This window comes from Esox lucius, chromosome 1, assembly GCF_011004845.1.
Source record: "Esox lucius isolate fEsoLuc1 chromosome 1, fEsoLuc1.pri, whole genome shotgun sequence".
Taxonomy (NCBI): Eukaryota; Metazoa; Chordata; class Actinopteri; order Esociformes; family Esocidae; genus Esox; species Esox lucius.
The window spans coordinates 42,135,431-42,394,807 of NC_047569.1; the positions used below are offsets into that span (position 1 = coordinate 42,135,431).

A 259,377-nucleotide genomic window follows, 5' to 3' on the forward strand; every position below is an offset into this window, starting at 1 on the left:
ATCTGAACTAATCATCCAACACCCATTATGGCCTGTATTCCAGGATCTAAACATGTCTCGGTCCACATTGATTCTGTTATGCCATTAATCTTGTATTGATAGCGCAGGGATAAGATTGGGTTGTACCTCACCTCTTCCTTCAGGGAGCCAGGGTTATAGAAATAATATTCCATTCAATGTGACACACACACACACACACACACAGGGGTAAAACTGAGTCCAGTAAGGCTGAATCAGATGGGCTGAGTCAGATGGACTGAATCAGATGGGCTGAGTCAGATGGACTGAATCAGATGGACTGAGTCAGATTGGGCTGAGTCGTAGTCTCAGTTTTCCCTGTCGTAGCCTCAGACTTCCCAGTCGTAGCCTCAATTTTCCCTGTCGTAGCCTCAGTCTTCCCAGTCGTAGCCTCAGTCTTCCCAGTTGTAGCCTCAGTCTTCCCTGTCGTAGCCTCAGTCTTCCCAGTCGTAGCCTCAGTCTTCCCTGTCGTAGCCTCAGTCTTTCCAGTTGTAGCCTCAGTCTTCCCAGTTGTAGCCTCTGGCTTCCCAGTTGTAGCCTCAGTTTTCCCTGTCGTAGCCTCAGTCTTCCCTGTCGTAGCCTCAGTCTATCCAGTTGTAGCCTCAGTCTTTCCAGTTGTAGCCTCTGGCTTCCCAGTTGTAGCCTCAGTCTTCCCTGTCGTAGCCTCAGTCTTCCCAGTTGTAGCTTCAGTCTTCCCTGTCGTAGCCTCAGTCTTCCCTGTCGTAGCCTCAGTCTTCCCAGTTGTAGCCTCAGTCTTCCCAGTTGTAGCCTCAGTCTTCCCAGTCGTAGCCTCAGTCTTCCCAGTTGTAGCTTCAGTCTTCCCTGTCGTAGCCTCAGTCTTCCCAGTCGTAGCCTCAGTCTTCCCTGTCGTAGCCTCAGTCTTCCCAGTTGTAGCCTCAGTCTTCCCTGTCGTAGCCTCAGTCTTCCCTGTCGTAGCCTCAGTCTTCCCAGTTGTAGCCTCAGTCTTCCCTGTCGTAGCCTCAGTCTTCCCAGTCGTAGCCTCAGTCTTCCCTGTCGTAGCCTCAGTCTTCCCAGTTGTAGCCTCAGTCTTCCCAGTCGTAGCCTCAGTCTTCCCAGTTGTAGCTTCAGTCTTCCCTGTCGTAGCCTCAGTCTTCCCAGTTGTAGCCTCAGTCTTCCCTGTCGTAGCCTCAGTCTTCCCAGTTGTAGATTCAGTCTTCCCTGTCGTAGCCTCAGTCTTCCCTGTCGTAGCCTCAGTCTTCCCAGTCGTAGCCTCAGTCTTCCCAGTCGTAGCCTCAGTCTTCCCAGTTGTAGCCTCTGGCTTCCCAGTTGTAGCCTCAGTTTTCCCTGTCGTAGCCTCAGTCTTCCCTGTCGTAGCCTCAGTCTATCCAGTTGTAGCCTCAGTCTTTCCAGTTGTAGCCTCTGGCTTCCCAGTTGTAGCCTCAGTCTTCCCTGTCGTAGCCTCAGTCTTCCCAGTTGTAGCCTCAGTCTTCCCAGTTGTAGCCTCAGTCTTCCCAGTCGTAGCCTCAGTCTTCCCAGTTGTAGCTTCAGTCTTCCCTGTCGTAGCCTCAGTCTTCCCAGTCGTAGCCTCAGTCTTCCCTGTCGTAGCCTCAGTCTTCCCAGTTGTAGCCTCAGTCTTCCCTGTCGTAGCCTCAGTCTTCCCTGTCGTAGCCTCAGTCTTCCCAGTTGTAGCCTCAGTCTTCCCTGTCGTAGCCTCAGTCTTCCCAGTCGTAGCCTCAGTCTTCCCTGTCGTAGCCTCAGTCTTCCCAGTTGTAGCTTCAGTCTTCCCTGTCGTAGCCTCAGTCTGCCCTGTCGTAGCCTCAGTCTTCCCAGTCGTAGCCTCAGTCTTCCCAGTCGTAGCCTCAGTCTTCCCAGTTGTAGCTTCAGTCTTCCCTGTTGTAGCCTCAGTCTTCCCAGTCGTAGCCTCAGTCTTCCCTGTCGTAGCCTCAGTCTTCCCAGTTGTAGCCTCAGTCTTCCCTGTCGTAGCCTCAGTCTTCCCTGTCGTAGCCTCAGTCTTCCCAGTTGTAGCCTCAGTCTTCCCTGTCGTAGCCTCAGTCTTCCCAGTCGTAGCCTCAGTCTTCCCAGTCGTAGCCTCAGTCTTCCCAGTTGTAGCTTCAGTCTTCCCTGTCGTAGCCTCAGTCTTCCCGGTCGTAGCCTCAGTCTTCCCTGTCGTAGCCTCAGTCTTCCCAGTTGTAGCCTCAGTCTTCCCTGTTGTAGCCTCAGTCTTCCCAGTTGTAGCCTCAGTCTTCCCTGTTGTAGCCTCAGTCTTCCCGGTCGTAGCCTCAGTCTTCCCTGTCGTAGCCTCAGTCTTCCCAGTTGTAGCCTCAGTCTTCCCAGTTGTAGCCTCAGTCTTCCCTGTCGTAGCCTCAGTCTTCCCAGTTGTAGCTTCAGTCTTCCCTGTCGTAGCCTCAGTCTTCCCAGTTGTAGCCTCAGTCTTCCCTGTTGTAGCCTCAGTCTTCCCAGTTGTAGCCTCAGTCTTCCCTGTTGTAGCCTCAGTCTTCCCGGTCGTAGCCTCAGTCTTCCCTGTCGTAGCCTCAGTCTTCCCAGTTGTAGCCTCAGTCTTCCCTGTTGTAGCCTCAGTCTTCCCAGTTGTAGCCTCAGTCTTCCCAGTTGTAGCCTCAGTCTTCCAAGTCGTAGCCTCAGCCCCCATTAATATTGCTGATGGGCCGACTTTGTCTGGATCTGATGCATATTGACTCACACTCAGCCTGATCAAATTATCTTTTTGAGGCCATGGCCCCTCCCAAATCCCAATTCAACCATACAGCAGAACAGAAAATCAATGCAGCACAGGCTAAACGCTGATTATATTAACTGAATGGCCCTTATTGGTCTGTTATGCTTTAAGAACCCTGTGTTGTACTGAAAGTAACCAGCAAGCTGGACGCAAAGTGGGTTCTGACTTTCAAAGTAGTCTAAACAGATGCAGAAATATCAGAAACCATGCAAACTGCTAGCAACTATCTAATAAATGTAACATAGTCATTAACCCAGCATTGTTTAGGGCTTAGTGGTTTTCCTTCAAGTTGTCTGATGAGTTAATTTGATCATAACATGGTTTATTAATGATATCATTGATTTTGTAAAAATATTTTTAAGATGAAAGACAAAAGAAAATACAACTGAGAAAATATAATTTGGGTTTAACAGAATATTTTCAACATATTTTATACTGCCCCAATTTACAGTTAATTTAATTTACCAGGTAAATTGACTATTGACAAAACTGTAGAGAAATATTTATCTTATCTAGGGAAAACTTGAATGTTTATCCACAGTATTCTGATAAAGAGGAGAGACAGGGTTTTCAGTGGTAAGGGAGTGTACATTATTTATAATGAGTGAGAAAGTAGGATCTCTCTCCAATGAAAATGGAGGGCCAATCATTCAGTAAAATATATATTCACGTGACCCTCCCCTATCATAAAATAAGGATTAAAACTGAGAGCAGAGAACCAGTTTACGTAAACAGTCCTGTGGCATAAGCAATTCCAAAGGTAACCTGGCCTACAGCATTAGACATCTACACTAAATCTAGTTTCAACGGACACCCAGACATACATCTCAAATTCCTTCTAAAGTAAATATAGTTTTCCGTGGCTAGCTAGCTGTAGTGTTTAGATACCTTCTAAAGTAAATATCATTTTCCGTGGCTAGCTAGCTGTAGTGTTTAGATACCTTCTAAAGTAAATATCATTTTCCATGGCTAGCTAGCTGTAGTGTTTAGATATATTCTAAAGTAACCAGAATGTGAGTAGTTTGCTATCTGAAAGACAATGTCAGCTGTCTCCAGTATTTCGACATCTCTGCCACAGTGGTCCTGCAGTGAATACACGTTTCTTATTCCTCAGAGGACCAGGGAGGTAATGGGGCATTAGACTGCTGGTTCCCCCTGGGTGGTGGAGCTCTACTGCCACTGCTGCCAAGTCCTCTCTGCTTCACTAGACAGGGACAGGATGAGGAAAGGGAACGGGACAGGGATTGAGGCCTGGACATACAGACAGGGACAGAGTGGCAGAGACAGGGACAGAGTGGCAGAGACAGGGACAGAGTGGCAGAGACAAGGACAAGGACATAGTGGCAGACAGAAGGCAGGGACAGAGTGGCAGAGACAGGGACAGAGTGGCAGAGACAGGGACAAGGACATAGTGGCAGACAGAAGGCAGGGACAGAGTGGCAGAGACAGGGACAGAGTGGCAGAGACAGGGACAAGGACATAGTGGCAGACAGAAGGCAGGGACAGAGTGGCAGAGACAGGGACAGAGTGGCAGAGACAGGGACAGAGTGGCAGAGACAGGGACAAGCACATAGTGGCAGACAGAAGGCAGGGACAAAGACAATGACAGAAGACAAAGACAAATTATAGAGATTGAGACAGAGGACAAAGGACAGAGGATAGAATGAGAGAGGACCAAGGCCAAATAGACAGAGAGACAGAGAAAGCTGTGCAGAGAAAGCTGTGCATTTCTACAAGTTGTTTATTGGACAGTCAACAAAGCTGTATCCAAGGTGCATCTGTTTGTACTTAAGCATGCCAGCACACATATTGAATATTTACAGGTAGCTAGGATCAATACCACCGCTTCCTCATTAGCTGCGTTACAGTTAGTGTAAGAGCTAGCATGATAGCATGGGACACATACAAAAACACATACATTTTCCTGTTCATTGTGATGCCGCAGATACTCTGAAAGCCCTGGGGGCAAAAAGATAGCACATACTGTACAGAGAATGGTGGAAATATTGCATGCATATTGCACGCACAAAAATGCACGAACAGACATTACTGAAAGCAATAAAGAATAAACCTGTTGTAAAAGATTACAGTAGATTTAGCCCCAGGGGATCTGTTCCAGAGGGTTGTTCAGATATCTGTGTCTGGTTCTTATCACCTAGAGCACAACATGCATGTTGGATTGTGTGACAGTATGTCTCTGTGTGTGTGTGTGTGTGTGTGTGTGTGTGTGTGTGTGTGTGTGTGTGTGTGTGTGTGTGTGTGTGAATGTGTGTAACAGTGTGTGTTTGTGTGTCAGTCACCTCCTCCACCAGATCCACAAGAACAGAACAATCACGCCACACATTACCATCACCAGCAGCAGATACATGATCTAATCACTGTCTGGGTGTCTGACAATCTGCTGCCTTTCTGTCAGTCCCTGATAACAGAACAACGCCTCACAGCAGAGAAGCAGCATTGACTTTAAAGGATTGAGCTAAATGAACTTGAAAGAAATAGTTTTAGATTCATAAATTAGTATACTGTGTCACAGGACACTTGAAAATTAACTTTTCTTCTGGGAGGATTAATTCAGTACCTACCAACACAAATAATTCATCTGAGAATGGCGTCTTAGCCAGTATGAAATGTAACTTGGAAAATCATCGGCATGCAATAATAAAGATAGGTGTTTACCTGAGTTATCTAAGGACACACTGTGAATTAGAAATATGTCTGGAAAGAAAGGAAGCAAGTACTGGTTAGGCATTATGAAGTGGAAGCAATTTTCACTAAAGACAGATATTGTATTTTCTGCCACGGTGCTTTCAATTACTTTGTTTGACGCTGGAATGAGCTTACAACACTTGTATGCTAACGGAATACAAGGAGAAAACACATGACCTGTTAATGCACACAATTTAGCATTGAAACGTTCATTGTCTCGATATGACACGTAACATAATGCTGACACTTTATGTGCCTGTTTGTGGTGGACATCCCTTTTAGCTATGTGTTATTAGTCCTTCCTTATTGTAAGAACAAGTTCAGTCAAATGCTTCATTTACAATTTTCCTGTCCTGTTCCTGTCCCGCTTCAGTGCATTTACCCATTAAAGTGTGGTAGAATAAAATCCTCTGCCCCGGAGAAAACCTATAAAACCCCAATCCTAATTAAGTTGTAATAGCAGTAAAGACATAATTACAAGGTGCTTTTAATTACTTTTTGAAATTAAAACGCAGAAGGAAGGTAGATTGGGTCCAGAAAGGTTGCCAGCTAAATTTATACAGCAATAAACATCTGCATGAAGTGAACAGCAGGTTTTCTGCCCTCAATCAGTTCCATAATAAGCCATTACAGGACTGTTCAGTAGAGGTGAGCAGGATATGGACCCTAAAGGGAAGGTGTGTTGTGGGTGATAATGCTTCCCACCGACTGACTAGACTGAACAGGAGGTCAGTGATTATCTCAGGCCGGACCTCACTGTTTTCTATGCTGCTTGACTTCCTGCACATTTTATATAATATTAAAGTGGATCTCCTGCACCAAAACACACAGTACGGACACCCAAAATGACAGTGCAAGTCAAGCACTGGCATAGGCTTATTGACACACCAACATTCTCACAATGAAATCAAAACTGGCAAAAGTGGAAGCATATACACAATGAAACCAGAATTAAAATATAACACTGCCTAGTGTTAAACCTTATATTGATACATTATATGATTCATATTTTCCTATAGAGTCTTTTGTCGTTCAGGTAAATTCTAGAGTTTTCCAGGGACTCTGTTAGTGACATGGTTGTCGCATCCTCAGCAAATATGTTGTCATCATAATAATATGTGGCTCAACTTCGTAGCATGCATCTTTCAGAAGGCACACTTGGTAATTAATTAACATAATTTACACATTATTTAGTCAATGATTAGTCAAGAATGTGTTCTTTATCATATAGGTTTTAAGATTAATATATTTGAAAAGAAATAGAAACCAGGCAAGCCAAGTTCAGCCGGCCCGCAACAGAAAGTGTAGCGATCGTGTCGCTCACGTGAAAGGCTGGGTCGTTAACCACAACACCACAGAGCCTAACCTTTGCTAGGGGAATTTCATTCACGCTAGAGACAAGTATAGCCTCTTGTCTCTATCGTGAACAAATCCTCTTTTTTCACTGGCCGTTTTAATAGTTAATTGTGAATAGTTAATCGTGAATGAAATTGATACAGTTAAACTGACTAATGTTTCTTACAAAGTTACTTTACAAAGGATACTTTAAATGCTGTGTAGAAGATTAACTATAGAACCATACAGAATCAGCTTTAGATGTGGAGCAATGCAACAGTCTGGACACTATGACTTAGTAAGATAAATACAGCGTACGTCTCAACTGACAGATTGTAAATGAGCTCTAACAGTGCTCTGAACTCAAATGAGCATTCAATCACTGAGGGTGTCATTTTCTATGCAAAAATCCCATCTGGTCATATTGAGAAACGTTATCTAGTGGCAATGGACAATGATACCGTCCCTCCAAACCCTGGTCATTACAAAGGATACCGTGGGAGTTGGTGAGAGACGTGTGCCAGTCCTTGGTCCAGATACTATGGATGTTTGGCAGGGCTTGATTGAGCTAAAACTGGAGTCATGGAACCAGCACTCATCTGGTGATCCAGGCAAGCTACAGCAAACCCCCATTACAATAAAATATATTGTAGAAGGATGTGAAGTAACAATCTTCCCTGGCACACTACAGCACAATGACATCTCTGAATAAATAGACGGATCTAGTAATTATTACAAGACATTTGATTCTTTAGGACTCACCAAAATACTTTGATTTCATGATGTTAGCTGTTCAACTGTTTCCAAATGGAAAATGAGATATTTGGAGACATTTGGATAGATATGCTTCTATTCCAAATCACCCTCATTATCATGGCATCAGAATACTGATTGTAAACTGGGATTATGAGGAAACACTAAACCAGCTGCTTCTGACGTCTAGAACAACTTACATGAGTACATACATGTTTTGTTAGATAAATGTTTCTGTAGACCTTTTTTGGGAGTTAATTCAGTGTATAACAGCAGTAGATTTTACAGTTGCTCAGCTAAACTGCAGGTTTTGGTTTGGGTCCAACCTAGTTTGGCTCTATGACGTTTACAAAGCTGGTTAATGGACCACTGCATCTGTCCTTTATTAGTAAAGCAAATCTCACAACACTGTTCAGTTACTGAGACAGGGACACCCATACTGAAATGTATAAAAGAATGACTTCATGTTTTTATACATTAAAACGCATGTTACAACTGTATATCTCAAAACATTCACATCACTTAGCACAGTGGTTCCCAACCAGGGGTACTAGGACCCCTGATGGTACTTGGCCTCTCCACAGGGGGTACTTGAAAACACTCATGACACCATACGCTTATTAGTGAAATTAACATGAGGGTACTTCAGGAGTACGCCAAGCAGTGCAAAAATTTCTGGGGGTACAGTAACTGAAAAGGTTGGGAGCCACTGACTTAGCAGATAACCTAAAAACCTGACAAACCCTTCTAGACAACAGCTGAACCTTTCACATGCAGGACCACACCACAGACCAATAATGCATATTGAAAGTTTTTAATTCACAGTGCTAAAACTAAAAAGTAAAACTAGCTTTTTAACCATAGCATACCCTCTCTGGGTGTTATTATAGGTTCACACTAAGAGAACACATTGGAGTGCTTTGGGTTTTCTGAATCTGAGGACACCTGGAGGTGAGGTACCATAACGTTTTTCAAACAAAACCAAAGACCACTACTGACATCTGCTGGATTATGTAAATAATACTCTCTTCCACACTGGTCATGTCTATCCTTCTCAGTGGCTTTTAAACACACACACACACACACACACACACACACACATAGAGATAGACAAGATAGAAAGACAAGACAGACAGACGAAGACGGACAGAGACACACATAGACACAGAGAACAGGAGGTGTTTGGATATTTCTATGAGACCCAGGACAGGAGAAACAGAAGGTGAGTGTTGGTGGTCATGTTCTGTTGATGTGTTTCACATGGAAATACTGGCGGGCTGTTTTAAGATTTGGGTATTTAGTTTTACTTTGTTACTACTTTGATATGACATATGTTTGTGTCTCTAATAAAGTGTTGGAAAAAAGTATGTGGATATTTTTTTTTTCAAAAGATACAGTAAAATATACACTCACCTAAAGGATTATTAGGAATACCTGTTCAATTTCTCATTAATGCAATTATCTAATCAACCAATTACATAGCAGTAGCTTCAATGCATTTAGGGGTGTGGTCCTGGTCAAGACAATCTCCTGAACTCCAAACTGAATGTCAGAATGGGAAAGAAAGGTGATTTAAGCAATTTTGAGCGTGGCATGGTTGTTGGTGCCAGACGGGCCGGTCTGAGTATTTCACAATCTGCTCAGTTACTGGGATTTTCACGCACAACCGTTTCTAGGGTTTACAAAGAATGGTGTGAAAAGGGAAAAACATCCAGTATGCGGCAGTCCTGTGGGCGTTGATGCTAGAGGTCAGAGGAGAATGGGCCGACTGATTCAAGCTGATAGAAGAGCAACTTTGACTGAAATAACCACTCATTACAACTGAGGTATGCAGCAAAGCATTTGTGAAGCCACAACACGCACAACCTTGAGGCTACAACAGCAGAAGACCCCACCGGGTACCACTCATCTCCACTACAAATAGGAAAAAGAGGCTACAATTTGCACGAGCTCACCAAAATTGGACAGTTGAAGACTGGAAGAATGTTGCCTGGTCTGATGAGTCTTGATTTCTGTTGAGACATTCAGATGGTAGAGTCAGAATTTGGCGTAAACAGAATGAGAACATGGATCCATCATGCCTTGTTACCACTGTGCAGGCTGGTGGTGGTGGTGTAATGGTGTGGGGGATGTTTTCTTGGCACACTTTAGGCCCCTTAGTGCCAATTGGTCATCGTTTAAATGCCACGGCCTACCTGAGCATTGTTTCTGACCATGTCCATCCCTTTATGACCACCATGTACCCATCCTCTGATGGCTACTTCCAGTAGGATAATGCACCATGTCACAAAGCTCGAATCATTTCAAATTGGTTTCTTGAACATGACAATGAGTTCACTGAACTGAAATGGCACCCAAAGTCACCAGATCTCAACCCAATAGAGCATCTTTGGGATGTGGTGGAACGGGAGCTTTGTGCCCTGGATGTGCATCTCACAAATCTCCATCAACTGCAAGATGCTATCCTATCAATATGGGCCCACATTTCTAAAGAATGCTTTCAGCACCTTGTTGAATCAATGCCACGTAGAATTAAAGCAGTTCTGAAGGCGAAAGGGGGTCAAAAACAGTATTAGTATGGTGTTCCTAATAATCCTTTAGGTGAGTGTACAGTAAAGGTTGTGTCTTTTACTGTCATCAAGCATTTGAAGATATTATGGCATACTGTCTCTTCTCAGTCTTTTTTTTTTTTTATTGTAAAATTGTGGGGCTGATTACTGAGTGACTGCTTTAAAGAACAGCAGTATTTTCAGCCGCAAGTATAAATAATCAGTTAATACAATTTTAACTAAATAGCTTACAATATACCATTATCAACCACTTGAAAATAAACCATAAACCATAGAAGAATTCTGGCATTCTCAAGGAATTTATCTGGTAATTCTCTTTTCACTCTTCAGGTACTGAAAATATCTAATGTTGAAGGTGAGTGTGTTTTGCAGTCTAGTGAGCACATAATAGTTTAACAGTCTAGTAAATGAACTAGCTACCTTGAGGAAGGGAATGGGAATACATCCATTCCGGAAAACCACAACCTTAGTAGGCCCACTCAATGCTGCCTTTCCTGGAATGACACAAGAGATTTGGAAAGGCCATTTTATTGGCTGACAAAATTAGACCGCTCATTTACAGTATGGAGAACAAGTATGTGATACACTGCCGATTTTGCAGGTTTTCCTACTTACAAAGCATGTAGAGGTCTGTAATTTTTATCATAGGTACACTTCAACTGTGAGAGACAGAATCTAAAACAGAAATCCAGAAAATAACTTTGTATGATTTTTAAGTAATTGATTTGCATTTTATTGCATGACATAAGTATTTGATCACCTACCAACCAGTAAGAATTCCGGCTCTCACAGACCTGTTAGTTTTTCTTTAAGAAGCCCTCCTGTTCTCCACTCATTACCTTTATTAACTGCACCTGTTTGAACTCGTTACCTGTATAAAAGACACCTGTCCACACACTCAATCAAACAGACTCCAACCTCTCCACAATGGCCAAGACCAGAGAGCTGTGTAAGGACATCAGGGATAAAATTGTAGACCTGCACAAGGCTGGGATGGGCTACAAGACAACAGTCAAGCAGCTTGGTGGGAAGGCAACAAATGTTGGCGCAATTATTAGAAAATGGAAGAAGTTCAAGATGACGGTCAATCTCCCTCGGTCTGGGGCTCCATGCAAGATCTCACCTCGTGGGGTATCAGTGATCATGAGGAAGGTGAGGGATCAGCCCAGAACTAGACGGCAGGACCTGGTAAGTGACCTGAAGAGAGCTGGGACCACAGTCTCAAAGAAAACCATTAGTAACACATTACGCCGTCATGGATTAAAATCCTGCAGTGCACGCAAGGTCCCCCTGCTCAAGCCAGCGCATGTCCAGGCCCGTCTGATGTTTGCCAATTACCATCTGGATGATCCAGAGGAGGAATGGGAGAAGGTCATGTGATCTGATGAGACAAAAATAGAGCTTTTTGGTCTAAACTTCACTCGCCATGTTTGGAGGAAGAAGAAGCATGAGTACAACCCCAAGAACACCATCCCAACCGTGAAGCATGGAGGTGGAAACATCATTCTTTGGGGATGCTTTTCTGCAAAGGGGACAAGACGACTGCACCGTATTGAGGGGAGGATGGATGGGGCCATGTATAACGAGATCTTGGCCAACAATCTCCTTCCCTCAGTTAGAGCATTGAAGATGGGTCATGGCTGGGTCTTCCAGCATGACAACGACCCGAAACACACAGCCAGGGCAACTAAGGAGTGACTCCATAAGAAGCATCTCAAGGTCCTGGAGTGGCCTAGCCAGACTCCAGACCTGAACCCAATAGAACATCTTTTGAGGGAGCTGAAAGTCCGTATTGCCCAGCGATAGCCCCGAAACCTCAAGGATCTGGAGAAGGTCTGTATGGAGGAGTGGGCCATACAGTGCTGCAGTGTGTGCAAACCTGGTCAAGAACTACAGGAAACGTATGATCTCTGTAATTGCAAACAAAGGTTTCTGTTCTAAATATTAAGTTCTGCTTTTCGGATGTATCAAATACTTATGTCATGCAATAAAATGCAAATTAATTACTTAAAAATCATACAATGTGATTTTCTGGATTTTCTTTTTAGATTCCGTCACTCACAGTTGAAGAGTACCACTGATAAAGATTTTACTTCTACATGCTTTGTAAGTGGGAAAACCTGCTAAATCGGCAGTGTATCAACTATTTGTTCTCCCCACTGTATCTATGATAATATCAGCCGACCCATATAAAATGTGTTTTAGTTATCTACTAAAACATATCTACTAACAACAAAACAAGTTTTAATGTTTATTTTTCAAATGTACTGAACAATGACAGGAAGATGGTTGCATTTGATGTAGCCAACTCAACGTAGGTATCTTGTAACTGTAATGGATTACATTTAAAAAGTAACGTACCCAAACCTGTTAAAGAAACTAGAAAACTGTCCTTCTTTAGATTAGAATGTTATTCCTTTTACCTCACCAAAAAGCTGAAACAACTATTGAATCCAAAAATAGACTTTAATGAAGATCGTAAAGCCAAGTTGGTCTGCAGAAAAACTGTCCCTCCAGCCTCAGACACACGTTCTTGTACAGTAACATATTGCATAAAGTTATCTGGCTGTCCCTTAATGCTAATCCCTGGGAGTATCTTTCTCCAGATCTGCCACCATTGTTTCACAACCTCCTTAAATCCATTCTCTATTAAATATTGATGAAATTTCAATTAAAATAATAGAGCCATCAAAGATCTTGATTTTAATGCACTTGATTGTACCTTGCTCATACATTCACTGTGACTTCATTATACATTCAAATATAAGGCTTACATTTTTTAAATTATTGCTTATAATACTGATTGTTTATATGCGCTTGACTGACATATTGATTGTATTGGTTAAATATGTGTATAAGTGTGGGAGTTCAGAAACATTCCTATAAAAAAACCTATATAGCATCTTTAGAATCAGCGTTTGTGAGTTTGATTACAGAAAATAAAATGGCCGGAAACAAAGAACTTTCATCAGAAACTCAGTCTATCCCAGAGAAATGAAGGCTATGCCATTCAAGAAATTGCCAAGTACCAGAAGATTTCATACAACGATGTGTACTAATCCTTTCACAGAACATCGCAAACTGGATCTAATCAGAATAGAAAGAAGAGTGGGAGGCCCTGGTGCACAACTGAGAAAGAGGACAAATACATTAGAGTGTCTAGTTAGAGAAACAGATGCCTCACGGGTCTTCAACTGGCAGCTTTATTAAATAATACCCACAAAACACCAGTCTCAACGTCAACAGAGAACAGGAGACTGAGTTCTTCCTCTGTACAATGCCTGTGTTCTTTTGCCCATCTTAATCTTTTCTTTTTATTTGCCAGCCTCAGAAATTGCTTTTTCTTTAAAACTCTGCCTATACTGGGTACAGGAAGCTGAGAGTGTTGACATCCAAAATAGCAGTGACTTATTTCCTCATCATCGGACTGCGGAGGACAGGGTTTGGCAGTGGTGTTCAATTGCACCCCTCGGACTTGAGTGGTAACGTATGAAGGGTAATGATGAGGGTGACTGAGGCTTCATCCACAGATCAAGATTGTGAACAGGGATATGCTAATGTGACCAAGCAGGACATCAGAGAGAGTTCAGGACCAGCTCAGCACTCAGGGACAAGAGTCTACATATTAGTTGGTGTGAGCTTTGGGTTGCTGTGTGTCCTACAAGTCACTCTCAATGTCTCTCTGCATCTAGTCTACAGCTATAAAAACGTGACTGACCTACGACAAACCACCTACAACACCCTGTTATGTAAAAAAGACATCTGCAAGGCATGTCCCCAAGACTGGAAAAGGTTTGGCTGCAGTTGTTACTACATTTCCACTGTCCTTAAAAGCTGGACTGACAGCAGACAGGACTGTCTGGATAGAGGAGGAGACCTGGTGATCATCAACAGCAGAGAGGAACAGGCTTTTATCAAATCCTTCAACTACAGAGCCTGGATTGGTCTGAGTGGCAGAGAAGTTAAGAGGTCCTGGAGATGGGTGGACGGTTCACCACTAACCACCAGTTACTGGGAGGACGGGGAACCAAATAATGCTGGAGGAGAAGAGGACTGTGTTTTGGTTAGAAGAATTGATGTCCCACTAGCTGCTTGGAATGATGTCTCTTGTGACCATGAAAACAGTTTCATCTGTGAGGGCACAGTGGGTGAGATCAATCAATAACAGTTATTTTGTGAAAAAACACTATTGGCATTTATTCAAGTATTTCAACCATGTTATTTCTGGACGTTCTGTCTGTCTTTACTTTCATTCACTATTACAGTTACTTCACTGAACATGTTATACTATAGACAGTGGGCGTGTCTGAATACTCTCTCTTACATGCCAAATAGTAGGACATGTGAGTATGGAAACGTGATGTTACTAAAATTGAGTATTTATTAAATGTCATGACGTTATATTCCTTATGATGTAATACATGTATGCCTGCTATGAGTGCCCAGATTGAATACATGTTTAATATTTTATGTATAATAAAAAATATACTGAAATATCCCCCAATGTAAGCATGAAAAAAGTTTGAAATTGCAGTACAATGTCATTTACTGCTATATTCTCTATTGAAGAAGACATTCTTAATATGGCTAAACAGATAGTGATAAGAAACCTATATATTGATTGTCAATTGGTGTAAAAATTTGAATGTGTAATAAAATAAATGCTGTCATTCAAAATGTTCTTGCCAAAAGAGGAAGTCGCTTTCTTGTTGATATTCAGTGTTGCTTGGGGGGGGGGTCTTATTGCTGGTGTTCAAACCACATTAATTGACAGCCATTGCTACACAGACATTACCAACAAGTTGGAATGATGTTGTAATGTAAATGGAAGATTTTACCAACAAAAACAGGTGGAAGATTATTCGTGGGGTATGTCACAGTGGTGGTGAGCCACTGAATGTATCATTATGAACAACAACAACCCTGCTGAGAAATAAGGGTTAACTGTCTTGCTGAAGGACAGAACTAAATATTGTTCACTTTACGGGTTCAGGGATGTGATCAGTTACTGGTTAGATGCTTGTTGTGGAAATTCTTGAACTGATGTATACTTGGTCCTATACATGTATAAATGGGTTACTAGTTAAAGGTACTGAGTCCCCATGTTTGGATGAGAAAGGGAATGTAGGAGAGTTGGACCTGGTATTTGCCTAGGGGGCATCATTGACTGGAATCAGCAGATTATGGGGATACTTGTAAATCTGTATAACCCATCAGTGTCTATCTGTTGTTTGTCCAGACGCTGTGAGTCCTCCTCAAGAGTTGAGAAGGTTCCCCATGTGGGGGAGGACAGCCTGTCCCTTTGTTTGAAGCCCAGGATATGTGATGGAACAAGGGGAATGTGTTTTTTGACATAAGACAGATGGGCAGCATCTTACCACACCCCTTTTTCCACTATAAGTACTGATGACTGTTCATGTATTAAGTTAGAGACTCCTCAGGTTGATTATGTTTGTAAGCGTTTGACGCGTCTCTCTATTTGCAAATAAACTATAAAAAAGAGAATTTTGTCTCTGTCCTTACTCCTTTAAAAGTTCTGATCTATGAAAATCTCTAAACTACCTGCCCACCCACTGATAATACAGTATGATCTAAACTCTTTCTAATTCTGAAATGTAGCTGTAAAACCAGACAATCCTACAGTGTTAGTTTTGTCTTCCTCACAGGTTTTAATTAAAATGAATTGATTCTTGCATATGGTTGGTTAATTTGTTCTGCCTTTCTGGATGTTAAGGGCTCTAAACACCAAGTCATAGTGTCCTTAACTGAGACACTGAAGTCTGTGTGAGTCAACTGATTTTGAATCGGAAGTGAGAAACCCGTTGACCCTTTCTTGGAAGTTAAACCTCTTGTCACTGACCTGAAGTTGTGACCGGATATCTAAAAGTTTGAGGAAACATTTATTGGAGCCCTTAGACTCAGCTGGACAGCCTGTTGCTGTAAGGCGGAACTGAAGGTTCCCCATGGGGAAGTGTGTTCAGTGTACATTTTCAAAGCTCACCTTCTGATGTTGCCTTCTAGCAACTCCTTGTGTAGGTCGACGAGTATTCCAAAATCTGCCCAGATTCCCATTTCACTCAGAATGTGTTTACATAAAAGATTTGTACATTCGTTTCTTAATTTCTTAAATGTCTGCCAGTCTGAAATTTTGATGTTCTAGCCTTGGTTCATGCAAATTTCCATTCGTGAATAATATCAGACATATCACACCTGGACCAGAGGTTGTTTTCTAATGACCTTAAATGGCGGGTGCCTGTCAGCCAGTGAGAACACTCTAGTGCTTGTTTGGCTGTGGAGCCCGCACTGGATTCTCAGAACTCACTTCACATCTGGGTTTAAAGCCCTTGTTTGCAGGGGAATCCACCCTAGTGTTGTTAATAGAAATACACTACCGTTAAATACTAGCACATTGTTGAAACAACTTTGTGGTAACGCTGCCTCAACAAAGCTTGCTGTCATTTAAAATGTGCTGAGGAAAAAAAGGTAGTTTTTATTTAAGTTACAGGCATGCAGATGTTAATTTTACAATCCATTAATTCACAACAAAATCATAGAGACATGTAATTAAATATAACAGACATAATCAAATGTGGATGCTTATGTAGACACTACTTATGTTAAACTGTTCCAGATCAGGACTGTTTCACTCAGTTGGTAGAGGATGCTGATTGCAACATCAGGCATGTGAGGTTAGCACACATAACCTGGGGCTTTCATGACACACTTAAACTGTTAGTTCCTCAATACAAGAGCCAAAAAATGATCCATTATTTTTACCAACACTCAATGCTATCCTCCAGCCTGGCTTGAGCAGAGTTCTCCCTGAGTGCTGAGCTGGTCCTGAGCTCTGATATCCTGATTGACTGTCACCTTTTCATATTATTTTTTACAACCATAATTCTTGGAACACCCAGTAACTTTCATCTCCATCATTTTCCACTGAAATCTGTGTACCCTCATCGGCCAGTGGATCGTGTTCAGTGAGAAGTCTGTGGGTTATTTCAAACCCATTCCTTTTGTCACACACAGGATGTTGGGGAAATTCATTCACACTCTTATTTTACATGTCCACATCGGCCAGGTTCCTCATCAATTACAAGAAATAATGTAATGTAATATTTACCAATATTTGGCTCAATTTAAAGTCCACACAGCGGGTATGATTTGCTGTCACATTTTCATAATATTTTTCAAAATATTTTTTCAACTACAGTATGATCCCTCAATGACCCTGATCTCCTCTATGGTCTAACTTCATTCATTTGCACTCCTCTGTGTAGTCACACTGAACTTCTACTTATTTTAGGAAATCACATTTCATCATGAACACGAAGTTAAGGATGGAGTAAATCCATTCTGTTTCGATGTCAACACATTAAACAAGTTCCTCATTAATGAAGCTCAACACATTCATATCTCTCCGGACAAGTATCAATATTTGAAACCTCTGTTTGCATGTGAAGCCACCCAAATGTTATTAATGGAAAACCACTGAAAATAATCACCAGAAGCAATGTTAAAACAGACTTTTATGAACACAAGCACAGGGAGACAGAAATACAGTAACACAAGATCAGTGAGTCAGTCTGGCGTACAATTCAGAAACACCTACTTTTGTATGGGCAAGAAGGTGTAACAACATCTCACAAAATAACTGACCTTTGAGCATCATATGTTTATCTGATCTCCATCATTTTAGGCTTGTTCCTCCTTGTTCCTACTTAGTTTAACTCTGTATTGGCACATCTTGCATTTTCTAACTGCCTAAAAAGATGGACTCAGTGCTTTACCATTAACACAATACTTAGCTAGTGATTTTTCATTCTCCAATTCAATGGTATAATTAATCAATTCATCCGCTCAGTAAATGTCCACAATACACGACAACCCAGCCAGGACGTGACGTGACGCAGGTTTTTATTGTAGAGTTTTTACATGTGATTGTCTTTGTTAGTGATCGAGACAGTTGTGTGTTCATAAATATTTGACATTTGGGACCTTAGATTGTGCGATACATGTATTTAACATTGTTGCAGGATAAATCAACCAGACTTAAAGATGTTCTGGGTTGTGACAGCCCAAACTCTTCACACCACCTATACCAGAGAACAGGATCTGAACACATTCAGACACTGTAGTGTCTCCCTGTTCAATGCTACCCACTGTATTCATGCAGGTCAAGGAGGAAGAACAGGAATGACTTCGGTCAACAAAAGGTAAAACAAGACAACAAGAACTGTGGTTCTCTCTACATAATTTCAATATTCAGCAGGAAGGTTTCTAACTATTCAGCTGCATTCAAACAGCTGCAACATTTTAGCAACAGACTCAGCTCAACTTCCTGTTTTTTGGGCCTCATCTCTGCTTCTTCAATGCAACTTTTCGCCAAAGTGGCTCTAGATCAAAAGACAATTTAACAGTGTTAATTTATAGCTGGAGAATTTGCTGTGTGTGATTGGTATGTCTGTTGATCCACTCTGTGTGTGAGTGGTATGTCTGGTGATCCACTCTGTGTGTGAGTGGTGTGTCTGTTGATCCACTCTGTGTTTGAGTGGTGTCTGTTGATCCACTCTGTGTCTGGGTGGTATGTCTGTTGATCAAAGTGAATCACTGTCAGCCGGCATCAATTAACTAAATCACACAAACATGCATTTAAGCATGAATTCACTATTGTGTGAAACCCATTTTGGTGACCTATGTTCAAAAAGTGAACTCCCTAAAGACTGATCTTTAGTCTTTGGTCATGTTTAGTTGGTATCCACTGTAACTGTCTATCCAGAGAATGTCAACTCAAAGACTCGACCATTGAAATGGGATTTCAACCTGAATTGAGCTCGTAAAACCCGAAAATGTCAGCTAAAGACCAATTACGTACAGCAGCGTTTGTAAATGTAAATGCCTTTTATCTAGAGAAGACTCTCTTTATTATAGTCAATAAATACCTTTTTCAACCAAAGGTATACAGAAACCCTATACAAACACGTCATTAATAAATGCATGTATAGATGTTTATTCCAACAGGAATCAACCTGAACAATCACTTATGAAATAAGTGTAGTACATGTTAATACACTTTAACTAATACTTTATATAACATGGATATATATATATACAGTATGTATCTTTCAATCTTAGAAACACCCCTTGGTTTAGAAGGAACTTGGTCATGGTGTCTACAAAAAAAGTGAAACTATACTTGTTTTTACCATTTACATCCAGTATATGATAAGAAAGTGAAACTTGAGCAGTGGAGCGGAAACTGATCATCATGGTGAAAATGAGCACGTTTGACGGTTTGTCCATGGATCAACATTCTGAAAATGATTATGTAAATGTATCAGTCAATCAGGACATCAGAGACAGTCCAGGACCAGCTCATCACTCTGGGAGAAGAGCCTGCATATGGGTTGCTGTGGGACTTGCTATGGTGTGTATCTTACAACTCATTCTGAATGTCTATCTGTATGTAGTTGCCTACTCAACCTCTGGAGAAGATCTGCTGAAGATCACCAGGTATGACAACTTGACTAAAGAGAAAGATGAGCTACGGTTCAGCTACAGCAACCTGACTAAAGAGAACGATGAGCTACAGACCAGCTACAGCAACCTGACTAAAGAGAGGGACCAGCTACAAACCAGCTACAACAACCTGTTAAAAGAGATAGACCAGCTAAAGACCAGTTACAACAACCTGACTAAAGAGTGGGACCAGCTACAGACAAGTTACAATAACCGGAATAATCAGTTTTGTCCCCAAAACTGGAAAAAGTTTGGCTGCAGTTGTTACTACATCTCCTCTGTCAAGAACACCTGGAATGCAGGCAGACAGGACTGTCTGAATAGAAGAGCAGACCTGGTGATCATCAACAGCAGAGAGGAACAGGCTTTTATCAAAGCACTTGGCCACAGATCCTGGATTGGTCTGACTGACAGAGATGTTGATGGAACATGGAGATGGGTGGATGGGACACCAATGACCACAAGTTACTGGATCAACGGGGAGCCAAATGGAGGGAAAAAAGAAAACTGTGGCGAAAATAAAATCTCCAACGATGATCCAGTAATGGCTTGGAATGATCAACCATGTGACCATAAAAATTATTTTATCTGTGAGGTGTAAACCAAACAGCTAATTTACAGAAAAGCATGATTACTTTTTATACAACTATGGAATTATGAAAACGCTTAGTCTCTTTCTTTCTGATTTCTTGTTCATACACAGAGTTGGATGGATTCTGGAAATAGGACAGGGTGAAGTCAAGGGGAATGCTGGCATGTTTTACATTAGTTGGCATTAGATGGTAGTGTTGTAAGAAAATCATGTCTATTTGCTATTTGACTATTCTATCAATTATCTTTTTGCCAAAACAGATTTACTTGTGAGGTTATGAAGGAATGTGATATTAATTTGGCTTGGGTGATTCATTTTATGTAAGATTATGGTTCTCTATTATTTAAAGGGAATACTGAGTTATTTCAAGAGGGGTTTATAATAACCATTCCTCTACATGATTATTGCTAAGAAATGTCAGGAATGTCACTTACCACTAGGTATCAAATATAATGAAGAGCGTATGTATGTTAGAAGTGGTTCTTTTACAGACAGGAGTATGAAAGGAACAGATTGGTACAAACTATCTGAAGACAAAAAGGAAGATTCTTATCTTTTCTTGGTTTTTGGTATAATGTGTTTAGAAGGAATACCAGTCATTGATATATAGGCTACTCTAAGATGATCTGGTCTAAAGACAGAGTTTATGTCAACTCCTTTGGAATAAAGCAAGTATTTAAAATCAGTATTCATGGTGTAACATAAGGATTGTTGACTTTGTCAGGCCATTTCAACCTGGATGGAAGGGGACCTCCACAGATCTCACATAGTGAATATTAATAGATTTTGGAGAAGAAAGACAAGAAACAACATAATGGAGATTGAATATAGTAATTCAATTAGTTTAGTTTTGTAGATGAGATTAGTTCTATTAATTAAGAACCATGATGGAGAAGACGCATATAAACAGGTGAAAGCTTATTTTCAGGCCATATTAGGAACTACTTTGGTCATTGATAGTTGGGATAGTTGTAACGTTGCAGACAGCAAGCAGGACTCCGGCGCCAGGGAACAAATGACTCTTAATACAAGAACTAAGAAGTAACAAACACAGAAACTACAACTTGACCAAAACAACCATAATCTGGTTTGAATAATCTAATAGGGTCTCTTCTTTAATTAAATAGTGTGAGTGATAATGGACACAGGTGAGGGTAATGATAACAGACAGGTGTCTGTAAATAAATAGTGTGAGTGATAAGGGACACAGGTGAGGGTAATGATAACAGACAGGTGTCTGTAAATAAATAGTGTGAGTGATAAGGGACACATGTGAGGGTAATGATAACAGATAGGTGTCCCAAATGTTTTAACATTTTCGTCTATATGCTTTTTACAGGAATGATTTTCATCTGGCCATACATTTGGCCAGGTATTAGTGTGTATTTAACATCTATCCATGTGTCCAGGTATTAGTGAGTATTTGTCATCTATCCATGTGTCCAGGTATTAGTGTGTATTTAACATCTATCCATGTGTCCAGGTATTAGTGAGTATTTGTCATCTATCCATGTGTCCAGGTATTAGTGTGTATTTAACATCTATCCATGTGTCCAGGTATTAGTGTGTATTTTTCCCCTTCTATGAGTAGACACTGAGAATGGCCATTTAAATAGTCTTCAAAACAGCTACAAAAAGCCTGATCTTGGCCAGTTGATGGAAACCCACTGGACACAACCTCGTAGTCCTCTGCTTGGGACATACAACACACTTCCGGACAACCATCTAAACGTTTCAGCAACACAAAAGCACCAATCTGATCGCCCCACTCACAACATTTCAAGCCAGCTGTGGGGTGAGCTTATGTTCTTAGCTGCCTTACACCTACAGCTAGTTTGAAGTTCCCCACCAACAGGGAAAAAAGATCTTAGCCTACACAAGACTGTTCTAAGACCCATGAGATCCCTGACCTCCCCTCCTGGGAGACCAGTGGAACCATGCCTAGTGGATTACAGCATGAGGAACAATTGTCAGATCGATTCACTGTAGCAGAGCGATGCAGTCACATACAGAAACACAAAACCCTGCAGCAGCATGCCAAGGTCAGTGTGACAGGTTCACTGGCTCACACTACAAATGAGCCTCAGAGGAGAGTGGAGCAACAGACACACCACTCACACACAGAGTGGTTCAACAGACACACCACTCACACACAGAGTGGTTCAACAGACACACCACTCACACACAGAGTGGTTCAACAGACACACCACTCACACACAGCAAATTCTCCAGCTATAAATTAACACTGTTAAATTGTCTTTTGATCTAGAGCCACTTTGGAGAAAAGTTGCATTGAAGAAGCAGAAATGAGGCCCAAAAAACAGGAAGTTGAGCTGAGTCTGTTGCTAAAATGTTGCAGCTGTTTGAATGCAGCTGAATAGTTAGAAACCTTCCTGCTGAATATTCAAATTATGTAGAGAGAACCACAGTTCTTGTTGTCTTGTTTTACCTTTTGTTGACCGAAGTCATTCCTGTCCTTCCTCCATGACCTGCATGAATACAGTGGGTAGCATTGAACAGGGAGACACTACAGTTTCTGAATGTGTTCAGATCCTGTTCTCTGGTATAGGTGGTGTGAAGAGTTTGGGCTGTCGCAACCCAGAACATCTTTAAGTCTGGTTGATTTATCCTGCAACAATGTTAAATACATGTATCGCACAATCTAAGGTCCCAAATGTCAAATATTTATGAACACACAACTGTCTCGATCACTAACAAAGACAATCACATGTAAAAACTCTACAATAAAAACCTGCATCACGTCACGTCCTGGCTGGGTTGTCGTGTATTGTGGACATTTACTGAGCGGATGTATTGATTAATTATACCATTGAATTGGAGAATGAAAAATCACTAGCTAAGTATTGTGTTAATGGTAAAGCACTGAGTCCATCTTTTTAGGCAGTTAGAAAATGCAAGATGTGCCAATACAGAGTTAAACTAAGTAGGAACAAGGAGGAACAAGCCTAAAATGATGGAGATCAGATAAACATATGATGCTCAATGGTCAGTTATTTTGTGAGATGTTGTTACACCTTCTTGCCCATACAAAAGTAGGTGTTTCTGAATTGTACGCCAGACTGACTCACTGATCTTGTGTTACTGTCTTTCTGTCTCCCTGTGCTTGTGTTCATAAAAGTCTGTTTTAACATTGCTTCTGGTGATTATTTTCAGTGGTTTTCCATTAATAACATTTGGGTGGCTTCACATGCAAACAGAGGTTTCAAATATTGATACTTGTCCGGAGAGATATGAATGTGTTGAGCTTCATTAATGAGGAACTTGTTTAATGTGTTGACATCGAAACAGAATGGATTTACTCCATCCTTAACTTCGTGTTCATGATGAAATGTGATTTCCTAAAATAAGTAGAAGTTCAGTGTGACTACACAGAGGAGTGCAAATGAATGAAGTTAGACCATAGAGGAGATCAGGGTCATTGAGGGATCATACTGTAGTTGAAAGAATATTTTGAAAAATATTATGAAAATGTGACAGCAAATCATACCCGCTGTGTGGACTTTAAATTGAGCCAAATATTGGTAAATATTACATTACATTATTTCTTGTAATTGATGAGGAACCTGGCCGATGTGGACATGTAAAATAAGAGTGTGAATGAATTTCCCCAACATCCTGTGTGTGACCAAAGGTTCGAAATAACCCACAGACTTCTCACTCAACAAGATCCACTGGCCGATGAGGGTACACAGATTTCAGTGGAAAATGATGGAGATGAAAGTTACTGGGTGTTCCAAGAATTATGGTTGTAAAAAATAATATGAAAAGGTGACAGTCAATCAGGATATCAGAGCTCAGGACCAGCTCAGCACTCAGGGAGAACTCTGCTCAAGCCAGGCTGGAGGATAGCATTGAGTGTTGGTAATAATACTGGATCATCGTTTGGCTCTTGTATTGAGGAACTAACAGTTTAAGTGTGTCATGAAAGCCCCAGGTTATGTGTGCTAACCTCACATGCCTGATGTTGCAATCAGCATCCTCTACCAACTGAGTGAAACATTCCTGATCTGGAACAGTTTAACATCAGTAGTGTCTACATAAACATCCACATTTGATTATGTCTGTTATATTTAATTACATGTCTCTATGATTTTGTTGTGAATTAATGGATTGTAAAATTAACATCTGCATGCCTGTAACTTAAATAAAAACTACCTTTTTTTCCTCAGCACATTTTAAATGACAGCAAGCTTTGTTGAGGCAGCGTTACCACAAAGTTGTTTCAACAATGTGCTAGTATTTAACGGTAGTGTATTTCTATTAACAACACTAGGGTGGATTCCCCTGCAAACAAGGGCTTTAAACCCAGATGTGAAGTGAGTTCTGAGAATCCAGTGCGGGCTCCACAGCCAAACAAGCACTAGAGTGTTCTCACTGGCTGACAGGCACCCGCCATTTAAGGTCATTAGAAAACAACCTCTGGTCCAGGTGTGATATGTCTGATATTATTCACAAATGGAAATTTGCATGAACCAAGGCTAGAACATCAAAATCTATTTCAGACTGGCAGACATTTAAGAAATTAAGAAACGTATGTACAAATCTTTTATGTAAACACATTCTGAGTGAAATGGGAATCTGGGCAGATTTTGGAATACTCGTCGACCTACACAAGGAGTTGCTAGAAGGCAACATCAGAAGGTGAGCTTTGAAAATGTACACTGAACACACTTCCCCATGGGGAACCTTCAGTTCCGCCTTACAGCAACAGGCTGTCCAGCTGAGTCTAAGGGCTCCAATAAATTTTTCCTCAAACTTTTAGATATCCGGTCACAACTTCAGGTCAGTGACAAGAGGTTTAACTTCCAAGAATGGGTCAACGGGTTTCTCACTTCCGATTCAAAATCAGTTGACTCACACAGACTTCAGTGTCTCAGTTAAGGACACTATGACTTGGTGTTTAGAGCCCTTAACATCCAGAAAGGCAGAACAAATTAACAAACCATATGCAAGAATTTCAAATACTTTTAGAAATCAATTCATTTTAATTAAAACCTGTGAGGAAGACAAAACGAACACTGTAGGATTGTCTGGTTTTACAGCTAAATTACAGAATGAGAAAGAGTTCATAAGAAATCTCACAAGAGCTTATAAATGCATGCATATTCACCACGCTTAGGTTTGATGGGTGCGGTAAATCTTTGCCGGTCTCTCGTTATGATGGACCGGCAAGGATTGTTTCTGATGTTTATGGTGTTTGGACATGTGAACAACTGTATCTTTGAGAGTTATTAGGTTTTTTGGTTAATGGTGTTTTCATTCGGTGACGGATGCATGGCCTACCGGAGGGACTGGGGGAATATGGCCGAGGTAACGTATGGTAGTTGCAGAAGGTATAATATAATGATGTTTGGAAGGCGTAGGGTACGATATCTAGAAAGTCTGGAAGCTTTAGGAAGGTTTGTGTGGGGTTTATTAATCTCTGTGTTGTAGTTGTTTTTTCTCAGGTTGGATGGATCGTCCCTCTGACTGCCCCCACCCTCCCGCGGTGTTCCGTCAGGCCGATCACTGGGACTCCTTGGAGTATTGCATCGTCCCACCCTGCCCGGCGACACTGCATCGGTGGAGAACAGTTCCATGGATTCGACGTAGCCAACCCTGCTGGTGACCAAGATAGCACCCGGCTCGTTTCGCACTAGGGACCTTTTCGTTGTGAACGTGGTGATGCAGTAGGCCGTCTGGAGGCCGTTTTGTACCACTTTGGACATGTTGAGAGAGTCTACGCGGGTCAAGAAAAGGTCCAAAATGGGGGAGGAGAACACACCAGTTAAGTAATCTCTGTTGGCCCGGGCCGTTGATTACAGCGGCTGAGACCAAAGAAGACTACAGATCCGGGGTTGAGGAAAAAACTATGCTAATCGCTATGTTTACATTCATTAAGCTACCACTAGACATTCGACTGGACATTGGATTTGGGAAGATACCCATTGGAATCGAAAACGTCGGCTGTTTAGATGTAGTGTTCCTGCAAGAATAGAGTCAGTACCGGCTGCCTCTTTGGCCTCGCCGCGAGCGATCCAACGGGAACACGCAGGAACGCTGAACCGCCTGAGGGAGGGGTGCTGACGGTCAGAGGAGACGGACCAGGGAGCATCAACCGGTGAGACCATTCCTTAACACAACCCTGGTTTTTCTCTGACATACTTAAAGTATACAGGATTTATAACTTTTCAGGATTTATAAACTGGGTGGTTGGTTTTGTATGTCAGGTTTGACGGATTTGTGGAAGTATATAGGTGGTTCTGAGAAAGTACAGTTTGTAGGAGTAATTCTTTAGCAGTATTTCTGTTGTAGTAACTGTAGTGAAGAAAAAGTTGTTGTTGTTCCATGTCCTGTTAGCACTGGTAACGCTCCCATGCGGTCTTTGCAGGGCGATTCCTGCAGGATGTTAAGCAGCTCTCTGTTGGTGGAATTGGTTTCTGTGCAACTGTCTGTGCGAAATGTCTAGTTTGTTTTTCAACTGTAGGGGAATTGTGCCCCTATGTCTCCTCGTGCAACCTGTATTATAGGTAGGGGAGATTCGGTCCTGTGGGCTAGCGGTTTGCAGACTTGTGGTGGGGTGTAACCACATGCTATGCTCAGAGGACCTCGCTGATTTTGTCAAGCTCTATGTCCACCAAATAAGAGACTGTAGGATGGAGTAGGGATTGCTCCTTTAAAACACCAAAGTTGTTGGTCAGCTTGTGGTTTGGCGAATAGTAGAGTTAATGAACTTCTATATGTGCGCGCGCCGATAGTGTTTGTTCTGTATGAGATTGTGGGGCATTTGTATGTATCTGGTTGTGGTCGACACACAGTAAATGCATTTTTCCATTTTGGTATTCCCTGTGCACGGGGTTTCCGATTGGCTGCATTTTGTATTCCTTGGTGAAATATTTGTATATTTGTTAACCTGGACATTTTACCTCCGTCAGGTTTTGCTTTGTTGGGTGTACACTTGGGTGAATGCATTCATTGCGTCGTTAATGTGATTCTTTGGCGAAGCCCACTCTTTCGGCTTCTGCCTTAGTGCCAAATCCGTGAAATTTTAATTTGCCTTCTAGTGTTGTGCCTGTGGCTGGCACACGTGGAGGTGTTCGTCTGCTAACTTAGGATTGTATACGAGAATAATGTCCTAAATTTGATTAAAGGGATAGATTGGAAATTGGTACAATGATGCTTTCCTAATTTGGTAAAATAGGATCCTGTGGTTACGTTATGAGGGGTTAAAACATTGTGTTTCTCTCTCCTTGTGTGGAGTAGCATGCCGAACCACATGGCGATAGTCTTTAACGTGCAGAAAACATGCTGTTTCTCATGAAGACCTTGTATATTTGATGCTTAAGGGGAAAAAAGCTTGAATTTTAACCATAGTATTTGTGCTTGAGAGAATAATTTATATTTTAAACACTTGCACAGCAGTCAGGAACAATGTTAGATATCCAGTTTCACTTCTGTTTTACAGTAAACCAGAGTTTCACTTGCCTTTCCCCAACAATTCTTACATATTATGGATTAGATGACTGCATGTTAACTTGATTCTGACCAATTCATCCAGTATCTCACCCTTTTAGCATGTAGCCACTTCAGGTCATTATTGTTTTGCTAAATAAGCTAAATGACACAAAATGGGGAAACCTTCAGACTATAAAACACATGAGAACACTTACTACAATCGTGCATTTCGTGCTCACTCGTCTTATCTACAAATCAATAAAAAACATTTTAATGCAGTGGTTTTCATCTCTCAAAGACTTCGGTAAGCTATATACATATGCAGGCATATATTTAAAGTTTACTCCAAATGATCGATGACTGTGAGTATTATTTTAGTTGCTCTGGATGACTGTCATGATGGATATTCTTTATGTCCAATACTGAATGTTCAGTACATCTCTTGGGACACAAACAGGACAGAAGATTTTAGAGATTAATTCAGAGACTTAGACTTATGTGACTAGTTGGACAGATCTATCACTTATGGGACATATTGGTTATTATACTGGGTAAACTAAGTAAAGCTCAGGTTATCAATGGAACTTATTGGTTATTATACTGGGTAAACTAAGTAAAGCTCAGGTTATCTATGGAACTTATTGGTTATTATACTGGGTAAACTAAGTAAAGCTCAGGTTATCTATGGAACTTATTGGTTATTATACTGGATAGACTAAGTAAAGCTCAGGTTATCTATGGAACTTATTGGTTATTATACTGGATAAACTAAGTAAAGCTCAGGTTATCTATGGAACTTATTGGTTATTATACTGGATAAACTAAGTAACATCTCATATATCTTTATTTCGAGACAAACAAATTCTCAGATCCATTGATATGCAAGGCACATCATGCAGCTGTCATTATTTTCAGAAAGTGTATGGATATATTTGTATTCCTAATTAATATTTTTATCGTAAATGCAGTACGATCTAATACAAAAAAGCATGTGAAATGGGCCTGTCATAATAGACACTTGGGAGTTGTGTCGGGCTGATTTTGTGCTGAAATTAATTTCTTATTTGGAAATGGGGTGATTCGTTTTCAATTTCATCTTGAAACGGGAGGGATTGGCTACTACATTGTATATCACATGACAGGGAAATGTCCACCTTGTGAGGGCTGGGTTTGCCTGTGTCTTGTCTTGTGTTTTGGTAACATTGTTTCAGTGTTTTGAACGTAGCCTTCTTCCCTGTGTTAGTCCTAATGAGTTTCACCTTTGTTTCTGTTCACCTGCTTTCTATCAGTTCCGATGCTATTATCGATCTGACACATTTCCCAATCGATTTGACACATTTGCCAATCGATGTGCCAAAGTTCTCAAATGTTATCAACGTAGTTGATAATGCCAACCAAAACTTTAATATATCAGGAATAAACAATTGCAGCTCTTTTTACTGATCTTTACAAAAATCACAAACATTTGTGTTCCATTTTCCAAACACTGCAAACAAAACTCTGCTATTTGTCAAGATGAGAGGGGTTTGATTCCACTGGTGTTGTGGCACACAATGCTGTCTTGGGGCCATACAACACAGAAAGGCACCTACATTTTTTAAACTTCCACAATGAAATCCTCTTTCTGCAGGATGATCAGGAGCAAAAGTAGCAGGATTATGTAGTTGTTTGTGACAATGTCCAATTCCACCATTCAGCACTAGTGTTAGAGTGGTTTGATTCCACTGGTGTGAGAGTGGTTTGGTTCCACTGGTGTTAGAATGATTTGATTTCACTGGTGTTAGAGTGGTTTGATTCCACTGGTGTTAGAGTGGTTTGGTTCCACTGGTGTTAGAATGATTTAATAAATGTATTTGTGTATTTACAGCTGAATTTGTTACCAACTCAACAGAGAACACACTTGTAGTTTTGATGTATTTATTTTTAATAAATGTATTACAATAACCTGTTTCGCCAACATGAGTGTGTTTATTTGGCTGTGTTAACTGTTTTGAGAGCAGTTGCCTGAGTTTGGAGAAATTAGTTAAATCGATTGGTAAAAACTGGATACTTGGAAACAGAGGCCATTTGAGCATTCATAGGAGTTATTTGACACATTTATTTTTGATTTAAGTTGTATCTATGCATGTCCATTGGATTCTGAGTTGTAACAATGTGCCACATATCTTGGCAACTTAATCTAATACAAAAATGTGTTGAAAATGAACTAAATAATATTGCATTTGACTGTAAATTTGTGTTTCCAGAAACATACAGGTGGGGACACAATGTAAGGTGTTTTTGTCTGTTCCTTTGCAGTGATCTATTTCTAGAAATGATGCCAATGGATATTGATGACACTCAATCCAACAAGCCCAGAACGGAGAATCCTGTTGGTGATACAGTTTCAGGTATCAATGCAAGGAAAGACATACAGGGGGTGGACAAATGAACCCAAACACCACAATGAAAATAATCTGCAATCACAAACAGCTGTAGAATTCACATTAGGTTGATTACCAATTAACAGTGCATACTTTGGTCCAGGACAATTGCACCATAACGGATTTGAAATTAAAAAACCAAGATGGAGTTGAAGTGCAGACTTTCAATTCTAATTTAAGGGGTTGAACAGAAATATATTATACGCTTAAGAATTGCTGTCACGGTCGTGGGATGGAAAGGACACAGGCGCAGAGTAGAGGTAGGGAAGGTAATCCATGTTTAATCAAAAAAAAGAAAGAAGGACTCCAACAAACAAAAAGGCAGCAACCAGTGACGTGGGTCTTCCTTACACAGGATACACAAAACCAAAATGAACCACGCCTTGGGGCCTACAAACTAAACTTAAATAGGGTCCCCAATTGGAGGCAATAACTAACACCTGCCTCCAATTGGGGAAACCAAAAAAAGGAGTAGAGGTGGCTAAAGGCCACCTCCTGTCCTGTCCTGGCTATGCCCCGAGCCCAGCGCAGCGATGGCTAGGGGCACAGCCAGGACGTGACAATTGCATCCACTTTCATACACAGTCCTCTTATTTCAGGGGCTCAAATGTAATTGGACAAATTAACACAATCATAAATAACATGTTCATTTTTAATACTTTCTCGAGAATTCTGTGCAGGTATGCCTGCTTGAAGTCTGGAACACATGGACATCACCAAATACTGGGTTTCCTCATTTGTGATGCTTTACTAGGCCTTTACTCCAGCTGTCTTCAGTTGTTTGTTCATGGGTTTTTGTGTCTAAGTTTTGTCTTCAGCAAGTGAAATGCATGCTCGATCGGGTTGAGATCAGGTGATTGACTCGGCCATTGCAGAATTTTCCACTTTGCCTAAAAGAAACCTCAGGTTGCTTTTGTAGTATGTTTTGGGTCATTTTCCATCTGTAAAGTGAAGTGCCGTCCAATCAACTTCACTGAATTTGGCTGAATCTTAGAAGACAATATATCCCCATACACTTCAGAATTCATCCGGCTGCTTCTGTCACATCATCAATAAACACTAGTGACCCAGTGCCATTGGAAGCCATGCATGCCCATGTCATCACACTGCCTCCACCGCATTTTACAGATGATGTGATATGCTTCGGATCATGAGCCGTTCCAAGCCTTCTCCATACTTTTTTCTTCTCATCATTCTGGTACAGGTTGATCTTAGTTTCATTTGTCCAAAGAATGCTGTTCCAGACCTGGTTTCGCTTTTTAGATGTTTTTTGACAAAATCTGGCCTTGAGGCTTATGTCGGCTGGATGTTGTGAAGGGGTATTTCTTTACCATGGAACGGATCCTACAATCATTCACCACTGTTGTCTTCTGTGGACGTCCAGGCCTTTATATGTTGCAGAGCTCACAAGTGTGTTCTTTTTATCTTAGAATGTACCAAATTGTTGATTTGGCCACTCCTAATGTTCTTGTTATCTCTCTGATGGACTTCTTTTGCAACCTAAGGATGGCCTGTTTCACTTGTATTGAGAGCTCCTTTGACAGCATGTTGTGGGTTCACAGCACAACTTCTAAATGGAAATGCCACACCAGGAATCAAATGCAGACCTTTTACCTGCTTAATTGATGAAGAAATAATGAAGGTGTAGCCCATGGGCGAGGCTAGCCCCTAAAAAGGAGTTCAGCACCCCTAAAACATGGAGTAAGAAATGTTTTTATTCTAACATTTTTGTTCGTCTTTGACAAGGTTAAATAATGTCCAAAACATACTCTGTGGTTTAAAATGTATGTGTTAAGGATGAAAATGAAAACGTCCCCGCTTAGCAAATGGTGTCATCCTCTTCTCTTCTTCTACTTCTCCTCTGTACCTGCACCGCTCAGCACGACCGTCATCCAGCACGACCGAATCAACTAAGTTGCTCCAAAGTCTCACACTTTCCTTTTACCTAGAGTTTTTACGATTCCAAAACCATATCGGTGAGTACTGGAGTCAGTATCCTGAATCACGGTACACCTATAATAAGTGTTTATTTTCAGACTATTTTAGTCCAGCGGGTCGCCGCCGCTGTGGAGTAGCACAGGACCTGGGTGACTCGTCCATAGTCATAAACGGAGAGAAGTAGCGCCGGTTACAATGTTCTTCCGCAAGACGCATGCAGTTCTGTTTATTAACTGCTAGAGCGTGAAACAAAAACAGCAGCGCGACAAATAAACTGCGTACCTGTGTAGTACCTACGTGTGTCTCTGTTGTTAAAACATTTTTATTTGAAAAATAATCTTTTCGTGTCAGTCGTCATGGAAACATGAAGCCCTGGCGTTTGGACCAGAGTGAAAACAAACATATCACTGTATACCACCAGTATGTGTTAAAACACTCACTGTGGCTTTTTAAATGAATTGTTATTCATTCCATGATTTATATCTGCTATTTTTCAGTTGTGGCTGACTATCAAACTAGACAATAAAAAAAGGTTTAATGTTTTTCTGCAAAAAACTTTCTGAAGCGCAAGAGTGAGGCTGGTGCAGTTCAGGACATGCTAGCAGTGTACAAACTCCCTTCACTGAAAGCTGTTATGCAGGTTGCCTTGACAATACCAGTTAGCAGCTGTACATGTGAGCGGTCTTTTAGTGCCTTGCGTCGGCTCCATACATGCCTCAGGAGGACCACAGGCCAAAGCAGACTCCAGCACCTAGCTGTGATGTCTATTGAGAAGGAGTTGCTTGAAGAAATTGAACACCAAAGGGTAATTGACAGGTTCGCCACCCTCAAAGTGGTGTTGACTCTAATCTAACCAATCTGATGACTGTTGATACAAAAGGAGGCACATGGAGTTAACGGTCAAGAAAACCAGCTGAGTGAAGAAGTTTTTGTGTTTGTTATAGGGGGCTGTCTGTGTGAACTCTCACAATTAAGCTGGTGCTCTGAAAAGGTCTCAAAAAAAGAAAAAATAAATCTGGATTTTGGAGTTAGTTGAACCATATTAAAAGCCCATATTCATCATTTAACTGTAACTTGAATATATTTTGGTGAAGAGCCAAAATAACAAAACTTGTGCCCATGTCCAGTTATTTTCGGGCTGTATGTGTCAGCTATAGAACAAGTCTGAAAATTAGGACCTTGATATTTGTGTCTCATCATGGATTAATGGAAAGAACGCATAATGTCATTAGTCACCCTAGCCTCTGTGCTGTCGTTAGCTAGCTAGCAAGATATAGGTCCCTACACCCTGTAACCAACATAACTTGGAACATTATATAAACTCATGTAGCTACTTTTCCATTTTCTCCTGCCTGTTGATTTTAAATTGATTTTCTCATCAAAATTATTGCTTTCGCATTGTTAAATCGCCATTGCAACTCAATAAATTGATATTTGAAATGCATCCAGAAAGTCCTGCAATTGCTATATACTCTCTGTAGATTAGTTTGCTTATAAAGTGCAATAGTGAAGCAGTGGAATTTCCCTTTAATGAATTGCATAGTTATTTAATTTGTGGAACTGACACAAACACTGAAGGGAGGCCCCAGTGCGAATCAAATCAACAACCTTTGGTGTGGCCATGCCAATCTCCCAGCACACACAGTTTAACATTGATAAGGTTTTATACATGTTTCTAAATGATCAATAGAGCAACTCAAGGCTGGCATCAAAGATCTAATATTATAATACCTTTTCATTTATTCTGCAGAGGTACAGTGTTGGAAAAGACCCTCTGGGGTTGCTGTTATATGTCTGGGACTGCTGTGTGGTCTCCTATTGGCTGGGATCATAGGCCTGTTTGTCTACTGTAAGTTTCATGTTTGGTAGCACTTCATAAATATTACACATAATACATCATTTTACTAGGTTATTTAACGAGTTTAATAATTACTCCCACATTTGTTAATATTACTAACCTTGTCATTCATTAAATTATTAACCTTTTTTATGTTAATAATTCATAATACCCTAACACCTTGAAAATATCAATGGACAATAATCAGAATTTTACATGATGAGACACGCAGAAAATTTCAGTCTTGGGGAGGGTTTACAGTTTTTTTTATCCAAGGGTGGTTCATTTAAATGTATAATTGATTACATTTCAGTAGCTATCTGTCCCTCATGAAGAAATTACCCTTTAAGGATCATCAGGTAATGCGGGTTGAATGGATCTACCAATGGCAACATCAAAATTGTTGTGAGAAATTACACAAAATGAATGAAGTAATACTAGCTCAAAATGAATGGAGTAATACTAGCTAAAAATGAATGGAGTAATACTAGCTCAAAATGAATGGAGTAATACTAGCTCAAAATGAATGGAGTAATACTAGCTCAAAATGAATGGAGTAATACTAGCTAAAAATTAATGGAGTGATACTCAGGTAATGCAGGTTGAATGGAACTACCAATGGCAACATCAAAATTGTTGTGGGAAATTACACAAAATGAATGTAGTGATACTAGCTCAAAATGAATGGAGTAATACTAGCTCAAAATGAATGGAGTGATACTAGCTCAAAATGAATGGAGTAATACTAGCTCAAAATGAATGGAGTGATACTAGCTCAAAATGAATGGAGTGATGATAGCTCAAAATGAATGGAGTAATACTAGCTCAAAATGAATGGAGTGATACTATCTCAAAATGAATGGAGTGATACTAGCTCAAAATGAATGGAGTAATACTAGCTCAAAATTTAAGAAGGAACCAAAGACAAGTATGTAACTTATGATTAGGAAATGGTTATGATTAGGAAACCCTTTAAGGATCATCAGGTAATGCAGGTTGAATGGAACTACCAATGGCAACATCAAAATTGTTGTGAGAAATTACACAAAATGAATGGAGTAATACTAGCTCAAAATGAACGGAGTAATACTAGCTCAAAATGAACGGAGTAATACTAGCACAAAATTTAAGAAGAAACCAAAGACAAATATGTAACTTATGATTAGGAAATGGTTATGATTAGGAAACCCTTTAAGGATCATCAGGTAATGCAGGTTGAATGGAACTACCAATGGCAACATCAAAATTGTTGTGAGAAATTACACAAAATGAATGGAGTAATACTAGCTCAAAATGAATGGAGTGATACTAGCTCAGAATGAATGGAGTGATACTAGCTCAGAATGAATGGAGTGATACTAGCTCAGAATGAATGGAGTGATACTAGCTCAACATGAATGGAGTGATACTAGCTCAAAATGAATGGAGTGATACTAGCTCAAAATGAATGGAGTGATACTAGCTCAAAATGAATGGAGTAATACTAGCTCAAAATGAATGGAGTGATACTAGCTCAAAATGAATGGAGTGATGATAGCTCAAAATGAATGGAGTGATGATAGCTCAAAATGAATGGAGTGATGATAGCTCAAAATGAACGGAGTAATACTAGCTCAAAATGAATGGAGTAATACTAGCTCAAAATGAACGGAGTAATACTAGCTCAAAATGAACGGAGTAATACTAGCTCAAAATGAACGGAGTAATACTAGCTCAAAATGAACGGAGTAATACTAGCACAAAATTTAAGAAGAAACCAAAGACAAATATGTAACTTATGATTAGGAAATGGTTCTTAAGCACTTTTATTATGCATATTTTAAATGGAGTTTACAGATAAAATTATTATTTGTCACTACTCAACAGCGAGAGACCAACAGGCCAGGTACAGCATTCTGGGTAATGAGAAAGACCAGTTCCAGAGCGAGGAGGACCACTTACAGACACATTTCAGTACCTTATCAAAAGACAGAGACCTGTTACATACTAAATGCAAAACTCTTAAAGACGAGCTCCAGACTAATTACGACAATCTGACTAAAGAGAGAGACCAGCTCCAGAAAAGTTACGACAAACTGAATGAAGAGAGAGACCAGCTACAGACCAGTTACAACACCCTGACTAAAAGGAGAGACCAGCTACAGACCAGCTACAACACCCTGGCAAAAGAGAAAGACGAGCTACAGACCAGTTACAACACCCTGGCTAAAGAGAAAGACCATCTACAGACTAGTTACAACACTGTGACTGATGAGAGAGACCAGCTACAGACCATATACAACAGCCTGACTAAAATAAAAAATCAGCTGCAGACCAGCTACAACAACCTGACTAAAGAGAGAGACCTGCTACAGACAAGCTACAATAACCTGATTAACCAGAAGTGTCCCAAAAACTGGAAAAAGTTTGGCTGCAGTTGTTACTACATCTCCTCTGTCAAGAACACCTGGAATGCAGGCAGACAGGACTGTCTGAATAGAAGAGCAGACCTGGTGATCATCAACAGCAGAGAGGAACAGGCTTTTATCAAAGCACTTGGCCACAGATCCTGGATTGGTCTGACTGACAGAGACGTTGATGGAACATGGAGATGGGTGGATGGGACACCAATGACCACAAGTTACTGGATCAACGGGGAGCCAAATGGAGGGAAAAAAGAAAACTGTGGCGAAAATAAAATCTCCAACGATGATCCAGTGATGGCTTGGAATGATCAACCATGTGACCATGAAAATTATTTTATCTGTGAGAGATTTGGGTAGGGTGGAGGCTGGGTTGGACATAGTGTTGGGGTGGGGACTGCGGGTGTTGTGTTGGGTGGAGGTAAGGTGAAGGCTGGGAGAGCTGGTGAGAACATTGCTCCATTTTATCACCAAGAATGTTTTCTGTAAATCTATACGCAAAACCTAGCATTTGTGTCATACTATGATCTACTCCTATGATCTACTCCTAAGACCTACTACTATGATTGATTACTATTGGCAAATATCCTAAACTGTGTATATTGTGTGTATAAAATACTCTGCATATCTTATTACCAATACTAACTAATCAATATTCTACAAGACAATTACCTTTCTTCATTTAACTTACTTTGACTGTGAAATGTTGAAGTAGATTGTACAGACTGTTCTCTGGATACTAAATTACAAAAGCATAATAAATAAAAATGTTCAAAGCAGGCGGTTTTTTTTAATCAAATGTGTCGAATGAAATCACTGTCATTTACAACAACAACTTGGGAGCAATTTGGGATAACTGCCTTGCTCAAGGACAGAATTATTTATTTTTCACCAACCAAGTTTGGATAGATGATCCAGCAACCGTCCTGTTACTAGACAGATAATTTAACCACCTTCTGAGTGTTGTGGAAAAACTGTTCCCCTCAATAACTCAGGAACTTATGAATCCAATGAGACTAATGAAAATCATAAAACAATGACAATCACAAAATCCAGACCCATCTGCAGATACACCCATTGTTTAAGACCTGGTCCTTTACTTTTATACAGTAACATCTTACATCACGTGATCGGACCATCCCTTTATGTTAATCCCTTTGGCGTGTGCCACTTTTGTTGCAGGACTGTTGGAGTCTGTCCTCCAAACCATTAAATCATCAAACCCTGGTGGCTCAAGTTCTGGACACTCCACTAAAGAAATAGATCCATCAGGGCCTTTAACTTTAAGGCACATGATGGTTTGCTGCTGATACTTTCATGATTATTGAGTAAAATACTCATACATTATATATTGATTATTATATTGTTTACCATACTGATTATTCAATACAAGACCTATACATTATACATTCATGATTATATTATTTACCACACTGATTATCTCTGTGTGTGATTAACATATGTATATATTCATAAAGTGTGTGAGTATAATACATTCTTATAAAAATCGCTCTACATGAGCTGTTTAAAGACATTAGGCCAGATATCTGTTGAAATATATTTAGTAAAATACAGTACTCTACAGTATCTTACTATAAAATGTATAGGTCTACTTGGAATGAGGTAGTGAAATACCAGTTACAGCACAATCAAAAGTAGTTTCAACACATATTTCAAATACATCTAACAGAAATGCTGTTACGTTTTTAAAATGTGATAGAAGGCCGATCCAGCAACGCATGTAGAGAGTCAAACTATTTGCTCTGTCGGTCAAAATCGCTTCTGTTATTGTGATCCTCAATCTTGTAATCTTGTTATCTTGTTTTTATTTTCAGTCTCTCCTGGCACTGTTTCCCGGTGTAAATAATGTTCAGCTCACCTAACTTAGGATATTTTCATGCATACCTTATAACTACGAATCGTCGTTTGGAATTCTAGCTGGATTAGGTCGTCAGCAAAAACACTCATAAAGACCGGGATTTCTGTCGCTCGATTTAAGGCCGGGATATCTGTCGCTCGATTTCCTCTCCATAATATGTTCTTTTATTTTTTCTGGTAAGCAAAATAAACTTTAATGACTACTGAAAATTAACTCCGCTGAGGACATTTAAAAATGGCGTTTGAAAACGTCTGCAAGTTAACTGTACTACCACTGGATCAATCAGAAATATTCAGCACTGCAAGCCCCACCCCAAAAGTTCAGGTACTCTGGGAGAGTCTAAACTCCTGAGCAGGGACTGTTTTGGGGGTAAAATGCAGTTCCTGGTTCTAGACCCTGGTTCCTGGTTCTAGACTGTGGTTCCTGCGGTGGAAACGCGGCTAGTGAAGCTGCTGAGAATCCTACTTTTGCCACTAGGTGGCGGTAAAATTACAGCTAAATCAAGAACAACACATGCAGGTTTTGTATCACAAAAGAACTCATGCATCCAGACTGGTTTTAAGACGCTCAGCGACATTCACATTGTGAGTAATTTATCGTCAAGAAAGAAGATGAGGATCAAGTCAGCAAATTCAAGGGAATGAAATCAAATGTTTGGTCAGATTCAAACCATTCAAATAAAAGATTACTTACAATAACCAGTCATCATTTTTCCTTATTATATTGTGATGCCAAATAAACAGTAAAGCCGTCTCTCTTGTCAAGTTGGAACTCTCTAGGCTGGAAATTCGTAAGTAAAATAATTCAGCTTATTAGGGCCGATGTAGTTCAATGTCTGCATTAAGCTTTAAATAATGTCAGTCTGCTAGCTGGAGTTACAGATTATGACAAGGATTTACACTGAAAAACACTGTCTGACCAGCCATCTAACATCAATGCACTGCCTACTAACTGGGCCTTGCAGAAAAAGAGCTGTATTGCTAAAATGGCTTTAATGCCACTCGTCCAGTGACATGAAAGGTGTTAATTCAATAAAGAGGAACTTGATCGGACCGTTGACCTCTGAACAGAGTTTGATTGACTCACTCAATGATCGACTTCCTGTTTATGTTGAAATGCCATTTCTTGAACAAGGACAAAAGGAAGCTTTGGTAATGCAGTTCGACTACACAGATTAGAGAGGAAACTGAAGGATCTGGACCATTGTGGAGATGAGGGACATTGAAGTATCTTCAGGACAAGATTGTGAACAGGGATATGAAAATGTGACGGTCAATCAGGACACCAGAGACAGTTCAGGTCCAGCTCAGCACTCAGGGACAAGAGTCTACATATTAGTTGCTGTGAGTATTGGGTTGCTGTGTGTCCTACAAGTCACTCTCAATGTCTCTTTGCGCCTAGTTTACAGGAATGTGAGGGGAGGAGATGGTATATGCGAGAAAGACATCTGGTATATGTGTCCCCAAGGCTGGATGATAAAGTTTGGCTGCAGTTGTTACTATATTTCCAATGTCAATAAAAACTGGACTGACAGCAGACAGGACTGTCTGGATAGAGGAGGAGACCTGGTGATCATCAACAGCAGAGAGGAACAGGATTTCATTACAGCACTTGGCCACCAAGCCTGGATTGGTCTGACAGAGGACAGAGAAGTTAAGAGGTCCTGGAGATGGGTGGACGGTTCACCACTGACCACCAGCTACTGGGAGGAAGGGGAACCAAACAATTTTGAAGGATTTCCAGAGAACTGCACTCAGATTAATAACTTTTTTAAGGACTCAGTAATGAACTGGAATGATGAACGATGTGAATTCCTGAGGTTTGGGGTCTGTGAGAAGCAGATGGGTTAAATCTATCCATAACAAATACTTTAGAGAAATACAGCTCCGGAAAAAATTAAGAGACCACTGTACCTTTTTCTTTCCTTTCCAAAAAAGTCGAAAAGGAAGGTTTTGAGAGAGGAACAGAAGGGTTAAATTAAGAGACCACTGCAAGTTGAATGCTTCTGTGGGGGCATAGTGGAGTTGCGGTAATAAATGGGACGGCTGTTCCACGTGGCGCTGCATGCTCTTCCCCTCTCTGGTGCTCCACCTCACCTGGGTTCTAACAACCAGCTGGAGACGATAGCAGAAACACCCCTCGTACACACACACACACACCTGTTTCAGTCGTTATGTTGTCAATTTTAGTTCCTGATTTTCAGCGGGTGATTGTGTCATTCTTCTGAGACCGTCTGGCGTGTTTCCTCATTAAAAGAAAAGACAAGATGTTGATTCTGTGTTGTTTCTTTTAGTTTTTGCCTTTCCATTTTAAGCACTCGCTACCCTCACGCCTCACAGTAAAGATCTGCTGCCTGTTAAACATTTAGGTCAGGGAACTCGGAAGGCCCTGGCAAAACCTTGATTTTCTGGTCAGTGAACTATTTTTGTGTTGAGTTTGAGGTGTGATTTGTAATCACAGTTCTGCTGTAAGATCGAACCATGGCCCAGTTGAAGCTTCCTGTTCAGGTCAGGTTCTGATTTAATATCTGCTGGTACTTGATATGATGCATCCTAACAAGCTGTCCAGGGCCTTTAGAAGAAAAACTACTATAACATCAAACATCCACCACCATACTTCACATTAGGGATTATTCTGGATTGTCTTTCTGTCTACGTCAAACCAACCTTTTGTATTTGTTTCCAGAAATCTCTATTTTGGTCTCATCTGACCAGTCATCAGATGACTTGTTTCCCTTTTCTGTCCTCTTACTATGCTGTAGTACATGATGTTACACACACACAAATGTTGTGTAATGTTACATAATACGACAAGTCTGAGTTTTATCATCAGAGTTACACTGATGAAGACATTGAGGTGTGTTCTATGCAATGAATTAGCCCTAAACCCAACAGATTACCGATAGGCCTTGATATGAGGACACTATTTTGTGTGGAGATAGGGGCCAGATTACTGATAGGCCTTAAAATGAGGACAATATGTTGGGTGTACATAGGGGTCAGATTACTGATAGGCCTTGATATGAGGACACTATTTTGTGTGGAGATAGGGGCCAGATTACTGATAGGCCTTAAAATGAGGACAATATGTTGGGTGTACATAGGGGTCAGATTACTGATAGGCCTTGATATGAGGACACTATTTTGTGTGGAGATAGGGGCCAGATTACTGATAGGCCTTAAAATGAGGACAATATGTTGGGTGTACATAGGGGCCAGATTACTGATAGGCCTTGATATGAGGACAATATTTGGGGTGTACATAGGGGCCAGATTACTGATTGGCCTTAAAATGAGGACAATATGTTGGGTGTACATAGGGGCCAGATTACTGATAGGCCTTGATATGAGGACAATATGTTGGATGTACATAGGGGCCAGATTACTGATTGGCCTTGATATGAGGACAATATTTTGTGTGGAGATAGGGGCCAGATTACTGATTGGCCTTAAAATTAGGACAATATGTTGGGTGTACATAGGGGCCAAATTACTGATAGGCCTTAAAATGAGGACAATATGTTGGGTGTACATAGGGGCCAGATTACTGATAGGCCTTGATATGAGGACAATATTTGAGGTGTACATAGGGGTCAGATTACTGATAGGCCTTGATATGAGGACAATATGTTGTGTGGAGATAGGGGCCAGATTACTGATAGGCCTTGATATGAGGACAATATTTGAGGTGTACATAGGGGCCAGATTACTGATAGGCCATGATATGAGGACAATATTTGAGGTGTACATAGGGGTCAGATTACTGATAGGCCTTGATATGAGAACAATATTTTGTGTGGAGATAGGGGCCAGATTACTGATAGGCCTTAAAATGAGGACAATATGTTGGGTGTACATAGGGGCCAGATTACTGATAGGCCTTGATATGAGGACAATATTTGAGGTGTACATAGGGGTCAGATTACCGATAGGCCTTGATATGAGGACAATATGTTGGATGTACATAGGGGCCAGATTACTGATAGGCCTTGATATGAGGACAATATTTGGGGTGTACATAGGGGCCAGATTACTGATAGGCCTTGATATGAGGACAATATTTTGTGTGTTTTTTTTTAATTAATTTTAAATTTGTAATGTAACAAGTAATATAACTTGTATTATTTAGGCACACTTGTAAACAACAACCCCTTCTCAAAGACTTTCCAAAAAAATTATTATGTTGATAAGGCTCTGGAACTTGTTTGGTGGTATGAAGAAATATTTCCTTTGATTAAATACAGACCTCTAAGAGAGTTGGCCATAGCACTCAATCACACAAAAGGCTTAAAAGAATTGAATTGTCAGCTAAAAATAACATGCCACCTGAGTAGCGTAGAAATAATTTTTGTCATCAAGGCCTTTCGGCATGAGCAATTGTCTGAAAGTGCTCACATAGATACCCTGCCTCTTCTGGCTGAGAGTTTATAGTGCTGCCCTGTGCATGATCCCCAGGCATTACCGTCATGATCCCCAGGCCTTACCGTCATGATCCCCAGGCATTACCGTCATGATCCCCAGGCATTACCGTAATGATCCCCAGGCATTACCGTCATGATCCCCAGGCATTACCGTCATGATCCCCAGGCATTACCGCCACGTCACCACCAGGATATGTACATTAGTCATGACTGTCTTAGAACACACTGCCACATGGGGAACCTCAGTTCTGCCTTATTTACTGCAACAGGCTGTCCAGTTGGGTCTAAGGGGTCCAATAAATGTTTCCTCAAAATGTCAGAAAACCAGACACATCCTGAGGTCTGTGACCAGAGGTTTATTGAGCGTGTGCCTTTCTCACTGTGTTAAAATCTTCCACCACAGGTCTTCCTAGTCAGTTGAGACCAGATATACACAGAATTCAGCTCACAGTAGGTTGATGTGTAGACCCCTTAACATCCAGAGATTCAGAACAAATCAAAAGACCATATGCAAGATTCTTCAATCGATTTTAGTTAAAATGTGTAAGGAAGTCAAAACTAACACTGTAGGATTGTGCGGTTTTAGAGGTAACTTACAGAATGAGAAATTTCAAATGACAAAGTCAATGACTGGGTGGGCAGGTAGTTTAGAGATTAGAGCATACTGTATTATCAGTGGGTGGGCAGGTAGTTTAGAGATTAGAGCATACTGTATTATCAGTGGGTGGGCAGGTAGTTTAGAGATTAGAGCATACTGTATTATCAGTGGGTGGGCAGGTAGTTTAGAGATTAGAGCATACTGTATTATCAGTGGGTGGGCAGGTAGTTCAGAGCGTAGAGCATCTAACCAGTAACTAAAAGATTGATCACATCCCTGAACCCGTAAAGTGAACAAAATTTAGTTCTGTCCTTCAGCAAGACAGTTAACCCTTATTTCTCAGCAGGGTTGTTGTTGTTCATAATGATACATTCAGTCAACTTACCTGGAAAATATAAGGGCAATAAAGTCACATGGTTTTCGTTAATCAGGTTCTCATTAATATTTATATATGCTTAAATATTATGCTTAGGGGTTATAGGTTAGAGGTTAGGGATCACACCACAACCTGTGGTTATGTAATTTGGTTAGTATTAGATGTTCAAAGTGTGAACATCTAATAATTAGCACTAGCTATACTAGTTCTCACCATTAACTTCCTGTATATGATAAGATAAAGAGTTGTGAATTTGCCCCACAACTGAGGAGTGGAGTTTTATTTGGTTACCCAGACTTGAGTGCAAACTAATCAACATTATGGAGAAGAGCAGCATTGAGGAAGATTCTGAAAACGATTACGAAAATGTGACAAGAAATCACATTGTAGAGACCAGAGATAGTAAAGGTCCATCCGATAATCAAAATACTGAAAATAATTATGTAAATGTATCAGTCCATCAGGACATCAGAGACAGTCCAGGACCAGCTCATCACTCTGGAAGAAGAGCCTGCATATTGGTTGCTGTGGGACTTGCTATGGTGTGTATCTTACAACTTCTTCTGAATGTCTATCTGTATGTAGTCGCCTACTCAACCTCTGGAGAAGATCTGCTGAAGATCACCAGGTATGACAACTTGACTAAAGAGAAAGATGAGCTACGGTCCAGCTACAGCAACCTGACTAAAGATAGAGCCCAGCTACAGACCAGTTACAACAACCTGACTAAAGATAGAGCCCAGCTACAGACCAGTTACAACAACCTGACTAAAGATAGAGCCCAGCTACAGACCAGTTACAACAACCTGACTAAAGATAGAGCCCAGCTACAGACCAGTTACAACAACCTGACTAAAAATAGAGCCCAGCTACAGACCAGTTACAACAATCTGACTAAAGATAGAGCCCAGCTACAGACCAGTTACAACAACCTGGTGATCATCAACAGCAGAGTTGCAGGATTTCATCAAAGTATTTTGCCGAAGATCCTGGATTGGTCTGCCTGACAGAGATGTTGAGGGAACCTGGAGATGGGTGGATGGTTCACCAATAACCACAAGTTACTGGATTCAAGGAGGAGCCAAATGATGCTGGAGGAGCTGAGGAACTGTGCTGGGATGAAAATGACTGAGGCTGAAATATTGTTGGCTTGGAATGATGCTCCATGTAAAGACACCTAACCCTGGATCTGTGAGAGGCCATTCTATTATGAAAAGTGATTTGATTTGTTTTCAATTCATGTTTTTGAGTAAGGAAATATTATATTGAGTGAACATCAGTTTACTAACATTCTGCTCATAGAAATAATATGGACTTTTTATCAATACTGTTTGTGAAACTGAAAAATAATTTAAAAGTATCTCATAGTTCTTTCTCTAAACCTCCTCTTTGAATGAAAAGTAAAATTATCATATAACAGAAAAAGAGGAGTGTGTTAAAAAGAATAACCTTCATGATAGTACAGTATTGGACTAGAATGACTCCTTATGGACATTGTGTTCTGTCCCTTAATTAAAATAACGTCTTGAGTGTACATAATAACTTGTTCTGGTGTTGCCTGGATCAATTTCATCATCTATGTTGTGTTGACATCAGTAGCTTTTCATTTAATTATTATTATTAATTAATTAAATATATATGCTTTTGTTCTAAAGGATTAAAATGTAAATTTGAAAAAGGTAAAGGAGGTGGCTTTTACTTGTGTTTGCTTGTTTGTAAGTTGAATCAAAACATGTATAAAAATAAACAGATAAAACTAATTTATTTCACGCCATATGTAAAATTTCCCGCCATATGTAAAATGACAGTATCTAAAGCAAGTGTGATTTAAAGTAGTGTTTCTAAAGGTCTGTTTTCATTTCAGATTAGGGTAGTTTCACATGCTAACAGAGTTTTCAAACCCAGAGAGTCACATTACTTCTGAGAACATTTGCGAAACACTACAGAGCAGACTGGTGTCTGGGGTTTCACAAGTCATTGGTGAGGATGTCATCATATGTTGCTAATTTCCTCTAAAACTAAAAGCAGAACCTAGAATCAAGCCAATGTCCTTGTAGATTAAAGTGTAATTAATACAACCATGTGAATGCTTTCCTATCTTAGTCCATGACAAATGACTACTAATATTAATCAATAGACTAAAAATATGTAATAAAAAAGGGAATGCTGCAAAGTATTTAATTTGATGAAAATACAGTTATTACATGTTTATTGATTGAAAACAGTTTAATTAACAGACAGGGGATCAATTCAGGCTAACTGCCTTGCTCAAGGAAATAATGACATATTTTTCACTAAGCCAGTTTAGGGAAATGATCTAGCAACACTTCAGTTACTGGACAGATAATCTAACCACTATGCTACCAGCCCCCTTAAAATAAATACATTCTAATGAGCTGTTGTGCTCAAAAGTTAGCATACCCTTGGAGAATTGTTAATATATGTACCATTCGTAAAGAAAAAAAAGGGTGAGCAGGCAAAACATATGTATTTTATTTATTATGGGATTCACATTCAACTTTAGGTCACAAAAGTATGGCACAATTATAAAACAAAACATGGCAACAGAGAAAAAAATGAACTGACCCTGGTTCAATAGTCTTTATACCCTTAGTTCTTAATACTCTGTAATGCCTCCTTTAGCATCAATAACACAGTGCAGTCTTTTGTAATAGTCTTGCAGGTGATATAGCTGCCCATTCGTCTTGGCAAAAATCCTCTAATGCGTAGTCTTTGGTCGTCTTGCATGAGGCACACATTTGAGATCTCCCCAGAGTGGCTCGATGATATTAAGGTCAGGAGACTGTGAAGGCAACACCAGAACCTTGACCTTTTTCTGCTGTAACCACTGGAAGGTCAACCTGGCATTGGGCTTTGAGTCATTGTCGTGTTGGAAAGGCCAAGACCAGCTTTCGTGCAAAATAATGCAAATTGTCTGCCAGTAATTTATGATTACATACTGCGTTCATCTTGCCATACATTTTCACAAGATTTCTGTGCCTTTAGAGCTCATACACCCCCAAAACATCAGTGAGCCACCACCATGCTTCACAGTGGGGATGGTATTATGTTCACTATAGGCCTTGTTGACCCCTCTGCAAACAGCACTTATGGCTATGACCATAAATCTCTATTTTGGTCTTGTCACTCCAAATTACAGTGTGCCAGAAGCTGTGAGGCGTGTCAAGGTGTTGTCAGGCATTTTTGGTAACAGGCTTTTTTGTGGCATTGGCACAGTAAATTCTTCTTTATGTCAACTTCACCATGCAGCTTATTTTTGTTCAAGGATCGTTGTATTGTGCTCATTGAAACAACCATACCGTCTTTTTCCAGAGCAGCCTGTAGTTCTCCTGAGGTTACCTGTGGCTTTGTATCCCGAACAATTCTTCTGGCAGTTTTGGCTGAAATCTTTCTTGGTCTACCTGACCTTGGTTTGGTATCAAGAGATCCCTGAATTTTCCACTTCTTAATAAGTGATTGAAAAGTTCTGACTGGCATTTGCAAGGCTTTGGATATCTTTTTATATCCTCTTCCATCTTTATAAAGTTCCATTACCTTGTTAAGCAGGTCTTTTGACAGTTCTTTTCTGCTCCCCATGGCTCAGTATCGAGCCTGCTCAGTGCATCCACATGAGAGCTGACAAACATTCAAGGGAATGTAAACTTTAGATCAGGGTCATTTGGGTGATTTCCGTTATCCTTATGATTTAACCTGGATTTAAAAATGGATACGTTTGGGGCACGTCTAAGATCTTCTTGTAGTTTATTCCAGTTTTGTGCAGCATAAGTGCTAAACTGAGCTTGACCATGTTTAGTTTGGACTCTGGGTTCTGCTAGCATTTCAGAAGTATATTCTGGGCATAAACCATTCAATGATTTATAAAAAAGATAAGAGTTAAGAGCTAATTTGCATGGTTCTACTTTTCCGTCACGAACTGCCTGCGCCTGGTTCCTTCCTCTCCACCACTACACTGTTCGTGACAGAATGATTGACCTAAACGGAACCACAGGCAAGCCACCAAAACCTGCCATTGCCACAGGGATAACTTGTTATACTGGGATGATTATGTGTTCCCTTCATTTTTTTACAGTGTATTTATTCATCACGACAGTAATATACCCTTGCACAAATGTTCCTAGCTGTGATAAACCTTCAGCTTGCTGAGGTTGTAACGGCCGTTCACAGCCTGTGCTGTGCTGTCCTGTGCTGTGCTGTGCTTTTATTTCTATGTATTTCTGGCCTAATTTCTCTGTTTCTTGTTTGGATCCCCTGTGTTTATTTTTTTCACCTGTGTCTGGTTTAGTCTTGTCATCTGTGTCTCGTTTTCTCCTCGTTATGTTTCTACTTAAGTACGTCCTGCCCTAGTGTTTCTTGTCTGTCATCGTTCTAGGTGATGTTTGGTTCTCCTTTTCCCATCTTATATTGCTTGATATTTCCTGTAATTACTTGGATTAAAGAACATTTGTTTATACACCTCTGTGTCTGTGTTCTGCTAGTATGACAAGTTACAGAAGTGACTTTGCTGCCCCAGTCTCAAGAGACAGGGAAGTATTGAGAGGAAGTTGGTCATGGTGTGAACATCTAATAATAAGAACTCGCTATAGATGTTCTCATCAACATCCTTTACATGATAAGAAAAAGAGTTGTGAATTTGAGCAGTGGAGTTTTGTTTGGCAACCCAGATATGAGTAGAAATAAATCAACTTCATTGAGATGAGTACTATTGAGGGTTCTTCCGTTCTGAATTCTGAAAATGATTATGAAAATGTGACTGTCAATCAGGACATCAGAGGATCAGCTCAACACTCTGGGAGAAGAGTCTATATGTTGCTTGCTGTGGCATTTTCAGTGTTGTGTGTCCTACACTTCATTCTCAATATCTACACATTTCTAGTCACCTACTTAACCTCTGGAGAGAATCTACTGAATACCAGGTATGACAACCTGACTAATGAGAGAGACCAGCTTCAGACCAGCTGCATCAACTTGACTAAATCGACATGTTTTCAACACTGGATAAAGTCTGGCTCTGGTTGTTACTACATTTTCACTGACTATAAAACTTGGACTGACAGCAGACAGGACTGTCTGGATAGAGGAGGAGACCTGGTGATCATAAACAGCAGGGAGGAACAGGAATTTATCACAAGACTTGGCTACAAAGTCTGGATTGGTCTGACTGACAGAGACGTTGAGGGAACCTGGAGATGGGTGAATGGTTCACCACTGACCACCAGTTACTGGATCAACGAGGAGCCAAATGATGCTGGAGGAACTGAGGACTGTGCTGAGATTAGAATGACTGAAAGTGAACCGTTTGGGGCTTGGAATGATGCTCCATGTCAAATCCCAAAACGTTGGATCTGTGAGAGGACGATGCACTGTAGAAAGTAACTCTAAAAAGTTTTACTAACTAATATGTCAGCAAGGAGTATTATCAGTTAATGTTTTTGAGTATTTCTAACAATGTCCGTAAATATCACTTTATTAATGCTCTACTAATAGAAAATGTGTAATGTTTTATCAAAACAGTGGGGCAAATAGACATTCAATAAGACAAGGTAAATGAATAAAATAGTGTGTAGTACCAAGATTTATTTCAGCAGTTTGTATTATTAACAACTCTTCTTCCAACGAGGAATGAGTACTGTACCTGGATTGACCTGAGGGACACTGGAGATTGGTGAACAATACACCATCGTCCACAGGTTGCTTTATTGTGATAGATAACAATCAGCACCACCTGTTTCCCACAAAGACAAGGGCACAGGATTCCTCCATTCGGCCACACATTATTCATTACCGTAGATTAGACACTGTATAACCTAATGACTATCTTTAACTAGTACATTTATTAACAACAGAACACAAGAATAGAAGGCTGGTTGTTTTGAAAAAGCATTTTGTGACAATTGATGATGTAAAAAGGGCTTTGTAAATACATTTGAGTGATTTACATTTCCGTAACAAGCATCAGCAATTGTGTGTTCAATTAGAGATTGAAAATGGCCAGAAACAAAGAACTTTCTTCTGAAACTCTGGTTTTGTGTTCTGAGAAATGAAGGCTATTCCATGTCAGAAATTACCTAGAAACTGAAGGTCTCATACAATGCTGTGTACTACTCCTTTCACCGAACAGTGCAAACTCATTAACCAGAATAGGAACAGTGGGAGGCCCCGGTGCACAACTGAGAAAGATGACAAATAAATTATAGTATCTAAGTCTGTAAATAAACCCATCTGAGTATCACCGGTCCTCAGCTGGTAGCTTCATGGAATAGTATCTGCAAAACACCAGTCTCATATCAACAGTGACGAGGCAACTCCGGGATCCAGACCTTTTTTCCCGATATACCTCTGTCTGTGTTCTTTTGCCCCAACTCAATCTTTTCCTTTTTATTGACCATATGAGATACTGCAACATTGAGATATGGATTTTTCTTTGCCACTCTGCCTAGGCAACCTGGTCTCAGGACACTACGTAGACTATTTTACGTAAATCCATGGCACCCGATTTCATATGATATGTGATATTACGTTAGGTTACGTTAGGTCTCCATTCAGACTCTAACGTTATTTTACTGAACGTAATATATCTTACGAAATCCCCTGGCTAAAATGTACATAAAATTGTCTACGTAGTGTCCTGAGACCAGGGTTAGGGTTAATCATTTGACTACTTTTCATTTAGTAGAAACAAGCCCAGTTGGAACATTATGTAGATAAACATTATTTAGGATTCATTCATTGATCAAGAATAGGAAGAGGTATATGAACATGTGACAACCAGAGCTGGGCAATACTGTTAATCCATTAATCATTAATTATGTTTAAGTTAACTGTGAAAATCATTATCCAACTAACTTCTGTTTAAGCCAGTTTTTGCTTCAGTCTATGGGAAAGAAGACCAAATCCAATGCTTGCTGTGCTGAATATCTAGATGTCTATTTTCAAAGTAAAAAATGTATTTCTCTGCAGTAAGATTGCACGCTAGTCTCAAGGCTTGTATGAAGGTCAAGAGTGAAACAAACACTTGGTTGACCCTCGTATTACTTGGAAGCAGTTTTTGTGTGTTGTAAACATCATCTGTAATTGGCCAACAAATAATTTCTTTCTAGTATCTGTCAAATAGATTGGCAATTCATGGTTATGCTGGGACGAGACCTTCTAAAAATTGAGTTGCTTTAATGTCACTTTACGTTGTCTTGAATGTGAGGGAAAAGGATTCATGTAATGTAATTTGACCTAGTCAGGAAGCCAGGGATCCAATTGGGATAAAAATGTACCTTAACGTTTTTCGCTAACTTCCATTAAGATTTTTAACAATTTAACTGTCGCAGGTGTCAGGTTTTTGGGCTACTTCTGAACTTCATTGGGGCTGCACCATTTCTGTCTTTATATGCTACAATGTGTGTTTCTATGCTGATGCGTGGCTTCACAATCGTATACACCACATCTTAAGTTTTTTTCCCGTGGGGTTCACTTACAATAGTCAATATTGTGCACCAACAAAAGTTGGGCTATTTTTCAGACATTTTGGGCTAGTTTTGAGCAGTTGTTGTTTTGGAATATTTTGCTTAACCTGGCAACACTGCAACAGAGACAGTTTAGGACCAGCTCAGCACTCAGGGAGAAGAGTCTACATATTAGTTGCTGTGGGCTTTGGGATGCTGTGTGTCCTACCAGCCATTCTTTAAAGCTTTACTTATTAAAGTCTCTGGGCCTTTCCCATTTAGTGATTTCCACAACAATTTGGTGACGAGGATGGGATGGCTAACTCTGTTCACTGAGCGTTCCCAGGAACTCCAAGGTCAACTGTGCACAGCGAACACAACAGTGTGGTTCAGGGAGCTCACATCCGTCTAGGCTGGAGCAGAAGGGACCCGCCTCGGACCTGGCAGGGAGCGTCAGTGGATGGAGACACCATACTGAAAAGAAAAAACTAAAGGGTGAGACTGAGTTTCTTCTTGCAATAACTCCATTGGGGAAAAGTTTACCAGATTTTTTTATAAAACCTGTTTAAATCAGGTTAAATTAATTGATTGCACAGAAGTGGACTCCATTCAACCAATTATGTGACTTTTATTTGCACAACAGTTCTTCAGAGTGTTGTAGGAAATAGGAGTGAATTGTTATGCAATAAATTAATTCCTGTTGAATAGTTGAATTTAGAACAAATAGCACATTATATTTTACACAAACTGACATCATGAATCCATTTTGATTTCATGTTGCATCAGTAAAATGGGCGTAATTCTAACAAGGGTGATTACCTTTGAGTGCCAGTGTAGGAGTTGTCTTTTTCATTTACAGTTAAAAGGACAATGAGCTCCAGACCCCATAGGACCATGGCACCATAGGCACAGAAATCAGACAGAGCACAGAGCAACCATGGAGTCACCGACCACAAAACAGAGTGCAGGAGGTAGTGCACCAAAGAGCATTGAAAGCCGAGACAGGCCCGAAAACAGCCCAGCCAACAAAATAAAGGATACATCCCTCCATGAAGTGGCCAGAGAGGGCAGTACACACTGCATTGAGGACAACCAGACATTACCATCACAATTCCCACACGGCAAGCACAGATGGCAGCTCAGTAGCAACGGTGGTAGAAGAAACACTTGTCAGGAAAGCAAGCACATCTTCAACCAAGCCGTGGAGTGCAGGAACGTCCCTCTCTCAGGATTAGGTTTCTGGTTGGTTTTCTCAGGGTTATGGATTGATGGTTGATTTTCTCAGGTGTTCTCACATGTTTCATGTTTGAATAGGCTGAGTTGCTTTAACATCCCCCAGTGAAGGAGAAGTATCTTCCAGGCTTATTTCAGGGCACCTTTGTGATGTGGACAAAGAACATCTTGGCATTCACCATCATCAACTTTCTTTTTCATGTTGAAATGTATATTTGTTCATAAAAGGATAAGGCAAAGATTTGGCATTTCAGTTTGACTACACAGATTATATTCCATCTATTTAGCTTCTGCTTCCATGGTTATCTCATCGATTTATCTTCTACTTCCATGGTTATCTCATCGATTTACCTTCTACTTCCATGGTTATCTCATCAATTTATCTTCTACTTCCATGGTTATCTCATCGATTTACCTTCTACTTCCATGGCTATCTCATCGATTTATCTTCTACTTCCATGGTTATCTCATCGATTTATCTTCTACTTCCATGGTTATCTCATCTATTTAGCTTCTACTTCCATGATTATCTCATCTATTTACCTTTTACTTCCATTGTTATCTCATCTATTTATCTTCTACTTCCATGGTTATCTCATCTATTTACCTTCTACCTCCATGGTTATCTCATCTATTTACCTTATACTTCCATGGTTATCTCATCTATTTAGATTCTATTTCTGTGGTTATCCCATCTATTTAGCTTTTGCTTCTGTGGTTATCTCATCTATTCAGCTATATTTAGATAACTGAATGTCCAGGAAATAACTTTTTTTATTTTTAAAGGCAAAGCAATTCAGACATGCGCCTCTAGATGGAGATAAAAGTACAGGTATACATGCAGAACAGAAAACATTTTCAAACTCAAGACAACCTATTACCTAAATAAATCCTTTAAAATACAACCGTCCCATCTCAATACAGTTCCACTGTCAAGAAGCATTGGTAGAGAGCTCCTATGAATTCAAACATTTGTAATTGTGTTTTTTATTGTAACAATTGTTAATCTTTGCAATGTTTTACATGTTATTTCTGAGATAAAAGATGTTGGGTATTGTTCACAGAGTTGCTGGTCTAATGACACATTTTTTAACTCTAATTACGAAGCCAGCTTGGTTTGCAACATGATCAGTGATTAGATCTTTTTATTTATTTCCTGCAGTTTAATTACATTTTTGGGAAAGTAAGAATTGTATTGTTAGTTGTCCAGAGACAACTGTTGTCCAGAGTGATGACTTTTAACAGAAGTCTTGACTTTCCCCATCATCTGCTTCCTATTTATGGTGAGACACTATTTTGTCATAAAAGGATGAGGCAAAGATTTAGCAGTTCAGTTTGGGGTTGACCGAGGTCAGTTGGGGGTTCACGGTGGGTTGGCGGAGGTCAATTGGGGGTTGGTGGAGGTAGCGAATTATTGCCACTCCATGTTTAAAATAAAATTATCCAGTTTGGGTTTATTTACAGACTTAATTAAACAAATAAAAGCTTATCTGACTCCAAGTTTACAGTTAAAAAAAATAATAATCACACACACGTGTGGTAGAAGTTTTCTAATTCTATAGTACATTAATATCATATTTCTTATTCTAAGTGTAATCCAGTCATATAGTAAGGCCATTGTGTGTTTCGACTCTGCTCACTTGTACAGGATGTGCCTACAACAGATAGCTATAGTTTTGGTTAAACTCCTCAAGGGCTGCAAACATCTTGTTATCTTTCTAAGCCATAGACATGTAGACTAACCATGCAAAGGAGGGGGACACATTGGGCTTTACTGAATGTATATAGACCTGAGCTCAACCTTCAACGGAGCTTTTGACCTGACTCTGTTGAGTGTTGTTAACTGCTCCAGGTTTGATCATCTTGAATAAAGCTTTACTCGTGAAAATAATCTACAGTCTCTGTGCTTTTCCCATTTAGTAATTTCCACGACACAGGCCTTCAACCTAAAATTCCTAAACCTCTCGTTCATTGAAATCCGCCGTCTCAGATGTAGATACTCAGATGGATATTTAAAGACATCAGTAATACATATTGTATCGCAGCTCTCATTTGTTGAACCTTCTCATTTCACAGAATGAAGAATGAGAATGCAACTTAAATCAAAGCTATTTAGCAAACAAAATGGCCTGTTGGCCACCACAGTCCACCACATCTACAGAAAGACGATAGTGGAGAAAAATAACAACAAACCCATGATCCTCCTCTGTGAAACATGGTGGAGGTGCTGTTATGGTTTGGTCATGTAAGACTGCCCATGATCCTCCTCTGTGTAATATGGTGGAGGTGCTGTTATGGTTTGGTCATGTAAGACTGCCCATGATCCTCCTCTGTGAAACATGGTGGAGATGCTGTTATGGTTTGGTCATGTAAGACTGCCCATGATCCTCCTCTGTGAAACATGGTGGAGGTGCTGTTATGGTTTGGTCATGTAAGACTGCCCATGATCCTCCTCTGTGAAACATGGTGGAGATGCTGTTATGGTTTGGTCATGTCAGACTGCCCATGATCCTCCTCTGTGAAACATGGTGGAGGTGCTGTTATGGTTTGGTCATGTAAGACTGCCCATGATCCTCCTCTGTGAAACATGGTGGAGGTGCTGTTATGGTTTGGTCATGTAAGACTGCCCATGATCCTCCTCTGTGAAACATGGTGGAGGTGCTGTTATGGTTTGGTCATGTAAGACTGCCCATGATCCTCCTCTGTGAAACATGGTGGAGGTGCTGTTATGGTTTGGTCATGTAAGACTGCCCATGATCCTCCTCTGTGAAACATGGTGGAGGTGCTGTTATGGTTTGGTCATGTAAGACTGCCCATGATCCTCCTCTGTGAAACATGGTGGAGGTGCTGTTATGGTTTGGTCATGTAAGACTGCCCATGATCCTCCTCTGTGTAATATCATTAATACAAAGCCGGCAGTCTGCACTTTAACCCCATAATTGTCTCATTTCAACCCTTAAGGTTCATGTGGGACAGAAATCTGGTGGAAAATTGCTCACTATTTAGGGAATAGGGTGCCATTTGGGATGTCCTAAGTGAGTAAGATCATCCGATAAATGTTTGTGTCATATAAGTTAGGAAGACATTGATTACATTTAATCAAAGCAAAACATTATTCACTTGATATGGGGGAGATTTCCTATAAATTGGGGGTTCCAATGTGGTTGTTTTTCCATTTATGTTATAGTAGCACATTTTTCATCTGACAAATTAAACAGGTTGACACTTTTGGTATTAGCTGTCCAACTGTATTTCTGTTGATGTTTTTGAATCACAAATATTTTGTCATACTTACCTACAATCTTCATGCATTTTTCAATGGTAATATAATTTTATGGATACTTATATTTTACTAAATGGAAAGAGTAGGACATTATATTTCCTTGTACATGCTATGCCTGTTGAACAGATTGAAGCCTCTGTCCTGGCACCTGATTGGCTTCCCATGAGGCTGGGATAGCAGAGTCAATGCCTTTCTTAAAAAAACATCTGAAAACTAATCTTTTCACTGAGTATTTTAAATAGTTCCATTGCCACAACCTCTGTCTGTTGTCTTTTGTTAACATTTTTGTTTATTTATTCGTGTTCTTCTTTCCAGCACTGACCTTTACTGATAACTCATTTAAAATGTATTTAAATGTACTTATGGTAAGTCACTCTGGATAAGAGCGTCTGCCAAAATGACTAAAATGTAAATGCATACAGAATAATACTGTTGAGCCTGCCAGAGAGCCAGTGGTAATGTGCTGGAGGCAAGGAACTGCTCATGTTGACCTGAATGTGTCAAGGCATATGAGGAACCTGTTTATAACAGGTACTATTTCAATTATCCACAGATCTGGGAGAGGGGGCAGGCGAAAAGAAGAAAAGGAAAGAATGGTAGAAACAAAGAATGAGAAATATAGAGATTTCGTAGTCAAGGATAAGTGGGCTGTATCATTAGGAGACGCTATGCATTGAGGTTAGGCAGCTCTCTAATGAACATCAGCAGCAGCTTTCCCAACGTGACATCTTGATCCAATCCCTTTGATTTGGGAGGCGCTTGGGCAGAACATGAACTGGGTGATGTACACATTCAGTAAACTGTAGGCAATCGATGATCTCTGGGCTGACCGTGGCTTTTTGGGGATCCTAGGCAAGAGATGGCGGGAGAGCCCCACATTGTGGCTGTAGTCATAAACATTATCAATGTAAAAATGACTCATTTGTAATACTGTAATATATATTTCAATAGACAACATTTATTTAACAATAAAGACTTACCTGTTAATGTGTATACAAAACATGAGCTAATATCATCAAGTATACATTATCATACACAACTCATTATACCGACTAGCTAAGAGAATATGTCTAAAAACTATTATCAGGCTTTTTGGATACAAGCAGGCCTTCTTTATGAAGAGGGCTATTTTGGATAGCTTTATTCTAATCAAGATTTTACGACAGGTTTAGGGTCAGAAAACAAGTCCAAAAAGCACTGGACTACAGAAAAACTCTACAATACCAATTCAAGTATTACTATTTTCTTCTTTATCACAGGGCCACACTACCACTAAAACAACCACCAGAAATTAACAGATAAAGAATCTTTAAATAGCTCAGTACATGGTTGAGATTCGTCCATTCGTTGATCATATACGAAGAATAAGGTTAACTACCAAATAGCAAGATTTTTAAAGAAATTATGGTAACACTTTATTTACTGTTAAATATGTGGTACTACTGTCCTAACAGTACTTTAGGATGTCTAGTACTGAAATCCTAAAAGTAAAGACTTTTTGCACTCTGTTACATTGCTCTTGGTGTCATTAATTTCAATGAAGACCATCCACAACAGAGTGGGATCGGATAGACAACTACCGGTTGCAAAGAGGTAACATTTTTCAAACCTTCACTCCTTCTGAAGGTTTAAGTCATGTTGTCTGGTAATAAAGTCCTAACAGTAATTCTCTGCTGTGGTCTGTCAGTAGACATGAGCCACACGTGAAAGGAGCTGAGTGTATTTAAGTAGATACATAAATATTACTCATTCAGGAAGAACAGAGAGCATTCAGTCATGTTGTCTTGTACAGTTTTTTCTCTGTCTTTGTCAGATGACCAATGTCCCATGATGATCAGTGCAGAACACAATTTTGTGCTTTTGGTTGTTTTGTATCTGTAGCCTGTAGCCATTAGTTATCCTCACAGTCCTGTGAAGAAATAGAGCAGCTCCCTCCTGTAGACTTGTCTATTCTTCTCCACTTCCTCCTTCAGTTTCTCTTCCACTCCCCCTCCTTCTGTTTCTCCTCTTCTTACTCCCTCCATCCTCCCACCACCTCTGATGTATTCCAAATATCCCCCTACTCCCAGGGTTCACTGCTTCAGATTAGGGACCACAGGCTTGTCAATCATAGCGTCATCTGTAGGGAGCAGTATGCTAATTTGTCTGGTAACCCTAGACAGGGATGTTTTCTAACTCTCAGCCCCCAGTTGGCTACTCTAGAAGGGGTCCCCACTTGACACTGGTCATAGTAGGGGTACTCCTCCATATCCTTCCTCCATCTTGGTCTTCTAGTAGGGGTACTCCTCCATCTCCTTCCTCCATCTTGGTCTTCTAGTAGGGGTACTCCTCCATCTCCTTCCTCCATCTTGGTCTTCTAGTAGGGGTACTGCTTCTGTTTCTTCCCAGCAAAACAGGACATCCAGGTACAGAACAGCATGGAACCAGCTGCCCCAGCGCCTGTCCAGTAATAAGCCCAGCCAATCTCACAGCTCCCTGGAGACAGACAGGATCATACAGACAGACAGGATCAGACAAACAGACAGACAGTATCAGACAGACAGGATCATACAGACAGACAGGATCAGACAGACAGACAGGATCAAACAGACAGACAGACAGACAGGATCAGACAGACAGACAGGATCATACAGACAGACAGGATCATACAGACGGGGGGGGGGATAAAGAGAGAAAGAGATTAAGCTTAAATATGATTCCTTTTGACAAACAAAAACTTAATATTCACATTTGTGGTAGTGTTTGATAATTGCTGGAGTGTTTAAGTTGTTTAATAAGATGTTACAGTGTGACACGTTAGCTGTAACAGTTTTAGATAAATACGGCACAATTAAGCGGAGCCGCCTAGAAGAGTGAATGTCTCGTACTGAGTCCGTCCCTGACTGACTGACTGACTGACTGAGTGAATGCCTGACCGACTACCCCTTGTTAAATAGTGTAGTGGTAAGAGACTCCTGTAGCAGCTAACACACATGATTCCTGAGGTTCAGGACAGACATAAACTTCACTGGCTATAACTTTATGTAGCTACGTAATAGGAAGCTTAAAATAAAACTGTTCTGGTGGAGATTAGGATTTGTCCAGGAAAGACAAACACTTCGCTGCCTACACGATTCTCTCGTATTTTCACTTGACAAAAAATCTGTTATATATATATATATATAAATATATCGTCACCTATATTGATAGATTCTCAATGTAATTCACAAATGGCTAATAAGCTGTTAAAACGGCCAGTGGTAAAAGAGGATTGGTTCAGAATAGACAAAAACTTTGCTGACTCAAACCTTCTGTAACTATGGGAAGCCTAAAATGAAACTGTTTACTGTAGTGATGGCCAAACAAGGCTTCATTAGTGTTATTCTAGAAGAACGGCCATCATTAGTTTACTGTTATATTTGGACTATTTCTGGTGGAATTTCGAATTATGTCTTATCATTTCTTCAGGATAGTCAAACACCTCGCTGGCTACACGATTCTCTCGTCTTTTCTCTGGAGGTAAAAGTCCATTATCGTCACTTATATTGATACATTAGTTATTGTATCAGTGTCATTCACATATGGCAAATAAGCTGTTAACCCAGCAAATGTACAGCTCTGTGGTGTTGTGGTTAAAGACACAGCCTTTCATATGGGCGACCAGGGGTAAAATCTTGAGAGGGCAGCCATCATCAACACTTTCTATTGCGGGCCAGCTGATCTAAGCTTGCCTGGTTTCTTGTTTATATAATTTAGTTTTCCTTTTTTAAAACACAAAACCACAACCTAACGTTACCCTTACAGACATACATTTGTCAAACGAAGACAGATACACGACTTCAAATGAACATTGCACTTACAAACATCTCAACAACAATTCAATACACATTAACAAATACAAGGCACCAAATAACGGTTAAACTTACAGACATGTATAACAAGACAAACACCCCCTGGAGTTTGCCCATCTAAACATCCAGATCCCAATCAACAAGCATTAATGAATACAAGATTCCACATAGACATTGCCCTACAAAAAATTTTATGTACAGTGATAACTAACAAAGGAAAAAAGAAAGTGTTCTGTTCAGTTTAGATTTTGTTTTTGTTTGTGAACGCGGCCTGTTCTGTTTGGTTTTTGTCCTTTGATTTTTAAACTTGTTTTGCTTTTGAAAGCTCTGCGCCTCTGTCCTGCTACCCATGCCAAATTGTGACAACCAACCCCTGTGCCCCCACCCCTGTGCATACCTTACTAGTTCACTTAGTTCTATAATAACAATTTCCCATACTACATAAAGTTGTTTAATTTTGTGTCTTTCTCTGTATTTAATCATTACTGATTCGTATAAAATGACAGTTCTGGTTCTATTAGATATCAGTTCAGCTTTTGACACTGTAGATCACAGAATACTTATAGAAAGGCTGGAAAATTAGGTAGGACTCTCCGGGACAGTCCTTGATTGGTTCAGATCTTATCTAGATGGCCGGAGTTACTTTTTCACCATTGGTCATCATGAATCTGATAGGGTGACAATGACATGCAGAGTTCCACAGGGATCAGTTCTCGGACCTCTTCTGTTCAATCTCTATATGCTACCTCTGGGCCAAATTCTACAAAACAACAACATTAACTACCATAGCTTTGCAAATGATATTCAAATACACAGTTCTGGAAAAAATTAAAAGACCACTTCACCTTTTTCTTTCCTTTCCAAAAGAGTTGGAATGGAAGGTTTTGAGTGAGGAACAGAAGGGTTAAAATTAAGAGACCACGCTTCTGTTCTTCACTCAAAACTTTCCTTTTCTACTTTTTTGGAAAGGAAAGAAAAAGGTGCAGTGGACTCTTAATTATATAGCCAGAATCAAAGGCTTGGTGTCCTAAAAGACCAAGAGAAGCTCATCCATGCTTTTGTCTCTAGTAAGGATGACAGTAAAACAGCTGCAGCTCATTCAGAATGCTGCTGCTAGAATGTTAACCAGGACCAAGAGAACAGAGCACATCACACCGGTTCTTGAATCTTTTCACTAGCTTCCAGTCAGTTACAGAATAGATTTCAAAGTGGTGCTTTTGGTTTATAAATCTCTGAATGGTTTAGGACCCGAATACATTTCTGATATGTTTGAAGAATATAAACTGAGCAGGGCTCTTAGATCCATGAACACAGGTCAGCTAGTAGAGCCCAGAGTCCAAACTAAACATGGAGAAGCTGTGTTCAGCACTGTACACAACTGGAATAAACTACCAGAAGATCTTAGACATGCCCCAAACATATACATTTTTTAATCCAGGTTAAAAACACTTCACACACCTATTTATTAGAGACATTATTTTCTTATTCTGTGTTTTATTGTTATGATGTTGTTTTGATGTTTTCACCTAAGTATTTGTTTTTATACATATGAACATGAACCATTCTCTTCTCCGGCTTTAAGTCTTTACCGCAGTTGTTTAATTCCTGAGGGAGTGATACTGTCCTTTAGAAGAGACATGACATTTGTCTTTTCTGAGATTATTCCTCTGTTTTCTTCGACTAATATTTGCTGTGCCAGTGCCAGGGGATGCTGTCTGTTTGTGAACTATCATCCTATTCCCTAAATGGTTCACTTCAGACCTGAATCTACACACCCAATATAGTGTGCTTTGCAGGGAATATGGTGCCAGTTGTGATGCAGCTGTTGGTCTCTGTAAAGATGTTTAAAAACAATGCTTGGAATATATTGACTACAATGAAGAGAGTCTTCTCCAGATAGCAAGCATTTACATTTACAAACGCTGCTGTACGTACCGCTCACATTTATATTTAAGCCTTTCTGGTTTTAAGGGCTCAATTCAGGTTGAAATCCCATTTCACTGGTCGAGTCTTTGAGTTGACATTCTCTGGATAGACAGTTACAGTGGATACCAACTAAACATGACCATGACTAAAGATCAGTCTTTAGGGAGTTCACTTTTTGAACATAGGTCACCAAAATGGGTTTCACACAATAGTGAATTCATGCTTAAATGCATGTTTGTGTGATTTAGTTAATTGATGCCGGCTGACAGTGATTCACTTTGAAAGGCATTTATTGACATCTTGTGGTAGGTTTCAAAGGTGCACTTGATCTGTAGTTATTGCATTGTTGGACATTTTCCTGACAGATTTTTCTTCTTCATGTGAGTGAATGAGTGTTTCGAGTGAACTAACACTATTGTTTGCTTAATTGTTGATCATGGAGCTTGTAATTCCAGTTATGTGGGTTTGATTCCCAGAGGGACCAGCATGAAACTAAAAGCACACTACTTTAAGTAGTGGATATGAGCATCTGCTAACAGAAGATAACAGAAGAATGTAAAGAGCTATAATAAGATTCAGTACTGGCTGTCCTGTTGCCTTCAGAGGGAGGAACTGGGTGCTGTACGTCAGCCTGAGGCACATCGATGGGAACAGTCATGCTGGGTTGATTCATACTCTCTTTCCCTACATCGTATCTCTGTTTTTCTAATTAACATAAGGTAAGTCCTGCACAGCACATTAAAGTGCTGGGTACTCTTTGATTACTAATACAGTGATTACTAATACAGTGAATACTAATACAGTGTTAGAAATGTGCTTCTATCAGAACTGTCAGTACGTAAGGAGGGGAGATCCTTTTCCTGTCAGGAGGGGAGATCCTTTTCCTGTCAGGAGGGGAGATCCTTTTCCTGTCAGGAGGGGAGATCCTTTTCCTGTCAGGAGGGGAGATCCTTTTCCTGTCAGGAGGGGAGATCCTTTTCCTGTCAGGAGGGGAGATCCTTTTCCTGGCTTTGAAATGTGTCTTGTATTTCCTTTCAAATGACTAGTTCATATGTAGAACCCTTTAGATGTTCTACTATATTGCTGTATTCCTATCCACTTGTAAATTATTGAAAAGTATTATAAATTACTGTTTATGTTAAGCCAGGCTTCCTGCAGAGATAGTGTGCAGGCTTTTGCTCCAGACCATCAGTAACAAGGCCAGAGGTGGATATCAGCTGAGCCCTGTTTTACAACAATAAAAACACTCCAATAAATTATTTGTTAAATTGTCAGGAAGTTTTTGCATGACTGTCTTATATAAACACTTCAACCAGTGTCTGACCCTTGCTAGAAATTCCTGCAGTTCCTTTAATGTTTCTGTAGGCCTCTTGGAAGCCTCCCTGACCAGTTTTCTTCTCATCTTTTCATAAATTTTGGAGGGACGTCCAGTTCTTGGTAATGTCCCTGTTGTGCCATATTTTCTCCACTTGATGATGACTGTCTTCACTGTGTTCCATATATCTAATGCTTTGGAAATTATTTTGTACCCTTCTCCTGACTGATATCTTTCAACAATAAGATCACTCTGATGCTTTGGAAGCTCTGTGCGGACCATGGCTTTTGCTCTGAGATGCAACTAAGAAAATGTCAGGAAAATCCTACTAGAACAGCTGAACTTTATTTGTGATTAATCAGAGTCACTTTAAATGATATCAGGTGTGTAATGACTATTTAAGTTTTAATGTGATTGGTTAATTCTGAACACAGCCACATCCCCAGTTATAAGAGGGTGTGCACACTTAGGCAACCAGGTTATTTTAAGGTTTTATTTTTCATTTTTCCCTTTCGAAGATTTCAGTTTGTTTTTCAATTGAATTGTTCACATTATAGGTCACATTAAAAGTGTAATAGGTTCTGACATGATTTATCTTTGTCTCATTCTTTTATATCACAAAAACCTGGCATTGTAACAGGGGTGTGTAGACCTTTTATTTCCATTGTATAGTATATCACCATAATCTAGTAGCAATATTATAGTTGCTTGCTATCTTTTTTATATTTACGTGACAGACATCATTTATTAATATAAAATAAATATTTAAACTTTTAGCATTATAAAAGTTATATATAGCATTTTGTGATGAAATGTGGTTTGGCATTTAGAATTCTGACATCTCTAATGCATACAAACTGTTAATGGCTGCTGATATAAAGAGGATATACACATCATATATTCATTATTAAAGAATGACTTGAATGCTTGACTTGGGATTCACAGTTCAGTTAAAGAAAAAATATATATATGACCACTTTCCAACATGTTTCATGCCTCCCATGAAGGCTTCTTGTCCACTTGGGAGGCACACGTCACACTTCAAAAACTCCTGATTTAGCAGATGGAAGAAATGTTAGGATAAAAGTGGAGATAGTAGTAGTAGACAACAGACAACACATACTGCCCCTGTGCATGGCCACATAGTTGGGGGCTCAGTGAATGTGGTGGGAAGAGAGAGAGACTAAGTAGTGACCAGAGACCTGGAGGTGGGTAGCAGTGAGATTAGTGATCAGAGACCTGGAGGTGGGTGGCAGTGTTATTAGTGATCAGAGACCTGGAGGTGGGTGGCAGTGTTATTAGTGATCAGAGACCTGGAGGTGGGTGGCAGTGATATAAGTGATCAGAGACCTGGAGGTGGGTGGCAGTGTTATTAGTGATCAGAGACCTGGAGGTGGGTGGCAGTGATATAAGTGATCAGAGACCTGGAGGTGGGTGGCAGTGTTATTAGTGATCAGAGACCTGGAGGTGGGTGGCAGTGATATTAGTGATCAGAGACCTGGAGGTGGGTGGCAGTGATATTAGTGATCAGAGACCTGGAGGTGGGTGGCAGTGTTATTAGTGATCAGAGACCTGGAGGTGGGTGGCAGTGTTATTAGTGATCAGAGACCTGGAGGTGGGTGGCAGTGATATTAGTGATCAGAGACCTGGAGGTGGGTGGCAGTGTTATTAGTGATCAGAGACCTGGAGGTGGGTGGCAGTGTTATTAGTGATCAGAGACCTGGAGGTGGGTGGCAGTGATATTAGTGATCAGAGACCTGGAGGCAGGTGGCAGCGATATTAGTAGTGATATTATTAGTGATCAGAGACCTGGAGGTAGGTTGGAAGTGATATTAGTAGCGATCAGAGACCCGGAGGTGGGTGGCAGTGATATTAGTAGTGATATTATTAGTGATCAGAGACCAGGAGGCGGGTGGAAGTGATATTAGTGGTGATATTAGCAGTGATATTAGCGGGGATATAAGCGGTGATATCAACGGTGATATCAGCTGTGATATTAGTAGTGATATTAGCGGTGATATTTGTGGTGAAATTATCAGTGATATTAGCGGTGATATCAGCAGTGATATCAGCAGTGATTTCAGCTGTGATATTAGCAGTGATATTAGTAGTGATATTAGCGGTGATATCAGCTGGGATATTAGTAGTGATATTATCAGTGATATTAGTAGTGATATTATCAGTGATATAAGTAGTGATATTAGCAGTGATATTAACTAACAGACCACATCTAGTAAAGATGCACCCGGTGAGCCGTCAACAGGAAATTAGAATTAGAATCAAGGTATTAGAATTACAAATAAGGAAATGTATACTTATGTAATTTCCTCAGCACCATCCTGTTAAAGATAAGATCATGTTTCTTAAAGTAGGTCACAAACCTCTTTCAAGAGAAGGCAAAGGAGTTGTTTGACCCAGAATTGAGGGGAACATTATGGAGAAGAGAATCTTTATGATGATCAGGGAGAGATCAGGGAGAGATCAGGGAGAGATCAGGATATTGTTGCCTCTGTCTAATAGAGATGATGTACTATTTCTGTTTAAACTGGTTAATTATTTAGAAAGTCCATCAATCAACTTTATACTCAACTTAATGCCATAAACAGTCGTTTCTATAAACAGATATGTCTCTCATGTCAGTTGGACTTATTGGACTGTAAATGGGTCAGACATCTATCAAGTTCCAGTTTAGTTGCAAGGAAAATTTGACAGTCTGATTAAATAGTTGAGAGGGTTTGGCTACTATTTCGTCTTCAATTTTAGCTAATTGCTCTGAAGCCCTGGTCATCAGCATGGTAACAAAAGAGGAATGCATGGCTTTGGCTAGGGCTCTAACACACAAAACTTTACAGTCACCTTTTAATCATGAAACAATCAATCATCAGAATGGTAACATGTATTGACTTTGAATGGTAACATGTATTGACTTTGAATGGTAACATGTATTGACTTTGAATGGTAACATGTATTGACTTTGAATGGTAGCCTGTATTGTTTTCAGTCATTTAAACATCTGTAATTTAAAACACATTTATTAAGACTCTAAGTCACATGATTTGGCACTACGTCTGATGTGTGACCCCTTTCTTCATGCACAAAGAATACATGAATCCGTCATATATGATGCTGTACCTACTCTAAAGTGTGAACCCTTTTATCATTCATAAAGCATGCATAAATTCCTTATGAAGCTGTATAAAATATTAAGTCAGACACATTTGGTTACAAAACATAGCTAATGATGTTAACACTAATATAATATCTAAACCAAAGCTAAACCAAATAAAAATATGTTTAAACATATTTCCTTTTATTTCTTTAGGAATACCAAAATACATAAAGTTTAAGAAAATTCAGCAATGGGATTAGTTTGAAGATTCTACAGGGTGTCCCTGATTTTGCAGATGAACAGTTCTCACCAGTCCGAGACACTGCCTTTCAGTTTAAACTTTAAAAGTAACAACAACAATACTGTTAACAGGTCTGTTAGGAAATGGTTTGGCTTTGTCATAATATCATCTCGTTTAGCAGAAATCTGGTTATGTCAGGATCTGGATAAGGGGTCATGTTGCCATGAAATTCTGCAGACATAACTTGAAATGAGGAGCTGGAAAACACTATAATTAGTTGTATTATATTCCTTTAAATTCGATGTATAAACATCTCTACCTACTGTAGATAGTTTCTTAGTCTTTGTATTTGGTTAGCAGGCTTAATAGCTAGTTTCTGCAGCTACCGTTGGCATTACCAGGTTCTGCCCTTCAAACTCCATGGAACCCCTGCAACTTTCCAACAGCTAACAGACATTGTGCCGCCTAACTTGATGTTGTCATCGGTGCTGGGAGTTGGGGAGCTCCTATGCTTACCACTAACCCCAAGAAGTGCATCTTAGGCCTATCCAAAGCACATTACCTGAGGCACCTCATTGGCCGGGCTGATTTGTTCCTGTTTGATTTGTCCTCACTCTAATTTGCTCCTTGAAGTATGGGCGGGTGGGGATATTTTACTCCCCATCTCATATGACCCCCCCTCAGATTGAGCTAATGGTCCAATTGTTTCTTGACACACATTATGACACAGGTTCACATTCTCAAAATACATCATTTTATTGCACAACAATAATTTACCGACAATCACCTTCTTGTTAATGATAAGATCAAGTGTCTTAAAATGAGTCACAAACCTCTTTCAAGAGAAAGGCAATGAGGTTGATTCATTACACAGACTTGAGGGGAAATACCAAGCTGGCTAATTATAGAGAATGAAGTTGATTCTTTACACAGACTTGAGGGGAAATACCAAGCTGGCTAATTATAGAGATGAGAATTGTTAAACGTTCATCCACTGAACCGGAATGTGAAATTCATTACAAAAATGTGACGGTCAATCAGGACATAAGAGGCAGTTCAGTACCAGCACAGCACTCAGGTAGAAGAGTCTATAGTTTAGTTGCTGTGGGACTTGCAATGCTGTTTGTCTTTCAATTAATTCTGAATGTTTCTCTGCATCTAGTCACACATTCCACCTCTGAAGATTATCAGATAAAAATCAACAACTTGATTAAAGCGAGAGACCAGCTACAGATTTGTTACAATAACCTGATAAATCTGATAAATCTTATAACCTGATAAATCCATGTACCCACGGATGGATAAAGTTGGCTGCAGTTGTTACTACATTTCCATGGTTAATTAAAAACTGAAATCAATCAACGACAGAGTAAATAAATCTGTAAACGATCAAATTGAGGAACTAAACTCAACACTGCGAAATACATTAGACACGGTTGCACCACTAAAAACTAAAGAAATACGCAACAAGAAACTTGCTCCATGGTACACAGACAATACTAGAGCACTTAAGCAAGCCTCCAGGAAATTGGAGCAAAAGTGGCGCTCCACCAAGTTGGAAGTATTTAGTCTAGCCTGGATAGACAGTACACAACAATACCGAATATCACTCACGTCTGCTCTATCAGCTTATTTCTCCAACCTGATTGAGGTGAACAAAAACAATCCAAAATGTCTCTTTGATACAGTTGCAAAGTTAACACAAAAGCAAAGCTTAGCAAGTGAAGTGGGTCTTCACTTTAGTTGTAATGAATACATGAACTACTTTGATGAAAAGATCATCACCATTAGAAAACAAATAACTGACTCCTCCTTAAATAGTTATGGTCCTCAAAATCTCGGTTGTCCTAAACATTTCCTGAACCTCCCTGACCAGGTGTCAATGGGGACTTTTTGATACCGTATCGCTCGACACATTTACTAAATTTGTAATGAGTTCTAAACCCACAAACTCTCAGCTAGACCCGATTCCAACAAAATTACTTAAGGAGCTATTTCCTGTGCTAGGTCAGCCAATGCTAAACATAATAAATTGCTCCCTTTCCTCTGGATGTGTACCAAACACATCAGATCCCATCATAGTACTGAGACTGCACTCGTGAAGGTAACAAATTACCTTCTAATGGCCACGGACAAAGGTTCCGGATCCGTCCTGTTTCTTCTTGATCTTAGTGCTGCTTTTGACACTATTGATCACTCCATTCTCTTAGAGAGACTGGAAACCCATATTGGGCTACGTGGACATGTCCTAGCCTGGTTTAAATCGTATTTATCTCAATCAATCAATCAAATTTATTTATAAAGCCCTTTTTACAACAGCAGTTGTCACAAAGTGCTTTACAGAGACACCCAGCCTTAAACCCCAAGGAGCAAGAAAGATATCAGTTTGTTAGTGTGGATGGCATATCCTCTGACAAGTCAAAGGTATGCTTTGGTGTTCCTCAAGGCTCGGTTCTGGGCCCATTATTGTTCTCACTATATATGCTCCCTCTGGGCGATGTAATCCAAAATCACAATATTAACTTTCACTGTTATGCTGATGACACACAGTTATATATTTCAATGAAGCATGGAGAAGCCCCTAAATTAGCTACTTTGGAAGCATGCGTTTCAGATATTAGGAAATGGATGACATAGAATTTCTTGCTCTTAAACTCAAGGAAATCAGAAATGCTCGTTTTAGGACCCAAGAAACAAAGAGCGTTGTTAGCAGATCTCACTGTGAACCTCGACGGCTGCATGGTCGTATGTGTGGATGGGGTGGTTTCTCTCTCACTTCCTTTTGGTGAGCCTCACGTAATCCAACATACTCAAAACTTCATACCCACTCTCTCTCATATCTATGAATCACAAAATGTCATACTATAAACACTCATCATACTCACACTTACACACGGACATGCCTATTTATGCACACATACACACCTCTCTCACCCCCAGTATGAACGGTCCCCTGTTGCGTTAGGTCAAATACTGTCTTTATAGGTTTTATGTGTTTTATGTACATGAGCCCTGTTTATATATTTCAAATAGTCTTGGGTTATGTAAGGCTTGTGGGTTTTCGTATTTATTTGTATGACAACTAGGACAAAACCTAATAAAGGATAAAATTACAAAAACAAAATGAAAATGGGTCGTGGATTGGTAGTCCAGGATGACAATGACCCTAAACACACAAGAGTGTGTTTTGGGTCAACAAAAGAGTGGCTCAAGAAGAAGCACATTAAGGTCCTGGAGTGGCCGAGCCAGAGAGGTCAAATACTTATTTCACTCATTAAAATACAAATCAATTTATAACATTTTGACATGCGTTTTTATGGAATTTTTTTGTTGTTATTCTGTCTCTCACTGTTCAAATAAACCTACCACTAAAATTATAGACTGATAATTTCTTTGTCAGTGGGCAATCAAATACATTTTTCCCTCACTGTACCATCTCTAGTCACCATGACTATCTTATGCCTTTGCCTATTCAAGTATTTAGTTGAATTTGGGAATCATATAATAGAGACACAAGTATTTGGTTGTGGTTAACCATATTTCAGGAAATCTAATGGTTACAGGACCCCACCTGAACCCCATTCTAACCACATTTCAGCCTAAACATCAAAGGACATACTCAGTAATGTAATCTGATTTACTTTTAGATTACTTTCATATTAAGAGGCATTAGAAGACAAATAGGAATAGCCTAGAACCAATTGAACACCATTTTCAGGATCAATCAATGTTAGAGTTTACATTGCTGGTCAAAAATGGAATTAGCATTTTACCTTATGTGTTCTGTACAGTGCCTTTAAGGTTTCTAAACCATTGCCTCTACTTCAATATGATTAGGCTACATCTCAACATTACACGCTAAATGTCTGTCAGATATTCAGTTCCAATTCCAATTACTGCAATAACTCAATCTTCCAGAATCCGGCTTTTTATCTGAACATAACCCAGAATCTAAGGATGTGTTAGCCTATTGTTATTTGTGTTTTATAAATGTCTTTTATTGCTTCAAAACATCATTGAAAATGAATGTCAATTTCTCAAGATGGGTATTGACATTATTATATATAAAAATCAAGATAGCTATTCGCACATACACAAAATCTGCAGTAGTCTGGTATTTTGCTCCACAACCTCCAACATTGTCCAAATGTTGCAGAAACCCCTGGCACGCAAATGCACGTTCTCAATTGTGAACACCCGTATGCAAATACGTTTTATCTGCCTGAACGTAACATGCGATTATTACGGCCACCAGCGACAGATTTTAAAAACACAAATGAAATAAATAAACTGTGATTATACACCTGCACTCTGTTTATTCTTCTGTGTATTGAAAGAAAAACACAGAAATAAGATGTCATGATTCGCCGGGACGTCAGTGACAAGACCCAACCGCAGAGCTCCAGTTTTTATATTTTATTCTTTCGCTTCATGTTTCCTCTCTATAGCAAACAATACTAAACCTAAAGGTTAGCAAGCAAATGGTCAAAACACTAAACACGCTCAGGTGCAAATACTAAGACCTAAACTAAGGAACCTAAACAAGACAACTTAATGTATGGTAGACAGAAGCGACGACAGGCAGGGTGAGGCCAAAACCCGAAGAACAAGTAGACTGGACCTACAGCGGGGTGGCAGGACCCCGGACTAAGAAGAAAAGACAAAACTTACAAGGGAACCATGGTTAGCCACGGAGCAAGACCAAACAAACCATCTACCATTGGTTAGGCTGATCGCAATAATGACAGGTACACACAAAAAATGCTTCCCACGAGACTGAACACAAGAGATGACATATATATATAGGGTGGGTCTACCAAGGAGCAGGTGAAAACAATGAAGACCAATGACAATGGAACCAAACATAGAAATGAAACCACTAGAACTGAAAACCAACACACACATACAGAAAACACGGAACGGACTAGGGGGACATGGAACATCAAGATCAAACTCTAAACAGAGCACATGAACACAATGTACAGAGGGCAAATGTGGAAAACCTGGACAGGACTAGGACAGGGAAGATACGAGACCCTCACAGAAGAATCAATCAATCAATCAATCAATTTATTTATAAAGCGCTTTTTACAACAGCAGTTGTCACAAAGTGCTTTACAGAGACACCCGGCCTTAAACCCCAAGGAGCAAACAACAGTAGTGTTGAATTTCAGTGGCTAGGAAAAACTCCCCAAGAAGGTCGAATTTTAGGAAGAAACCTAGAGAGGACACAGGCTCAGAGGGGTGACCAGTCCTCTTCTGGCTGTGCCGGGTGAGATATTAAGAGTCCAATTGGAATAATAAATACATTTCTCTTGGCTAAATCCAGAGTATATTTGATTTTAGACTAGGTCAGAAGTATGACCAGGTGGACAAGGACAGGAACAGCAACGGTCCCCCCAAACCAGGTAATCCGCAGGTGTGGACCAGGACCTCATCTCCTTCTAAAATATAAAATTGGAGGAAACTGAGAAAAGTTAGTAGTACATCCTTCATATCCCCCAGCACAATAATATAGCAGCGTAACACCTTGGAAACTGAGACGGGGGGGTCCGGTGACACTGTGGCCCTACCCGGGGGAGGCCCCGGACAGGGCCCAACAGGCAGGAAATCAATCCAACCACATTGCCAGGCATCAACCAAAGGGACACCCACCAACCGCAACCCCCCTGAATGAGGGCCGAGTATTGCTAGTAGCGTACAGCCCAACTGCACAAGTGCGCAATAGAGAGTCAACAACAAGCCAGTGACTCTTCCCCCGAAGGGCATTGGAGGGAGGGCATCCCAGTGGCGACGAGAGCCCACCTGGCAAGACAGCAAGGGTGGACAGTATCAAGCCTACTGGTCACCTTCACGCCCCCGGGCCAGGCTACACCTAATTATAAACCGTGCTGTAGAGATGAGTTTTTAGTAGACACTTGAAAGTTTGCACTGAGTTTGCATTTCTAACCTTAATTGGCAGATCATTCCACAGGAGTGGAGCTCTATGAGAAAAGGCCCTGCCGCCAATTGTTTGTTTAGAAATTCTAGGTACAATTAAAAGGCCTGCATCTTGCGATCTAAGGTTACGTGTAGGTATATATGGCTGGATCATTTCAGCAAGGTAAGTAGGAGCAAGTCCATGTATTGATTTATAGGTTAAGAGTAAAACCTTAAAATCAGCCCTAACCCTAACAGGCAGCCAATGTAAGGATGCCAGGACAGGAGTAATGTGTTCAAATTTTTTTGTTCTAGTTAGGATTCTAGCAGCTGTGTGCAGCACTAATTTAAGTTTATTTATTAATTTGTCTGGATAACCAGAGATAAGAGCATTGCAGTAATCTAATCTAGAAGTAACGAAAGCATGGATTAATTTTTCTGCATCAGTTTTTGATAGGAAGTTTCTAATTTTTGCGATGTTTCAAAGATGAAAATAAGCAACTCTTGAGACATATTTTATATGTTCTTCATAAGAATACAAACCTTTCTTTAATATTAACCAAGATACTGAGATTTTCTCTTCTACCAATAATTTCATTGCGTCTTTATTGCCTGCTCTACATAAGCATATGAAAAAAAATACTTTGACATTGTCACTTATAGTTCCACCAAGATATAGGGCCAACATGACTTCTACGGTTGCTGTTAAGACTAGATAGTTATGAAAGTATTCAGCTTTCTAATGAGGAATGTGGTCAAATAAAATGTCAAGTACGTTTCCTGATTATGAACTTCCTGCTTATGATAACATGCAGGTCATAAAATAAGAAACTCCTCAAAGAGAAGTACGAGTGCTAGAGTTAGACTACTTTTCATTTAGTGGAAACAAGCCAAGTTGGAACATTATGGAACTAAACGTTATTGATGATCAAGAATATGAAGAGGTATATGAACATGTTACAACCAATGAGGACACCAGAGACAGTTCAGGACCAGCTCAGCACTCAAGAAGAAGAGTCTTCATATTAGTTGCTGTGGGCTTTGGGTTGCTGTGTGTCCTACAAGTAATTCTCAATGTCTCTCTGCGTCAACATGCCTACCCCCCCTCTGGAGACAGTTGTCTTGAAACAAGTTACAACAACCTGACTAAAGAGAGAGACCAGCTACAGACCAGCTACAATAACCTGACTAAAGAGAGAGACAAGCTACAGACCAGATATTACAACCTGATTAAAGAGAGAGACCAACTACAGGGCAGTTACAAAAACCTGACACATTATTTGTGTCCCCAATCCTGGATAAAGAATGGCTCGAGTTGTTACTACATTTCCACTGTCCTTAAAAGCTGGACTGACAGCAGACAGGACTGTCTGGATAGAGGAGGAGACCTGGTGATCATCAACAGCAGAGAGGAACAGGCTTTAATCAAATCCTTCAGCTACAGAGCCTGGATTGGTCTGAGTGAAGACATTAAGAAATCCTGGAGATGGGTGGACGGTTCACCACTGACCACCAGCTACTGGAACTCAGGGGAGCCAAATAATATGGGAGGAACAGAGGACTGTGTTGAGATTCTTATTGTTCACAAAGACCTATTTTTGGCTTGGAATGATGCTTCATGTAAAGACCCAAAACATTGGATTTGTGAGAGGCTGCTGTATTCGTTCAGGAAATAACACTTTAAAAGAATGCATAAACCTTTAATACAACCATTCCAATACATGTATCTCTAAAACATACAGACTTAATCTGCCTTTACTCGTTCTCACAGTTCCATTGCTTATCTTTTTTGATCTGTGTTCAAGAAGTGATGTGGTGTTGCCTATAATATCTGGTGTTAAAATATAAAGGCTACATTGTCCTGCTTTCAAATTAAATGAAGTGGTACAGCTCATGGTTTAGGTGTTAGTAAGACAGTTCAGAGTGCAGGGTTGGTGTGAGACAGTTTAGAGTGCAGTGTTGGTGTGAGACAGTTTAGAGTGCAGGGTTGGTGTGAGACAGTTTAGAGTGCAGGGTTGGTGTGAGACAGTTTAGAGTGCAGGGTTGGTGTGAGACAGTTTAGAGTGCAGGGTTGGTGTGAGACAGTTTAGAGTGCAGGGATGGTGTGAGACAGTTTAGAGTGCAGGGTTGGTGTGAGACAGTTTATCAAGCAAGCAAGTTTAGTCACATAACACAATTCATACATCAAAGCAATTCAATGTGCTTTACAAAGAAAAAGAAAAAAAAGAAAAAGACAATAACAATAAAACAAATACTCAAATGAAAACATCAAAACAACATCGTAAGAAGAAAAAATAGAATAAGAAAATATAAAAAGAATCAAAACGGGATGAAAACATAGGAAACTATAAGGCTAAACAGTGTGGTTAAGTTTAAGTGCTCAGTCATAGGCAAGTGAAAAGAGAAGTGTTTTTAACCTGGATTTAAAAATAGATATGTTTGGGGCTGTTGTGGACATTTTTGAACTAAGGTACATTTGATGAATGTCAGTCTTTCTATTGCCTGGTTTGTAACTTTCTGGCATAAGAGGACTTTGTACCAGTTACAAATTGAAGGATGTATTCAGCGATTGGTGTTTACACACCCACGTGTCGATGCATCTTGCCCCATACTGTCAGTATATGTGTCACTTGAACTCATTTCCTTTGACCAGTGATTTTAACATAAAAGGTTTTGCTGTACTATGTTATAGTTCTGTATAAAGAAAATGTGTGGTCTTGGAGTTAATACAAAGGTAATGATCTAGAAGAATGTAAATTAGGATCCAGACATTTCAGATTTGTTCTGTTCTCTAATCATTAGGGTAATGATATTGACTGGGTCATGTTGTTAGAGTACTGTTTTGTTGCAGTCTACATCCTAATGAGTAAATGGAGTAGATTAATTTTTTGTGGAATACATTTGAGAAATGTCTGTTTATCTATTGCCTGGTATGTAACTATTTCCTTTGATTGTGACACACGTCTGTATAATATCAGAGGATTATTAGGTAATCTGACCATGTTTATCTGCTTAAACCAAGAAGGGATATCAGTCCTTTGTTCTTTAGGAATGTGGCCTCTAGTTAAAGCCGGGACAATTGGCCTCTTTAGGTAAACACAACAGTAAACATTATGGCAGGAAGGATAAGGTGGGGGGACAGCCCTTCCTTTGGGTAAAACCTATATGACACAAGACAGGTGGGCAGCATCTTGTTCCACTATAAGTACTGATGATTGTCATGTATTAAGTTAGAGACTCCCCTGATGATTATTCTTTAAGCGTGTGACGCGTGTCTCTATTTGCAAATAAACTGTTTATTGTGCCAAGAGAATTTTGTCTCTGTACTTATTTGAGTGTCGATCGATGGAATTACCATGACAGGACACGATCACATGGTTGTTTATTCAAGTTCAAGTGCTAAACGCAGCTTCTCCATGTTTAGTTTGGACTCTGGGTTCATGGATCTAAGAGCCCTGCTCGGTTTATATTCTTCAAACATATCAAACTGTTTGGGAAAATAATATGAGCCCTGGTTAAATGTTTTATCAATTAACACTCAATTAATATACAAGTGATCACATGAGACGTTCTGTCTACTCTTCATCAGGTTAATGTGAAATAACATTTTATGAAAATATCCCTACAGTCCTAAACCATTCAGAGATTTATAAACTAAAAGCACCACTTTAAAATCTATTCTGTAACTGACTGGAAGCCAATGCAAAGATTTAAGAACCGTACTCCGCTGGGTAAGGTGATGGAAGGGTAATGATAAACCTCAGCTCCGTTGGGTACGGTGATGGAAGGGTAATGACAAACCTCAGCTCCGCTGGGTAAGGTGATGGTAGGGTAATGACAAACCTCAGCTCCGCTGGGTACGGTGATGGAAGGGTAATGAAAAACCTCAGCTCCGCTGGGTACGGTGATGGAAGGGTAGTGAAAAACCTCAGCTCCGCTGGGTACGGTGATGGAAGGGTAATGACAAACCTCAGCTCCGCTGGGTACGGTGATGGAAGGATAATGACAAACCTCAGCTCCGCTGGGTAAGGTGATGGAAGGGTAATGACAAACCTCAGCTCTGTTGGGTAGGTGATGGAAGGGTAATGACAAACCTAAGCTCCCCTGGGTACGGTGATGGAAGGGTAATGACAAACCTAAGCTCCGCTGGGTAAGGTGATGGAATGGTAATGACAAACCTCAGCTCTGCTGGGTACGGTGATGGAAGGATAATGACAAACCTCAGCTCCGCTGGGTAAGGTGATGGAAGGGTAATGACAAACCTCAGCTCCGCTGGGTACGGTGACGGAAGGGTAATGACAAACCTCAGCTCCGCTGGGTAAGGTGATGGAATGGTAATGACAAACCTCAGCTCTGCTGGGTACGGTGATGGAAGGGTAACGACAAACCTCAGCTCCTCTGGGTACGGTGATGGAAGGGTAATGACAAACCTCAGCTCCGCTGGGTAAGGTGATGGAAGGGTAATGACAAACCTCAGCTCCGCTGGGTACGGTGATGGAAGGGTAATGACAAACCTCAGCGCCACTGGGTACAGTGATGGGAGGATAATGACAAACCTCAGCTCCGCTGGGTAAGGTGATGGAAGGGTAATGACAAACCTCAGCTCCGCTGGGTAAGGTGATGGAAGGGTAATGACAAACCTCAGCTCCGCTGGGTACGGTGATGGAAGGGTAATGACAAACCTGAGCTCCGCTGGGTAAGGTGATGGAATGGTAATGACAAACCTCAGCTCTGCTGGGTAAGGTGATGGAAGGGTAATGACAAACCTAAGCTCCCCTGGGTACGGTGATGGAATGGTAATGACAAACCTCAGCTCTGCTGGGTAAGGTGATGGAAGGGTAATGACAAACCTGAGCTCCCCTGGGTACGGTGATGGAAGGGTAATGACAAACCTGAGCTCCGCTGGGTAAGGTGATGGAATGGTAATGACAAACCTCAGCTCTGCTGGGTAAGTTGATGGAAGGGTAATGACAAACCTAAGCTCCCCTGGGTACGGTGATGGAATGGTAATGACAAACCTCAGCTCCGCTGGGTAAGGTGATGGAAGGGTAATGACAAACCTCAGCTCCGCTGGGTAAGGTGATGGAAGGGTAATGACAAACCTCAGCTCCACTGGGTACGGTGATGGAAGGGTAATGACAAACCTCAGCTCCACTGGGTACACATTGACGGTGTAAATTCATTTTATTGGGTGTGTTTGTATGTGGCACGTTAACTCACCCAGATCAAACTGGTCTGATGTGTTGTTGCAGGTCTGTCGGACTTCCTCACTGTCCCAGCCCAGAGGATAGAGTGCACAGCCCGACCCGATCAGCAGACCTGGGAACAGAGAACATACATCTGTGAACACAAATCAAAGATCAGTCTTAAAGGACGGGTCACTGCATGCCTTCAATTGGCCGCTCATCCAGATTTCAGTTTGGAGGTTCTTGAGGGAAGTTAAGGGATGAGAGGGGAGTTATGGGATGAAAGGACTAAAGAGAATATAGGACAGAAAGAGGAATGAGAAGGGACGAGGGGGGAAGGGATGGGGGCTGGATAAGAAAGAAGACAGAGGAAAGAGGGAGGCTGACCCGGTTACAACTGTCTGGACCACCCTGCCCGGTTACCACTGTCTGGACCACCCTGCCTGGTTACCACTGTGTGGACCACCCTGCCCGGTTACCACTGTCTGGACCACCCTGCCCGGTTACCACTGTCTGGTCAACCCTGCCCGGTTACCACTGTCTGGACAACCCTGCCCGGTTACCACTGTCTGGACCACACTGCCCGGTTACCACTGTCTGGACAACCCTGCCCTGTTACCACTGTCTGGACCACCCTGCCCGGTTACAACTGTCTGGACCACCCTGTTCGGTTACCACTGTCTGGACCACCCTGCCCGGTTACCACTGTCTGGTCAACCCTGCCCGGTTACCACTGTCTGGACCACCCTGCCCGGTTACCACTGTCTGGAAAACCCTGCCCGGTTACAACTGTCTGGACCACCCTGCCCGGTTACCACTGTCTGGACAACCCTGCCCGGTTACCACTGTCTGGACCACACTGCCCGGTTACCACTGTCTGGACAACCCTGCCCAGTTACCACTGTCTGGACCACCCTGCCCGGTTACCACTGTCTGGACCACCCTGCCCGGTTACCACTGTCTGGACCACACTGCCCGGTTACCACTGTCTGGACCACCCTGCCCAGTTACCACTGTCTGGACAACCCTGCCCAGTTACAACTGTCTGGACAACCCTGCTCGGTTACCACTGTCTGATCAACCCTGCCCAGTTACAACTGTCTGGTCAACCCTGTCCGGATTCCACTGTCTGGACAACCTTGCCCGGTTACCATTGTCTGGACCACCCTGTCCGGTTACAACTGTCTGATTATCTATCTGATCAACCTTGTCTGGTTACCTGTCGGGTTAACCTTGTATGTCTGAATACCTGACCTCTGACTAATCAACAGTTAAGAAAAATCTTGACAATGTACAGACTAGCTCAGTAAGCAGGCCTGGCTGTTGAGGAAAGACATACTGCCCACATAATTAGGTGGAATTGGAGCTGCACTTGCTAACACATTTCCTTTAGATCGTACAGACATATTTGAAATAAAATGTTGAATAAGCCTTGTACATTGCCCTGGTCCGGATATAGACTGGGTGTAACGGTCCGTTCCGCTTTGTGTTTTCTGTGTGTCCTTGGTTTGTCATGTCCTTGTTTGGTCTTTCCTGTTCTCGTTTCAGTTAATCAGTTAATTCCATTCACCTGTGTTTAGCCTTGCATTGTGGGATAGTTGATGTGCTGTACGCTGCCTGCTGTTACCTACCTGGCTACCTGCCAAACCTTTTCAAATTTACTTTATATAAACTAATAGGTCAAAATTCTATTTTAAGAGTTTTACCAACGCAATATTTTTATCTGTTGACCTCTTACCCAACTTTACTACACCGGGACTCTATTTGCACCTAATTAACAGAACTACTCACCCCTGAACACCCGAGGCTAAGTATCATTACAATGCCTTATCACTGTAATTGTTGTAGCAACAACACGGAGGAGAACTATTGTCTTCAGTTAAAGATAGCAGAGTTAGAGGCTCGGCTTCTGACGCAAATGTCAGGCAAGGATTATGCTAGTGTAGAAATAGAAAAATCTGTGTCAGTGCCACCAGGTAGAAACGATAGTTTTGTTAGCCCCCCGGCACAGCTCCTGTAGCCGGGCAAGAACTTTCTCTTGGTCACTGGGAAGAAATGCTGTCAACCAGTTAAATCTGAATAGTTGCTAAATCCAACTGAGACTTTCAACAGGTTTTCCCCACTGGAGTCGGAGTCAAGGCCCGAGCCGTCTTCGGAGGGGAATGATCGGCAGGCATGTTCTACCTGTGGCCTTGAAAAACTAAAAAGTTTAGTCATCAGCGATTCCATTACCCGCAGTAATAGACTAAAGAATCAGCCGGCGATCGTACACTGTTTACCGGGGGCCAGAGCCAACAACATAGCTGCAAATCTGGGGCTGGTGCTAGCGAAGTCTAAAACTGGCAAGTATAGAGAGTACAGAGATATTGTTATTCACGTTGGCACCAACGACGTTAGGATAAAACAGTCAGAGGTTACGAAGCAGAACATAGAAAGATGTGCCGGCATCAAGTAATTGTCTCTGGCCCCCTCCCAGCTAGGGGTGGTGACGAGCTCTACCGCAGACTTGCGCAACTCAATCGCTGGCTGAAAACGGAGTTCTGCCCGTCGCAGGAGGTAGAGTTTGTAGATAAGTGGCCTTCTTTTTGGGACTCAGAAATAGGCCCAGGCCTGATCTGCTGAGGAGCGACGGACTCCATCCTAGCTGGAGTGGTGCTCTTCTTTTATCTAGGAACATTGACAGGAGTCTCAATTCTATAGCCTCAACATGAGATAGGGTGCAGGTCAGGCCGCAGGCTGTTAGCCAGCCTGCTGGCATAGTGGAGTCTGTCGATAGCATAGCCAGAGTAGTTAGTACAGCTTTACCTATTGCCACTGTGACTCGTTCCAGGCTGAGAGAAGTTAAACAAGGTAGTGCTAACAAAAACAAGCTTATTAAGATAAAGCCTTCCTCCACCTCGGTCACAAATCAAAATTAAAATGACTGTATCACTTCGCATCTCAAAATGGGACTCCTAAATGTTAGATCCCTTGCTCCAAAGGCAGTTGCAGTAAATGAATTAATCTCTGATCATAAACTAGATGTTATTGGTTTATGTGAAACGTGGCTAAAGCCGAATGAATTCACTGCCTTAAATGAGGCCTCTTCTCCTGGTTATACTAGTGATCATATCCCTCGTGCATCCCGAAAAGGAGGGGGTGTTGCAAATATTTATGACAGTAAATATAAATGTACTCTCAAACATATCACTGATATTCATTCTTTTGAAGTTTTACTCATGAAAGTTAACCAGGCAGATAAATCATTTTACATAGCTACTACTTATTGGCCCCCCGGGCCATACACATTGTTCCTCAATGAGTTTCCAGAATTCTTGTCTAACCTTGTAGTCATGGCAGATAGTATTCTAATTTCTGGCGATTTCAATATTCATATGGAAAAGCCCAATGATCCTCTTAGAAAAGCCTTTGAAGCCATAATTGACTCAATGGGTTTTATCCAACATTTCTCAGGTCCAACACATTGCCACAATCACACCTTAGATTTAGTCCTGTCACAAGAAATCGATATTGTAGATCTAATAATTTCCCCTCAAAATCCTGGATTATCAGATCACTGTCTTATTAAATTTACCGTTAAAACAAAAAATCCACTTGCTCCCCAAACAATGAGTTTCAAAAGTCGTACTATAAATGTCATGTCCTCCCTCCCTTGAGGTGCCGTGTTTTGGTTACTCCAGGTTGTCGGGGCAACGCATTAAGGGGCGTGGCGTCACTCTTTGGAATAGAGCCGGTACCAGCTGTTCCCTCTTACCAATCATACACCTGTTCCCGCTTGGCTCATCACCGGCTGTATATCTGAGGAGCCCTGACGACCCGTCCCTGCCGGATCGTTGATCCACATTCGTATGTGTTACGGCTCATGACTAATTCCTGAGATAGCCTTACTATTCGATCTCAATTAATCTTGTCTCCCTGTGGTTATAGGAATCTTCCTGACGACCATCACCAGCCCGTGTACTGACCTCCTGCCTGTCTGATACTACTCTGCCTACTACCTGCCTGTGCCTCCGCCGCCAGCCCGTGTACCGAACCTCTGCTTGCCCACGACTACCCTGCACCTACTCCTGCCCTCGAACCTTACCCTCTCCTTCCCCGATCTCCCCCTCTCATATTAAATAGATTTTCGCACTGCACTCATCCGGTCTGCTTTTGGGTTCCTTTCAGATCTGACAATAAATTCTCGGACTACAAATAAATTCGCTCATTAACAAAATAATAAATAAATCTGTAAACGATCAAATCGAGACTCATCACTGCAAAATACATTAGACACAGTTGCACCACTAAAAACTAAAGAAATACGCAACAAAAAACTTGCTCCTTGGTACACAAACAATACTAGAGCACTTAAGCATTTGAGCAAAAGTGGCGCTCCATCAAGTTACAAGTATTCAATACACTACAATACCAAAAATCACTCACGTCTACTCGATCAGCTTATTTCTCCAACCTGATTGAGGGGAACAAAAACAATCCAGAATTTCTCTTTGATACAGTTGCAAAGTTAACAAAAAAGCAAAGCTCAACAAGTGAAGTGGGTCTTCACTTTAGTTGTAATGAATACATGAACTACTTTGATGAAAAGATCATCACCATTAGAAAACAAATAACTGACTCCTTAAAAGGTCCCCAAAATTTCAGTGGTCCTGAGAATGTCCAGAACCTCCTTGACCAGTTGTCAATGGGGACACTTGAATTTTTTTATCCCATATCGCTCGACACATTCACTAAATTTGTAATGAGTTGTAAACCCACAAATTGTCAGCTAGACCCGATTCCAACAAAATTACTTAAGGAGCTATTTCCTGTGCTAGGTCAGCCAATGCTGAACATAATAAATTGCTCCCTTTCCTCCAGATGTGTACCAAACTCACAAAAATTGCGAAATGAAGCATCTTCTAAAAAAACTAATCTGGATCCTCGACATATAGGCCAATATCGAACCTCCCGTTCCTCTCAAAAATCTTAGAAAAATGTGTTTCCCAACAACTGAATGCCTTACTGAAGACAAATAACATTTATGAAATGCTCCAGTCCGGTTTCAGATCCCATCATAGTACTGAGACTGCACTCGTGAAGGTAACAAATTACCTTCTAATGGCCTCAGACAAAGGTTCCCCATCCGTCCTGTTGCTTCTTGATCTTAGTGCTGCTTTTGACACAATTGATCACTCCCCTCTCTTAGAGAGACTGGAAACCCATATTGGGCTATGTGGACATGTCCTAGCCTGGTTTAAATCTTATTTATCTGAAAGATATCAGTTTGTTAGTGTAGATGGCATATCCTCTGAGGTATGCTTTGGTGTTCCTCAAAGCTTGGTTCTGGGCCCATTATTGTTCTCACTATATATGCTCCCTCTGGGCGATTTAATCCGAAATCCCAATGTACATTTTCACTGTTATGCTGATGACACACAGCTATATATTTCAATGAAGCATGGAGAAACCCCAAAATTTGCTACTTTGGAAGCTTACGTTTCAGATATTAGGAAATGGATGACAGAGAACTTCTTGCTCTTAAACTGAAGGAAAACAGAAATGCTTGTTTAGATAAACTTAAATGAGTGCTGCACACGGCTGCTAGAATCCTAACTAGAACAAAAAAATTGTCCTGGCGTCCTTACACTGGCTACCTGTTAGGGTTAGGGCTGATTTTAAGGTTTTACTCTTAACCTATAAATCAATACGTGGACTTGCTCCTACTTACCTTGCTGAAATTATCCAGTCTTACATACCTACACGTAACCTACGATCGCAAGATGCAGGCCTTTTAATTGTACCTAGAATTTCTAAACAAACAGCCGGAGGCAGGGCCTTCTCTCATAGAGCTCCTCTACTGTGGAATGATTTGACAATTAAGGTTAGAAATGCAAACTCAAGTGTCTACTAAAAACTCATCTCTACAGCACGGTTTATAATTAGGTGTAGCCTGGCCCGGGGGCGTGAAGGTGACCAGTAGGCTTGATACTGTCCACCCTTGCTGTCTTGCCAGGTGGGCTCTCGTCGCCACTGGGATGCCCTCCCTCCAGTGCCTTTCGGGGGAAGAGACACTGGCTTGTTGTTGTCTCTCTGTTGCGCACTTGTGCAATTGGGCTGTACTCTGCTCGGCCCTCATTCAGGGTGGTTGCGTTTGGTGGGTGTCCCTTTGGTTGATGCCTGGCAATGTGGGTGGATTGATTTCCTGCCTGTTGGGCCCAGTCAGGGGCCTCCCCCGGGTAGGGCCACAGTGTCACCGGACCCCCCCGTCTCAGTTCCTAGGTCTTACGCTGCTATACTATTGTGCTGGGGGATTGGGTCAGTTTTCCTTCCCCACAAAGTTCTCCTTCTCCACTATATATCGTTGTTGATATGATGAATGCATTTGACCTCATGAACTTTAGAAGGTCATGAGGTCCTGGTGCACACCTACGGAGTACCTGGTTTGGGAAGCCCGTTGCTGTCCCTGTCCTTATCCATCTGGTCCTACTTCTGACCTAGTCTAATTTTAAATATTTAATAATTTTGCCCAGATACATTTATTAATTATTCCAATTGGACTCTAAATATCTCACCCGGCACAGCCAGAAGAGGACTGGTCACCACTCTGAGCCTGGGTCCTCTCTAGGTTTCTTCTTAAAATTCGGCCTTCTTAGGGAGTTTTTCCTAGCCAATGAAATTCAACACTACTGTTGTTTGCTCCTTGGGGTTTAAGGCCGGGTTTCTCTGTAAAAGCACTTCATGACAACTGCAGTTGTAAAAAGGGCTTTATAAATAAAATTGATTGATTTTTGTTTCCCCCGTTTGTTTTCATTAAACACCCCTTCAACTCTGCACTTGCTTCCGTCTCTGTGACAACTGCGCCCTCTGCTGCCTCACCTTCCCCTGCAGCAGACAGGCTCCAGCGGTCAACGTCACCGGTCTTCTGACACCACCGCCCATCTCATTCATTCATTTCACCTGTGTCTTGTTTAGTGCACCTGGTTCTCATCCTCATCATTCCCCCCTGTATATATGTTCCCTCTGCTCCCCCTGTCTTTGTGTGTTATTGTCTCGCCTACCAAGAGCATTGTCAGGCTACGCCATTATTTTCACTATGAAAATACAGTTAATCAGTATGACTTGGGATTCCTGCTCCTCATTCCTACTTGAGCCTGACAGTTTCCCTCCGTAAACCGTGACACTGGGACATAATGACTTCTGAAAGGAACTAGTTGTCTTTCCGCTTCTTTAATTTTTATATATATATTTTTTTATTTATTTAATAGACACCTGTAAATGTTATCTGAGAACAGTAAATTGTTATTAGTTACTACCTCTAAGTGAGAAGAGTCGTATGTTGCATAGTTTCTACATGAACTAGGATCAAAAGAAGATTTGAACACACGAAAGGAAACTATTGTCATTACAAATATCATTTATTTTTAAGAAGTGGACCTTTCTTTTCATAATTTGGAAAGGAGTCAGTAAACTCACACTGTTCTGATGATGCCCCTATTCTAAATAGGGCCATAGCCTACATATATAATGAATGCATTTGACAAAACCTCAATTAAATTACGCCATGCCATGCTATTATAAATCAGAGTTGTATGTAAATGAACAGAACTACTCCAGAGAACAGAGAGCACTACATCATTCCCGCATTACATGTGGTCCTTCCTCCGTGTCCCTCAGCTGCTTTGATTTCTTTCATTTATTTTTCACTGGGTGGTTAATTCCATCCAATCCTGTTCTCCATACACCCTATGTGGCTTATTGAGAAACAGGAACACAAACAGAGAGGGGTGGAGGAGTGGGGTGGAAAGGATGAGGAGGTGGAGGGAAGATTACCAAGAATGGAAACAGTCTCTGCACAACATGTATACTTCTGTTCCAAGGAGATGCAAGTGGAACTGAAGAGGTGTGGAGAGGAGGAGCGGTGGAGGCATGGTGGGGTGGAGCAGTGGAAGGAAGAAGCGATAGAGGGGGGGGAGTTGAGGGGTGGAGCAGTGGGGGAGTGGTGGGGTGGAGGGGTGGTGGAGGAGTGGGGGAGTGGTGGGGTGGAGGGATGGAGTGGTGGAGGAGTGGAGGGGTGGAGCAGTGGGGGAGTGGTGGGGTGGAGGGGTGGTGGAGGAGTGGGGGAGTGGTGGGGTGGAGGGATGGAGTGGTGGAGGAGTGGAGGGGTGGAGCAGTGGGGGAGTGGTGGGGTGGAGGGGTGGTGGAGGAGTGGGGGAGTGGTGGGGTGGAGGGATGGAGTGGTGGAGGAGTGGAGGGGTGGAGCAGTGGGGGAGTGGTGGGGTGGAGGGGTAGTGGGGGAGTGGTGGGGTGGAGGGATGGAGTGGTGGAGGAGTGGAGGGGTGGAGCAGTGGGGGAGTGGAGGGAACATCTGCTAGTCTTGTGAGAAGAAGCAGCTCTTGCTTCAGGCATGTTTTGTTCCAATGGAGGCGACACAACATACTCAGACACTGAGACAAATATACTAGCACCACTGCACAACACAATACTACACAACACACACTGAGACAAATATACTAGCACCACTGCACAACACAATACTACACAACACACACTGAGACAAATATACTAGCACCACTGCACAACACAATACTACACAACACACACTGAGACAAATATACTAGCACCACTGCACAACACAATACTACACAACACACACTGAGACAAATATACTAGCACCACTGCACAACACAATACTACACAACACACACTGAGACAAATATACTAGCACCACTGCACAACACAATACTACACAACACACACTGAGACAAATATACTAGCACCACTGCACAACACAATACTACACAACACACACTGAGACAAATATACTAGCACCACTGCACAACACAATACTACACAACACACACTGAAACAAATATACTAGCACCACTGCACAACACAATACTACACAACACACACTGAGACAAATATACTAGCACCACTGCACAACTCACTACTACAGAACACACACTGAGACAAATATACTAGCACCACTGCACAACACAATACTACACTACACACACTGAGACAAATATACTAGCACCACTGCACAACTCACTACTACACAACACACACAGACACTGAGACAAATATACTACAACCACTGCACAACTCACTACTACTTCTGAAATAAGGTACAGCTGGGCGTTTGTTGTTCAAACGTTTGTTTGCTTTTAATTTACAACTGCACAGGACCCAAAAACATAAAAAAGATACCCTATTTAGTCTCAAGTAATTGTCATAAATGTGTAATTGACCTCACCAATGGTTACAGGAGTCTGATAAGCTAGAGGTGAACAAGAACATCCTTCTCTGTTGACAACCACTGGAAATGTGCCATGGTTTGTTATATTTCCTATCCTAACAGCACAGCTTCACTTTCAAATATCTCCACATCGTCTTTTGAACATCCAAAATAACATGCTCGAGCCCCAAATGGCCCCCTATTTATTCCTAATGGAGTGCTCTTCTTTTGACAAGGGCCCACAGGGGGTAGGAAGTGGTTTGGGATGAAACCAGGGAACACATGCTGAATCCAAACGAAACAGTCAGTTCCCACTAAACCCTCAGCCCTGTTAAGGTGAGAAACAGCCTGGGTTCAGCATTGTGATGTTCAGTGTGCCACAGTGGTGTCCATGCTTAGATCTATTGGTAATGGTACAGATATACTTCAGCGTTACCAATCTGCCATCATTACAAATACAGTTAAGTTTTACTAGGCATTACACATCCCAAATGTTCCCCGCATTTAAATCTACATTTTAGCCATTTAGCAGATGCCGGATACATTTAAAAAGTGGTAGGTGAAACAAAAACACAGTTTAGTAGTGAGGGCATTCTGATCAATTCATTTGTTATTAGCAAAGGTCAGAGAAACATAAAAAGTTAACAGAAGAAACAGACAGAGGTGGTGGCCGTGAAACTTTATGTGGATGTATGTGAAGACACACAGGTCCTTGTGAATTATATACAGAATCTAAATGTATAAAATCTTTCCAAAAAAAAACTCTCAGAAACACTGTGGATGTTCTCATCTTCAGAATAGCTCCGGTCTCTCATTGAGACCTGTACCGCTCATGTGTCACAAAGGCCATCATATTCCCATTAAAGTGCACTACTTTATTAGATTAGATTAAACGTTATTGTAACTGAACAAATGTTTTTTTTCCCTCACTGTATATTGTCTGACTGAATACGATGAGGAAGAACATTTCTCCGGGGATAGAGCCTTACTTGTTCCATCCGTAATACACAGATGATGAATTGACTGAATAGAAGCTGGACAGCAGCTAAAGGGGGTCGATGGTGAACACGTTAATCCCCAACCGTTGCCCAGAATATCCAGAGGCAGTGTGTTCTGTGTGTATTATAACATAGCAATCGGAAGTATGAGTTACAATCTGTCTCGTCTCCATGGGTTGAACTGGGTAACTTCATGGAATTGCATTGGCCTTTAGTCCTCTTCTTAGTGAACGTGGGTCATGATGCCCTGTTAAATGTTTCTCGCAAACTTTGTATGTCTTGTTGGCAAAGTTGCTCCTTTGATTCTCCCACAATACCACTCGGGGGAGACAGAGGTATTGTCCCAGTTGCAGAGTGGATAGAATTTAATTTCAAACCTAAAATCCTGGAAGCAGGCAAACAGCGGTTGATCCAAAGGAAATCCAGAAGTTTGATGTTTGAAACATTCTTTATCAAATGCACTGAATAACACTGCATTATCCAGCACAATGAATATTTTGTGACATGGCACCCGACATCTACATAGTGAGAGTTAAGAAATATATAAAACAAAAACAGAGCAACAAATATAGCAATAATAAAAACTAGGATAAGCCAAATGGTAAACACAGGAGTAATGCTAGGACCAAAGAATGTTAAAAAGCTATCACCACCTCTTGAACAGTGTGGAATCTGTGTAATAATGTAGTATTCTAAATGTATTATAAAGGTATGTGTCATGGGAGGTTAAATGCGCCTAGATAATGAGAAGAACAGAAACATCTGTGTTCAGACTCTCTCTTCCAGTAGGTCGTGCTCTGATATCTTCAGGAATATTAAATGTTTACTTCGACCATCTGGCATGAGGGTTCTTATGGAGTTATGATATAACCGCTAGCAACCATTTTTACAGTGAGATCGAGTGGGTAAGACGAAGTTTGTAAGATCGAGTCTAACAACATGAAATGACATCAGATGCTGCAATAAATAATTGAATGACTCTCTCCCTTGACGATTGGGTACGTGATCATCATTTCATCACTATACGAACAGCTGATTTCTAACGACAGGCTTAATATTTCGGTGATTGGGAGCTGGGAGGAGTGCTGCGTTTGTTATGATTGGGATCTTGGGATCTGGAGGCTATATGTCATCATGGTGATGTGGTTGAGATATGGAACTGTGAACAGACCTTACAGATATGGCAACAAGTGAAACCTCAAGTCTCCTCTCCCACATCCCTTGTACCTTTCTTATGACAACAGCATTTTCCATAATTACAAATATTATTCTGATGTCCACCCACGAAAATGGGCCAGCTAGGCGAAGCAACCTATCTTCACATAGCTTGTTGAGGTTAAAGTTCACACCTCGATGACATCACTGCTGAAGAACAGAAGCTGTGTATGTTGGCTAAAGGAAATAGTTTGCTAGTGCCAGTTTGAATTCAGCCAGTTCCGCCGGCTGTTTCATCAGTGTACAGTTTTAAAAAATCTATGCTACCGCAACAAATTACTGAATGTAGTTTGAAGTGTTTTGGAGTTGTTCTACGCTTTCATTGCAGCTTTGAGATAGCAGTATGAACTGTTTCCATTCATGGACGATGCTAATAACGCTAATTACAGACTGGGACAGAGCTGTATAATTACAGACTGGGACAGAGCTGAATAATTACAGACTGGGACAGAGCTGAATAATTACAGACTGAGACAGAGCTGAATAATTACAGACTGAGACAGAGCTGAATAATTACAGACTGGGACAGAGCTGAATGATTACAGACTGGAACAGAGCTGAATAATTACAGACTGAGACAGAGCTGAATAATTACAGACTGGGACAGAGCTGAATAATTTCAGACTGAGACAGAGCTGAATAATTACAGACTGAGACAGAGCTGAATAATTACAGACTGGGACAGAGCTGAATGATTACAGACTGGAACAGAGCTGAATAATTACAGACTGAGACAGAGCTGAATAATTACAGACTGAGACAGAGCTGAATAATTACAGACTGGGACAGAGCTGAATAATTACAGACTGGAACAGAGCTGAATAATTACAGACTGAGACAGAGCTGAATAATTACAGACTGGAACAGAGCTGAATAATTACAGACTGGAACAGAGCTGAATAATTACAGACTGGAACAGAGCTGAATAATTACAGACTGAGACGGAGCTGAATAATTACAGACTGGAACAGAGCTGAATAATTACAGACTGGAACAGACCTGAATAATTACAGACTGGAACAGAGCTGAATAATTACAGACAGGGACAGAGCTGAATAATTACAGACTGGAACAGAGCTGAATAATTACAGACTGGGACAGAGCTGAATAATTACAGACTGGGACAGAGCTGAATAATTACAGACTGGGACAGACCTGAATAATTACAGACTGGGACAGAGCTGAATAATTACAGACTGGGACAGAGCTGAATAATTACAGACTGGAACAGAGCTGAATAATTACAGACTGGGACAGAGCTGAATAATTACAGACTGGGACAGAGCTGAATAATTACAGACTGGAACAGAGCTGAATAATTACAGACTGAGACAGAGCTGAATAATTACAGACTGGGACAGAGCTGAATAATTACAGACTGGGACAGAGCTGAATAATTACAGACTGGGACAGAGCTGAATAATTACAGACTGGGACAGAGCTGAATAATTACAGACTGGAACAGAGCTGAATAATTACAGACTGGGACAGAGCTGAATAATTACAGACTGGGACAGAGCTGAATAATTACAGACTGGAACAGAGCTGAATAATTACAGACTGGGACAGAGCTGAATAATTACAGACTGGGACAGAGCTGAATAATTACAGACTGGAACAGAGCTGAATAATTACAGACTGAGACGGAGCTGAATAATTACAGACTGGAACAGAGCTGAATAATTACAGACTGGGACAGAGCTGAATAATTACAGACTGGGACAGAGCTGAATAATTACAGACTGGGACAGAGCTGAATAATTACAGACTGGAACAGAGCTGAATAATTACAGACTGGGACAGAGCTGAATAATTACAGACTGGGACAGAGCTGAATAATTACAGACTGGAACAGAGCTGAATAATTACAGACTGAGACGGAGCTGAATAATTACAGACTGGAACAGAGCTGAATAATTACAGACTGGGACAGAGCTGAATAATTACAGACTGGGACAGAGCTGAATAATGGATTGTTTTAAAAAATGAGTAGAGAAAAATATGAATATCCCTTTGAGGTGGAGGGAGCCTGGGGGCGAGGTTAGGGCCGGTCCTGATGACCTGTTTCTCTGGTTCTGTTCTGTAGCTTCACAGGGTCCGTATTGGTTCTATCAAGTCCTTCTATAATGATCTTCTAATGTAAAGTCCTACAAATGTATGTGCTGCTGACATTTTTACATGATTGGTGTGTGTTTGTGTGTGTGTTCTCTGATCCTCCCATCTCTCTCTACCTTTCTCTCCATTCTCACCCTCTCTCGTTCCCTCTCTCCATTCCCTCCCTCCCTCCCTCCCCCTGGTCCTGAAGAACAGTTGATGTCCTGTTGATACAAGTTCATCCTATGCTGCCGTGTCAATACCAGAATGCCCCAGATGTCCCTGTATTCACTAAACATGAAACTGTAAAAGTGTGCCCTGCAAAGAGGCCCTTTGGGATGTATCCTGATTGATCTTACATCACCTATTCTACCTGCTTAATAAAACACATCTGAAGTATCTACATTGTTTTGTATTAAAACATTACTATTCTTTTAATCTGGATGGTGCATTAATTCCTACCATATCAGATGGTCCCAGCCACGCATCTGAAAACCTCTGTATACTGTGTACTGCTGCTAAAAAAAGCGTTTTGCTTGATGAAGATATTTTTTCAGAAGTGCTGAATAAAGTGAACAGATAACATGTGGGACTTTATGAGTAAACTGATGTCACACCAGGGACAGGTGAGATTGAAGCCATGGATGAACAGAGAGGTCTGACAACTGCTAAAGGCACACAATGGTGCTTTTAGATCAGGCGATCAAGGGCCAATCTGAAAAGGGGCATCAAGATGGCTACAAATGACCACAAACTGCGGATAGAGGAACACTTCCACAACAACTCCGAACCCCGACACGTGGCAGGGCATCCAAGCCGTCACAAAGAACCCTACCTCCACAGCCAGAGACGTCTCCTTCACCGATGAGTCAAACAGGTTCTATACACGCTTCCACAGGGACAACAAAGATCCAGCCATTAGAGCTGAATTCCCTCCAGACGACCCCCCCTCCCCTCAGACTATCCACCATAGATGTGTCTCTGGATGGAGCAGGGTGTGTATGTAAGGCTGCCGGTCCTGATGGCGTCCCCATGCGTGTGGTCAGAGCATGTGTTGAGTCCGGTTAGACAACCTCACCTCCTCCACCCTGTACACTGGTGTTCCACAAGGCTGTGTACTGAGCCCTCTCCTGAACTACTTCTTCACCTACAACTGCGTTCCTGTACACAGCTCCAACACCATCGTCAAGTTTTGCAGACGACACCACGATGGTTGGCTGCACCAAGGAGCTGATTGGCTGCAGTCACATCCAGTTCTCATCAATGACACTCATCAAGGTGGAGTGTGTGGCCAGCATCAAATTCCTGGGTGTCCACATCTCCAAGGACCTCTCCTGGACCCTCAACACCTCAGCCCTGGTCAAAAAGGCGCAGCAGCCCCTGTACTTTTTGAGGAGGCGGAAGAAGGCCTGCTTGTCTTCCCAGATCCTCTTGACCTACTACCACTCCAAAATCAACAGCATTTTGATGAAAAGTGACACAGTGTGGTTTGGCGGATGCTCTGTGGCCAACTGGAAGGCCCTACTGGATGGTGAAAACCGGCCAGCACATCACTGGTAACCAGCTCCCAACCATTGTGGATCTTCAGCGCAAGTCGTATCTGTACAGGGCACGTGATATCATCCTCAGAGACCCTTCACATCCATGCCACAAACTGTTTGTCCTCCTACCATCAGACAAGCGGTGCAGGTCTCTTCATTCCCACACCAGCAGGCTCAAGAACAGTTTCTTCCCATCTACTGTAACCCTGCTGGACTCTTTAACCCATCACTAACCATAATCCCCCTGCCCACCGCTTAGTACATCCTCTCAGGGATCTTGTTGTACTACTCCTTTGTACCACTTGATTACCTCAGGAACCTCAGTGCTGCTATCCCTGCATTTCAATTGTACATGCTAACTTACACCTCCAATTGCACAGTCAGAATTGCCATTTGTACTTGCATTTGCCACATCACACAACTATAAATTCCCACTAGTACATACTTATAATACTTCCCCTATTTGTCTTCATTGGTTTGAATTGCCATTTTGCACTGTATTTGCCTTCATTGCACATCTATACATTCCACTTGTAGCACACATTTTACTTAGTACTTATACTAATTTCCTGCCCTCTTCAGTTTGCACATCAGGTTAGATGCTAACTGAATTTTGTTGTACCGAAATGTTTATTCTGGTAAATTGATGCCAAAATACTTCCTGTTCTTAAAGGTGACATATTTCAGCATTAATAGTATTCTGGTAAACTGGACAGGCAACAGGAACCATAAACATCACACACACAGATGACAATGACCAACCAGAAACACTGGGGCAGGAGGAATTTAAATAGGGACACAACGAGGGAGCAAACAAGGCACATGTGGAAACAATAAGGACAAGGACAGGTTACATACAAGAACAAAAGGCAAAAACCAAACACAACAGGCTACATTCACAAACCAAAGCCAAACCAAACAGGGGGTGCACTGACCAACAAGCAGAGGTTTTCACCTCCATTTTCAACCTCTCCCTGTCTCTGTCTTTAGTCCCCCCCTGCTTCAAACAGAACACCATTGTCCCTGTACCGAAGAAACCTTCCATCACCTGCCTGAATGACTACCTCCCTGTAGCACTGACCTCCACCATCATGAAGTGTTTCGAGCAGCTGGTCAGAACTCACATCCCCTCCACCCTTCCTGACACCTTGGACCTCTTTCCATTTGCATACTGCCCCAATAGATCTACGGATGATGCCATCACCCTGACAACACACACCGCCCTTTCCCACCAGGAAAAAGGCAACGCATACGTGAAGATGCTGTTTTGATGCTGCAATTGGATTGTGGACTTCCTGACGGGCTGACCGCAGGTGGTGAGAATGGGCAACCTCACCTCCTCTGCACTGACCCTGAGCGCTGGAGCCCAGCAGGGCTGCGTACAGTCCAGTGCTCAGGGGGTCCAAGGTGTCAGTCCGCTCTAGCACTCCTACAGGGCTGGGTACTCAGTCCACTCTAGCACTCCTACAGGGCTGGGTACTCAGTCCGCTCTAGCACTCCTACAGGGCTGGGTACTCAGTCTGCTCTAGTACTCCTACAGGGCTGGGTACTCAGTCCGCTCTAGTACTCCTACAGGGCTACGTACTCAGTCCGCTCTAGTACTCCTACAGGGCTACGTACTCAGTCCGCTCTAGCACTCCTACAGGGCTGGGTACTCAGTCCGCTCTAGTACTCCTACAGGGCTGCGTACTCAGTCCGCTCTAGTACTCCTACAGGGCTGGGTACTCAGTCCACTCTAGTACTCCTACAGGGCTGCGTACTCAGTCCGCTATAGTACTCCTACAGGGCTGGGTACTCAGTCCGCTCTAGTACTCCTACAGGGCTACGTACTCAGTCCGCTCTAGTACTCCTACAGGGCTGGGTACTCAGTCCGCTCTAGTACTCCTACAGGGCTGCGTACTCAGTCCGCTCTAGTACTCCTACAGGGCTGAGTACTCAGTCCGCTCTATTACTCCTACAGGGCTACGTACTCAGTCCGCTCTAGTACTCCTACAGGGCTGGGTACTCAGTCCGCTCTAGTACTCCTACAGGGCTGAGTACTCAGTCCGCTCTATTACTCCTACAGGGCTACGTACTCAGTCCGCTCTAGTACTCCTACAGGGCTGGGTACTCAGTCCGCTCTAGTACTCCTACAGGGCTGAGTACTCAGTCCGCTCTAGTACTCCTACAGGGCTGTAAGACTAAAGAGATGATGGTGGATTTAAGAAGCGGCAGAGGGGGGGTCATGCCCCCATACACATCGATGGAGCTGAAGTGGAGAGTCTCTGAAGTTAAGTTTATCGGTGTGTTCATCAAAGATGATCTCACTTGGTCCAGACAAGCAAACTTGGCAGTGAAGACTGCCCAAAAAACGACTATATATTTGCATATCTATAAAAAAATATTTCTACAGGTGAACCATTGAAAGCATCCTCTCAGACTGCATTACTGCCTGGTACAGCAGCTGCTCCGCTGCAGACCACAAGTCTCTCCAGAGGGTGGTGAAGCCTGCGGAATGCATCATCAGCTGCCATCTCCATACACGATTCCTGAAGAAAGCGCGAAACATCATCAAAGATAACAGCCACCCAGGCTATGATCTGTTCACACTGCTGCTGTCCGTTAGATGCTACCGGGCCCACTTCCAGACTCAAAAACCCAATCCATCAGGCTCCTCAACCAGCAACACTGATCCATGATCAATTTCATCAAAATATATGATAGTTAAAAAAATTATGTATATAACTGCCATACTTGCCATATCTATAATATTCAATACTACTACCAATATGGCTGCTAGTTTACAGTACTATTTTTCACTGCTGCTGTGTACAATGTTATGTATAGTATTGCTTTATCCTCTTTCTATATTTTGCTGTGTGTACATTTTCTTCTCAATTCTCAATACCTAGTTGTAGTGTGCTATGCCACCATTCATAAGCTTATTGCACTCATCTGTATCTAATATTTCAATAACTCTAACAATTGTTGCTAGTTCACACTGTTATGTATATTACTGCCATACTTGCCACCCAGATTGCTGCTATATTACAGTTTTTTTCAATTGTTTACACGCAATTTTGAAAACAGAGTTCTTTTTGTCAAAATATAATCACAATTATCCAAACACCACAATCAATTAGCAAAATTCCTAGATTGTTTGCAAAATGACACACTTCAGTCAAAACATACACACTTCAGTCAAAACATATACACATATTTGTGAAAATGGTATTTGTTTTCATTTAACCAACACAGTCATCAATGATCATACACTATTGCAGCCAGTTTCACACTGCTGTGATAAATAAAAAACACATTTGTAAAAAAAAATAAAAATAGATTTTTGGCCAGACATTCCTACTGTATGTAAGAGATAATTTAGGTGACAAAAAATAGTGAGAAACTCACAACATTATTCATGATTTGTTTTGAGATATAAGGAGAATGTAGACAAATACTGTAGGCCTACTATGACCTTACCAAGCACTGCACAACACTTGATGCTGCAGACTGAATATTTCAAGTATTTATTTCAATACTTACCGTATTTCTTACCATAATCAGTTACAGTAATCAACCAACAATGATATCAATTACTGTAAACAAATAAAATCCGTAGACAAATAAAAATGACTGCATGAATTACAGTACATACACTTTGACTCTGAAGAAAAGTAAAGTAAAAGTAAACAGAAATGAAAGAAAACTACTGTAAAAGCAACAAAAATAATGTAACTATCCGTATCAGGTATCGGGTACCTTCTTCTCCTCTACCTATGCCTCTTCCTCTACCTCCTTCTCCTCTTCCTCTACCGCCTTCATCTCCTCTTTGAGCTCCCCCTCTCATTCTCACTCTTCTTCTTCTTCTAACTCCTTCCATTTTTGTTGAAGACAGGTGAACTCACCTGCTGCCTTTTATAGCACACCTGAGTGCTGCGTTTTCAAATTAGCACATGTGTGCTTCCACACCTGGTAGATGTGTTTATCCAATTCGTTCATTAGTGTGGTCATTGGCAATCCGGTGCTTTGTAATTACAAGGAAGTAACCTCACGATCCTTATCTGTGTCTAAGGTGTGAAAATGTGTGTAGAGTTCTCAAATCACTGTGTGTAATGTTGTGCAAATCTGTGGAGGTGTTTTGCTCATTGGAGTAAAATTTTGCTAATTGTGTGGAAATTTTAATTTTAGTGTGTAAACAATTGTAAAAAACTGTAATAATAGTACCCATATAGCTCTTATATCAATAATACTACCCATATTACTGCTATATCAATAATACTACCCAGATTACTGCTATATCAATAATACTACAAAGATTGCTGTTATATTAATAATGCTACCCGGATTACTGCTATATTAATAATACTACCCAGATTGCTGCTATATTAATAATACTACCCATATAGCTGTTATATTAATAATACTACCCAGATTGCTTCTATATTAATAATACTACCCAGATTACTGCTATATCAATAATACTACCCATATTGCTGCTATATCAATAATACTACCCAGATTGCTGTTATATTAATAATACTACCCAGACTGCTGTAATATTAATAATACTACCCAGATTGCTGCTATATCAATAATCAGAGTTGGGGAGTAACGGATTACAAAAGAACTATAACTGTAATCTGTTACATTACCAACTAAAATATTGTAATCGGATTACAGATACTTTTGAAAAAGATTATAATTACTTTTGGATTACTTCAATTGAAAAATAATAGGAGCACAAAATAATTGTTACAGGCTGCATGCTTGTTTTTTTTATTTAATGTTTTAAAAACATTGTTATTTGAACCAAGATAACAATAAGCTCTGTGCACAAGCGTATGGACGAACTTCCGCTTTAGCCAGATGTCGGCATATCATTTTCCGGCTTACTCAAGGCGATCACCCGCGTCGCCCAAAATATCAGTTTTTAGTAGATGTCTCCAAGACCTGCCTAAAATAAGCATTAGTGATGTCCATCGAATTGTTGATGCCTGGTCTCCTGCTCCAACAAGCAAGCGGAACAAGGGATTCAAACTCTACGTATCGAGTTATCTGCACAACTACGAGGGTAAGTAGTTTACTGTGGTGTGCCGGCCGGCTATCAGCTAAGCTAGTTAGCGACGTGTTCCTTTTTAGTGTAGTATTAGGCAGGACAATTGAATGCATAAAAATTCACCCTAGCCTCAGAAATGGCAAAAGAACGCTGGCTGAGCTGGAACGCTATCGTGTCCCCATAGCAAGTGAATTGAAACAAACCTTCGTTCAGCCTCTTCTAACCTGAATGAAGCTTAAAATTCCATAGCCTCAAAAAAGCACCAAAACAGGTTTATTTTACTACTGTAACCTCATTTCACAATGAAACTGAAAAATGATAACTGGCATAGGAAGTAAACATCTGGTCCTATATGGAATTAATTGCGCTTAAACCTGCGTTACGTGGAAGTAAATAAAAAATCGCCTTTTCTGACTATTTCTAGTCTAGCGTTTGAAGTCATTGAATGGCGCAAGCCATATTTTATTAAAAAGAGGACATTCTCCTGATTAAAATGATGCCCCACTTGTACCTTGAAACTTAAATGAGTCACATACATTATATTTATTAAAAAAAATTCGTACAACTCAACTCATCACTCATGTTGTTGTGAGTTTAGGTGTTTACTAATGCGGATGAGTATTAGTAAGTAAACCGGAAACTGCAATACCGACTTCTAGACAAAAGCGGAAGTTCGTCACTACACTGGTGCACAGAGTCTATTCAGCGATCAGTTGTTGTGTGTGATCCTTAGTGATGGGAAGTTCTAGTAGAGTAACTTTGTATTTTTTTATTAGGCAAAGGCTCAGTGAACGATTTCATCTGTGTTCATCATCAAACAACTACATTAATTATTTTAGACCTACCACACGTCCAATTATCTGTTACAAACATGTCTTTATATGTATTTATACATGTCTTGATCTACTTTTTAAAAAACTAACAGCGTAGGCCGTGGTTGGGTAGAACTCCGCTGCCAGAAAACAATCGTTCAATTGAAGGATAAAACTGAGCGAGTCGGTCACGCATCTTTTTACTCAGGCAAAATCATATTTTCTTTCATGACATCAGTGATCAACTAACTATATTAATTATTATAGTCTGCGTTCAACTATCAGTTATAAACATGTCTTTATGATGTTCCTGTCTTGATCTATTTTTCACTGCGAATGCACATAGAAGTTGATTGGAGAACTGAGCTGGAGGATGGTATATGAAGCAAGTGATCATGTTGTAGTAATCCAGTGTCAAATGTTCGAGACCATACAATTGAACGAGTCACTAGAAAAAAGGACTCTTGAGTCACGAGTCACTAAAAAGATTAGTTAAAAACGAACGAATCGTTTGCGAACTGCACATCACTAGTGACCATCATCGAGAGAAAACGTGGACGTGTATAAGCAGTTTAGTGACTGATGAAGCGCGAGTTTAATTGGTAAAACTGTGTATCTATATTAGCAGACTCATTTAAAGGTTATTTAGTTATACTCGATGCATCTTTCTCAGAACAATGATCGGCGATAGGCCTACCTCGTGTTAAATATTAGTTCAAGTGTTATACACTCACCTAAAGGATTATTAGGAACACCATACTAATACTGTGTTTGACCACCTTTCGTCTTCAGAACTGCCTTAATTCTACGTGGCATTGATTCAACAAGGTGCTAAAAGCATTCTTTAGAAATGTTGGCCCATATTGATAGGATAGCATCTTGCAGTTGATGGAGATTTGTGGGATGCACATCCATGGCACGAAGCTCCCGTTCCATCACATCCCAAAGATGCTCTATTGGGTTGAGATCTGGTGACTGTGGGGGCGATTTCAGTACAGTGAACTCATTGTCATGTTCAAGAAACCAATTTGAAATGATTCAAGCTATGTGACTTGGTGCATTATCCTGCTGGAAGTAGCCATCAGAGGATGGGTACATGGTGGTCATAAAGGGATGGACATGGTCAGAAACAATGCTCAGGTAGGCCGTGTCATTTAAACGATGCCCAATTGGCACTAAGGGGCCTAAAGTGTACTTTGCTGCATACCTCGGTTGTAACAAGTGGTTATTTCAGTCAAAGTTGCTCTTCTATCAGCTTGAATCAGTCGGCCCATTCTCCTCTGACCTCTAACATCAACAAGGCATTTTCGCCCACAGGACTGCCGCATACTGGATGTTTTTCCCTTTTCACACCATTCTTTGTAAACCCTAGAAATGGTTGTGCGTGAAAATCCCAGTAACTGAGCAGATTGTGAAATACTCAGACCGGCCAGTCTGGCACCAACAACCATGCCTAATTGGATTGCTTAAATCACCTTTCTTTCCCATTCTGACATTCAGTTTGGAGTTCAGGAGATTGTCTTGACCAGGACCACACCCCTAAATGCAATTAAGCAACTGCCATGTGATTGGTTGATTAGATAACTGCATTAATGAGAAATTGAACAGGTGTTCCTAATAATCCTTTAGGTGAGTGTATATTATATAGTTGAAGTTTCAAGGTTTGTTTGTCAAATGCACCGAAAAACACAGCGGAGAAGAGTTGCACTCAAAAACTCTGACAGGAAATGTTTTTGAAGATTAGGCAACTATTTGTTAGATATCTGTAACAGGGGCTGCCTTCAAGATAAAACATTATATGGAATTAATCACTATATTTAAGCAGAAAATGTGTGTTGGGAAGCACTCTGCCAAGGATGATATGCATTTGACACAACCACCTCAACTCCGTCCATACAGGTAAGCCATGTGATTCTGCTTGCTTTGCATCTCAGAATATTGCTTCCATTGGTTATCATTAGCTGCTGGCGACATCAACTTTAAACTAAGAGTGCATGTGTATAATCACTGTTTATGTCTATTATTTGCGATTTGAAAATCAATTGCTTGTGGCCCTAATAATCATGTTACGTTCGCGCCTGTAAAACATGTTTGTGTGCGGGTGTTCACGATTACAAACGTGGATTCACGTTCCTGGGTTTCCGCTACGTTTTGACAAGGTGGGTGGTTGTGGATCAAAACATCAGACTACTGTATTTATGTTTGTGAGAAAAGCTACGGATATCTTAACTTTTATATACAACGTCAGTACCCTTTTTGAGAAATTGCTATTTATTTTTTGACTATGTTCTGAAGCAATTAGAAACATGGATAAAAAAATAACAGAAAAGTTTAACACGTCTTATGATTTTGGGTTATGTTCAGATAAACAGCCAGATTCTGGAAGATCAAGGGTTACTGGATTAATTGGAACGATTGAATATCTGACAGACCTTTAGCTTGTATTTTAGAGATGTAGCCTGTTGAGATAAATTAAGTTTAGATTATGCTGATTTAATTACCATGTATTTTTATGTTTTTGTTTTATTAAATTGTATGTTGCTGCCAGGTATAACTTCCAAGGTTTAAAACTCCATCATACTGTTGAAATTCTCACACCTTATCTCTGGGAAAATAGGTAAAGACTGTCTTTTGTCTTACACTCAGCCACACTAACTCAGACTTTACACCTGGCTCAGTTAGAGAGACAGGATTAAAACCCAACCATTAACATACAAATGAAACTGCCTCCTATACAGCAGGAAGAAACCTTCTGTCTCTAGTCTAGGTTAGGACAATAGAATGCTAATTCCGGTAACCTAGTTAAGATTTCACATCTGTATGCTAGAACCTGTTGATCTATGACCAAAAATAACCCCAAATGGAAAGAGTTTAGAGCATGCCCTTCTTCATTGGACAGCGAAAACAAAGAGATTCGTCCAACATGTCACCATGCCAACGAAGAGCCAATAAGGATGGGTTTTACTCACGAGAGTGAAAAGTAACCGCCCCTGTGGCGGGAGAAACAAAACCAATGGTTAATATTTGTGGAAGCTTGAGGGTTACAACAAGTATTTGACAGGTGCAGCGTATTTCATGTATTTTGACTTATCATTTCCTATTAATAAATCTTTGTGTTAAATCTTCATTCGGACCGAAGCCTCATCCTTCTTCAGAGATTCTGATACACGCAAAATTCTTAACAAGCCCAATCATATTGAAGTAGAACGCAATGGTTTAGAAACCCTTAAAGGCACTGTACAAAACCCATAACTTAAAATGCAAATTCCGTTTTTGGCCTGCTATGTAAACTCTGACACTGAGTGATCCCGCAAAGGGTGTTCAACTGGTTATAGGCTATTCCTATTTGTTTTCTAATGCCTCTTAATATGAAAGTAATCCAAAAGTACCTCTGCTTTCTTCATGCTGCAAACTTTTAACAAAATGAATGTCAATGAAGCGGTTCTTCAAGAGATTTGTGTGTTGATTCATCCATCTTAACATGACCAGCGTTTAACCCACCATTTATAGTCCCAACGTGTCCCCCTGGTCCCAACTTGTCCCCGTCGACTCTGTGTTCTGTCAATTTCGTCTCTGTGTTCTGTTAGTTTCCTCTGTTTGTTTTCTCTGTGTTCTCTCTCTTGTTTCTGTAGTATCTCTGTCTTCTCTGTGTTATGTCAATTTCCTCTGTGTTCTGTTAGTTTCCTCTGTTTGTTCTCTCTGTGTTCTCTCTTTGTTCTTTCTGTAGTCTCTCTGTTTTCTCTCTGTGCTCACTGAGTGTTCTCTTTGTGTTTTCTTTGTTTTTTCTCAGTGTTCTTTCTGTGTTCTCTCAGGGTTCTGTCTGTGATGTTGTAAACTACTTTCCAGGTTGATTGCTTGAAGGTGTCCAGGTTGCTTCATGAAGGTATTGAATCCCCTATTAGCTAAAATAGAACATTATTATGTTTTCTTTTTCAGAGAAAAGCACATGGCCAGTTGGTTGCTGCAAACATGAAGTCCTGTGTCTCCTTCTTTCACTGCCTTCATAGGGACGGCTGTCAAAGACTTTCATCTTGTGAGTCTCTACTGGGGTCCCAAACAGCACCATATCCTCCGTGGGGCCTGGTGAAAAGTAATGCACTAAATAAGGTATAGTGTGCCATTTGGGGCCCTCCCTCAGTGTTTCCAGACTCTGTAATTTCAACCACGTCTTGTCTGACCCACTTCACTACTCTAGTTCCTCTGAACTCTCAACAAATTGGTCACAAATTGTCTGTGTGTATGCCCTCCCCCTACTCTGTCCACAGTAAGATGAGAAATCAAATGGGAACAGAAAAACAACATAGGAAAAGGAAGAAGAAAAATAGAAATAATGCACCAGAGACTGCTCTAATGTTAATAATAGAAATAATGCACCAGAAACCGCTCTAATGTTAATAATAGAAATAATGCACCAGAGACTGTTCTAATGTTAATAATAGAAATAATGCACCAGAGACTGTTCTAATGTTAATAATAGAAATGATGCACAAGAGACCGCTCTAACGTTAATAATAGAAACGATGCACCAGAGACTGTTCTAATGTTAATAATAGTAATAATGCACCAGAGACTGTTCTAATGTTAATAATAGAAATAATGCACCCCAGACTGTTCTAATGTTAATAATAGAGATAATGCACCAGAGACTGTTCTAATGTTAATAATAGTAATAATGCACTAGAGACTGTTCTAATGTTAATAATAGAAATAATGCACCCCAGACTGTTCTAATGTTAATAATAGAAACGATGCACCAGAGACTGTTCTAATGTTAATAATAGTAATGATGCACCAGAGACTGTTCTAATGTTAATAATAGAAATGATGCACCAGAGACTGTTTTAATGTTAATAATAGTAATAATGCACCAGAGACTGTTCTAATGTTAATAATAGTAATAATGCACCAGATACTGTTCTAATGTTAATAATAGTAATAATGCACCAGAGACTGTTCTAAAGTTAATAATAGAACTAATGCACCAGAGACTGTTCTAATGTTAATAATAGAAATAATGCACCAGAGACTGTTCTAATGTTAATAATAGTAATAATGCACCAGAGACTGTTCTAATGTTAATAATAGTAATAATGCACCAGAGACTGTTCTAATGGTAATAATAGAAATAATGCACCAGAGACTGTTCTAATGTTAATAATAGTAATAATGCACCAGAGACTGTTTTAATGTTAATAATAGTAATAATGCACCAGAGACTGTTCTAATGTTAATAATAGTAATAATGCACCAGAGACTGTTCTAATGTTAATAATAGTAATGTTCTTCCATTCCTAAACATCCATATTTGTATCTCTCTTCCTCTCCTCTATTTTTCTCCCGCTTCCTCTTTTCCTCCATGTCTCTCTTCCTCTTTCGTTCTCTCCTATTCCTCCCTGTCTCTCTTCCTCTTTCCCTCTCTCCTATGTCTCCCTTTCTCGGTATTATCACTTTCTCCTCATTTTTCTTTTACAGAGCCTCTCCTTCACTTCCTCATCCAGCTTTCCTTAAACAATCTAGAGACTGAACAGACTCCCTTTCTAAACAAAATACTAGAATTCTTCACATGTCATAGTTAAAGACACACCTACGATGATGATCTAATGTTAGTGTGATTTAACAACCATGAGTTAACTAAAGAATGGCCTTATTTAGGCACATTTTGGGATCAACAGTATGCCCTTTCACCCAGATGCTACACTAGCTTCTCTGTTTATTCCACTGTGCATTAAACAATCCTTCCTTCTCTTCTGTCTGATAGTTGCCCTCCACACATTCACACTCATCTCTTTTCAAAGGAATATTGGCGTTGCCTGTAGGAGGTTAGAAGTAGTATATAGCAAGTATTCTAGGGCTATAGTATGTTAGGAATAGTGTATAGCCTGTCTCTTGCTCTAGAGGAGGCGAGGAGTAGTCTATAGCCTGTCTCCTAGGTCAATAGGAGGTTATAATTAGTCTATAGCCTGTCTCTTGGGTCTATAAGAGGTTTGGAATAGTCTATAGCCTGTCTCCTAGGTCTATAGGAGGTTATAATTAGTCTGTAGCCTGTCTCCTGGTTCTATAAGAGGTTAGGAATAGTCTATAGCCTGTCTCCTGGGTCTACAAGAGGTTAGGATTAGTCTATAACCTGTCTCCTGGGTCTATAAGAGGTTAGGAATAGTCTATAGTCTGTCTCCTAGGTCTATAGGAGGTTAGGAGTAGTCTATAGCCTGTGTCCTGTGTCTATAGGAGGTTAGGAATAGTCTGTAGCCTGTCTCCTAGGTCTATAGAAGGTTAGGAGTAGTCTATAGCCTGTCTCCTAGGTCTATAGGAGGTCAGGAATAGTCTGTAGCATGTCTCCTAGGTCTATAGAAGGTTAGGAATAGTCTGTAGCATGTCTCCTAGGTCTATAGAAGGTTAGGAGTAGTCTATAGCCTGTCTCCTGGATCTATAGGAGGTTAGGAGTAGTCTGTATCTCCTGGAGAGCACTACCCTTATAAGGGGTCTGCACCTTTAACAAGACCTATAAGGGAAGCTCAAAGCAGACAGAGGGGGAGAGGAGAAGCAAGGGCAGACAAAATCGCATACACATCCTATCAACTCTCTTTGAATTTACTCTGCATATTTTACTGAAGATTAAGATTATACCAATCTTTCTGTGTCGGACTGTGTTTAAAATGTTTACAGTGTGTGTTTGTGTGTCGGAGTGTGTTTAAAATGTTTACAGTGTGTGTTTGTGTGTCGGAGTGTGTTTAAAATATTTACAGTGTGTTTGTGTGTCAGAGTGTGTTTGAATTGTTTACAGTGTCGGACTGTGTTTAAAATGTTTACAGTGTGTGTTTGTGTGTCGGAGTGTGTTTAAAATGTTTACAGTGTGTGTTTGTGTGTCGGAGTGTGTTTAAAATATTTACAGTGTGTTTGTGTGTCAGAGTGTGTTTGAATTGTTTACAGTGTGTTTGTGTGTCAGAGTGTTTAAAATGTTTACAGTGTGTGTTTGTGTGTAGGAGTGTTTAAAATGTTTACAGTGTGTGTTTGTGTGTCGGAGTGTTTAAAATGTTTACAGTGTGTGTTTCTGTGTCGGAGTGTGTTTAAAATGTTTACAGTGTGTGTTTGTGTGTCGGAGTGTTTAAAATGTTTACAGTGTGTGTTTGTGTGTCGGAGTGTGTTTAAAATGTTTACAGTGTGTGTTTGTGTGTCGGAGTGTGTTTAAAATGTTTACAGTGTGTTTGTGTGTCGGAGTGTGTTTAAAATGTTTACAGTGTGTTTGTGTGTCAGAGTGTGTTTAAAATGTTTACAGTGTGTGTTTGTGTGTCGGAGTGTTTAAAATGTTTACAGTGTGTGTTTGTGTGTCGGAGTGTTTAAAATGTTTACAGTGTGTGTTTGTGTGTCGGAGTGTTTAAAATGTTTACAGTGTGTGTACATTTTCCTCTGCTCACTTTCCTGTCCTTAGGCATTGAGCTACGCTGACCAGTGATGTTCTTTATTTAACTCTGGGGCCGTTTGGTTGATAACGGTGGTGTGAACTTCAAGTTAAACTTTTATTATCCTGTTTTCCCCTAAAGACATGGAAGAAGGCTTGTTATTATCTTATCATCCCAAATACCACTGTTCCCTTAATAGTTCCATACCTCAAAGCATGGGTCCCACAGTAATCTTGTTAAAAGTAGACTACAACATAGGGACTAGAATTTTATTTTGGACCCAGCCACAATGTGGCAAGCGCAGCTATGATGTAACAACCTGTAAATCTAGCCCTATGCGTTTAGGCTAACACACTAGCACATTCCATTGCTTCCTCTAATGAGGCCTGATTACAGACGTAGACTACCGTTTTCATCACCACAGAAACAACAACAAACCATTCCAGACACTGAGCTGATGTTTAAATAAGTTCTTCATTCCAAATCAAGGCTAGCCATTCTTTAGAATCAACGCAGTCAGTCCTTAGTTTTAAACTGAAATACACTGCTCCATTTTTTTGAGGGGAACACATAATCCTCACAAGATAACAACAAGTCAATTACATTTCAGGGATATCAATCTGTCCAGTTAGGAAGCATAAGCGATTGTGAATCAATGTCACCTGTTTTGGTGGAAATGAAAGTGACAACAGGTGCACTGGAGAGGCAAAAGCAAGACAACCCCCAAATAGGGAATGGTTTTGCAGGTGGTGGCCACAGACAATTGCACTCTCCTTATCCTTCCTGACAGATTAATCTCTAGTATTGCTAGTGTCCTTGTCACTACTGGTAGCTTCAGGGGGTACCTGGAGCCCATTAGGTTGCACAGGCAGTCCAAGGGCCGTAGAAGGGCATCAACCCAGGAGCAGGACCGATATCTACTCCTTTGTGTGAGGAGGAAACACTGCCAGAGCCCTATAAAATGACCTCCAGCGGTCTACTGGTGTGCATGTTGCAAAACTGTCAGCAACAGATTCCATGAGGGTGGCATGAGGGCCTGATGTCCTCTAGTGGGACCTCTTCTCACAGCCCAGCACCATGCAGCTCGATTGGCATTCGCCAGAGAACACCAGAATTGGCAGGTCCGATAAGGGGTTTTCTTCACAGATGAGAGCAGGTTCACATAGAGCACATGTGACAGGCATGAAAGAGTCTGGAGACTCCATAGTGAATGTTATGCTACCTGTAACATCATTCAGGATGACTGGTTTGGCAGTGGGTCAGTGGGTCCTTGGAGGCCTATCACTGGAGGGTCACACAGACCTCCACGTGTCAGCCAACGGTACCCTGACTGCTGTTAGGTGAAATCCTCAGACCCATCGTCAGATCTTACGCTGGTGCAGTGGGCCCTGGGTTCCTCCTGGTGCAGGACAATGCCTGGTCTCATGTGGCCAGAGTGTGTAGGCAGTTCCTGGATGACAAAGGAGTTGATGCTATTGACTGGCCCTCACGTTCCCCAGACCTGAATCCAATTGAGAACCTTTGGGACGTTATGTACCAGTGCATCCCACACCGCCAATTAGCGCCAAAGTCCAGGAGCTCACTGATGCCCTGATCCAGGTCTAGGTGACTGGACTGGAGTGGCATTGAGATCAGTTGACAGACAGCACCGAGTACAGATTAGATCAAGTGCATTACCTACTTTGTTAGTAGTGGTTGTCAGGGAATAGATGAGGTCAAAAGAGGAGTGGAAATAAAGAATTCTGGAAATAAATGACTCAAAAGCAGATGTTGGAAGGTTGAATTCTCCCAACAATGTGGCGTTGACCTGGTGCTTGGCAATGCATCCTGTCTTCACTACCACGGTCATGGTAGTGCTTAATAACTGTCCACCATCTTGATTTCCAGCTCCACATTGGTATACCAGACAGCAGCAGAACAATGGAACTGTCATGGAGTGAATGCGGTATTGATAACAGGAATTCCTGAGAACCATAACAACTAGTAAACCAGGATGAAGTCATGGATGCTTGCCTGCCTTCTCTAATTATAACTCTGTGGATGATTACCTCACACCTTTACAACACACATTCCAGAAACATCTGGACCTCATCATCATACTGCCTTTGGGGAGCACATCCAGCCCAGTGCCTCTAATGGAAGCCCTAGATGGAAAAGACACAGGATACCGATTCAAGAACCTACAGAGTTACATAACCAAACCTAGAAACAGATGTTCTGGTCACTTGAAATCAAACTGCTCATTGTTGATTTTGTCTGTGGTCTCAAACTTTGATTATTACATGTTGAAATGTATGTCTAAGTATAGTGTCTCTACAGTCTAAAATATACTGTAGGTGTCGTTAATGAAGACATTAATATGCTGATGATTGGGTATGAAAGGTGTTGTTATAATTACACAATGATTAAGGTTCCTTCTATGTCTCTGTGTGATTAATGTTCAGTGAATTCATTAGGACACAGTCACACAGTCTGGGAATTCATTAGGAAAAAGTCACACAGTTATCTGGGAATTCATTAGGACACAGTCACACAGTTATCTGGGAATTCATTAGGACACAGTCACACAGTTATCTGGGAATTCATTAGGACACAGTCACACAGTCTGTGAATTCATTAGGACACTGTCACACAGTCTGGGAATTCATTAGGACACTGTCACACAGTCTGGGAATATGGGGTCTCCTGACGGGGGGTGGAATTTCAGTTCATCCCTGCAGATAGGTCTCTGTAGTGGGGGCAGGGGAACATTATTCCCCAACCCCCACCAATCCTCCCAACCCAATGTCATTGTGTCCTTTCTCTGAAAGGATATGTAAGGACTCTACCATGCTATTTAAGTTAGTGCTTCAGTTTTTTTCACATTTTCTCTCCTCAATACAATTTCTTCACAAAGAAAAAACTGTAGGACTACTAACCAAGTAAAAAAATTAAGAATGAGAAGGACTTGAGTCCAGTTTCTTGGCAAGCTAATTCCATTCAACCCCTGAAGGTGACTGGTTTTATCCCAATTCAACACGCTGGCAGAGACTATTTGTTATGTGCTATAAAAAAGTGTTAATCCTTGTAAGTCATCAAAAATATAAACTAGATCAGTTTCTGCCAGGTCGACACATCTGTCCTCTGTATAAGTGTCAACCCCCCCGCCCAACGATATAAACTAGATCAGTTTCTGCCGGGTCGACACATCTGTCCTCTGTATAAGTGTCAACCCCCCCGCCCAACGATATAAACTATATCAGTTTCTGCCAGGTCGACACATCTGTCCTCTGTATAAGTGTCAACCCCCCCGCCCAACGATATAAACTACATCAGTTTCTGCCGGGTCGACACATCTGTCCTCTGTATAAGTGTCAACCCCCCCGCCCAACGATATAAACTAGATCAGTTTCTGCCAGGTTGACACATCTGTCCTCTGTATAAGTGTCAACTCCCCTGCCCAACGATATAAACTACATCAGTTTCTGCCAGGTCGACACATCTGTCCTCTGTATAAGTGTCAACCCCCCCGCCCAACGATATAAACTAGATCAGTTTCTGCCGGGTCGACACATCTGTCCTCTGTATAAGTGTCAACCCCCCCGCCCAACGATATAAACTATATCAGTTTCTGCCAGGTCGACACATCTGTCCTCTGTATAAGTGTCAACCCCCCCGCCCAACGATATAAACTACATCAGTTTCTGCCGGGTCGACACATCTGTCCTCTGTATAAGTGTCAACCCCCCCGCCCAACGATATAAACTAGATCAGTTTCTGCCAGGTTGACACATCTGTCCTCTGTATAAGTGTCAACTCCCCTGCCCAACGATATAAACTACATCAGTTTCTGCCAGGTCGACACATCTGTCCTCTGTATAAGTGTCAACCCCCCCGCCCAACGATATAAACTAGATCAGTTTCTGCCGGGTCGACACATTTGTCCTCTGCATAAGTGTCAACCCCCCCGCCCAACGATATAAACTACATCAGTTTCTGCCGGGTCGACACATCTGTCCTCTGTATAAGTGTCAACCCCCCCGCCCAACGATATAAACTAGATCAGTTTCTGCCGGGTCGACACATCTGTCCTCTGTATAAGTGTCAACCCCCCCGCCCAACGATATAAACTAGATCAGTTTCTGCCGGGTCGACACATCTGTCCTCTGTATAAGTGTCAACCCCCCCGCCCAACGATATAAACTATATCAGTTTCTGCCAGGTCGACACATCTGTCCTCTGTATAAGTGTCAACCCCCCCGCCCAACGATATAAACTAGATCAGTTTCTGCCGGGTCGACACATCTGTCCTCTGTATAAGTGTCAACCCCCCCGCCCAACGATATAAACTACATCAGTTTCTGCCAGGTCGACACATCTGTCCTCTGTATAAGTGTCAACCCCCCCGCCCAACGATATAAACTACATCAGTTTCTGCCAGGTCGACACATCTGTCCTCTGTATAAGTGTCAACCCCCCCGCCCAACGATATAAACTAGATCAGTTTCTGCCAGGTCGACACATCTGTCCTCTGTATAAGTGTCAACCCCCCCCCGCCCAACGATATAAACTAGATCAGTTTCTGCCAGGTCGACACATCTGTCCTCTGTATAAGTGTCAACCCCCCCGCCCAACGATATAAACTAGATCAGTTTCTGCCAGGTCGACACATCTGTCCTCTGTATAAGTGTCAACCCCTCCGCCCAAATCAATGTGGAGATGAATGGCCAATGGAAGCCAGGAGGACGTCTTGTTGACCCTTCCACCCCTCATACCCCCACCATAATGGCCCATAACAGGAGATCAGGAAACTGTGTGCGTGTGTGTGTGTGTGTGCGTGCGTGCGTGTGTGCGTGTGTGTGTGTGTGTGCATGCGTGTGTTTGCGTATATATATATATATATGTGTGTGCTTCAAAAGTTCAGAGCTGAGGCTAGCCATCCATGCGTTTCTCAGGCAGGGTGTACTCAGAGATGATTCATTCCTCTTGGAAGCGCTTCCACACTCCAGCCAGTTTAATAAAAGACAGTTAAACCATGTCCTGCATTGTGGCCTCAGTCCTATAAATCACAGAGCAGGGCAGGGGACAAATTCTATGGCGAGAGTGTAGAGGGGAGGGCAGTGGGATGAGGGGGGAAAGAAAGAGACTTCAATATAATTAGATTTCCCTCCATACGTACTGCAAGGTTTCCACTGACTCACTTGTCAAAGCAATTAATTAAATAAATGATTTTATTGATTAATTGAACAGCTGAGATACATAGAGATCACTATAGACCATGTTTTACAGCAGTAACATTGTAATTAAAACCTCTGTCACTAGTGTTGGACAGTTTCTCAAGATAAAACCATTTGGTTTAAACCAGAGGCGTTGCTACAGTTGGCATATGATTGGTAAACCAAGATGACTGAAGCAATGCCTACAGGAATATCTCACATCTTTCCAATTGGCTAATGAAGGACTATCAATGACCTCATCCCAGAGTCTCTAAGACCATTCACAGTCAGACCACTACTATCAAACGACAGCAAAATCACAACCTACCTGAGCAGAGTTGTACTTAGTTATGAAGCATAAAATCCTAACAAACTCCATACTTAGAAATGCTATGAATGTAATATGTACTGTAGCAACTTACCAAATATGTTAAACTAGCAGAACCTACTAGAGCATGTTCTCTGACAAATCCAACGTATGTTTTGGTGTTCCTCAGGGCTCAGTCCTGGAACCTCTATTGTTTTCACTATATATGCTGCCTCTTGGTAATGTCATCCGGAATCACAATGTCATTTTTCACTGCTATGAAGATGACAGACAGTTGTACATTTCGAAGAAACATGGAGAAGCCCTAAAATGACCTACCCTGGAAGCGTGTGTATCAGATATTGATTACAGAAAATATTTGAGAAAACTGAAATGCTCGTTTTAGGACCAAAGAAACAAAGAGATATATTGTCTGATCTAACGGTGAATCTTGATGGTTGCACCGTCTTATCCCAAAAAACGTTGAGAAACATTGGCATTAACCTTGACCCTGATCTCTCTTTTGATTAATATATAAAATCTATTTCAAGAGCAGTGTTTCTCCATCTTCAGAACATTTAAAAGGAATCTGACTTATTAAAGAAATAATGCAGAAAAGCAAATTCATGCGTTAGTTACTTCAGGTTTAGATTATTGCAGTTCTCTTCTTTCTGGTTACACTGATAAGTAAATAAATGAACTTCAATTACACGACACGGCTGTTAGAAACTTAAGAACAACAAAACAATTTGTATCACATTACTCAACCATTAGCCTCTTTACACTGGCTAACTGTTAAGGCTAGGGCTGATTTTAAAGTCCTCCTGTAAACCTACAAATCGCTATATGGACTTGCTTCTACTTACCTCTCTGATTTGGTCAAGCTAAACATACCCACACGTATGCTAAGATCACAAGATGCAGGCCTTCTTATTATACCTAAAAAAAATGTGTTAGGGCAGGGCTTTTATCCAAAGCTTCACTGCTGTGGAATGATCTGCCATTTAAATTGAGCACTTTGTGGTTACTGCTATTCAAAAAGGGCTTTATAAAATAAATGTGATTGATTGAAATAACCAGAACCAATTGGTCTTTTGGCATTTGAACACAAGAAAATAAAATGGCACATCAAAACAGTTATAAAATTTAAATAAATAAATGACAAACAAACCAAATCAAAAGCAATGTCTTCTCATTGTTTGCAGATTTCTATGAACTCTATGAATGAATTTACTGAAACAATTAGTCAACATTATCAGCGAAAGGTAAAGTGGCTTGGCAACAGGGTTCATAATAAATAATAGCTGCAATGTAAGTGCAGGTGGACTGTCTTTACTGTGGGTAGCCGTTTAGGAGTCTTACTGTACTGATGGACTGGATTGTCCACTTCACGCATCAGAATCAGAAGGAGTTTTATTGCCAAGAAAGTTTCACAACAAACAAAAGTAATTTGCTCACTTTGGTGAAGAAAAGCTAGGACTTTGATTACTTTTTGAAAATGAATTATCTGTAGCTAGTTAGCAAATGTTAGACTTACCTGTATACATGGAGGAATGTTTCGCGGCAGATGGAATATCCTCTGGTTACATATGAAGTCCTTTGAATTTGATCTGTGGACTTTGTTTACTACGCTCTTTACAACACTCTTCTGAGTCAGAGAGGGTCATGGCATTATTGTCCTCCAGAAAGTATTCTCTTACAACTTGTTCCCACTAAATTCAGGGCAGTAATGTGATTGAGAGCTCTAGTATCACGTTTGCACTGGTCTGTGTTTGAAATTCCCAGGATCGCAATGATACTGACCAAGTAGTCGCGTTATGACAGAAGCCAGTGACTTGATAGACCAATCAGAACTCAGTCTGTCAGCATGTCCAGCCCCTTCATTACATCAGCCAATCTTAATCCTATATTTTCCACTGGTTAAACAAGGTTTGAGTTTTAAATATTATTTGTATTTCCATATTAGTTTGTTAATAAATCACATTAAAGTTCACATCTTCAAGAAGGCATTCCTGCAGAATAGACAAAATGTCCCAGAACATGTTTTTCTTCTTACAAACGGCTCTCCTGAAAAGTAGTGACATGCAACATAAGCCTCCGTTCCTGAATTCAGTCAAAAATGATTTGGCAAGTTCAGTAGAAAAGTCTTCTGTGCCTAGTCTTAGAAATCAAATGTTCTGTAATTGGGGAATATGCCTCACAAGATAAATATCTAATTGCTGACAAAGAAAGCAAAAGTTTGAAAAACAAACGTAATGAGGGCCAAAGTTAGGGTTAAGAACCTTAAAAGGGAAAAACATTTCTACAGTCTATAGATGTAATTTAATAATATTTTGCATTCTACTACTACAACATTTTTAGTTTCTGAAGTCTAGTGGCAGCTAAAGAAAATAAAAAAGTAAAATTTCTTGTTTTTTTAAGAATTAATGAGGGAGTATGTGTTACCACAGTGGGCATCTTACCCCATGTTGCCCTATACTGTTTGCAGATGTGCACAAACCAGGGAGGGCCTACAGCAGATACCAAGGAGGGCCTGCAGTAGACATGAGAGAGGACCTACAACAGATGCCAGGGAGGGCCTAGAGCAGATACTACGGAGGGCCTGCAGTAGATGCCACGAAGGGCCTGCAGTAGCTACAAGAGTGCATACAGTGGGAAAATACCAGAACATTGTAATGGACTTAAATTGAGAAAAACCTTGACTATGTGCTGACTCCATGAACATGGCCTTACTATTGAGAGAGGCTGTCATAGGCAGACCTGGTTGTCAAGAGAGGACAGGTTATGTTCACACTGCCCACAAAATGAGGTGGAAACCGAGCTGCACTTCCTAACCTCCAGCCCACATTAGAGCCATGTATTTTCCACAGATCTCCTTATCTCCCACCTTGTGTTTCACAGTGGCAGTGTGGATCCGTACTCAGTAATGCAATTGCTTGGCTTCTCAGTCTTCCGGCCAGATTGTGACACAGAACTCTTGGGCAAAACAAAGGGAGGAGGAATACATTTCTACATTAACAATGGCTGGAGCAACGATGTGACTGTCATACTACAAAAGTGTTCTCCTGACCTGGAATCATTTTATTTCAACTGCAAACCTTTCTACAGCCAGTTAGAAATTCTCACCATTTATCCTGGTCAGAGTTTCCATTCCACCGTTCAGCCAACGTGCATGAGTCACAACGGCAGCAGGCCAAACAGGTTCTCCAGGCGGAAGCAGTCATACCCGGACTCCTTAGTTATTGTTCTTGGCAACATCAACAAAAATAACCGAATCCACAAACTCCAGAAATACAAACAGTTTATTAAAATCCCAACCACAGATGCAAACACTTTGGATCACTGCTACACTACAATCATCTTCCATCTAATCGTCCATCAAGTAACAGTTTTGGTTCTATTAGATCGATCATAGAACACTTCTGGACAAGCTGGAAAATTGGGTAGGACTCTACAGGACAGTCCTTAATTGGGTCAGGTCTTACTTAGAAGGCCGGAGTTACTTTGTCACCATTGGCAATCATAAATGAATAGCATGTAGATCTCGGATCGCTTCTGTTCAATCTCTATATGCTACCTCTGGGCCAAATTCTACAGAACGACAACATAAACTACCATAGCTATGCAGATGATACTCAAATATATATGGCTCTTGAACTGTATGATTATAAGATATAACAGAGATTGTTGTGTTTGGCAACAAAAATAAGAGAACTAGTAAAGAGCCGGTTTCTGCGTAATCTTAGTGTTCTGACGTTCACCAGTCATATTAAATCTATCACTAAAACAGCATTATATCATCTTAGAAATATGGCCAGAATCAAGGGCTTGGTGCCCCAAACAGACCAAGAGAAGCTCATCCATGCTTTTATCTCTAGTAGGGTTGACTGCTGTAATGGCCTCTTAACTGGACTCCCCAAAAAGACTGTAAAACAGCTGCAGCTCATTCAGAATGATGCTGCTAGAATGTTAACTAGGACCAAGAGAACAGAGCACATCACTCCAGTTCTTAAATATTTGCACCGGCTTCCAGTCAGAAACAGAATAGGTTTTAAAGTGGTGCTTTTAGTCTATAGATCGCTGAGTGGTTTAGGCCCATGAATACATTCAGCTAGTAGAGCCCAGAGTCCAAACTAAACATGGTCAAGATGCGTTTAGCAGTTCCGCAACATTTTTAAATCTAGGTTAGAAAGACTCTTCACATGCATATGACTGAGCGCTTAAACATAACCACAATGTTAGCCTTACAGCTTTTATAGCTTCCTCATAAAATCTACCACGCAATCTACTAGTTATGTTTTTATTTTGTTTTTATTCTATTTTGTTTTTCTATGCTTTACCAATCGTTAACAGATTTTTCTGTAATGCAGGTTCTGGTGCTATCAGAGGAATAACTTATGGGTAAATGTAACAATATGCTGATGACGAATAATGCAAGTTCTTGTGTTGTAGTTTAGACCTTGATGCAGGGTATTATCTCATAAAAGGACCGACGAGTTTATCCAATTGCTGGAGCGTGAGGATTGAGACACCGGGGTGGTGCAGTAAACAGTCTTGGGAACTGTAATTCATTGAGGATGAATATTAAATGCTTGTACAGACATGGCATAAGTGTCCCCCTGGAGACAGCTGGGTAACACATCGATTCACAACAAGACTGACGAGTTCATCCAAGTGCTGGAGTTTGAGATACCAGGGTGGAGAGTCCCCCTGGAGGGTAGTTAGAGTATTGCAACACTCTGACTTTTTATTCTACTGTATTTCTTTTTCTTTGTAAAGCACATTGAATAAACTTGCTTGCTAATACCCACATACAGGCAAAAACTAAAACAATCCAAGCCTGTTGTGTGAATGTCAAAGATGTGGAGCAGTGAAGCAACGTGCGAGGAGCTGTGTGCGTGTCTGGAATGCACTGATTGGGACATTTTTGGTCTGCCACTAATAGTCTGGATGAGAACACTGATGCTGAGACACCTTCTGTGAGGACAGCTGTGTACCAACACTGACCAGGGTGATTTACAACAAAGACAACCCTGGTCCACAGCCAAACTCAGACGGCTGCATTTGGAAAAGGAGCAGGTATTCAGGACCAGGGACAGAGACAGGTACAGAGAGGCACAGCTTTGGTGTTTAGCCTCTTTCCCCCTACTCCATTAATGACCTGCAACTTGCCAACAACCTAAATTATTTATTCTGCAGATTTGAAAGACAAAACTGCAGTCCTGACCTTCTCCCTGTGTGTCCAGCCATCAACACCAGCCCACGACTGGGACCCATTCACAATCACCCATCCCAATCATCACCACCTTGGCGGCACATTCACAATCACCCATCCCAATCATCACCACCTTGGCGGCACATTCACAATCACCCATCCCAATCATCACCACCTTGGCGGCACATTCACAATCACCCATCCCAATCATCACCACCTTGGCGGCACATTCACAATCACCCATCCCAATCATCACCACCTTGGCGGCACATTCACAATCACCCATCCCAATCATCACCACCTTGGCGGCACATTCACAATCACCCATCCCAATCATCATCACCTTGGCGGCACATTCACAATCACCCATCCCAATCATCACCACCTTGGCGGCACATTCACAATCACCCATCCCAATCATCACCACCTTGGCGGCACATTCACAATCACCCATCCCAATCATCACCACCTTGGCGGCACATCCACAATCACCCATCCCAATCATCACCACATTGGCGGCACATTCACAATCACCCATCCCAATCATCACCACCTTGGCGGCACATTCACAATCACCCATCCCAATCATCACCACCTTGGCGACACATTCACAATCACCCATCCCAATCATCACCACCTTGGCGGCACATTCACAATCACCCATCCCAATCATCACCACCTTGGCGGCACATTCACAACCACCCATCCCAATCATCACCACCTTGGCGGCACATTCACAATCACCTATCCCAAAAATCCCCACCTCTGCCACTACAATGGAAATGTCAACCCTGGAGGGGGCCGTTAACAGACCAGAACCCCCACAAAACAGCAGGGCCTGACAGTGTCTCCCATCCACCCTAAAGCACTGTGCAGATCAGCTTTCTGCTGTGTTTACGGACATCTTCTACACCTCACTGGAGCCATGCTGCATCCCGGCCTGTTTCAAGTCCTCCATCATAGCCGTCTGTTATGCTCCTGAGGTTTGCAGATTACACCACGATCTGATGGAGACAAGTCCACGTACAGGGGGGAGATTGACCATCTTGTGTTCTGGTGCAGTCGCAACAACTTGGATCTCAGCGCCCTTGACAGTGGAGATGACAGTGGACTTCAGTAGAAACCCAAATGCCCTGGGTGGCTCCCTAGTCAATTATGTGGAGTATTTTTGCTTTCTGGGTACCATTATCCCCAGGACCTCAAGTGGGATCTGAACATCACCTCGCTTACAAAGAAAGCTCAGTAGAGGATGTACTTCCTGTGGCAGCTGAAAAAGTTCAACCTGCCAAAGACTATGATAGTGCAATTCTACACTGCCCTCATAGAGTCCATCCTGACCTCCTCCATCACTGTCTGGTGCACTGCAGCCACTGCCAAGGACAAGGCCAGGCTGCAACGCATCATCCTCTCTGCAGAGGAGGGTGATCCGCTGCAATCTGCCATCTCTGCAAGACCTACATACTTCCAGGACGAGCGGGCGAGCGGCAATGATTGGTGCTGATCTCTTTCACCCTGGATATGGTCCATTCAGAACTCTCCCCTCTGGCAGGAGGCTGAGGTCTATCACGACCAAAACCTCTCGCCCCATGAACAGTTTCTTTCCTACAGCAGTAGGCCTCATGAACATGCCCCTGGAGCCAAACTGACTATAGCGCGCTCCCCACATACACTCACAACCCTCAACTAGACAAATCTATGACCCCTCCCCACATATAAACACAACTTCAAGTGGACAATTCTTGCAACTTAATTTGTTAGTATATTTTAATAACTTATTAATACTCAGTCTACTGTCTTTAAGCTCAGTCACTATTCTTATTTGTTTTTATATATTTTGTATAAATTGCTGCATTAATGGACCAGAACAAATTCCTAGTTTGTTGTGAAACTTACTTGGCAATAAAACTCTTTGTGATTCTGATTCTGATCATACAGACCGATAAAGAGTATTAAACTGCATCACAGCAACAGAGTTTGTGATGTGTAGTCATGAGGAAAGGGCAAACAGTGGAGGACAAACAACACGGTGAACTTAACACATTAATGTCTTTATATATTTTACCTTGTCATTCTGACTTCAAACTATTTGCACACTTTTACATTATTTGTACGTAGCCTATAATATAATGCTTAAAAAGAAAAATCTGTCATTTCAAATATTTTCATTATTTTCCAGTTGCTTTGGTAATGTAAACAAAGGTTCCCCACAATAATAAAGCAAAACAAAATATTTTATTGACAGATACAGAGACAAAAAGAGGGAATTGAAAGAGCAGAGAAATGGAGACTATAATGAAACTGTGCTTGCAGTCATAAGTAGTGAGAGAAATGGATGCTCCATATCCTAAAGCTTCCTGTTTCTTATCCTCCATCTCCATGAGGGAGAGTGGGGCTTTGATCTGTAACTCACTAACCAGGGGGAGGGGAAAGAAGGTCTATGGAGGTCTGTGGAGGGAGAGGAAAAGGAGGGAGGGGGAAGGAGAGTTAAGTTTCTTCCTACACATAGGAAAAGAACATTAGAAGAAAAATGAGGTGAGCCAACAAATGAACGACAGAGCGAGAAAACTAGGCCAAGAAGAAAGCCTCATAATATATACCATGTCACTAGAATAGATGGATAATATAGCATTTTATAACTAGATACAAATTCTATGGCATGTTACTACCACAGACAGATAATATAGCATGTTCTATCAGAGATAAATAATTTAGCATGTTACTACATACAAATAGATCATATAGTATGTTACTAGTACAGATTTACCATATAGCATGTTACTACTACAGATTGATCATATAGCATGTTACTACTACAGATTGATCATATAGCATGTTACTAATACAAAAAGATCATATAGCATGTTACTAATACAAAAAGATCATATAGCATGTTACTACTACAAAAAGATATATTTTGAAAATATGACTGATCATGCAAACAAACTTTCTTTTATTTAAGGATAGTGATCATATGAAGCCATTTATTATCATTGTTGTCTAACTTTGTAGTCATTGCAGATAGTATTAAAATTTTTGTCAATTGCAATATTCATATGGAAAAATTCAATGACTTCTCTGACAACAAATAGATTCCTTGATATTCTTACAAGCTTGCTCATCGATGACTAGAGTAAAATAATCCACAAACGATCTATGTGAAGATGTGGTTGCACCAAACTTGCTCCTTGGGACCAGACAATATAAAAGTGGCGCTCCACCAAGTTGGGAGTATTCAGAATAGCCTGGATAGACAGTACACTTCAATACCGAAACGCACTCACATCTACTCAATCAGCTTATTTCTCCAACCTGATTAAGGTGAGCAAAAAACATCAAACATTTCTTTTTGATACAGTTGCAAAGTTTACAAAAAATCAATGCTCAACACGTGAAGGATATCAGTTTTTATGTATGGATGCCATATCCTCTGACAAATCAAAGGTATGTTTTGGTGTTCCTCAAGGCTCAGTTTTGAGCCCATTATTGTTTTCACTATATATGCTGCCTCTGGGTGATGTAATCTGGAATACATTTTCACTGATATGCTGATGACACAGTTAAGTATATCCAATGAAGCATGGAGAAGCCCCAGAATTAGCTACTTTGGAAGCATGCGTTTCAGATATTAGGAAGTGGACCACAGAGAACTTCTTGCTTTTAAACTCAAGAAAAACAGAATTGCTCTTTTTAGGACACAAGAAACAAAGAGTTTTGTTGGCTGATCTCGCTGTGAACCTCGACAGCTGCATGGTCGTATCCCAAAAAACAGTAAGAAACCTTGGAGTTACCCTCGACCATGACCTCTCCTTTGATGAACATATAAAATATATTTAAGAGTTGCTTATTTTCATCTTCGGAAACATTGCAAAAATCAAAAACTTTCTATCAAAAACTGATGCAGAAAAATGAATACATGCTTTTCATACTTCTAGATTAGATTACTGCAATGCTCTTATTTCCATTTACCTTGATAAATCAATAAATAAACTTCAATTAGTGCTGCACAGAATCATAAAGCCCCAGATGTGTCACTGGACCCCTTTGTCTCCACCCCAAGGTCTTACGCTGCTATATTATTGTGCCGGGGGAGTAGGGTCGGTTCACACTATAAATCCTTGTAGATCTAAGGAATGCATTTTTAAAATGTTCCCTGTCTCCTGCCTTGTTTTAAACTTAGGAGGACACAAGGTCTTGGCCCACACCTCCAGAGTACCAGGCTTGAAAGACTTGTTGCTGTCCCTGTCCAAAGTCCTCTTGGTTGTGTTGCAGATCAAGATGATACCTGACAATTTCAGCTGCCACTCTGCTGGGGTGCCAGAAAAATACAGTTAAAAACTGATTTATGTTGAAAACTACACAGCGCAAAATTACATTATTAATCTGTAGAAATACGGAAATGTACTTTACTTCAAATAAAGTATATCGATGTAATTTCAGTTTGTTTGTGAATCAAAGTCTGTTACAGGACAAGGTTTTAATGTGTAATTTAAAACAGAATTTTACTGTCATTCTGAAATACAGAGAATTACATGTAAAATTTTAAGTAAATAATTATTATTTATTATTATTATTATTAATTTTTAAAAAAACATTATAGTGTAGGTCACTTGATGTCATCCTACGGTTGTTGAGTGACATTCGAATGAGTTGACGGTCATCTTGGTCAGTGGAAAGTCATTTTCGCCCTCTGCCAGTCTGTAGCTTTGTTGTCTCCTCCTCCATCATCACTCCCCAACTCCTCCTACATTTTCAATGCCCCGCCTCCTCCTCTGTCATTACACTACACCTCCTCCTCCATCATCACTCCCCAACTCCTCCTCCGTCACCAATTCCCACCTCAAACATGGAGGTGGAAACATTATGCTTTGGGGGTGTTTTTCTACTAAGGGGACAGGACAACTTCACTGCATCAAAGGACAGGGCCATGTACCATCAAATCTTGGGTGAGAAACTCCTTCCCCCTGCCAGGGCATTGAAAATGGGTTGTGGATGGGTATTCCAGCATGCCAATGACCCAAAACACACGGCCAAGGCAACAAAGGAGTGGCTCAAGAAGAAGCACATTAAGGTCCTGGAGTGGTCTAGCCGATCTCCAGACCTTAATCCCATAGAAAATCTGTGGAGGCAGCTGAAGGTTCGAGTTGCCAAACGTCAGCCTTGAAACCTTAATGACTAGGAGAATATCTGCAAAGAGGAGTGAGGCAAAATCCCTCCTGAGATGTGTGCAAAGCTGGTGGCCAACTACAAGAAACATCTGGCCTCTGTGATTGCCAGGGTTTTGCCACCAAGTACTAAGACATGTTTTTCATAGGGGTGAAATATTTATCTCACTCATGCAATGCAAATCAATTAAGAAAAATGTCATTTTTTTTTTTGTTATTCTGTTTCTCACTGTTCAAATAAACCTACCATTAAAATTCTAGACTGATCATTTCTTTGTCAGTGGACAAACGAACAAAATATTTTTTTCCCTCACTGTACCACTGATTCTGGCTATAGCTCAATACTACTAATACTACAACAACTGTGTAGATGGAATCACAGTTTTTTGTCAAGAAGGGACATCAGGGAGAGAGGGAGTGTGAGAAAAAGGGAGAGACAGAAATTATTTCGCATTAGTTTTGAAGGTTAATTTGACTGGTATTTCTGTTGCAGTGGAGAATGGAATGACAGTCATTTCTCCTCCATACAATCACTCTCTCTGTCTGACAGAATCAACTGGGCCATTTCAGGGACACATTCAAGTGCCGCATAACATTGAATACACCAACAACTGACAAATTGTATCTCTCGCCTAACTTTTTCTTCCCTCTCTCTCTCTCTCTCTCTCGCTCTAACATTTTCTTCTCTCTCTCTCTCTCTCGCTCTAACATATTCTTCCCTCTCTCTCGCTCGCTCAAACTTTTTCTTCCCTCTCCCTCGCTCTTATTTTTTTTTCTCTCTCTCGTTGCTTTTCTCATATCGGTACCCTTCATTCCCTCCACTGTGGTGTAGTTATTTATGTCTGTACATCTCTTCCTGCCCCCATATGGCAACTCCCCCATGGGTGTTGGCTTCTGTACCGTCACCATATGGTAGGTAGACAGGCCCAATTCCACCACTACTCCACCTGACACCTTCACAGAGAGATTAAACATGGATGGTCTTTCACATAGTTATAAAGCACAGTACAGTCAGTCCCTAACAGTGCAATACAGCTCAGCAAACGATCATTCACAGAGATCAAAAACACAGAACAATCAGTTATTCACAAAGACAGACATCACAGTCAGTCATTCACAGAGAGAAAACGCACAGTACTGTCAGTCCTTCACAGAGAGATATAGCACAGTACTGTCAGTCCTTCACAGAGAGATATAGCACAGTACTGTCAGTCCTTCACAGAGAGATACAATCACATATTATATCATCCTTCTCAGGTCTATCTCTTTCAATTCATTGCAATTCACTTTCTCTCTGCCTCTCTTCAACTAAATTTTATGTAAGGGCATTATTAGCATGGGAAACACATTTACTTTAACAAAGTAGAAAATAAAAATGATAGAACAAATAAGAGGATAAAGGCATTTTGACTGTTATAGGATATCTACAGTGTTCAGGAAAAATGCACAAATAGTTCTGAGTGTGAAAGTTAAGGGAGACTAAATGAATATTATTTCAAGTTAGGAAGTGCTGCTCTGTTTCCACCTCATTTTGTATGCAATGAGCATATAGTCTCTGTTCTCTCTTCTCTATTGACTTAACAGCCCATGAGATCTGTGTACCAGTATTTATCTATTGAACACCCTGTGAGATTCGAATACCAGTATCCATCTACTTAACACCCTGTGAGATTCGAATAACAGTATCCATCTACCTAACACCCTGTGAGATCTGAATACCAGTATCCATCTACCTGACACCCTGTGGGATCTGAATACCAGTATCCATCTACCCAACACCCTGTGAGATCTGAATACCAATATCAATCTACCCAACACCCTGTGAGATCTGAATACCAGTAATCATCTAATCAACACCCTGTGAGATCTGAATACCAGTATCCATCAACCTGACACCCTGTGGGATCAGAATACCAGTATCCATCTACCCAACACCCTGTGAGATCTGAATACCAGTATCCATCTACCTCACACCCTGTGAGATCTGAATACCAGTATCCATCTACCTGAAACCCTGTGGGATCTGAATACCAGTATCCATCTACCCAACACCCTGTGAGATCTGAATACCAGTATCCATCTACCTAACACCCTGTGAGATCTGAATACCAGTATCCATCTACCTAACACCCTGTGAGATCTGAATACCAGTATCAATCTACCCAACACCCTGTGAGATCTGAATACCAGTAATCATCTACCTGACACCCTGTGGGATCTGAATACCAGTATCCATCTACCCAACACCCTGTGAGATCTGAATACCAGTATCCATCTACCTAACACCCTGTGAGATCTGAATACCAGTATCCATCTACCTAACACCCTGTGAGATCTGAATACCAGTATCAATCTACCCAACACACTGTGAGATCTGAATACCAGTATCCATCTATCCAACACCCTGTGAGATCTGAATACCTGTATCCATCTACCCAACACCCTGTGAGATCTGAATACCAGTATCCATCTACCTAACACCCTGTGAGATCTGAATACCAGTATCCATCTACTTAACACCCTGTGAGATTCAAATAACAGTATCCATCTACCTAACACCCTGTGAGATCTGAATACCAGTAATCATCTAATCAACACCCTGTGAGATCTGAATACCAGTATCCATCTACCTGACACCCTGTGGGATCTGAATACCAGTATCCATCTACCCAACACCCTGTGAGATCTGAATACCAGTATCCATCTACCTAACACCCTGTGAGATCTGAATACCAGTATCCATCTACCTAACACCCTGTGAGATCTGAATACCAGTATCAATCTACCCAACACCCTGTGAAATCTGAATACCAGTAATCATCTACCTGACACCCTGTGGGATCTGAATACCAGTATCCATCTACCCAACACCCTGTGAGATCTGAATACCAATATCAATATACCCAACACCCTGTGAGATCTGAATTCCAGTAATCATCTAATCAACACCCTGTGAGATCTGAATACCAGTATCCATCTACCTGACACCCTGTGGGATCAGAATACCAGTATCCATCTACCCAACACCCTGTGAGATCTGAATACCAGTATCCATCTACCTAACACCCTGTGAGATCTGAATACCAGTATCCATCTACCTAACACCCTGTGAGATCTGAATACCAGTATCAATCTACCCAACACCCTGTGAGATCTGAATACCAGTATCCATCTACCCAACACCCTGTGAGATCTGAATACCTGTATCCATCTACCCAACACCCTGTGAGATCTGAATACCAGTATCCATCTACCTAACACCCTGTGAGATCTGAATACCAGTATCCATCTACTTAACACCCTGTGAGATTCGAATAACAGTATCCATCTACCTAACACCCTGTGAGATCTGAATACCAGTAATCATCTAATCAACACCCTGTGAGATCTGAATACCAGTATCCATCTACCTAACACCCTGTGAGATCTGAATACCAGTATCAATCTACCCAACACCCTGTGAGATCTGAATACCAGTATCAATCTACCCAACACCCTGTGAGATCTGAATACCAGTAATCATCTAATCAACACCCTGTGAGATCAGAACACCAGTATCCATCTACCTGACACCCTGTGGGATTTGAATACCAGTATCCATCTATCCAACACCCTGTGAGATCTGAATACCAGTAACCACCCACTTAACACCCTGTAAGATATGTGCACCAGTATCTTTTTAACACCCTCTGAGGATATCTGTGTATCAGTATCTATCTAATTTAACACCCAATGGGATCTGTGTAGCATCTATCTACGTAACACCCCTTTTAAATAATTCTCTATCTACTTAACACCATGTGAGAACTGTGTACCATTGTCTATCTATTTAACACCAACAGAGATTTGAAAAGAGACTACCAGGCAGCCTCCAGTTAAATCAGACACGAGGTACCCTCCACTTTAATCAGACATCAGGTAGCCTCCACATAAATCAGACATCAGGGAGCCTCCACATAAATCAGACATCAGGTAGCATCCACATAAATCAGACATCAGGGAGCCTCCACATAAATCAGACATCAGGGAGCATCCACATAAATCAGACATCAGGTAGCCTCCACATTAATCAGACATCAGGTAGCCTCCACATAAATCAGACATCAGGTAGCCTCCACATTAATCAGACATCAGGTAGCCTCCACATTAATCAGACATCAAGTCAAGTAGCCTCCACATTAATCAGACATCCGGTAGCCTCCACATAAATCAGACATCAGGTAGCCTCCACATAAATCAGACATCAGGTAGCCTCCACATTAATCCGACATCAGGTAGCCTCCACATAAATCAGACATCAGGTAGCCACCCTTTCAACATTTCAGCCTCCGTTATTAGCATAAGGAGTTAACAGTAACAGAGTAGGATGTGGTGGTAGAGGAGGAGCAGAAATGTTGTTTCCCTCAGGTCATAGTGTTTTACACAGCATTCTTCTAAATCTAATCTAAAAATAAATTAACCAGTACAGACACATACAGTGAATCTTCTGGAGGTACAGTAAATACAGTAGAAATTCACACAGCAATGCTTCTTTACATCATTATAATTAAACATGAAGACCAGCTGAAAGAGTAGATATCCTCTTAAATATCACCTGAATGTTAAGACCAGCTGAAACACCAGGTATATGTCCTCTTTAACATCACTACACCTGAACACTAGGACCAGCTAAAACACCAGGTATACAATATGTCCTCTTTAACATAACTATATTTGAACATTTAGATGTCGTCATAACCATCACTATAAATTAACATTAAGACCATCTGTAACACCCGGTATATGTCCTCTTTATATTGTTATACCTGAAGATTAAGACCATCTGAAACACCAGGTATATGTCCTCTTTACATTGTTATACCTGAACATTAAGACCATCTGAAACACCAGGTATGTCCTCTTTACATCGTTATACCTGAACATTAAGACCATCTGAAACACCAGGTATATGTCCTCTTTACATCGATATACCTGAACATTAAGACCATCTGAAACACCAGGTATATGTCCTCTTTACATCGTTATACCTGAACATTAAGACCAGCTGAAACAGTAGCTGTAGGTTTAGCAGATCAAGACCAGCTGAAATCCTAGCAATAGGTAGATGTCTTATTTTAAATCGCCACAATTCAGCATTAAGACCTGCTGAAATGTTAATCGTGAGTAGATGAATATAATGAACATAATCTATTATGGAGAGAAATTAACCATACCAGGAGTACTCTGCAATCTAACAACACACACACACACTCACACATTACACCTCTTAATCCCATTAACACACACACACCTCCTCCCCTCCCCACACTGGACGTAATCCATTAAAAGGTTTTAATATGCTTTAATAAAACCCAAGCATTCTGAGTCATCTGAATCGGGAGGGATGCCTCATTACCAGCTCAGGGTCTCTGTTGTGGCCACCCCCACATTATGATGTCAGAACATGACCCACTTAGCTGGAGAAACAAACTGACAATCACAAGTGTTATAGTTCTGTGAGTTTGTGTGCGTGTGTTTGTGTGTGTGTAGGTTGTGAATACTGAGTTGGTAGCAGCAGCAGTCTTTGTACTCTGGTGTGGTAGTACTGTGGTGCTATTGTACTCTGGTGTGGTATATACTCTGGTAATCTGGTGTGGTACTCCTGTACTCTGGAGTGGTAGTATAGTACTCTGGCTTGATACTACTGTACTCTGGTGTGGTAGTGCTGTACTCTGGTGTGGTACTACAATACTCTGGCATGGTACTACTGTACTCAGATGTGGTAGTACTGTACTCTGGTGTGGTACTCCTGTACTCTGGCATGGTACTACTGCACTCTGTCATAGTAGTACTGTACTCTGGCATGGTACTACTTTACTCTGATGTGGTACACTCAGTACTATGGAATGGTACTACTGTACTCTGAAGTGGTACTACTGTTTCTGGATGTGTCTGTTGTGTCTATAGCTGTCTGGATGTGTCTTGATGTATCTGAATGTTTCTGGATGTATCTGGATGTGTCTGATGTGTCTGTAACTGTTTGGATGTGTATGATGTGTATTGATGTGTCTGGTTGTATCTGTGTGTGTTTGCTGTGCCTGATAAGTCTGGATGTGTCTTGATGTGCCTGGATGTATCTGGATGTGTCTGATGTGTCTTGATGTGTCTGGGTGTATCTGTGTGTGTTTGCTGTGCCTGATGTGTCTGGATGTGTCTGATGTGTCTTGATGTATCAGTGTGTGTTTGATGTGCCTGATGTGTCTTGATGTGTCTGGATGTGTCTGGATGTATCTGGATGTGCCTGATATTTCTGGATGTGTCTGGATATATCTGGAAGTGTCTGTAACTGCCTGATGTGCCTGATGTGTCTGAATGTGTCTGTAACTGTCTGATGTGTCTGTATCTGTCAGATGTGTCTGGATGTCTCTGGGTGTGTCTGATGTGCCTGATGTGTCTGGATGTGTTTGATGTGTCAGATTTCTCTGGATGTATTTCGATGTGTATAGAGGATAAGGACAGCAATTATAACTACTGTTATTTTGTAAATGTAGATCCTCCACCAAATAACAGTAGACATAATGTCTCTCTCTTCGCCGTGAGCTTAACAGATCCTCTCACACCTCATTACTTAGCTCATGTCTTTTCACCAATCATCATTAAACCATGAGCGACACCATGACACATGCTTTGCCACTGAAACTGTTTCATACATTTCCCTTGAGGAGATGACATTAGCAGCCAGAACTGCCACAACAGACCATTTTTACCATGTTTGTCTCGCTTTACCTCTAATCCCCCTCTCCTCTTCTCCTCTTCTCCTCCCCCTTTCCTTTTCTCCTCCCTGTCTCCTCTTCTCCTCCCCCTCCCCCCTTCTCCGCACCTTCTCCCCTCCTCTCATCATCCCCCCTCCTTCTTTCATCCTCTTTTCCCGACCACTGTTGGCAGCTCACGCATGCAGAACATATAACCAACATTCTCCATGACAGTGAGTCACATTTCTGCTACACACACACACACACACACACACACACACACACACAGACAAAGCCTATTTAATCACAGCCCTGCTACACACACACACAGAAACAGAACACACTATTTAATCACAGCCCTGCTACACACACACACACACAGAAACAGAACACACTATTAAATCTCAGCCCTGCTACATACACACACACACACACACACACAAGAACACACGTACACACAAACACACGTTGCACCAGCTGTGCTACTAACATTTCACCTTGCCCTTGGCTCCTGAATAACCTCAACCCCAACGACAGGCTGAATACCCCCCTAACAACAGGCTGAATACCCCCCTAACGACAGACTGAATACAATGTGATGAGACAGGATTAGAGGTAACAGATAGGGGATGATGAGACAGAGTGAGATGAAAACAAAACTGTGGAAATGTAGAAAAAGCTATGTTGTGTCATCCACATAGCAGTGATATGAAAGACCATGTGAGGATATGAGAGAGCAAAGATACTTAGTGTATTAAGAGAATAGAAGAGGGTCAAGAACCAAGCTTTGGGGAACACTAGTAGTAAGAGACACCAATTTTCTTGTGTGAAGAGCTTCTGTTACACAGGGGAGAGTTAGCTTGGGCAGTGTGAAGAGCTTCTGTTACACAGGGGAGAGTTAGCTTGGGCAGTGTGAAGAGCTTCTGTTACACAGGGGAGAGTTAGCTTGGGCAGTGTGAAGAGTTTCTGTTACATCGAGGAAAGCAGTCTTAGTGGAGTGGTCCGATTTGAATCCTGACTGGTTAGGATCGAGGAGATTGTCCCTGGAGTGGTAACTGGAGAGTTGGGTGGAGACAGCATGGTCAAGTGTTTTGGAAAGGAAAGACAGGAGGGAAACCAGTCTGTTGTTTCTGACATCAGAGGGATCAACTGTTGGTTTCTGTAAGAAACTACTGTGGCCATCTTCAGGCCCAAAGAGACACAACCATGTCTCAGCAAACAGTTGATGAGGGAGGTGAGGAATGGAAGAATATCTCCTGAGAAGGTCTGGAGAAGGAAGGAGGGGACAGGGTCAAGAGGACATGATGTTAGGCGGCCAGCCATCAGTGGCTGCAAGATATCATCTGTTACGAGCAAGAAAAAAGCGGTTAATGTGCGGCCAAGTTGGGTGTGTGAGTGACCAGCAGGCCCACAAGGCTGAGGGAAAGTGGTAGGGAGAACATCAACCTTCTTCTGAAAGTGGTTGACAATGTCATCAACAGAGGGGGAAGACGGAGGGGGAGGTGGATGGTAAAGAGGAGAAGATAGAAACAATGTTTTCTGGGGTCAGAAGATTAAAAATGTGGACTTTGAGTGAGTAGCTTTAGAAGAGAGGAAATATATCAGGAGGAAATATATCAGGAGGGGAGACCAGGAGGGGAGAGCAGGAGGGGAGAGCAGGAGGGGAAAGCAGGAGGGGAGGCCAGGAGGGGAGAGCAGGAGGGGAGGCCAGGAGGGGAGACCAGGAGGGGAGACCAGGAGGGGAGACCAGGAGGGGAGAGTAGGAGGGGAGGCCAGGAGGGGAGAGCAGGAGGGGAGAGCAGGAGGGGAGGCCAGGAGGGGAGACCTCTAAACCGTACTTCTATTTCTCCCGTCTAAAGGCACTTTGATTAAAAGTCCCAATTTTCAATCGTTTGACGCTGGTCGCTCACACACCAAACTTAACAGATGATATCTTGGAGGCACTGATGGCTGGTTGCCCAACATTATGTCCTCTTGACCCTGTCCCCTCCTTCCTTTGCATGGTTGAGTTTTAACTTGCATTAGTGGATGCAGCGACGTACTGTGTTCACAGACAATGGTTTTCGGAAATGTTCCTGAGCCCATGCAGCAATGTCCATTACAGAATCATGTCTAATGCAGAGGTGCCTGAGGTCCTGAAGATCACGGCCTTGCCCCTTGCGTAAAGAGATTTCCCTGGATTCTCTGAATCGTTTAATGATGTTACGTTCTGTAGATTGAGATCCCCAAACCTTTTTATGTCAAGAAACATTATTCTTAAATTGTTGCACTATTTGTCTCGTCATCTCCGGAATGATCTTTTAATACCCAATCATGTTACTGACCTGTTGCCAATTGACCTAATTAGTTGTGTGACATTCCACCAGGTTTAGTTTTTTGGCATTATAAAACTTTTTGTTGGAACTTGGAAACAGGGTTGTATATGTGTTTTCCATTGCTGTCAGTCCTTTTTAGTAAATATGGACACTCCCAGTCATAACCACAACCCTTCTAAACCTGCTTTCTGGTAATTTCTGGAAGTTTGCGGCGGCTCTCTGAGTTTCCCCAACATGGTGGTCAACATGGTGGTGACACATGGCTACTAATTTCCTCAAAGTGGAGATTCTCCCTCTTCCCTCCCCTACTACGACCTACTGCTTCCCCCTCCCCTACTACGACCTACTGCTTCCCCCTCCCCTACTACGACCTACTGCACCCCCCTCCCCTACTACGACCTACTGCTTCCCCCTCCCCCACTACGACCTACTACTTCCCCCTCCCCTACTACGACCTACTGCACCCCCCTCCCCTACTACGACCTACTGCTTCCCCCTTTCCTACTACGACCCACTGCACCCCTCTCCCCTACTACCACCTACTGCACCTCCCTCCCCTACTACGATTCTGTAGTGGACATCGCTGCATGGGCTCAGGAACACTTCTGAAAACCATTGTCTGTGAACACAGTATATCGCTGCATCCACAAATGCAAGTAAAAACTCAACCAAGCAAAGAAGAAACCAGATGTAAACAAGATCTAGAACCGCCACTGCCTTCTCTGGGCCCAAGCTCATTTAATAAGATGGACTGAGGTGAAATGGAAAACTGTGAAATGGAAAAATTATTTTGGGGAATCATGGACCCCGCGTCTTCCGGACTAAAGAGAAGAGGGACCATCCCGTTTCTTATCAGCGTATATTTCAAAAGCCAGCATCCATGATGGTATGGGGGTGCATTAGTGCACATGGCATGGGTGACTTACACTTCTATGAAGGCACCTTTAATGCTGAACAATATATACAGGTTTTGGAGCAAAATGTCTTTTCCAGGAAAGGCCTAGCTTATTTCACCAAGACAATGCCAAACCACAATCTGTATGTATTACAACAGCATGGCTCCGTAGTAAAATAATCTGGGTGAGAAACTGGTCTGCCTGCAGTCCAGACCAGTCACTCATTGAAAACATTTGGCACATGAAAAATACAATAAAAAGACACCCTGAAATGTTGAGCTGCTGAAATCCTATATTAAGCTAAAGTGGGTCTATATATCAAGATAGAATGGGAAAACATTTCACTTTCAAAACTACTGCAATTGGTCTCCTTATTTCCCAAAGGCTTACAGAGTGTTGTTAAAATAAGAGGTGACACAACAGAGTGGTTAACAAGCCCCTGTCCCAACTTTGTGTTGCTGGCATCAAATTCAAAATTGCATTTATTTTTCCAAAAACTATTACAATTAAATACAGTTAGGTCCAGAAATATTTTGAAACTAACAACATTTTCATTATTCTGGCTTTGTACACCTCCACAATGCATTTGACTTTCAACTTTAATTCAAGTGGTTGAATAAAAATATTGTATGAAACGTTTAGGAACTGTAACCATTTTCATACACTGTCCCCTTATTTCAGGGGCTCAAATGTAATTGGACAAATGAACACAATCATAAATAAAATGTTCATTTTTAATACTTTGTCAAGAATCAATGACTGCTTGAAGTCTAGAACACATGGACATCACTAAACACTGGGTTTCCTCCTTTGTGATGCTTTGCCAGGCCTTTACTGTAGCTGTCTTCTGTTGTTGTTTGTCTGTGGGTCTTTCTGCCTTAAGTTTTGTCTTCAGCAATTGAAATGCATGCTCGATCAGGTTGAGATTAGGGGATTGACTCGGCCATTGCAGAATATTCCACATATTTGCCTTAAAAAACTCCTGGGTTGCTATCACAGTATGTTCTTGGTCATTGTCCATCTATAAAGTGAAGTGCCGTCCAATCAACTTCGCTGAATTTGGCAGAATCTGAGTAGATAATATATTCCTAAACACATCAGAATTCCTCTGGCTCCTTTTCTCAGAATGTACCAAACTGTTGATTCTGCCATTCCTAATGTTCCAGCTTTTGAGTCAATTGTCCAATTACTTTTGGTCCCTTAAAAAGAGGGGGCGACATAGTAAAGAGCTGTAATTCCTAAAACTTTCCTCCAATTTAGATGTGAATACCCTCAAATTAAAGAAGAATATACGTCATTATTTAACTGTAAGTTGAATATATTTTGGTGAACAGCCACAAAACAAAACTTGTGTCAGTGTTCAATTATTTCCAGACCTAACTGTACAGGGATAAATGATTAGTAAATCATTACATTCTGTTTTTATTTTAAACTTTTTTGGAAACGGGGTTGTACATCTGAATCTGTTAGTTGAAACTCTGTTATCCTCAATCACAGCAGCTGGATTTCTGACCCACTGGCCCAAGACAAAGAGCACAAACACAATTTAAAATACAAAAAATACAAATTATTTTCCCTACTTCAACACTGTGCATTAAGCCATGTAATAGCCAAATCCTTGTACTATTGTTCTAATTTTGTGAGTTGTTCATTTCTGCTGTTTACTGTCTAGTTTATTTGCTTTGGCAATGTGAACATCTGTTTCCCAATGAAGCCCTACATATACATTGAAATTAGGGAGAGAGATGGAGTAAGAAAAACGGAAGGAGTAATAAATGGAGGAAGTAATAACTGATGGAGTAATAAATGGAGGGAGTAATAAATGGAGGGAGTAAGAACCGAGGGAGTAATAAATGGAGGGAGTAATAACAGAGGGAGTAATAAATGGAGGGAGTAATAAATGGAGGGAGTAATAACTGAGAGAGTAATAAATGGAAGGAGTAATAACTGAGGGAGTAATAAATGGAGGGAGTAATAACTGAGGGAGTAATAAATGGAGGGAGTAATAACTGAGGGAGTAATAAATGGAGGGAGTAATACCTGAGGGAGTAATAAATGGAGGGAGTAATAACTGAGGGAGTAATAAATGGAGGGAGTAATAAATGGAGGGAGTAATAAATGGAGGGAGTAATAAATGGAGGGATTAATAACTGAGGGAGTAATAAATGGAGGGAGTAATACATGGAGGGAGTAATAACTGAGGGAGTAATAAATGGAGGGAGTAATAAATGGAGGGAGTAATAAATGGAGGGAGGGAGAGATGGATGGAGAGTGAAATGAGATACTTTTCTTTCTGCATGATTCTCTTAATTTAACCGAAAAGGATGCCCAGAGGCATTTTTGTGGAGCACAACTCCCATCCATCTGGATATTACAGGACAGCAGCTACCAGTCCATCTGGATATTACAGGACAGCAGCTACCAGTCCATCCCTTCAGTCATCCACCCACTGAAAGGGCAGTCATTTATGTCATAAATGTATCTCTTCTAAATATATTCCACCAGGGAAATCAATACCAATGTCATTGTGTCTGATGGGTGTAGAAGGGCTTCATTGCTTAGCGGTTGTACTTTACATGGTTCTCTACCTGAACACAGTCCACCAGGGGAAATCAACAGGTCTCACAACAAGAGAAAAGGGAAAACTGTCGAGAGCTTTCTCTGTCTATATCTTTCTCTCTCTCATTCATTCACTTTCTGTCTCGTTCTCTGTCTATTTCTCGCTCTCATTCATTCACTCTCAGTCATTTTCTCTGTCTATTTCTTGTCCTAACTTTCCGTTATGACAAGATAAAATGTCAATTTGTTTGAGCAGGACACACAAAATTGGTAATGGAGAAGGACCCCTAGTGGAAGGACTTTTTAAAGCAATGACAAAAGCGTGGATCAAGCTGAATTCTGGGTATTTTAGAGAAATGGGTGATATCCAGGGTTTTGTTAGAGGTATGTGAGGGTGGAATGTGTTTGATGCTGGGGGAGGAATTCATATTAGTTGATGTATTAAGTTAACAAAAATGAGTCACGGTAAAACACTGAACTTGGTAATTGTGTCCTGACATGTTTTGTTTGTTTGTTTGCTTGGGTTTTAGTTTGTTTTTGTTATTGTTTTGGTGTACTTGTGAACTGTTTTGGTGTAAAGTGAACTGTGGAGAAGATAAGTAGTGGACAGTACAGTTTTTGCATCTTTACTTGATACAACAAAGGTGTGTTAAAACAAAAAAAAGAAACATTCATTCACTATCTCTCTTTGTCTCTTTCACTCTCATTCATTCACTCACTGTGTCTTTCTCTGTCTATCTCTCGCTCATTCATATTCATTTACTCTCTGTCTGTCTCTCACTTTCTCTCATTCATCAGTCTGTTTGGCTCTCAATTCTGTTTGATATGGAGGAGGAGGAGTTGTAGGTGGTGTTGGAGGAGTAGGTGGTGGAGGAGGTGCTGGTGGGGGAGATGGTGGAGGAGGTCCTGGAAGGGGAGATGGTGGATGCAGTGGTGGAGGAGGAGATGCTGGAAAGGGAGATGCTGGAAAGGGAGATGCTGGAGGGGGAGATGGTGGAGGAGGAGATGGTGGAGGCAGTGGTGGAGGAGGAGATGGTGGAGGAGATGCTGGAGGGGGAGATGGTGGAGGAGAAGATGGTGGAGGCAGTGGTGGAGGAGGAGATGGTGGAGGAGGTCCTGGAGGGGGAGATGGTGGATGCAGTGGTGGAGGAGGAGATGGTGGAGGAGATGCTGGAGGGGGAGATGGTGGAGGAGGTGCTGGAGGGGGAGATGGTGGAGGCAGTGGTGGAGGAGGAGATGGTGGAGGAGATGCTGGAGGAGGAGATGGTGGAGGAGGTGCTGGAGGAGGAGATGGTGGAGGGGGTGCTGGAGGAGGAGATGGTGGAGGCGGTGGAGGAGGAGACAGTGAAGGCAGTGGTGGAGGAGGTGCTGGTGGAAGTGGAGGAGGTGGTAGTAGATGCAGACAGTGGTGGAAGAGGAGGTAATGGTGGAAGTGGAGGAGGTGGTAGTAGATGCAGGAGGTGGAGGAGTAGGTGGTGGAAGAGGTGCTGGAGGAGTAGGTGCTGGAGGAGGTGCTGGAGGGGGAGATGGTGGAGGAGGTCCTGGAGGGGGAGATGGTGGAGGAGGTGCTGGAGTGGGAGATGGTGGAGGAGGTGCTGGAGTGGGAGATGGTGGAGGAGGTGCTGGAGGGTATATGGTGGAGGAGGTGCTGGAGGGGGAGATGGTGGAGGAGGTGCTGGAGGGTAGATGGAGGAGTCAATGGTGGAAGTGGAGGAGGTGGTGGTAGTTGTAGGAGGTGGAGGAGCAAATGGTGGTAGTGGTGGAGGAGAAGAGGTAGACGAGCAAGTGGAGGAGGACGACGAGTGTGGGTTTTATTGAAAAACAATTGTATCACAAATGGCACCCTATTCCCCATGCAACACACTCAGCTGTAGTGAACTACCCAGTAGGGTGCCATTTAGGCCACAAGGGGATTCACTGCCTTCCACCCAAACACTGGCCCTGTGCTATTAATACAGATGGGAGACAAAATTATATTCCTATAATATCAGGCAAACACATTTAAGGACTATATTTGTAGGAGCTGAAATGTGCATAGATTGTATGGACATTCTAAAATTAAACTGAATACATCTACTGTTAAAGGGGAATTTCACCAAATTACAACTACAGAATATACTCGGTGATGTGCTTCGGGTCCCTGCTATTGTGAAAACAGCAGTGCTGACTGTTTTGAGTACAAGCTAGGACCCATTATCTCTATTCCTGTGTTGATTAGAAATAGAAGGAACCGTGAGCATGCAACCCATAAAGTAAAGTTGTCTAATCTGTTAACTGTAACACATCAACCTACTAGTCCAGGAACCCTTAATATATCTATTAAGCTGGCTTTACTTAATATCAGATCTCTCACCAACAAATAATTCTTGGTAAAAGACATTATAATATCCTACAACCTAGATTTTATGTTTCTCACTGAAACGTGGCTAACAGAAGATTCTAGTGCTGCACCCGAAAAATTTGGCTATATGAATACGTGTCGAAATGGTAGGAAAGGAGGAGGACTGGCTGCCCTATTCAAAGATACCTTCCAGTGCAAAGAAAATACACAAGGTAATTGTATTTCTTTTGAATACCTCTGTTTTACATTGAAGTGTACCCCCAACATTTTGTTTTGAACCATTTATAGACCTCCACGATATTCAGCAAATTTTATTGATGATTTTGCTGAACTACTCTGTGTTTTATCAGTTGATTATAACTTGTTTATTATTACAGTGGATTTTTAACATCCACATAGATAATAGTACAGACCATAATGCCAAATAACTTTTTGCACTACTAAACACTTTTGATCTCACTCAACATGTGAAAGAGCATACACACACTCAAGGACACATTCTAGATCTGGTTATCTCTAAAGGTCTGGATATTTCCTCTGTCATGGTTAAAGACTTGGCCCTGTCTGATCATTTCTGTGTCTTTTTTGATTCACTTATCACCCTGAATGTTCCAGTAAACTCTGTTTCTGTTAAGAAAAGGTACATTAATGAGAGTACCAATGCTCAGTTTATGGAAGCCATAGCTATCTCTCCAACAATAAGTGCTGAGTCAGTTGATGTACTCCTGGATCATTTTAATGCCAAAATATTGAATGTCATTGATCGTGTTGCACCGGTAAAGGTAAAGAAAACTATGAGCAAACAGAAAACACCATGGAGAACCACCATGATGGTAAGCTCCCTGAAAAGAGAATGTAGGAAAGCAGAACGTACGTGGAGGAAAACTAAACTTCAAATTCACTATGACATCTATAAACAAAGCCTTGGTAGCTTCAACAATGAGTTACACAGGGCCAGACAGCAACATTTATCAGGAATGATCAACAAAAATATCAACAATACCCACACTCTATTTGTCATGGTCGACACGCTCACAAACCCAATAAAGCAGATAACATCAGAACTCATGTCCCCTGTGAAATGTAACCCTAACCCTAGCCACTAAGACATAACTTGGTTATTATGTTGCATTTTAATACAATTGATCAAAATCCCTAGAAGAAACAGTTCAACATCTTAAAGCTTCCACTTGTTGTCTCAACACACTGCCATCAGACTTGACAATTATTTTTTTTAACTCTATAAAAATGGATCTACAGCAAATATTTAATAACTCTCAATCAGGCATTTTCCCAACGTCTCTAAAAGCACCTGCCATTAAGCCCCTATTAAAAAAGAGAACACTGAATGCATCTATAATGAACAACTATAGACCTGTATCAAATCTCCCTTTTAAAGCCAAGATCATTGAGAAGGTTGTCTTCAATCAACTCAGCAAGTTTGTGATCGCAAGCGGTCTCTTAGACAAATTTCAGTCAGGTTTGCGACCACACCACAGTACTGAAACTGCCCTGATTAAAGTTTTAAATGATATACGGCTGAATACTGATTCTGCAGCATTTGACACTGTAGATCATAGAACACTTATAGATAGGCTGAAAAATTGGGTAGGACTCTCCGTGACAGTCCTTGATTGGTTCAGATCTTATCTAGATGGCCGGAGATATTTTGTCACCATTGGTCATCATGAATCTGAAAGGGTGGCTATGACATGCAGAGTTCCACAGGGATCAGTTCTCGGACCGGTTCTGTTCAATCTCTATATGCTACCTCTGGGCCAAATTCTACAGAACAACAACATTAACTACCACAACTATGCCGATGATACTCAAATATATATGGTTTGCGAACCGTATGACAACAGCTCAATAGACTCTCTGTGTCACTGTATAGAGCACATAAATACCTGGATGAACCAAAATTGTCTACAATTAAACCAAACATTATTGTGTTTGGCAACAAAAATAAAAGAACAAATATTAGTAAAGAGCTGGATTCTCGGCCCCTAAAACCAGGGATCAACTGCTTAATCTTGGTGTTCTGATAGACTCAGACCTCACATTTAACAGTCATATCAAAGCGAAAGTCACCAAAACAGCATTCTATCATATAAAAAATATAGCCAGAATCAAAGGCTTGGTGTCCCAAAAAGACCAAGAGAAGCTCATCCATGCTTTATTTCTCATAGGGTTGACAACTGTAATGGCCTCTTAACTGGACTCCCCAAAAAGACTGTAAAACAGCTGCAGCTCATTCAGAATGCTGCTGCTAGAATGTTAACCAGGACCAAGAGAACAGAGCACATCACTCCGGTTCTTAAATCTTTGTACTGGCTTCCAGTCAGTTACAGAATAGATTTTAAAGTGGTGCTTTTAGTTTATAAATCTCTGAATGGTGTAGGACCCGAATACATTTCTGATATGTTTGAAGAATATAAACCGAGCAGGGTCCTTAGATCCATGAACACAGGTCAGCTAGCAGAGCCCAGAGTCCAAACTAAACATGGAGAAGCTGCGTTTAGCACTTATGCTGTACACAACTGGAATAAACTACAAGAAGATTTAGACATGCCCCAAACGTATACATTTTTAAATCCAGGTTAAAAACACTTCTATTCTCACGTGCCTATGACTGAGCACTTAAACTTAACCGCACTGTTTAGCCTTATAGCTTCCTATGTTTTCATCCAGTATTTTATCTTTATATGTTTTCTTATTGTATTTTCTATTATTATGATGTATTAATTTGTTTTCATGTTTTCATTGTTTTGATGTTATTGCACTTTCATATATTTTTCTTTGTAAAGCACATTGAATTGCTTCGATGTATGAATTGTGCTATATAAAAAAACTTGCTTGCTTGCTACTTAATGTACCAATAACTAATGTTAGCAATGATACATTTGCATCATATAAACCAAGATGTCTTGAACACAATCTGGAATTCGAATTGTGCGATAGAATATGTTACCAGGAACACCCTATTCCCTATGTAGTGCACAACTTTAACCAGAACCCTAGCACCCTATTCCCTAAGTAGTGCACAACTTTAAGCAGAACCCTAGCACCCTATTCCCTAAGTAGTGCACAACTTTAAGCAGAACCCTAGCACCCTATTCCCTAAGTAGTGCACAACTTTAACCAGAACCCTAGCACCCTATTCCCTATGTAGTGCACAACTTTAAGCAGAACCCTAGCACCCTATTCCCTATGTAGTGCACAACTTTAACCAGAACCCTAGCACCCTATTCCCTATGTAGTGCACAACTTTAAGCAGAACCCTAGCACCCTATTCCCTATGTAGTGCACCACCTTTATAAACCATTTAGCTGGACAACATACTGGCCCTGAATTCCAAGCATTCCTTTAGGCAGACAGGAAACCCTGACCTCCCCCTACACACAGACACACACACACAGACACACGCACACACAGACACACACACACAGATACACACAGACACACACACACACACACACAGACACATACACACAGACACACACACACAGACACACACACACAGCTGTTAGTAATATCTCTTCAGTGGGTCTTACAACCGTAAATGTTCATGGCACCTAGGCCTTCACTGACAAACACATTAGCAGAAATTCCACCAGAACCCCATATCCCCACCATGTCACATCCGCCCCACACACTCGGCCAATACCAGGTCAGAGAAAATTCTAGGGCTGCAACTGACAACTGTTCTGATAATTGATAATGTTGATTACTACTTCAATGAAACGATTAAATCAGAGAGAAAAAATGCATACATTCCAGAATTAAATGCAAGCGTTTTATTTAAAATAAATTAAAGTTTTCTGTGTTTTTCTCATCCTTTTACCATGCCATAATTTAAACAAATGTAGGCAGTAGTTATAAAACAAACAAAAACATGCAAAAACTAAAGGGATATCAAAATATAATTTTCAAAACTGTTGGAAAAGCATTCCAGGGCATCATGAAGTTGGTTGATAGAATCTTGTAACAGGCCCGGCGCCAGGCTGAGATTCTGGCATACTGTAACAGGCCCGGCGCAGGGCTGAGATTCTGGTATACTGTAACAGGCCCAGCGCCAGGCTGAGATTCTGGCATACTGTAACAGGCCCGGCGCAGGGCTGAGATTCTGGTATACTGTAACAGGCCCAGCGCCAGGCTGAGATTCTGGCATACTGTAACAGGCCTGGCGCAGGGCTGAGATTCTGGTATACTGTAACAGGCCTGGCGCAGGGCTGAGATTCTGGCATACTGTAACAGGCCTGGCGCAGGGCTGAGATTCTGGCATACTGTAACAGGCCTGGCGCCAGGCTGAGATTCTGGCATACTGTAACAGGCCTGGCGCAGGGCTGAGATTCTGGTATACTGTAGTCCCGGGCTGAGAAGACTGAGGGTCCAGTTTTACAAAAGAGGGGGCGTGTCTAATCCCTGCACTAGCGCCACCCCCACCAAGACGAAAAATGTAAAACCAATCGTAACTTGTGACTGTGATGACCAGACCTGGTGTAATACATATACCATCCGCTGTGTATATGGGGGAAACAAACTGAGGTGGCATGACTTTCTATCTGAGGGGCAATGCCCCCGTTTGGCCAACCCATAGAACCAGTCCAGTACTGTAAATGTTAGTGGACATTCCAGTAATGCATTTCAATGCCTCAACATTTCGGTGGAGAAATACAGAACTCACCAAATTTGACACTAATGGGTTAATAAATCAATGACGTGTTGAATGGTTCGCTACTCGGAGCTGCTCATCAACACACAAACTCAAAGTGCTCAAGTCGATCACGGGTTTGTTGGTGCGAAACTTGATGTTAATGTTAACTCAGCCTTGCTGCAGTCATGATTCATATTACTTAAAAACGTAACTCCACACAAATTATGATGAATGATGAATTTGTATTATATTAACTTGCTGTGCTAAGTACTATTTTTCTTCTGTCATCACGGATTCCTCTTTAAATGCTCAGGCATTACAGTCGCGCTCCCATGCCATGGGAATTCTGATTTGCAAATTTTGCAACAAACTGTTTTCATTCAATTCTTAAACGTGTACACCCAACTAATTGATAATGACATTCACTGCCAACAATTTTGATTATCGACATTACCGATTTTTATGGATTCGTTTTTGCAGCCATAGAAAATACACCAACACATACACAGCTCCTCTCTCTGCACCCACACCACCAACCATCAGTAAAGTATGTCTCTTTCTTTCTCACTCACTTTCTCTCTAATCTCCCCCTGTCTTCATCTAACTTAATTCCACATCCTTGTCTTTCAGCAAGTTACTGTGAGTGCTACAGAGGCTTGAACTCTCTTTGAAGAAATCGAATTTTCAGCCTGTAATGAGAACGAATGACCAGTCTGACTCAATACATTGTCATTTGTTCATTTGTAACTGATTGTTGACACAGAGAATGTCTTTATAATGGCACCTTGTTCCCTAAGTAGGGCCCAAAAGAAAATGTGCACTGAAGTAAACAGGGTGTAATTTGGGAGACAGCCGCTAAATGGATGTTTAGCATCCAGCAATATCTCATTGTCTGGTGTAGTGGTCTCTTGAACCGACCAGGCTTTCAGACATTGTAGAACTGACTGGGTCTTCAGAGACTGTAGAACCAACTGGGCTTTCAGAGACTGTAGAACTGACTGGGTCTTCAGAGACTCCACAACCATAGCTTCTGTCTCAACCTACTCACGACAATAGCTTCTGTCTCAACCTACTCACGACAATAGCTCCTGTCTCACCTATCCACATCAATAGCTCCTGTCTCACCTCTTCACAACCATAGCTCCTGTCTCACCTCTCCACAACAATAGCTTGTGTCTCACCTCTCCACAACCATAGCTCCTGTCTCACCTCTTCACAACAACAGCTCCTGTCTCACCTCTCCACAACAATAGCTCCTGTCTCACCTCTCCACAACAATAGCTTCTGTCTCACCTCTCCACAACAATAGCTCCTGTCTCACCTCTCCAAAACAATAGCTCCTGTCACACCTCTCCACAACAATAGCTCCTGTCTCACCTCTTCACAACAATAGCTACTGTCTCACCTCTCCACAACAATAGCTCCTGTCTCACCTCTCCACAACCATAGCTCCTGTCTCACCTCTCCAAAACAATAGCTCCTGTCACACCTCTCCACAACAATAGCTCCTGTCTCACCTCTTCACAACAATAGCTACTGTCTCACCTCTCCACAACAATAGCTCCTGTCTCACCTCTCCACAACAATAGCTCTTGTTTCATCTCCAAAGCAGAGAAAACTGACTGTGGTAGAAAGGCTGTCGTTCAGACAACTGAGAAACAGATAAAAAGGTCAGGACTGCGTGTTGCTTATAATGTTCTGTCTCCACTCTGATGATAATATTTCTAAATGGAAACCACAAATGTACTGAAGAGTACAACTTCCTTGTCTTCCCCTGCTTAAGCAACTTCTGTCTGACTCATAATAACTGAGAGGAATGGGAGAAGTGATCCTTTTAATCATTTCCATCTCAGCAGACTTATATTTTAGGGTGGCAGAGTTCAAATGAGCCTGGTCAGTCATTTGACTGAGAGTTAACTCATCAACTCACAGGGAATAATTTTGTTTCAACATTTTACTACCTGGAATGAGCTAGATGCCTTGAAGATTGATATTAAATTAACCACAAAGGGAAACAGCAGCTCTCTGCAGACTTCACTGCGGTATCATTAACCCTAATGTTTTACCTAACAATTAAATCTGGTACTATCCCCAAGGTTTGGAAGGCAGACAATGCCCCCCATCATGGAATAACTATTGCCCTACTGCCAAACTGTTTTTGTTCTTAACTAACAGTTTGGAATGTTTTGTTCATTCTCAGCAAAGACATTTCTTTCAGATGTGGTGATCTGGATGTATAAAGGGCAACACTGTGTTGCTCTTTTCATTAATCCGTAAAAGGCCTTCCATATCGATGACCACTCACAACAAATTTAGAAGCATTTACAATTGTTCTCACTCAACCTAATTTCACTTTGTAGCTTTCGACATATGAGTTACTGGGATGGAATTTGAACTTCACCTCATTTGTGGAACAATCTTTAAAAAATGTAATTAAAATAGCTTTAACACATTTCAGAAGTTCAATCACGGTGGACAAAATAAAATTTTCAGACTAATAGAACATAGGTTTTTTATCACTACTATAATTTGCTCTAGTTAAGAGTGTCTGCTAAGTGTTTAAAATGGTCATAATATAGTGTAAGGACTGTCTATATAGGGGCAGCCTACCCCAGGCCTTACAGCCAATCCCACCAGCCCTCTCCCTCCCACCTCCCCCCTGACACATGGCTCGACAGCAGTATAAACACGGACTTAACTGGAGAATAGAATGGAACCACTCTTCCTGTCTGTCCTTTGGTGGTCCAGACTTCCTGCTTGGCAAAATTAAATCCCAGATGAATCTCTGATTTCCATTCTGTAACACTCTCCCCTCCATCTCTCCCACACTCTCCCCTCCATCTCTCCCACACTCTCCCCTCCATCTCTCCCACACTCTCCCCTCCATCTCTCCCACACTCTCCCCTCCATCTCTCCCACACTCACCCCTCCATCTCTCCCACACTCACCCCTCCATCTCTCCCGCACTCTCCCCTCCATCTCTCCCACACTCACCCCTCCATCTCTCCCACATTCTCCCCTCCATCTCTCCCACACTCACCCCTCCATCTCTCCCACACTCTCCCCTCCATCTCTCCCACACTCTCCCTCCATCTCTCCCACACTCTCCCCTCCATCTCTCCCACACTCTCCCCTCCATCTCTCCCACACTTCCCCTCCATCTCCTCCACACTGTCTCTCTCCTCTTCAGTTCACCGTCTCACATTCCCCTCCATCTCTCCATCTCTCTAAGTCTCTATCCCCCTTTCTGTCTCTCTTCCATTCATCTCTCCCCATCTCTCGCACTCCCCTTCTCGATCCCCCCTCACTGTATACACTCTATCTCTCCCCCTTCGTCTCTTTCCATCTCCCTCTTTCTTTGTCTATCTCTGTGTTTGTTGCTCCTCTAGCTCTTGGGTCATTGATCACTGTCCCAGTCTGTCTCTCTGTTCACAGAGGACAGCTACTGTGCCCTGCCAGAGACACATAGAGAGAGGAGGAGAGAAAGGGTAAGATGGGATGAGAAATAGATGGAGAGAAGGAGGGAAGGAGGGAGAACAAGAAGAAGGAGTAGGGATGGACAGAAATCAGATTTGGGGGAAAGGTAAACAATGACTAAAATAGATTGACAGAAATAACACTAAAATGATAGGGGAGAGATAGATGAAGGGACAGAAAGACAAACAGAGATTCCCTGACTGTAAAGGGAGAGAAAGACTAACAGAGACTCCTTGACTGTAAAGGGAGAGAAAGACTAACAGAGACTCCTTGACTGTAAAGGGAGAGAAAGACTAACAGAGACTCCTTGACTGTAAAGGGAGAGAAAGACTAACAGAGACTCCTTGACTGTAAAGGGAGAGAAAGACTAACAGAGACTCCTTGACTGTAAAGGGAGAGAAAGACTAACAGAGACTCCTTGACTGTAAAGGGAGAGAAAGACTAACAGAGACTCCTTGACTGTAAAGGGAGAGAAAGACTAACAGAGACTCTTTGACTGTAAAGGGAGAGAAAGATGAACAGAGACTCCCTGACAGTAAAGGGAGAGAAAGATGAACAGAGACTCCCTGACAGTAAAGGAACAGAAAGACTAACAGAGACTCCTTGACTGTAAAGGGAGAGAAAGACTAACAGAGACTCCTTGACTGTAAAGGGAGAGAAAGACTAACAGAGACTCCTTGACTGTAAAGGGAGAGAAAGACTAACAGAGACTCCCTGACTGTAAAGTGAGAGAAAGACTAACAAATACTCCCTGACTGTAAAGGAACAGAAAGACTAACAGAGACTCCATGACTGTAAAGCTACAGCCAACCAGTGCAGCATGACAACTCCAGCCATCCTTCAAGCCAGTCAGCTAAACTAGTCCACCACTCAGTCAAACAGTCAGCTAAACTAGTCCACTAGTCAGTTAGCTAGTCAGCCAGTCAGCTAAACCAGTCCACCAGTCAGTCAGTCAGCTAGACCAGTCTACCAGTCAGTCAAATAGTCAGCCAGTCAGCTACTCAACCTGTCCACCAGACAGTCAGCCAGTCCACTATTTGGTCAACCAGTCATTCAGCCAGTCCACCATTAAGTCAGCCAGTCAGCCAGCCCACTATTTAGTTGGCCAGTCAGTTAGCCAGTTAGTTAGCCAGTTAGTTAGCCACTCAGTCTGTCCATCTGACAGTCAGGCCATCAGTCAGTCAGCCTAACTACCTGTACTACCATTCTGTAGTACACTGTAATCCATGTTCAGGCCCTCCTTGAGTGTGTTAGACACAGTCCCTGATTAACATGTTACAACACATTGCTATCCTATAGATGTGCCCTTCCGCAGAACATTCCTTCTCATTTCAGCGGTCTTATCTAATAAGACAGCTCACTGGTGCTCAGAGGGATTCTCTGCTATTCTACTGAGGAGAAAAGGAAGGGTTGTCTGAGTTGTACACTTTCTGTTTCCATTGCTCCCTTGGCCCGAGTTAGAAGAGACAACATAGTACCGCAACACTGTCTATACTGTCCAATTATATCAACACTCACACACACCTAAACACACACACTCTCACAGAAACATACACACACAAATAAGAAGATACAGAGTCTGCCACCAATTAACCCAAAAACTTTGATATGTTGGATCAACAACTTTGAGCAAGGCTGCCTTAATGTGAGTTTGTGTGTGTGTGTGTGTGTGTTTGCGCTGCACAATTTGGATAAAATATTGAATTATGATTTATTTGACTAATATTGCAATTATGGTTATGATTTGCGATAAACTGAAGAAAAATCGAGTTAAAGTTCAGTGTTTCCTATTTTACACTTATTACCAATTTGAAGGTGCATTCTCTGGTGAACTATTCATTTATCTGCTCATTGCAGTGGCGTTTGCAGTGTTTGCTATGTTTGTGCCGTTGCCATAGCTGGTTGGGCAACATTTCTCAACCCTTGAGGAAGAATAATTTTTGTTGGTACTGACATTGAAGCCGAAACTTTTAATATCCATTCTGTTGTGTATGTGGGACAATATATCTTGGTGCCACTCTGTAATTTGAAGCAGACGTCTACGCTAGCAGTTGCAGTGGTAACTCAAACTAACATTGAAAAACCAAAAAGTATTTAAACAAAATCGCTTATCATTCACCATTTTCAGAGCTAAAAATTGATTTTGATATTGCACATATATTATATTTCAATTATATTTTGTGTGTGTGTGTGTGTGTGTGTGTGTGTGTGTGTTTCAAGGTTTATTTGTCAAATGCACCGAACAACACAACATCATCCTGCACAATAAATATTTTGTGACATGGCACCTGACATCTACGTAGTGAGAGTTAAGAAGAAGAGTATATATGCAAAAATATAGCCAGACAGAAAATAATAATAAAATAAAGCAACAATATACATTATGAGACTGTACACTAGAAGCAATTTGAAGAAGAGTATGTAAACTGGCAGCAATCTGGGTAGTATTATTGATATAGCAGCAATCTGGGTAGTATTATTGATATAGCAGCAATCTGGGTAGTATTATTAATATAGCAGCAATCTGGGTAGTATTATTGATATAGCATCAATCTGGGTAGTATTATTGATATAGCAGCAATCTGGGTAGTATTATTGATATAGCAGCAATCTGGGTAGTATTACTGCTATAACAGCAATATGGGTAGTATTATTGATATAACAGCAATATGTGTAGTATTATTGATAAAGCAGCAATTTGGGTAGTATTATTGATAAAGCAGCAATTTGGGTAGTATTATTGATATAGCAGCAATTTGGGTAGTATTATTGATAATTTGGGTAGTATTATATAACAGTAATAGTATATGGCAGTAATATACATAACAGTGTGAACTAGCAGCAATTGATAGAGTTATTGAATATTACAGATACATATGATACATATGAGTGCAATAAGCTTATGAACGGTGGCATAGCACACTAAAACCGTGTGTGTGTGTGTGTGTGTGTGGTTAGGTAGATGAGTGTATGGCAGCGATAAACAGAGATGTATATTGTTTCATCCTATCTAATCTCAGCATGGTAAATGTCAGATGTCTGTGCCATTAAAGGTGACCAGTTAGAGGTGCCCTGATGAATAGAGCAGCCTACTCACCTGGACAGACTGTTATACATCATTAATACATCAGATATTGCAGGATGCTACATTTCACCAGGGCTTTATGCAACACTGTGAACAGTTGGACCCTTTGTAGGGAACAGGAAGCTCCGTACTCCACCCTCAGATGAAGCTCCGTACTACACCCTCAGATGAAGCTCCGTACTCCACCCTCAGATGAAGCTCCGTACTCCACCCTCAGATGAAGCTCCGTACTCCACCCTCAGAGGATGTCGCAGCCACGCCTGACTGTCCTCAGGAACTACTGATAGTCCACACTGAGAAACACTGTCTCACTCTCCTGTCATGTCTCACTCTCTAATCCTGTCTCCTTCTTCTGTCCTGTCTCCTTCTCTGGTCCTGTCCCACTCTACTCTCCTGTCCTGTCTCCTTCTCCTCTTTTGTCTTGTCTCCCTCTCCTGTTCTGTCTCCCTCTCCTCTCCTGTCTCCCTCTACTCTTTTGTCTTGTCTCCCTCTCCTGTTCTGTCTCCCTCTCCTCTCCTGTCTCACTCTCCTCTCCTGTTCTGTCTCCCTCTCCTTTCCTGTGTCCCTCTCCTCTCTTGTCTCCCTCTCCTGTCCTGTCTAGTCTCCCTCTCCTCTCCTGTCCTGTCTCACTTGAGGTTCCTCACAGAGGTAACAGTGAGGGTAATAGCTATTGAATAAATAGGAGCAGGAAAGACCATTTCAATAAAACAAACAATCACTCAACTCTATTTATAAATCCCCTTTACATCAGCTGTTATTATAATGTGCCTTAGAGCTGTTACACCTGTCTTCCTCAACGCTGATGGATAACGTCCAATGACACAATTTCATTCTAACACCTTAATCAACTGTGAGAGAATGTTTGCAGGGTGTTGTAGAACCTGTCTTCTCAGAAGCCTGGCTGAGCCCGGCTCCGACAGGTTAATAGCAGAGTGCTACGTTAATGACAGGGCAAATGTGGAGGAGCACTACATCTTAAACCAGCACACACTCACACAAACACACACACTCACACACAGACACACAGAAAAGCAAGACATGAGGCTGATTTAGAACACTACTGCTCTGACTGATCATGGCCATATATAACAGGTCACTGACCGATCATAGCCATCTATAACAGCTCTCTGACTGATCATAGCCATCTAAAACAGGTCTCTGACTGATTATAGCCACCTAACAGGTCTCTCACTGACCATAGCCATCTATACCAGATCTCTGATGGATTACAGCTATCTATAATGACTCTGACTGATCATAGCTATCTATAACAACTCTCTCACTGATCATTGTCATCTATAACAGGTCCATAATCCCCTGCCATCCAACTCCTCTGGCCTCGCATTACACACATTTTAAATTTTACTCATCAGACGCACTTATCCAGGGCCACTTAGAGTACCCACACACACCACACACACACCACACACACACCACACCACACTCACACACACACACACCACATCATACCACACTCTCACACACACACACACAAACCACACCACACACACACACCCACACACACACACACACACAGACACACACAGACTCACCTGCAATAAACTGTACACCCCCGGCCACGCGTCCGATGGTCCTGGAGATTAGGTCTGATATGCAGCATCCCATGAGAGCTGTGAGGGCCACCAGGAGCAGCAGGCCACAACCTGTCCCTGTCACCACCGTACAGATCCTCCACTCCAGGCTGGGGATGCCCTGGAATGAGGCGTAGCGCCCACACTGCTCCAGCATGACCGTGGCCTGGCGAGCCTCATCCCGCACCGGGTACGAGCACCGCCGGAAGGTGCCAAACGAGACGGGCTTGTCCATCTGGGATCCCAGTAGCCAGTACGGCATGAAGAAGCCCACACAGGATGCTGCCGCACAGGCCAGAGAGAGGAGAGTCCAGACAACCCCTGCACAGGTCAGGCTGGTTGCCATGGTGACTGATGGGTCACAGCTTCACTTGTGTAACTAGAACCAGCTGTTGAGGAGTACCCTTGGATCAGTCAGGGGAGTTGTGGAAAATGTTCTTTTATCTTCTTTATTTCTTTACCACACAAACGCTAAACTTTAACCCTAGCCCTTGTTGACTTTACTACATTTACATTTACTACATAAACTTTACCGATTATAAGACAGTAACACCATGTGAGTGTCCTCCTCTTTCCCCCTGTGGAGAGAGAATCAAAGATCAGCATAATTCATTCATTAACAACAGCTAACACTGCTCAAAATAACTATGAAAAAATAGTCATGTTGGCTATTACAAAATGCATTTTGCATCGCACTTCATTAAAATGTATTCCTTCAAAACTACAAGCTGCTGCATGGGCGAAATTCTACCAAGCAGAGAGAGAGAGAGAAACGTGGGGAGGGTGTGAGGTTGAACACTACAGCACCAGTCTATCGAGAATGTGATGGAATTCGTTTTCATCTCTTTCTCTCTCTCTCTTTCTCTCTCTCTCGCTCTCTCTAACTCTCTCGCTCTCTCTCTCTCTCTCTCTCTCTCTCTCTCTCTCTATACATACACAGACAAAGATAGAGAGAGAGAGAACAGCTTATTAATTAATGATTACATCCTCCGCGTTGAGTAGAATAAGCTGATTCTCATTATTGTAAGTAAGATTTCGATTGGTTAATAATATATTCCTGCAAAGGCTTTAGAATAGGAGAATAATTATCGCTTTTACGCCTGATGATTTTTTTTGACACAAAAGTCGATACCTTCGTATAAAACGTTTAGCACGCTCTTAATCAAGCATGGTCCTCCATACCCCGTACCGCACGCTAACTGTGCGGGACACCGGAGTCTGGGATAAGGCTGTGTGACAGGTCGGAGTCGGATAAATAAGAACAGCAAAATTCCGAAGGCATTCAAATTAACGTCACTAAACATATGAAGACAACTTACATTTTAAAAGGCCTCATAAACATCAGTTGTTAGATCATTCTCGCTAGGATCGTTATTTCAATTTGCGGTGAAAAACAAATATAGCCTACCAAAGTTGAAACTTTCCTGATGGAAAATAATCATAAGCGTGATCCAAAAGATACGAAATCTGATAGGAAAAAACTGCCACGTTTCCTTCTTTTTTAGAAATATATAAATTGCGAATAGAAATCCCCAAAATATGAGCTCTTTATGTGACTATAGCTGGAGAAACGCTGTGAGTCGGACGGTACAGTCGTATCCATGTAGCGAGAGGCTGCGTGGAGGTGGCGAGGGACGCGAGCTGAGAGTCTGTGAAACAAGCTCGGGAGGGGTCCATCCATCACATAAATCTCCACCCAGAGGCGGGCTTGTTCTGCTCCACTATCATCACACACTCACGCACACACGCACCCACACACATAAAGAAAAAAAAATGAAAGAATAGACAGATACATCTCAGTTCACCCAGAACTAAAATATGACATAAAAAATGTATATAAAGCAGTCCACGAGAGATGAGTTAGAAATATGTTTTTTTCTTAATCACCTACGGCCAATGACTTGATGGGTCTGTCATGCCAAATAACGTGTCCCTGCCCCGCAGGCCACCTACAGTCTGTAAGTGTTTTACTGATAGAGAAGAGGCCAACCAGCCTAAGATAAATGAAGCGCGCGCGCGTGTCTGTGTGTGAGGAATAACCCCTAGAAGCTATAACCTTGTGTTCTCCTCTAATGAGAAGACAAGTGTACTCAGAGCAGGACACGGACTGCCGTTACTACGTAACAGCCGCGTGTCACTGTCTGTATCCCTGTCCCACGTCTTTATTCGATGGTGTTCAGAAGTTTTTATCTGCTGGTCTGGTCTGCTGGTTTTATCTGCATGATCCTTCCTGGGCAAAACACTATGTACGAAGGCAAGGTATAGACAACATAAACAAATTATACCTTGATGTTATTAAGGGTTAATAAACAACAGTGGTTATAAGGAATAAGTAAACAAATAGCATACATTTTAATGTGTATTAGAAAATTAGTTCGTAGCTAATTAAATGACGAGATTTTCAATGATATCTCCGTAAACTCAAAGCGGAATCAAGTTTTAGCATTTTCTGTACCTTCCCGGACATGTGTTCCAGACGTACCAACCATCTTCCTGGTAGTTGACGTGGATGTGTTTACAAGTTCACAATGGCTGAGAATAAAATAAACATATCAAATGACACTGCTGTAATTCAGAATAGCGGCAATGTGCCTTCTCAGCAGAATAACCCGCTGTCTCGAAAACTAAATAAAATTCTAGAGACCCGACTGGACAATGACAAGGTAAGACCAACTCGAGTCTAGTTTTCAGCAATGCAATTATGTTGCTGTAGCTCTAACGCGTTATCATCCAGTGTAAGGTGATTGGCAGCGATTCTAGATTCAGTGCATAGTTATTTCCAGTTCACAACGTACCCTGCTAAATTCTGTTACAATGCGTTCTTAGTTATACCATTTATACCAGTTAACAGTGTCGTTTTTTATCTGCAGTACTATCTGATGTCGCTAGCTCGTGTTATGTATTTATGTATTGTACATTATATCGTCCATTAGGACATGTTGGAGGCTCTGAAAGCTCTGTCGGTGTTCTTTACGGAAAACAGTCTACGGACGCGAAGGAATCTTCGGGGGGATATCGAGAGACGGAGCCTGAACATCAACGAGGAGTTCGCCAGGATTTTTAAGGATGTGAAAGAGGTAGCTATCGTTTAGTTAGATAAAATACAAGGGTCTGAATGCATTTGCCTTCAAGCTATTCCTTTAATCTTGCAATAATAAGCTGTTTAGATTGTATAGCACGTTGCATGCAGGGACGGTATTTTAGACTTTTGAAATGGTTGGGTTTGAGCGTTGCTTGTTGGTAAGGAGAAAGTGCCCTCCTTTCTGCAATATAGACAGGCACCATGGTCTTGTAGTGGATGTGTGCTTCAACTTGAAGCCAGTAGATTGAGTAGACTAGTGTTCAATTTGAAAGGTTGAATACCGGACGGACCGTAGCATTCCTGGTGTGGGATGATAAGTACCTGGATTCATACCTGAGGCACTTCCAGTGTGAGGTAAGGTGGTACCCAATGAATGTTATATAGCACCACATTGATGTTTAAAGAAAACCACAGGGTGTCTTCTAGGCTCAAACCAAGGTTATTGACACACTGGGACGGGGGACACAGTGGACTTGTCAGCCATGATGGCGAGTGGGCATTTCTCCCCTGCAGTAAGAGCAGCTCTGTCTTGTTGAGTTAGTGCTTGTGGTGGTGCGCTGACAACCCTGAGACATTAAGCAAATAGTGGGTGTAGAGTCTAGGATCTGATGGTTCACAGTGTCAAAGCCAGCAGACAGATCTAGAAGTGTGAGGTCAGAGGAGCAACAGATTGCCTGGGTAGAACAGTTTCCTTTGAGACACCCCTCGTGTGATGCCACACTAGTTTGAATCCGAATTATTGTGGTAAACAGTAAAGTCATCGTCGGCAGTTTAAACTCAAACTGAAACCACCAGACATGTGAACAAATGTGCTGGAAACAAGGCTAGTTTTGGTAAAAAAAAAAAAGATTCACAGGAAATGAATAATTCCATGTTCTGCTCCAGTAGGTGAACTTTGCACTGGTACTGTGCGTGCCCGACCCGATCCAAATGAAAATCGTGTTTTTATGTAGTACTTGCTTACGCTGTCTAGAACTGCACATTGAACCTAGGTTGCCTTGCAACCCCAAATGTCTGCCAAGCGAACGTTGACAAAAGCACAGATTTGAACTCATACTGGACAGTGCGTTGTTGGGGTTAGAAAAGTTTTTCATAATTGTTTCTGATGAATGTCCTGAATGGGTTCGAGCCCAATAATGAGCTGTCTTCATCAGCCACTGTGCAGTTCAATACCAGGCCATGATGGAGCCAGTCAGGATTCTCTGGATGGTGTTTGATGAGACCCAGGGCAGGTTTGCCCCCCTGATGGAAACGCTGCTGTTTTTCCACATGGTTCTGAAGGAATGGGGAGAAAAGGCTTCTGTCTCGCCAGCCTACCCCCCAGCTCAGACTTCTGGGGAATTTTACTGTGCAGGGAGTGCAATGAGAAAATCCTTCAGTGCCTCTAAGGCTGCTGTTGTCCTCTTGGTAGCCTCCCCGATGACCTTTCTCCTTGCCTGGTCATCAATTTTGGAAGGATGTCCAAATCTTTGCAATGTCCTGGTGGTGCCATCTTGCCTCCACTACTTAATAATGGCCTTCAGCCAGGGGTGTAGAATTAGGGTGGGACAAGAGGTCATGACCCCCCCAATATTACAAACAAATCAATGTGACCCCCCTGGAAACAAATGAAAATCCTGGGATCCATTGACCCTGACCCCCAATAAACAATACAAACCTACGCCGTAGCCTTCAGCGATGCGCATATAGGGAATAAAAGACAGACAGATACAAAAGCAAACCTGGGTGTAAACAGCGTAGATAATCTCACTTAAAAATAGAGATCATAGCCTACATAGTGTGCTATTAAACTGAATATAAATTGAGTTTAAGTTCACTGCCAATTTGAAAATGCAGTGTCAAAACATTTAGTCCAACTGTTCGTTTAGCTACTCATTTAATGTGTTTGCTATGTTTGTGCTGTTACCATAGCTAGTTAGGCAAAATGTCCCAAATTAAGTATGTTTGTAGGTACCGACACTGAGGCCGAAACTTTTAATAACCACTCTATTGTGTATATGGGACAATATCTTGGTGCCACTCGCATACAGCACCTGCAAGAAAAACTATTACAGATTTACGATGCCCACATTTCATTCACTTTTTTTGGAGCTGAAAATCACGCAAGTTGGCCATTTGGATATTGCGCATGTCGATATCGCAATTTCGATTATAATTCAATGAATCTCCACCTGCATGTTGCCTCATCAGTGTCTTGGGTTCAGTATCTTACAATGGTGTAGAACTACTGTCTTCAGTAGTGTTGTGCAGGTTTGAAGGTGCGGTTTGTGCAGTTTGCACGGTTTGCTCGGTTTGGGCGTTTTGGGCGGTTTGGGTGGTTTGGGCGGTTTGGGTGGTTTGCGTGGTTTGGGTGGTTTGGGTGGTTTGCGTTGTTTGCGTGGTTTGCGTGGTTTGGGCGGTTTGGGTGGTTTGCGTGGTTTGCGTGGTTTGGGCGGTTTGGGCGGTTTGGGCGGTTTGCGTGGTTTGGCCGGTTTGGGCGGTTTGGGTCAAGCGGTTCACGCTGTTTGAGTGCTGTCCTGCGGCTCCAACGGTTGTGTCAGTCAACATCCAACCTAAAAACCATGTTGTTATTTACTGTCTAGAAGCTGGAGAGTGTGGTCTGACCAGCCCTTATGTTGTTATTTCCTGTCTAGGAGCTGGAGAGTGTGGTCTGACCAGCCCTTATGTTGTTATTTACTGTCTAGAAGCTGGAGAGTGTGGTCTGACCAGCCCTTATCATGTTGTTATTTCCTGTCTAGAAGATGGAGAGTGTGGTCTGACCAGCCCTTATCATGTTGTTATTTCCTGTCTAGGAGCTGGAGAGTATGGTCTGACCAGCCCTTATCATGTTGTTATTTCCTGTCTAGAAGCTGGAGAGTGTGGTCTGACCAGCCCTTATCATGTTGTTATTTCCTGTCTAGAAGCTGGAGAGTGTGGTCTGACCAGCCCTTATGTTGTTATTTCCTGTCTAGGAGCTGGAGAGTGTGGTCTGACCAGCCCTTATGTTGTTATTTACTGTCTAGAAGCTGGAGAGTGTGGTCTGACCAGCCCTTATCATGTTGTTATTTCCTGTCTAGAAGCTGGAGAGTGTGGTCTGACCAGCCCTTATCATGTTGTTATTTCCTGTCTAGAAGCTGGAGAGTGTGGTCTGACCAGCCCTTATCATGTTGTTATTTCCTGTCTAGGAGCTGGAGAGTATGGTCTGACCAGCCCTTATCATGTTGTTATTTCCTGTCTAGAAGCTGGAGAGTGTGGTCTGACCAGCCCTTATCATGTTGTTATTTCCTGTCTAGAAGCTGGAGAGTGTGGTCTGACCAGCCCTTATGTTGTTATTTCCTGTCTAGGAGCTGGAGAGTGTGGTCTGACCAGCCCTAATGTTGTTATTTACTGTCTAGAAGCTGGAGAGTGTGGTCTGACCAGCCCTTATCATGTTGTTATTTCCTGTCTAGGAGCTGGAGAGTGTGGTCTGACCAGCCCTTATCATGTTGTTATTTCCTGTCTAGAAGCTGGAGAGTGTGGTCTGACCAGCCCTTATGTTGTTATTTCCTGTCTAGGAGCTGGAGAGTGTGGTCTGACCAGCCCTTATGTTGTTATTTCCTGTCTAGGAGCTGGAGAGTGTGGTCTGACCAGCCCTTATGTTGTTATTTACTGTCTAGAAGCTGGAGAGTATGGTCTGACCAGCCCTTATCATGTTGTTATTTCCTGTCTAGGAGCTGGAGAGTGTGGTCTGACCAGCCCTTATCATGTTGTTATTTCCTGTCTAGAAGCTGGAGAGTGTGGTCTGACCAGCCCTTATGTTGTTATTTCCTGTCTAGGAGCTGGAGAGTGTGGTCTGACCAGCCCTTATGTTGTTATTTCCTGTCTAGGAGCTGGAGAGTGTGGTCTGACCAGCCCTTATGTTGTTATTTACTGTCTAGAAGCTGGAGAGTGTGGTCTGACCAGCCCTTATCATGTTGTTATTTACTGTCTAGGAGCTGGAGAGTGTGGTCTGACCAGCCCTTATCATGTTGTTATTTCCTGTCTAGAAGCTGGAGAGTGTGGTCTGACCAGCCCTTATCATGTTGTTATTTCCTGTCTAGGAGCTGGAGAGTGTGGTCTGACCAGCCCTTATCATGTTGTTATTTCCTGTCCAGGAGCTGGAGAGTGTGGTCTGACTAGCCCTTATCATGTTGTTATTTCCTGTCTAGAAGCTGGAGAGTGTGGTCTGACCAGCCCTTATCATGTTGTTATTTCCTGTCTAGGAGCTGGAGAGTGTGCATGAGGATGTCCAGGCTATGAGTAGCTGCTGTGAGGAGATGACCAGCAGATTAAAGGTACAAACTTCATTCTTCACAACATTACCAGGTCTTAACCTCTACATACATGACTGTAAACCATGTATGAAGAGGTTAAGACATTTTGCAGGAGCTACTATCCAGAGCTATTTACGTTAGTGAGTTCATACATTTTAATGGATGCCCTCCCTATGAACTGTTACCATCTCCCTGGCATTGCAAAGCCTTTACAAACCATACCTTTTAGCGTAAAGAAGTGTTTTTGGAGTGACTGGTCATTAATGGATTTGTTTAAACAGGCTGCCAAGGAACAGACCCAGGACCTCATAGTGAAGACCAACAAACTGCAGGGAGAGAAGTGAGTAGACTAGACCCACTCAGACACTCAGTTATGTATGTCTATTCTTGTGGGGCCCCGAAAAGAAAATCCCAGGTTCCTTATCCTTAATCCCAACTCTAACCTAGCCCTAACACTTATTAACTTGCATGGCTAAACTTAACCTAGCCCTAATTAGGGTTGGGTATTATTTCAAATTCATCATTTTTGCTATTTGAATCCAGTTCTTATTCCAAAAGTTTTGGGAGAGAAGAAATAAAATATATTTCAAAAAGGAAAATATGCCTCACTTTTATTTTTTGCAACATTTAAGCTGTAGTTTGTCAACTGTCAATGGCGACAGGATTCAGGAAAGTTTATTTTCCCCTTCATTTATATAAAAAAAATGAATATTCTTTCTTATAAGGAATGATCACTATTGTAATAAGCAGGCTTCCTAGTTTTAAAGAAAGTTACAAGCAAGCTGGGTAGATTGCATTAATATACCCATAGACCAGTTGCTAGGTTATACCATATAACAATAATTATGATATACAGCTCCGGAAAAAAGTACATTCACTGCACCTTATCTCTTAATTTGAACTTAATATCTCTTCTGTTCCTCACTCAAAACCTTTCTTTTTAACTTTGGAAATAGAAGAAAAAGGTGCAGTGGTCTCTTAATTTATTTAGGCGCTGTATATTATGGTAAACTAGCTAGCTTGGTGTCCATGTATGTGAGTATAGAATTCTCACGTTAGCTAGGTAGCTAGGTTAGCTTGCCACCAGCCTGTCGCCCTCCACATTGGCTAGCTCAGTGTGGATACTATTGATGTCTAAGTGACAATAAGTTGCTATTAAGTTAATATTTGAATATAACTCCAATATATATACAAAAATAATAAGAAATGCAATTCGGATAGTATTATAGAGGAAGATTGACAGCCGTACTGTGTTTTGTGTACCAGAGCGTGAGACGTTGCTTCTGTTAGTTTTATCTGGGACGTTATTGAGGCTGGAACTGGAAGACCGCAACACATCAGACACAGTGCATTCCTTCAAATTCACACTGTGTTGAAGTAAATACTTCATCTTATTGGAAGTGCTTCCTCCCTTGCACAAAATATTTTTATTGCAGGTCTTACATTTAGCTGTGTCATTAAAACTTTTGTGAAGCTAAGCTAAATCTTTGAGCTTTTGCTGTGGTCAGCCGTGGCCAGTATGTAAACAGATGTCTCTTCTCAGTTCTCACATGCCTGCATTGTTGACATAGTGAAATTACGTGACATTAGGTCCGCGGTCTGCGTAGCAGGTGCTGGAAGATAAGCACAAGTTTTATAGACCGTAAAACGCGCGACTGAAATGCAAATGTTCGAAACCGAAGCAGAATATCTTTTCCAATCCACGATTCTTGGAAATTTGAAACCGGTTCTTGATACCTAACCTAAACCTACCTAACCTAAACCTAACCTGTAATTCTTAAACCTTCAAGCAGCATAAATTAATCCATATTCTCCACCGACCCCATTTTCATATCAGGTGACCCCACATGAGGCTGCGACCCCTAGTTTGGGCACCTCTGCCTTAGAGGGACCAGCCAAATATCCTAATAAGGGCAGTTTTTTCATATTTATTAATTCAGTCATTCATTGGATCTGTGCTACATGTGTAATTTCATGAGCTACTGAGAAGAAGTGGACTGGACTCAGGAAGGGAAATTGAGTAAACACTGAGGTTGTTCACAAAAAAACACTGCACAGTTTAAGGTTAATAAACTAAAATAGTAGGTTTTGAAAAAGCATCTGAGCAGAGGTCCAACTTCCCGTTTCAGGCAGACAGCTAGGTTGAAGAAGACTGTAAAACAACCAGATGGAAGGTGGTGGTTGTACAGCTTTGCTGGATTAATTGATTAACTATTTCTTATGTTAAATGTGAATTTGTTTTACTGTATTTAAGTTTTCTACAGTATGCATGCTTTGACTGTGACAAATTTAGGTGTTCCTCAATGGCTTGGTCTGTGTCCCAATAGCACCCCATTCCCTTAAATGTGTTGGATCAAGGCTCATATCTGTGAGGACAAGCTTGCAATGTTTTACACTCATCATCATCATCATCATCTTCCGCTTATCCGGGGCCGGGTCGCGGGGGCAGCAGTCTAAGCAGGGATGCCCAGACTTCCCTCTCCCCAGACACTTCCTCCAGCTCTTCCGGGGGGACACCGAGGCGTTCCCAGGCCAGCCGGGAGACATAGTCCCTCCAGCGTGTCCTAGGTCTTCCCCGGGGTCTCTTCCCGGTGGGACGGGACCGGAACACCTTCCCAGGAATGCGTTCCGGAGGCATCCGAAACAGATGCCCAAGCCACCTCAGCTGACCCCTCTCGATGTGGAGGAGCAGCGGCTCTACTCTGAGCTCCTCCCGGGTGACCGAGCTTCTCACCCTATCTCTAAGGGATCGCCCAGCCACCCTGCGGAGAAAGCTCATTTCGGCCGCCTGTATCCGGGATCTTGTCCTTTCGGTCATGACCCAAAGCTCATGACCATAGGTGAGAGTAGGAACGTAGATTGACCGGTAAATCGAGAGCTTCGCCTTGCGGCTCAGCTCTTTCTTCACCACGACAGACCGATACATCGACCGCATTACTGCAGAAGCTGCACCGATCCGTCTGTCAATCTCCCGTTCCATCCTTCCCTCACTCGTGAACAGGACCCCTAGATACTTAAACTCCTCCACTTGAGGCAGGCACTCTCCACCAACCTGAAGTGGGCAAGCCACCCTTTTCCGACTGAGGACCATGGCCTCGGATTTGGAGGTACTGATTTTCATCCCCACCGCTTCACACTCGGCTGCAAACCGTCCAAGTGCATGCTGAAGGTCCTGGCTTGAAGGGGCCAACACGACAACATCATCCGCAAAGAGCAGAGACGAAATCATGTGGTCCCCAAACCTGACACCCTCCGGCCCCTGGCTGCGCCTAGAAATTCTGTCCATAAAAATTACGAACAGAACCGGTGACAAAGGGCAGCCCTGCCGGAGTCCAACATGCACAGGGAACAAGTCTGACTTACTGCCGGCAATGCGGACCAAGCTCCTGCTTCGGTCGTACAGGGACCTGACAGCCCTTAGCAAAGGACCCAGGACCCCATATTCCCGAAGCACTCTCCACAGGATGCCGCGAGGGACACAGTCGAATGCCTTCTCCAAATCCACAAAACACATGTGGACTGGTTGGGCAAACTCCCATGAACCCTCCATCACCCTGTAGAGGGTATAGAGCTGGTCCAGTGTTCCACGGCCTGGACGAAAACCACACTGTTCCTCCTGAATCCGAGGTTCTACTATCGGCCGTATTCTCCTCTCCAGAACCCTGGCATAGACTTTCCCGGGGAGGCTTTACACTGTAATATGGATAATTATTGCTATTCCATGTGGTTCAGACACTGGTTTTATTTATTAGCCTGGTTTCTGTTAGTTGGTGTCTGTTCTATGGATTGTAAATTACATAGTTAGCCTAACCAGGTTGCCCTTGGAAAAATGAAATAAACTTTCCTGTTTGAAGGGGAGTGTTGAAAAATTCATAAGAAGTATTGAACTAGTCCCCATCATAGAAGCCTTGGATGAGGAGGCCATCATCATCAGCCTAATGATAGCTGTCTTCTGTGTTTGTCATGTCTTGTGATTTGGCCCTGAATATCAATATTTTAACAGACTCATTTTAGCTCAGGAACATCACTACAGTTTAGTTGTTCAGTTTGAGTTTGTGTGTGTTTGTGTGTAACTTAGTGAGTGAGTGAGATGGGTGTTGTGCTTGGTGAACATTGATTGACACCTCCTTGAATAACAAAGCCATCAGACATCTAGCTGTCCCGGTTTTGGCTTTCATCATATTGGCTGTCAGAAAGTGAATGGCTGGACACCCCTCCTGAAGGTTCTTCTGGACCAGGAGAGGGATGACGGAGAGAGGGATGAGAGAGAGAAGGATGATGGAGAGATGGATGACGGAGGGAGGGATGACAGAGGGAGGGATGACAGAGAGAGGGATGACAGAGGAAGGGATGACGGAGAGAGGGATGAGAGAGAGTGGGATGATGGAGAGGGATGAGAGAGAGCGGGATGATGGAGAGGGATGAGAGAGAGCGGGATGATTGAGAGGGATGAGAAAGATGCGTGACAGGGATTAGAGGCAGTGAATGAAATGAGCGGGGTCTGGGGGGGTCAGAGATCCTCCATAAGTCTATAGGGACCCCCCCATAATATTTATTTATTTTGGGGGGTTTCTCACAAAAATTTATTTTAACGCTCATTAAAATCAGACTAAGGACATCAGTAATGAGATTGTGAAAATTATCGGTCTTCAAGGACGCTTTATAGTTTGCAGCAATTATGTATTTATTTGCTGGCCTGTGGCTGTGGACAGACACCCTACACCTGACGTTATCCTCCTAAGTCGAAAGGGGGGTGTTTGTGTGAGAAGGGGTGGGTGAAAAGAAGATGAGGGGGGGTTGTTGGGTGTCTGGGATGTTGAGTAGATATACACTGCCACCATGCTGACAAGGTCCTAAAGTTCTCTAGGTCAGAGGTCATGGGAAGCCTCTTGGCAAGGCATTGCTGTCTTCAAATTAATTTTTTTAAAGAAAAATTTCAGTCTTATCCGGTTTTTGCCGGACCGCGTAAGCGGAGCCGGCCAAGAAGAGCGAATGTCTCTGAGTGAGTGAGTGACCGACCGACCCTTGTTAAATAGTGTAGTGGTTAGATAAGCAGACCTGTAAACTATAGGTCCCACGTTCAGATCTCCTCACAGGCAAAGTGAAGTATGCATTATGAATTATTCCGTATTGACGAAACTTCGCTGGCTAAAACTTTCAGTATCTACATTATAGTAAGCCTGAAATAAAACAGTTTACGGTTATGTTGGGACTATTTCTTGTGTATTTTCGAAGTATCCATCCATGCATTTGGGTCAGGATAGAAAAACACATTTGCTGGCTACAACATTACATTATAATTACGTTATAGTAAGCCTTAACTAAAACTGTATACAATTATATTGCGACTGTTTCTGGCATGGAAAAGTTAATCTTCAGTCTCGCTAGCAATTGCAAAATGTTTATGATTATTCCTAGGAAGTTAGTAGATACTAGAAAGCCTATTACTGGCTAATAAGCTGTGAAAAAGGCCAGTGGAATAGGCGCTATGTTGGAGGTAAACTTAATAAGACATTTTAGAATCTCGAGAGGGCAATGCTTTCTATTGCGGGCCAGCTGAACTAGGCTTGCCTGCTTTCTTGTTTGTCAATTCAGATAAAGTGTTTAATGTCAGTGCATGTGTCTGTCTCTGTGTGTGTGTGTGTGTGTGTGTCTGAGTGAGTAAATTGCTAGCAAAGTGGCAGCTGTGATAAAAAAAAGGCCTAATCCTTGCTTCTCTTGCAAATCTTGCCTTCTCTAGCTGGATGACAGCAAAGATCCACCTGACTAGAAAAGGACAGACTGATTGACTGAGAGAATCACTGAATGACATGGAGGAATTAGAGAATGAAGAGGGAAGGCGAGTAGGATGAAAAGGGAGGGGAGGAGGCCAAGAGGGAGATCAGAGCCAAAACTAGTGATGGGAAACCGGAGAGAAGAAACCGTTAGGTCAGAGGTCACATTAGTGTGCAACAGAACTGGGGAGGGGCTCATCAATGCAACAACAGCACCAGCCAAATGGAAGAATGTCTGCAGCATGCTGGGTTATGACCCTGTCTGACCCCTCAGTCCCCAAAGGACTGGCCACAGGCTTTTCCCTACCCCTCCCCCTGACTAGACAGCATTCTTCATGCACCCCTCTGCTGCTCCATATTAGTGGACACACTTTCCAGTCCTGCCTTTAGGGACAAAATGTCAGTGTTCCTGTATTTTAAATAGATTATACTCTGTCCCTGTCATTTCTAAAGGTTCTGCAGGCTCTTTCTGGATGTGTTGTTTATTTAAGGACCATACCACCATTTCCATTTCCCTGCAAAATGTTTCAATGTCAGCAATCAGGTTTTCAAGGTATTACAGTCGAAACCACTTTTTTTTTTTTTTTTTTGAGAGCTTACATGGGTGAACCTGACTGCTGACATTGAAACAGTGGACTAATGTAACACATACCCAAATATAAGTTTTGGGTGTTATATAAAGGGATTAGGCAAACCCCTTTATATAACAAGAACGTGTTCTTAATGACTTGCCTGTAAAAATAAAGGTATAATAATAATTGTGTTCCCATTCAATGTCAGTATGCCTGCATCATAACGGTGCTATTTGTAAGATTTCCTCCATGAAAATGCTTGGATTGAAAATCGATCTGCTGGACGTATTTCTCTTCCAAGTTAGCTCTCCATAACAGGATAGCTTTTCCCCTGACCACCGCACCCACACTGGGTAAGAACGGATCAACTGCTTTGCAACACTCATGGCACCCCAAAAGTGAGTACACCCCTAAGTGAAAATGTCCCAATTAGCCATTTTCCCTCCCCGGTGTCATGTGACTCGTTAGTGTTACAAGGTCTCAGGTGTGAATGGGGTGCAGGTTTGTTAAAATTGGTGTTATCGCTCTCACACTCCCTCATAAAAATGTGTTTTTCCTTTATGGATTATAGGGTGCCATTTTGTTGACAACTATGCCATCTCCGAGCTTCTCCCTTATTGTTATCAGTGCACTTTCCAGCATGTCATTCCCTGCTCTTAATGAAATGGGGAAAACAACCAGGGCTGTTCTTTGGTTAGAGGGATGGCCTTACAAACCTAAGTAGAGTGGATGATGTGTAGAGCGCTGGCTGTTATCTGTGCCGGCACCAGTTCAAGGTCAGACACGCTAGTGTTTTGTGTTGTTAGCAAATGGGAGGCCTCCATGTTGAATGAGGCTGATGGTGAGAGTGGGTTCTAAGTATTGTCATTGGTTCTGCATTGAATTTCTACTGTGAACCTTTGATCTTCATCTCACAGTGGGTCTGTGGAGAACTCGCTCCTATTGTTGCTGCCTTTAACAAGCTGAGACACTCCACAAACATGTGCTAGTCAGGATGTTAACAGATGAGCTTTGATGTCGTCCTTCATTTTATTAGACGTGTCAGAGGCCTTCATAACCTTGTAAATCAACAGTATTCAATCAAGTCAAGCTTCTTCTTTTTTTGCTTGTATACGCAGTGTAGCAGAATGCTTGTTTCAGTCTACTAAACAATGTAGCACTTTCTTGGTATATATTCTGTTAAGTTACAACACTGTTCTAAAGTTTTTTGAACTGGTGCTATTGTATTTACATGTTAGACCGGTAATACGTCATACAGAGTAGGCTCTGATCTCCACAACCCATTGAGGAGGGGAAAAACCTGCATCCCGCGTAGACTACAACAGCGTAAACAAGACAAACCGCCCGGCTTAAATTAATAACGCTTGTCGTGCCGAAGTAGTTGGTTGGTTGTCCGTCTTGCCATTGCTATTATGTTTGTTGTCATGCTGTACTGCTGTCAGTCACCTACTCAATGTGTTAGCTGAAGACAGATCAGTGTTAAACACCAGCTGGGTTAACATAGCTAGCTAGGTCAGTTGTCAGAGCATGATGTTATTGCTAGCTTGCATACTATTTGTAGAGCAAGAATGAAAAGTAAACTATTCCACTGGTAATTTGCTTACCTGGAGACTCAATAAGGTAGGAATAGATGTCTGGGTAGGACACCTCTGGCCATAGAGTGGGGTTAATGCACTGCACCAGTTAAATGCTGGGAGACTGAATAGACATGATTTAAGATGGACCAAATTAATATTTTCTATGTATCTCGCGTGTTCTATGGTAAGCATAATGAACATATATTGACTTCACATAATATATTTTGGGTCATTTATAAACAATTTTAAATCTGGTGGTTCTCTGTTAGTGTTGTTTTGAACTGCTATTTTAAATGAATGTCTATGGTGAGTGTAGTTTGTTGTCCCCCAAAAAGTTCCTGGATGTGCCAGTCTGATGTATGTGTGTCTTGAGAAACATCAGAAAAGCAGAACTTAATATTTGGTACAAATTTTCTGGAGGAAGTATCTTAGACCATTGGACCAACCAAGGCCAAAAGAGTATACAGTGGGGAGAACAAGTATTTGATACACTGCCGACTTTGCAGGTTTTCCCACTTACAAAGCATGTAGAATTCTGTCATTTTTATCATAGGTACAGTTCAACTGTGAGAGATGGAATCTAAAACAAAAATCCAGAAAATCACATTGTATGATTTCTAAGTAATTCATTAGCATTTTATTGCATGACATAAGTATTTGATACATCCGAAAAGCAGAACTTAATATTTGGAACAGAAACCTTTGTTTGCAATTACAGAGATCATAAGTTTCCTGTAGTTCTTGACCAGGTTTGCACACACTGCAGCAGGGATTTTGGCCCACTCCTCCATACAGACCTTCTCCAGATGCTTCATGTTTCGGGGCTGTCGCTGGGCAATACGGACTTTCAGCTCCCTCCAAAGATTTTCTATTGGGTTCAGGTCTGGAGACTGGCTAGGCCACTCCAAGACCTTTAGATGCTTCTTACGGATCCACATGTGTGTTTCGGGTCATTGTCATGCTGGAAGACCCAGCCACGACCCATCTTCAATGCTCTTACTGAAGGAAGGAGGTTGTTGACGATACATGGCCCCATCCATCCTCCCCTCAGTACAGTGTAGTCGTCCTGTCCCCTTTGCAGGAAAGCATCCCCAAAGAATGATGTTTCCACCTCCATGCTTCACGGTTGGGATGGTGTTCTTGGGGTTGTACTCATCCTTCTTCTTCCTCCAAACACGGTGAGTGGAGTTTAGACCAAAAAGCTCTATTTTTGTCACATCAGACCACATGACCTTCTCCCATCCCTCCTCTGGATCATCCTGATGGTCATTGGCAAACATCAGACGGGCCTGGACATGCGCTGGCTTGAGCCGGGGGACCTTGCGTGCACTGCAGGATTTTAATCCATGACGGCGTAGTGTGTTACTAATGGTTTTCTTTGAGACTGTGGTCCCAGCTCACTTCAGGTCATTGACCAGGTCCTGCCATGTAGTTTTGGGCTGATCCCTCACCTTCTTCATGATCATTGATGTCCCACAAGGTGAGATCTTGCATGCAGCCCCAGGCCAAGGGAGATTGACCGTCATCTTGAACTCCTTCCATTTTCTAATTATTGCGCCAACTTTTGTTGCCTTCTCACCAAGCTGCTTGCCTATTGTCCTGTAGCCCATCCCAGCCTTGTGCAGGTCTACAATTTTATCCCTGATGTCCTTACACAGCTCTCTGATCTTGGCCATTGTGGAGAGGTTGGAGTCTGTTTGATTGTGTGGATATGTGTCTTTAATACAGGTAACAAGTTCAAACAGGTGCAGATAATACAGTTAATGAGTGGAGAACAGGAGGGCTTCTTAAAGAAAAACTAACAGAAAAACTCTGTGAGATCCGGAATTCTTACTGGTTGGTAGGTGATTAAATACCTATGTCATGCAATAAAATACAAGTTAATTATTTAAAAATGATAAAATGTGATATTCTGGATTTTTGTTTTAGATTCCATCTTTCACAGTTGAAGTGTACCTATGATAAAAAAAAAGTAGGAAAACCTGCAAAATAGGCACTGTATCAAATACTTGTTTTCCCCACTGTACTTTATATAATATCTAGATATACTTCATATAATATCTGGATATACTTTGTGATACACTTTGTATAATATCTTGATACACTCTGTGATGTACTTTATATAATATTTGGCCACTTGAAAAAGAAAACTATTGTAGTGTTAAATCTGCCCTGTTGTCCATGTCCACTTGAGCAGCTAATGCACGCTACAATGTCCTCCCTAATACAATAGCACCCAAAACACAAGTAATATATCTTTTCATTATATATACATTTTTGTTTCTTTTTTTACATACATACTAATTTTTTTTATTATATCTGAGCTACCCAAAAACATTTAGCCATTGAGCATCAAAACTATGTTTATTAGAAGATCTAGGATTCACATAAAAAATATGAAATCACTCATCAAGCTTTATAATTAATCACGGTCAATTTTATTGTTGTCTCGTTGTTCTTGTTCTGTTGACTTACATTGAAACCCATCTGCTCTAAGGCTATATCTTCTTTAAAACCCTGTGTGTATATCGACCTACCCAAGCCCAATAAACAACCCAGTTGAGGAGGAAACCTATCCAGCTTTCAGCTATCATTGCATTCGGTTTTTCTTTACATTTTACTCAGACTCCCAACTTTTTGCCGGACCACGTAAGTGGAGCCGCCAAGAAGAGCGAATGTCTCTTGATGGATGACTGACTGACTGACTACCCCTAGTGGTTAGTGACGCGGGCCTGTGAACTGTAGGTCCCAAGTTCGTATCCCCTCGCAGACGAAGTGAAGCATTATGAATTATTCCGTATAGACTTCACTGGTTATAAACTCCAGTGACTACATTATAGTAAGCCTTAAATAAAACAGTTTACGGTTTTAGTGCGACTGTTTCTGGTGGATTTTCGAAGTACGCATCCGTGCACGGGTTTTGGGTCAGGATAGACAAACACATTTGCTGGCTACAACATAGGCTACAGTAGTTACGTTACAGTGAGCCTTAACTAAATCTGTTTACGGTTATATTGCGACTGTTTCTGGCATGGAAAATGTATTCAGTCTCGCTAGAAATTGCTCAATTCTTATGATTATTCCTAAGAAGTTAGAAGTTAATAAGCCATTTACTGGCTAATAAGCTGTTAAAACGGCCAGTGGCCAAAGCTAACAGTTCATAGATGCTATTTGTAGTGGAAGTAAACTTAGTAAGAAATGCTAGTCAGTTTAACTGTATCAATATCATTCTCAAATGGCCAAAAGGGGGACCTACACAATATTAGGTAATGTTACATCTGATCGGTGAAAATGAAGGACTGGTTCTGATTAAATAAAGAAATGCCTGTGTTTCCACTGATTTCTCTCTCTCAGCCTGATGCAGTAGATTGCATCATACCTTCCAGTTTGGTTTGGGAATACTTCTCCAGCACCATTTAAATATTTAATAACGTTGTTTTTTTGAATGTAGTTTTCATACTATTGATACTTATAAAAAGTCACAATGTTCTCAGTTGTTCTCTGGTGTTGAATATTGGCTACCTTGGGATACAGAGAGCGAGAGAGACTGATCAGAGAGCATCAGGGTGTTGGATACACCTTTGCTTTTGGTGTATGAAACAATGCTTTTGCTAATTCTGCTATCCTGATTGTCAACGGGGAGATTGTTGGTGCTGGATGGAGTCAAAGGGCAGGAAGTGGGAATGGGATGAAAACGGTAGTGTTGGGTGTAGGAGAGATCGCAAAACGGATTGTGGGTGTAGTTTGAATGAAAATGTACAGAGAACTTATGTAGAGGTACTGTGGTGTGTGGTCTCGCTGGGCCGTTATGGCAGAGTTCTCTCCCTCACTTGAGTGATTGCCAGGGTCCCTATTGTGTGGCGGAAGCCAGAGTGATGGGGATAGCCTGTTTCCCAAATGATACTCTATCCCTTGAGTAGGATACAAACACTGCTCTAAATTGGAGACCGGGTACTATTTGGAACACCTTTTGTTCGTAGTGACAGTTGCTTAATAGATTGCAATCGCAGCTAGTCAAGAAGAATTCACCAGACTTGGTGCTACTTGTAGGAGCATGACTGCCATCTGGTGTTGGTTTGAAACAGTATGCCTACAGGACTGACTTGTAAAAGAATGATATTCTATCCTGTCTGGTTTATTATGTGTTTTTTTTAATCCGTGTTTAAAGGTCTTGTTGTGGTTCTTCTTCCCCAGTCATCGTCTTGAGGTGCGCTCCCAGGTGGCCCAGGCATTCCTGTCCAAATTCCAGCTGTCCCCTGAAGAGATGGCCACATTACGAGGGGCAAGAGACGCACCTGTAACCGAGGTAATTAACACCACCACCTGTCACTGAGCTATTGAACTAAAAATATGTTACACTTGTGTAACAACGGCAACGTCACTGATGTAACTAACAACACTGTCACTGATGTAAATAACAACACCGTCACTGATGTAACTAACAACACCGTCACTGATGTAACTAACAACACCGTCACTGATGTAACTAACAACACCGTCACTGATGTAACTAACAACACCGTCACTGATGTAACTAACAATACCGTCACTGATGTAACTAACAACATCGTCACTGATGTAACTAACAACACCGTCACTGATGTAACTAACAACACCGTCACTGATGTAACTAACAATACCGTCACTGATGTAACTAACAACATCGTCACTGATGTAACTAACAACACCGTCACTGATGTAACTAACAACACCGTCACTGATGTAACTAACAACACCGTCACTGATGTAACTAACAACACCGTCACTGATGTAACTAACAACACCGTCACTGATGTAACTAACTAACAACAACACGTTTCTGAAGTAATTAACTAACAACAGCATCATACATGGGGTAACTAACAACAACACAGTCACTGGGGTAACTAACAATAACAATAGTCTCTGGGGTAACTAACAACAACATAGTCACTGGGGTAACTAACAACAACTTAGTCTCTGGGATAACTAACAACAACATAGTTTATGGGATAACTAACAACAGCATCGTCACTGGCGTAACTAACAACAACAGTCACTGGGGTAACTAACAACAACATAGTCTCTGGGGTAACTACCAACAACATAGTCTCTGGGGTAACTAACAACAACATAGTCTCTGGGGTAACTAACAACAACAAAGTCTCTGGGGTAACTAACAACAACATTGTGATGTGTGTCTCCCACCACACCAGGACTTCTTCACAGCGCTAAATAGGGTTAAAAACATCCATGAAGACGTCAAGATTCTCCTGAGGACCAACCAGCAGACAGCAGGGTAAAATGAATGCACACACACACACACACACTCAACGGGTTTTCAAATCCCTGCCATATCTCTCTCTGTTTCCTTTTGAAGGTGAACTCAGTGATACGATGTAAATGCACAAAGTAAACAGCAAAGTGGGTCAGGTTCTGCACAGAGTTAATGTGTCATGCTCATCTTCTTGGTCCAATGGCGACCATTCTGAAACTGTATTCCCCAGTGTCCGCTGTGTGTGACTGTGTGAGAGTAATCTCTCTTGGACAGACTACATAGATATGAACTGTATTTGTGAGAAAGAACTAGCAGCATTCAGTCTTGTGCCCTGGACAAACCCTGACCTCACTGGTGTTTGGCATCATTCCAGTTTCAGAAGGGGGGGGGGAAATCAGGGCCATAGACTTGCTGTTCAGTTTGAAGGAGAGATGCTGGAGGTTTATGTCACAGTTCCAATGTTACCACAGAACACATACAGACCAAGAAGTTCATTGAGCATCTGAATAATTAAATCTGAGATTGGTGACAGAATGTCTTGCATTTTCCTCATCAAATGCTTCTGCCAACCTCATTTAGCTGAGTGTTATCTTAAAATGTCAAAACAATTAACTGAATTATACCAGACCCATCTTGTACTGGTCCAGACCCTCTTTATACCAGACCCATCTTGTACCAGTCCAGACCCTCTTTATACCATACCCATCTTGTACCGGTCCAGCCCCTCTTTATACCAGACCCATCTTGTACTTGTCCAGACCCTCTTTATATCAGACCCATCTTGTACTGCTCCAGATACTCTTTATATCAGACCCATCTTGTACTGCTCCAGATACTCTTTATATCAGACCCATCTTGTACCGGTCCAGACCCTCTTTATATCAGACCCATCTTGTACCGGTCCAGACCCTCTTTATATCAGACCCATCTTGTACTGCTCCAGATACTCTTTATATCAGACCCATCTTGTACTGCTCCAGATACTCTTTATATCAGACCCATCTTGTACCGGTCCAGACCCTCTTTTGCCTCCAAACCATTTTGTGTTCTTAAGGTCATGGATCATACAAGGTGTTCAAACTGCTCCTTAGGATGTTGTTCAGTGCTGTTCGAATGACATCATGCAGTTGCTTCATACTGGAGGCAATACTCACTGCTGTGAGTGGCCTGTTCCATCTCACCCCAAACATGATCCTTTGGCATAAGTTCTGGGGACTGACCAGGCCACTCTAGTCTGGTCATCCTCCTGGTACCATTCGGAGACTCTGTGCTTGGTGACATTACATATTATCCTGCAGGAACTGCTCTGAGACTCTGGGCTTTGTGACGTTTCATTTTATGCTGCTGTAAGCGGCCAAGTGGTAAACAGTTAACTGAAGCCATGAATGGATGCACCTGGTCAACAACAATGTTCAGATAGGCTGTGGCATTCAACCATTACTCAATTGGTGTCAAGGGACCAAATGTGTGCCTGGAAAACATTCCCCACAGCACAGTCACAGTAGTGTTGAAACAAGGCATGATGGGTCTACAGTCAACTCAAGAAGCATTGGCATCCTTCATGAAATTGAGCAAAATTAAATGCTAAACATAAACACAAACAATGTCATGTTTTGGGTTCTAACATAACAGGGAGTTGAATACTTTAACTTAAACCAAATACTTTCTCTAACACAAAACATGTCAATTAAAATAATATTTTTTCAGAAAAATGTATTGGTACATCAATCAAATTTCAATCAAATGTATTTATAAAGCTGTTTTTACGTCTACAGTTGTCACAAAGTGCTTTTACAAAACACCCAGCCTGAAACATCTACAATCAATAATGTTTTTAAGCTTCAGCTGGAGTGGATAACAACACTGAGCATCTTCCTGTAATATCTGACAAGATTTTTTGAAGGAATCTTAGACTGTTCCCACATTTCAAGGTCCTTGATAGTCTTGTGAACTGCCCTCTTCAATTCTACTCTACTCATCCACAGCCAAGTCTCAGTCATCTGCCAGAAGCAACCAAGTTTTTGGCTGAAATATCATGATACTGGAATTCCTTATATTAAAATAAGCCCCAGGACGTATCCTCTTCTGATGTATCCTCTTCTCATGTATCCTCTTCTCATGTATCCTCTTCTGATGTATCCTCTTCTTGGAATATTTGCAACTGTTGCAGACTTCTGAATGTTTGGATTATTGCCATGGCTGTGCTAAGTGGTATGTTCAACTGTTTATGTATTGTGACACATGGAGCTATGTCCCAATAGATGGATGCTATGTGGCCAGCAGATGGAGACAAAGCCAAGACCTGCTGAGCTCATTTGTCCCCCAGCCTACACACCTTGGCTTGATCACTCTGCGGGTCACATCCCAATCTGTCAGGGTTTAGATGAGTCTCCTGGGTGCTTTACCAAAGGACGAAAAGGGTGAACGGTTATAGACATTAAAGGTGCCAAAAAAAACCAGCAGATGACCAGTGTTGTTAAAGAGTTGATGTTGAAATGTAGTTTTTATGAATACATTTTGTTATTGAAATAGATTTTTGGGTTTTGAGCATTCCCTGGAACTTTCCACATTTGTTGAGACGTTTCAAACATTGGCGTAAAACTCCCTTATTCGGATTGAAAACATGATTTTTGAATCTAAATAGTATGCAAAACATTTATTGTCATAAAAATGATTGTGATCTGGCTCAAATAATTCCGGTCAGCAAATTTTGTAATAATTGTGACAGCCCTACACACCTTATGGTGATCGTTCCCTTGTATGTTTTATGTCCATTACCTAATCTGTGTAGGCAACAACCATCTGTCTCCAATCAGTTGAACGCTTTTTGGGGTTTCCCATGCTGATGGATGGCCAAGGGATTTTACATGCAACCTCATTTATGTTTCGTTCAATTTCATGAAGGGGCATACTTGTGCATAGCGGTGCTGTTGTGAAGTAATGACTGATACCACAGCCCCCAGTGGTGTAATGACTGTACACAGTGATACCACAGCCCCCAGTGGTGTAATGACTGTAAACAGTGATACCACAGCCCCCAGTGGTGTAATGACTGTACACTGTGATACCACAGCCCCCAGTGGTGTAATGACTGTACACTGTGATACCACAGCCCCCAGTGGTGTAATGACTGTACACTGTGATACCACAGCCCCCAGTGGTGTAATGACTGTACACTGTGATACCACAGCCCCCAGTGGTGTAATGACTGTACACTGTGATACCACAGCCCCCAGTGGTGTAATGACTGTACACTGTGATACCACAGCCCCCAGTGGTGTAATGACTGTACACTGTGATACCACAGCCCCCAGTGGTGTAATGACTGTACACAGTGATACCACAGCCACCAGCATGTAGCGTTAAAACCAAGCAGGATGGCCAATGGACTCTACCTTATGTACATCACATCCTTCCATCAGAATGACATAACAGGAAATGGGATTCCTCGGCATCAGGCAATGTTTTTCCACTCATCAGTTTTGGTGGCCCCCGCGCCCTCCATCCCCTGGCCATCTTCCTCCACCGCTGTCATGCAGCAGTATCTGGTGCATATTCAGCTATGTTGGCATCAGTCCTGATCTGCTCTGTGGGAGCTTTTACTTATCTCCCCAGACGAGGTTCCAATGGGAGGCAGTTGTGTAGGGATGGAATGGGTCTGGCCCGGCTGGATGTCCCTGGAACAGTCTATTTACTTGCACCACATGCTGCATCTGTTTGTGGCCTGCCTGTTAGTTTTAACAATTCTCATCAACAAGCTGTTTTCATCCATAGATAGAAGAGTCACAATTAAAAGTTGCTAATTTCATTGTTTTATTATGTTGGGGACTGCCTAGATCTGAACTAAATGTAAATTATTTAAATTGACCTAAACAGTTTTGATTTCAGTTCAACTGAACTGAACTAATGGTGTCTCCGTCCCAGGCTTGAGATCATGGAGCAGATGGCCGTGTTACAGGAGACTTCATACGAACAACTGTACCGCTGGACACAGAGTGAGCATCCACCCATACCTCCATCTATTCATAAATATGACTGCTGTACTGCTGGATACAGAGTGAGCATCCACCCATACCTCCATCTATTCATATATCTGACTGCTGTACTGCTGGACACAGAGTGAGCGTCCACCCATACCTCCATCTATTCATAAATATGACTGCTGTACTGCTGAACACAGAGTGAGCATCCACCCATACCTCCATCTATTCATATATCTGACTGCTGTACTGCTGGACACAGAGTGAGCATCCACCCATACCTCCATCTATTCATATATCTGACTGCTGTACCGCTGGACACAGAGTGAGCATCCACCCATACCTCCATCTATTCATATATCTGACTGCTGTACTGCTGAACACAGAGTGAGCATCCACCCATACCTCCATCTATTCATATATCTGACTGCTGTACCGCTGGACACAGAGTGAGCATCCACCCATACCTCCATCTATTCATATATCTGACTGCTGTACTGCTGAACACAGAGTGAGCATCCACCCATACCTCCATCTATTCATATATATGACTGCTGTACTACTGGACACAGAGTGTCCACCCACTCACTCATCCACCCATTATCTACCCCTTCAATACATTCATCCATCCACCTATCCACCTATACTATTTTGTTCCACCCCATTTGCCAAACCTCAGTCCACGCAACGGTACACCGCCTGGCAAACACAGCGAGGGTGGTTTGTATATCCAGTGCCTTTCCTTTCACCTTCACCTCCCTGGGCCCGACTACACTTAATCAAAGAACCAGCTGAAGATATTCGTTTTTAGTAAACACTTAAATGGTCAGACTGTCATTCCATAATATAGTGGTGTGGGGGTAATCAGAGTGGCAGCTGGAATCATCAGGTATCGTCTTGATCTGCAACACAACCAGGAGGACTTTGGGCAGGAACAGCAACAAGTCTTTCAAGCCTGGTACTTCTCAGGTGTGGGCCAAGATCTCATGTCCTCCTAAGTTTACACAGAGCAGGGGACAAGGAAAATTATGTTTTGTAGATTACCAGTAACATCTCAAAATCAGCCCTAGTCTTAACAGGCAGCCTGTGGAAGAGACTAATACTGGAGTAATGTGATCAAATTTAGGTTCTAGTCAAGATTCTTGCAGCCTTATTTACCAATAATTCAGTGTTATTTTGTGTCTTTTAAAAATAACATTTTGAAATAAGTTTCTGTCGAAATGACTCACTTGGTCTTGCAATTGTTCATTGACAATTATTTTATTATTGTGATTATTGTAAATATAATTTCATTTCACAGTAACACAAAACCGAAATATCATGATTGGATAAGTTGCCACTCCCTTGTATAAAATCAGCATTATTGGCCTCAACCTGTAGTTTTTTCCAGATAAATTAATCAGATTCTGTACATATAGTGGGGAGAACAAGTATTTGAAACACTGACGATTTTGCAGGTTTTCCTACATACAAAGCATGTAGAGGTCTGTAATTTTTATCATAGGTACACTTCAACTGTGAGAGATGGAATCTAAAAATCCAGAAAATCACATTGTATGATTTTTAAATAATTAATTAGCATTTCATTGCATGACATAAGTATTTGATCACCTACCAACCAGTAAGAATTCCGTCTCTCACCGACCTGTTAGTTTTTCTTTAAGAAGCCCTCCTGTTCTCCACTCATTACCTGTATTAACTGCACCTGTTTGAACTTGTTACCTGTATAAAAGACACACACTCAATCAAACAGACTCCAACCTCTCCACAATGGCCAAGACCAGAGAGCAGTGTAAGGACATCAGGGATAAAAATGTAGACCTGCACAAGGCTGGGATGGGCTACAGGACAATAGGCAAGCAGCTTGGTGAGAAGGCAACAACTGTTGGCGCAATTATTAGAAAATGGAAGAAGTTCCAGATGACGGTCAATCTCCCTCTGCCTGGGGCTCCATGCAAGATCTCACCTTGTGGGGCATCAATGATCATGAGGAAGGTGAGGGATCAGCCCAGAACTACACAGCAGGACCTGGTCAATGACCTGAAGAGAGCTGGGACCACAGTCTCAAAGAAAACCATTAGTAACACACTACGCCGTCATGGATTAAAATCCTGCAGCGCACGCAAGGTCCCCCTGCTCAAGCCAGCGCATGTCCAGGCCCATCTGAAGTTTGCCAATGACCATCTGGATGATCCAGAGGAGGAATGGGAGAAGGTCATGTGGTCTGATGAGACAATAGTAGAGCTTTTTGGTCTAAACTCCACTCACTGTGTTTGGAGGAAGAAGAAGGAAGAGAACAACCCCAAGAACACCATCCCAACCGTGAAGCATGGAGTTGGAAACATAATTCTTTGGGGATGCTTTTCTGTAAAGGGGACAGGACGACTGCACCGTATTGAGGGGAGGATGGATGGGGCCATGTATCGCGTGATCTTGGCCAACAACCTCCTTCCCTCAGTAAGAGCATTGAAGATGGGTCATGGCTGGGTCTTCCAGCATGACAACGACCCGAAACACACAGCCAGGGCAACTAAGGAGTGGTTCCGTAAGAAGCATCTCAAGGTCCTGGATTGGCCTAGCCAGTCTCCAGACCTGAACCCAATAGAAAATCTTTGGAGGGAGCTGAAAGTGCGTATTGCCCAGCGACAGCCCCGAAACATGAAGCATCTGGAGAAGGTCTGTATGGAGGAGTGGGCCAAAATCCCTGCTGCAGTGTGTGCAAACTTGGTCAAGAACTACAGGAAACGTATGATCTCTGTAATTGCAAACAAAGGTTTCTTATTAAGTTCTGCTTTTCGGATGTATCAAATACTTGTCATGCAATAAAATACTAATGAATTACTTAGAAATCATACAATGTGATTTTCTGGATTTTTGTTTTAGATTCCATCTCTCACAGTTGAACTGTACCTATGATAAAAATGACAGAATTCTACATGCTTTGTAAGTGGGAAAACCTGCAAAGTCGGCAGTGTATCAAATACTTGTTCTCCCCACTGTATACTCTTTTGGCCTTGGTTGGTCCAATGGTCTAAGATACTTCCTCCAGAAAAGTCGGACTCCTTTATAAAACTTTGTATATATAAGTGGATGTTTCAAAATATCCTCAAGAGTCAGAAGAATAATAATACATGAGGTAAATGCCAACCCAAATATAACATCTGGAGATTTGCGGACCTCAGGTTACTGTGCTTCAACAATAAGAAGAACACTAAATCGAAATGGAGTGTTGCAATGAAGAAGCCTCTGGGGTTAAAAAATAACCAAACTGCCCATTTAATTTTGCCAGACACCACCTGGGAAAACCTGAATGTTTCTGTTGTCCAAAATTTCCCATTTTGGTCACAATCAAAACCGCTATGTTTGGTAAAATCCCAACACTGCCTACTGCCAAAAAAACCTTCCTAGCATTTAAGCATGTTGGTGAGAATGTCAAGATCTGGGGCTGCTTTTCCTTTTAGACCTGGCAAAAATCCCTCCAGTGGCTTAAGGAGACATTTACTCCAAGTTATTACCGATAATGGAAATGCCACAAGCTATTGACTGAAAGGGTTCATATATTTTTGTCAGTTGGTTCATGTGTTTTTGTTAAATACACCCAGCAAAATAATATTTGCTTTCCATGTTCAAGGGCATGGTTCAATTTTGAAGCAGGGATTTATTGTCTGATGTGCATGTTCATTCTCTTTTTTTTCTCAGAAGGTGAATTTACATTGATGAGCAAAAACATTATGACCACTTGCAAATGAAGCGAATCACGTTAATCATCTCCTAACAAGGGCAAAGGTCAAGGTCTGGGTAGATTAGATGGTATCCGAACAATTAGTTCTCATTGTCAACATGTTGGATGCAGGAGAAATGGGCAGGAGTAAAGACCTGAGTAACTTTGACAAGGACCAAATTGTTATGGCCCGACAACTGGGTCAGAGCATCTCTGAAACGGCAAGGCTTGTGGGGTCCTCCTGGTCAGCAGAGGTGTGTACCTAGTGACAGTGGTCCGAGAAGGGACAAACCACAGACTGCTGACATGGTGTTTGGCGCCCAAGGTTCATCGATGCTCAGGGACAACGTGATGGCAGTGGCCTCTTTCAACAGGATATTGCATCCTGCCACACTGCACACATTGTTTGAGAATGATTTGAGGAAAATTATGTTCAAGGTGTTGCCCTGGCCTCCAAAGTCCCCAGATCTCATCCTGATTGATCATCTGTGGGATGTGCTGGACCAGCAAGTCCCATCCACCGCAGCTCCGTGTTGCAGCTTACCGGACTTGAAGGATCTGTTGCTAATGTCTTGTTGCCAGACACCATAGGAATCTTTCAGGGGTCTTGAAGAATCCATTCCTCAGTGGGTCGGCACGGTTTTGGCGGCCCACTGAAGACCAACAGCATATTGGGCAGGTGGTCATAATGTTGTGGCTCATCGTTGTACATAAAGAATAACAGGTTGAGTTTTGAAAGCAGAAGGTAGAAAACTCTGCAATGTTAGTCACTGCAAAGAATGTTACTGCAAAACACCGAAACACGGTAGCCATGATCATTAACCCCCTCTGTGTCTTCAGATGAATGTCGCGGTCTGACCCAGGAGTCATGTGACATCAGCCCAGTGCTCAGTCAGGCTATGGAAGCATTGCAGGACCGCCCAGTCCTCTACAAGTAAGACAGCATACTCACATTCACGCACACTAACATGCTTACTTTTTCTGTCTCTCTCACAAACAAACTTATTATGGGAGGTAATTGGTGAAGATGAAATCAGGACTTGTTGTCCTTACTTAAACTTGGCACCATTACCAGCGCTCACCATTACATCACCCACTCTACCGTCATCACCTTAACATCACCTGCTCTCCTTATTACCATAACTTTATCACCAACCGCTTAACATCCACTCAGACTGCATGTCTTTATCATGACCACCAGAGGGTGCACTTGAACTATAATTGTGGGGGTTTTCTGTAGCTTGTCTGTGACTGAGACTGAACCAGTCATCCAATCACAGCCCCAGTCATCCAATCACGGCCCCAGTCATCCAATCCCTGCCCCAGCCATCCAATCACGGCCCCAGCCATCCAATCACGGCCCCAGCCATCCAATCACAGCCCCAGCCATCCAATCACGGCCCCAGCCATCCAATCACAGCCCCAGCCATCCAATCACGGCCCCAGCCAGCAATCCAATCACGGCCCCAGCCAACAATCCAATCATGGCCCCAGCCAGCAATCCAATCACGGCCCCAGCCAACAATCCAATCACGGCCCCAGCCAGCAATCCAATCACGGCCCCAGCCAGCCATCCAATCACGGCCCCAGCCATCCAATCACAGCCCCAGCAATCCTATCAAGACCCCAGCCATCCAATCACGGCCCCAGCCTGCCATCCAATCACGGCCCCAGTCATCCAATCACGGCCCCAGCCATCCAATCACTGCCCCAGTCAGCCGTCCAATCACACTGTGTTCCTGTAATATATCTCCCCCTCCTCTCCTTCCACCCTTCCTCCCCCACTTCTCCTTCCACCCTTCCTCCCCCTCCTCTCCTTCCACCCTTCCTCCCCCTCCTCTCCTTCCACCCTTCCTCCCCCTCCTCTCCTTCCACCCTTCCTCCCCCACTTCTCCTTCCACCATTCCTCCTTCATTTCTCCTTCCACCCTTCCTCCCCCTCCTCTCCTTCCACCCTTCCTTCCCCTCCTCTCCTTCCTCCCTTCCTCCCCCTCCTCTCCTTCCTCCCGTCCTCCTTCATTTCTCCTTCCTCCTTTCTCTCCCTGGCATCAACAGTGTTAATCTATTGTTTAGTCTAGCTGAGTTCTCTTCCTGCCAACCAACCATAACATTTCCCGGTCATCTTTCTCACGGGCAGACATTCAGGTAGACAGACAGGCATTTAGATGAATGTCATTTAGCAAACCTTTTCTGAAGACATTTAGTGGGTACATACATTGTCATTCATTTTTTCCTGGCGGCTCATTGGATTGAACCCCAAGCTCTGCCAAGTTTTATGTTCTACCAAATGAGCAACACTATTGCCGCTGGCTGACAGTGTTGTTTGTGTATGGCGGTAGGACTTCTTTCCCACACAGTCCTGATGTCCTTTCCCAGTGGGTTTGTTTTGGTTTGTTTCTCTCATAACTGCCCTAGTGTTGGCTCAACATGGGTTCTGTCAGCTTGCTGGTTGAATTACAGGTGCCCTAATTTCCCCTTCTTTCTTTCTCTTTATCTCTTTCCATGCTTATGTGTCTCTGTGACTGTCTCTATTTCTCTTTCTATGACTCTCTGTCTCTCTGACTCTCTGTCTCTCTGACTCTCTGTCTCTATGACTCTCTGTCTCTATGACTCTCTGTCTCCATGACTCTCTGTCTCCATGACTCTCTGTCTCCATGACTCTCTGTCTCTATGACTATCTTTATGACTCTCTTCGTGACTCTCTGTCTCCCTGTCTGTCTGTATTAGGTATTCACTCGTTGTCTGTCTGTCTGTCTGTGTCAGGTATTCACTCGTTGTCTCCCTGTCTGTCTGTATCAGGTATTCACTGGATGAGTTTGGGACGGCGCGGAGGTGTGCAGTGGTGCGGGGTTTCATCGATGCCCTAACCCGAGGGGGCCCAGGGGGAACACCTCGCCCCATAGAGATGCACTCCCATGACCCCATGAGGTAAAGACATACGACACACACTACATCAGGGAGAAACTTTTTGTTCACTGGATGATTGTTTGGTCATAGGCTCTTGGTTAACACAGATGTTTTACATAATCGTGTGGTCAGCATTTTATGTTCTGTCAGATCTGATTAATTAAGGTCGTTTGTTTAGCTTCCTGGTTCAACTCTCTCCTGTAGGGTGAAGGTGAAGTTGTTAATAATCAGAGGAAACAGACACATTATAACATTGAGCAACAGATGCAGTTCATTAGTTCTCCTCTTTAGGTGTTGCATGCCAGACAATTTGTAGTTATTTAGTGAAGAGAACACCTGAAGTGGCTTAAACTGGAACTCAAAAGACTACATTATGCTGAATACAAAAAAGTATTCTATGATTTTCTTATGTCTTTGTACTTGATTGCATTTCTTTAGAATGGCAATATCACATTCATGTTTTGGGGGTGACCATAACATTCATGTCTGCCCCTTCCTCCCTATATATTCCACTACCTCTGACCCCTTCCTCCCTATATATTCCACTACCTCTGACCCCTTCCTCCCTATATATTCCACTACCTCTGACTCCTTCCTCCCTATATATTCCACTACCTCTGACCCCTTTTTCCTTATATATTCCACTACCTCTGATCCCCTTTTCCTTATATATTCCACTACCTCTTACCCCTTCCTCCCTATATATTCCACTACCTCTGACCCCTTTTTCCTTATATATTCCACTACCTCTGATCCCCTTTTCCTTATATATTCCACTACCTCTTACCCCTTTTTCCTTATATATTCCACTACCTCTGATCCCCTTTTTTCCTTATATATTCCACTACCTCTGACCCCTTTTTCCTTATATATTCCACTACCTCTGACCCCTTCTTCCCTATATATTTCACTACCTCTGACCCCTTCTTCCCTATATATAACTTTTTCCTTTATCCCTTTTTCCTTATATATTCCACTATCTCTGATCCCTTTTTCCTTATATCTTCCACTACCTCTGACCCCTTTTTCCTTGTATATTCCACTACCTCGGACCCCTTCTTCCCTATATATTCCACTACCTCTGACCCCTTCTTCCCTATATATTCCACTACCTCTGACCCCTTCTTCTCTATATATTCCACTACCCCTTCTTCCCTATATATTCCACTACCTCTGACCCCCTTTTCCTTTTATATTCCACAGTCGAATACAGTGATGGATGTCTTGATATTAGGGTGGAGTCAAATAGTTGTATGAATGTCATTGACATTGTCTATACTTCGACATACCATAGTACAAACTATACTGTTAATATAATAATAATTATTGTTAGGGACCGTGTCTATATATTTATATCACAACTTCTGTCTCTGCCTGCATGTGTGTCCTATAGGTATGTTGGGGACATGCTAGCATGGCTGCACCAGGCCACTGCCTCTGAAAAGGAGCACATGGAGGCCCTGCTGAAACATGTCACTGCCCCAGGTAACCTAAACCTGACCTTTCACCTTAATACCAGCCCTGCTGAAACACGTCACCCCTGTGTAGTTAATTGTGTCTGACTGGATATCTGCCTTCCTCTTCAGGGGTGGCTGATAATATGCAGGAGGTGATTGGCCACATCACAGAGGGTGTCTGTAGACCTCTTAAAGTAAGTCTCTTAACCCCACCCAATAAACATCTACACCCTATCATATAAGTCTCTAAACCCCATCCAATAAACCTCTACACCCCATCGTTAGTCTCTAAACCCCACACAATATACATCTACACCACATCTTATAAGTCTCTAAATTCCACCCATTACCTAAACCCCACCAAGCAAGTCTCTAAGCCCCATTCTGGAAGTCTCTAAACCCCATGAAGCAAGTCCCTAAATCCCATTCTGGAAGTCTCTAAGCCCCATTCTGGAAGTCTCTAAACCCCACCCAGCAAGTCTCTAAGCCCCATTCTGGAAGTCTCTAAACCCCATTCTGGAAGTCTCTAAACCCCATCAAGCAAGTCTCTAAGCCCCATTCTGGAAGTCTCTAAACCCCACCGAGCAAGTCTCTAAGCCCCATTCTGGAAGTTTCTAAGCCCCATTCTGGAAGTTTCTAAGCCCCATTCTGGAAGTCTCTAAGCCCCATTCTGGAAGTCTCTAAACTCCATCCAGTAAGTCTCTAAACCCCATTCTGGAAGTCTCTAAACCCCATCCAGTAAGTCTTTAAAACCCATTCTGGAAGTCTCTAAACCCCATTCTGGAAGTCTCTAAACCCCATCCAGTAAGTCTCTAAACCCCATCCAGTAAGTCTCTAAACCCCATTCTGGAAGTCTCTAAACCCCACCCAGTAAGTCTCTAAACCCCATTCTGGAAGTCTCTAAACCCCATCCAGTAAGTCTCTAAACCTCATTCTGGAAGTCTCTAAACCCCATCCAGTAAGTCTTTAAAACCCATTCTGGAAGTCTCTAAACCCCACCCAGTAAGTCTCTAAACCCCATTCTGGAAGTCTGTAAACCCCATCCAGTAAGTCTCTAAACCCCATTCTGGAAGTCTCTAAACCCCATCCAGTAAGTCTTTAAAACCCATTCTGGAAGTCTCTAAACCCCACCCAGTAAGTCTTTAAACCCCACCCTGTATATATCTTGATTTTGTGTCCAGGTGCGTTTAGAACAGGTGATCGTGGCTGAACCTGGTGCAGTTCTGCTGTACAAACTCTCCAACCTGCTCAAGTTCTACCACCACACCATCAGGTAGGTACAATAGCCTATCCATGACTCCTGACTTCTGAACTTAATCACATCATTACCTCCTCACCCATTTATCATTAGATTGGACTTAAAAGGTGACTGTTATTACGATTCAGCTTGTGTATTCCTGTTTCTGATTATAAAAATGTCACTACTTCGTATCACTTCCTCAAACCTGACCGAATTAATCTAGGATAGCTCATGAAATCTGGAATATCTTTTTTTGCATAGCAAGTTTTGGTCAGATGATTTTACACTGCTCAAAAAGATTTAGGAAATAGGTAATCATCACAGTGTAAAACCAAATCAATTAAAACCTCAGGGATATCAGTCCGTCCAGTTAGGAAGCAGAAGTGATTGTGAATCAGTGTCACCTGTTTTGGTGCAAATGAAAGTGACAACAGGTGCACTGGAAAGGCACCAGCAAAAAATGAATGGTTTTGCAGGTGGTGGCCACAGACTATTGACCTGATTGTTCTCTAGTTTTGTGTTCTGTTAATCTGTTGGTCCTTGTCACTACTGGTAGCATGAGGCCCATTCTGGATGCAGAGGTAGTACAGCTTCTCCAGCTTGGCACATCCATACTTGCCGTCACCAGAAGGTTTGCTGTCTCCCAGTACAGTCTCTAGAGCATGGTGGAGATACCAGGAGACGGACCGTTACATAAGGGGACCTGGACAGGGCCATGGAAGGGAATCAACCCAGCAGCAGGACCGGTATCTGCTCCTTTGTGCAAGGAGGAACTGGAGGAGCATTGCCAGAGCCCTATAAAATGACCTCCAGTAGGCTGCTGGTGTGCATGTTTCTGACCAAACTGTCAGAAACAGACTCCATGAGGGAGGCATGAGGGCCTGACATCCTCTAGTGGGACCTGTGTTCACAGTCCAGCACCGATTGGCATTCGTCAGAGAGCAGCAGAATTGGCAGGTCCACCTTTGGCAACCCGTTCTCTTCACAGATGAGAGCAGGTTCACACTGAGCACCTGACAGATGTGGTGAATGTTAACCTGCCTGCAACATCACCAGCATGACCGGTTTGGAAGTGCATCAGTGATGGTCTGGGGAGGCATATCCATGGAGGGTCACACAAACCTCCACGTGCTAGCCATCGGTACCCTGACTGCTGTTAGGTAACAAGATGAAATACTCGCACCCATCGTCAGATCTTACGCTGGTGCAGTGGGCCCTGGGTTCCTCCTGGTGCAGGACAATGCCTGGCCTCATGTGGCCAGAGAATGTAGGCAATTCCTGGATGACGAAGGCATTGATGCCATTGACTGGCCGTCATGTTCCTCAGACCTGAATCAAATTGAGAACCTCTGGGACGTTATGCATCAGTGCATCCGATGCCACCAAGCGTTATTTTAGCAGCAGGATATTATGCTGGCAGCACTCAGATTTTCTTTATCACAATAAAAGCCATCATTGAAATGTATAAGGCAATATAGTTAACAATCTAGTCAGTAAAAAAGAACAGACACAAACAATATTGGAACGGACAGACTAGATTGTGTAATGAATTGTAATTAAGCTTCATAACCATCACTACCCCAAGTAGCACCATGCACTGTCCAAGAGCTCACTGATGTACTGATCAAGGTCTGGGAGGAGATCCCCCAGGACACCGTCCCTCCTCTCATCAGGAGCATGTCCAGATGTTGTTGGGAGTGCATACAGGCACATAGGGGTCATACACACTACTGAGTCACATTATGAGTTGCCGTGATGAAATTCTGTTGTTGATTTTAGTTTCCATTGACTATTATGTCATTTTGTTCTCAACTAATTACTCAATGTACAGTAAAGATATTGATCTTTTATGCATTTCCTTTATAAAGACCTGATGTGTGATTTAAGTGTCCCTTAATTTGTTTGAACAGTGCAGTTCTAAGGGGTTTGATGCAGTTATAAAATACTAACTTCTCACATCTGATCCCCAGGCTCTATTAAACACTGGGAATGTTTGATAGATAAAAGACATTAAAGAACTCTATTTCTGTCTGTCTCTCTCCCTCTGTCTGTCTCCATCTGTCTCTATTTCGTTCTCTTTGTGTCTATTTGTTTCTGTCACTTTTTCTGCCTTTCATTGTCCCTCTCCACAGTTCTATAGTAGGCACCAGTGTGGCCTCCCTGTTGATGACAATAGAAGAGATGCACATCCTCAGTAAGAAGATGTTCTTCAACAGTCTCAGTCTGCATGCCAGCCGGCTGATGGACAAGGTACAACTAAGATACACACAAACACCCCAATAAGAAACAAAACAAACGTACAAGGTACCGAGATGAGGACCAGCTTGTTTTCTGAACTTTTGGGGTGGATTTGAGTGGGGTTTTATGGTGTTATTATAGATGTTTTCAGAAGATGGGACAATGCTGACTTGTAAAGTCAGAGAAGAGTTTTAACTCACCCCCATTTAGATGAGACAGCAAAGAAGGAATGCCTGTATCACTTTCGCAATCTCGAGACTCCCAGTGTTCCAGACTCCCAGTGTTCCAGACTCCCAGTGTTCCAGACTCCCAGTGTTCCAGACTCCCAGTGTTCCAGATTCCCAGTGTTCCAGACTCCCAGTGTTCCAGACTCCCAGTGTTCCAGACTCCCAGTGTTCTAATATAAAGTTGATGACAGGAACTCAAGCAACATGTTGTGAATGTTTCTTAACCCTCAGACACCTATTTAGGACACATACAGTACCAGTCAAAAGTTTGGACACACCTACTCATTCAAGGGTATTTCTTTAGTTTTACTATTTTCTACATAGCATAATAGTGAAAACATGAAAACTATACAAATACATGCATACACAGATCATCCATAACATTATTACCACCTGCCTAATATTGTGTAGGTCCCCTTTTTGCCGCCAAAACAGCCCTGTGGTGTCTGGCACCAAGACGTTAGTTGTAAATCCTTTAAGTCCTGTAAGTTGCGAGATGGGGCCTCCATGGATCGGACCTGTTTGTCCAGCACATCGCACAGATGCTCGATTGGATTGAGATCTGGGGAATATGGAGGCCAAGTCAACTCCTTGAACTTCGTTGTTGTGTATCTTAAACCATTCCTGAACCATTCTTGCTTTGTGGCAGGGTGCATTATCCTGCTGAAAGAGGCCAATGCCACCAGGAAATACCGTTGCCATTAAAAGGGAGCACATGGTCTGCAACAATGCTTAGGTAGGCGGTATGTGTCAAAGTAACATCCATTTGTTCTCCAGGTAAGTGACGCACACCCACCCGGCCATCCAGGCAATGTAATTCATTAGACTGGGCCACCTTCTTCTATTGTGCTGTGGTCCAGTTCTGATGCTCACTTTCGGCAGTGTACAGGGGTCAGCATGGGCACCCTGAATGATCTGCGGCTATGCAGCCTCATACGCAACAAACTGCGATGCGCTGTGTGTTCTGACACCTTTCTATCAGTACCAGCATTAGCTCTGTTGGATCGTACCACACGGGCCAGCCTTCGCTGCCCACGTGCATCAGTGAGCCTTGGCCGCCCATGACCCTGTCGCCAGTTCACCGTTTTTCCATCCTTGGGCTACTTTTGGTAAGTACTGACCACTGCAGACCGGGAACACCCCACAGGGGCTGCAATTTTGGAGATGCTCTGACCCAGTCGTCTAACCATCACAATTTGGCCCTGGTCAAAGTCACTCAGATCCTTACGCTTGCCCATTTTTCCTGCTTCTAACACATCAACTTTGAGGACAGAATGTTTTCTTGCTGCCTAATATATCCCACCCACTGACAGGTGCCATGATAAATATATTATTAGTGTTATTCACTTCACCGGTCAGTGGTCATAATGTTATGGCTGATTGGTGTATATATTTTCCTTGCTTATTTTAGCTTTTCGTTCCATAATACGGACTACTACAGTAAAGACATAATGATGGTCTTCTGTATACCAGCCCTACCTTGTCATCCTCTGTATATCCACCTTGTCATCCTCTGTATATAACACATTAAGAAGGGAAGAAATTCTAAAAATTTACTTTTAACAAGGCACACCTGTTAATTGAAATGCATTCCAGGTGACTACCTCATGAAGCTGATTGAGAGAATGCCAAGAGTGTGCAAGGCTGTCTTCAAGGCAAAGGGTGTTTACTTTGAAGAATCTCCTGTATTACATTTATTTTTATCTGTTTAACCTTTTTTGGTTCCAAATGTGTTATTTCGTAGCTTTGATGTCTTCATATTATTTTACAATGTCGAAAATAGCAAAAATGAAGTAATACCTTTGAATGAGTAGGTATGTCCATGCCTTTGACTGGCACTGTATATCCCATGTTAACAGGTCGAGGTCTACCGTCCATGGTACGAGCCGGGACTTAGAAACAGCAGTCTAGTTCCTCTAATTGGTGTCCAATTTCCCAGACCACGACAGGCCTCCTTGAAAACAACTCTAGCTGCTGTCAGATCAATAGTAGTAAGATGACTAACAACCCTGAAGACCTGAATCATCACATGGCCTCCAGAATGCTCCCACTGCTAATGGAACAGACACAGACTTGTTCTAATCACTGGTGTTAGAAGGGGACTGGAAGGGAGACCAGTCAAAGCGCTCCTGTGCCTTGACACCATAATGGTGGAAAGCATTTGAAACCCACTTTTAAATTGTACCTCCTCTCACTAATACACACACCTTTACTTTTCATGAACTAATGTCTACCCTTTTCTTTCAAGTGTTACTACTAAATGACTAAATTGTTTCTGAATGAAGAGGACTGTGACATTCTAATTGCAGAAATCTCTGTACATTTCTATTTTAGACAGACTTAATATGAGGAGGGAATAGTTCAGTGTTGAAAGCCATTTAAAGTGAAATACAGCAGCACAATGAGTGAGCTACTGCTGAGCTTTTAACACATTTAGAATACTGTCAGGAAGACCCAGACTGGCGCCTGTTTACAACCTGACTGGAGCCTGTTTACAACCAGACTGGAGCCTGTTTACAACCAGACTGGAGCCTGTTTACAACCAGACTGGTGCCTGTTTACAACCAGACTGGTGCCTGTTTACAACCAGACTGGTGCCTGTTTACAACCAGACTGGAGCCTGTTTACAACCAGACTGGTGCCTGTTTACAACCAGACTGGTGCCTGTTTACAACCAGACTGGTGCCTGTTTACAACCAGACTGGTGCCTGTTTACAACCAGACTGGTGCCTGTTTACAACCAGACTGGTGCCTGTTTACAACCAGACTGGTGCCTGTTTACAACCAGACTGGTGCCTGTTTACAACCAGACTGGTGCCTGTTTACAACCAGACTGATGCCTGTTTACAACCAGACTGGTGCCTGTTTACAACCAGACTGGTGCCTGTTTACAACCAGACTGGTGCCTGTTTACAACCAGAATGGTGCCTGTTTACAACCAGACTGGTGCCTGTTTACAACCAGACTGGTGCCTGTTTACAACCAGACTGGTGCCTGTTTTAGTTGGGCTGTGGTTGTTTCAGTCAGAAGTGCCTTATCATTGAGGGCTGGATATCCATATTCATTGTTAAATAATAAAGGTTACAGCCGCTATGGACATATTTTTAGCTAGATCACCCCAAATCATGGATACATCATCAGGAAGTGCAGGATGTTGCGGTCTTGCTCTTCATCTGATTCTCTCCTCTTTCTCCCTCTTCCTCTCCTCAGGTAGAGCTGCCTCCTCCAGACTTAGGTCCCACCTCCTCCCTGACCCAGACCTTGTCCCTGCTGAGGGAGGTGTTGGCCTCCCATGACTCCTCAGTGGTTCCCCTGGATGCGCGTCAGGCTGACTTTGCCCAGGTAACCTCCTCCTCCCCTGTCTCCGTCCAAATCCCTCCCCCACCCCTGTCTCTTTTGTAATGTTAAGAATCATTAAAAAAGGTCAAAGCTTTTACTTACAACATACATAAAAAATACACAAAATAAAAATAGCACTGCCTCTCTTCTCCCCCTTTGCTTTTTTCTGCTTCCTCCTTCCTCTCCCACACCCCCTCTCTCCCCCTAGGTGTTGTCCTGTATCCTGGACCCCCTGCTCCAACTGTGTACTGTGTCAGCCAGTAATCTGGGAACTGCGGACATGGCAACATACATGGTGAACTCTCTGTATGTGATGAAGACCACCCTGGCTCTGTTTGAGTTCACTGACAAGAGGCTGGAGATGTTGGAGTTCCAGGTACTGTACTGGCAGTCCATCTGCTGATTGTCTCCTGGCCAGTTATCCTTACTCGGATCAATCCTTAAGTGACTTAGTGGAGGGCAAATTCCGGCCATCCCCCATGAAAATATATCTTGGTCAACCGATAGTTAAATGCTTTTTCAACCAGTCAGTTGGTCACACTTTTAAAAGGTCTCTTTTCCCATTTATAGACACATTGCATTTTGTTATATTAATGTATTCATCTTTATTTTTTTATTGTTTTAACAAAATACATCACCCATCCTTGTTATGAGGACTTTCTCCTGTGTCTTTAGCTACAAGTACCTCACCCCCCCCATCATTGTTATGAGGACTTTCCCCTGTGTCTTTAGCTACAAGTACATCACCCATCCTTGTTATGAGGACTTTCTCCTGTGTCTTTAGCTACAAGTACATCACCCCCATCATTGTTATGAGGACTTTCCCCTGTGTCTTTAGCTACAAGTACATCACCCATCCTTGTTATGAGGACTTTCTCCTGTGTCTTTAGCTACAAGTACATCACCCCCATCATTGTTATGAGGACTTTCCCCTGTGTCTTTAGCTACAAGTACATCACCCATCCTTGTTATGAGGACTTTCTCCTGTGTCTTTAGCTACAAGTACCTCACCCCCCCATCATTGTTATGAGGACTTTCCCCTGTGTCTTTAGCTACAAGTACATCACCCATCCTTGTTATGAGGACTTTCTCCTGTGTCTTTAGCTACAGGTACATCACCCCCCATCATTGTTATGAGGACTTTCCCCTGTGTTTTTAGCTACAAGTACATCACCCATCCTTGTTATGAGGACTTTCTCCTGTGTGTTTAGCTACAAGTACCTCACCCCCCATCATTGTTATGAGGACTTTCTCCTGTGTCTTTAGCTACAAGTACATCACCCATCCTTGTTATGAGGACTCTCTCCTGTGTCTTTAGCTACAAGTACATCACCCCCCATCATTGTTATGAGGACTTTCCCCTGTGTCTTTAGCTACAAGTACATCACCCCCCATCATTGTTATGATTTTCTCCTGTGTCTTTAGCTACTGCTGTGTCTTTAGCTACTGACCAGTCATTCTTGTCTTTTCTACAGATAGAGGCTCACCTGGACACTCTGATTAATGAGCAGGCGTCCTTTGTTCTGACCCGGGCCGGACTGAGCCACATCTACAGCTGTGTCCAACAGCACAGCCCAGACCAGGTGAGAAACACGCTGGCTGACTCTCGTTTTATTTCTATTTTCATTTAACCAGCGGAGGAGCCATTGTTTACATGACCTCTTCGGAGCAGCTTTTGTCATAGTTACTAAACGGTTATGCTCGCATTAATAAAGTCTGCTCCTTAGGACTTAACTAGCGCCCCGGTTCTCCTACTTCTTAGGAGTAAATTAGCGCCCCCGGGCCTTCTACTTCTTGGGACTAAACTACCGCCCCGGGCCTTCTACTTCTTGGGACTAAACTAGCGCCCCGGTCCTGCTAATTCTTGGGACTAAACTAGCGCCCCGGTCCTGCTACTTCTTGGGACTACACTAGCACCCCGGTCCTGCACCCTGTTCCTGTCTTTTTCTTAGTCTACCTGCCTCTATGTGGTGGTTGTCAATGGATGTATTTTCTATTGGCAAATATAACTAGTGTGTAAAAGAGAAAAGAAGACAATTGTTTTAAATTCTATTGAAGTTTTCTTGGAAGCTGTCCTTTTTATTTTATTTCATTGGGCTGAAGCTAACAGACGGGTTGTTATTTAATGGCTGTGTCTGCAGGTTAGGGACAGACTGTAGCTGCAGGGAGGTGTGTGTGTGTGTGTGTGTGTGTGTGTGTGTGTGTGTGTGTGTGTGTGTGTGTGTGTGTGTGTGTGTGTGTGTGTGTGTGTGTGTGTGTGTGTGTGTGTGTGTGTGTGTGTGTGTGTGTGTGTGTGTGTGTGTGTGTGTGTGTGTGTGTGTGGTAGAACAGGTAAACAATAAGTGGACAACCTGGTCATGACCCTCTTTGAGTGGTACAGAGGACCTGGCATTTAGTCTGTCAGCTATGTGTGTGTTGTTTGGTTGTTAGTGTCTGTCTGTCTGTGTATCCACGGTTCACAGTTGATGATAAATAGCCTACTATTAAAGCTGACAATCTGCTCTTTAACCTATTAGTTTAGGTTTTATTTCAAATCCAATGTATTGGATACTTAGATTCTGGAATGCATACCTACTGTATATACAACACCCGTATTAACACCAACATTGGCTTTGGAAAGGTTTCACACCTCCTCACTTTATCCACATTTTGTTGTGTCCTAAACTGAATGTATAATTATTACTTGGTTTGCCATTAGTCTACATTCAAAACACTATTATCACAAAGGCAAAACATGTTTTTAGAAATGTGTGCCTATTTACTAAAAATGAAAAACTGAAATATCTCATTTATGTAAGTATTCTGACCCTTTACCATGTCTCTCTAAATTGAGGCTCTTCCTTTGACCATCCCTGTTATGTATTACCCCACCTGTGCCAAATTGAATAGGTCTGACATGATTTGGAAAGGTACACACCAGTCTTTATACGGTCCCAGATTTCACAGAACATGTCAAAGCATTACACAAGCATTGAAGTCCAAGGGAGTCTTCTTAGGCCTCTAAGATAGAGGTTTTCTCCTTAGGCCTCTAAGACAGTGTTTTGATAAGGAAATCAAACTATTAGGCCTGAATTCCAAGCCTGGCTAATGCCATCCCTTTGATTGAAGCATGGTGGTGGGAGCGTCATACTATGGGGAAGCTTCTCAGCAGCAGGAACTAGGAGACTTGCCAGGATTGAGGGAAGAATGAATGGACTAAGAAACAGAGAGGTCCATGAAGAAAAGCTGATCACGCACAAACACTAGGGATTGATTAGACGATTAGACTAATCTTTCAGCAATACAACAACCCAAAGCACATCGCCAAGACAACGCTGGAGCGGCTTTGGGAGAAGTTTGTTAATGTCCTTGAGTGCCGCAGCCAAAGCCTGAGGTTTACCAATGCTCCTCATCCGATCTGACAGAGCAGGGGAGGATCTTGACAAATGCAGTGGTGCAAAACTGTTATCACTGCCAAAAGGGCTGATATGCTGATATACACTACAGGCCAAAAGTTTGGACACACCTTCTCATTCAATGCGTTTTCTTTATTTTCATGACTATTTACATTGTAGATTCTCACTGAAGGCATCAAAACTATGAATGAACATATGTGGAATTATGTACTTAGCAAAAAGTGTGAAATAACTGAAAACATGTCTTATATTTTAGATTCCTTAAAGTAGCCACCCTTTGCTTTTTTGATAGCACTGCAAACCCTTGGTGTTCTCTCAATGAGCTTCATGAGGTAGTCACCTGAAATGGTTTTCACTTCACAGGTGTGCCTTGTCAGGGTTAATTAATGGAATATTTTCCCTTATTATTTGGGTTGGGACCATCAGTTTTGTTGTGCAGAAGTCAGGTTGATACACAGCCGACAGCCTTATTGGACAATTAGTAATCATAATATGGCAAGAACCAATCAGCTGAGTAAAGAGAAACGAGTGGCCATCATTACTCATCATAAGTCAATCCTGAAAATTGCGAGAACTTTGAATGTGTCCCCAAGTGATGTCGCAAAAACCATCAAGCGCTACAACGAAACTGGCTCACATGAGGACCGCCCCAGGAAAGGAAGACCAAGAGTCACCTCTGCTGTTAAAGATAAGTTCATCCGAGTCACCAGCCTGAGAAATCGCAGGTTAACAACAGCTCAGATTAGAGACCAGCTGAATGCCACACAGAGTTCTAGCAGCAGACACATCTCTAGAACAACTGTTAAGAGGAGACTGCGCAAATCAGGCCTTCATGGTCACGTAGCTGCTAGGAAACCACTGCTATGGAGAAGCAACAAGCAGAAGAGATTTGTTTGGGCCAAGAAACACAAGGAATTAAACCAATGGAAATCTGTGCTTTGGTCTGATGAGTCCAAGTTTGAGATATTTTGTTCCAACCACCGTGTCTTTGTGTGATGCAGAAAAGGTGAACGGAGGTGTGTACAAACTTTTGGCCTGTACTGTATATGTATAGTCCACCTACATAGAGTATGTCTTTATACAGTACACATACACTCACCTGAAGGATTATTAGGAACACCTGTTCAATTTCTCTTTAATGCAATTATCTAATCAACCAATCACATGGCAGTTGCTTCAATGCATTTAGGGGTGGGGTCCTGGTCAAGACAATCTCCTGAACTCCAAACTGAATGTCAGAATGGGAAAGAAAGGTGATTTAAGCAATTTTGAGCATGGCATGGTTGTTGGTGCCAGACGGGCCGGTCTGAGTATTTCACAATCTGCTCAGTTACGGGGATTTTCACGCACAACCATTTCTAGGGTTTACAAAGAATGGTGTGAAAAGGGAAAAACATCCAGTATGCGGCAGTCCTGTGGGCGAAAATGCCTTGTTGATGCCAGAGGTCAGAGGAGAATGGGCCGACTGATTCAAGCTGATAGAAGAGCAACTTTGACTGAAATAACCACTCGTTACAACCGAGGTATGCAGCAAAGCATTTGTGAAGCCACAACACGCACAACCTTGAGGCGGATGGGCTACAACAGCAGAAGACCCCACCAGGTACCACTCTTCTACAAATAGGAAAAAGAGGCTACAATTTGCACAAGCTCACCAAAATTGGACATTTGAAGACTGGAAGAATGTTGCCTGGTCTGATGAGTCTCGGTTTCTGTTGAGACATTCAAATGGTAGAGTCAGAATTTGGCATAAACAGAATGTGAACATGGATCCATCATGCCTTATTACCACTGTGCAGGCTGGTGGTGGTGGTGTAATGGTGTGGGGGATGTTTTCTTGGCACACTTTAGGCCCCTTAGTGACAATTGGGCATCGTTTAAATGCCACGGCCTACCTGAGCATTGTTTCTGACCATGTCTATCCCTTTATGACCACCATGTACCCATCCTCTGATGGCTACCTCCAGCAGGATAATGCACCATGTCACAAAGCTCGAATAATTTCAAATTGGTTTCTTGAACATGACAATGAGTTGACTGTACTGAAATGGCCCCCACAGTCACCAGATCTCAACCCAATAGAGCATCTTTGGGATGTTGGTGGAACAGGAGCTTCGTGCCCTGGATGTGCATCCCACAAATCTCCATCAACTGCAAGATGCTATCCTATCAATATGGGCCAATATTTCTAAAGAATGCTTTCAGCACCTTGTTGAATCAATGCCGCATAGAATTTAGGCAGTTCTGAAGGCGAAAGGGGGTCAAACACAGTTATTAGTATGGTGTTCCTAATAATCCTTTAGGTGAGTGTATATACAGTACATCTACAGCTCCAGGAAAAATTAAGAAACAACTGAACCTTTTTCTTTCCTTTCAAAAAAATTCAAAAAGGAAGGTTTTGAGTGAGGAACAGAAACGTTCAATTTGCAGTGGTCTCTTAATTTTAACCCTTCTGTTCCTCACTCAAAACCTTCCTTTTGTAGTTTTTTGGAAAGGAAAGAAAAAGGTGCAGTGGTCTCTTAATTTTTTCCGGCGCTGTATATACAGTCTACCTAGCCAGATTGTATTTGTGTTGTCATCAGATTATCCTGTGTTTGTTTGTGCTGCAGGGTCCTCTTTCCAACCTTCCCAGCATGGACCACTCCTCTCTGAAAGCAGCCATGGTGAGTTAGACCACATTCACAGTATGTCACTACATTATTACTCAAATCTGTGATCTGAATGATTGCCTGCATTTGTATTGTAAATATTGAAAAATAAGGCATTATTATGAAGCAGTTGTACACAACTGTGCTTGAGTTATCGGTACCAGACGTAAGCACTGCAAACTGCCAACTTTATTTTCTTTGTTGTTCTCTGTTAGACAGTTGGACAGTTTGAACATAACCTCTCCCTGTCTCTGTCAGATAGTTTGATCATTATCTCTCTTTCTCTCTCTCTCTGTCAGACAGCTTGATCCTTACCTCTCTCTGTCAGATAGTTTGATCATTATCTCTCTCTTTCTCTCTCTCTCTCTCTCTCTCTGTCAGACAGCTTGATCTTACCTCTCTCTGTCAGATAGTTTGATCATTATCTCTCTCTGTCTCTGTCAGATAGTTTGATCATTATCTCTCCCTGTCTCTGTCAGATAGTTTGATCATTATCTCTCTTTCTCTCTCTCTCTGTCAGACAGCTTGATCCTTACCTATCTCTGTCAGATAGTTTGATCATTATCTCTCTCTGTCTCTCTCTCTCTGTCAGACAGCCTGATCTTATCTCTCTCTGTCAGATCGTTTGATCATTATCTCTCTCTCTCTCTGTCAGATAGTTTGATCATTATCTCTCTCTGTCTCTGTCAGATAGTTTGATCATTATCTCTCTTTCTCTCTCTCTTTCTCTGTCAGACAGCTTGATCTTACCTCTCTCTGTCAGTTAGTTTGATCATTATCTGTCTCTGTCGGGTAGTTTGATCATTACCTCTCTCTCTCTCTATCTCCCTCTCGCTCTCTGTCAGACAGTTTGAACATTACCTTTCTCTGTCAGACAGTTTGAACATTACCTCTCTGTCAGAGAGTTTGAACATTACCTCTCTCTGTCAGGCGGTTTGAACATTACCTCTCTCTCTGTCAGAGCCAGTTTGATCGATATTTGTCTTCTCCTGATACCATGGTCATGCCTCAGCTCAACTTCCTCCTCAGCGCCGCCATCAAGTAAGTTTCACTTCTGTGTCCCTGACCAATTATGTCATAACTGAATTACAAAATGTCCTTTGAAATGTTGTTCTGTTTGATGGTTGTTTTGTTTAAACAATGAACTCAAAATCAATGTTTGTCAGGTGTCATTTGTTTAGTAACATATGGTATGTGGCTTGCTGAAGTTTTCAATTCCTGCGTCTGTGAAACCAGGACATAGTTACCTTCCCGTTGGCCTCCATCTCTGGATACAACACCCACTATTGAATGTTCACTTTTCTGAGGTTAGGGATAAATATAAATACACACAGCTCCGGAAATAGTGAAGAGACCACTGCACCTTCTTCTTTCCTTTCCAGCAAAGTTGAAAAGGAAGGTTTAGAGTGAGGGAACAGAAGGGTTAAATTTAAAAGACCACTCCAAATTAAAAGCTTCTGTTCCTCTCTCAAAACCTTCCTTTCATACTTTTTTGTAAAGGATAGAAAAATGTGCAGTGGTCTGTAAATTTTTTCCAGAGCTGTAGGTTAGGAAAAGGTTACAAAATATATCCCAGTGAGCACATTTGGATCAATAATCAGGGAGTAGAACTGCGTTGTTCCTTACTGTTACTGCCAAGAAAAGGCTGTCCCTCAAATCACTTCGTAGGAGCTACAGAGTAGGGATGGTCAATGGAGTTCAGATAGTATATTTTTTCTAGAATAGCTAACCTGGTGTATGCTATTAGCCTAGATTGCTATGTTCTGTACATAATTCCCAACAGATTCATCAACTGCCAAACCTTACGTAGCTTTTTGCAGCCAAATAATTTTTGCCAGTTTAATTCCGTGAATCAGTGGTTCTCAACACTGCTCCTGGAGGCCCCCACCCTGCATGTTTTAGATCTCTCCCTGCTCTATCACATCATTATAGGGTTTCATTTAAACCCTATATTCAGTCGTCAATAGTACAAAGACAACATTTCAGATGTTGAAACTGAAATTGTTTATTGTTTATTGAAAAACCTGTGCCCGCTTTGAATTTGATGCAGGGGCCACAAAAGACTGAAAAGTTGTGGATTACAAAAAGAACATGGTGGAACATCTCACAACTAATTAAGGCAAATTTGGCAACAGGTCAGTAAGATGATTGGGTATAAAAAGCACATCCCAGAGAGGATGAGTCTTTCAGATGGGGGAGGGGTTCACAACTCTGTGAAAGACTGTGCAGGCAAATAGTGCAACAATTTAAGAACAATGTTTCTCAATGTAAATTTGCAAAGAGTTTGGGGATCTCATAGCCTACATCACATAATGTCGTAAAGATTCAGAGAATGCGGAGAAACCTCTGCACACAAGGGACAAGGCCAAAAACCAATATTGGATGGCCTTGATCTTCAGGCCCTCAAACGGCACTGCATTAAAAACAGACACGGATGAGCTCAGGGACACTTCTGGAAACCATTGTCTGTGAACAGTTTGTGGCTGCATCCAAAAATGCAAGTTAAAACTATACCATGTATAGAAAATGATTTAAACAAGATCCAGAAACGCTGCCTCGTTCACTGGAACAGGCTCATTTAAGATGGACTGAGGTGAAGTCTGACAAATCAAAAATGAAATTATTTTTGGGAGTCATGGACGCCACTACCACCGGGCTTAAAAGGAAAGGGACCATCCGGCTTGTTATCAGTATTTTGGACCAAACTCAGAATACAGATAAATACTTCGAGAGAACCTGCTTCAGTCCCAAAGGCTTGGGAGTAGGGGTGTAACGATTCTCCACATCTTCGATTACATTTTGCTTTGGGTTTTTAGGTGATGATTCAACTCGATTTTCGATTATAAAAATGTTTTTCCAGTGCTGACTACACCGCTGTTAAGACACCAGTCCCTGTCGCTTTTTATTAAAACAACTTTTAATTGTTTTAGTTCAATGTGAAAATTACTAAAATATAGAACATTTAAATTAACCCTGTAACTTGAACTCAAAAATGTATTTGTAAGTGTCCTATTCTTGACAGCTGTTTGAGTATTAATTGCATTTGTTATTTCTTTGGCACAAGTCTTTTTTTGGTAGTTTGGCTCTAAATGTATCAGGCATAGTTGGTTGAGTGTTAATTGCATTTGTTGTTTTAAGTCGTTTTTGGTAGTTTGTCTCTAAATGTATCAGGCAGTTGGTTGAGTGTTAATGGCTTTTGTTATTTTAAGTCCTTTTTTGGTAGTTTGGCTCTATATGTTTGATGTGTTACTGGAGGTGGAGTATTGACACCTACGTGTAACAAACACGGAAAACTGTAATTTTCGGATCAACGACACCAACATTGTCCCCATAAGTCACAGGGATGCTAAATGTTGCCATACTGCTGATTTCAAAAAAGCAGGGGGCATCTCAAGCTCAATATTTTCACCTCCTGCTCCCAAAGCAGCCATCATATGTTCTAGAAAAGTGAATGTGTTCGCCCACAGCACCTGTGCTTAATTTAGTTGCTAGGCAAAGACATGGAGGGGGCGTGGGGAGTAGCATGTTAGCATGGATCTATTTTGCCAGTGACTGCATTCAAAAAGCAGCTTAATTTAAGTAACGACTCTTCTGAAATTAAATAAATACTAGGCCTGCAGGTATAGTGCGCTATAGTTGCTTATAACAGTTTTGTTAGTGCAATTATTTTAATGCCAACTGTACATGATCAGTTGAATGGATATGGTGTAGATGGTAACAGCTGGCCACAATCAGTGTTGTACGGTCACTTAATCACAGAATTGCCTTTTACATTTCACATAATAATTTTTTATTTTCAATCTAGAATTGAAATCGTTACACCCCTACTTGGGAGTTTCTACTTTTCCTCAGGTCAAAGACCCAAAGCCCAAGGCCGAAGCAACACGAGTGGCTGAAGATCTCAATCCCATTAAGAAGCAGTGGCCCTTTTACAGTGGCACTGTTATGCATCGTGTGCATGGATGGTTCATACCCTCTCCTACAGTAACTGACCGTGTGCATGGATTGTACATACCTACTCCTACAGTAACTGACATTGTGTGCATGGATTGTACATACCTACTCCTACAGCAACTGACATCGTGTGCATGGATTGTACATACCTACTCCTACAGTAACTGACATTGTGTGCATGGATGGTACATACCTACTCCTACAGTAACTGGCCGTGTGCATGGATGGTACATACCTACTCCTACAGTAACTGGCCGTGTGCATGGATGGTACATACCTACTCCTACAGTAACTGACATTGTGTGCATGGATGGTACATACCTACTCCTACAGTAACTGGCCGTGTGCATGGATGGTACATACCTACTCCTACAGTAACTGACCGTGTGCATGGATTGTACATACCTTCTCCTACAGTAACTGACACTGTGTGCATGGATGGTACATACCTACTCCTACAGTAACTGACCGTGTGCATGGATTGTACATACCTACTCCTACAGTAACTGACATTGTGTGCATGGATGGTACATACCTACTCCTACAGTAACTGACATTGTGTGCATGGATGCTACATACCTACTCCTACAGTAACCAACACCATGTGCATGGATGGTACATACCTTCTCCTACAGTAACTGACATTGCGTGCATGGATGGTACATACCTTCTCCTACAGTAACTGACATTGTGTGCATGGATTGTACATACCTACTCCTACAGTAACTGACACCATGTGCATGGATGGTACATACCTTCTCCTACAGTAACTGACAGTGTGTGCATGGATGGCACCTACCTACTTTTACAGTAACTGACATTGTGTGCATAGATGGTACATACCTACTCCTACAGTAACTGACACTGTGTGCATGGATGGTACATACCTACTCCTACAGTAACTGACCGTGTGCATGGATTGTACATACCTTCTCCTACAGTAACTGACATTGTGTGCATGGATGGTACATACCTACTCCTACAGTAACCGACACCATGTGCATGGATGGTACATACCTTCTCCTACAGTAACTGACATTGCGTGCATGGATGGTACATACCTTCTCCTACAGTAACTGACATTGTGTGCAAAAATGAAACCAACTTCACCCCTATAAACAGTAATTCATTTTGAGGTTTACTGTTAAAAATACATCAAACAGAATGCATTTCAATGTACCGTTTGTAATTCAGAGGTGCTATAATTGGTCAAGTGTTGTGCCAGGCCGCATATTCTAATTACACTACATCTTTAATGCTGTAGGCCAAGGCTATTCAACTGTGGTCCTGTGGGGCCAAAACACTTGTGTTTTTCTCCTCTCCTTCTAGTCAGGTATGTGGGAAACAGAAGTTTTTGTCCCTCCAGGAGCCAAGTGGAACTGTCCTGATGCAGTCCTTTCTAAAGTGGTACTTCACACAGGGTTGATACAGATGTCTAAATGTACATTGCAAGCATTTTCAAGGACCTCTATAGGACATGTTGTTGGCCTTATTTAAAAAACAACAACAGCAAATGCAAGTGACCAAAATGAGTTCAAATTGTATAGGCAGGTATACTGGAACACTTTATGTGAAAAGCCAAGTCAGCACTGACCTCATCCTCAAAAAAACCTGCACATGGTTTGACTATCATAAGCAAAGATAAGTAGCTCCATCTCTTACAAAACCTGATCAGGAATAGATTACAGAAAAATAAACAAGGAGGATTTTCAGTTGTGGTGAGCAGTGGAGACAAAGTACCCAACTCATATTCTGCAGGAAGGCCTTTACTATAACTAATGTTCTGCAGGAAGGCCTTAAATAAAACTATTGTTATGTAGGAAGCCCTTTAATAAAACTAATGTTCTGTAGGAAGGGCCTTTAATAAAACTAATGTTCTGTAGGAGGGCCTTTAATAAAACTAATGTTCTGTAGGAGGGCCTTTAATAAAACTAATGTTCTGTAGGAAGGGCCTTTAATAAAACTAATGTTCTGTAGTAAGGGCCTTTAATAAAACTAAGGTTCTGTAGGAAGGCCTTTAATAAAACTAATGTTCTGTAGGAAGGGCCTTTAATAAAACTAATGTTCTGCAGGAAGGGCCTTTAATAAAACTAATGTTCTGTAGGAAGGGCCTTTAATAAAACTAATGTTCTGTAGGAGGGCCTTTAATAAAACTAATGTTCTGTAGGAAGGGCCTTTAATAAAACTAATGTTCTGTAGGAAGGGCCTTTAATAAAACTAATGTTCTGTAGGAAGAGCCTTTAATAAAACTAATGTTCTGTAGGAAGAGCCTTTAATAAAACTAATGTTCTGTAGGAAGGGCCTTTAATAAAACAAATGTTCTGTAGGAAGGGCCTTTAATACAACTAATGTTCTGTAGGAAGGCCTTAAATACAACTAATGTTTAATAGGAGGGGCCTTTAATAAATCATATGTTCTGCAGAGGGCCTTTAATTTTAGATTCAAGATTAGATTCAACTTTGTCACTGAACAGTACAAGTACAGTACAACGAAATACAGTAAGCATCTGACCAGTGCTTAATAGATAGCAGAAGAATTACTAGTATTTACAAGTATTAAATATATGTACATTACAAGTGGAATGTGTAGATGAGCAATGAAGGCAAATAAAGTACAAATGGCAATACTAAATGTACAATTAAGGCAAATAGGGGAGGGCAGAAAGTTGACAAGTTATAGGTATAGTGAATGTTACAAGTGGGATAACAGTTGTTCGGGTACAGATGGCAATTTCTGAATGGCATTGTAGATGTGCAAATGAAGTAGTACTGTAGTAGGGTAGCATGAGCAACCGTGATGCAGAGATAGTAGCACTAAGGTCATCGAGGTAGACATGTATGTGACAACTGTTAAAATGCAAGCACAATGGTAATTTAAGTTTTAAATAAATTAAGTTTTTTAATTTAAGTGTGCAAAGAGGCAAATTGAATGTACAAGGTGCAAGTGCAACTGAAATGCAGGGATAGCAGCAGTGAGGTTCCCGAGGTGGACACGTACCTGTAACAACTGGAAACTTTCATTATCAGACTTTGCAAGGCAGTGTCAGAGTAGTAGAAAGGGAGTAGTGCAACAAGGTCCCTGAGAGGCTCAGAGGTGTGGTAAGTGATGGGTCATGGAGTTCACAGAGTTCTCTGGGTCTTTGATTTCGGCAGGGTTAGAGTAGATGGAAAGAAACTGTTCCTGAGCCTGCTGGTGTGGGAACGAAGAGACCTGTACCCACCTGCCTGATGGTAGGAGGGCAAACAGTTTGTGGCATGGATGTGAAGGGTCCCTGATGATCCTGTGTGCCCTGTGCAGATACCGCTTCCACTGGATGTCTGCAATGGCTGGAAGCTGGGCACCAGTGATGTGCTGGCAGGTTTTAAGAGGCAAACTTAAGAGGCAAATTGCATGGTCCTTAAAATATTCTATAGCTTGAAAAAACAATTGAGTGAGGTGCTTGTGTAGTGTCTTTCTGAAGTTGTGTGCGCGTGTATGTGTGTGTGTTTTGGATCTAACTAAAGTCATGGGGACCAAATGTCCCAATGAGTATGGTAAAACTAGAAAAAATTTGACTCATGGGGACCTTTTGCCGTCCTCAATTTCTGGCTCAGGGTTTAGGTTTAGGGTCAAACTTGGAATTCATTTATTCCAAGTTTGGGGTTTCTTTAAGGTCCAGGCGTTGTTTGTTAAGTTTAGGGTTAAGGTTATGCATTACATCTAGGTAAAGTTTAGACATAAATGTTACTTTAATGAGGTTAGGGTTAGGTTAGGGTTATGGTTAGGTTTAGGGTTAAGATTAGGGCAAGGGAGCATGCAATTTCTATGTTCTGATCCCCATGAGGATAGCCATACAAACTTGTGTGTGTGTGTGAGAGAGACATTACTACATGTGTGTTTATGTGTGTTTCCTTGAATAGAGACCATTATTAACCTGAGGTACACAGAGTACTGCAGCTCCTCAAGCCCAGAGCCTGCAATTCCCAGTAATGTGACTCACACACACACACACACACACACACACAGACAGACAGCTTCAGAAAGACAAACTACACAAGCACCTCACTCAAAAGTGTTTTCAAGCTGTAGAATATTTAAAGGACCATGAAATTTGCCTCTTTAATTTACTCTCTAAATAAAACTAATGTTCTGCAGATGGTCTTTAATAGCAATAATAATAAAAGCGAAGTTTGAATTAGCAAAAAATGTAAGGGGCAAATTTAAATTTCCTTGAAATATTCTACAGCTTGAAAATCTTTTGAGTGAGGTGCTTGTGTAGTGTTTCTTTCTGAAGCTGTGTGTGTGTGAGTGTGAGTGTGAGTGTGTGTGTGAGTGAGTCACATTACTGGGAATTGCAGGCTCCGGGCCTGAGGAGCTGCAGTACTCTGTGTACCTCAGGTTAATAATGGTCTCTATTCAAGGAAACACACATAAACACACATGTATTTATGTCACACACACACATCTCTCCCACTCTACAGTCTTCCTTTCCTTCCCCTCTCTCAATTCAGTACACTTTATTGACATGGACATGTAGGTAACTTTAAATGTCAGATTATATGTAGTACCAGGCGAAAGTGTGGACACACCCATTCACTTGTCTATAATAATAAAAGTTGTCAGAAGTGTTTATTATTCTAACTAATTAACAGCAACTACTATAAACCATAGAAAATTGAATATAATCAAATCAAGGTGTTATTTTTCTGAAGTCTCAAGGCATGAAAAGAAAACCAAAAGAGAATGGCCTAAAGATCTACTGTTGCTTTGTTTAACTTTTCACTGTCTGTTCCTCAGATTTTGGCCAACACAGTATTTGCCAGGATTGAATTTAATTTTTTTCCTCCAATAGCTATTAAATGTTTTCTTTTTATTGACTGATCATTTCGGGCAAGAAAGCTGGGAAAGAAAGCTTCTCTTAGGTCTAGATATTTCTCACAGTTAGATAGGAAAAACAACTCTATCTCTTCCTGGAATGGAGCACTGCCTGACCCCTCTGTCTTTCTATCTACTGTATGTTTTCCTTCCATCCTCCTTCCCACTCGCTCCATCTTTTCCCAAGGATCTACATTCTAGGAGGCCCCTGTCTTTGTGTCTTTGGAGCCCCCCCCCCCCCCGCCAAATTAACACCATGTTCACACACACCAAGTCCCTCCCCCCTGCATGTAAAACCTATCCTTGTGTCAGATCTTCACATTGATTATGGAAGAATTTTGAAATTACTGGGACTTTTTTCCTTAATATCACCTCTTTTGCTTCCTTTTATTTTTTCTTGAAATATAACCAGGGTATATTTTATTTGTATTTTTTTTCCATCATAATAATCTGAAGCTTTGTTATAGCTTATGTATTGTAAAATGTATATAATGTGCGTTTATATCAACTTATTATCAACTAAAATATAAAAAATGACAATTACATTAAGTATTTAGCAAATCCTTTGTTTTTTCCAAAGCAACTTACAAGTGAGACTCATAGCATCTTTTACAACAACAAACACCTATAAAATAACTCTAAACACCAATAATAATCATACATTTATACAGGTGTGCTCATACGTTTGCATATCCTGGCAGAAATTGTGACATTTTGGCATTGATTTTGAAAATATGCCTGATCATGCAAAAAACATTCTTTTATTTAAGGATAGTGATAGCCATTTATTATCACAATCAGTGGGGTTAACAAGTATTTGATACACTGCCGATTTTGCAGGTTTTCCAACTTACAAAGCATGTAGAGGTACACTTCAACTGTAAGAGACGGAATCTAAAACAAAAATCCAGAAAATCACATTGTATGATTTTTAAATAATTAATTTATGTTTTATTGCATCACATAAGTATTTGATCACCTACCAACCAGTAAGAATTCTGGCTCTCACAGACCTGTTAGTTTTTCTTTAAGAAGCCCTCCTGTTCTCCACTCATTACCTGTATTAACGGCATCTGTTTGAACTCGTTACCTGTATAAAAGACACCTGTCCACACACTCAATCAAACAGACTCCAACCTCTCCACAATGGCCAAGACCAGAGACCAGACAGCTGTGTAAGGACATCAGGGATAAAATTGTAGACCTGCACAAGGCTGGGATGCTTTTCTGTAAAGGGGACAGGACGACCGAACCGTATTGAGGGGAGGATGGATGGGGCCATGTATCGTGAGATCTTGGCCAACAACCTGTTTCCCTCAGTAAGAGCATTGAAGATGGTTTGTGGCTGGGTCTTCCAGTGTGACAACGACCTGAAACACACAGCCAGGGCAACTAAGGAGTGGCTCCGTAAGAAGCATCTCAAGGTCCTGGAGTGGCCTAGCCAGTCTCCAGGCCTGAACCCAATAGAAAATCTTTGGAGGGAGCTGAAAGTCCGTATTGCCCAGCGACAGCCCCGAAACCTGAAGGATCTGGAGAAAGTCTGTATGGAGTGGGCCAAAATCCCTGCTGCAGTGTGTGCAAACCTGGTCAAGAACTACAGGAAACGTATGATCTCTTTAATGGAAAACAAAGGTTTCTGTACCAAATATTAAGTTCTGCTTTTCTGATGTATCAAATACTTATGTCATGCAATAAAATGCAAATTAATTACTTAAAAATCATGTAATTTTCTGGATTTTTGTTTTAGACTCTGTCACTCACAGTTGAAGAGTACCTATGATAACAATTACAGACTTTTACATGCTTTGTAAGTGGGAAAACCTGCAAAATCGGCAGTGTATCAAATACTTGTTCTCCCCACTGTAGTTGTTCGGCTCCTATTAAAATCCAGAAATCACCCAAATGACCGTGATCAAAAGTTTACATACCCTTGGCCTTACCCTTTGGCCTTGTTACAGACACACAAGGTGACACACAGGTGAAAATGGCAATTAATGTGAATTTCCCAAACCTGTGGCTTTTTAAATTGCAATTAATGTCTGTGTATAAATAGTCAATGAGTTTGTTAGCTCTCACATGGATGCATTGAGCAGGCTAGATACTGAGCCATGGGGAGCAGAAAATAACTGTCAAAAGACCTACGTAACAAGGTAATGGAACTTTATAAAGATGGAAAAGGATATAAAAAAATATATCCAGTCGTCAGTACTGTTCAATCACTTATTAAAGAAGTGTAGAATTCGGGGATATCTTGATACCAAGGCATGTTCAGGTTGACCAAGGAAGATTTCAGCCAAAACTACCAGAAGAATTGTTCGGGATACAAAGAAAAACCCACAGGTAACCTCAGGAGAAATACAGGCTGCTCTGGAAAAAGACGGTGTGGTTGTTTCAAGGAGCACAATTCGACAATACTTGAACAAAAATGAGCTGCATGGTCAAGTTGCCAGAAAGAAGCCTTTACTGCGCCAATGCCGCAAAAAAGCCCAGTTACAATATGCCCGACAAGACCTTGACACGCCTCACAGCCTCAGGCACACTGTAATTTGGAGTGAAGAGACCAAAATAGGGCTTTATGGTCACAGCCATAATTGCTGTTTGGAGAGGGGTCAACAAGACCAATAGTGAACATAATACCATCCCCACTGTGAAGCATGGTGGTGGCTCACTGATGTTTTGGAGGTGTGTGAGCTCTAAAGGCATGGGGAATCTTGTGAAAATTCATGGCAAGATGAATGCAGCATGTTATCAGAAAATATTGGCAGACAATTTGCATTCTTCTGCACGAATGCGGCACATGGGATGCTCTTGGACTTTCTAGCATGACAATGACCCTAAGCACATGGCCAAGTTGACCCTCCAGTGGTTACAGCAGAAAAAGATGAAGGTTCTGGAGTGGCCATCACAGTCTCCTGACCTTAATATCATCGAGCCACTCTGGGGAGATCTCAAACGTGCGGTTCATGAAAGACGACCAAAGACTTTGCACGACCTGGAAGCATTTTGCCAAGACGAATGGGCAGCTATACCACCTGCAAGAATATGGGGCCTCATAGACAACAATTACAAAAGACTGCACACTGTCATTGATGCTAAATGGGGCAATACACAGTATTAAGAACTATGGGTATGCAGACTTTTGAACAGGATTCAGTTGAATTTTTTCTTTGTTGCCATGTTTTATGATTGTGCCATTCTGTTATGACCTACAGTTGAATGTGAATCCCATAAAAAATAAGACATGTGTTTTGCCTGCTCACTCATGATTTCTTTACAAATGGTACATATATTACCAATTCTCAAAGGGTATGCTAACTTTTGGGCACAACTGTATATTATTATTATTGGGTGCCATTCGCATATACCAGTTTTACTTACTCAAACATGTTCTGAGGGCAGAAAGAAATGTGATGGTACAGGCCAACATCCAACTGAAATGGAGAGGCAGCAGTGCTCATGAACACTTACATTAAGATGAGTGCAGTTCTGCTAACATCAGTGAAAGAGTAAGTTTGCTTGTTTGTTATAAAGAAGTATGTGCTAAATTACTTGATTACGCTAACATTTAGTGGTGAATTTTTGGTCTAGATATCATTTCCTTTTTTTTTTTTAAACCATCTTGAAATGTTCATAAGCACTGCCTCCTCTCCATTTTGATCGTGTGTTGGCCTGAACCAATCAATTTCTTTCTGCCCTCAGAACATGTTTTAGTAAGTAAAACTGTTATGTGCTCACATTCATGGAAATACCAAATATAAATATAATGTATATTTTTCCTAGCCACTGAAATTGAACATTGTTGTTGTTTGCTCCTTTGGGTTTCAGGCTGGGTGTTTTGAAAAAGCCCTTTGTGACAACTACTGTTGTAAAAAGGCCTTTATAAATAATTTTGATTGACGCGCTGGTAGTTAGAGCCTATATAGAGGTATAGGTTGTAGAGGGATCAGTTGGGTTCAGTCAAATATATACTGGCTGTTCCATCAGTCTGAACCAGTCACATATTTTACTGGCTGTTCCATCAGTCTGAATCAGTCACATACTGTACTGTCGGTTTCATCAGTCAAAATCAGTCACATATTGTACTGGCTGTTTCATCAGTCACATAACTGTACTGGCTGTTCCATCAGTCTGAATCAGTCATACTGTACTTGCTGTTTCATAATTTTTGTTATTTTTTGTTACCCCACACACTCCTCTTAGCCCTTGTATATTGTCCCTAAATTACAGCTCTTGTTCCTTGTTGCTTAAATATCTAATTATATTTTGGGGGTTTTAGTTTGATGAGATTGCAGGTTTTAGAACCCTCAGGGATGCCATTAATCCACTTGCTCTTTCTCTACCAGTCTCTCCTCCGCTTTCTTTGAATTTGCCTCTATCCCTCTCTGTCTCCCCCTCCATTTTTCTATCTGCAGTTTTCAGCTGACTGTTGTCCTGTCAGTAAACTTAGCTGTAGTTGCTGTGTAGAAGCTGTAGTAGTAACTGTAGTAGTAGCTGTAGTAGCTGTAGAGGGCGGTGTGCACCCTGCATGTGCTCCAGCTCCGAACAGAGCTACACAGTAAACCAGCCAACCAGAGCTCAGTCCATGATATCACCAAAACTACACCAATCAGAGTGAAGACTCATTTCAGTATAGCTCCTGTGGGAGTGGTATTGATATATATTTGACTCCTGCCACACACAACATACATTACCTGTCTTCTCTCTAACTCCACTCCGCAGGGAGCAGATCTTCTGTCAGTCTACAGAGCTGGTGTGCAGAGCATATGGGGAAGTCTACACTGCTGTGACCAGCCCAGCCAACAGCTATAAAGAACCTGACAACCTGGTACCACGCTCTCCGCAACAGGTCCAGGCACTGCTGTCCTAACACAACTGTTGACTAACAGGAAGAAAGGCTCATGTAAGGCAGAATGTAACTGTTATATTTAGTAGTTGTTGGAAAGCGTATGTGTGTGTAAATAAACACACTTGGGGTCACTGGGTGTAAGGTGGATCAATGGGCCAAAAACACAGGCGTGTTTGTGTTAAGCTCTTGGTCTGTTGAATTTTATATCATGTTGTATCACAATATGAAATCTCAGACCTTGCCAGGAGAGAGAGGCAGAATAGCTCACAATGATAAAGCACTTTATTTTCCTGCTCACCCAAGAGAAACACTTCCATTGCTGGTTACCCCACCCCCTACCTCTTTCAAAGTCCCTCTCTGTCTAAATCTCCCTCCCTCTCTTTTTTTCCCTAATATAACTGCCAACAGATCTGAAAACATGTCTCTGTAATAAAATACTGTGTGTTTCAGATGCTTGTGTGATTCATCTTTATTTCTTCATTAATTAATGTTATGGTTGCAGCCTATTTGAGAAAAGGATACATTGCACAAGACACTGCCGCTTTCTTGGGACTCAACCCAAGCTCTGGTTGTCCGTGGGAGTTGGTCAGTGGGTTCCGGGGGTGGGTGTTTGTGTGTATTTTAGTGGATCTGGTTTAGTGGGCAGGTTGGTGTTTCAGGGTGGTGGTGTGTGTGTCCGTGTTTAACCTGAAAAAGACTGACAAGAGTTTACTGCTAACGACTTAGTTCATTAGGTCATAATTTTTGTCAACATATGCTATATTTTGCACTAAATTGGCAACTTGAATTGTGTTATTTCAGATTTCCAGGGAAGATTCAGTCTGTCATAAGTAGATATTTGTTTCAACTGGGGTTTTATCCATGTCTGGTACTGACATGCCCTGATAATAACTGCTTTTGATCTCTTGGTTGCCCTGGCCTGAAGATGTGGGCGCTAATGCCGCTTAGCATCAGTTATATTACAACTGAGGGTGGAACGTCACTGAAAGAACAGCGTTGAAGGCTTTTCTGAACAAAGATTTTTTTGCTCTTCCAACTTGTTTCGAGAAAAGCTTGATTTACCATTTTGTTCCTGGTACTCGTACTATGGGACAAATCCAGAACCCAGTACTTATTGTAATGTCACTGTTGGTCACCCTGATGGAGGACCTGATCAGAGAGCTTGTTAAAGTAGGTATAACTGCTATGCAGCCTGGCATTCGTAATGATGAGGACATTTCTATCTCAGTAAAGTCCTCTCTGGCTATCATGACTGTTCTCTGTGGACTGTGTTACACAAATACATTTGCATTAAAAAATAACATGGTGTTCACGACAGCCCTCTACCAAACCGTTTGCCTGTGGATAATGGGGAGGTGGTATGTATGAAACCATACTTCTTTTTGAACTCACTAAACTCAGCACTGACAAACTGGGTAGCGTTGTCACTTAAAAGCCCCCTCTGTATTCCCCATCTTACAAACATGCTCTTTAGGTGCTTAATAACCTGCAGACATGTGGTAGTGGTAGGTAGGCAGTTTAATAACCCTGGAATAGTGGTGCACTACTATATGGTATTTCTTACCCCCTCCAGTTCACACTGGTCAGCTGCTACCTTCTGCCACAGAGCTTCAGGTAAAGGTGTGATGATAAGGGTTTCTTGAGTTGGTTGGTTCTCTGAACAAAATTGATACGATGTGGGTGCTGATGTGCGGCCACCACACAGACATCTTGGCACGTTCCCTGACTTAGTCCCATGTGCCCTTTGTGTATCTGCTGTAAAACAGATTCTCTTTCTGAGGCTGGGATAAAAGTCCTGTCTTGATACAAGACCAGCTCAGACAGATGTCCCCTAGTCATGTGGTATCACTGTGGTGAATATGGTAGCTGTGCCACCTTCTGAGGGCAGCCTATTTGAATGAAACGGATAAACATTTGGAGGTCTGCATCGTCCCGGTTGGCTTGTCTGATGTTGTCCAGCCTCAGTCTCTGATGTAGTTTCTGTTGACGGGTTTCTAGTGTCAGCCACCACTAACTGCCTCCCTAGAATATGCACTGCTTTTCCATTAAAACGCATGAGTTGCCTAAGCAATCATTGACATCTGAGTGGTGCTTTGTCCAGGTCTCATACAGCTCTGTAAAAAATTAGGAGACCACTGCTCCTTTTGCTTTCCTTTCCAAAAAAGTTGAAAAGGAAGGTTTTGAGTGAGGAACAGAAGGGTTAAAATTAAGTAATTTGTTCCAGAACTGTATGTTGATCAATTGGGCTAGAGGCTTATGATCTGTCTGCAAAACAAAGCTGCCCATGCTCTGTAGATACCAGACGAAATGCTCAAATGCCCATACTCCAGCTAGGCACTCTTTTTTTGATTGAAGCGTGTCTTTTCTCAGTCTCAGATAGTGTGTGTGAGCAAAACACTGTGGGCTGCAGCTCCCCACTCCCCTGGCCCTGTAAAAGCACAGTTCCTAGGCCGAAGCTACTTGCATCTACATTGACTCCCGTAGGCTTGTTGGCATCATAGTATGCTAACATTTGTGTGGACACTAGCATTGCCTTGACTCTGCGAAAGTCCTGCTCCTGAGGATCTCCCCATGACCACCCTGTCTTCATTTTTAATAGTTCTGTTTGAGATAATCCTGGCGAGAAGTAGCTCTCATCAGGAAAGTTTGAGCCAAAGTGGCACTCCACCAAGTTGGAAGTATTCAGACTGGCCTGGATAGACAGTACACTACAATACAGAAAATCACTCACATCTAATTGATCAGCTTATTTCTCCAACCTGATTGTGAACCAAAACTTTCTCTTTGATACAGTTGCAAAGTTAAACAAAAAAGCAATGTTCAATAAGTGAAGTGGATCTTCACTTCAGCAGTAATGAATACATGAACTTCTTTAATGAAAAGATCACCATTAGAAAACAAATAACTGACTCCTCTTTAAATAAGTATATTCCCAGAAATCTCAGTTGTCCTGAGAATGTCCTGAACCTCTCTGACCTGGTGTCAATGGGGACACTTGAATTATTTTATCCTGTTTCACTCGACACGTTCACTAAATTAGTAATGAGTTCTAAACCCACAAACTGTCAACTCGACCCGATTCCAACCAAATTACTAAAAGAGCTATTACTGGTGCTAGGTCAGCCAATGTTGAACATAATTAATTGCTCCCTATCTTCCAGATGTGTACCAAACTCACTAAAAATAGCGGAAACGAAGCCTCTTCTGAAACATCAAACAATTATAGCCAAATATCCCATTCCTCTCAAAAAACTTAGAAAAATGAGTTTCCCAACAACTGAATGCCTTCCTTAAGACAAATAACATTTATGAAATGCTCCAGTCCGGTTTCAGACCCCATCATCACTGAGACTGCATTCATGAAGGTCACAAATGACCTTCTAATAGCCTTAGATTCTGCATCCGTCCTGCCACCCCATGACCTTATTGATCCCTCCCTTCTCTTAGAGAGACTGGACACCCACATTGGACTACGTGGACATGTTTTTCCTTGTTTAAATCTTATTTATCTGAAAGATATCTGTTCGTATGTGTGGATGGCATATCCTCTGTTGAATCAAAGGTATGTTTTGGTGTTCCTCTGGGATCGGTTTTGGGCACATTATTGTTCTCAAATATATATGCTGCCTCCGGAATCACAATGTCAATTTTCACTGTTATGCTGATGACACACAGTTGTATATTTCAATGAAACATGGAGAATCCCCAAAATTAGCTACTTTGGAAGCATGCGTTTCAGATATTAGGAAGTGGATGACAGAACTTCTTGCTTTTTGAAAAACAGAAATGCTTGTTTTAGGACCCAAGAAACAAAGAGCTTTGTTGACAGATCTCATTGTGAACCACAACGGTTGTATGGTCGTATCCCAAAAAAAACCTCAGCGTTACCCTCAACTCTGACCTCTCCTTTGATGAACATATAAAATATGACTCAAAAACTGTTTTTTTCCATCTTCGGAACATTGCAAAAATCTGAAACTCTCTATCAAAGACTGATGCAGAAAAACTGCAAAGCTCTTCTCTCCGGTTACCCTGATGAATCAATAAATAAACTTAGATTAGTGCTGAACATGGCTGTACTATTCTCTTTAAACTGGTTGCCTGTTTGGGTTAGGGCTGATTTTAAGGTATTATTGTTAACCTGTAAAGCAATAAATGGACTTGCTCATACTTACTTCACTGAAATGATCCAGCAATACATACAGTGGGGCAAAAATATTTAGTCAGCCACCAATTGTGCAAGTTCTCCTACTTAAAAAGATGAGAGAGGCTTGTAATTTTCATCATACGTACACTTCAACTATGAGAGAAAAAAGATTCCAGAAAATTACATTGTAGGATTTTTTATGAATTGATTGGTAAATTCCTCTGTAAAATAAGTATTTGGTGACCTACAAACAAGCAAGATTTCTGGCTCTCACAGACCTGTAACAACTTCTTTAAGAGGCTCCTCTGTCCTCCACTCGTTACCTGTATTAATGGCACCGGTTTGAACTTGTTATCAGTATAAAAGACACCTGTCCACAACCTCAAACAGTCACACTCCAAACTCCACTATGGCCAAGACAAAAGAGCACCAGGCTGGGAAGACTGAATCTGCAATAGGTAAGCAGCTTGGTGTGAAGAAATCACCTGTGGGAGCGATAATAAATGGAAGACATACAAGACCACTGATAATCTCCCTCGATCCGGGGCTCCACGCAAGATCTCACGCTGTGGGGTCAAAATGATCACAAGAACGGTGAGCAAAAATTCCAGAACCACATGGGGGGACATAGTGAATGACCTGCAGAGAGTTGGGGCCAAAGTAACAAAGGCTACCATCAGTAACACACTACGCTGCCAGGGACTGCAGTGCCAGACGTGTCCCCCTGTTTAAGCCAGTACATGTCCAGGCCCGTCTGAGGTTTGCTAGAGAGCATTTGGATGATCCAGAAGAGGATTGGGAGAATGTCAGATGGTAAAAACTCAACTCGTCATGTTTGGAGGAGAAAGAATGCTGAGTTGCATCCAAAGAACACCATACCTACTGTGAAGCATGGGGGTGGAAACATCATGCTTTGGGGCGGTTTTTCTGCAAAGGCACCAGGACGATCCGTGTAAAGGAAAGAATGAATGGGGCCATGTATCGTGAGATTTTGAGTGAAAACCTCCTTCCATCAGCAAGGGCATTGAAGATGAAACGTGGCTGGGTCTTTCAGCATGACAATGATCCCAAACACACCTTCCGGGCAACGAAGGAGTGTCTTCGTAAAAAGCATTTCAAGGTCCTGAAGTGGCCTAGCCAGTCACCAGATCTCAACCCCATAGAAAATCTTTGGAGGGAGTTTGCCCAGTGACAGCCCCAAAACATCAGTGCTCTAGAGGAGATCTGCATGGAGGAATGGGCCAAAATACCAGCAACAGTGTGTGAAAGCCTTGTGAAGACTTACAGAAAATGTTTGACCTCTGTCATTGCCAACAAAGGGTATATAACAAAGTATTGAGATGAACAAAATACTTGTTTTCCACCATCATTTACCAATAAATTCATAAAATATCCTACAATGTGATTTTCTGGATCTTATTTTCTCATTTTGTCTCTCATAGTTGAAGTGTACCTATGATGAAAATTACAGGCCTCTCTCATCTTTTTAAGTGGGAGAACTTGCACAATTGGTGGCAGACTAAATACTTTTTTTCCCCACTGTACCTACACGTAACCTACGATTGCAAGATGCAAGCCTTTTAATTGTACCTAGAGTTTCTAAACAAACAGCCAGAGGCAGGGCCTTTTCTCATAGAGCTCCACTACTGTGGAATGATTTGCTAACTAAGGTCAGAAATGCTCATCTCTTCAGCATGGTCTTTGATTAAGTGCAGTCTGGCCCTGGGGTTTGAAGGTGAGCAGTTGGGCTGAAGGTGATCAAGTGAAGGTTTCCAGGTGGGCTTTCATTGCCACTGGGATGCCATATCTCCAATGCCATTCGGGGGCAGAGTCACTGGCTTGTTCTTGTCTCTCTGTTGCGCCCATTGTGCAATTCGGGTGAACTCTGCTGGCAATACTCAGCCCTCATTTAAGGATGGTTGCGGTTGATTGGTGTCCCTTTGCTTGATGCTTGTCAATGTGGGTGGATTCACTTCCAGCCTGTTGGGCCCTGTCTGGGACCTCCCCCGAATAGGGCCACAGTGTCACTGAATCCCCTGTCTCAGCCCCAGGGTTTTACGCTGCTATATTATTGTGTCGCAAGAGTATTGTCAGTTCTCATTCTCCACTGTAAATCCTTGTAAATCTAAGGAATGCATTCTCCACATTTTCCTTGTTTCCTGCTCCGTTTAAATGTAGGAGGACATGAGGTCTTGGCACAGACCTCCCAACTACCAGTTTCATAAGACTCGTTGCTGTCCCTGTCCAAAGTCCCCCCTAAGCAGGACATGGTTCTCTGGCCTGCATGATACTGACCGGCCAAAATCAAATCAGGGACCGATGGATCCTAAGACAGACCAACAACAGGGCCCTAAGACAGACCAACAACAGGGCCCTAAGACAGACCAACAACAGGGCCCTAAGACAGACCAACAACAGGGCCCTAAGACAGACCAACAACAGGTCCCTAAGACAGACCAGCAACAGGGCCCTAAGACAGACCAACAACAGGGCCCTAAGACAGACCAACAACAGGGCCCTAAGACAGACAAACAACAGGGCCCTAAGACAGACCAACAACAGGTCCCTAAGACAGACCAACAACAGGTCCCTAAGACAGACCAACAACAGGTCCCTAAGACAGACCAGCAACAGGGCCCTAAGACAGACCAACAACAGAGCCCTAAGACAGACCAACAACAGAGACCTAAGATAGACCAACAACAGAGCCCTAAGACAGACCAACAACAGAGCCCTAAGACATACCAGCAACAGGGCCCTAAGACAGACCAACAACAGAGCCCTAAGACAGACCAACAACAGGGCCCTAAAACAGGTTCTTTAGCAACCTGCTGCCTAGGTTGAGGTTTCCTGTGATACTGTAATTGCACTTCACTTGACATCAGTACATGTAGTTGTACTACACTTGACATCAATATGTGTAGTTGTACTACACATGACATCAATATGTATAGTTGGTACTTGATTTTTTACTGAAAAGGCATGTGTGACTTCTGTTCCCGAATATTGTATATTTTGGATAGTCATGGTTGTGAATAAGACCGTGGGTATGTGGTGCCCAGATACAGAATATACCTATGATAAAACAGTGGATATAAAAAGTCTACACACCCCTGTTAAAATGCCAGGTTACTGTGATGTAAAACAATGAGACAAAGATAAATCATGTAAGAACCTTTTCCACCTTTAATGTGACATATAACGTGAACAATTCAATTGAAAAATAAACTGAAATCTTTGAGGAAAAAAAAGTAAAAAAACCTTTTGATTTTATTACAGCACTCTTTTTGGGTAGGGGTTTATTAGCATGGCACATCTTGATGTGGCAATATTTGCCCACTCTTCTTTGCAAAAACGCTCTAAATCTGTCAGATTGCGAGGACATCTCCTGTGCACAGCCCTCTTCAGATCACCCCAGAGATGTTCAATTGGATTCAGGTTTGGGCTCTGGCTGGGCCATTCCAAAACGTTAATCTTCTTCTGGTGAAGCCATGCTTTTGTGGATTTGGATGTGTGCTTTGGGTCATTGTCGTGCTAAATGGTGAACTTCCTCTTCTTCTTCAGCTTTCTAACGGACACCTAAAGGTTTTGTGCCAAAAGTGCCTGGTATTTGGAACTGTTCATAATGCCCTCTACCCAGACTAACGCCCCGGTTCCAGCTGAAGAAAAACAGCCTCAAAGCATGATGCTGCCACCACCATGTTTCACTGTGGGTATGATGTTCTTTGGGTGATGTGCAGTGTTGTTTCTGCGCCTAACATACCTTTTGGAATTATGGGCAAAATGTTCAACCTTGGTTTCATCAGACCATAACACATTTTCACTTTAACTGAGAACACATACTTTTGACCAAGGTACAAACAAAATTGTCATATTAAACAATCATATTAAATGCCAGAATAAGTGCAAGAATTATGAACTAATGTCTTCTTGTCTGCTGTAGGTGGCATACCTTTTGCAAAGCTCTATACATGGACCTTAATGGCTCTCATCTGGGCCTTTATTTATAGACAGCCATTTCTCCAAGTTCCAAAACAATGATTTCCCTCTCAGAGAAAAATACAAAGCAAAGAAAGATTCTCCTACTACTTCTACTACCACTAATACTATTAAAACTACCACCACTACTACTGTCAGTACTAATACTATCATATAGTACTGACAAAAATTGCCTGAACAATTTTTCTTCTACTGGCAGAAGAAAGACAAGTAAGATACAGTGGGGAGAACAAGTATTTGATACACTGCCGATTTTGCAGGTTTTCCCACATACAAAGCATGTACAAGTCTATAATTTTTATCATAGGTACACTTCAACTGTGAGTGACGAAATCTAAAACCAAAATCCAGAAAATCACATTTTTAAGTAATTAATTAGCATTTTATTGCATGACATAAGTATTTCATACACCAGAAAAGCAGAACTTAATATATGGCACCCCATCCATCCTCCCCTCAGTACAGTGCAGTCGTCCTGTCCCCTTTGCAGGAAAGCATCCCCAAAGAATGATGTTTCCACCTCCATGCTTCACGGTTGGGATGGTGTTCTTGGAGTTGTACCCATCCTTCTTCTTCCTCCAAAGACGGCAAGTGGAGTTTTGACCAAAAAACTCTATTTTTGTCTCATCAGACCACATGACCTTCTCCAATTCCTCCTCTGGATCATCCAGATGGTCACTGGCAAACTTCAGACGGGCCTGGACATGCCCTGGCTTGAGCAGGGGGACCTTGCGTGCACTGCAGGATTTTAATCCATGACAGCGTAGTGTGTTACTAATGGTTTTCTTTGAGACTGTGGTCCAATTTCGCTTCAGGTCATTGACGAGGTCCTGCCATGTAGTTCTGGGCTGATACCTCACCTTCCTCATGATCATTGGTGCCCCACGAGGTGAAATCTTGCATGGAGTCCCAGACCAAGGGAGATTGACCATCATCTTGAACTTCTTCCATTTTCTAATAATTGTCTCTTTGATTGAGTGTGTAGACAGGTGACTTTTATACAGGTAACCAGTTCAAACAGGTGCAGTTAATACAGGTAAGGAGTGGAGAACAGAAGGGCTTCTTAAAGAAAAACTAACAGGTCTGTGAGAGCCCGAATTCTTACTGGTTGGTAGGTGATCAAATACCTGTGTCATGCAATGAAATGCAAATTAATTATTTAAAAATGATACAATGTGATTTTCTGGATTTCCGTCTCTCACAGTTGAAGTGTACCTATGATAAAAATTACAGATCTCTACATGCTTTGTAAGTAGGAAAACCTTCAAAATCGGCAGTGATTAACCTAACCCTAACCCTAACCCAGTGTATCAAATACTTGTTAACCCCACTGTAGTTGGATGCAGAGATGGCAGCAGTGAGGCCCTGAGGTCAACATGTGTGTGTAACAACTATAAGAATGCAAGCACAATGGCAATTCTAAATGTGCAAACAGGCAAATTGAACTGAAATGCTGGGATAGCAGCAGTACATTAGCGAGGAAGAGGCTAGGTAGTGAAGGCCGATGGGGGGTTAGCATTAGCCAACCCCGGATACCTCCATGTTTCCCACACCCTTGTTTACGATTTCGAAGCTGCCTCCGGGCACCACCAGTCTGCAATGCGAATAGTGTCGTCCTCACAATCTCCAGTGGGAGGTGAAAGTTATCTAAAACTCTTCTTGTGCATTGTGCTCCAATTTCCAGGAGTTCTTGTCAGATATATAGTGTATGCTAGGCTGTACTGAGTGAATAAGCGTAGAACTATAAAGTAAATAACTGCTAATATGTGATAACTGGGTGGAAACTGAGCCGCGCGATGTATTGTACAGGCACCCCCATCTTGCATTCTGAATGACCAAGAACAGAGGACCTTCAATGAAAGAACTGAGAAGTAACAAAATCAGAAACTACACATGAAAACAGAAACGTTACAATGGGAAGATAAATATGTCTTAAAGTAAATATTAGGGAAGGAGGAATTTAAATAGGGACAATGATATGGAACACAGTTGAAAGCAAAAACAACAAGCAGGTGGGCCTGCTCCAGATGAGAGGAGAGAGCCTCACTGACATGGCAGGCCTGCCATTCCAAGATGTGGCATAAAGATATATTTAATACTTCAAACTTTAGTCATACATTGTTGTTTTCAGATCAGGGGAAATAATGTTGGTAGATAACATTTTCTCTCAACCATCACTTTTATTTGTAAATGTGTCTATTTACAATACTATATATAGAAATGCGTGCTTGGAAATACTATGCAATCATTCCTTTTTAAATAAAAATAATTAATTCCACATAAAAAAAGATGCCAGTCAATTAGTCATTCAGCCATGCAGCCAGTCAGTCGGCCAGTCAGTCAGTCAGTCAGTCAGTCAGTCACACCTCTAACGACGACAGTGTAAACGGGTGTGGGTGAACTAGATTGGTCTGGTTTTCCTGGAGTTCTGCCCTAGCCTGAAATAGCAGGGCTGTCTCTCTGTCTGCACCTCTCCTTCATGCATACTTCATTACCAAGTACACACACACACACACACCCCTCATAATAGCCTGCTTTACCCGTCTGGGCTGGAATTTGAACTGTATGTGTGTGTAAATTATGGATGGTGATGTCAATTGGAGTTTTGTATAAGTCACTCCCCAACCTTCTGGAATGACTCAACGTTTGGGATACCGTTTTTCAGGAGTCATTTCTGAAAATAATCCTTATTTGCTGTAATAGTGACATGATAGTATTTTTCTTAGACCAGTCCATATCCATTCAGGTTTTTGCTGCTCTGCTCTGACTTGGGTTAGGAGACCTGGGTGAAAGGTTGGGGGATACTGAGGAAAGAGGAGAACTGGGGTGGACACTTTAAGAAGGCAAACATGCATTGTCCATAATTACTTTTAAATAATTAAGGATTACACAAAACAAGTTTAAAAGTATATTCATAGTGGTCCCTGGACATAAATCATAAAAGTAGAAGAAAAATTCATCCACAGAAGTAGTGGAATGAAATGAAGGATGTTGGGAGGTTGAAGTGACCCTGTAATATGAGTGGTGAGACATCAAGGTTCAGTATCAAGGTTTCTAGCCCTTTTGACGCTCAAAGGGCAACTGTTGGACCAACAATGTTAAGCTTGAATGGACAAATAAAAGAAAACAGTTGAACAAGAACAAAGATAAAATAGCTCTAGTCCAGAGATAGAACAAGCCCTATTCCACATAAAGCATGAACAGACATAACCTGAATACTGAATAACATAGATCATGACAGCAGCTGTAACTGCATGTCCCTATGATGGCCAAAACGTCAAGGGCTTGAAGAACATGAACTTATACAATGCCTTCCATAAGTATTGGGACAGTACAGTCAGTTTTGCTCTGAAAATATAATACAAATTTGAATTATGAAGCAAAAGTACAGAATGCCCCCTATCCATTCGGGCTGTTTCAACAGTAACACTTATAGGATTTGCCAACTAAGAATAACAGTAGAGTTCCATCCCCCCATTTTTTGTGCGAATAAGTGTTAGCATGTGGCGCAGGTGTTTATAATTCAACAGGAGTTTCTAGGTGCATTGATTGTTCACACAAACAAGAGCTGTGAATGTATAGTCTCAGTTCTATCCTTTGCTTTTGCCTTTCATGTCTGCGTTTGGTGTCAATAAATATAATCTAACAAAGATTAGGGAACGCCATATGAAAGAAAAGCAAGTGATTTGGAATCAAAAAGAAAAGAGGAACCATAGAACAAGTTTTTTTATATATACATCTGTTGTTAAGGATCTGAAACTAAATACATTGCTTTAAGTTGAATTGTCCTAAAACCTTTGCTCGCATGAATGGAACTCTGACAGTGCTGTTATTCTTAGTTAGTAAAACAAGAAACAGGGATAGAAAGCCCTACCCTCTCCCTGAAACCTAGTCTGGGTTAGGGTTAGGGTTAGGGAAACCTGATCTGTCAACAATGAGCTAGTCCAAATGACCCCATATGAGGTAAAACATACAAAATGTACTGGTGTACGGGTGATTAGTTCCTTACCATGTGACATGAAGAATACTGTATGTGTAGAAGGAAAAGGGGCAGTGATCAAATAGCAGACTATTTGTTTTTGAAAGAGTAAGTAGTGATGTCAGATTTGAGAGTCTTTTGCAGCTCGTTGCAGAACTGAAAGAAAGAACTGAAAAGAATGAAAGGCAAAATAATTTTTAACTTTAGGAATAACCAGAGTTAGGTATGTCCCAGAGGAACAAGCTGAGTTAGAGAAGAATTTGATTTGGAGAATTTGACAGATTAAATACTAGTTGAATTTACAAGTTCAACTAGTACTAGTTGAACTAGTTGAATCTGATGTTTTATGACTGGAACAGATGGAACAGTTCTTTGTTGTTTCAGATGATTCATTATTCCATTATGAACTGGTGTCTGGACAGGTCGTGAGGAGATAGAGGTGGCTGTTGAGCCTGTTCTAGGTGTTGCGTTGTAATCTGAGGACAGACTGACAGGTTGGTGGGTTAGTCATACAGTGTAATTAGTCACATTGTAGTTTTTATGTCTGAACTGTCAGTAAATCCTGCTGTGTGTGGCATTTACTGGCATTTTTTAAAACTAAAAGATATCTAAAATTACATTTAATTTCACAAAAGTAATGAATCAACCTTTTCAACCATCCTAATGGGATCGACACACCCAAGCCATTTATTCCAAAAATAGGGTGCAAAGAAACCAAATGCAACATTACCCAACTCCATGGAAACCATAGGAATACCTATTGTAATCCATGCAATGTAGTTCCATAGCTCGTTAAAGACTTCAGATGTAACAAGGCTAAGTGAATTATTGGAATACACTATAGTATCATCTGCATACAAATTAATCTTATAATTAACCACATAACGGCATCATCAATGCTATTCATTTAAACAGTAAACAATAAGGTGCCCAGTATGAAACCTTGAGACACCCCAACTCAAGGAACTCTAAATTTGACCCCATCGACCATAATAGAGTTCTGTCCTGGAGATGGTTCTAAAACCCTCAGCAAGAAGTAATATAACATGACAATATTTTTAACAGTATTACATGATCTGCTGTACGAAAAGATTCTGACAAATCAACAAAGATGGCAGCACAGTGTTTGTCTACATTTGCAATATAATTTATTTTTTTATTCAATATTTGCAAGGAATAGACATCTTGAAATGTGTCTGTAGTTACATCTTCCCCATCCCCTACATTGTTGTGATAGCACAAGGACAGCCTTCCATCCTTTAACAATCATCCTGAGCCTAACATTATATTACTTCAAGTACATTAGTGTGCAAGAAAAGAAGGGCATGGCACATTTCAGAAAGGAACAGTCCAGATTATCAGCTCCTACAGACTTCATTTAATTAATAGAAAGCAAATCAGCTTTAGATTCTGTGAACTCCCTAAAAGAAAGACCTTGATTAAAAAAAATAGAAACTCCCAAATATCTTAAAACATACTGATAAGATATAATGCTTTTGGGATACTGGATAATTTTTGTTGTTCCTTTCAAATGTATAGAAGACTGTAATAAACTGTTGATTGAATGCATTTATCATACCAAATTCATCAGTAATGTGGCCAGTATTTAACTTTGTCAGTAATTGGGCCAATATTGAACTTCATAATTCATTGGGCCAGTATTTAACTTAATTTGTTGTGATAGAGAAACTGACCTAGCACCCTTTAATTATTTGACAGTCACCCAGAACTTAGCACTATTCCCACTGGACTCCCTTTTTCCTCTAGTTCCACACAAGCAGCATTTCTATTATGAGTCGTTTTAGGGCTCTGCTGTGGACCATGGGCCAGACGGATTTAAATTTGAAAGGCGAATGCTTTATATTGAAGACATTTCAGAAATGGGCCAGAAGGTCTCAAATTTGAAAGGCGAATGCTTTATATCGGAGACATTTCAGAAATGGGCCAGACGGATAAACATTTGAAAGGTCAATGTTTTATATTGAAGACATTTCAGAAATGGGCCAGACGGATATACATTTGAAAGGCGAATGCTTTATATCGAAGACATTTCTGAAATGGGCAAGACGGATTTAAATTTGAAATGCAAATGCTTTATATCGAAGACATTTCAGAAATGGGCCAGTGACAGGGCAGTTATTAGGTGTTGTGGTGTGAACGTGCCTGCACCCCCACACATCAATGTCGCACCAAATCCCCCAACAGAAAAAGCTAGTGCCTTCCAGAAGATTCCGGAAGTTACCCTGCTCACCTTCCTCCCCTTGGGATCTTGTCATGGGGGGTGCTGGAGCAGCCACCACATCTTCAACCTCCGGCCCAGATTCTTCCCAAACCTCCAATGGGAGGCTGCCCCAAAGATGGTACCACCTCCCCAAAGAAGGGGATTGGCTTGGATTTTTGTTAATAAAACATCCATCAGGGTCATGAACACACCCTCTGTGTTCATTCAACGTTCCTCCCCGTTACATGGTATGCCATCAAATGTATTAATATAGAGGTCACATAAAAGGTCCGCTAAAGTAAAATGATTAAAATAGGGTTTAGATACAAGCATTTGGACAACCCTGTAACGGCCAGTCATTACAGTTCTGTGTGTTTTGATTCTAGTTTTCTTGTTTCTGTGTACACCTGTGTTTTGTTAACCCCTTGTTTAGTCCTTATTTTAGGTCCTCCTATCCTAGCATTTCTTTCATATTCCGCGGGCTGTTTGTTCAATACCTCTGTTAAAGACAGAGGTATTCAATACCTGCCTTCTACAAACGTGACAAACCCTAATGCAAACAATATAGAAATGATCACTAATATCCAATGAGAGTGCTCCATTAGTAACATATTTCTTTGATGTATTATTACATATAAGATCAATCAAAGTTGATGTCAGAGTCCTCTGTATTTGTAAGAATGGGCCTGGGCAGGTTTATACTTAAAAAATAAATAAATAACTGTGTTCCCCATGCAGAGTTAAAATCTCCAGCTACCAATACCTCATATGATGGTAACAAGGCAACTAAATAAGTTAGTTAGTTCAGTACGCATTTGACAGAGAGTGGAGAGTACTCCCATAACATTTATTTTTGAGTTATAACCCAGTTTACCCAGTTAACCCAGTTGAAAACTTATAGTTAAGATTTCAAATTGCAGTCTCTTCCATTTTTTAGCTCTGTCCCATATAGACCCAACTAATTGATAATTAAATTTGTTAAACTATTTTTATTATTGGTGTTATCGACATCAATTGGCATAGGAGAACTGTTCATGTCCAATTTCTGGAAAAGAAAAAGACCAATCTAAATATCCCAGGTCCAACCTTTTGCAGGGTAAGTATAAAAGGGAGGGTGAGTATGGGAGGCAGGGTGAGTATGGGAGGCAGGGTGAGTATGGGAGGCAGGGTGAGTATAAGAGGCAGGGTGAGTATAAGAGGGAGGGTGAGTATAAGAGGCAGGGTGAGTATGGGAGGCAGGGTGAGTATAATAGGCAGGGTGAGTATGGGAGGGAGGGTGAGTATAAGAGGGAGGGTGAGTATAAGAGGGAGGGTGAGTATAAGAGGGAGGGTGAGTATAATAGGCAGGGTGAGTATGGGAGGGAGGGTGAGTATAAGAGGGAGGGTGAGTATAAGAGGGAGGGTGAGTATAAGAGGGAGGGTGAGTATAAGAGGCAGGGTGAGTATGGGAGGCAGGGTGAGTATAATAGGCAGGGTGAGTATGGGAGGGAGGGTGAGTATAAGAGGGAGGGTGAGTATAAGAGGCAGGGTGAGTATGGGAGGCAGGGTGAGTATAATAGGCAGGGTGAGTATGGGAGGGAGGGTGAGTATAAGAGGCAGGGTGAGTATGGGAGGCAGGGTGAGTATAATAGGCAGGGTGAGTATGGGAGGGAGGGTGAGTATGGGAGGCAGGGTGAGTATAATAGGCAGGGTGAGTATGGGAGGGAGGGTGAGTATAAGAGGGAGGGTGAGTATGGGAGGCAGGGTGAGTATAATAGGCAGGGTGAGTATGTTACATTGCAGTGTTTTTGTATTATATCATAACATTACAGTGTTTTGTATTATATTATAACATTACAGTGTTTTTGTATTATATTATAACATTGCAGTGTTTTTGTATTATATTAAAACATTGCAGTGTTTTTGTATTATATTATAACATTGCAGTGTTCTAGGATTAAATCATAACATCTTAATCAGAGCATTAAGATGTTACATCATAACATTGCAGTGTTACAGTATTACATAATAGTATCTATCCATGTGATAACACTCATCACCCCAGAGAGATTTCATGAATGGGTCATTGAAAACCGAACAGATTACAGCTTCTTAAAATGCATCACTAAACTGGTATGCTCTCTCTGTCTGTGCAGAGGTCCAGATCCTATCTTAGAGGGGTTGTTCACCTCGGGTAATATTTGGGAGTTGATGTGGAGCAAAGTTTATTGTCCTCCATTTCTTAGAAAGATCCTCTGCAAGCTGGTTGGGTTCCTTGGCACAGAACAGGCTTTTTAGAACCAGAGGTCATATGGATCAAGTGTCACAGAACAGTTTTTAAACAAACCAGAGGTCACATGGATCACATGTCACGGAAAGGCTTTACAGAACCGAGGTCATATGGATCAAGTGTCACAGAACAGGCTTTACAGAACCAGAGATCATATGGATCAAGTGTCACAGAGCAGGCTTTACAGAACCAGAGATAATATGGATCAATTGTCACAGAACAGGTTTTGTAGAACCAGAGTTCATATGGGTCAAATGTCACAGACTAGAAGTGCTGATCTAGTACAATGTCCTTCTGGTCATGGAATGTCATTCATTTTCATCTAAACTCACACTAAATCAGCACTCAGCCGAGAGGCTCTGTGGCTACAGCCCCTGGCAAAACAGTTGTGGGTTGATTATAAGACTAATGCAAAGGTGCAGGCAGGTGCCATGATTAACCAAAAAACAAAAAGGCATCTCACATTTTGGCTACGGTAGTAAAATCCTGGAGAAAGAAAATGCTGTGTTTAAGAACATTCAAAAAACCGATTCCACAGAGAAAGATGAAGAGAAGAAAGAGGATGGTTGAGAACCAAGAACTAGCTAATCCAATATATGTCTCAAATAGCATCCTGTTCACTGTGTACTATGTTTCTAAGAAACCCTGAGAATACAGTGAACCAGTAAATGGACTGACTGGGCTGTCTTTTAACATGGTTAATAAAAGTAGTTCAAATGGCAAGCTTATTGAGTCACTGGGAAAGTCATGTCATTGATGGGGCACATGGCAAAAGAACAAAACATACAAAGGACAACTTACAGAGAAAGAAACTCACACAAAGAAGCCCACACAAATCCACTTCAACAGTCAAATGCTGGGTCACAACTAAAGAATTAATCCCACAGCTGCCAGTGAGATGACCTTTTGGTGACCTCCTAACATCTGCTCAAACCGTGGGGTGCTCCAATGTCCCTGCTGTATATGAAGCACTTGACCAGGTGTCTGTGTTCTGTAGCTACCTGACTCTGAGGTCATGACCTGTCAGTCACCTTAAAACACATTAGTTCAGGTGGATGCTCACTCACCTGCCATGGGTTTCCAAATCAAGTGGATTAACATGAGCATAACATTGTCAGTCCTTTCCCCACATACCTGCCTCTGAGATGAACGCTGACACTAGTTCATCTCCTCAAACAGAAAGCATAGTTGCCATACTGGACAGATTACTCAATAATGGCAATAATGACTCTAGACCAACCATGGCTCTGGGCAGTGATATTAGGAAAGCAGGATATACATTCATGTTTTTCTACTGCCATTTGAAATCTACACCAAAGTATTTTGATTGCAGGTGAATCATTTGATCTGGATGACTCAGATCTCACAATGTGTGATTTGTGGTAAAGGGCCTTCAGTCGTTGTACTGGCTGGTAGCTGGTCTATGTTGCTCAGCTACAACCACAGGATGGAAGGTGTGTACATTGGAAGACAATGTGAAGACTTGCTGCTGTTTTGTGGGCCGGTTTATGGAACAACAGCACTAAAGTCTAACTAATTTGCCAGCCACACATTTCTATGACCTGTAGGAACTTGCTTTCAGCCCTGAGATGAAAGCTGGGATTCTGTTGTAAATCTTGAAATATCATGATATTTGTGTGGTATGTCTCAAACAGGCCTGTGTAAATTCAAATGGTAATGATTATGCAAACTAAATAAGTATCTAGTGTTTTGTTTTCCCTTTATTAATATAAAAAGCCTTTACATGTGAATTTGATGTGTTATAACTTATGCTGGAATAAGATATTTGTAGTTATTTCAAATAAAGTTATTTTATTATTATTGAGCTTATAGTCTTGTAAGATTCCGTACATTGGTGCTGAGAAAAACAGTTAGCTATTAACAAGTTTTGGCGCCATCTTTCTGTCCGCTCTCAGCCCTCGGAGGCAGAGACTGATTTACGGATCCCAGATTTGACACAGCCTCTCATTCAGGGTGTGACACACTGACACACAAGTATTTGTTTTCTGGCGTCCTATGCCGTTAATAGCTCAACTGTCTTATTTAAAACTATGTCTAACTAGACTGTACAGTCCATTGGTGAAAGAGAGACCATGGCTAATTGAGAATCTAGAATATGACACCACCCCTTTCCTCCTCAAGAGCCCTGACCTGTACTACAGATCAGGAACTCGGTCACTTTGTGTTTAACCACTGGGAGCCAAAAAGCAGAGGAGCAGGGAGAGCTGGGCTATTTCTGGTTCTCCCACCCTGCTGAAGTCCCCTCCAGATGCTGCTCAACACACATAGAAGTGTTACCCGACACCCTCAGGAAGTGCCCCAGAACCAGAGCCCTGAGACAACTTCCAGGAAACGGACCGAATCCCTGGACTAAATGTTCTGGACAGTAATATCAGATGTTCTCGACCCACGCTGAGGGTCTGTCAGTGTCACTCTAGGCATGTGGGTATCAAAGTGGGGGGTTGGATCGTGAGATAGATTTGAAGAAGTCATTTGCATGAAACACTAAATTAATAAAATATATAACGTAATGCGTCATTTGATTCTGCTGGTTTTGTAATACATTGAAGTGACAGCATCTTTCTCGACAGTATAAGCTGGTCAATATGAGTGACGTTTAGCAAATAACTCATATTGCATTAGAAAAATGCATTGCTACTCACGGCCTGTATTTGAACAGTGAGTGTGTGTGTAATGAATAATATGACTCAATGAATGTTGAGTCATTCGTGATATTTCCACATTATGTGTGCTTCAACATCAGACAAGCACAGTGCCTGTGGTTCATTACTTATTATTACAGCATCAGTAAAAAAGGTTCTGAAATGTCAAAATGTCTGGAACAGCCCTAGTGGTCATTCAAACCTAACATTGTTGTCATTTGTGGTCAGCCAGGGGTCTCTTAGGAATTCCTCAGAGAGTTTAACACATCGATAAGATCATTCCTGGACAGCTCACAGATAAACCTTCAACCTCCTGATATCCGTCTGTGGTTCATTTCTTTCCCTCCCACAAGGCAGGTAGTGCACTTTACATCACATTTAATAGATACCACATGTCGATAAATCTCAGGGCAACCAACCTTCTTTGTCTCATTCTCTCTCCTCCCACCCTACCCTACCAGCCCCTCCCACCCTACCAGCCCCTCCCCTCCCACCCTACCAGCCCCTCCCCTCACAAAAAAAACAAAAAAAAACACATTAAACAAAGCGGAAGATACATTTTTTACATAACATTTTCTATAGACACCGCGACAATATCGTTACCGTTAATTTGGCCACGATAATCGTGTAGTGAAAATCTGATATTGTGACAGCCCTACTAAGTATAATTGAAAATTAAATAACATTTGAAAATGAAAATTAAATAACATTTGTGGCTTTTCAAAAATATTCAATGACCGATATAGCCACCTTCTTTTCAATAACTGCCATGAGCCTTCCATCCATGTAGTCTGTGAGTTTCTTGATCTGTTCATGATCAACTTTGCTGAAGCAGCAACCACAGCCTCCCAAATGCTGTTCAAAGAGGTGTATTGTCTTCTCTGAATGTAAATCTCATATTTGAGAAGAGTCCACAAATTCTTAATAGGATTTAAGTCAGGTAAGGAAGGGGGCCAGGTCATTATTCGGGCGTCTTTGAGGCCCTTGCTTGCTAGCCAAGCAGTAGAGTACTTGGATGCATGTGATAGAGCATTGTCCTGCATAAAGAACATGGCCTTCTTGAATGCTGAGGACTTCTTCCTGTACCACTGCCTGAAGAAAGTATCTTCCAGAAACTGGCAGTAGGTATGGGAGTTGAGTTGGACCTTTTTTGGACCTTGTCAACTACCTCATCCTTAATGATAGCAGCCCATACGAGTACCCCTCCTCCACCTTGCTGGTGCCTGACTCGAAGTGGTGCCCTGTGTCCATTAGTGATCCAGTCACGGGCCCATCCATCTGGTCCATCAAGAGTCACTCTCATTTCATCTGACCATGAAAAATCTGTCTTCAGGTATTTCTTTGCCCAATCTATATGCTTCAACTTATGAATCTTATTCAGTGGTGGTCGTGTTTCAGCCTTCTTGACCTTGGCCATGTCTCTGAGCACTTGACACCTTGTACTTCTGGACTCTCCAGGTAGGTTGCAGTTCTGGAATATGGTGGCACTGGAGGATAATGGGTTCCTGGTAGCTTCACGTTTATTTCTTCTCAAGACTGTCAGTTAATTTGTGTCTTTTCTTCTCGATGCATTTTTTGCGCCCAGTTGACTATTCGTAACAAAAAGTTTGAGTGTACGGTGGCTACGCCTCAATAGTTTAACTATTTCAAGAGTGTTGCATCCGTCTGAAAGACATTTTACAACATTTTACAACATTTTAGGTCTCTTTTTTGGCCCATTTTACCTGAGGTCATAAAGCTGCCTGATAATTATGCACACCTTGATATAAGGTGTAATTCACTGTGGCCACACCCTCCCTCATTACACAAATACATATCACCTTAAAAAGATTAAATCCAATGAGCATTCAAGTTTATATGGTTTGGAGTTGGAAAATGTGCATAGAAATAATAATACGAACAGAATACTCACTTGCCTAATAATTGTGCACACAGTGTACTGTATATATACAGCTCTGGAAAATATTAGGAGACCACAAAAAAGTTGAAAAGGAAAGTTTTGAGTGAGGAAGATGCTGTGAGGTCCTGGCATTGTTCCTTTGCCAGCTCCTCCCTCTCGCGCCCTCTACCAGCCACCACTACACACTCACAATGCAGTGTACCTGAACGTCTGTCTCCATGTGTTGAAGCCTGCCTCTTGACCTGCCTGCCCTTACCTGTACCATCGTCTTCTCGGACTGAACACCGGTTACCGTACCTGCCTGCCTGCCTCTCTCGTTTTGCTCATGCCTCATCCCTTTAAGCCTCATCCCTTTGTCCCTCATCCCTTTGTATCTTAGCCAATAAACCAACAGTTGTGTTCCACAATTGGAACCTCAAACCCCTGGTCCCGGTGTTCATTACAGAATACCTCACCCGTACCGATGGATCCAGCAGAAATTCAAGTGCGACTGTCGCAACAGGAGGAGAGGATCAAAGAGATGTGTCGTTTGCTGCGACAATCCGTGCCCATGCCTCATCCGTCCGGTGTGATTGCTGCCTCCACCCCTCTTCCTTTCGTTTCCCTGCCTAGTAAGTACGACGGGTCTCCTGGACGGTGAAAGGGGTTTCTTATGCAGTGCTGGTTGTACGTCTCTCACCACCCAAGCCAGTTTCCCTGCGATAAGAATAAGGTGGATTTCCTCATCTCCCTGCTGACGGACAAAACCGTGGATTGGGCCACCGCTCTATGGTCTGCCAACAGCCCTGAACTGCGCTCTGAGGCCCAGTTCCTATCACTAATCTCCAGGTAGGAAGGTCTCACCTCTTAAACATAACCCATAAGCAGTTTCACGTACCTGTGAGTTTTTCTGTTCAGGGGTTCCAGTCTGCCTGGAGGGTTTAATAGATTCTGGAGCTGCAAGCAGCTTCATGGACCAAGGGCTGTTGCGAGTGAAGTCCCTGGATGGGGAACCCCTAGAGACTAAGAGAGGTAAGCCAACAGGTCTGTTTGGTTCCTTTCGGTCAGTCTCCCATGACTCTTCATTCAACATCATTGGCGCCTTTCTCTTCCCGCAGGCTCGCTACTCTACAATAATGATGTGAAACATTGCTGCACTTTAGCTAAGTGTTGTCACATGAATCACAAAAGTCGGCAAAGCAAGCTTTCTAGTAATAAGGGAGAGATCAGAATTTTACATGATGAGAAACTAAGGGAAGTAGTGGTCAAGCTTTTTTCATTTTCACTCCAACGTGAGCCATATAGCCATTTAAGTATTGACTGGCAGAACACACCTAATTTCTATATCACCTTTCTATTGGCTATTTGATCAGTCTTGTTATGCTTGGTGTATCCAGATCATGGATGTAGTGCAATATATAGTGGGGAAAAGGCTTGAAAAAGCTGAAAACAACAGCCTTCATGGCGTTGCAGAATTACATGAACTAAGTTCTCTACTCAATAGTTTCTTTGTAGTCTCGATTGTCTTGAAATATACAATGCATTTTCAAGGTTGAAGGGAGATGTTTCGTTGGGGAAAAAGTGAGTGGAATGTGTGTTGGAGGAGTTGCTTCTAACGAATGTAGAGAACAGTCCATGTGGATGGTTAGACTATCAGTATGAATGTAGAGAACAGTCCACGTGGATGGTTAGACTATCAGTATAAATGTAGAGAACAGTACATGTGGATGGTTAGACTATCAGTATGAATGTAGAGAACAGTCCATGTGGATGGTTAGACTATCAGTATAAATGTAGAGAACAGTCCATGTGGATTGTTAGACTATCAGTATAAATGTAGAGAACAGTCCATGTGGATGGTTAGACTATCAGTATGAATGTAGACAACAGTCCATGTGGATGGTTATACTATCAGTATAAATGTAGAGAACAGTCCATGTGGATGGTTAGACTATCAGTATGAATGTAGAGAACAGTCCATGTGGATGGTTAGACTATCAGTATGAATGTAGAGAACAGTCCATGTGGATGGTTAGACTATCAGTATGAATGTAGACAACAGTCCATGTGGATGGTTAGACTATCAGTATGAATGTAGAGAACAGTCCATGTGGATGGTTAGACTATCAGTATGAATGTAGAGAACAGTCCATGTGGATGGTTAGACTATCAGTATGAATGTAGAGAACAGTCCATGTGGATGGTTATACTATCAGTATGAATGTAGAGAACAGTCCATGTGGATGGTTAGACTATCAGTATGAATGTAGAGTACAGTCCATGTGGAAGGTTATACTATCAGTATGAATGTAGAGAACAGTCCATGTGGATGGTTAGACTATCAGTATGAATGTAGAGAACAGTCCATGTGGATGGTTAGACTATCAGTATGAATGTAGAGAACAGTCCATGTGGATGGTTAGACTATCAGTATGAATTGTGAGAACAGTCCATGTGGATGGTTATACTATCAGTATGAATGTAGAGAACAGTCCATGTGGATGGTTAGACTATCAGTATGAATGTAGAGAACAGTACATGTGGATGGTTAGACTATCAGTATGAATGTAGAGAACAGTCCATGTGGCTGGTTAGACATCAGTATCAGTATGCCTATGAGTTGTTTTGCTTCTTTTACAAATGTCATGTAGAATTGGAATGGTTTCAGAAATGCTTGTTGAACGCCAATTATGGCATTCCTGTTTAATATACAGACGATTATCAGGGACACAGCTTGTTCTCGACAATGACACAGTGTCAATGAAAAACATATTGCTTTGCCTAGTGGAAAAGGATGACAAAGAACAGGACAAGGGAACAGAAGAAGTGTCACAACTCCGTGCAGGAACTTGAACATCGGGTCATTGACTTTATTATATATGAACACTATAGGAAGGTCGCCACAGCCTTGCTCTGTACAGACAAATCACACTCAGAACAGGTTCAGCGAGCTAGGCCTAACTCCTACCCGTGCTTAAAGGGGTTGAGTGATCTGCAAGAAAGGCTGGTAGCATGAAGGCTAGCTGAAGACATTGTGACTCAGAGGTAAGGAGTTAATTCTCAGTCTGAACCAGGTCACAATCACAACAATAAATAATAATAAAAACAAGCGCTCTCTCCATTGGCTGTAAGGAGGGCATGCAGTTAGTGTAGCATTGTGCATATTAAACTTTGTGTATCAACTGGTGCCATAGTTGTTTTATATTATACTCTTATAGACATTTGAAAAAACAAAAACCAACCTATAATATGGGCTTGAATTTTCAGGCACAATTACATTTTTAAGGCGCTCTAAATGTTTGGTAGGGGCATTAAGAAAAGTTATTCCACAGGAGATTAAATCACCCTAAACCAATCAAAACAACAACACCTATGACATATTACATTAAGTGATACCTGTCAGACTATGTAACCTCTTGACCAAAGGATACGCTCTGCTCCGCTATTCCAATGCTCCACGTCTTTCCCATCACTCTGCTCTAAACCGTCTGTCAATATTGTGATTATGTATGTCAAGTATTCATTCTTATATAACCAAACCATACAATATTTTAATAAAGTCTAGCTTGTTTTTTAACAACATGAAAGGATGAGATTACAAAGTAATCATTATTTCAAATAGTCTACAGATCTGTCTATTAGTCTTTTAGCCAAAATGTATACTCCAAAACAAATAGTTACATCTTACCCGTCCTAGTTATATCTAACCTGTCCTAGTTACATCTAACCTGTCTTAGTTACACCTTAACCGTCCTAGTTACATCTAACCCGTCCTAGTTACATCTTACCAATCCTAGTTACATCTTACCCATCCTAGTTACATCATACCGTCCTAGTTACATCTAATCTGTCCTAGTTACATCTTACCAATCCTAGTTACATCTAACCTGTCCTAGTTACATCATACACATGCTAGTTACACCATACCCATCCTAGTTACATCTAATCTGTCCTAGTTACATTTTACAAGTCCTGGTTACATCTTACCAATCCTAGTTACATCATACCCATCCTAGTTACATCATACCCATCATAGTTACATCTTACCTGTCCTAGTTACATCTTACCCATCCGAGTTACAGCGGAACTGTCCTAGTTACATCTAACCTGTCTAACATCTATGATGTATGTGATAGTTCTTACCAGTGATAAAACTGATAGAAATTATGAAATTATTTTCTCATCTTTACCAAGGGTGCCAATAAATGAGGGTTCTTTATTGGTCTGTAAAATGCAGACAAAAAGAATCAACCAAACAGACAACAACAGACTACAAAGAAAGTGACTACATGCAGCTAATTTCTACAGTCTGTGTTTGAATAGGATAGTGCTTCAGGTGTGTTTATCTAAAAGCAGTGTGTTCCAGACATGGGATGCTCTCTCAGAGAAAGCTGTAAGACTGACAGAGGTTTTCCTCTGGGAAAATGCACAGTCACCTCTTGTTACTGCTGCTATGAGGTTTCTGTTAGATGAAAGAAGTTAGTTTTGGTGTATATAATCATATTTTAACCAAAACAATGCCCATAAATGTTAAATCTCCAAAGATGTTTTATTGAAGGTAGATTTATCTGTGTTAAATAATTACAGTAAAAGTACCCTAACGGTTTCTAAACTATTTCACTTTGTTACTTGGGCTTATTGCACTTGTTAGTGAAAGGGTTTTTTCAGTTAAGATTTCATCTCAGTTTTTCCAATGCTGTCGGTCATTATGAAGGCAGGTTGTTGGTGAATAAGAGTTCAGAATACTGGATATCCCCACTGTGGCTGGAATTCAACAGGAAGTACAGATCATTCTGTTAGCCAAGCATAGAGTGACATGCAGGCATGTTGTTTTAAGGTCAAACAAGGCTCTTAAAAGAAGCCCTCATAACATCTCGGTTGAATTGCTGTCAGTAGGATATGTCACTGTCAACCATACGATACAGTCATGCAATACTAACAATCACATGAACAAGCAAACACATACTACTTGTACTTACTCAAACGTTCTGAGGGCAGAAAGAAATGTGATTGGTACAGGCAAACACCCGATCGCAATGGAGAGAAGGCGGTGCTCATGAACACTTCAAATTACATCAAGTAGCATGCAATTCTGCTAACATCTGCGAAAGAGTAAATTTTTGCCCGTTATGTTATAATGAACTATGTGCCAAATTACTTGATAACGTGAATATTCAGTGGTGAATTTTTGGTCTAGATAACATCCAGCTTGAAATGTACATGAGCACCGTCTCCTCTACATTTTCATTGGGTGTTTGCCTGAACTAATCAGAACATGCACTCTGCAACTTGTACTCTTCCAATGTTCAACCAGGACACAGCCAGAAGAGGACTGGTTACCTGTCCGAGCATAGTTTCTCTCTATGTTTCTTCCTAAATTTCGTCTGATTTTAGGGAATTTTTCTTAGCCACTGTGCTTCATCACTGTTGTTCCTTGTTCTTGGGGATTCAGACTGGGTGTTTAGTAAAAGCACTCTGGTGATGTAAAAAGGGCTTTATAAATACATTTGATTGATTGATTTATTGAACAACACCCTGGGAATATAGCAAATATGCTTTTATAACCTAAGACTATTTAATGCTTGTAATAACGGTTTCTAGTTGCAACTTTTTGTTAGGTTCTTCAAATAGCACCAAATGGTTCCCCTAGGGCATTGCTCTTAAGAGCTGATTTTGGTTGAATGTGAAACTTTATTCCAAACATTTTGTAAATACCTGTTGAACAAGTGATTACCACATGCTACAACTGGTTATCAAAAACAGGATCAACAGAACCAACGTCAGTTGATCTTTCATTCATCAGTTGCATCTAACCTTCCGATGGGAGTTCCTGTAATGAACCATGATGACTAATACTACAGTGTTCTACAGTCCCCACATTGCCCAGCCAAGATATCGCTCTTAGCGTCTGTACATTTTTGTCTCCCTCTGTAATGCACAGGACCCTAGTCTAAAGAAGTACACTATATTAGTGGCTCTCAAAAGTATTAATCTCCCTTGGGCTTTTCCATATTTTATTGCAAGTTTACTGAAGTCAACATGCATTTATTCAGGGGGTTTTGCAACTGGTCAACACAAAAAGTCCATAGAGTCAAAGTGATTCATATTTTCTAAATGAATTAAATATAAAAATACAGAAAATAATTGATTGCCTAAATATTCATCCATTTGCTATGACAGGCCTGATTGAGCTGTGGTGCAGCCAATTGTCTTTAGAAATAATTAGTTGAATGGAGTCCCCCTGTATGCAATTAAGATGTTTCATGATTTCAAATTAAATACATGGTCCCACGGTTTATTAGTGCAATTCCTAACAAAAACCTTAGAATGAAGACGAAGGAACATTCATTGCAAATCCGAAACCATTTCAAAAGCACCAGTCGGGGCTAGGATATAACAACATTACCCAGGCATTGAATATTCCACAGTGCAGTCTGAGCAGAACATTCTGTCCAGTATTTGGGTACTACCCAGTGCACTACCCAGGCCTAGGGCAACTATAAAGGAGTTACATTCTTCCATGGCTGAGCTGGGAGACACTGTGCAAACTGCAACATTAGCCCAGGTGCTTCACAAAACTGGCCTTCATGGGAGAATGGCAAAAAGAAAGTCATTGTTAAAAAAATAATAATAATCTTGGCTAGATTTTGCCAAAATAGAGCTTTTTGGCCTCAATGCTAACCTCTATAATTGGCACAAGGCAAATACTGCACAATACTACAACACCATCCTTACACTGTAGCATGGTGTCAGCATCATGCTATGAGGATGCTTCTCTGCATCAGGGCTTGAAAAGCTTGTAAAGACAGAGGGATGCAGCAAAAAACAGAGCAATCCTGCGCATAACAAAATGCTGAAATTGTCAAGAGACCTGGGACTTGGGAGAAGATTCATCTTCCAGCCGAGGAATCATCCCAAACATACAGACAAATCCACACTGGAGTGGCCTGAAAACAATAAGATCCATTCAAAGCATGGACATCAATTAAATTAAGAATGTAAGCAAAGAAAAATGGGAAGAATTTCTTTGTCCAGTTGTGCAAACCTGGTAGATCCAAATATTATTGCTTCCAAAAGTGCCTCTACCGAATGTGGAATAAAGCAAGTGAATACATATTTTGGATTTTATTTTGAAGTTTGAAATTATGGACTTTTTTGTGTTGATCAGTAACAAAAATGTCCTTTTAAATACATTTTCTGTTTATGTTGTAACAATATTTGAGTTTATTATAGTCTCAGACCCCACGTCACAGGGACCTGGTCTAAAGTAGAACACTATTTAGGGAATAGCCTGCTATTTCAGAGGCAAGCTCAAAGTCCTGACCTTTCTGAGATTATTGCAAGTGACTACAGGAGATGTTATGTAACCCACCAGAGTGCTTAACAATAACCCTTCAGTACCTGGCAACCTGCTAAACTGGATTCAAAACAGAAATACAGGTTGTTTAATGTCCTCTAGTCGTCTGGCAGTGTCTGAGAGCTTTAGATGAAAAGAGGAGTGATCATTTGAGACGTGTGGTGTTGAAAGGATCACAGTATCCAAATACGCCCACGCTGCTTGTCCCCTGCTCTCCTTCCACCTCCCCGGTGAGACCAGGCCGGGTCCTGGGGCCAGGAGTGGGCCGCTGCTGGGTTGAACCAGAGGGGTGTTGAGACAGCTGTGATCCTCTCTGATCCGGTTTCTCTCTCTCCTAGTGTTGAAAACCCAACCCCAGTTATCCAGTCTGGTTTCAATGATGGACTCTTGGCAACTTCAATAAGGGGAAAAACATTTTCAGAGGATCTCCTCTCATACAGACAATTCTCACAACAAGCCTTTCCAAAATGTAATGATTCAAAACTATTTTGTCTCTTATGCAGGCATATGAGGTGGTTATGTAGTCAGTATATGCCAAAAGACTCCACCATTGAGACCAAAACTTTTTTCCTAGAGTTGGTTTTTGAGACTCTTTTATCTCTCCGTCTCTCCGCATGTTAACTGACTCATGGTGTGATGAGTCAATACTCAGCCCATAAGGGCTGTGACTCAGATTGCTCTGTGCACCATAGAGGCACAGCTATACTACCCTACCTTACTTCCACTCTGTTGAAAAGATGGAAAACGAGCAGGGAAGAGCTGGCCTGGCAGGCAGTTTCTCCTGCATTTGATGGACAAAGAGGGATTTGTGATGAAGATCCAGGCTTGTTTTTGCCTTTCTTCTCAGCTCTGGTACATCTAAGTTGTGGATGTCTGACTAACACTTCGATAAAATAACTCAGTTGGTATAATGTGTAATAGCATTGCGTAATAAGTTGTGCTTTCAGCTGGTACAATAAAGGGTTGTGCTCTCAGCTGGTACAATAAAGAGATGTGTTCTCAACTGGTACAATAAAGAGTTGTATAGAACAATAGATCAAATGGATTTTGTGAGTATCTGAATTTTTTTATTTTTTATTAACCAAAATGTGGTCTTTACAGCTACTTATTCCACTTGTACTGCACTAGTTTAGATCTATGAGCCCTGGGCAATGATCGTGTACTATATATGAAATTAGGTGTCATTTGGGAAACATTCTTGAGCTGTTGTTGTCTACAAGTTCATAAAAACTAAGACAATCTGAGCTCCCCTTCAAATCACTGAAACACAGAGAGAAAAAGAAGAATGAGAGAAAGACAGGAGTGTGAGAGTCTTGTTTTGTTCTTCCTGATAGCCATTCTCTGTCAGATGTTTTTTCCCTCCCAGTGGTCTGGATGTGAGGAACAACGCGGGGAGACACTCAGAAGGTGGAAAAGAGAAGCAGTGCCACACAAATGAAAAACACATCTAATGAATGTTGCTTTGTGCCAAAAGGTCATGAGCGAAAACTGAAAAGGCTGCTTTAGTCAAAAGGTGGGAAGAAAAGGTGAATTATAATCATTATGGTCGTTATCTTTCAGATACACTCTTGTTCTTTTTTCTGACTGAGAATCAATTGTGTGCAGTTTTTTAATAGCCTTTTCACCGTGAACACCTTGGATCCAATCTCTTCCAATCTCTTCCTGTTGAGCAGAAGTCCCAGGAAATAAAGGACTTCAGAATCCTCCTGCTGGAGACAAATGACCTTGTCTCTCTTTCTCAGCCACACATCAAAACTGCCAACAGTCACACATACATTTGGAGAGAATACAGGTACTCCCACATACACACAAACACACATACACAGAGCATCCACCTATTAACACATAAGACACAAACTGTAGTTCCATGAAGAATAACAGAAACAAAACCAGAGAAAAACAGGAAACCAAAAGAATATACTTAATTACCTTGAACGAAACCAGATTCATGCAAGAAACTGGAAGAATTTACTTCATAACCCTGAACAAAACCAGATTAACGCAAAAAAACTGAAGTATTTATATCATAACGCTGAACAAACCTAGATGAATGCACGAAACCAGAAGAATTTATTTCATAAACCTGAACGATATGAGATTAATGCAAGAAACTAGAAGAATTTACTTCATAACCCTGAATGAAACCAGATTAAAGCAAAACGCCAGAAGAATTTACATCATATCCCTGAACGAAACCAGATTAAAGCAAGACACCAGAAGAATTTACATCATAACCCTGAACGAAACCAGATAAAAGCAAGACACCAGAAAAATTTACATCATAACCCTGAACGAAACCAGATTAAAGCAAGACACCAGAAAAATTTATATCATAACCCTGAATGAAAGCAGATTAAAGCAAGACAACAGAAAAATGTATATCATAACCCTGAATGAAACAAGGCTAAAACAGGAAGCACGTCCAAACCTTCCTAGTAAACTTAACCTCCATTTAAACTCTCCCTTTATATCCTAATGAGGATGTCCACCTCCATTTAAACTCTCCCTTTATATCCTAATGAGGATGTCCACCTCCATTTAAACTCTCCCTTTATATCCTAATGAGGATGTCCACCTCCATTTAAACTCTCCCTTTATATCCTAATGAGGATGTCCACCTCCATTTAAACTCTCCCTTTATATCCTAATGAGGATGTCCACCTCCATTTAAACTCTCCCTTTATATCCTAATGAGGATGTCCACCTCCATTTAAACTCTCCCTTTATATCCTAATGAGGATGTCCACCTCCATTTAAACTCTCCCTTTATATCCTAATGAGGATGCCCACCTCCATTTAAACTCTCCCTTTATATCCTAATGAGGATGTCCACCTCCATTTAAACTCTCCCTTTATATCCTAATGAGGATGCCCACCTCCATTTAAACTCTCCCTTTATATCCTAATGAGGATGCCCACCTCCATTTAAACTCTCCCTTTATATCCTAATGAGGATGTCCACCTCCATTTAAACTCTCCCTTTATATCCTAATGAGGATGTCCACCTCCATTTAAACTCTCCCTTTATATCCTAATGAGGATCTCCACCTCCATTTAAACTTTTTTTATCTGTCCTAATGAGAATGTCCACCTCCTCCCAGCTGCTCTCTCTCAGAGGGGACATGTTCTTTCCCTCCAGGCAGCCCGCTTCACCCACAGGAGATGCCTAACCGACAAGTTCCTGTCCAGGCATGCCGTCCTGCCCCCCCCGTCCCCCCGTCCCTCTGGTACTAATTTGTCTGCCTCTGTCTCGCCTGAAGCTAAGCAGGATAATGAGGCAACTTTCTTTGCTTGATGTTGTCTAAGTCACAAATAAACCCCTTTTTTTTTTTACAGTCCACTGATTTACACTGAACTTAGTGCACTTGACAAGGAATAGGGTATAATTTGACACTGGACACTGTAAACACATTTCACTCTGTAACGCTTCATCTGTTAATATAGTCTACCTGGAGGTGTGTCAGTGTGAGCGAGTGTGTGTATATATCAGAGAAGCATGCTTTGTGTGTATGTGTCTGAGTATTTATGTTTCAGACATGCGTGCTATGAGTGTGGGTGTTTGAGTATGTGTACGTGTGACAGTAGCAGGTGTTCACTCTATGTGTGGGTGTGTGGTAAATGGGTGTTTCAGATAAGCATACTGTGTTTATATGTGCCAGAGAAGTATATATTTTATGTGATTGGTATGTGTCAAAGAAGTGTTCTGTGTGTGTGTCAGAGAAGCATGTGATGTAGTTCATCGTGTATTAATTCATCAGCCTAAAAGTGTGATGTAGTTAGTCATGTATTAATTAATCAGCCTATAAGTGTGATATAGTCAGTCATGTATGAATTCATCAGCCTAGAAGTGTGATGTAGTTAGTCATGTATTAATTCATCAGCCTAGAAGTGTGAAGTTAGTTCATCATGTATTAATTAATCAGCCTAGGAGTGTGATGTAGTTAGTCATGTATTAATTCATCGGCCTAGAAGTGTGATGTAGTTAGTCATGTATTAATTCATCAGCCTAGAAGTGTGATGTAGTTAGTCATGTATTAATTCATCAGCCTAGAAATGTGATGTAGTTAGTCATGTATTAATTCATCAACCTAGGAGTGTGATGTAGTTCATCATATAATAATTCATCAGCCTAGAAGTGTGAAGTTAGTTCATCATGTATTCATTCAACAGCCTAGGAGTGTGATGTAATTAGTCATGTATTAATTCATCAGCCTAAAAGTGTAATGTAGTTAGTCATGTATTACTTCATCAGTCTAGAATTGTGATGTAGTTAGTCATGTATTAATTCATCAACCTAGGAGTGTGATGTAGTTCATCATGTATTCATTCAACAGCCTAGGAGTGTGATGTAGTTAGTCATATATTAATTCATCAACCTAGGAGTGTGATGTAGTTTATCATGTATTCATTCAACAGTCTAGGAGTGTGATGTAGTTCATCATGTATTAATTCCTGAGTCTAGGAGTGTGATGTAGTTCATCATGCATTAATATTGAGTGGGGGAGACACACACACAAACACCTTTATTATTCATGAGTGTAACAGAAGAAACACCCTAATCCCTGTAGGAAGGTTCAAGGGGCCTGCTGAAATGTAGTGTACTGCATAGGGAATGTAGTTCCATTTGGGACGTGTAGTGAGTATGTTAACCCACTAACCAGGAACATGTTGGTTACCTCAGGCCATCACCACAGTACAGAGTAGTGAGTATGTTAACCCACTAACCAGGAACATGTTGGTTACCTCAGGCCATCACCACAGTACAGAGTAGTGAGTATGTTAACCTACTAACCAGGAACATGTTGGTTACCTCAGGCCATCACCACAGTACAGAGTAGTGAGTATGTTAACCTACTAACCAGGAACATGTTGGTTACCTCAGGCCATCACCACAGTACAGAGTAGTGAGTATGTAAACCTACTAACCAGGAACATGTTGGTTACCTCAGGCCATCACCACAGTACAGAGTAGTGAGTATGTAAACCTACTAACCAGGAACATGTTGGTTACCTCAGGCCATCACCACAGTACAGAGTAGTGAGTATGTTAACCTACTAACCAGGAACATGTTGGTTACCTCAGGCCATCACCACAGCACAGAGTAGTGAGTATTTTAACCTACTAACCAGGAACATGTTGGTTACCTCAGGCCATCACCACAGCACAGAGTAGTGAGTATTTTAACCTACTAATCAGGAACATGTTGGTTACCTCAGGCCATCACCACAGTACAGAGTAGTGAGTATGTAAACCTACTAACCAGGAACATGTTGGTTACCTCAGGCCATCACCACAGTACAGAGTAGTGAGTGTGTTTACTACCTAGCCAGGAACACGTTGGTTACTTCAGCCCGTCACAACAGTACAGAGTAGTAAGTGTGTTTACTACCTAGCCAGGAACACGTTGGTTACTTCAGCCCGTCACAACAGTACAGAGTAGTGAGTGTTTTTACCAACTAGCCAGGAACACGTTGGTTACCTCAGCCAGTCACCACAGTACAGAGTACTGAGTATGTTTATCTACGAGCCAGGAACACGTTGGTTACCTCAGGCCGTCACCACGGGAACAGTCAGCAAAATGACGTTGCCTTTAGCACCACCACTGACGATGTGATGAGCATGATGGAAGACTCTCAATAAGTCACCCACAAAATCTGCTTCACAGAGATTTGAGAGCAAAGTGGTGAGGCTGTGTTCATGTGTTTCATGTCGATTTCTTATCAAACAAAAAAGGGTTTGTGCTGTCAGTGACCACTGTCTCTTTGTTCATGTTATGTAGTTGTAATGTCAATGATTTTATTTATCATTGATATGTACTGTATAAACACATTATAAAATATATATTATGTTCATATATTATATTCATAATTCCTCATGATAATAACCCATTTTGCAAGCAAGCAACTTTTTTTCACTACTCAAACACATGCAGAATGATCAGATCTGATTCTGTGTGTGTGTGTGTGTGTGTGTGTGTGCATATATATATGTGTGTGTCAGAGTGTGTGTGGGGGGGATGCTGAAGCAAACAACAACTAATTCTACAGACTGGAACAGGGTGTCCAAAAACAAAGCAGTGTCAGTTTCTGTGGGTTTGTGAGTGTTTGGATGTATGCTTGTCTTTTCTGTGCTACGGAGGTGTTGTTGACTTCCTCATATTAGTTCCCGTCAATGACCGTCCACGTGTCTTTATAGACCACATATACACACAATGACCGTCCACGTGTCTTTATAGACCACATACACACACAATGACCGTCCACGTGTCTTTATAGAACACACACACACAATGACCGTCCACGTGTCTTTATAGACCACACACACACAATGACCGTCCACATGTCTTTATAGACCACACACACACAATGACCGTCCACGTGTCTTTATAGACCACATATACACACAATGACCGTCCACGTGTCTTTATAGACCACATACACACACAATGACCGTCCACGTGTCTTTATAGAACACACACACACAATGACCGTCCACGTGTCTTTATAGACCACACACACAGACAATGACCGTCCACGTGTCTTTATAGACCACATATACACACAATGACCGTCCACGTGTCTTTATAGACCACACGCACACACACACAATGACCGTCCACGTGTTTTTATAGACCACACGCACATACAATGACCGTCCACGTGTCTTTATAGACCACACACACACAATGACCGTCCAAGTGTCTTTATAGACCACACGCACACACAATGACCATCCACGTGTCTTTATAGATCACATACACACACAATGACCGTCCACGTGTCTTTATAGACCACACGCACACACAATGACCGTCCACGTGTTTTTATAGACCACACGCAGATACAAGGACCGTCCACGTGTCTTTATAGACCACACACACACAATGACCATCCATGTGTCTTTATAGACCACACGCACACACAATGACCGTCCACATGTATTTATAGACTATACACAATGACCGTCCACATGTCTTTATAGACCACATACACACACAATGACCGTCCACGTGTCTTTATAGACCACATACACACACAATGACCGTCCACATGTCTTTATAGACCACATACACACAATGACCGTCCACGTGTCTTTATAGACCACACGCACACACAATGACCGTCCAAGTGTCTTTATAGACCACATGCACATACACACACAATGACCGTCCACGTGTCTTTATAGACCACATACACACACAATGACCGTCCACGTGTCTTTATAGACCACATACACACAATGACCGTCCACGTGTCTTTATAGACCACACGCACACACAATGACCGTCCACGTGTCTTTATAGACCACACGCACACACAATGACCGTCCACGTGTCTTTATAGACCACACACACACAATGACCGTCCACGTGTCTTTATAAACCACACGCACACACAATGACCGTCCAAGTGTCTTTATAGACCACACGCACACCCAATGACTGTCCACGTGTCTTTATAGACCACACACACACACAATGATCGTCCACGTGTCTTTATAGACCACATGCACACACACACAATGACCGTCCACGTGTCTTTATAGACCACACACACACAATGACTGTCCACATGTCTTTATAGACCACACACACACACAATGACCGCCCACGTGTCTTTATAGACCACACACACACACAATGACTGTTCACGTTGCTTCATAGATCACACATTCATATTTCTACACACACAAAATTACTGTTTTTGTTATTATGATGTTCAGCGGGGCGACGCTGAAGATCAGAAGCAACTGGACTCCTCCACAATCAGAATAACTTTTTTTGACCAAATAAATCGACATATAATCACAGGTGGCTGGAGTATTAGGCATGTTTGGCATATCTGGATTATTTACAGCGTTTGTAGTGTCTGGAGTATTAGGCATGTTTGGCATATCTGGATTATTTACAGCGTTTGTAGTGTCTGGAGTATTTGGATTGTTTGGAGTGTCTATTGTATTTGGATTATTTGAAGAGTCTGAAGCGTTTGGTTTGTCTGGAGTATTTAGAATGTTTTGAATGGCTGGAGTATTTGGAGTGTCTAGAGTATTTTGAGAGTCTGAAGCATTTGGTGTGTCTGGAGTATTTAGAGAGTCTGCAGTGTTTGGTATGTCTGGAGTATTTAGAGTGTTTGGAATGGCAGGAGTATAGTATTGTACACTCCAAGTGTATTATTAAACTATAGTTGGTTTCCACAGTGAAAAGAGGACAGGAGATCCACTGTGCTTTCACTCCAGGGAGGGACCCTGGAGATGCAAACGTCAGATGCACCCTACACTGGGACCCTACAGGGGAAGCCCCTAGCTACCTGCTGTACTAATGAGTGAACAGGGGAGAGGACAGTAATTACCACGATAACACAGAAAGGCTAATCAGCAGAGAATGTGTGTGTCCTTTTGTGTTGATGCATGTGTGTATGCCTTTTTGCATTTTTGTGCGTGTGTTTCTATGCCTGTGTGTGTGTGCTTCTGTGTGTGTGTGTTTCTGTGCTCCTGTGTGTTTCTTTGCCTGGGTTTGTGTGTTTCTGTGCCCCTATGTGTTTCTGTGCCCCTATATTTTTCTGTGCCCGGGTGTGTGTGTTTCTGTGCTCCTATGTGTTTCTGTGCCCCTATATGTTTCTGTGCCTGGGTTTGTGTGTGTTTCTGTGCCTGGGTTTGTGTGTGTTTCTGTGCCCCTATGTGTTTCTGTGCCTAGGTGTGTGTGTTTCTGTGCCTGGGTGTATGTGTGTTTCTGTGCCCCTATGTGCTTCTGTGCCTGGTTGTGTGTGTTTCTGTGCCTGGGTGTGTGTGTGTTTCTGTGCACCTATGTGTTTCTGTGCCTGGGTGTGTGTGTTTCTGTGCCCGGGTGTGTGTACATAAGTGACCTGATCAGAGGGGACTTGTTAACTGCATGGCCTGGAAGAAGTGCAGAATCATTGCTCTCTCTTTCTTTCCTCTCTCTTTCTCTTTAGTCTCTCTTCTCTCTCTCCTCTCTCTCTAGTCTCTATCTCTCCTCTCTTTCTCTCCTCTTTCTAGTCTCTCTTCCTCTCCTCTCTTTCTCTCCTCTTTCTTTCCACTCTCTTTCTCTCTAGTCTCTACTCTCCCACTCCTCTCCCTCCTCCCTCTTCACTATCTCCTCTTTGTCTCACATGATCAATGCATAATGGGATTGTAAGGAACCGACTGGTGTGGTCTGATCCATCATGTTCAGCACTGCCTGCTTATCCTGTGGGTAAATCGCTGATTTATAAAAATATGATTGAAAAAAAAAATGGTTTAAAACTATTAATTTGTGGAGCGGAAAACCTTTTCATAAAGACAGAACTTTATTTCTGTGCGAGGTGAGATACATAATCAGCTATACTACGATGAGAAAGTGACAAAAGCATATGTTGCTTGGTGGCTTAACAACACACATTTTGCAAACTGTGTAGCTCAACAGAAAATATCTAAGAAGAGATCATGATGAGTGAATTATTCATCATGCACAGGGCTATGCGGGCAGAATCCCTGGTTTGGAATGATGTGGGGGGTTTCGAGGAGAAGGACGACAACTGACAGATCATGGATGCACAGCCTACGCCAAGTGCTAGCAGGTCAGTTGAGTAGGAAGTGACTTTTTAAATGCATGAGAATATTACTTTTGGTAACGCTAAATGTTTAAAAAGAGATGATGCAGGAGAACAATGTTAAGAATATGATAGATTAATTTTGCCTAGAGGCATTAATAAATGTATGCTTTTTTGTTTTTCTGCTTTCAGAACTGACTCTGTGCAGATCGGTTGGTTTGAGAAATATGTCCTTCTCTAAGTTGTCAGGTGATTCTCCAAACAAAGGGAGCTGATGTGGACCGGGGAAGCTCCAGAAAACTGACCAAATGACTTAACTACTGGCTTAAATTTATACAAACGTCCAAAGTACTAATTAACACTTTAAGTTCCTGTGGAAATAATAAAGTCGGTCCAATCTGAACCTTTTTTAACACCTTTCTGTTAAACACCTATTTTGACTTTAAGGAGCATGCAACAATGTTGATGCATAGTTTGGGTCTCATTAAAAGGTAATAGCAGACACAACCTACATTTGTAGAGGTAATGCTCAACTTTTCTGTTTTGTTCCATGATTTATAAAAAAAAGTATTTTTGTCATTCTGCAAAATGCATCCTATACGGAATAATACTGTAACTTTAAAAAATGTTGTTCATGCTGGCTTTCACCTCTGTCTAGCTTGAAACTCAGATAGCTTCAGTTGCAATTCATAGTTTTATATTTTCTTTCCTTGATTTTTTGTTCTTCTTGTTTTGTGTCCTTGGGATTCTTCAAAGGCACTTCAAATCCAATGTATTGTTATTATTTATTAACAGGATTAATGGAAGCTTCACAACAAAAAATTTAATTTTAATTGTTAAAGCATTTTAGCATATTTCTCTGAGAAAAATATGCTTTACCTCAACAATAATCAAATTGTGTTTGTCACAAGCTTCACTAATAGCAGGTGTGGATTAATAGTGAAATGCCTCCTTACAATAAAAGAGTATACGTGCATTTTTACCATGTATCCACACACCTCATTACCGAAGTGATATTTATTTATTTATCGTGAAATAAAGTACAAAAATGTAAAGGTGATGTATCATACATCACATTTGCAACCAGGTCATTGTAAGGTTTTTATTTTTCGTTTTTTCCCCTTAAGATCTGAGTTGGTTGTTCAATTGAATTATAGGTCACATTGAAAGTGGAAAAAGTCCTGACATGATTTATCTTTGTCTCATTCTTTTACATCACAAAGACCTGTGAGGTCTGTAGATTACATCCACTGTAACTCCTACCTCCACTGTAACTCCTACCTTCACTGTAACTCCTACCTCCACTGTAACTCCTACCTCCACTGTAACTCCTACCTTCACTGTAACTCCTACCTTCACTGTAACTCCTACCTCCACTGTAACTCCTACCTCCACTGTAACTCCTACCTTCACTGTAACTCCTACCTCCACTGTAACTCCTACCTTCACTGTAACTCCTACCTCCACTGTAACTCCTACCTCCACTGTAACTCCTACCTTTGAAGTGAAAATCTGACAGGCCTAGTCTGGTCACACTGCTGTCATCGGGTAGACATTACTGGACTCCCACAAACAGCCCCCCCATAAGACTTCAAAACCCGCCACCTTGATCTAGAAACATATTGATCACTTCAAATGACGACTTTCTACACACATTCTATGTATACTAGCATATTTTAATGTACCATTCATTGGCAGTATTAGGCTTATATTTATATTCATAATATTTAATGTATTTTCTTATTGTCCATATACCCCATTTCTATCCCCCTTTCCATATAGGCCTACTCAAAAAATTCATCCACAACACCCAATTCCCAAAACTGGAGAGAACATTCAAACATGGGAACAAGTAGGCACATGACTCAGCCCAGCAAAAAAAAGGCTTGCACTAACCTAGTGATAAGATAATTGACCCAACATTGAGGTTTACACAAAGAAGCAGAACGTCTCAGAACACCAATGGAGTGGATGGAAGCAGTGTATTCAACGCCTCACCTTGGATGGGCGAAATCTGCGAGGGCACACAGACCTTGGATGGCTGTCTCTGCACAAACTGCAGGAATGAATAAATCTACATTTTTGGAAGGGACACACAATTTCATTGAAACGGGTACAGAGAGGAGGATTGAATAACCCACCTGCTCCCACAGATAACTAGCAGGAACAGACTTCTCATTCCTTGTCTAGTTTTCTGTGGGCCACGGCCACTGAATGCTGTACTCCAATTGGCTAAACTTGGTGATCAACATCCAGGTGTAGCATCAGTGTCCATTGCAGCCTCTCCACCATGTGCACAAGAGTACTGCCACCTGAGCATGTTGCAGAAGTGAATATGGGGGACAGTGGAGCAGCGTCTACTATGTGTTTGGAATAATGTAATTTTGTAATATGCATGTATTTCTTTGTGAAAAATAAGTCAGGTTTCTATTGCCCTTCAGCCTTTTTAGAATGAGCATATTAAACAGATTCTGTGGTCGATCAAAATAGATTTAGAGTTTGTTACAAGGAATAATCACTCTCAACAGACCTCCTGCCAACTCCCTAGGCAGTGTCATAGCCTGCCATAGCGACACATTAAACCCCCACAAAATCACTGTCTCTCACTGTCTGTGTGTGTATGTTCCCATTAAACTACACTTTTGAAAAACACAAGTATAGTCAACCAAGGAGTATTATGAGAAGTGAGGTAAATCCCCCCCCCCCTTGGGTTTAGAAATGAATGATGTGGATGTTGATGGCAGTGGTGTGAATGTTGATGATGTTGATGGTAGTGGTGTTAATGTTGGTGATGATAATTGTAGTGATGTGAATGTTGGTGATGTTTATGATAGTGGTGTTAATGTTGGTGATGATAATTGTAGTGGTGTTAATGTTGGTGATGATGATGGTAGTAGTGTTAATGTTGGTGATGATGGTATTGGTGATAATGTTGGTGATTATAATGGTAGTGATGTGAATGTTGGTGATAATGTTGGTGATGATAATGGTAGTGATGTGAAAGTTGGTGATGACGGTAGTGGTGTTAATGTTGGTGATGATGATGGTAGTGGTGTTAATGTTGGTGATGATGGTATTGGTGATATAGGAGTGAGACTCCTGTCAATGTTCCTAGATAAAGGAAGAGCACCCTAGTGGTCTTAATGTTGGTGATGATAATGGTAGTGATGTGCATTTTGGTGATGATAATTGTAGTGGTGTTAATGTTGGTGATGATAATGGTAGTGGTGTTAATGTTGGTGATGATAATGGTAGTGATGTGAATTATGTTGATGATGGTTGTGGTGTTAATGTTGGTGATAGTAGTAGTGGTGTTAATGCTGGTAATGATAATGGTAGTGGTGTTAATGCTGGTGATGATAATGGTAGTGATGTGCATTTTGGTGATGATAATGGTAGTGGTGTTAATGTTGGTGATGTTGATGGTAGTGGTGTTAATATTGGTGATAATGTTGTTGGTGGTGTTAGTGCCTAGACCATTCATGGGTCCTACAGAGCACCCTGGCTAATCTGATCACATCACCTGTAGAGAGAGAAAGACAGAGTCAAGATCTCTTGAGGGAGGGCAGTAAATTAGCCCCAAAGAGACACTGGGAGATACTATACCCTGGTGACAGATACACAAGTGTACACAGAAATAAATGCATACACACACATTTGTAGCTCTGTGCTTGTTGGAAACATTTGTTGGGATTTAAAGCTGACAAATCTCTCATCAGAGATCTAACTTCGTATGGGATAGAGGTTATAGAAACCAATATGGGTTTGATTCAATAACAACAGGTCTTAGTGACAAATCTGACCTGATTGAATAAGGACAGGTTTTACAGAAAAATCTGTCTTGTTTCAATTATGACAGGTTTTAGGTTTTAGCACACGTCAGCCGTGTGAAGGAATAACCGCACATCTCAGCCGTGTGAAGGAATAACCACACAACTAAGCCTGTGAAGGAATAACCGCACACCTTAACCGTGTGAAGGAATAAACGCACATCTCAGCCGTGTGAAAGAATAACCGCACAACTAAGCCTGTGAAGGAATAACCACACATCTCAGCCGTGTGAAAGAATAACCGCACAACTAAGCCTGTGAAGGAATAACCACACATCTCAGCCGTGTGAAAGAATAACCGCACATCTCAGCCGTGTGAAAGAATAACCGCACAACTAAGCCTGTGAAGGAATAACCGCACACCTTAACCGTGTGAAGGAATAAACGCACATCTCTGCCATGTGAAGGAATAACCACACAACTAAGCCTGTGAAGGAATAACCACACATCTCAGCCGTGTGAAAGAATAACCGCACATCTCAGCCGTGTGAAGGAATAACCACACAACTAAGCCTGTGAAGGAATAACCGCACATCTCAGCCGTGTGAAGGAATAACCACACAACTAAGCCTGTGAAGGAATAACCGCACACCTTAACCGTGTGAAGGAATAAACGCACATCTCTGCCATGTGAAGGAATAACCACACAACTAAGCCTGTGAAGGAATAACCGCACACCTTAACCGTGTGAAGGAATAAACGCACATCTCTGCCATGTGAAGGAATAACCACACAACTAAGCCTGTGAAGGAATAACCACACATCTCAGCCGTGTGAAAGAATAACCGCACATCTCAGCCGTGTGAAGGAATAACCACACAACTAAGCCTGTGAAGGAATAACCGCACACCTTAACCGTGTGAAGGAATAAACGCACATCTCTGCCATGTGAAGAAATAATCGCACACTTCAGCCGTATGGGGCCGGAGGTCAACTGCTGCCATATAACTTTGCCATAGGGAACTAGTTCCTATCATGCTGATAGTTCATAACTACAACTACATAACTACACAGCCACACTGTGCTTCAGTAATCCCATAACTGTGCCATACATACCCACTTGGCAAGCCACCTGAATGCAGTGCTCCATTCCATGTGCATGGTTTCACATATTTACATCTAGCTGGAGCAGAGACTGCACTCCCTTTTGTCACGGCCAACACATCTAGCGTGTCCTGACTTGGCCTCGGTTTGTCCGTTTCCCGCCAGTTCCGCTTCTTGGTCGGTGACCTGGACGACGTAAGGATTCCATATGCATCTGGTGATTATCCAAAGCAAAATACTTTAACATTCAGCTCACTAGAGAACCCCATCCTCTCTTTTTCCTCCTCACTAGAGACTCCACACAGGGAGGTCCGCTTTACGCCTAACCATCACTTTCCCCATCTCCTAAACTGTCCCCCCATTTCCCAATCTGTTAACGCTCAGTGACTGGTCAGAAACATTTCAGCGTTCAAGGGATTCAAGGACCTCCTATTCCCTCAGTCCATTACTTTACTGCTGTACACACACATTGGCTTTTTTACCCTTGTGGGGACCCAAAAAATATTGACTATTTTCCCTACCCCCTAACCATAACTTAAATAATCTTTATGCCTAAACTTAACCAAGACCTAACCATACACCTACCCAGTTGTGCCTAAACGCATAAGTAACCCTTGTACTTACAGTGAGTCCAAATACTTTTTACCCTAAACCCAACCCCAAAGTCAGAAATAAAATGTTCAAGTTACTGTTTAGCCTGTGGAGTCAACGCACGCTTAGAGGCTCCTGTGCATTAGCCAATTTATGCTTGATTTTTGCTTTGCATTCATCTTCACTCCAAACCAAAAACTTTGATCAAATTGTCTCTCACCTTCTTCATTTTAATGTCAAATAGTTTGAGAAATAAAGTCACTCCGACCAGCCTTCCATACACGATGGCTGATTCCAACTGTCATAGCATTGAGAGAGCCGATGGGAAGCCCAGAGCTGGTTCAACCAAGAGTTGTGTTTTTCTGTCTTCTGTCAGTAGCTTTATTGTATTGCATTAAACTGTGTTCAATTGACTGACGCTGCTATCTGCTGTTGTGCTTGTCACTATATTCTTATGAAACTACCTGTGTGGTAGGACTTTCTTTCTGGGTTGTCACTGTAGTGCACAACAATAGTGCTGGGCTTCTGTTCGCTTTTTTGTTTGCTCTTCTGTTCGCAAATCTTTCTGTTACATGTTTGAGTTCCCATCAGATGCTGCCAATATAACCCGGTTCTTGGGTGATCTGGAGACCAATCAATCAATCAGCAGTTGTCACAAAGTGCTTTTAGTAGAGTGGCAGCTAAAATCGTCAGGTATCATCTTGATCTGCCACACAACCAGGAGGACTTTGGACAGGGACAACAACGGGTCTTTCAAGCCTGGTACTCCGGAGACCCCATGTCCTCCTAAGTTTAAAACAGGGCTGGAGACAGGGAAAATGCATTCCTTAGATCTACAAGGATTTATAGTGGAGAAGGAGAACTGACCCCACTCCCCCATCACACTAATATAGCAGTATAAGACCTTGGGCCTGAGACAGGGGGGTCCGGTGACATTGTGGCCCTATCTGGGGGAGGCCCGGACAGGGCCCAAAAGGCAGGAAATCAATCCACCCACATTGCAATGCATCAACCAAAGGGACACCAACCAACCGCAATCACCCTGAAAGAGGGCCAAGTATTATCAGCAGAGTACAGCCCAATTGCACAAGTGCGCAACAGAGAGACAACAACAAGCCAGTGACTCCGCCCCCGAAAGGCATTGGAGGGAGGGCATCCCAGTGGCGACGAGAGCCCACCTGGCAAGACAGCAAGGGTGGACAGTATCAAACCTTTCTGGTCACCTTCACACCCCTGGGCCAGACTACACTTAATCATAGACCATGCTGTAGAGATGAGTCTTTAGTTGACACTTGAAAGTTTGCACTGAGTTTGCATTTCTAACCTTAATTTGCAAATCATTCCACAGTAGTGGAGCTCTATGAGAGAAAGCCCTGCTTCTGGGTGTTTGTTTAGAAATTCTAGGTACAATTAAAAGGCCAGCATCTTGCGATCCAAGGTTACGTGTAGTTATGTATGGCTGGATCATTTCAGCAAGGTAAGTAGGAGCAAGTCCATGTATTGATTTATAGGTTAACGATAAAACCTTAAAATCAGCCCTAACCCTAACAGGCAGCCAGTGTAAAGAGGCTAGTACTGGAGTAAGGTGTTGATTTTTTTTATTTCTAGTTAGGATTCTAGCAGCCGTGTGCAGCACTAATTGAAGTGTATTTATTGATTTGTCAGGGTAACTAGAAAGAAGAGCATTGCAGTAATCTAATCTAGAAGTAACAAACGCATGGATTTGTTTTTCTGCATCGGTTTTTGATGTTCCCAAGATGAAAATAAGCAACTTTTGAGATATATTTTATATATTAATCAAAGGAGAGGTCAGGGTCAAGGGTAACGCCAAGGTTTCTTACAGTTTTTTGGGATACGACCATGCAGCCGTCGAGGTTCACTGTGAGATCTGCTAACAACGTTCTTTGTTTTTTGGGTCCTAAAACAAGCATTTCTGTTTTACTTGAGTTTAAAAGCAAGAAGTTCTATGTCCACTTCCTAATTTCTGAAACACTTCTCCATGCTCCATTGAAATATATAACTGTGTGTCATCAGCATAACAGTGAAAATTCACATTGTGATTCTGGATTACATCACCCAGAGGCAGCGTATATAGTGAAAACAATAACGCGCCCAGAACCGAGCCTCCTTCTGTTGACTCAATATGACTCAGTTCCTGGGTGATCTGGAGGCTCCTTCTGTTGACTCAATATGACTCGGTTCCTGGGTGATCTGGAGGCTCCTTCTGTTGACCCCAATACTGCAGCTGACCTTGACGACCCTCTCAGCCTTGAAGAGGTTGTTCAGTCTATCAAGTCCATGCAGAGTAGTAAAGCTCCAGGGCCGATGGATTTCCTGATGAGTTCTCTAAGAAAAATCATGCCAAGTTAGCATCCTTGCCATTGTCTATTTACAATAAGTCAGTAAGTCTTCTTAAAAAGGGGGAAAATCCTAGGAACAGACTGGCTTCATTAAGGAGGTTGTTATTATTATCAAGGAGGTTGTTATTATTTATCAATATTATTTATTCCAAACAGTTTTCTACATTTCCTGAGGTGGTAATCTCTCTAGAAGCGGAGAAGGCATCCGACAAAATTGAATGGGAATATCTCTTTGCTGTTCTCAAGGAGTTTGTCCCTGGATAGCTGTTGTTGGTATTCTTAGCCCCCAACCTGTCCCTGTTAGCCCCCAACCTGTCCCAGTTAGCCCCCAACCTGTCCCAGTTAGCCCCCAACCTGTCCCAGTTAGCCCCCAACCTGTCCCAGTTAGCCCCCAACCTGTCCCAGTTAGCCCCCAACCTGTCCCAGTTAGCCCCCAACCAGGCAGAAACTGCTGCTTGACACAAGACCCTTCTTACCTGGAAATCTGTTTACCCCCCTACTGGAAATCGGTTTAACCCCTACTGGAAATCTGTTTGCCCCCCTACTGGAAATCTGTTTAACCCCTACTGGAAATCTGTTTACCCCCCTACTGGAAATCGGTTTACCCCCCTACTGGAAATCTGTTTACCCCCCTACTGGAAATTGGTTTAACCCCTACTGGAAATCGGTTTAACCCTTACTGGAAATCAGTTTACACACCTACTGGAAATCTGTTTACCCCCCTACTAGAAATCCGTTCAACCCCTACTGGAAATCAGTTTACCCCCCTACTGGAAATCGGTTTACCCCCCTACTGGAAATCAGTTTACCCCCCTACTGGAAATCCATTTAACCCTTACCTGGAAATCTGTTTACCCCCCTACTGGAAATCGGTTTAACCCCTACTGGAAATCTGTTTACCCCCCTACTGGAAATCTGTTTAACCCCTACTGGAAATCTGTTTACCCCCCTACTGGAAATCGGTTTACCCCCCTACTGGAAATCTGTTTACCCCCCTACTGGAAATTGGTTTAACCCCTACTGGAAATCGGTTTAACCCTTACTGGAAATCAGTTTACACACCTACTGGAAATCTGTTTACCCCCCTACTAGAAATCCGTTCAACCCCTACTGGAAATCAGTTTACCCCCCTACTGGAAATCGGTTTACCCCCCTACTGGAAATCAGTTTACCCCCCTACTGGAAATCCATTTAACCCTTACTAGAAATCAGTTTACCCCCCTACTGGAAATCTGTTTAACCCCCTACTTGAAATCTGTTTACCCCCCTACTGGAAATCTGTTCAACCCCTACTGGAAATTGGTTTAACCCCTACTGGAAATCTGTTTACCCCCCTACTGGAAATTGGTTTAACCCCTACTGGAAATCTGTTTACCCCCGTACTGGAAATCTGTTTACCCCCCTACTGGAAATCTGTTTACACCCCTATGGGAAATCTGTTTAACCCCTACTGGAAATCAGTTTGACCCCTACTGGAAATCGGTTTACCCCCCTACTGGAAATCTGTTTACCCCCCTACCGTTCCTCAATGGCTCAGTGATGTTATGTTAAGTACTCCCTCAGGGGCTCAGGTGGTCTTTTCCATTTAAAGGGCGTCCTTTTATTGAATATTTTCATGCAATGCAGAAGCTCCCTTCTGATGCTGTGCCAATACTTTTTTTATTGTTATATTTTTTTTAATCTATGTATCTTTAGTATCTTGATTGTGTGTTTGTGTCTTTTCTAAAAAGAAAACAAAATAAATCACATGTTCCTTATGAGGACCTGAGAAAATCTTGAGGTCAAAACTCCTTGTTTTTAAAAGAAAATCACTTTTTTGTCCATTAAAATAACGTAAAATTGACCAAAAATACAGCGTAGACATTGTTAGTGTTGTAAATGACTATTGTAGCTGGAAAATGCTGATTTTCAATGGAATTTCTACATAGGTGTACAGAGGCCCATAATCAACAACCATCAGTCCTTTGTTCCAATGGCACATTGTGTTTGCTAATCCAGGTTTATCATTTTAAAAGGCAATGTGATCATTAGAAAACCATTTTGCAATGATGTTAGCGTAGCTCAAAACTGATGTGAGGGTATAAGAAGCAATACAATTGGCCTTATTTACACTAGTTCAGTATCTGAAACATCAGTAATCGATTACAGCATAGCCGGGAACAAAGAACTTTGTTTAAACTAAAACTTGTTTTAGACAGCTTTAAGAAGAACAGAAAGAGGAGTGGGAGGCCACGGTGCACAACTGAGCAAGAGGACAAATCCATTAGAGTGTCTAGTTTGAGAAACAGACACATCACAGGCCCTCAGCTGGCAGCTTCTTTAAACACTACCTGCAAAACACCTGTCTCAACACCAACAATGAATGCTGGCCATCTAGGCAGAGTTGCAAAGAAAAAACAATATTTTAGATTGGCTAATAATAAGCAAAGATTAAAATGGGCAAAATAATACAGAAAAGGCCATTCTGTAGTTGCTTCTTCACAACTGTGACGTTCCATTAATCCAACATTCTATGAACTAGAAAGATACCCTTATGTATATTTGCAAGAAAATATTCATAATTAACCTATGCCACACAAATGTTCAAATTAGCCACCTCCTCTACATTTAATACTGATTGAGCAAAGAACATTTTAGAAAATCAATAGAATAATTCAAGAACTCCAGGTTTCTCTGAGTCATCATGGTTCTACATAGACCCCGCACCCTTACTAAAGAACCAGTGAGTAACTCTATATTTTTGTCTGAAAGTGATATAAATGAAGGTTTTTGTTATAATCTAATTGAGGATTATACAGTAATCTAACTGGAGTTTTTGCCTTCATCTGAGGCTTGTTTATTCATCCGACTCAGGATCATCATAATCTCAGTGTTATGTAGTCATCAGGGGGTAATGTCGTATCCAACTGAGGATTATGTAGTCATCAGAGGTAAATGTAATCAAATGCATAATACATTACTTAAGGTCAATACATGGAGTAGGCAAAGTGTGATAATGTGTTCTACAGCACTATAGGACAATGTTAACCTAAACACCAATCTAGACTGTTTAAAGTCTACAAGGAGACTGTCAAGGAGACTAACCTTCAAGTATACTGACCTTCAAGGAGTCTTACCATCAATGAGACTGAAAGTCAAGGAGACTGAATGTCAACAATTCTGACCATCAAGGAAACTGACCTTCAACAAGACTGACCATCATGTAGACTGACCTTCAAGGAGACTAACCTTCATGAAAACACTGTTTACACAGATTTACATTTATTTATGCTTTAATACATTAAAGTTGAGAATTTATATTTTCCTTTTGATTGTAATCACACAGCACAATTCAAATGTACTCCTTTACTTAAGTAAAAAATTTAACAATTTAGTTTCTAAACATATGTTTTGTTTTTATTCCTCTGTTCACAAGGAGCACTGTTATTAATAAAATGTAAAAGTAAAAGTGCAATATCTTTCTATAATCAAATTACAAATGTGGTCCCAAATCCTCCATTAGGGTAGGAATTGCCCCACAAAGTTAAAATCATATCTTTATTATTTTAAATATTATTTTGCCTTTAACAATTCCTTTTTGTCATAGATATATGTGAAATATATAAGTGAAACACTACTGTTGTTTGCTCCTTGGGGTTTAAGGCCAGGTGTTTTGTAAAAGCACTTGGTGACAACTGCTGATGTAAAAAGGGCTTTATAAATAAATTTGATTGATATATTTAATAATATTTAAAAATGTTCTACAAACTGAAGCTAAATACAAGAATAACAGTGTCAGTTTACAAAAAGCTTAGCAGGTCAATAATGTCAATATCATCCATCTATTTTCTAGATGTATTTAGTTTTTTCATATAAGTTTTCAGAACATACAATAATTGCAACAACAGTATACTAATGATATACCAAACAGCTCAATGATACAATAAATCTTGTCTTCAGGTCTAATAAAATTATAACAACACAATAACAACACATCAAAATCAAGGGATAAATGCATAGGTTGGATTATTTGAAAAATCTTTCAATGAAATCAATAATTTACACGTCTTAGTAAAAATCACAATTTGGGACATGTTTATAATGAGATCTTTTACATTTACATCTTATGATATCTATATCTATGATTTCTATCTAGCTCATATTAAATGGGTGACCGGCACAAATATTCTGTACATATGACTAGAAATAAAATAAAAACCTGATAAATATATAATTTCAACTTCAAAAGGCAGAACATGGCTATAGTATATGGCATGTTTGACTAGGTAACAACAACCGGCCCTAAAGCCTTACAGCAGCTTCTGTAACATGTCTGCATATGTGCGTCCCAAATGGCAGTCTATGCCCTAAAGAATTCCCAACCAGACCTGTTCAAAATTAGTGCACTACAAAGGTAGTGCACAACGTCAGTCAAATTTTTCAACATTGTTTTGGCATGGCTAAGTCTCTGTTCAGTGAAAAGTCATCATATCAACTCTCCAGAACCTCATGACCAAGGCTCTTCTACAAGGACCATGTAATTGTAAACTTGACAATTATTCAGTTCAATTGTAATCACTGATAAGCTTTAACAGATATTATATTTAATCTGGATGGAGGAAGATGCATTTAATCTGGACTGGGGAACATACATTTAATCTGGACTGGGGAACATACATTTAATCTGGACTGGGGAAGATAAATTTAATCTGGACTGGGGAACATATATTTAATCTGGACTGGGGAAGATACATTTAATCTGGACTGGGGAAGATGCTCTTCGCCATGTAGGTATTAGGGAGCCACTGGTAGCATCAGCTGGTCTGTCAGCCAAGCTTCACTAACTAGGCGTGAATGGAGTTACTGGATCTCCTAACGGAACAACCACCTCTAAAAGTGTGTGTGTGGATGTGTGTGCGTGCAAGGCTTTCCACTGACATTTCTACACGGTTCTGTGTGACTAAATTGAACATGTTAAGCATACACATGACATTTAGGTGCACAATGACCTGTAGTATATTTGAGCAACTCAAGCTACATTCCTTAACATTTGAAAGCATGCAGTCTAAATAAAAATCCCAGATGGCATGAAACAGTTTTAGATTAGCAAAGTAGGTACCCTGTAGAGCCTGCTGTGTGTTAGAGAATAGGATTAAGATTAGCATAGGATTAAGATTAGGATATAATTAAGTTTAAACAATATGGGTTAGGTTTAGGTGTACAATTATGGTTTAAAGTTAGGAGTTACAGTACTATTTCATTTTGGGCTACGGCTAGGTTTTCAGGGTTGAACTTATGTTAAGGTTGTTTGGGTTA

The 259,377-nt window shown here is 41.6% G+C and overlaps 7 protein-coding genes and 1 long non-coding RNA gene across 14 annotated transcripts; 7 read left to right on the plus strand and 1 right to left on the minus strand.

Annotated features, from left to right (window-relative positions):
• The first annotated feature begins 13,539 nt into the window (after nucleotides 1–13,539).
• On the plus strand, nucleotides 13,540–14,750 carry LOC105029018 (C-type lectin domain family 4 member E-like). Its single transcript, NM_001310972.1, is given in 1 exon segment — nucleotides 13,540–14,750. A coding segment is annotated over 1 exon segment (666 nt). The 5' UTR covers nucleotides 13,540–13,576; the 3' UTR covers nucleotides 14,243–14,750.
• A 4,751-nt stretch (nucleotides 14,751–19,501) lies between these two features.
• On the plus strand, nucleotides 19,502–20,381 carry LOC105029020 (CD209 antigen-like protein C). Its single transcript, XM_020046931.2, has one exon. It carries the CDS (start codon nucleotides 19,502–19,504, stop codon nucleotides 20,195–20,197), a length of 696 nt encoding a protein of 231 aa, XP_019902490.2. The 3' UTR covers nucleotides 20,198–20,381.
• Nucleotides 20,382–25,042: 4,661 nt separating this feature from the next.
• On the plus strand, nucleotides 25,043–45,189 carry LOC105029019 (C-type lectin domain family 4 member M-like). Of its 3 annotated transcripts, XM_010902136.4 has the most exons (5): nucleotides 25,043–25,519; nucleotides 25,643–26,309; nucleotides 29,942–30,033; nucleotides 33,755–33,853; nucleotides 35,708–37,017. In XM_010902136.4, exons 3-5 carry the CDS (start codon nucleotides 29,958–29,960, stop codon nucleotides 36,601–36,603), a joined length of 1,071 nt encoding a protein of 356 aa, XP_010900438.2. In that variant the 5' UTR covers nucleotides 25,043–25,519; nucleotides 25,643–26,309; nucleotides 29,942–29,957; the 3' UTR covers nucleotides 36,604–37,017. The 3 variants fall into 3 exon arrangements, 2 of the variants coding, with proteins under 2 accessions (XP_010900438.2, XP_012991356.2); XM_013135902.4 differs by lacking the exons at nucleotides 25,043–25,519; nucleotides 25,643–26,309 and adding an exon at nucleotides 27,137–27,947; XR_002196835.2 differs by lacking the exons at nucleotides 25,043–25,519; nucleotides 25,643–26,309; nucleotides 33,755–33,853; nucleotides 35,708–37,017 and adding exons at nucleotides 27,843–27,947; nucleotides 43,973–44,058; nucleotides 44,503–45,189.
• A 2,987-nt stretch (nucleotides 45,190–48,176) lies between these two features.
• Nucleotides 48,177–49,390, plus strand: LOC117594807 (C-type lectin domain family 4 member E-like). The gene is made up of 2 exons (XM_034293837.1): nucleotides 48,177–48,261; nucleotides 48,310–49,390. The coding sequence occupies exons 1-2, from the start codon at nucleotides 48,230–48,232 to the stop codon at nucleotides 48,908–48,910; spliced, it is 633 nt and encodes a 210-aa protein (XP_034149728.1). The 5' UTR covers nucleotides 48,177–48,229; the 3' UTR covers nucleotides 48,911–49,390.
• Nucleotides 49,391–56,441: 7,051 nt separating this feature from the next.
• LOC105029023 (LHFPL tetraspan subfamily member 6 protein) lies at nucleotides 56,442–150,570 on the minus strand. Of its 4 annotated transcripts, none has more exons than XR_004575766.1 (5): nucleotides 150,179–150,565; nucleotides 148,821–149,437; nucleotides 77,047–77,145; nucleotides 57,772–57,961; nucleotides 56,442–57,728 (listed from the first exon to the last, which is right to left on the minus strand). XR_004575766.1 is itself a non-coding variant. In XM_034292401.1 (5 exons), the coding sequence occupies exons 2-4, from the start codon at nucleotides 149,203–149,205 to the stop codon at nucleotides 57,843–57,845; spliced, it is 603 nt and encodes a 200-aa protein (XP_034148292.1). In that variant the 5' UTR covers nucleotides 149,206–149,437; nucleotides 150,179–150,570; the 3' UTR covers nucleotides 56,442–57,790; nucleotides 57,834–57,842. The 4 variants fall into 4 exon arrangements, 3 of the variants coding, with proteins under 3 accessions (XP_034148292.1, XP_028978665.1, XP_012991362.1); XM_034292401.1 differs by having other exon boundaries at nucleotides 56,442–57,790; nucleotides 57,834–57,961; nucleotides 150,179–150,570; XM_029122832.2 differs by having other exon boundaries at nucleotides 56,442–57,961; nucleotides 150,268–150,565.
• LOC114839970 (proline-rich protein 36-like) lies at nucleotides 61,408–78,749 on the plus strand. Its single transcript, XM_029122822.2, has 2 exons — nucleotides 61,408–61,961; nucleotides 77,079–78,749. The coding sequence occupies exon 2, from the start codon at nucleotides 77,329–77,331 to the stop codon at nucleotides 78,199–78,201; it is 873 nt and encodes a 290-aa protein (XP_028978655.2). The 5' UTR covers nucleotides 61,408–61,961; nucleotides 77,079–77,328; the 3' UTR covers nucleotides 78,202–78,749.
• Nucleotides 101,683–103,272, plus strand: LOC109615829. Its single transcript, XR_002196839.3, has 3 exons — nucleotides 101,683–101,813; nucleotides 101,938–102,037; nucleotides 102,196–103,272. It is a non-coding gene; the product is annotated as an uncharacterized LOC109615829 (long non-coding RNA).
• A 746-nt stretch (nucleotides 150,571–151,316) lies between the features above and the next one.
• On the plus strand, nucleotides 151,317–208,646 carry cog6 (component of oligomeric golgi complex 6). Of its 2 annotated transcripts, XM_029120355.2 has the most exons (20): nucleotides 151,317–151,522; nucleotides 151,793–151,936; nucleotides 156,162–156,233; nucleotides 156,494–156,552; nucleotides 168,330–168,441; nucleotides 169,331–169,413; nucleotides 173,317–173,387; nucleotides 177,934–178,027; nucleotides 179,892–180,020; nucleotides 181,393–181,484; nucleotides 181,586–181,650; nucleotides 182,638–182,729; nucleotides 184,829–184,946; nucleotides 188,372–188,503; nucleotides 188,709–188,876; nucleotides 189,976–190,083; nucleotides 194,505–194,558; nucleotides 195,505–195,584; nucleotides 199,827–199,830; nucleotides 208,071–208,646. In XM_029120355.2, the coding sequence occupies exons 1-20, from the start codon at nucleotides 151,388–151,390 to the stop codon at nucleotides 208,158–208,160; spliced, it is 1,902 nt and encodes a 633-aa protein (XP_028976188.2). In that variant the 5' UTR covers nucleotides 151,317–151,387; the 3' UTR covers nucleotides 208,161–208,646. The 2 variants fall into 2 exon arrangements, with proteins under 2 accessions (XP_028976188.2, XP_028976179.2); XM_029120346.2 differs by lacking the exon at nucleotides 199,827–199,830 and having other exon boundaries at nucleotides 151,388–151,522.
• The last annotated feature ends 50,731 nt before the right edge of the window (nucleotides 208,647–259,377 follow it).

Coding starts and splice junctions, on each gene's coding strand:
- LOC105029019 (XM_013135902.4), top strand. CDS start 27,817: ATGGGGAAACCTTCAGACTATAAAACACATGAGAACACTTACTACAAT. Junction 27,948..29,941: donor TTCATCTCTCAAAGACTTCG/GTAAGCTATATA, acceptor GTTCCTTTGCAG/TGATCTATTTCTAGAAATGA. Junction 33,854..35,707: donor CATAGGCCTGTTTGTCTACT/GTAAGTTTCATG, acceptor ACTACTCAACAG/CGAGAGACCAACAGGCCAGG.
- LOC117594807 (XM_034293837.1), top strand. CDS start 48,230: ATGAGTACTATTGAGGGTTCTTCCGTTCTGAA. Junction 48,262..48,309: donor GAGGGTTCTTCCGTTCTGAA/TTCTGAAAATGA, acceptor GGACATCAGAGG/ATCAGCTCAACACTCTGGGA.
- LOC105029020 (XM_020046931.2), top strand. CDS start 19,502: ATGGTGTGTATCTTACAACTCATTCTGAATGTCTATCTGTATGTAGTT.
- LOC114839970 (XM_029122822.2), top strand. CDS start 77,329: ATGAGAAGGGACGAGGGGGGAAGGGATGGGGGCTGGATAAGAAAGAAG.
- LOC105029023 (XM_034292401.1), bottom strand. CDS start 149,205: ATGGCAACCAGCCTGACCTGTGCAGGGGTTGTCTGGACTCTCCTCTCT. Junction 77,146..148,820: donor GGGTGTACAGTTTATTGCAG/GTGAGTCTGTGT, acceptor CTCTGTTCCCAG/GTCTGCTGATCGGGTCGGGC. Junction 57,962..77,046: donor ATCAGACCAGTTTGATCTGG/GTGAGTTAACGT, acceptor GTCTGTCTCCAG/GGAGCTGTGAGATTGGCTGG.
- cog6 (XM_029120346.2), top strand. CDS start 151,388: ATGGCTGAGAATAAAATAAACATATCAAATGACACTGCTGTAATTCAG. Junction 156,553..168,329: donor AACAAACTGCAGGGAGAGAA/GTGAGTAGACTA, acceptor CTTCTTCCCCAG/TCATCGTCTTGAGGTGCGCT. Junction 180,021..181,392: donor CACTCCCATGACCCCATGAG/GTAAAGACATAC, acceptor TGTGTCCTATAG/GTATGTTGGGGACATGCTAG.